This window comes from Crassostrea angulata, chromosome 7 (genome assembly GCF_025612915.1).
Source record: "Crassostrea angulata isolate pt1a10 chromosome 7, ASM2561291v2, whole genome shotgun sequence".
NCBI lineage: Eukaryota > Metazoa > Mollusca > Bivalvia > Ostreida > Ostreidae > Magallana > Magallana angulata.
The window spans coordinates 28,259,897-28,485,870 of NC_069117.1; the positions used below are offsets into that span (position 1 = coordinate 28,259,897).

A 225,974-nucleotide genomic window follows, 5' to 3' on the forward strand; every position below is an offset into this window, starting at 1 on the left:
TTAAAATATTACTAATTTTCAAGTACACGTATATGCCTGATTTGCGTAATACATTGCTGTGTTTGGGACTCTAACAACATTAACAAATTACAATCAGCAAGGTAACAAATAACATTTCCTCCGAATATTTTGTCATGAGGAATACAAACTGATTTTTAAGAATTTTTCCCCTCTATAGTGCTTTATAGTGAAAACAATTACCTGTGTGATACCTTAGAGGGGCATGGTCACGATTTTGTTCATATTTTATTTCTCTGTTTTTATTATTTACAATGCTTATTGAATGCATTTCTAAAGACCAAATGAAATTTGAGTGCCCGTCAATGAGTTTTAAGCAAGATACAGGGCTCACAATTCTTCGTCATGTAAACAAGGCTCGTGCCCTGTTTTTGTTTACACAGGTTCAGTATACCAGTAAAAATCTTTTTCAAGATGGTTTGTCTATATTCTTATTCATTTTAAGCATAAATTAACAGGTCTAAAACTGGAATGTTCACTTCAACGTTCGAAATGTAAACAAAAGCTTTGTTTACATAGTGAGGAATTGTAAGCTCTGTAACTCGCTTAAAACTCAACAAATGACACTCAAATTTTGGTTGCCTATTAAAAATGCCTTACTAAAGCATTTTAAACATTAAAATCGAAAAAATAATTTTTGACCAAAATCGTGACCATGCCCCTTAAAATTATTTCTTCTCAGTAGTAACGTTTGAATTTATTATTTTTTCTCTCTTAGTGCCATTAGCAATTTGTTCAATCCAAAGTTTCAAAATGAAAAATGAATGCATACAACTGTTTTGGAATGAGAACTAAGAAATGTGGCCTCTACTTTCAGTCGGGTAGCTTTTGGAAATTTTAGGCAGGTGTTTAGCTTTTGGGTAAAAATTAACATAAACAGACTGGTAAACAACAATTATAAGTCAGACTAAGTCACACTTAATACATTAACCTACTGGTATATAAAAGTCAGACACCCCCCCCCCCTCCTTTCCATTTTTGGATCCCCCATATTAATCCATTTTTTTATCAATGTATAATGATGAAAAGCTAAAATATACATGGGACAGTATGTTTTGAAACACTCCCCCCTTTAAACTCTATTCCCAAATCTAATTCATGGTATTATCACCATGTAAAATGTATATTTTACATGTTGCGAACATTTTCTATAGTTTAGCTTGTTGGTAAATTAACGTTGTTTACTCTTCTTAATTATCGTGAAATTCCTGCTGACTGTGATGTGATAGAATGTAAATTAATGTTTATCAGACGTCTTAACTGTAACAAAGAAATAAGACATCAAAGTAATCAAGTGTAGCTTTAGGAAATATACTTATTATAGAAGGGCAGGATTGAAGGACAATGGTTTCAGCTAAGAAATGTGTGTTTGACACTAATAGAGTTAATGCAATTACATAACAATTAGCGGATTAACGCAGGTGAATAAATGGGCGTTTACCTTGACGATGGTCAGTTAGGATCAAGAAATATATTCTCTGATTGGATGATTTATACATGTCAATTATTTAGATTGTCACGCCAGTAAAATATTCTTATATGTTTTAGAGTTGATTGTAAGTTAGTTGAAGAAAGTAGAGAGTCAGAGTTGATAGTTAGAGGTTAAGAGTCAAGATACAAGTCGTCCGTCTAATCCGTTACATTTTCCCTCACTGTCATATGTAGGATAACATTAAGTTAGAATTATTAATAAGCGAGTTCCCCCTTTTAATGTGTACGGAGTGGAGAGTAACTGTTTGTATAATTGTGTTATTAACTGGAATAAATGTGGAAAATACAGCGAGTGTTGGGCTAATTCCCTAGTAATCGCCGGTACGGAAAATACCCCATACAGTACAAACCCGGTGGTTATAGTCATATGAGAAGCAGTGTGTCTTTTTAAAAATATAGTTTGGACCTCTTTTTAAAAATGTATTTCTAAATTACTCAGCTGACTAACTTTCAAGCATGTTGTATGTATTTGAATAAATAAGCAGTGCACAAGAGTGAAAAAATACATTTCATTTAAATGTATCAATGCTATGTTTACACAATTTACTTGGACAGTGTTATTTTGTATTTTGCTAAGTGATGTTAATATTTGCTCGTTAACAGTAGATGTTAACAACTTAACAGTGGATACAGTTGGACTAATAAATATATTCAATTATATTCACCCAAGATATTGAGATCTCTTTACATATAAATGAACTAGAACACTGTGCCGGATAATTATGCCAGTGCCAAGGTGGCATTTTTGCACCCGCTTAAGCTGCATATATCGAAAAATTCAAATATGCCACATGATAGACCATTGCTTCAGGAGTTAATAACCACCTTTGTTATCAGTGTATCTCACCTGTCAGGTAAGATATTTACCTTTCAAAAATAAATTCCTATAGGAAAATAATTTTTCCCATAGGAAAATCAATATTCCTATAGGTAATTTGAAATTTCCTATCGGAATACAAGAACTTCCTATAGGAATTTCAATTCCGATAGGATTTGATAAAATCCGATAGGAAAACTTAATATCCTATAGGAAAACTACATGTCTGAATCAAATTTCCCATAGGAAATATAATTTCTACAGGACTTTTAAAAAATCCTATAGGATAGTCAATATTTCCTGTAGGAGAGTCAATTCTCCTATGGGAGTTATCAATTTCCGATGGGATATTGATTTTTAAAGGTAAATATCTCACGTCAGGTGAAACACACTAAAAACAAAAGTGGTTATATACTCTCTAGACAATGGTCTATCATTTGGTATACTTGGATTTTTCCGAAACTGCATCGTAAGCGGGTGCAAAAATGCCACCTTGGCACTGGCATAATTATCCGGCACAGTGTTCTAGGCTAGTATAAATTACTTTTAAAGTATGACAAACAACCATAATAGATGAAGATATCAAAGTAATAATAACATTAAAATTAAATCAGTCATCTTAGAAAGTGTGCAGTAGCAATTTGGAATAAATAAACAGAGAATAAACTCATGCAAAATAACAATTTATTGAACATTAAAATGCTAAATGATTACATATATGCAGTGCATGATGACAAGCACTCTCTCTCTCTCTCTCTCTCTCTCTCTCTCTCTCTCTCTCTCTCTCTTTTATGTGATCATTCTGGAAAACTTCAAAGCCTCATATTTAAGTCTTGAAATTCCAAGTGATATCTTCTGGAAATTCAACCACTCCTTAGGAAAACATTGGTTAATTTAAATAATGAATGTGGCCATTTATATAATGACTTGCAAATCTAGTTAGTTTATCTGCCATCTAAATATATCCATTCAAATTACTACTTCACATAATCCTTGAACCCCCTTCTTCATCTTCTTTCTTTTTGGGCACACTTTCACTGTTTCATATGCAGGAATATCATGATATCAGATGCTCGAAAAGTCACTCAGATCCATCATGCCAAGCAACTTAATGTTTTTTTTTCTTTCCGCAATCTTGTAGGGTTTTTTTTCGATATGTTTTATCCAAGTTTAGATATAAGAGGACAGTATTTTCCAAAAGAATATTCCATTTTGCAATTCTAAAAAAAAAAAAAATATAGAAATGCGTAATAAAACAAATACATGTACCCTGAAGTGTTATGATCTTAAAATTAATAATAAATATTGTGGAACACATTCATATTCTGATTAGCATTAGCAAAACTAATATCATACTGGTGTGTGAAATTGTTTATTTCCATTTCTTGCCACATGTCAGATATGTACTCTGACTGATTGCGAAGTCAATACCTGCTGTATTAAATATTATTATGCCTTCTGTCAGTTTGTCACTCTATATTCAATACTCATCTATTTACGCATAGTATCAAAGGATTTATATAGCGTAAGCATACTATGCCGAAATAGAGCACGGCGAACATTTTCAACGTAAATCTGTCAAGCGCCGACAGCGGGATTCGAACTCACGACGCTATAATCATTGATTCCAGCATGAAGCCCAACGCGTTACCGCTACGCCAAATTAGTCGTTATAATGAATAACGGTATTTAGGTATATAAAACGTAGATATATACGACTGACATCAAGCAATTAAAATTATTCATTTTTCCAAAAAAAAAAACCACTTCATTATTGACGGTAATTTTAAAGTTAAAGTTTCCTATAAGCTTTTGAACAAATTGATTGAACATTTTTCAAAGAAATTCTACATGAGAATCACAAAAACGCTTTTTTAAATGACGCTTGATAAAGAATGTTCAAGAAAAAAAATTCACTGAGATTTCGTCTGCTAAACATTTCGAGTTTTCTCGGTAAGGCCAAACGTCTCTCTATTTCTTGAAAAGAACATTAACCTTTTATTGACTTTTTATTGTACAACAACTTGTTGATTTAATAAACAATCAAATCAATTGATATATATATATATATTTAGGCATAGTACATGCACAACACAACACTATTATATAAATATTGCTGTGCTAACAAACAAAAAATCACCCCATATTTTCTGCTGTGTATCACTACCCTATGTTATAAAAACTTGTCATTTCATTACATTTTTTTTCCAATTTTTAACAAAGCAATGTTTTTCAATGAAGAAAATTAAAGAGATGAAGACTTAATTGACCTATCAACGGAAAAAAGTACTCCACTTCTCACTTCAATCCTATCTAAATTTTTTAGAGGATATTTTCCCAATATTAACCACATGAAAAACTCTATGATTATTGTTGTAATTTCTTTTTACAAAGAATAATTCCTGGCATATTAAGATCAATTCTATGTAAGAATCAAAATTCGGTGGCCACGCATAGAACAGATTTTCCTCATGTGCAGAACTTGGGGTTTCCAGGGTAGAATATATTATTAAAAAAAGTTGTTATTTTTCAAAAGAAAGAAAAAAATCATGGAGAAACGCATATTTTTAGAGCGTTTCCATGGCTTTAACAGAAATTTTAAAATATGTTTTCTTCATTTAATTTGAATGAAAAGTGCAAATCTTGGATTTCAAGGAAAACACTATTATGATTGTGCGATTAAGAATTTAAATATGAAAATTGAGAACCGTTGCTATGGTAACAAGCTTAAAAATTAGGAAAATTATAATATTTTAGGCATTTTTGAATGGATATTATTCACTTATAATGAAATATATAAAATCAAATGGTGAGAAAAAATAAAGTATGTCCTTAACTTTAATGACACTTGAAAAAAATCTGAAATTTTCAAAAAATAGTAGTAACTGCCGTTGCTATGGACTATTCAAAAAGCAAGAATTTCTGTGTGATTTTTAACGCAACTTAATTTTCCATTGCAAGAACACTTCTCTGTTGCATAACAAAGCTTTTTGGGGTATATAATAAAACTTTAGATATATTTTTACAAGTTCCAACTAAAACAAATGCAAAAAAAATCTAAAATCGGGAATTAAAGCACATCAAAATCATATTCAATTTCTCAGTTTTTCCTATTTAATGGCGTTGTTGCCATAGCAACGGATGTCAACTTTCATAATAATATATATAGCATGGACATTGATATGGATGAAAAAATTTAACATTTTCTCATTTCGGCTTATTAAAAAACTGCAAATAACTGATTTCAAAACTTTGTAACGGTTTACATGGTAACAATTTAAGAGTATTGGTTTCTCCATCAATTTTCTGATATGATTTGATAATTGAACATAGGACAAAGGCTGTTTTATGTTTTAGATTGTTTACATTAGTGGGCAAAACCTACTAATATGGCTTCAAAGTAGGTAACTTTTGCTATTTTTCCATCTTTAGTCTCGATTACTATGGCAACGGTTACCCCTAGCAACCAACTTTTAGTGGTTTTTTGCGTTTTGCACTTAGGTTTGTCCATGTATGAAATATAAGGAAAATTGGTGACTATGCGTGGCCAGACCCTTTTATAAATCATTAATTCTTACATAGAATTGATCTTATGCGCCTACTCAAATGACAATAATACTCAGATAAAATTGGTCACATATTAATCTGATTTCATGGTACTTTTCAACAGTTATAAAAATGTTAAACTTCATCGTGTAATAACGAATCACTGGCGTCAGAAGCAAATTGAAAGTGGGGGGGGGGGGGGGGGGCTAGACTAATTCTCAGAAATATTGAGAAAAAAGTATTTCCCAAAATCATGGAAATCCTAGGAACAATAATTTTTCCTGCGAGAAAAAGTGGGGGAATGAACCCTCTATCATGCTATGTTTCTAATGGTTAGGTATAACTTTGCAAAAAAAGTGGGGGGGCTAAGCCCCCCCTAGCCCCCCCCCCCCCCCCCCGCCCGGTTCCGACGCCTATGCGAATAAACTCAAATCCTCAGTGTTTAAATCTCTTTGAAACCAATTAAATATCTTTATCATTTTATTAGAGTAATTAAATACTGCCCCACCCCTCCATAAAATATCCCAAATTTAAGTAATTTAACTTATATGCATTCGATAAAGTAATCATGTACGCATTTAATTATTTAAAAATAAGAAAAAAATTTATTCATGAATGTGTTGCCTGTTCTTGATGGTTCTATGAAAAGCTTAACTTTCAGGCTAGCCTCGACCATCAGCATTAACCCGTCTCAATAACTTTTTATCTGAATATGATTAAACTACATTGTACTAATCTTGTGTTATTTTGTAATACTCTGAATATGAGTGTACTACAATACACTTGTATACCTTTTGTATCTCTCTGAATTAAAGTGTACTATAATATACTTGTGTATTTTTTAAGTGTCTTTCGTGTCCGTTTTCCTCCGGTGACGGACAAGATTCTTGGGTTTTTATCTGCAATCTTGGTACAAGTAAATATAGTTTACAATTCTCTCTTATCCTTGCAATTACATACACCTCCAAAAATTCTTTTACATGTAAGAAGATTTGGAGGTCAATAAATTATCGATAAGATATACTAAAAATATTTAGAAATGATTTTGTAAGCTGCAAGTTTTCCTTATTTCAAACATAGAAAAAAATACATTTGAGCTTTTAATTATGATTAATTTCTTACATATTTATCTTAAGAAGATTAGTGTCTCCGGGTTGACAGGTGTGTTACTGTCAGTCAATATATCGGGTTTCAAACGAGCGCAGGCATCGTTCGCCAGATGACCTCGGTTCGAATTCCGGTTGAAACCCGATGTTTCACCACATACATGTATTTCATAAATTTTATAGTCTAAAAAGGCTACAACCATCCACCCCTTTTAACCCTAGGCCACAGCACCTGCTATGTCTTTTACTCCTTGACCAGACCAAACGGCTATGTCATGCACGCGCACTATATACGGCGTCCACACACTTTAAGAAAAAGCGTAAAAGATAATCTTTTTATTTATCAAACAGTAATTAAAATTTTGGATAATGTCAAATGTTTTTTAATTAAATCTGACCAAATTCCGCCGGCCCTGTATTCAGGAAGAAATCATTAGGAAACTTTGAAACAAACATTTTTTTTTCTGACATGCCTTTGTATTTAAAGAATGCATATTTACCGAAATGTCCCTCACGCTTTGTAACAGTGTTAAAACCACAGTGAATTAACATGTATTTCAAAATTTAAAGAGATATCTTAACACCCCCCCCCATCACATTTTTGAAGACCAGCTATGTGGCTGTGGCGTTTGTGTTTTTGGGTTTTTTTTTCTATGTCAAGATACATGTACGTGCCTAGTATTTTTGTTCTAAATCTCTACTATTTCAATTTACGACTCTCAGCTTAAAGAAGTATCATTAAGGAAAACTGCTTCAAAATATTTATTAAATATGGTATCAGATTTGCAATTGACTAAACAAAAGATAACAGAATATTTGGTGTTGAATGAAAAAAAACAACAACGTAAAAATGAAGTTGAATGTGAACGTGTGACTCTCTGTTAAACCATAATTAAACTTTAATCGGGATTATAAGTAGTTTATAGATCGTGAACAATTCTGATTAGATTATTAGTACCCTCTGAATAATACATTTGATTTACACGTTTATTAAAATTTTATAAATACGATGCACAATTCAAACGAAAGGAAAAAGAACAATAACTCTCTTTTAATTCCATACTTTATAGGTAAGAAACATTTCAACGAATTGTCTTTGTCGTTAAAAAATAATTCTCCTTTAAATCAATTAAAATCTAAAAGCAAGTTGAATTAATAACAAAATTATATTGTGTGAAAATGAACAAAAATCAAACATATATACACGAAAATACTTGTACCTTAAATTTGAATGAAATTAAATTGAGTTTTGGTCTGTCTAACAATTCATAAAATAAAAACTGATATTAATAACTATTCATGCCGTCTTAAACTTGCATTTAAAAAAATTAACCTCTTTATGATGCCTTGATATCGACATTAGATTCTAAACCATCACGTGACAGAGTAAGTAGTATTTTATCAATTTTCACTTAAGGGTGTTGTTTACTCAGGGTTTGAGTTCTCAAATTCGGATTGTTATAAAGTTCAATGTCATGAGTAAAATTTGTTCTAAATACAAAAAGAAATTGTGAAATGAATTATTATTGACATAATATTCGATATTTCTACTATATTATTAAATTATGCCCAAACAAAAATAGACTTTTAGCCAAACAGAGGAAATTCGGACTAAATTTTGCAGATTTTGTTTTCCGCTAAAACATTTTTGGCAGTACTCTAATATTAAAAGTTAAGAATTTATGTTTTGGTCTTTATAATTTTGCATATTTTCTGTTAGTTTTACCTCACCCATTCATTATAATAATCGTATTGCACGAATTTAACAAATATTGACAAATGCTTAAAATCGAGAAAAGACACCATATCTCAAAATTTTGATCATTGACCTCATATAAATCATGTGCCAACAGAATAATATCAATATAAGTAGTTTAATACTATAAATCTTTTTGTATTATCATCATTCAATTTTTTGTAAAATTGGATCAAAAATGGGTTGGGATTTGAAAAGTGATAGAGTAAATTCGGACTGGAATATTTATAAAAATTGTGAACGAAAACTTAATGCTTTGTATGTATTTAGTGTCACTGTCATTCATAAACTGTATTTCATTTTAAAAAGTATTGAGCAATTTGTATTATTGTCACAATTAAGAAAATCGCAAGCATAGTGTAAAATTTTAAGGGATTTTCCGTTAATTTTCCAAAAATATACAATGGCCATTAACTCAAAATGTAGGTCATTGACCTACTTTTTTGAAAAGGAAAAATAACACTACAATAAAAGGTTTATAACACACAATAGGTGGGTTTTCATTATCATCAGTGGATTTTTTTTTCATTCTGAGTAAACGTCATCCTTAAAGGTATATCACTCCTCATGTTTTTATTTCATTACGCAGATGTTCATTATATTTTAAATGAATATGATTTTATTTATTTAAACCTCACAAAAAGATCATAATTTCATAATTACACAACATTCATAAAGAAAATCTATTTGAATTCAAGAAACGAACAAGTTTTGGGGGGAACTATTTTCTCGTGCGGAAGGTTTTTTAGTCGAAAATGACAGAAACAAGCAATTTTATGAATTTTCAATATACTTTTTTTTTATTATACTTTATTCATTATTCTCATTTTTAACATTTGATAGGTTTGTGACATGTTCTATAGGTTCTCTATGACTTGTACTAAACTAAATTTTGAGAGAATGATAGACGTTTAGCATAAAATCATGCAAATATTTAGAAAATGTCTGAATTTTTTTAAGCCAAATTTTGCAATAATTTTACCTTTGAAGCCATGTATCTAAAATTTGAAATCACTGACCTCCATGTTTTATTATGTCAAAATGATACTGAATACATATGTAGGCAAACTGGATTAATCTTCTAAAATTCTTGATATTCAAAATGTTTTTATTTCAAATCAAATTGTAACTATTATAAAAATTGTCTATTTTAAGTGCAAAAAGGTCATACAAACATTAATGCAGCTTCATGCAAATCTTTTTTCATAATCCCTCTATTCAGTGTGACCATTGTACATAACTAAAAACAACATTTTAAGAAAAGAGTTTGCTTAATCAAAATTTCTGACAACAAATCCTAATCAGGCTGAAATCGCATTTTAGGTGCAAAAAGGTCAATTTAATTGACATAACTCAGAGGAATGAACACTGACCTCCCATTATCTTTGTATTATTTAAGTGTGTTTTGTCTACAGATTTCAATAGAATACTTCTCAAGGAATTCTTGATACAAGAACATTGAGGAGTGGGATACCTTAAGCATGAGATAATTATAGCAATTTTAAATAACAAGTATCTATTAAATCTGTTGGAATTATTTTTCAAATTCTCTTGTTTGATTCTAATTATGAGCATACACAATGTAAGCAGATTAAATTTTTTTCAATAGCAGTATATAACTGTATTTATTATGATACTTATATTTATTTTATATTGCTGGAAATTAACCCGGTTCAAAATATACGCGCTGTACTAAATATTCGTTTCTTGATGCAGGCTTCATGAATTTATGACAATTCAGTGGTTTCAGACACCATAATAAAACCAGTACCCAGTTATTGCGACAAGTACCTGTGTCTATTTTAGTAATAGGTACATGTACAGTGTAGTTTCCTTTTAAACGGGTGTAGGCGAAATAATAGGAAAAGGCGCTATACCTCTGTGAGTGTCAGTCGTGGAGTTATAAATATGCAAGATACCAGCTCATAATTCTTTGTTATGTAAAGAATACCCGTGTCATGTTTTTGTTAGCTGCTAATTCGTTTCGAACAGAAACAATCTGTTTTTAGCATTTGACACAATCATTTTAGGTGTAAACCTGAAAATTTTCAACATTCAGAAAGATTATTTACTTAAGTTTGTTTACAAAATCAAATATTGTTAGCTCTGTGTCTTGCTTACAAACCGACTACTGACACTTAAATTTTGGATGAATATTAAAAATGCCTTACTTGAGCATTGTACACAATAACACACCCCCCCCCCCCCAAAAAAAAAAAATCCAAAAAAACCCCCACAATATACAGTGATAAAAATTAAAGTAAAATTTGACGTAAAGAACCTTCGTAATGTGACCATGACCCTTATATATGAATTGGGCTGTAATACAACTAGTCACACCGTATGTAAAAAATGAGGATCAGATATTAGATATGTATGTTAGAATGGCCTTGGTCGGATGAAAGTATTAATAGATTTTGATTTTTGTTCCTTTCATAATTGTTGCTCCATTATCTAATGATCTTGCAGGAAACGTGATAAATCATATTTTTGCTTTTATGGGATAAACAGGACTCATGAATATTCTATACTATAAAAGTAGACGATTACAGACGCCGGTGGTCTTATCCCTTTTACATCATCTTCTCATTTATCAATGAAAGCAGACGCGCTAGCTGTATTCGTTCTATTTTACGACTTCCGTAAACCTGTGCATAAGGTTATCAAACCTATTTGATATTCAACGACTGCCTAATCCCACTGTCGGCAATGGACAGAAATTGAATCAGACAAACCTGATACCGGCGGTTATTGTCCGAACCAGGCAGAACAGAATACATGTGTACCCGATTAAAATGTAAACAAGAGAGGAACCTGATCGATGTATTTGCATAAAAATTTTCAAGCCACTGGCGTCGGAAGCAAATTGAAAGTGGGGGGGGGGCTAGACTAATCCTCTGAAATATTGAGAAAAAAGTAATTCCCAAAATCATGGAAATCCTAATCCGTGGGGGGGGGGGGGGGGGGGGGGGGGGGGGGGGGGGGGGGGGGGGGGGGGGGAGTATACCTATACTTCCCATAAAAAAACAAATTACTTACCCAAATTTTTTTTTCCAAAATCATTAAATTCCTAATCCGTGGGGAGGGGGGGGGGGGGGGGTAGTAAGCTTCTGAATCCAACTTTTCAGTCTTTCAAGGTAAATTTAGAAACAATAATCTTTTCTGCGAGAAAAAGTGGGGGGGGGGGGGGGGGGGGGCTGAACCCTCTATTCTGCTATGTTTCTAATGGTAAGGTATAAATTTGCAAAAAAAGTGGGGGGGCTAAGCCCCCCCTAGCCCCCCCCCCCCCCCCCCCCCGGTTCCGACGCCTATGACAACAACAAGTTTCAAAAAGATTATTGTGTTCAGAAGAGCTGGAAGTACGAACGATTATACAGACCTGTTCTCCACCTTCCTCCAGATTATATGTTTTGACCAGTCCCTTCAACAAAAAATCAAAACTACCGAACCAAAATACAATCAACCAAATTATCAGATTTTCCCATCAAAATGCGAAGCATTTAATATCTTGTATTCTTTACTTAGTAATAGTAATCAAAAGATTAATGAAAACCAGTGTTACTACTATCACAGAATATTAAAATATATTGTTTCATTATGTTCAACTTTACAAATCATCTCCGTAAGGGGGGATGGTATCATTAGAGGCAGCAACACGAATATTTACATTATAAGAATTCGGAAACCTGAAACCTTGATCACCTAGAACACATAACAGTATAAATGGGCATTATTTAAGAAATCAAAGGCTGTTGTTTAAACTTTATTACATGTACAAAAAAATAACATAATTAATACACGTCATGTTACAATACACAATCACACACATTTGACAGTATCCATCGAAAATAAACTTCAGTGATTTCTTTTATTATATACATGGTTTATCCTTTGTGAAGTTTTTAAATGTGCCTAAATCTTTGTCCATTTTTTCCCCAACCAGATGTATAGCATTATTGGATTTAATCAAAATGAGCTATTGCGTGCGATTTTTACAGATTTATCATTAAATTACTTTTTTTCGAAGCTTTAACCGCCTCGAATTTTTTCACCTTTTTCTAGAAGTAAGAGGAAGACGAGCAGGAGTAATATGGGTTGTTCAAACCTTCCCCCGCCTACCTTTCTAAAAAAAACCCCAACAACTCTAAAAGCTTTTCGGGGACCTAGATTCGATCAAGCGCCACGCAAACAATCCAAATCAAATCAAGATGTCCTCTTACAACAATTGTCACTTTTATATATTTATTTAGTATATTGATATTATGGATAAAGGTGTGTTTATGTCGACAAACCAACCAACCTGCATAATAAACGTTACACGAGAGACAGGATTTCTCGAAGAAGAAAAAATCAGTATCATTAACGATTTTAACTTATTTTTAAATACTGAATCGTTTATGTTGTCATAATTCTAAAATAAAACGTATAAACAAAGCACGAAGCAGGTACAGGAACTCATAAATGCGTTGTTACTTGTTTGTTGACCAACGCAAATTTCATGGTATTTGTTTCAAATAAAGAGACTCATTTTATTTCTCTGTCTTGAATAATTTTTAGAGTATGCAGTCATTAAAGTTGTCGGAACACCGCTCATTAATAATGTAAAAATGCCGTTTAATCTTCATCTTCAAAAATACTCTTAAATCAATTGAAAAAAATATTACTTATTACTTATATTTCAGTTTTAAAGAAATAAAAACATCGATGTATAATTATTTTGCAACACAGACTTGTGAACTTTTTTATTTTGAAATCCGCATAATGAGTTCGCACATTTTTATGAAAAAATAGATTTATCTGCTATCGGTTCTATGCCATTTGATCGCGTTTAGTTGTCCTCCGCCCTGAAATGACACGATTGTATCTCTACAGAGATTATTATGATGACAACATTAGATTTAAAGCATTACACCCACTTGTATTTGCTCTCAAAATACACATACTTCGAATTGTCATATCGAATTCTACACGTAAAAAAATAGTTTCATAGTTTAAAAGTGCAAAAGTTGCATTACAATTCTAAAAGTACATTTAATTTAGAAGAGAATTGTCATAAATATCATTCATGCTTTTATTTCATTCATCGCGTTCTTTTTCTGTCAAATTCCTTGGATTTTTGTAAAATTAATACAAGTCAAAAATAAATTTTACAATACATCAATATCTTTCAAATAAATAAACAGAGTCATATATACATACACATGTAACTCTTTTAATAAAAACCCAATACGTTTACTCGTCAATGCGATGAAATACTTGTGGTAAAGAATCTAAATATGACTTATTTTGAAAATGATTTGCTCTTTCGGGAACCAGATTTTCTTGCGATTCCTTTTCCTTTCTTTTTCGATTCCTCCTTCTTCCCAAAATGAACACACAACAGGCACACCCTACAATGGCGACAACAAGGTAAACAAAGAGCAGACTACCGGACACGACACCAACAAAAGCATCCTCGTTTAGTCCTAGTCTGTCCAGAGCGGAAATATTTTTTTTGCGATTGGTTGATGTTTCTTCGTTTGTTTCGTCCGGACGTAACGTTGTTGATTTTGTTGCGGTGATTGGGTCATAAGGTGCTTCTGCTGTCGTCTGCAATGTCAAAATAGTTGTCGGCAATACTGTTGTTGTTGTTGCAGGTGGGTCTGTTGTCTCTAACGTGGAAGTCAAATTTATTCTTGCTATTGTTGTTTCTTTTATTGTTGTAGTTGTAGAAGATAATGCGGTTGTAGTGTTTTGTAATGATGTCGTTGTATCTTTTGTTGTTGTAGTAAAAGATGATGGGGTTGTAGTCATTGGCGGTGTTGTTGTCTCTTCTTTTGTTTCTGTTGTAGTAGAGGGTAATGTGGTTGTTTTTGGTAATGTTGTCGTTGTCTCGATAGCTGTTGTAGTATCTACGGCTGTTGTGCCATTAACGCAGTTTGTCGACGATGTATCATGGTTTGCCCTCGTGCACGTGTTATATATTGTAAGTTGTGAACATTCAGGGGTACATTCACAAGACGTCTCAGCTATATGTAAACATAAAATGCTGAGTTAATAAATGCACGCACAACTGTAATTTTGGTACCATGCTTCTACATGTAATACATCATACAATCATATAATAGAAAACAGTTTTAAAAATACCTCGATAAAGAATGTGTAATTTAGCCTCAGTATTGGTGCAGTAATCACAGGCGTCCAAAGGATCATCAGCTGACACATGAGCTCTTTGATTTTCAAATATCCCTTTAAGCAAAATGTAAAGGGAAAAAACTCATTTTTTTAAAATTTGATTTGTAATTAAAGATAAAAGTAAATTTAAACATCTTTCTTATGCGATCATTATTATGGACATATGTTTTATTATTTTTCTTCAGCTATTGAAGAAGGCCGATTTGTTTTGTTTTGTTGTTGTTTTCGATTTAAACTCGGTTTAAAATGATTTTATTAAAAAAGAATAAATGATCACATTGCATATTAGTGGTAAACTTTGGCTTCTAATAATTTTAATTTGAAATATTTTGAACTCTTCTCTGTATGAAGGCGTTTTTGTAGCATACCATATCATTAAGCCCTTTATTTAAATTTCTCATTGCATAGTATACAATTCTCATAGCATTGCATTGAAATCTCATAGCATATCATTAAAATCGCATACCATTGCAAAGCAAAAAATTGTAAAAGAAATGCATGAAATGACTGTACCAGTGACCTTGACCTTGTCCGAATGACCTTGGGCAAGGTCATGACACTTCCAGGTCATTGGCAATATTTAGGTAAAGTAAGACCTTTCAATGTTACTCAATAAGAAAGATATGGGCCAAACACGAATTTTGCACTTTTTCTATTAGTGACCTTGACCCTGCTCAAATGACCTTTAAACAAGGTCATGACACACCTTTAATTCATAAGAAATCTATGTGTGAGCTTCCAATTTTTATCCATAAGAAAGATATGGACCGGACACGAATTTTGAAGACGGGTGGCCGGACGGACGGACGGACAAGGTGATTCCTATATACCCCAACCACCACCACCACCACCACCAAACTTCGTTAGGAAGGGGGTATAATTTAAATACTACAGAAACGGTTGTTCTGAAATATATGTATATGTATGATAAGTAATTTTTTGTAAAAAAAAAAAAAACCAACTGAATTTTACCATCTGGTTTTAACGGGGGTCACCTCAAGATATCAAAATGCTCCAAAGTTCGCTCTATATCTACGGTATTACAAATGTAGATTGGTACAATGGATTCATTTAATAAATATGAAAAATAACTCTGAGGATAGCATTATTTTGTTCGTAATATTTTCAAGGTATACACCTTTTCCTTTTTGTTACGTTTTATAACGTACTCCTACATGTACAAAGTTTATTTTTATAAAAACGTCAAAAAGCCAAACGACTCACCTACCAAATAGCAGAAAAATCGTTTAGAAGATAATTTTTTCTTTAAAAATGTAAACATTTTTTCAGCATTTTGTTTGTTGTGTTCAATTTCAAAAATGGCTTCGAACCAATTTTTTCATAGATATAAATTCACTGTATTTTCGAAGATAGCGCAAACACATGCGCCATGAAATTAAAACTCGGCCACCTTAATTTCTATTCTTTTCTGGGGGAGTCTTCTGAAAAATGTAAACAGAAATCAATATAACTTGCATTCGACAATGAAACCCCAACATATTAAACAGTAATCTTACCTGTCATTGGATAAAAATAGTAAAGAGTGGATTTCACTCTTTTATATAGCCAACATTTATATAGGAACTTTTCACCAGTGTCAGTTGTAACTTTATTAATCCTGTCAATTGATACATGTAATAAAAATCATAAAATGTAACAAGCAGAATAGCCAACATTATCAATACATTCTATGTATTACATGTATGTACGGTTACATTAAAGCTGAACTGTCTAGTTAAATAGTTTGTGTTTACGGAAATGTTAGCTATTGTCTAAGATTATTGGTAAAATGATTCAAAGTTTACCTTTGGAAAGACATAAAATTTCCTGTCAGTGAAACTAAGTTCCATTGAATACCATTCTCCACCATATTTTTCGCGTAGAAAATAATAAAGCCATTGCCCTCCTCGCTATTGTATTTCCAATTCGAGTCACGGAGATCGGTTGGCAACTCTTGTGATGATACTGCAGCTGCAACATACAGTAAAATACTATAAGGGTGCAACTAGTTAACATTGCTAATCTTACCAAGTGAATTTAAGTTTCAATTTTCCCCTAGATTAGGACCTGCATTTATGCCAAACAATGTATATTGAACACTACTTTCATGTTATATCAAATAAACCGTTATGACATACATATATTTTAACATATTCATATATTTACTCAATCCATTCCTTGTCATCATATTGCTACAAATGTACTATATATGCAAATAATGTATCAACATGAATATTTTATTAAAATTAAAATTAATACAATACAGTATATTAACTTAATTCCAATCAGGGAAGAAACCATGCATTTAGTTGTTTTTGTGTACTAAGCTAATGGTAATTTTCTTTCGAAAAAGCAAAATGTTGAAACATTTCAATTTCATAGGAATGGTATTATTTTGTACAGTAATTATAAAATGCATGCGCCTTTTCAAAACTTTTAAAAATGACAATTATGTCTTTAAAAAAAAAAGAAGTATTTAACCACTACAACCACGCGTTGCGTCTCTGCAGGAGATCAAATCTAGAATGTCTTAATAAAAATCTTGATGTGCCAATAAACACTATTTGTAAGGCTTTCATACTATAGTCGAAAGGAAAACGCAAAACAATTTCATAATGCGATGGACATGACAAGTTAATTGTCGTACTAGGCTACAAAAGTAGTTAGCGGGGAAGGTATTGCAATAATGAGGCGTCGTCTCGTCTTAATTGTCTTGGGATGGATTATGCAGGATTATTTAAATCAATCAGCACTGCAATTATTACGTAAATGTGGGTCAATTTATAGAAAAAAGATCGATGTAGGTAGAAAGGATTTGTATAGTAGAAGAATGGGTCGCGAAAGGAATTCGCATGATCATGAGTTGACAAATGAAAACATTTTATATACATTTCATAAATGAAGCCCCATTTGTGTCATTACGAGAGTATTTGTAAGAAGGTGCTTTTAAATTGATATATTACATAGCTGCAATTATCTTCGGTTTTAAAGGGAGAGGTGGTCGGTATTTATTTTATTTCATTTTTCATTATATTTCTGTACATTGTTAGTCTTAATCATGCATTAAAATAATTTACATTGTGTGTGTGTGTATATCTATCTATCTATCTATCTATCTATCTATCTATCTATCTATCTATCTATCTATCTATCTATCTATCTATCTATCTATCTAAAAAATCAAAAAAGAAAAAGAAAATGACGTTACTAACTAAAGACGTTACTCTTTTTGGAATATATATATATATATATATATATATATATATATATATATATATATATATATATATATATATATATATATATATATATATATATATATATATATATATATATAAACAGGAATCAAATAGAATTAGAATGATAAAACTTATTAAAAAGAACGGTTTTTATTTGAATATTCCATTAGTTAAAAAAAGTCTTTAGTAGTAAAAACATGAGAAATGGGTCAAAATACTCCTTTGTATATTCATTGTATAATAACATATACAGACTTCTAAACGTTAGTTAATAATATTACACATCGGACGATGTAGGCCAAGGATATGCGAATGAACGATATAAAAATGTGTAAATCAATGCAAATAGGGTTACTACAAAGGATAAATAATGTTGAACAGGCTGATAAACATCAGATGTCGCCATAAAGCAGGCAAATAAAAATGACTATCACAGATATAAATCAAGAAAATAGCTGTCTAATAAAAGAACATCGTTTAAAAAAGCTACGAATGGAGACGTTTAAAAAAAAGTGCTAAATGATGATGATAAAAAAAACTATTGTATCATTATTTAAAGATATTGTTAAACCTTAAGATGCTTTTAAAGTAATGAGACACAATTAAATAAACGTCACATGAAAAAATGATTGGTCACGTTGTGCGAGACTTACCAAAATTCCAAACAGCCAAAGAATACAACAAAATAAGGTTGAAAAAAGTGGTCAACATTACAGACGGCTGGCAATAAAACTCTTCACATGTCCTCTCAGAACTTGTATCAATATCCAACCATTCTTGTCCGGAATGAAATGTGGCTGTCCTCTACAATATTCTTAAACCAGCTTATTATACAATGTCATGTAGTACGGTACAAACGAAACTTTATAAGAGGTGTTCGACCCTTTTTATAGTTTGGGACACCTGATGTTTTGTTAAATTAACACCGAGAGTAGTAATGAAAATGATTTTCGTTGTTCGCCGTATTTCATACTAAAATTACATGGATCACGACGCCACTTTAACGACTTATATCCGTGTCAAATTGCTGTAATGGTCTCAAAAAAGGCTTAGGGATTGCATTTCCTTACGGGTTGAAACAGTAAATGGAGAGCTGACAACTCGATTATCATTACGGGTAGAAATGCGAATAGCACGTTGAATAATCATTCTCTATAAATTCTAAAGAGAATTTCTGCCACGATACAGTACTACTATTTTTTTAGACTTTAAAAAACGTACAGCGTATTTTTGATTACAAATTCGTGTATCGGAAAATAATCTAGGTTAATATAATATCTTCTATTTAACTTATGACAGTATGATTGTAGTAAGTATTTTCTCCTTTATTTCTAAAGAAAACAAATTGTTTATTTTAAATTTTTCGACAAAATACTTCAACCAAATTGCATATGTATGAATCATTGTGCATTTCCTCTACTCCTGTAAAGAACTCTTTCACTTGCCGCACATAGAAGTAAGAGCAAGACCGCAACCGAAAAAATAGATTTTTCAAAATATCCTTTAATTAGTTATATAAACAAGCATTATGAGAGTATTGCATAAGCAATACACGTCCCCTACCGGTTTGTGGAAATTGTGAAAACAATGCACTGTTATGCAGAATATTCAACCCGAACATTAAAAAATTGGAATATAAAAAATTAATTTTCTCAAAAATATGTGTCAACCAGACGCTACAAAAGTGTAAACTTGTTCTGTAGTTTGACATTTTGAAGCTGTTCAGCAAATTTCATACTCAAACGCAGAAAGAAATCAAAGTACTGAAGTACTGACGGGAGTTGATTTTATCGATTATCATTTATTCAAAATCAACGATATGTGATTTTGCATGACAAGAAGTATTAGTAATCGAAATATTTCTGAGAAATTGTATGGATCCAGGCAAGATTGAACTCTTGTCTTCTTCAACCAAACACTAGGTTATCTCCGTTTATCTTCGACAAGCAAGAGAGACTCTGTTTTGTCGGATATTAACGGAGACAGCCAAGCGTCTGGTTGAACGAGACTACATTGAACTCTAGCGTAGGAATACATACGACTTCAAAAAATATCTAAACTGTTTGTACAATTTAAAATCTTACTATTTTCATGGTATTAATAAATAAGTTTTCTTGAAAAACAATGCTTCAGAATACATAGCATCGAATTTATCGATTATTTTCAAGAACTAAGTGTTGTCAGCGGTATTGATTTGTGCTTAGGTCCAAACACTGTTTCACTTTCACTTTGCTCGGGTAAGTGCATAGGAGAGTTGATTAAAATCAACTCCCAAAAAAGTGTGGAAAACTGAAGTGGGACAGACAGACGGACGGACAGACAGACGGACTGACGGACGCAGAGGAAAGCTATAGTCCCCTCCGGTGAAAACCGGTAGGGGACAAATAAATAGGAGAAATTCGGATTGAGCAAGTTGGTAAAACTTTCCGTTCCTACCGATTTTCTCATCTTATAAACCCTTCAGGTATCACGTGAATAGCTGAGAATCGAATGGGATGCGTACATGAAACCAGGCCCCGGGGCCATAAAAGTTAGACAAGCTCACTTTTGCTATCAGTCTCACTTTATATTCGTTGTGGAAAAGTGGGACTGAGATCAAAAGTGAGCTCATCTAGGTTTTTTGGCCCCGGGGCCAGAGGTCAGCACAATGCTACCACAGGGAACCGAAGGGGTATTTTTTATTTTGATCATAACTTCGCTTCAATGTGAATTTAATGCTATTTCCTTGATAGGCGTTTTAAACAAGCTAAAAACGATATACTTTATTGTTATACTTTCATGTTAAATACTGAAATCTGATTGGTTAAGACGCAGTTAATAATATTTACTATTACCTTCAGCGTTAGCAACGCACTTGGCAACGGGTAACATTAAAAAATGTTACATGCGCGAAAATTATGCGCGTACGGTTCGCTGTAGAATTCACGTTATTCCTATATAAAAGCAGTAAAATTTTCTTAAAATTTTTAAAAAAGACATTCAGTATAACAAAATAAATAGTGCCTGTTTGGGAGGATAACAGTTGAAATTGACACCCCTCGAAAACCATTGTCAACCTCCGCTTCGCGTCGGTTGACAATGGTTTTCTCGGGGTGTCAATTTCAACTGTTACCCTCCCAAACAGGCACTATTTATATAATATGTAATTTTTATTGTTATACTTTCATGTTAAATACTGAAATCTGATTGGTTAAGACGCAGTTAATAATATTTACTATTACCCTCAGCGTTAGCAACGCACTTGGCAACGGGTAATATTAAAAAATGTTACATGCGCGAAAATTATGCGCGTACGGTTCGCTGTAGAATTCACGTTATTCCTATATAAAAGCAGTAAAATTTTCTTAAAATTTTTAAAAAAGATATTCAGTATAACAAAATAAATAGTGCCTGTTTGGGAGGATAACAGTTGAAATTGACACCCCTCGAAAACCATTGTCAACCTCCGCTTCGCGTCGGTTGACAATGGTTTTCTCGGGGTGTCAATTTCAACTGTTACCCTCCAAAACAGGCACTATTTATATAATATTATTAAAACTGTTATCCATATTCAAGTTTATTGATTTAAAACATGTACGGTTTTCCTAAAATTAACATTAATTTTTTAGTACATACTTTGACCATTAGTCTTAGTTAATCAAACTCAACAACATATCCACTCTCTATTCGGATTAAGTTGGAGGAATGTACAATCACATATGTAAACCTTAAGAAATATTATTAAAATGCAAAAAGGTTGGAGAAAAGAAAACATACATGTACCGTAAATATTTAATATCTATTATAAAAACCTAATGATTGCAAACTAAATAAATTGATATTCTACTCCAGATGACGATGAAAATACTAATCCGCGCGCGTGTGTGTGTGGGGGGGGGGGGGGGGGGGGGGAGGAAGGGGGGGGGGGTAGCAGCATACCCATAACTTCAATCTCACTGTTCATTTCCTTATTTTCAAGTAAATAAATAAATGCATTTTTTAAAAAGTGGGACCCCCCCCCCCCCCTTACGGTGCCACGTGTCTGACTTTAAAACGTATGCAGTTAAATGTATAAAGGAGCATAATGATATTGTTAACATGTTTTTTTTTAGTAAAATCACATTTTTGTAACGAAATTTAGCCTTTTTTTTTACAGATCCGTAGGTGAAGAACCTAATGAATTTGACGAATCCAGTGCCATTTAAAGACTGGACAGTTTGAACGTATACTGTTTACTTTATGAATCTAATTTTGTAATTTTCTCAATAACACATTTATCAGATAGGATGCAAATTACTAGCATTGTGAATTCGATATTCTCACATGGTGCGATTTGTTTTTCAGAGCACATTCAATGCAGAGGCGTTAGAAATTAAGATGGCAAATTACGAGAAATCAAACAATTAAAGAAAGAACAAATGGAGGCTGTTCACGCGGAATTGAAGGTAAGTCACTACTATAATAAGTTTTCTCCCCCATACCTCCTAGAATCGTCATTTTACGAATTTGGAAAATCATAACATCTACAATTTTTTCACGCCCATAAATGCTTTTCAGGCCAAGCATTTGTCAAAGAAGAGTGTTGACTTGGATGGAGTGAAGGTATATCATACAAATTAATTCATAATTGCCTCATGAATGTAGATTCTGATTTTAATGCAGCATTGTTTTTTTTTTAAAAGTTAAAAACCGTCATTGATTAGAAAGGTACATAAGAAAAAAATCTTCCTTTCAGAAATACTTGAGTGAAATCATTCAAATTAAGATCTTTTATCTTTTGAGTTAATATGGAAGTCCTATCATGTTTATTGTTGACAGTTCCTACAATGTAGATCTACAGAAATATTGGTAAACATAATTAGAAAGAATTGTTCTTATAAACATCACATCAAAAGACAAAAGTTGACATTTAGGAAATTAAGGTAGGTTACCCCCCCCCAAAAAAAAATTATTTAGATATATGTTGGAGAAATGAAAGCGTGCTGCAGAAGGATGCATCTCTGAAGGTATATATCTGTGTAAATAAATTCAAAATTCTTTTAAACTTTTCTATGCATTGTAATTTTGCATATTACATAATATGTGCTGTTGATACTTGTAGCCTCTTCAAGGTCCTCAAGATCCCGAATCCCTGAAGAAAGATGGAATAGGTGATATAGACATGGACAACAGAAGAAGAAGCAGTGTGCGAGCAGCTACTGGTAAAAATTAAATCATTGTGGATTTATAAGATAATTGTTCACGGATGTATATTTTCCTCCACGAGAATTGGGTTTAATTTTCGAAGTTTTATGGAAAATGGATAGCGTAAAAATAATTTACTTTGCTACGGTTTCTGTGATCAACAGTAATGTTTAAATTATTAAGAGGAGCGATTACAAATTGTACTGTAGCCATTATCTTTCCAGTGTTCATTCAACTCAGAGAAAAGAAAATTGATGGTAGACAAGTATGAAAACATGACGGAACAAATGAGGGCTGTTCATGCCGAACTCAAGGTGATCTATATTTCTATATTTTTAAAACACCACTCGCAGATGTAGATCTACCAAATACTAATACCTCTGAAGAATATATTGGTGGTGGATCATTCAGTAGATCGTGTGGTATGTACAGCCTCATCAATCATTGAATTATTAAATGAAGGTCATTTTTAACTTTAAAGAAACTTAATCTTAATTGGGTGTATTTTCTTTCTTTACATTTTCAGACTCCTTCCAAAGAGAAGAAGCCTTCTTCAGGCCGACGATTTTTCAGATTCCTCGGATTTCGATAAATTCAGACACTCTACCCAAATGTAGTGCTGGAAGAACCGTCTCATTGGACTTGATGCTGTTAACTTTATTCAAATGAAGTTAAAAGTTATTGTTTATTGGGAATTATCAATTAAATATATATTTTCATATTATATGAAATATTTCATATATATTTTTCGTGTCGTACAAAAACAAAATCAAGCTCTAAAATTCAATTTTAGCATTGCAGACTTCGCTTTATTTTCATTTTGTTCAGCAAAAAAAAATTAAATAGCGTAATTTTTGGAAAAATTAATTTCAAGATCACGCATAATTTTAAATTTATTTCTATGTACAGTATTTTGTTGAGATCATAAACTTCTTAGTTCGAATTCCTATCAATTAACGACTCCTTACCTATAGAAGGGGAGCGAGTTCAACATAGAATTGTACAGAAAAAAATCTTCAAACATTCAGGTCATGCTATGCGGTTCTTTGATCGATTTGTAAAAATTTTTTGAAAATATTTATCGAAAACGAAAAGCAGCCGTAACTTGATACATGTATTTCTTTTCATATATTACATGGACATTAGTTAAGCAGATGGTGTTAATTCAAACACTCTCACAGCGTATACAGTACGACCTCAACATGTCGGGACCTATCTCCTAATTGGTATGTAAAGGCCTGCTTGGGATTTAATACCTCAAATAAAATATAAATCTGAAGTGCAAAAATTTTCGATTTTGTAATTTTTAAAATAAATCCGCAGAAATTCATATCAAATGCAACATCTTTTGGTTAGTAATTATTCTTGAATCATATAACTTGACAGATTGGTCCCCAAGAGTGTTGGATATACTGAGGGATATATATCTGCTACATTAAGTTTGAAAAAAAAAACTTTTTAGCAAAAGTTGTTGTAAATTTCATCTTTTTCAAATTTGGTAAGGGACATCTGTCGATATCAATGTGGATTAAATTACATTATAATTAAAATAGTTTCACCGGTTTAAAAATTTCAAATTTTGCAATATTTAACCAAAAAATACGGTTTAACAAATTTTGGAAAGGTAAACATTTTAAAACCCCCAGGGGGATTCGAAGTCATGACTTACAGGTTCCTATACTAGTGAACCCGTTAACCTACTGTGCTACGCTGTTAGATGTCAATTTTGGGAAAGAAACATTTTATAAAATTATTCTTAATTTCTTTTTTTCCCTCGATAAATAGAATGTTACTACATGGAGGTATCCCATACCACCTTAATTTGAATTATTCTTTCAAAATGAATAGAAATATATTTTTGTACTATAAACATTTTATCGCATTTCGGATATTCCACACAGGTTATTATATCTCCTTTGAGATATTGGTTCCAACTTGTTCATGAATGATCTTTAAAAACATTTTGGTACGGTATTTTAAGACTGTAACACGTGTGCAAAAACCATTGACTTCGTGGTCAGTGGTTCACTTGATTGCCCAATAAGTGTATCCATTATGATCGCTCACTGTCCGGTCGATCTGATTGTTCACGTGACCAAGAGCAAGGGTCACACATTGTTCTGAGCAGTCTTCGAGAGCAGCAGACGTCAATAAATCATGCACGGTCTAAAAGAACAGGGGTTCCTGTTTGAAAATTTGCCTTCATTAAAATTTTTGCAGGTTTCAAAAGGTACGTAGAAATTCAATTATTTATGCAGTATCTGAACGCTAGATATATATAGCTCGTTTGATGATTTGTTTTTCTCTTTATATGTAACAGCCCAACCAACAAACACTTTTGATATTTGATTTCTATCGGTACACATACCTGTATTTATGCTGGAATTTATGGAACAGATCTGGAAGTAATACATCTAAATTTATTTGCAACAGAACATGAGCGGAATATTTCTTTTAGGGGGGGGGGGGGGAGGGGGTCCGGATCCCCCTAACACTCTCTTCTAGATCAACACATGCAGCTACATGTATCATGACTATGAATGCGCTCGGTGAAAATTCTTTTATCCACATTGGCTTCCTTTTATATTACAGTTGAAGAAATCCCCGCATGTGTTGAAAAGGACAATGACGGAACGAGGCTATAGGACATGCCTTGACATGGTCCGCTGAAGGATTAAAACATCAATGTGACTCTCAGATCTTCAATTATTATAGTAAGTTGCACTGCTATCAAAGTAGCTATTTTATTAATCAAATTCCTAACAAAAGGTGGGAATAAAGAGCTTGGGCAAGGGCAATCGTTCATTTTCTTGATAAAATTGATCTATATCAAGAAAGATGAATTTTGAATTAACTGCCCCATTTCAATCCTGAATTAAGATTTTGATAATTGGCAAAGTATAGTTTGGTTGTTTACCTGTAAAGATTCGGGAAAGTTTTGTCACCTTCTCACCCCAATTTTCAAAACCGATGACTACATGCCTAAAATTTATTCAACAATTATCGAAAATGATTTTGTTGGTGATTCAAACATGTATATGTACGTTAGCGGGTTACAATTTTTTTTGCAAATATCATTACCTCTAGAGCCCGAATGTATCAACAAAGAAAGCATTGTATTGTTTTTTATATTTTATACATTTTGAGAAACCAATGCTAATTACGTTAAATTAACTTCTATTTCTTAATTGCTAGGGGACCAACTCCATCTGAATTCAAATTTCTAATTTTCAATAAAATTATATTTGCTACGAGAAAAAGTGTGCCCCCCCCCCCCCCCCCCCCCCCGATGCTACGGCCGGTAGTGTGCATTAGAAAATAAAAAACACGATTTCCTCATGCATGGGAGTTTGAGTCTGACGTCATTTCGTGCAGTCCGTAATTTTGTAGGTTTCAAGTATTGATCGATCGGTAAACTGGTTAGAACTGGATTTCGGTCCTGTCAGTTTCGATAGTCTAGAGGTATACCACTCCTGAATATCAGTGTATCAAGAATTTCTTGAGAATTATATCATTGAAATATGTTGACAACACATACTTAGAAAATACAAAGATATTGGGGGGGGGGGTCAGTATTCATCCGTTTGAGTTATGGCCCATTTAATTTGACCTTTTTGTAACTTAAAATTTATTTAATGCAATTTCAGCCTGATTAGGATTTGTTGTCAGTATTTTTGATTAAGCAAACATATTTCTTCAAATATTGTTTTTAATAATGCACAATGGTCACACTGAATAGAGGGATTACGAAAAAACATGTACGAAGCTGCAAGAACTTTTTTGGTCACCTTTTTTACACTTAAAATAGACAATTTCTATAATAGTTAAAATTTGATTTTGAATTAAAACTTTAATCTTAATTATCGAGAATTTTATGAGATTTATCTAGTTTGCCTAGATATGTAGTCAGTATCATTTTGACGTAATAAAACATGGGGGGTCAGTGATGTCAAATTTTAGATATAAGGCTTCAAAGGTAAACTTCTCAAAAACTTAAGCTTAAAAGATTCAGATATGTTATATACATGTATATTTGCATGAGTTTATGCTAAGTGTTTATCACTCTCCAAAATTTAATTTTGTACATGTCACACAGAACCCATAAAATGTGTTACAAATCTACTTAATGTTAAAATTGTGAATAATGAATAAAGTATAATGGAAAGAAAATTAAATTGAAAAATTCATAAAATTGCTTGTTTCTGTCATTTTCGTCTAAAAATCTTCCGCACGAAAAAATAGTTCTCCCAAAACTTGTTTGTTTCTTGAATTCAAATGGATTTTCTTTATGAGTATTGTGTAATTATGAAATATTAGTCTTTCTGTGATGATAAAATAAATAAAATCATATTCATTTTAAATATAATGATCATCTGCGCAATGAAATCAAAACGTGAGGATTGAGATACCAGTAGAGCTCAACGGGTTTTATGCATATGCGTCGGTAAGCCCCCCCCCCCCCCCCCATTTTCTGGCAGTTAGACTAACCATTACCAAAACCAATTTTGTTTTGCTTTCAAGATGTCTGATAAGTCTAGCCCCTCCTCCCCCCTCCCCCCCAACTTTTAGAATTTACTTCCGACGCCAGTTATGATAGATATTTGATCACACCCAGCCTTGTATAATCACCTCATAATATTCAAAGAATGATTCCTTTTGACTTACATTTGTATAATTTTCAGCAATTAACAGTGTGCCGGATAATTATGCCAGTGCCAAGGTGGCATTTTTGCACCCGCTTAAGATGCAGTTTCAGAAAAATCCATGTATACCAAATGATAGACCATTGTCTAGAGAGTATATAACCGCTTTTGTTTTTAGTGTGTTTCACCTGACAGGTGAGATATTTACCTTTAAGAATTAATATCCCATCGGAAAATGATAATTCCCATAGGAGATTTGGTTCTCCTATAGGAAATATTGACAATCCTATAGGATTTTTAAAAAAGTCCTATAGAAATTATATTTCCTGTAGGAGAATGGTATTTCCTGTAGGAATTTGATTCAGACATGTAGTTTTCCTATAGGATATTGAGTTTTCCTATCGGATTTTATCAAATCCTATCGGAAGTGAAATTCCTATAGGAAGTTCTTGTATTCCTGTAGGAAATTTCAAATTACCTATAGGAATATCGATTTTCCTATGGGAAAAATTATTTTCCTATAGGAATTTATTTTTGAAAGGTAAATATCTCACCAGACAGGTGAGATACAATGATAACAAAGGTGGTTGTTAACTCTTTAAGCAATGGTCTATCATATGGCATATTTGAATTTTTCGATATTTGCAGCTTAAGCGGGTGCAAAAATGGCACCTTGGCACTGGCATAATTATCCGGCACAGTGTTAATTGTCGATTAAATAGTCATTGATAAAATGTACTGAACTATGCGTTATATAGTAAATAATAAACCAATAAAATATTTATTGAACTTGAAATATATGCGTATCAAATATAGCAAACATGTACTTATTTAAATGTGCTTTTATATGTAGCTCCTACTAAAGTTCGGATATATTTGAAAAGCCAAGAAAAAAAAATGTCAATCTTTAATTGATGTTCTGGTTTTAACTAGCTGCAGCTCTGTAGCTCCCGGTGCATGTGGAAATAAAATTAGGTTATTTTCTCCTTCACTTTGTTCATTCGCAAATAAAACATTTCTTTTCTATAGAAATTAATAACAAAAACTCATTACAAATGCAACAATTTACTATAGACATGAGTCATGTACTCAGCTTTAATTATAAATACATATCAACGCGTTTATCTTCTTCCTGGTCTTCTGTAAGACAATATACAAATTAAATATTTATTTAATTAGGGATTCTCCACATCTTGATGACGTCTGTTTATTGAAGTTTTCTACAAAATAAAGAATCTGAACCAATATTAATTTCGATTTACCCTGAGTTTACCCTGAGTTATGTTCTTCAATATCGGACATATTGAAAGCTGAATACAAACTCGAATGAGCACAGTCATGTAAGATACTCCTGTTTAAATACCTGTGACATATAACACGCATATCCATCCGCATTATTTAAATCCTACGCCTAACACTAGAAAACATATCGAACACACTTACAAAATAGTTCCATATGCTAACGAAAAAAATTTAAAATATACATGTACGACCTAGGAGAGCAGGGGCTAATGAGGATGTGCAGCCATCTTGTACATTTGAGGATAAAAATGTAAACATTTCTTGAACTGGCTTGGTTCTGCCCAAATCTCACTAAATTTAATTATCAAGAGGTATTAAAACTGAGTAATGATATTTTGATTTGAACATATTTAATTATGCAAATATTTATGTAATAAATGGATTAGGCAGCAGGCAATTAAGTTACCTATGTAAGCCTTCTCCAAGGTGCAGGGTGATACTGATACATATAACGTGCAAGATAGAGATGACAAATTAAATTATACACTTTTTTATAAGATAGTATGATGTAGCGTATAAATATATATTTAGATTGGGGAAAAGGGTTGGCAAAAACTGGTTTGGGAAAAAAAAGAGAAAAAATGATAAAAACTAAAAAAAAATTTGAGTAATGTAAGAAGAAATTGATATTTTCTTACGCATACACATGCGGGAAATATGATTGAGAGAATTAATACATATAAATTAATCTTGGCACATTCATCGCTGACAATTCTTGGTTATCAATTAATTTGATTGATAATTATATACCCGGTAATAAACACTTCATCAAAATATCTTATTTCGCCTCGAGAAAGTAATACTAATTAGCGTTTCATTTACAATCTTTCATATTTAAATTTTACCTTTAAAACATACCTTACACTTTGTCATTCTTCTTAAATACATTTAAAGAATTCGTTTAATGAATAACAAAATACATGCTGAATAGATATGCTGGTTGCCCGCTTGGACACGTGGGTTTTCTCTGAGCACTCCGGCTTTCTCCAACATCGATGACCCCCTCGCGCTTACATCCGTGCCAACAAAAGATATGAATATAAGTTGTATAACTTGTTTATCAAGGTTGTTAAATAAAATCAAACGTTTTGAAATAAAAAAAAAAGGTCCAATCATTTTACGAAAATGCTAATGTTAAAATCGTGTGTATTTAAAAATTGACTTTCCTATCCGATCTAGCAAAAGTATGATGTTCAGTGGGTCGCCCAATATTTTTGTTTGTTCAAAACCCGGGATTTTAAAAATATGAATGATCATTTATTCTGGGGTATCCATCACATGTTAAAATTTCGCAGTGTCAGTTGACCAACAGAGGAAGGTGAATTGCGTAACATTACGTATACAGTATGTGTATATAGAAGTTCGGTGGTTGCCGTCAGGGTGGGTGACTTGCAGCAATTAGTGTGACTTGGGGTCCGCTAAATAGAACTATATAGTCTGTTTTTTCAAACAGCAAAATTTTCTTGATAGAATGATTTAATTTCAAACAAATGAAAATTAGTTTTTCAATTTGAATTTAAGACAATTATTCTGCGTATTCATAACACAGTATTTACAAAACACATCCATAAAATTACCTTTTAATGATATACTTTATACTCGATTGAAATACAATTAACGAACAGACTATAATCAAGGTTAATCAGGAATGGAGAGAGTAGTTGAGAACACAGCTAAAGTAAATTTTATATACACATCTAGTATTTGTACTTTTTAAAAAAGTAAATATGTGATTGTTTGAATGAATGTAAGTTTTGAATCATTATGGGAATCATTATGGGAATCATATGAACAAAGATGTGTGTTTTGTGCATTAGTAAAAAAAAACAATCTTTACGCGATATGTGGTATATTATTTATTCCTCTAGCCTTGTTAAAATTAAGAAAGTTTTCAATTTTCTTAGAATTTTATATATTTTGTTTTTGAGGAGAGAGAGAGAGAGAGAGAGAGAGAGAGAGAGTTGTCTCAACATTCGATAAGATTTCTCATGGCACGTGGTCGGTGTTAATTCGTGCTATCGGGACGAATAATTATTAGAATAGCTGTGACGATCAGACATGCGTTTATTCAATACACATACAACATAATTCAATCATACACCGAACCCGACCTGAATTCCGAACCCGTTCCAAAAATAGTATACAGCATTTCATCAACATCCCCTTTTCTTAAGAAAACTTGTCAAAATTTCATCAAAACATCAAATTTCATCTAACAAAATAGACTTTCATCATGTTACAAACATAAAATGAATAGTGCACTTATCTAGCACAAAATGTCACTGAAATGGTAAAATATCTGACCTATAGACACAAAATGATCAATTGAAAATTACATGTACACAAATGACTAGAAAATCACTTGACTTAATTTCATAAAACGAAGTCCATTAACCAGTAATATAGTCTTTCAGATAGGCTGGTTTTCTCCTTTCGCGAACAGGTCTTCCTTCACGGAGTGGTTCATTTTGCGTTGGTACGGTAAGTTCAACGGACGGTGTTTCTGGTGCGCTTCCGCTAACAGTAGAGTTCGGATTGTTCACTGGCTTAGAGTCTGTTACAAAGTGTCTCTGTATGCCCTCTGTATCATCATCTGGGACTGAACGCATCGGTGAGCGGTCACGACTGTAGAAGTTAACTGTGGTAGGTCGCAAATGAATTCTGTTTCTACGATCAGTGGTTCCGTTCTGGTCCTTGACGATGTATGTCCTTGGTCCAAGAATACCATTGATTTTTCCGAGTTTCCAGTTGCGTCCCTCTAGATGCTGGAAGAATACTGCTTGACCAACGTCCAATTCACTCTGCTCGCGAGACTTCTTGTAAAACGATTTCTTTACTGTCTGTCTGCGCTGATTCCTCTTCCTGATGAATGCATCACTTTCTGGTTTCTCCAGTTTCTGTGGAAAATGTGGAATCATGCCACGCACTTTTCTGTTAAACATGATATCTGCAGGACTAATACCAGTATCCTGTTTTGGTGTATTTCTTTGTTCAAGAATTGCTTCATAAGGATCAGTCTTCTCCGCTTCACATTTTCTTAACAAAGTCTTCATGATTTTTACAGCTGACTCGGCCTTGCCATTGGCTTGTTGATGCATAGGCGATGATGTCATGTGAGTGATACCCCACTTCTTTGCAAAATCTTGGAATTCTTGGCTTACGAACTGTGGTCCTCCATCAGACATGATTACATTTGGAATTCCAAATCGAGCAAATTGTTTCTTGAGTAAAGCTATTACTCTGGAGCTTGTCAAAGATGTAAGCAAGTCAATTTCGATGAAACTAGAAAAATAGTCAACTGCAATCAAATAATGCTTGCCATTCAGCTCAAACAGGTCAAGTCCTATTTTCTGCCATGGAGTAGATCCTTCTGCATGCTGCATCAATGGAGCATTTTGGTTCCTTGGTTTTCTCTCGTGACATATTGAGCAACAATCAGCCAACTGTTTGATATCTGAATTCATTCCTGGCCAAAATATTGTTCCTCTTGCCCTTCTCAGCATGCTATCATATCCAAAGTGAGCCTTGTGAAGTCTGGCCTTTATTTCACTCCTCAAAGATTTAGGGATTATTACAGCTTCCCCTTTGAGCATAAGTCCATCACTGTATGATATAGTGTCTCTAAAATCAATGTAATGTAGGATTCTCTGTGGCGTTTCTTGTTTCTGCTCCGGCCACCCGTTCATCACAGTTTCCTTGAGAATTTGCATTTCCTCGTCACTCTCTGTTGCTTCTTTTATTTCACTAAGTCGAGCATCAGGAATGTCACATGGTTCGTCACTTTTCAATGCCATGATTCTTAGTCTCTCACTAAAATTACCTTCCTCACTCTTCAGATATGCGCGACTCAATGTATCTGCAATTGTAAGGTTAGTTCCCTTGACATACACAAAGTTAAAATCGTACCGGTTCCATCTCATCATGATGTCCTGTAGTCGCTTCGGTGCCATTGCAAGAGGTTTCTTCAGGATGGCCTCTAATGGTTTATGGTCATTCTGTATCGTCACATTTCGGCCATATGTATATTGGTCAAAGCGTTCCAGACCGTATAACACAGATAACGCTTCTTTCTCGATTTGTGCCCAGTTTCTCTCTGACACTGTCAGTGATCTAGATGCATACTCCACTGGTCTACCGTCTTGAAGGAGAACTGCACCAATGCCGTCTTTACTACTGTCCACTTGTACTACTACTTCCTTCCCAGGGTCAAAGTAAGCTAGTACAGGAGTTTCTGTAAGCATCATCTTGATCCTCTGAAATGCTGCTTCACAGTCTTTAGACCAATGCCATGCCTTATCTTTGCGAGTAAGTTCTCTGAGCGGCTCCATTATGGTAGAAAGGTCTGGAAGGAACTTCGCCATGTACTGAACCATGCCACACAGTCTCTTAATTCCTGAAACATCAGTAGGAGGTTGCATGTCATTAATGGCTTTTACTTTCTTGTTATCAATTTTCACTCCATCTCTGGAAATAACATGTCCATGAAATTAGATTTCTTTCAGTCCAATCTCCTGTTTTTCTTTATTCAAGATGATGTGTCTCTCCTCACATCTCTCCAACACTTTTCTCAATTTTAAAGCATGGTCTTGCTCAGCTTCTACATCGTTTTCTCCACAGCCGGCTATTATGATATCGTCTACCACGCTGAAAACACCTGTCATGTTTCCGAACACCTCATCCAGTTTCCTCTGGAATATTTCACTTGATACCTTTAGTCCAAAAGGTAGTCTTGCCCATCTGTACCTTCCAAAAGGGGTTATCATTGTCGTTAGTCTGCTGGATTCCTCATCCAACTTCACATGCCAAAAAGCCTCCTTGACATCAAGTTTTGTGAAGGTTCTGGCCTTACTGAGCTGCGGTAGAATGTCATCAAGAACAGGTAGGCGATAATGTTCTCTCATCAACGCTGTGTTGAGTGCTTGCGGGTCAATACACAATCTTAGCTTGCCGTTAGCTTTACGAGCAATAGCCATCTGGCTGACCCATGGAGTAGGCTCTGTAATCGGAATAAGTACTCCTCTATCTTCAAGCTTCTGAAGTTCCTCATGTACCAAGCTCTGGAGTGCGATAGGGATCTTCCTGCAGGGAAGAGCTTTGGGTTTCACATTTGGGTCGACATGTAGATGGGCTGTTCCCAAATCACCTAGAAGTCACTGCTTGATACACTGGATATGAATTTCTCGTTATTTATGGTAATCAACTTCAATTTCTGTACCGCCTCAAGTCCAAGTAAACATGTGTAATGATTTGGAACAACAATGAATCTGAGTTGGTGCTTCTCATTTGTACGTGGATTGACGACTGTCAGATCTGCCTCACCAAGTGGTTTCATGTTTGTCTTATTCCACATGTTCAAGCAGATTTTGGTAGGCTTGCATTGCTCCTTGCGGACATAACGCTGAGAAATTGTATTCACATATGCGGCACTGTCAAGTTGAAATCTAATGTCACACTCATTGATACGCATTATTGCAGTCACTTCTTTGCCACCAGAACTAACAGCTTTCAACCATTGGTCCTCGTTGAATTCTTCTTCCTGACTGACTGAATGTATCTTCTTGCACTTTGCTTTGAAGTGATTCCTTCCACCACACTGTTCACAACATTTTCCCCATGCTGGACACTTTTGTCTCCCTGGTTCGTGTTTGTACCCACAGAATTCACAGTCTTTCTTCTTATACTGAGTGTGTTTAGTTTTTGGAATTTCCTTCTTTTTCTCTGTTTTCGGTTTGCTGTGCATGTACTTTTCAGATCTCTGTAGTTTGTTCACTTGCAGAGTGGCTTCACGTAGCTCTTTTACTTATCTGTTAGATTGTTCATACGCTCTACAAACTTGTATGGTTCTTTCGAGTGTAAGTTTGTCCTCTCTGAGTAGAAGTTCCTGTAACTTTCCGGTAACTGTGAACACTATTTTGTCTCTCATCATTCTGTCAGGTTCCTGGAAATTGCAAGATGCTGCACGGGTCTTCAGATCTGTGAGAAAACTATCAAATGGATCTTGGTATGGGAGCTTCCAAAATCTGTGTGATTCGAGTACTTCATTTGATCTGGGGTTACAATAAGATTGTAATTTCTGAAACAGTTTATCAGGGTCATTCTTGTCATTACCATCGTCCCACTGGAATTGGTCATAAATTTCAACCACGTGGGGGCCTCCACAACTTAGTATTATGGCTACCTGCACTTCTTTGGCCTTCTCTGTGCCACCGGAAGCTGCGAGATACACCTCGACCTGTCTTTTCCATTTCTTAAAATTTTCTGACACATTTCCTGTTGTTAATTCTAACTCAGGGGGTAATCGAAAAGGACAGTTATATACCTGCACTGGGTTGGTTCTGCTTCGCCCATGTTTCATATATGCAAATGGCGGATGCACGTGGTTGCACAAAAAGGTCAAACTTTGCTCTTACAAATATCAGTTTGTAATGTTGAAAATCACCTAAAGAATGCCGATATGGAGCGTTGAGACGTTATCAGAGTCCACACATCGCTGCCACCATGTTAATTCGTGCTATCGGGACGAATAATTATTAAAATAGCTGTGACGATCAAACATGCGTTTATTCAATACACATACAACATAATTCAATCATACACCGAACCCGACCTGAATTCCGAACCCGTTCCAAATATAGTATACAGCATTTCATCAACAGTCAGAGCACGGGTGCTGTCACAGACAGAAAGTGTTATGTAATAGTTATACACACCCGTAAACACAGGGATAGGTTTTCTATTAATTGTGTCGTACTTGTGATTTTCTATATACCTGTCTGAATCAGGCTTTATTCTACAAAAGTATCTTCATGCAGTAAAGTTAGAAGGCGCGTATATGATCAGGGACTTTTATATATATACGTCCCTGGTATGATATTTCTGAAAACGCCCGTTAGGGAAACATGTGCTAGTATGTGCATTTCAATCAGAATACCGTTACGGCTACATGTTCTACTTTAGCAGTTCACATAAAATATTAGTTATTTGAAATGAGAGAGAGGGGGAGGGGGGGGGGGAGAGACTCTCAGCATTCAATAAAATTCTTCACGGCACGTGGTCAGAGCACGGGTGCTGCGATGGTCAGGAAGTGTTATGTAATAGTTACACACCCGTAAACATAGGGATGACTGATTGTCAATGTACCTGTCTGAATTATGAAATTTTTCGCTCTAAGTGAGTCTCCGGTCCATATCCTCCACCCCCAATATTACCAAGTAGATTATCGACTCTCTTGGTCTCTCAAAACCCTTGATCCCTCGAAGTCAAACTGCTGTCCCGTTATTCATATCTGTTGTTCTTTTACTCTCGATACTCTGAAGTGGCCGATATATGCAAGCGTTACCTACTTTTAACACCTACTTTGTCATTTTTAAATGGCTCAAGGCATTAGACGCGGGACCTGTGTAACGGGATTTTCTTCAGGTGACACTTGTCCTGCAAGGTGATAATTGTTCCATGATGGACCATACCGTTGCCTAGACTATAATTAGCACCGATCGTCCTAAATGAACATATAATCTGATTTATTTAAAACGAGAGATAGAGTGGCCGGAAAATATTTAATGAGTTAAATCAGAGGTAGATTGAGGGGAAAACATACATTCGTCAAGTTGAGTTGATGCCTACGGTAGCGACTTTTTAATAGTACATCGCGCAATATTTGTCTTCTTTAAATATGTGGCATATTTTCAACTCATAATATGCCAAAAAATAATACTTTAAAATAAAATATTACTAATTTTCAAGTACACTTATATGCATGATTTGCGTAATAAATTGCTATGTTTGGGACTCTCGAACAACATTAACAAAATACATGTAGCAATAGTTTTCTAGAAGTTTTTGTTAAAAACAATTCAAAGAAAATAATGAAATTTTCTTCTAATGATATTTATATCTAAATTCTAACAATAATTAAAACAGCGCTTGTTTTCTCCTTCTTGGTTTAATCCCTGATACAGATAACACGCGTGTTACGGTGTCTTACACCATCGCGGTAAAACCGTGGCCCCGCGATCACCGCGACGGTGTATCGCGGAAAGGATTAAAACACCATCACGGTGTCGCGGGAAAATACGGGATCCGCGTTGGCTGTAGTGTATAAATTAACATTTTCCAGCGTCTTTTATTTTTTAGATAAACTATAAATCGATTTTTTTTTATGTATAGTCCAATTCAGGTCTTTTATGACTTTTCTAATATTTAATCGTAAAATTACTGAAAATTGTATAAATACATATATTTAAGCATTAAATCATTATTTTTTAAGGATACAGTCTCTAACTTCTTGCCTTGTCTGCAAATGTGATTTATACCTTAAAAATCCTTTTTCATCATATGGGTAAGTTCATATTAATGGAATAGCCACTGTAACAGCCACCAGCATGACGTTTGATTTTAGCTTGTGGTGTTAAAGTTTACATCATTCAGCGTTTGTGACGTCATAATTAAACTAATTATTTTAACTATAACATCCCTATGCGTGTTACTGATAGAATCATTCATTATTACTCGTGTGGGGTAGTGAAATCCCCCCCCCCCCCCCCCAGGCCAAAATTCACGGTCTAAGACTCGGCAATCTCGTCCTAGACCAAGAATCTTGTCCCCTCGCTGGAATTTCACTATCTCACACGAGAATACAAGCCAGAAATTATATTTTGAACAAGGACTTTTTTATTGCTTCAATTGGGGGATATGTAAGGGCTTCTACGACCTTGTCCTTTGTACACTCCAGAATGACAGTTAAATAAATGCATATATGAGACTCCTCGACAAGTTTGTGTATGGGCTATGGTACTCAGGCCCATTGGCCTCTTAATTTTGAATGCCGTCGGTTCTACATGTATAACACACCAAGCAGACAAACTGAATACCACGCGTTAGCGTTAGTAACTTCGTTAGTTACAATGACAATGACAATGAACTTTATTATCAATAAACTGTGTTTACAGTGTAGAGAAGATATATACAAAAATTACATTGTGAAGAAGGGTTAGTACAATGTACATTAACCAAGAGAGCTAACTCTCTCAATAATTGTATTTATAAATTTCGCGGGGGTGTTAAGGAAGCATATGGGCAATATGCCGTCTTATTTTGACTGTTGTATTCAAAATCGTGAAATTAAATAATTATTTTGAATAAGATCAAAAACTTAGTGTTATCCTTTAAAATAGATGTCAGTGCAATAAAATCGGGTAGTACATCACTGCCACATCGGTGCATTATCACGTGACAACTATAAATAGCTCACGTATAATCCTTAACATAAAATGAGATAGAACAACACTACCCCGCGGTTTCCAAAATAAAATAAACATACCAAGTGAAGGCAAAACATGTCAGTTTAATCAAAACCGCTGCTAGAATCCTATGTTTTTCCTTATTAAACAGTTATTCATCCGGTTCTCGTAAAACCTTCCCAACTTTTATAAAGTTTGCACGGAAAACGGCAAATTGCATTCAAACAACACACAACATGGGATTCTAGCAGCACTTTTCAATTTAAGCATTGATCAAACTAACGATACGTATAAAATTTCAAGTTCAGTATACGCGGGGTAGTGTTGTTCTAGTCGGATTTTTATATCGTAAACAACAACAGAGGAAAGCCTGGCCGAGAAATAAAAGCAAATTTACATACCTTTTAGCGAATGATTGATAAAACTAACATCTCCCCCAGTATTCTTATGTTCAATTCTCAATAAATCACACCACAATACTTTATTAGAGTTCTTAGATTAGTTATATTTTGAATATGTTTACAATGCTTTCCGATCAAATTCACACGACATTCAACTTTTAGTCATGACGTCATCAATGTGTAAATCTACGTAATACAAACTAATTTCTGGCAAAAATTGTCTTCATTACTCAGATTCCATATGCTTCCTTAACACCCCCGCGTTACAAATCTTGATATTAAGTTGTTTTTTGTTTGATACATTAAACAATGCTTCAAATTTTAAAACATTTGGGTATGATATATAATATTTTGGTAAATACATGTTTTTAGCATCAGTTATACAACGGTCAGAACAATTAAACAAATAATGGAATTCATCTCCAATTTCATTACAAGTACACAATTTGCAAGTTCTATTCTCTCTTGGAATATTGAACCATCTTCCTGTCTCAATAGGTAGTTTTGAGTTACCAGTTCTAAAAATACAGTATTTCTTCCATAGTTTTGTTGGCAAATTCAAAAAATATTCCTCAAAAGCTAATGATTTTTTAAACAATCTATAATTTATACTTTTTGGTGAATTTTGAACATCACTATACCATGTTTGTTTGAACTGATCTAATAGTATGCTGCGAACTTTCGTTTTTAACCAAGGAATATTTATAGAATTTTCTTGCCATAAATAGGACAATCCACAATTATCTAAAATGTTCTTTACAAATACACACCATGGATTCTTATAGTTTTTGAGTACATGAAAAGTTTTGAAGATAACTTAGAATTCTGGGAATTAATTAATTTACCCCAAAATGAAATCATTCTAACTTTAATATTAATAATAAGTGGATACCTTCCAAGTTCACCATACACCATATAGTTTGGTGTTGATGAACTCAGATTTAATATATGTTTACAGAACTTAAGATGAAGTTTCTCAATAAGCTTTGTTCTTTGGAAACCCCATACTTCACAGCCGTATAAAAATATTGGCTGGACAATTTTATCAAACATGTCTAATTTACAGTCGATTGCTAAATTATGCTTTCTACATTTTCCAATACAACTATACATGGCTTTAATAGCCTTTTCATATAGATCATTAAGATTTAAATTGAATGAATTGCTTTTACAAAATGTAACACCTAAATACTTAAAATTGTTAACTATTTCCAAATGTGAGCCTTCAAAAGTAAATTGGTTACTGTTTTTACCTCTACCAAATATGACCACTTTGGTTTTTTTACTATTGACATTAAGATGCCAGTTTTTATAGTATTCAGAAAAAGTATTCAAAAGGTATTGGAATTCTTCAGGGTTTTCAGACAATAAGATGGTATCATCAGCATACAGTAGAACAAAAAGACTTAAATAAAGATTAAGATCTTTTCTAATCTTGTTGGAGAGACATGTTAAACCTTTAACATTATTTACCTGGAGATATTCTTCAAGGTCGTTTAAATACAGTGAAAATAAAAAAGGTGACAAATTTTCCCCTTGTCTTACTCCAACAGTACATTCAAAAAAGTCAGAACATCTTCCATTGACCAGTACTTTTGACTTTATACATATTTGTGATAATTTTAAAACATTTTCCATCAATATTATTCAATAAAACCTTGTTCCATAGGCCAATGTGCCAGACAGAATCAAATGCTTTTTCAAAATCTATGAAAGCACAATACAATTTCATTTTGTGTATTTTAAATAGTTCTATAAGAGAATATAATGAAAAAATATGGTCAACAGTGCTGTAACCTTTACGAAAACCAGCCTGATTTTCTAAAATAAGTTGAACTCTATCTGCATAATTATTAAGTCTTTCATTAATTATAGCAGTAAATAATTTTCCCATACAGCTCAATAGTGTAATAGGTCTATAGTTCTGTGGATCCTTGTTATCTCCCTTATTTTTATACACTGGAATAATATTACCACAAATCCACTGTGTAGGTATCACGCCAGAATCAAATATTTTGTTAAATAATACAACATATAAGTTCAACATACAGTCATGTGTACTTTTAATATATTCATTAAATATTCTATCATCTCCACATGCCTTGTTATTCTTCAGTATGGTAATACTTTTCAAAATTTCATCATGTGTTATAGGTAGGTTAATTTCAGTATTAAGATCAATATTGGCTAACATATCAAGTTCTTCCAGGGAAAATACACTGTTCTTTGATTCATCATGATATAAACAACTGCTGTTACAACATTCTTTATAAAATGTAAAAAGATCATGTAAATCTGCACTACACCTTTGTTTGTCAACATCAGAGTTCAAAATTTTCCAATACTCTTTAGGATTTTTTGATCTTAAGTTACACAATTGTTTTTTCATTTCAACTCTGTGCCTCAGATTTGCACATTTTAGTTTTTTCTTATATAACCTTTCTTTTTCATACAAGTCTTCTTTAAAAATATCTCCTCCAAATTTTTTATACAACCTCTTTGCTCTTCTAAAGTTACATCGAGCAATTTTACAGTCCTTAGTAAACCATGGTTTCTTAAAAGTATTTTTAACATTGGTATAAATTGGTTTCTTACCAAAAACCTCTAAAGCGCTTCCAACCAAAATATCACAAATCTTTTCAACAGCATTATCAATAACCTTTAGTGATATATTTTCATGCCTAATATTTGATAGTTCATTTGTTAACATTAAGATATTTTCTGATTTATTTTCTACATGATTATGGTATGTATCTTTCATTTCAGAATTCCATTTTTTTGCTAATTCTTTCGTTTGTGCTTGTTGATATATTGATTCAGTGTTATATTGGTTACCAAGTGCTAATAGTACCTCGATAGGATTATGTACATCCGATAAAAATGGAGAAAATGGTAATATTCTGAAATCTTGAACATGTTTTAAAAATTCAGTATTGGAAATACAGTAATCAACAACACTTGTTTTCTTGAATTTAAACTCACCCTCTTGATCACTACTAGATCTACCATTAAGAATAATCATATTTCAGTGTTTACAAACTTCAACAAGTCTTTTCCCATAGGAATTAACAATATTATCTTTAAATTTTCTTTCAATAGACAAACCATATTTTTCTAAAGACTGACATCCAATTCATCAGACACCCAATTAAAATTAATGTCACTCTTTGTGTTATTAAATATTTGTGATGTTTCATCAGATTCATTATAGTCTCTTTATGTTGATGTTCTACTGTTAAAGTCACCAATAAGACAAACACATTCATTTTCTTCGGATAAACAAAAAATTCCATTCTCTATATCATCAAAAATATCAACAGTTGAAAACCTAGAATTAATAGGAGGTATATAAACGGTTCCCAGCAAAATATGTTTACTGATACCAAACGCTCTACCTTCTAATCTAATCCATAGTACATGATCACAATCATTATTAACGATGCTACAAAACCCAGAAAGAGATTTCCTTATACATACAATAATACCACCGGATTTTCGAAATGATAAATTTGACCTATGTTTACAAAAAATATCAAAGTTTGGAATTTCTATAATATCACATTTGTCCGTTTTCGTTTCCGTTAGACAAACTATGTCATATTTATTAATAAAGTCAATGAAGTCAGGAGATTGGAGCTTTGAAGTCAGACCACATACATTGATACAAACCAGTTTTACACTGGTGGGGTCCGGAGATGGACTTGGGGTAAAATGCTGACGATGGACCCGCCACTTTGGAGGGTCCAGAGTGGAGGGGGTGGAGCTTGGTGTGTCAATCTTAATTAGGAGTCCGTTTGATCTGTCATTCCAATTTCATCATGCACCTAATAGCTAAAACATTTGGGTTGTTTTTTATAAATTTAAAAAATGGGGCTGGGTAGGTCCTAACATTTAATGATTTTAGCAGCTTCAAATGAACTTTATCAGGATACATAAATTACTCTATGTTTGTGTAACAATTATTCTGAGTCCAGTGAAACTGGGAACAGGAAGTTAACTCACCCCTATGTTGAGAGATTTTTTTTCCCCCTGTAACAAATGTTAATAAATTAATAGATCTAAAAGAACATTATCCATTGACTGTCATTATTTATTTCAACAATTACACAGAAACTCCATTTTTTTTTAACATTGTATATAATGAGCAAATTTGACTTTTGAATTACTTTACAAAAAACATTCCTGTTGGTTGCATTTGTATCCCACATCGTTTTAATTTTTAAAAAAGCACTATGTCTAAAAAGTTCTTTTTGAAGAAATCTTATGCAGAAGCAGTGCAAGGTAAGATATATATACCATTCAAAGAAATAAATTTTATTTGAGAAAATTATTTTTAATAAAATATCATTAATTTTGGATATTAAAGAAGAACCACCATGTTAAACACCATATCTTATATAAACAATTTATAATTAAGGTCAGAGTGAAAGCACAAATGATTCCAATGAAGCAATCATTTGTGACGTCATTGAGATGGAGGGTGAATGTGAAAATTTCAACCCGGGAGAGAGTGTGATCAAGCCCAAGTGGACTGGGTTTACGTACTCGGCATTAGGGAGCACGTGTATATCCCCAGAGAAGAAGCTGCCAGTCCTTAAGAGAAAGAAGAGGACACTACTGAAGAGAAAAATGCAGAAGACAGTCAATGATGATATTGATGAAATCATTGAAATCTTATCATCCCCAGAAAAGTCACCTTTTAAAAAGGATGCAGCAGATTCACTAGTATCTCCTCTGGTACTTAAAAAAGCTAGGCGACAGTTGTATGACAACACAGAGTGTTCCCTTCAGAAGACAATTGCTGTATCCTTAGATCAAGACACTGAATCTGACTCACTGCCAAGTATTGAATCTCAAAAGTCAGACAACAGCAGACCTTCCTCTCCAGAAGAGTTGACATTCCCCCAATCATCACAATCACTTCCATCCTCACCCTTGTCATCATCATCTACTTCATTGGAAGTATTTGCATCATCAGATGAACCGAAAAACAGGTATTACCAAGATGATCCTTTGATGCCAATTTATAAAATATCATCAAAAAGCATAGATACGAAGGAGGCTACAACAGCTTTACTAACCACTGAAGGTGAAGATGTTATTGCCAAAAATATTCCATTACACATTAATGAAAATGTGTCATTTGTGTACAGTATTAAATTCATTGGACACTGGAAAAATGTTTTATGTGATGGAATGGGATCATGGACACAGACTGGAAAGCATAAAAATACCATAAATGTTCAGGACATTAAACAGGACATTACAAGTAAATTGAAAGATGATTTAATATCTTGTGATAATTTAAAATCAATTCGACACAAGTTTGTGAATGGTACATCACCAGATCTACACAGAGTTGTAATTCATCTTGAACAAGCTGATGGAACTGTTTTTGATAAAGTATTTGTACGTTGTAAGTTATAAGAGAACTACTGAAACAACGAAGACCAACATTAAAGGTTTGATAAACCTTCAAAAAAAGAAACCAAAGGCAGTGTTTCATGAAATAGTGGAAGAGCAAGGGGGCATTGAAAAAGCGATAGGGGGTGCTTTTATACCCAGAGATAGGCAACAAATAAAAAAGAACTTGAGTCAGTAAAGTGCTATATATGGCCTATTAAATTCATGAAAATACAGTGTACAATATATAAAAGTTTTATTGTGTTAATTCCATCTACTCCATGTGACCTGTTGACCTGTGTGTCATTTTTGTCACACCGGATGTTGATATGGTTTTAACAACTGTTGAAACCTATCTTGGTTGTGAGCTTTCCGGAATTTTCTTCATATTTACAAACATTTTTCTTATTTTAACATGGGGCGCATTCCTCGCGGAAAAAAATAAAAATACAATAAAAAACATCAATATGAAATAAACAATTCTGTACCAAATTTTTTTTCCGCGAGGAATGCGCCCCATGTGAAAAAAAATAAAACGTAATTATCGTCTGGTCAGCTGGCGTTTGCAACTTTCCAAGATGACAGTGTTGACATCCGCTTGTGTCATACTTATCGATTTGAGAGTTGTGCTATGAAAATTTCTCATTATTCAAGGTAAGAAAAATTATTTTCTATCTATTTGAACTGATATGATAAAAAAAATTCATGTTAGACTAAACTTTTACATTCTTTCTGCAACATATTCTGACACGATGTATTTCATTGATAACTGCAGATAAAGACAGATCTGGAAATCCCCATTTTCAAAATTATGTTTGCATTTGTAATACATTTGCCTTATAAACATACCAAATTAAAAAAAAAAAATCATTTAATAATTAATTGGCAGGTTAAAGGTCACAACAGTATCAATAAGCAGAGAAATCGTATCGGTGCTCGCACATCGAACTGATCAAGTAGCACTGGTTAGATCAAGTAGCGCCGTTACAATCGTGTCAATCGAGAAAAAACAAAAACAAATTGGAGACATTTACTATTTTCTTCTTTTAACTTATATAAACACAGACACATTAAATTTTCACGCATTGTTTCCTTCCATGACGGTTTTGTGGATTTTTTATTGCAGAAATCAACATTCATGTCGGCGATGCCCATTTTGTCGTCTGAACGCATTTCACATAGGCCCCTATGCGTTGTTTTTTCTCTAACAATTTTTTTTTACAAAAGACGTCTTTTAGATCAACAAAAAATGTGTTTCATTACGCATGAAACAGTAATCGTAAATTTTCCCGATTTATAAATTAAACAGTAAATATAACGTAGGTTAACCCTTACCAGTGCTTTCCGAAATTCCTCGAGTCGTTATCCAAAACTTTACAGCCACACACAATAATTATCCGTACAGATAGTATAAAATGGTTTTGTCGAAATAAATCTCCTTCATTTTACATTTAAGCCTTGGTTGAAAGTATTTCGTCCATGTTTCACACATACGCTATGTTCCAGATAAACTAGATCTACACATGTGAGGCGAAGGTCGTATTGAACCGCGTCACAACTTCTAAAGATTTAGTTGATTTTTTTTTTTTTAAGAAGTCCTTAAAAAATCATTTACTACACTTACTCATGCAGTGTATATACAAAGAAATAATATCTTGTCTAAAAAAACAAAACCACAACAATATTCAATATTTTATGATTTTAAGAGAAATAATATTACAAAAAAATTATAATCCAACAAGGGAAACAACTCAAATACAAAACATGTAACTCTAGACAAGCAAACATTTTAAAATCAGATTTAGAAAACAAAAAGTTAACACACTGGAAAAAACATGGAAAATGAAAACCATGAAAATTAACATGTTTAAGAAATTAAAATACATATACATGAAAAATGATTAATGAAATTTCAAATAAAACATAGCATTAAAAGTAAGGTCTAATTTTGTGTTTTACTTAAAATTTTAGATGCCTCGTTCAAAAAGCTGTTGTGCTGTTAGAAGAACAGCTAAGTTAACCATGGAAGGCAATGTTACAATCTTCTAAGTTTTATTGATAAAGTGTGTGCCAACATATGGTAAAAGGCTGTAACAAAAAATAGAACACAAATAAAGACACCATTACAATACCATGTCATACAATACACACACAGTCACATGCATTTATATTCTAGTAAGCTATCTTTAAGAGTTAATAGAGAGAAATTACATATTCAGAAAGCTTAATAAATTCAAGATCTATTAATATACCAGAAACTTTTAAAACAAATTGTTGATACTAAATATACATAAATAGCACATTTAAATATGGCCGCCAAAGTATCGATTAAAGTATTAAACCGTGTTCGATTAAAAAGAGTTGATTTACACATAAAAAGCAATCTAAGAAACAGAGATATTCATAACTATGAGTTTATATAATCAGTCTTACATTTTGAGCAGGCTAGGATAGCAAAATCAAGAGAACGAAGGTGGAGCACCTCGTGTATTTCGACTAGGTAAAACGTTTGATCAACGAAAACATTGAAGAGTTCCAAAATACAAAAACATTAGATAACTTGTACAACAAAGATAAAAAAGGGGCATAACTCTTGTTTGATTACAGCACACTCCCCGTCTGGTATCTTACTGATACCACTATTACATTTAGTAAAGAAAAATAATACAATAAACAATCGATGACAAGGTTCGACTAGACTATTACTCTAACAACACGACAAGTTCTTGCACTGGTCTGGTATAGAAGGTAGGTTTCCCGTCACGGATGGTTCTAACCTCAACTTTCCGGACTAAGTCATCTTCACTCTTAAAAACTCTCGAGACAACGCCTACTGGCCAATTGTTCCGATGCTCCGAAGAATCTCGAATAAGTACAACATCATCAGGATTCAGGTTGCGATGTTCATGCTTCCATTTACGGCGGGTTTGTAGAATGCTCAGGTATTCCCTCCTCCAATGACGCCAAAAGATATCAGCGAGCACCTGCACATGCTTCCATTGCGCTCGATAGATGTCTGGAAGATTCAAGGAATCGGACACAACAGGTAAGAAATCCACTTTTCCTGTCAGAAGCATGGACGGACTAAGAATCATGGGCATCTCTGGGTCTGTCGATATTGGAACAATTGGGCGCGAATTAATAATGGCGCAGACTTCACATAAAAAGGTAGCAAGAGTTTCATGTGTGAGGGGTTTGGATCTGGATTCAAGTAGCATAGAGTCTAAAATCTTTCTGGTCATCCCTATCATTCTTTCCCAGATGCCTCCCATATGTGAAGCATGAGGAACATTGAATATCCAAGTAATTCCAGAGTTGCGCAAGAATTCTTGAACGGGTCCTTCCTCTACCTTTACTGTATTCATCTTCATTTCTTCGGCTGCTCCGATAAAATTGGAGCCTCTATCAGAGTGTATAAACTTCACAGGGCCACGGATTGCCAAGAAACGACGGAAGGCGTTTATAAATGAAGAACTTGACATCTCCTCTACAATTTCTATATGCACTGCCCTACAAAATAGGCATGTAAAAATGATTCCCCATCTTTTGCTGTTAGCGGCACCTCCTCGAGTTTTGCGTGTAGCCACCTGCCAGGGTCCAAAGGCATCAATGCCGACTGATGTAAAGGGGGGTCCTGGGGTTATCCTGTCTGTAGGAACATCAGCCATTTTCTGAGTTTCTAAACTGCGTCTTAGTTTACGACAAGTCACGCACTTGTGTATGAGAGAAGAAATCAATCGTTTGGCGCCAATGAGCCAATATCCTCCTGTGCGCAGAGCTCCTTCCGTAATAAGTCTTCCTTGATGCTTGGTTTGTTCATGAAAGTGACGAATAAGTAAGGTGGAAACGTGGCTAGCTTTAGGTAGGATGATAGGGTTGACTTCTCTTGCAGGTATTTGTCCGGCTGCTCGATTGATCCTGCCTCCAACACGAAGTAGCCCATTCTCATCAAGATAGGGTGAAAGTGTCGCAATACTGCTGTTCTTTGCCAGAGGTTTACCATTGGCCAGGCATTTAATGTCTGTAGTAAAGTGTTCTTGCTGAGTTTCCTTCAGAATGAGAATCTCAGCTTTTCTGAGGGCATCACACTGGCTAATGGGCTTGGTGTCATGATATCCATCGCGTCGATTCCGAACTATGCGTTGAAGAGATGCGATTGCGGAAACCAGAGACTTCCAGCTAGAAAAACGCTCAAAGCGCTTTGTTCCGAGACAAGCAGGCACCGGGGAAAGATGGTTGGTGGTGATCTTTGTCATCAGTGGCCTAACTTCCGCATCATAATCAGGTTCAATGAGTGGAAAATACTCCGAGGTACCAGTGCATTCTGATGTACTTGTATTGCTTAACCACTGTGGGCCAATTATCCAAGGAAGCTGCATGATATCAATGACTGAAGTGATACATCTGGTGCAGGAATCGGCAGGATTCTTGTCTGTAGGAACATACTTCCATTGATCAGCAGTGGAGATTTTCAGAATGCGGTCCACTCTATTACTCACATACGTATAAAAACGACGAGTACGATTGCTGATATATCCCAGCACAACTTTGCTGTCTGTGTAATAATGCATAGAGTCCAATGGGATGTCTAGCTGTATGGATATTATTTCTGCAAGTTCTGTTGCCAGAACAGCTCCACAGAGCTCTAAGCGTGGAATAGTGTGACCTCTAGGTGGGGCTAGCTTGCCCTTGCCCATCAAGAACCTAACGCTGTTGCGGCCTTGGTCATCTTCCACTTTAATATATGCTGATGCTCCAATAGCTTTTTCAGATGCGTCGCAAAATATATGAACTTCAGCAGTCTTGGCTAGGCTCACAGACACGTGCGATAACATCCGTGGTATGGCGACATCTATTAAGCTCTGAAGTGAAGACTGCCACTCTGTCCACTTCTGAAGGTAACTGGAGGGTAAGGGTTCATCCCAGTCTACACCAGGGGGTGTTGCTTCTCGAAGGAGGATCTTTCCACTTATAGTAATGGGTGTTATAAATCCTATGGGGTCAAATAAACTATTCACCGTTGACAATAGACCACGTCGAGTGAATGGCTTTTCCTTCACTGGCACTGTAAATCTAAATGTGTCATCTTTCAGGTTCCAACAGAGACCAAGGCTTCTATGGACCAAATCGTCGTCGTCAAACTCCTTGAGTTGTTCACCATGGTCACTTGGATCAAATGCTTCCATCACTGCCAGTTTATTAGAGGTAATTTTGTGTAGTCTTAATCTACCTTCTGACTTCATGACAGACTGGGTGCGTTTCATGAGGTCGATAGCGCTGGCTTCATCAGGCAAGGAAATGAGTCCGTCGTCAACATAAAAGTTACGATTCACAAAGTCCTTCACATCTTCATCAGCATTCTCTACTGTCTTGCGGATTCCGTAAGTTGCTATGGCAGGCGATGGACTATTGCCAAATACGTGTGCACGCATTCTGTATTCAACAAGGATGTCGTCAGGATCATTCTCTCTGTACCAATAAAAACGTAGGAAGTCCCGATGGTCGTCATCCACCCGAAAACGGTAGAACATTTGTTCAATGTCCGCAGTAATTGCCACTTCATCCTTCCTGAAGCGAAGTAGGATTCCTAATAGGCTGTTAACCATGTCTGGACCAGACATAAGAAGGCTGTTGAGTGAGATACCTTCATGAACAGCAGATGAATCAAAAACACCTCTAATTTGTTCTGGCTTTCTCGGGTGGCAAACTCCAAATAACGGTAGATACCAACAAACTGCATTTGAAGACGAAGGAGCCACTTCTGCTGCTCCACTGTCCAGTACTTTACGCATGAATGTCACGAACTGTTCTCTCTTAACAGAATCTCTTTGCAAGTTTGTATGCAGTATTTGGGCTCGGTGAAATGCTTGTGGTTTGTTGTTGGGTAAGTATTCAGGAAGTTGTCTAAAGGGCAGAGGGGCTGTCCAATAACCTTCCTCGTCCTTCTTGAAAGTTTTGTCCATAAGCTTTAGGAACAAACGATCCTCAACTGATAAACCAACTTGGTCATCGTCAGGCGTCTTTGTGAATACATTATCACCCCGAAAGTCACGAGCACAAACTAAACTGTTAGAAGTTGAAATCTGTTCTTTGATATGCAAAAGATTCGGACAAAGTTCATTGCATGTCACTCTACCGTCATTCAAAACTGAGACTTTCTTCACGTTAAGGGACGTTCTCTGATGAATCCTCCCAAGACAGACTTCGCCAATAATGGCCCAACCAAGAACGAGTTTCTGTGCGAAGGGTGCTCCTCGGGGTCCAAGGATTTGCTCTTCAACATGATGGGCTTCCAGTAGATCTCTGCCAATCAGTAAGTGAACTTTTGAGTCTGGATCAAACTCAGGAATCTTAGATGTGATAACACTAAGATGATGATAGGATTCTGCAATCTCCGGTGTTGGGATTTCAGATAAATCGTTAGGTATGTCCTCGCATTCGAGAGTAGATGGAAGGTCTAAAGTAACGTTCTTGTCAATAGATCGCACTTTGAGTCCGAGAACATTTCTGCCATACATAGCTGTCTTTCCTGAACATGTAGTTAGGGTGAATTTGGTAGGTACACTAGAGATATTCAGGATATCTAACAGTTCGGGTGAAGCAAGTGTCTGATTGCACTGATCGTCCACGATCACATAAATACGGTGCACATTGTTCGGGTTGTTTTCATGAAACACATCCACAAGAAAAGTTTTGCTGCAAGATTTTCCTTGGAATCTGTCCCCGCAGAAAGTGGTACACTTTGATGTCACAGTACTATTTGTCGAAACCTTGGACGTTGAAGGTAAGTTTGCTTGGCCAGGTCCAGAGGAGTGTGGTTGTGTAAAGGAGTTGCGAATTCCCTCCCCGCCATGAATGCTTGGGCTCCAAGATGAAACTTTATCCACATGTAGTGCTGTGGCGTGGCTGGAATACCCGCAGATTTTGCACTGAATTCTCACTTGACAGTCCTTAGGTAAGTGTTGGGTTGACAAACAACATCTTGTGCAAATGTTTCTGCTTTGTAAAAAGTTTTTTCTCTCAGTAAGTGGCTTTGCACGAAAACCATAACAGTCATGTATGCTGTGATCAGCCTTGTGATAAGGACACCGGTTCGGATCAACTCGTCCAGGGTCAGTCACCTCTGATTTACGACTTTGCACCATAGGAGTACGTACGGGTCTGTTCTTATTAGCAGGAACTGCTGGTCTGCTATACACAAATGCAGGGTCATTTCTTATAGCACACATTTCCTTGAGAAAAGTAACAAAAAAGGAAAAGGGTGGAAATGGGACTTGATTTGTTCTTTTGTGGGCAGATGCTCTAGTGATCCACTTTTCTTGGAGGCTGTAAGGTAACTTGCTGATAATGGGGTTCACTCCTGAAGATGAATCATAGTAGGCTAAGCTTGTGGCAAACTGGGGGTTTGTTTTCAATGATTCAATCTTGATTAAAATGTTCAGTAGGTCGTATAGTCTACTATTTTCACTCGAACCTATTTGTCGAAAGTTCTCTAATTGTGAACGCAGCGAAGACTCAATCAGTTCAGGTCTACCATACATCTCGTCTAATCGTTCCCATATCAGTTTGACAGCACGGTCGGCATCACCAGGGTTTGCATTACGGATGCTGGTGGCCACTTCCTTCGACCTTCCTGAGAGACGGTTTACGAGCAATTCAAGCTCTTCAAATTTTGACACTTTTATTTCAGCCACAATGCTTTGAAATGAAGATTTCCAAGAATTGTACGATTCAACTTTATCGTCGAAATTAGAGAATCTTTCTGGAACAAGCTGTTTTCGCATGAGGAATAATGTCAACTCTGACAAATGTGAGTCCGCAGATGACATCTGGGTTTGAGGGTTCTGTATTTCAACTGTATTTGACGGAGGATCAACAGGAAAATGAGCTGCACTATTGTCTGCAAAATGTTGTCGCTGGATATAAGATGGGCGATAAGGTGTGGGAATTGGAACAGTTTCGGCAGGAATCGAAGTACGAAGGTCTGCATCTTCACGTTCAATGTCATTATCATGTGAGTTCAAGTTTTCAACGTATCTTCTAGTTCGGTCTTTTCTATTGTCTGTTGTAACAGATAACGACACATCATCCTCTTCGTCCTCTTCATCCATCATCACAGCACTTTCTTGTTTGAGTAGATTCAGATTTATCTCTACTTCTTGTTTCTTTCTTGCTGCTTCCGCTATGTGGGTAATTTCTTCCTGTTCTAATTTCAGCTTTTCTTTCTGAAGTTCTGCTTCCTTCTTCAGGTATTCTAATTTCTGCTCTCCTCTTCTTCTTCTTTCTGAACTTGAAGTAGTAGAAATATGTGATGCATTTTCCACCAGGTCCATTCTTAAATTCTTTATTTCTTCTAAAGCGTTTTCTACAAGTTGTGACGCTCTTGAATAATATGCTTTCAGTTTCTCTTCTTCTTTTCTTGCAAGTTCATTATTAACTCTGCGTAAACATTCTCCATACACATTGACTCTTTCTGTATATTCCTCAAACACAACACGAATGTCATTGTCGAGTTTTCGTAAAGATTTCACATCTTTCTCACTATCTTGTATACTAAGAATAGAATCTTCAACAGAATTCCAGGCTCTGTCTATAAGTTTTCCATTTTCCTTACACAATGTTTCAAAGTTCTCTAAACCTTTCTCTGTAAACTTAATTTCACGTTTAACATCTGTTTCTTCTTTGTCTGCTGACTTATCTTCTTGTTTATCTGTTGACATTTTCAAGCTGACTGTATCACACTGTGTACTTTATGGGGTAATGTGAGTTTCAATGGATCCATAAACCTGGTAAATCCTTTTACTGTGCTGTTAGAAGAACAGCTAAGTTAACCATGGAAGGCAATGTTACAATCTTCTAAGTTTTATTGATAAAGTGTGTGCCAACATATGGTAAAAGGCTGTAACAAAAAATAGAACACAAATAAAGACACCATTACAATACCATGTCATACAATACACACACAGTCACATGCATTTATATTCTAGTAAGCTATCTTTAAGAGTTAATAGAGAGAAATTACATATTCAGAAAGCTTAATAAATTCAAGATCTATTAATATACCAGAAACTTTTAAAACAAATTGTTGATACTAAATATACATAAATAGCACATTTAAATATGGCCGCCAAAGTATCGATTAAAGTATTAAACCGTGTTCGATTAAAAAGAGTTGATTTACACATAAAAAGCAATCTAAGAAACAGAGATATTCATAACTATGAGTTTATATAATCAGTCTTACATTTTGAGCAGGCTAGGATAGCAAAATCAAGAGAACGAAGGTGGAGCACCTCGTGTATTTCGACTAGGTAAAACGTTTGATCAACGAAAACATTGAAGAGTTCCAAAATACAAAAACATTAGATAACTTGTACAACAAAGATAAAAAAGGGGCATAACTCTTGTTTGATTACAGCACAGCTGTGGACCTAAATCATACGATTGTTTTAACTGCCAAAGGAGAACTCGCCAGAAAGACAGATACCCTATCCACAAGAAGTACAAGTCTCTTCTGTACAAACCTACTGGTAGGACACCATGTGAAACAGACTCTTTATGCAACAGATGTCGCCACATGTTTGACTCTATTCTGCGAAGGAAGGATGACAAGAAAAAGAGCAGCACATCACTGCAGCAACCTGAGGAAAAGGTTCTTCACCCCTCACAACAGGCTCCATTCAGTCCGCCTTCGGTTACCCTTCCATTTCCCTGTACCACCAGAGGTCATTCTTCATGTTGCCTATGCAAGAGACCTGGTCCAAAGCTAGTAGTGGTGCCCGTTGACGTTCGACACAGGATTTTCATTTCCCATGAAATTGTCATACCAGCTGGAGCCCGTTGTTGTCCCAATCATCTACAGAGAAACATAGAGAAAATCAGCCCTTCAGCAGAAACCACTACAGTGAACAGATCCTACATATCTCAGCTCATAAGATTTCTAAGAACAGAAGTACTGAAAACTGAGAAGACCAGACTGAGCTTCGACAATTCAAGTCACCTCATTGACAGCGACTATGTTGATCTTCTAGGAATTCCGAAAGCTGCTTATGATGATCTCCTGAAATATGTGGACAGCAGAGTGAAAAGTACACCATCAAGAACTGTCAGGACAAGTCTGGCCATTTTTCTCATGAAGCTGAGAGGAGGAGATTCCAACAGGGTTCTTTCTACTCTATTCAACATTTCAAAGTCTGGGATACGAAGAAGCATTAAGGTCATTCGCTCTGCTCTCATTGATGGAAACTTTGTAAAAGAAAACCTTGGGTTCCAGCACATCACCAGAGAAGAGATCATACATCAACACACTCGTCCACTTGCACAGACCCTCTTTGGAGACAACACACAGCCACAAGTTATACTCGTCTTGGATGGCACATATATCTATATCAACAAAAGCAGCAATTTTAAATTTCAAAGACAATCCTTCAGCTTTCATAAAGGGCGACAACTTGTCAAACCCATGGTCATTGTTTCCACTTCAGGGTACTTTCTTTCAGTTCTGGGGCCCTATTTTGCCAAAGACAATGATGCAAGCATCTTGACCCACATAATGAGAAGCAACCTTGAAGATATCCGCAATTGGGTTGAAGAGGATGACGTCTTCATTGTGGATAGAGGGTTCAGAGATTCTCTGACGTACTTGGAGGAACTTGGAATTCAAGTCAAAATGCCCTCATTTATGGAAAAAGGGGAGAAACAGTTGTCTACAGATGCAGCCAATACAAGTCGTTTAGTAACAAAGGTAAAAAAAACAATTGTAAAATATATAAAAATGTAATTAAAAAGTTAATTATCTGCAAAATAGATATTTTAAATACCAGTATTATCAAAATTCCAAACTAAAATACATGTATAAATTTTAAAAAGATCATAGAAATTGGCAAAAACAAACTTGAAACACTTTACAGTGTATTCACACTCAAAAAGTCAGTAAAATAACAATTCCAAACAAAAAACATCAATTAAGAATAAATTTAAAAATTGATAAATAGATGTATAAAGGTATTAATATGTATAAATGTTAAGGTATAAAAATTATAATTATAGATTTTTATCCTTTATAATAAACATGTGCCATTACATTGATCATGTAAATGTTAATTACATTTTTATTTTATCTCTGCATACCTCAATTTACTTTACAGATAAGATGGGTTGTTGAGAGCGCAAATGCAAGAATAAAACAATGGAAATACCTCAGTTACATTTTGCCATCCAGCCAGATCCCCTTTATAGGGGATTACGTCAGAATTGTATGCAGCATTTGCAACAGGTAATTAAAAATTTACTTTTAACCTATTTTTTTTCATTGAAGACTTGAAACAGTTCTAATACATTTATAATATTTTAATTATACTTTTATTATGGGTTAATGTTTAAATAAAATGCAATTTTTGCAGGTATTTAAAACCCCTTGCCAGTGGGAGTGTTGAAGAGGACCAGGCTCTTGGAGCTAAGATGCTATTTCTGTCCAAACAGGTCAACCAGCTGAAGGAGCAAGTGGAGGAACAGCATCTAGACCGCCGGACTGTATGTTGGAGAGAAGTGAGCGAGGTGGTTGACTTCCCACAGTTGGATGAGGAGAGGCTGCGTGAACTGACGTGTGGAAGTTACCAGCTCCGTCTATCCACCAGCTATGCTCAAGAGCACATAGAAGGGGGATGTACCATCCACATGCACAAGGAGGAGGAGGGACTATTGAGGATACGTCTTCAGAGCAGGCACATTTCTTCAAAGACCTACCAACTCTGGATTAGGTACAAGGATGGTGACATTGTTGCATGGTATTGCAAGTGTAGAGCTGGTGCACGGGTTGTTGGCATGTGCGCTCACACAGCATCCATTGTATGGTACCTTGGGTATGCGCGGCACAGGTGTAACCCAGGCAAAATTGGAGTGCGTGACTGGGGAGAGTTCTTGGAGGATGCCACAGCAGTGGACGAGTCTGAAGAAAGCGACAGTTCAGGTGATGAAAGTCCTGTAGAGGAATAATTTCCTTTTCTTATGCAGTCTTATTTTTAGGTATATAAAAATTCTAGTTCAGTTTTCTACAAAAATGATTAATTAATATGTATGGAAAACATTCATAACATTAATATATTGGTATTTTGTATTCTGTAGAGACAAAGTATGATTTTATCACAAGAATTTTCTTCTATTTGCATGACCATTGACCAAGCATTTAATCATATTAACAATTACATGTACTTTTGTATGTCAGCATTCATACATGTATGTCCTTGTGTTCCAATGTTGTTCCCAATGACCTAAACTAGACTGTTAGTGTTAGATGTTTCATTATTTATGAATATATTGTATATTTTGATTTTTTTTGCAATCATTTTTTTATGATGATGTGACTAGATAAAAAATGTTATGTTGCTCTCTCATTTTTATTTCTAACAAGAATTTTATATTTTAATTTGCTACTTTATAGAGTGAATTTCATAGCATTGCAATTTTTTTACAATAAGAATATTAATGTATGGTTTAAAGGAGTTTAAACACTGAATTGTTTTAACGGTGTTTATAAAAATAATAATTTTAATTGTTGTAAATGTTAATGAATTACATTTTAATTAAGATAAACTTGATTGCAGTTTAAATGCTTTACTAATTTTAGCAATATGCTACCACTGAGTGAAATGAGTGATAGATAGATAGATAGATAGATAGATAGATAGATAGATAGATAGATAGATAGATAGATAGATAGATAGATAGCTGAAGAAATCTTATCATTTTGGGAAAAAATCTGACATACACATATATACAGTCTGTATACACACTGCATTTTGTTTGGGCAGATGTACATGTATAATTCATAATAAGATTAATTTCAGTTTTAGTTAAGAGAGTTCATATCTTAGATTTGTTGTTGTTGATGGTTGTTTCGTTTGTTTGATTCGTAATTTCATGGACTGAATGTGAAGATTATAAGGAAAATGCAGAGAGAGAGAGAGAGAGAGAGAGAGAGAGAGAGAGAGAGAGAGAGAGAGAGAGAGAGAATGTGTGTGTGTCTGTTTACAACTTTACAACAATCCTAGATTATAAATATTCTTCAAATAATTTGATTATTTATTATATAAATGACAATTGATTGATTTGAGTTGTTTGTTTTTATTGCGTAATGTTGACAGAAGACAAAAGTGAAAGTAGGTTACGAGTGGTGCATCAGATCTTTAATTTCTACGGCTATATTAATAACTAAAATACATGAATTAGCTGACATAAATGCTAAAACATGTATTAAATAATTTGAATGAATTTTAAACACTTACCTTTTAGTCTTCTCACGACTTCTGTCATCCACATAATCCGTGGTGACACCATTTAATTGAACGGTGCCAAATAGCATCGCACCATGGGTAACTCGAACCGGATGTTTTATCAAAATATTTTTTTAACATTGTTCATTATAAACAAAACCCCCAAAACAAAACTCTATGAACAAAAAAAAATCCTATGTTTATTGATCAAGTTTATATCTTTATTTTGGAGGAAAACTTTCAAGACGTTGCGTTTTTCCTATAAATGACGTTACTTTCAGGTGACAATAAGAAATGGATATGTGTAGTTCAAACTCATGTAACACGCTCATTTTTGAAGTTATTTAAAAAAGAAAGGTATTTCTAGAAAATATAAAGTCTCAAGATATTGATAAGATACATATTTAAAAGTTTTAAAACTGGGCCATTTTTAGTACTTTTTGACTCAAGTTCTTTATCTAAAAAAAAGTGACCAAAAAAATCGTGATTCAATAGAAGAACTTATGGATATGGCAAAATCACAAGAAAATCTTAAAGAAAAATTTGTCCGCGAAGTGCGCTGTGCGCCTGAATTTACTGTTTTTATGGCCTCTGAACGACAAGTCAAAGAGATGCAGAAATACTGTACAAATGCGAAAAACTTTTCTATTATGGGAGTAGATACAACATTCAATATTGGTGCTTTTTACGTTACATTCACAACATATCGAAATATAATGTTAACTACCAAACAAGGCACTGAGCCAGTCATGATCGGACCTATTTTAATTCATCAAAGAAAAAACTTTGATAGTTATTTCAAACTTTCATCTTCTATCTTACAAATATGTCCGGAAATGAAATCTTTGAAAGTCTTTGGCACTGATGGGGATAAAAACTTATCGGATGCATTTGAAGTTTGCTTTACATCAGCGAAACACATATTGTGCGATATTCACATGCAGGATAATATTGAAAGAAAGTTAAAAGAACTTGGTGTTCCCAAAAAAGAGGCCAATTGTAGCAGTCTCATATTTTATGATTTAATTACAAGTACATGTATATTACATATGCACCATTTCATTTTCATGATTTTTTGAATGCATACATGTATGTATTGGATTCTATAATTATTTTATTGATCTTAAAATACATTAGTGTGCATTCATTCATGACAACTTAATTTGTAGAAAGGTCCAGAGTTGCCTTTAGGGCAGTAATTATCTTTTGGTCAAAGTTAAGTTGTGTCTTTTAATCTCATTGGTGTTTTAGTTTGTTTCTTGTTTGTCTATTGGTTGGTCGATTTCCCTCCAAAAGTTCTTTGGGTTTTAGTTTAATCTTTGTCAAGAGTTTGAAGAGAGCGGACTGTAATAAAGGTGTACAGACGTTTTTGACAAATTACATCTCTTCTTGGTAAGTTAATCTAATATTACTAATATTAATATCATTTATAATATTTCTACTAAATGTCAAATCAGTATTTAATCATATTTATAATTCTTTTGCACTTTCTCTGATTGAATGAATAGTGAGAGAGAGACTTTTGAAATAATAAGTTAAAGTTAAAATAGTTATTACTGAAGTCTCCTTAGATGTGTTTTAATTAAAACTACTTTTATGATAGTGTAATAGTTGTATAATTAATTACAGAATGCACATATACCTTGCAACCATTGAGTCGCATTGAACTTGGTTCAACTTGTACATGGGGCCTATTCCCATAGAATGGTATGTGTGTGTTCATATGCTTGGAATATCAGATTAATGTATTATATGCATTACATAATTATATAGCAATGGTTTTATAACTGAAATGTAAATGCATGTAAATTGATATAAAGGAGATACTTTGTAAATTGTAGTTTACTTATATGAGTTATCTCCCTTTATAAAGTTAAATTACTTCAATACATTGATTGTACATCAATACGTAATTACTTGAAGTTCATGTGTTTTATGCCGTATATTCATACTTGTTATATTGTTTTTACAGGGTCAAATCAATCTATTTATATAACTTGTGTAATGAAAGCCCGTTAATCGAACCCTAACAGGAGTGTTGATTTCTTCTTTACATCAACGGATAAACCTGTTACACAATGCGTATATAAATGAAATATTTGGTGAAATAGCCGGGGATTTAAAGATAAAGGGTTTAGTTGATTCCATGAACCCAGAAGAGTTCGATCACAAACTTGAAAGTTTAAAAGAGGAGTGGACATCACGTCACCCTAAAGGCCCAACATTTTTAAAATATTTTATGGAGTATAAAGCTGACTTGATAAAAATTGTATGAATGCAGATTTACGAAGTTTAGCTGGACTTGGTTATCCCCCAAAACCATACAACCAAAATGCCAATGAATGCATGAATTCAACAATTAAAGGAGATCTAAGAAAAGACACACAAGGAAAATTAAAGATGAGTGAAAAAGATTTCGTTATTTCCCTTGAAAAAATTGTAAAGAGGCAAGAAACGGAGGTTAAATTAGCTTTAATAGGAAAGGGTGAATATAGGCTTAAAGATGAGTACAAACACCTGACACTCTCCGAAGATCTGTATTGGCGGAAATCAGTCAGCCAGAGAGAGGCAGTTTTTGGGAAGTAAGTTATAATATTTATTATTATAATATAATATTTATTTTATCAGTTGTAGATACATTTTTAGGTAAAATCACAAATAAAAAAATTTTTATCAGTGAAACTGAATTTTAAACTATTTTTTAGAATGCTAAAGGAACCTCTAATGTCAACAATGGAAGAAGCAATGGCAGGACCCAACATCAATAGTACCCATTTGGATATTTTAGACTCTTTTCCATCTACCACTTCGACGGATATTAATAGCATACCATCTGAAATTCTTCAAAGTATTTTCCATGATGCCAAAAATATTTCACAGACCGCAAATGGAATTGTTCAAATGCCCGGATATGATGACAGTTCTTCATTTTTTGTTATCAACAGAGTCCAAAAATCTGATCCATTCAAAGTGTATAGGTCTAAATGTGCATCCTTGTTTACATGTGAAACTAAATGTCATCGCTACAATAGTTATAAGCTTTGTGAACATACAATAGCTACATCAATCTACTGTGATATATTTTCGGATTATATTCAAAAATATAAAGCAAAGTTTTCAAAGTTGAAAGGAAATCTTACTGCTATCTCTCTAACTGGAATGCCTCGGAATAGAGGGCAAAAGCAAAAAGGAACATCAGTTCGAAAAGGCAAAAATAATAAAACTTGCACTGAAGTAATAGATTATTTAAATCCAGAAAATCCAGAAAAAAGAAATATGTTAGATCTCGAACAGCCATTTCATTTGACATTTCTGGCTGGTTTAGTAAAACAAGAGGCCAATTGGCCTTAACGGTCACTTGAGTAGCATATATCCCATACACAAACTTGTCATGGAGTCTCACATATGCATCTAATTAATTAGGTTTCATTTTTCATAGAAAAATTATAAATTTGTAATGACGACCACGTTTCAAAAAGAACTGTGAAACCTATTATTTTGGTGAAAAACTAAAAGATCTGGTCAACAAAATCATGAATTCAGTTTTCCTTTCAGATGTGTGGGAGTAAAGAAAATAATTTTTTAACGTTATATGCATTAACATCTATACATCCATTTTGGCCCTGCCCTAGAGTCAAAACCCATCCTTGAGGGGACATGAAAATTAAAATTTCAGTAGAGGACTTCCTGGTAAACATAATTATTAGTCAGTTTTTTTATACAGATGTGTGAGAATAGAGAAGAAAATGTTTAAACATTATATGCATTAACACTATATTGCCATATTGCACCCCCCCCCACCCCCCCTTTCATGTTTTGAACCCCCGACTCAGGGGCCATGAATTTCACAATTTAGGTCAAGGAGATTGTGGATATCATAACCATGTATTCATTTTTTTGCCCACATGTGTAGGAGTAGAGAAGATTTTTTAAGATTTAAAACATTTTTACTATATGACCATATTGGCCCAACCCTAGAGCCTGAACACCTAACAAAGGGGTCATGAATTTCACAATTTTAGTAGAGGCCCTCATGGACATCATAACCATGTATTCAGTTTTTTGCTCACATGTGTGGGAGTAGAGAAGAAGATTTTTTAAGATTTAAATTTTTTTTACTATATGGCCATATTGGCCCCACCCTAGAGCCTGAACCCCTGACCCAGGGGTCATGAATTTCACAATTTTGGTAGAGGACCTCATGGACATCATAACAATGCATTTAATTTTTAACAAATATATATGGGAGTAGAGAGGAAGATTTTCTAAGATTTAATACATTTTTACTATTTGGCCATATTGGCCTCACCCTAGAGCCTGAACCCCTGACCCAGGGGTCATGAATTTCACAATTTTGGTAGAGGGCTTCATGGACATCATAATCATGCATTTAGTTTTTAACAAATATATATGGGGGTAGATAAGAAGATTTTCTAAGATTTAATACATTTTTACTATATGGCCATATTGGCCCCACCCTAGAGCCTGAACCCCTGACCAAGGGGTCATGAACTTCACAATTTAGGTTGAGGGCTTCATGGACATCATAATCATGCATTTAGTTGTTGACAAATATATATGATAATAGAGAAGAAGATTTTCTAAGATTTGATACATTTTTACTATATGGCCATATTGGCCCAACCCTAGAGCCTGAACCCCTGACCCAGGGGTCATGAATTTCACAATTTAGGTTAAGGGCTTCATGGACATCATAATCATGCATTTAGTTTTTGACAAATGTATATGGTAGTAGAGAAGAAGATTTTCTAAGATTAAATACATTTTTACTATATGGCCACATTGGCCCCACCCTAGAGCCAGAACCCCGGACCCAGGGGCCATAAATTTCACAATTTTGGTAGAGGGCTTCATGGACAACATAACCATGCATTTAGTTTTTTCCTCACATGCGTGGGAGTAGAGAAGAAGATTTTTGAAAATTTGGCTTTTTTTGCATATTTGGCCCCGCCCGTGGCACCTCAGGGGTGGTAGAGCCATGAATTTCACAATTTAGATTCTTTTTACCATAGAGATGCTTTACACCAAAAACGGTAACGATTGGCCTGGTAGTTTTCAAGAAGAAGTCAAAAATGTAAAATTGTTAACGCACGACGCACGACGCACAGACGCACGACGCACAACGCACGACGACGGACGAAGACCAATTGCAATAGGTCACCTGAGTGACTCAGGTGACCTAAAAAAATGCTATGGTTGTGGACAATTATTTACAGACAAATTAAGAAAACCGCTTAATGATCTTGTACTCAAACGGTATGATTACCGGAAGTATCTGAGCCCAAATTCTAAGACACCAAGAGTTTCTACTTCCTTGCAAAATACGTATTACCATCTGAATGCAGATTGTTGTCGGAGACAATGTCCATTGTTTGAAATGTCTCGCCATGTCATAGTGCATTCAGAAATTTCAGCACAATTATCATCAGGACATCGGGACAATTTAAGGAAATGTAACATAACAATAAATTAATTATTTTTACTTGACTTTCATTTTGTAGAAAAACATTCATAAACTGTTATGAATTTTAAACGTTTTTTCCATTTCAGCAATAATGCAGCTGTAATATTTTTTACAAAGTATATCTTGTGTAGAACTGATGAACAAATAAAGCAATTAATATATGTATTTGTATAAAAACCCAGCACCTAAATGAAAGTGCCACCATTCGTCATCGTCAATTACGGGAGGGGAGTTTTATGTGCCTGTGTTTAAAAGTCATATAAATAAAACAGTGTTGTGCCCCATTCTGTTTCTGATAACATAATTGGAATGACAGATCAAACGGACTCCTAATTAAGATTGACACACCAAGCTCCACCCCCTCCACTCTGGACCCTCCAAAGTGGCGGGTCCATCGTCAGCATTTTACCCCAAGCCTCCGGAGATGTGAGAGAGTTACTATAACAGTCACTGGCATTGTTTACATTGTTCGATCGCTCTCTTTGGTTGTCCTACACATAGCGTTGCGTTGTCGATATACGGGGTTCTGAGTGTGCGGCGTTGCGCCACGCGGGATGTTGTTCGCGTTCCGAGTCAGGTTGGTGCGGGATCTGGGTTGGGTGTGCGAAAACTTGCATACCGTTTACGTAAAGTCTGTCAGCTACCATTACAGCCTTTTTTCCCTGTCGTTTGGCTTGTTTGTATTGGGGATATAGTAGTTTCCTTCTATCGTTTATTTCCTTTGGGAATTGTTCGTTTATCCCAAACGGTTTCCCTCTGAGTGTGGTAGATGCCGCCTTTCTGGCCTTTTCTCTTTCTGTATGTAGTACAAACTTTGCTACAATTGGTCGGGGACGGCCCTGGGTTTTCCTTCCCATTCTGTGAACTCTGTGGAACTGAGATTCGTCAGTTATATTCAACTCTGACTTGAGAAACTCCTTCAGGATTTCTTCTGTATTTTCTTCTTGGGTTTCCAGGATCCCTTCGAATATCAGGTTGTCCCTCATCGATCGCATCTGGAGGTCAAGGTGTCGTTCACTTAGGTTCTCAAAATCTGATCTCATAGAATTCAGTTCCTTCATCATGGTATTGTTAGCATTCGTAATATCTGAGACATTTTTTGTGATATCCGAGATTTCTTTCCTTTGGTCTTCATACTGTTTATTGATGAATGACATACTGCTCTCTATTCCATCGACCTTCACCTTCATTTCTTTAGTTCGTGGAATTCCGTTCCAGATCAGTAAGTCTTTTTTCAATGGTATCAAGTTTGTTAAGTTTAGCAGACATTTGATCAATATTTCTTGACATGGACCTAGTGGCTTGCATGATATCTATGTTTTGTGGCTGTTGCTGTTATTGTTGGCCAGGTATTGGCGATGGAAATCCAGCAAATTGACTTTGGGGACCTTGGGGCCCATAGGGGGCGAAAGAGTTACACATAACATCACTGTTTTGCTGCATCGTTGCAGTATTAGGCGTAGAATGCTGTGCTTGTTGTGCAATAAAACTGTTATTAATACTGCTGTTTATCATAGATTCCATACCATGGAGACTTGGGACAGAGGTTTGAGGATTACTCACGTGAACCTTTTGCGATCTCTCACCACTCACGTTGACCGTCTTATTTTTCCGTTTTCGTTTATTCGAGCGAGTCATTTGACCGGCACAAGTTGTTTCATAAATATGTTGACACTTTCGAACACAAACTAGTACATATTTTACAAAATAATAGAAAATAATAGAAAAATCACTCCCTGTAGATTGTACCTGCCGCCCTTCTTCACATCTACATGATGCTATCCATTCTATAATAACATGAAATTTATCGCCAATTCTGTTACAATAACAAATTGCAATTATAACGCTCACTTCTTTCAACATTACACTTTCCTACTTAAAAAAAACCCATTGATAATTAAATAAATAAACAAATGAATATATATGAATGAATAATCATTTTGCTCAAAGTGGAAGAAAATAACTGTTTCTGTATCAACACACACTATATAATATACTATCTAGGGAAAGTGTTTTTTAAATTGGTCACGTAAACACCACACAGATTTGCCGCTAAAATTCTGTTTCAGAATAATGTATGTACTGAAATTCAAGCATTTTTTTTTCATCTGAACTGTGAAAGGGTTTTAATATCTTAGGGTTGTATAGTTATTTGTTAATCCTGTTTACGAGCTAGATGTAACCAGTAACATAGTTTTTTTTCTGTTTTATGCTGGTATGGGTGTACATGTGGAAGCTGACGCGAGTTATGTTTAAAAGTATTTATTTTTACAATGATTGGTACCTTCATAGGAGGTATTAAACACACAAGAACGCTTTTCACTATGTAAATTTTCTATATTTAAAAATTTGGGGAAAAAAAATTTCTTCATTATTTTTTTTTCCAGGGGAACCATGTAGTTACAGCAAAGAAAAATGTTGAATAAAGGAAGACAACCACCACTTCTAACTTCATCATCATCATCATCATCATCATCTTCAGCAGCAGCAGCAGCAGTAGTAGTAGTAGCAGCAGCAGAAGCAGCACAAACAGTAGCAGTTCAACGTCAAAGTCTTGCAGCATGGTTGTCTTTTGTACATGTATGTTTGATTATTGAATATCATAACGTATGACAAATGTATAAATATGCATTCTATATACATGTATAGACTGTCCCTGGCTCCTTTTCAAATACCGATTATTTTGAACATGCATGCGTGTTAGTGAAGAACAATTAAATAACTCAAAAGGTCCTTCATTTATTCTTACCCGAAAAATTGACAAAAAGGAAAACCATTTTCTTGCGTAAATTCGTCTGAACCTTTTTTGAACACTAGGCTTCATTTTTCAGTAAAACATCTGGGTTCCTTGAATGTAGAAGTGCAGTGCAAGTCCCAATAGATCAACTATTTTTACCTTTTTTGCAAAACATTATTATGATTTGATAATTCTTTTAAAAATCGTGATGTGGACCCCTTACGCATGTTCAATACTTTGATTTAAGCCACACGTAGTATATGTGTTTAAAAACCACCAAATGGTGTCAATTTTAGAACTTCAATGCCCTTTATTTAACAGAGTGAGTCAGTGCCTCATATTTTTGCCTTGTTTTATTAAGTTTTAATGGAGAACGAACCAAATTCAATAAACAAAAACTTGGAGTGATGACACACTATACACTCAAAATATTATTTTGTATCCCAAAAATTGGACTTTTAGAAAAATAATACAAGTCTGTAAATTCATGGCCAAAATCACATAAATATAGTATCGAAATATTGCACTTTTTGTGGAAGAAATGGTTCATTGGTTAGAGCACCAGACCTTAGGTAACGTTAGAGGGCTAAATGTTTTAGTTTGAGGAGTGCTAAGCCACCAAACATCGGTGCAATTATTGTTTTCTTTCAGTTTGTAAAAAAAAAATACAAACCGAATTTCATTAAAAAGTGTGCTTGTGCAAACTTGTACTATAATATCATCAAAAAGATTTACATAAAAAAGATAAATTTGAACTTGTATTTCACAATCAAACAAATTGGCATTTTTGCCATCTTATTCCCTCATCTTCATTAAGATGCCAGGCTACAAATAAGGATTTTAAGGTACTTCACCACACCGAGACTTATACTTTTTAAGACACTACGTCACAAGATGGCGATTTAAATGTTTTGTTAAACTGTATCAATCGATTCAGATGTATATCGTCATGATAGCTCAGTGGTTAAAGTATTAGGCTTGTGAACCGCAGGTCATGAGTTTGAATCCACCTGGGGCTTTTGTTTATGTTTACTGAATGAAATTTTCGAAAATCCAATTTTTATCTAAAATTGCAAATTGTTTCACCTATTTGATATATATATACTTCTTATCCGTCATGCTTTCTGTCATAATCAAGTAATTTTCTGCTGATTTGAGAAACTATTTCAAGGGGTAGTGAGGCACCTTAAAGATTGACGGATTTTTTTCTTTCGGTTTGTGAAGATGTTTTGGTAGGTATGTCTCTCCTCTCTCCACTTTCAAACTGAGGCTATATGTCTGAGTTGTAATTTCTTTTACGAATCATAGTGTATGGATGATTCATGTAGAGTCTCATAGAATAAACCAAAATTTAAGGCGGTTCATGCATGACTGAGGCGAGTTAAATAATTTTGATTCATCTAAACTACACTAAGGGGAAACAAGATGTTGCATTGTGAAATTATTTGTCAATGATTTTTAACACATCAACATTAAGATGGAATTTATTTGCAAATTTTATTCAGTAATTTTTAAAAATAAAAATAAATTTTAAGGTAATTCCATACTCGTAAAATTCTCTGAGGAAAGTTGAAAAACTGAACTGATTTCAACTTTATAGACTTAAATGTCATCAATTGTTAGAAAAAATATACATGTCATCACACTTTTAAAGATGCCAGATAAACATTAACTAAAGCATATTTTAGCATCAGAAAACTGTATTTTTTTTTGGTTAAAAGTAAAATCTTGTAGGCAGAAATTTGTTTTTCTTGTTTAATTTTAATGTCAACTTTATCAGAAAACTAAAATTACAAAAATATTTTAAAATTAATCGTTGGAATAAGAAAAACTATAGCATTTAAACATACAACTGAGAGAAAAATCAGAAAAAGAGTTACTTCCCCTTTGCATAGATAAGATGTATAAAAATTTGGAAATTTAGGATAAAATTAAGTGCTAAAATATCTTGAACCTACCAATAATTCTAATTACATCCATGTGATTATATTCACATAAAATAAATTAAACTACCTTGCACAATTTTTAAAGAATTCAAAGTTTTACAAAAAAGTGTGACATCACAGAACACTGGAATTACTTAAAAAAATAGTTTTTATCATTGGTTTTTTGTTACATACCGATATCATCAATTTACGAAAATATTGATAAAATCTACACTTAGAATAGAATTTAATTTCTTAATATAAGCATGTTCATGGCAACTTTCTTGGTATTCAACAAGTATAATACAATTAGAATAACTCCCACCCCTATTTTTGGGATTATGACTTTTTGTGACCACGTCAGTTTTGAAATAACAAAAAAGTTATGCATTATTTGGATTTATTAATCTACACAAACAGAATAATAATAAGAGTGTATGACTATATGACTAGTATATAACTTTATTGACCACTTATAATTTTGGGCATTTACATTTCTAAAATTAAAACTGTTAAATTTCCCAAAACTAACGTAACTTTTTCGAGCAGTAAATGAAAACTTAAACGTAAAACCATGGAGCTTAACATTGTTCCTACCTTACACAAATTTTATTTTTCAATTCCACAATGTAAAAAAAAATTGCAAAGCTAGGATAAGGATAAATTCTACTCTGATTTTCCTTTGAGTCATATTGAATAGTAGATCAGTAAATTTGATTTTCTCAATAAGTTAGTACTTAACAAAGGAATTGTACATATCTGATTGCTTATGTTCATTACAATTGTAGCTACGAAAGAGAACCGGGCATTAAAACCTTTGATGAAGCATCAAGAAAAACCAGTACAAAGGATTCATCCTTAAGAATTTAATTCATGAAACTCTTCAAAGGAACTCATTAAGAGATGTCTTGGGTTTAAATTCTGGAAAATATATTAAGATTGACAATAGAGCTGAGAAATATTTCGTGCTTGGCGTAAAAGACTCTACTTTATCTTATGACACAAGTTTTTGTGGACTTATGGACTTACATATTTACATGTTTGACGTTATATTAATAAAGTTATGTGGTTTTTGTTATCTTTGAAAGAAGAAGTGAGTGAGGGAAGTGGGGGGGGGGGGGTGAGTGTTGGAGAAATCCAACTCATCTACTCATTCATTCCACCCTGCTTCTTCCACTCCCTGTCATTGAACTCTCACTCATTCTTTTGCACACCCTCCCCTCTCATTCACTAATGTGTGAGCGGAGAGGGAGTGGAGTTTAAGAGTGGGGAGGGAGTGGTGTGTGTGAGTGGGGAGAGTGGGGAGGAGCTGCGTGTGTGAGTAGGGAGGGAGTGGTGTGTGTGAGTGGAGTGTGTGAGTGGGGAGGGAGTGGAGTGTGTGAGTGGGGAGGGAGTGAAAAGGGAATGGTGTGTGAGAGTGGGGAGGGAGGGAGTGGCGTGTATGAGTGGGGAGGAAGTGGTGTGTGTGAGTAGGGAGAGAGTCATGAGGGAGTGGAGTGTGTGAGTAGGGAGAGACTCAGCAGGGAGTGGGGTGTGTGAGTGGGGAGAGACTCAGCAGGGAGTGGAGTGTGTGAGTGGGGAGGGTGTAGAATGTGTGAGTGGGGAGGGAGTGGAGTGTGAGTAGGGAGAGAGTCGGAAGAGGGAGTTGAGTGTGTGAGAAGGGAGAGAGTGGGGAGGGAGTGGCGTGTGTGAGTGGGGAGAGAGTGGTGTGAGTGGGTGGGGAGGGAGTGGCGTGTGTTAGTAGGGAGAGAGTGGGGAGGGAGTGGAGTGTGTGAATGGGGAGAGAGTGGTGTGTGTGTGGGTGGGGAGGGAGTGGCGTGTGTCAGTAGGGAGAGAGTCGGGAGGGAGTGGAGTGTGTGAGTAGGGAGAGAGGGGGGATAAAAGTGGGGAGGGAATGGAATGTGTGAGTGGGGAGGGAATGGAGTGTGTGAATGTGGAGGGAGTGGAGTGTGTGAGTGGGGAAGGAGTGGCGTGTGTGAGTGGGGAAGGAATGGCGTTTGTGAGTAGGGAGAGAGTCGGGAGGGAGATGGGAGGGAGTGGAGTGTGTGAGTAGGGAGAGAGTGGGGAGGGAGTGGAGTGTGTGAGTGGTTAGGGAGTGGCTTGTGGGAGTGGGGAGAGAGTGGGGAGGGAGTGGAGTGTGTGAGTGTGCAGGGAGTGGAGCGTATGAGTGGGGAAAGAGTGTTGAGGGAGTGGTTTGTGTGAGTGGGGAAGGAGTGGCGTGTGTGAGTAGGGAGAGAGGGAGATTGTGATTGGGGAATGGAGTGTTTAAGGGAATGGAGTGTGTGAGTGGGGAGTGAGGGAGTGTCAAAGTAGGGAGAGAGTCAGGAGGGAATGGCGTGTGTGAGTAGGGAGATAGTGGGGAGGGAGTGGTGTGTGTGTGTGGGGAGGGAGTGGCGTGTGTGAGTAGGGAGAGAGTCGGGAGGGAGTAGCGTGTGTAAGTAGGGAGAGAGTGGGGAGGGAGTGGTGTGTGTGTGTGGGGAGGGAGTAGCGTGTATGAGTGGGGAGGTAGTGGTGTGTGTGAGGGGGAGGGAGTGGCGTGTGTGAGTAGGGAGAGAGTCGGGAGGGAGTGGAGTGTGTGAATGGGGAGAGAATTGGGAGGGAGTGGAGTGGGGAGAGAGTCGGGAGGGAGTGGAGTGTGTGAGTGTGGAGGGAGTGGAGTGTGTGAGTGGGGAGAGAGTCGGGAGGGAGTGGAGTGTGTGGGTGGGGAAAGAGTGGGGAGGGAATGGAGTGTGTGAGGGAGTGGAGTGTGTGTGGGGAGTGAGGGAGTGTGAGAGTGGGGAGGGAGTGGAGTGTGTGAGTAGGGAGAGAGTCGGGAGGGAGTTGTGTGTGCGAGTCGAGAGGGAGTGGAGTGTGTGGTTGGGGAAAGAGTCGGGAGGGAGTGGAGTGTATGAGTGTGGAGGGAGTGGAGCGTGTGAGAAGGGAGAGAGTTGGGAGGGAGTGGTGTGTGTGAGGGGGGAAGGAGTGGAGTGTGTGAGTGGAGAGGGAGTGGTGTGTGTGAGGGGGGAAGGAGTGGAGTGTGTGAGTGGAGAGGGAGTGGTGTGTGTGAGTGGGGAAGGAGTGGCGTGTGTGAGTAGGGAGAGAGTGGGGAGGGAGTGGAGTGTATGAGTAGGGAGAGAGTGGGGAAGGAGTGGAGTGTGTGATTGGGGAGGGAGTGGCGTGTGTGAGTGGGGAGAGTGGTGAGGGAGTGAAGTGTGTGAATGTGGAGGGAGTGGCGTGTGTGAGTAGGGAGAGAGTGGAGTGTGTGAGTGGGGAGAGAGTCGGGAGGGAGTGGTGTGTGTGAGTGGGGAAGGAGTGACGTGTGTGAGTAGGGAGAGAGGGAGTGTGTGAGTGGGAAGGGAGTGGAGTGTGTTAGGGAATGGAGTGTGTGAGTGGGGAGTGTGAGAGTGGGGAAGTAGTGGTTGTGTGAGTAGGGAGAGAGGGAGTGTGTGAGTGGGTGGGGAGGGAGTGTGAGAGTGGAGAGGGAATGGATGGTTGTGAGTAGCAAGAGAGTTGGGAGGGAGTGGGCTGTAAGAGTCGGGAGGGAGTGAAGTGTGTGAGTTGGGAGAGAGTGGGGGAGTGGAATGTGTGAGTGGGGAGGGAGTGGAGTGGAGTGTGTGAGTGGGGAGAGAGTGGAGTGTGTGAGTGTGGAGGGAGTGGAGCGTGTGAGTGGGGAGAGAGTGTGGAAGGAGTGGCGTGTGTGAGTATGGAGAGAGGGGGTGTGTGAGTGGGGAAAGAGTGGGGAGGGAATGGAGTGTGTGAGGGAGTGGAGTGTGTGTTGGGAGTGAGGGAGTGTGAGAGTGGGGAGGGAGTGGAGTGTGTGAGTGGGGAGAGAGTGGAGTTTGTTTGTTGAGCTAGAGTGTGGAGCGTGATATTGGGGAGGGTTGGAGTAAGTGGTTTGAGCGAGAGAGTGGGGAGATAGTGGGGCGTGAAAGTTGGGAAAGAATGGAGTTTAAAGTGAGTGAGTTGGGAGAGAGTGGAGCGTGAGAGTTGGGAGAGAGTGGTAAGTAAAAGAGGGGAGTGATGAAGTCTGTGAGTGGGGAGAGAAAGGAGTGTGTGAGTGGGGAGGGAGTGGAGTTTGTGAGTGGGGATTGCGTGTAAGAGTGGGTTGAGAGTGGAGTATATGAGTGGAAAAAGAGGCAGTGTGTGACAAGGAAGAGAGTGGGGAGGGAGTGGAATGTATTATAGAGTGTGAGAGTGGGGAGATAGTAGGGAGAGAGTGGGGATAGAGTCGAGTGTGAGAATGGTGAGAGAGTAGAGTTGGCAGTGATTGAGGAGAGAGTGGAATGTTGGAGGAGGAGAGAGTGGGGAGAGATGGAACGTGTGGGTTGAGCGAGAGAGTGGACTGTGTGGATTGACCGGGAGAGTGGAGCGTAAGAGTTGGGAGAGAATGGAGCGTTAGAGTGAGGAGAGAGTGGAGTGTGAAAGTGTGGAGTTTGTAAGTGGAGAGAGTTTGGAGCGTGAGAGTTGAGTTGGGAGTGAGTGAGTGGGTAGAGAGTGGAGTATGAGATTGGAGATTGTATGAGTTGGGAGAGAGTGTAGTGTGTGAGTTGGGAAAGAGAGAGTATGTGAATTGAGAGAGATGAAGTGTGTGAGTGGTGAGGGAGTGTGAGTGGGGCGGGGAGTGGAGCTTGAGAGTGGGGAGAGATTGGAGCATAAAAGTGGGGAGAGAGTGGAGCGTGAGAGTAGGAAGAAAGGGGTTAGTACATATGTAAGAGTAGGGGATGGAGTGAGTGAGTGGGGAGAGAGTTAAGTGTGGGGATAAAAAAAAGTGTGGTAGGTGAAAGTTGGGAGAGAGTGGAACGTGAAAGTTGGGAGAGCAGGAGTATGTGAGTTTGGAGAGAGGGAGTGTATTAGTGGGGAGGGAGTGGTGAGGAACTGGAGTGGGGGGCAGAGCGAGAAAGCGAAGTGTGAGAGTGGGGATAGAGTGGAGCATAAGAGTCGGGAGAGAGTAGAGCGTATGGGTTGAGCGAGAGAGTGGTGCGTGAGAGTGGGGAGAGAGTGAAGTTGGGAGTGAGTAAGTGGAGGGAAAGTGGAGTGGGGAAAGAGATTCGAGCGTGAGAGTGGATAAGAGTGGAGCGTAAGAGTCGGGAGAGAGTGGAGCAAGAGAGTGGAATATGAGAGTGGGGAGAGAGTCGGGAGCGAGTGGGTTGAGCGAGAGAGTAGAGCGTGAGAGTGGGGAGAGAGTGGAGTTAGGAGTGAGTGAGTGCAGAGATAGTTGAGTGTGGGAAGAGAGTGTATTGTGAAAGTGTGGAGACAGTGGAGCGTGAGAGTTGAGTTGGGAGTGAGTGAGTGTTTAGAGAGTGGAGTATGAGATTGGGGATCGTGTGTGTCAGCCTAATTTTGCCGTGGGAGGGGAATAAGGCATTTATAAAATTCTCTTTAATCTCATACATAATTTAGAATTTAGAATAAACAAAAACAGGGCACGAGCCTTGTTTACATGACAAGGAATTGTGAGCTTTGTATCTTGTTTATAACGTAACAACTGACTCTCAAATTTCATTTAATCATTAAAAATGCTTTCTTAAAGCATTGTAAATAATAAAAACAGCAAAATAGAATTTGACCGAAACCGTGACTTTGCCCCTTTAAAGTTGATCATTGTTCCAAGCATCTACCTTACATATAGAATTAAAAACCCAAGGGTCAGAATTTTAAGAGCTTCATTGGTCAAACAGAAAATGAAATTTGATGAATATTTTTCTATGGGCATAAAGGAGGCAAACTACATATGTATGTGTTTGGTTAGATTGTTGTTAGGTATGTGACTTCTAACAAATACCTGTAGAGCTCTAGTGTGCAGCAATTTTAACCTTTATCATTATAAATTAAAGGTTAAGTTTTTCTTTTATTTAGGATATTGTTTACCCTGGGCTGGAGCTTTCAAAGAACTGCGAACGCTAACGCCCGTTTCCCGCCTACATTTTACATCCAAATATTTCGGAATTTCTGTCAGATATTCAAAAACTAAGTTTTCTACTTAAAAGTATAATCAAACCCTAATCAATTTATATCAAAACAAAATTTGTAATAAAATTATTTATTTTTTAAACAAAAGTTTTGCTAACGCGGGGTCTTAAATTTTTTTTCATTGAAATCGGTCTCTATAGTGAGGAAAATTTGATTAAGCGGCCAATATGTGCATAAAAACTTAATAATAACATATTTTCGATAATTATTAAAGTCAAATTTCATTTTAATTCATATCTGTTAATTAGTTTTTGAAAATTTACAAAGCAAAATTCTCTTTTTGGAACGTATTTCGGTCTGTAGACATATGTTCCCACCCCGTGAAACAACAAACCCTTTGGTAAAAATATGCAAAATAACAATAATTAAAATCCCTCAAAAGGAATTTTTGTTTCACGGGGGGGGGGGGGGGGGAAGATGTTTTAAAAATCATTTCCGTTTTCCGTTATTTTCTATTATGAAAAAAGCTATTTAACCCAAATTACAAAGTTAACTCGCTTTGTTTGACCAAATCATTTATATTTAATGAAAATATACCTAAATGTTTACATTATCAAAAAAAATTAACTTTAATTAGACAACTTTCAAAAAATGACTTTTAGTTAGACAATGCTATCGTTCGCAGTCCTTTAGAGTCTTCTAAAATTCAATGTCATAGTTAGAATTTGCTAAAAGACGATACATATCTATAAAATTAATTAAAATTGACATAATATTTGATATTTTATCACACAATGGAAAAAAGTTTAAACTAATGTATATAGGCTTGTTGAAACACGGAGGAATTCCGGTTACATTTTTTCGGATTCTGTTTACCATTAACCAAATAAAAAACACGTTTGCCAGCACTATACTAATAGATATTAAATTTTCATTTTATTCAATAATATATTTGAGAATTCCTTTCCTTTGAGCAAGTGCCGCAGGTATGGGGAATGTCTTTTGTTATAATTATCGAGGTAAACACAAATACTCACTTTTTTAAGCGTTAAACATCAAAATTAAGTGAATTGTTAAAATGAGAGGTGGGGTCAGTCTCTACTTAAGTGTTAAAATTCGTAACTTTTTTGTGAAATGCTGTGTAATTAAAGCGTTTCCTTTTCATCATGTTTGGGGAAAATTTGAAAACTGTATTTTGTTTTGTTTCACAATTTCTTGTAAAGTATTGAAATCCTGCTTAATGTTACAAGCCATTCCTTCTCTTCTCCACAACATTTCTTTATTTTACATTTATATTCGATATAACTCAAAAATGTTCTTACATCGAACTGTTATTTATGTATTTGTAAATACATGTAGTTTCATTTTGAAAAATAAATTCAGTAGAATTGCCATGAAACAATTACCTAGATTTTTACGAATTTAATTGCAATAACTTTATCATCATCAATATCATTATTATTTAATTGGGATACATTTTATTGCCTGGAATTTAATATTTTGAAGAGTACCGGTCTAATGCTTATTTCATAATCCTTTAACATCCAATAAATCTTTCAGTGAGTCATGTTTTGGGAAACTTTTCATTTTCTTTATAAAATGCATTAAATGTATCAAACAATCATATACTGAATCGGGCTGTATCATACTCAAATGATCGTTAAAAATGTACTGAATTGTTTTACGGATCGCGTTAAGTTAATTCATGAAATTATATGTCATGACCTATTAATCTTATTTAGAAGTCTTTAACAGTTAGACAAAGACAGTCGCCTATTTAGTATATCAACTGTATGATTTTGTGATTGAAGACCCGTTTACACCCGACCGTATGACGACGAGAGAGATAAAAAGTCGCACCAAAACAGGTTCTTTCGGGTCCTGTTACTGCTCAAAGCGGTGCTTGATTATCAGACTCCACAGCGTCTCCGTGCTGTCTACAGGATATCGAACATCTCTGTCAATAGCATTGGCCTCCATCCGCAAACAGCTTCCTTGAGTCATAATGATTCTAAGAACCCGTATAGCTCTACAGAAAATGTAGAAGAAAAGTTAACCGGCTACATGTAGTAGACTGTTATAAACGATAAATTTTAATTAAGCGAATTTCGACTAGGCAAATATTGTATGTTTGATACCAAGCATTCCATAATGTGTTAATCAGTTACGTTCATGTATATATCACTCGATAGGAAAAAAAGCGTTCCCTATTTGATGAAAAATAAATTAGAAAATTGTGTTTGATTTGGAATGATAATAAATTTATGTGTTTTATTGTCTGTCGTATTTAATGGATGTAACTACAAAATATCTGTTACTTTCGTGTTAATCGTGTTAACATGCGAAGATGGCTGCTCATGGGAGTGATGATAAAACAAGTGAAAAGCTGTCAATATGACAGCAAACCGGGTTTTCGTTTATGTGTACTGTATCCATAATCCATGTCAACCCTGAATTGATAAACACCACCTACCATATTTATTCAGAGAAATGGAGTACCCATATGCAATATTTTGCCAAAAAATGACTAAGTTCAAAAGCTGGTATTTTTTCATTAATTATAAGAAACCAATATCCTAGCAATATGCACACCTCTGATATATGTTCAACTGATCTGCAAAAGAACAACTTCCTATCTTAAAAACTGTAGAAGGAGTTATACTTTTGGCAGCCTACCGTTAGCCCGCCCACCCGCAATTTTCACCATTTTAATAACTGCATTTTTCCTTTGGAAAACACGGTTAAAAAAACAACCGCTGACTGAGATACTTATTAGAATGATATCAGACAGAATTAATATAAGTAGTTGGTGTTATACCAGAAGTCTGTATTTTGTTTACTCTTTCTATATATGCAATCAAATTATTCAACATAGACATCAACACAAATACATTGCTTAAAAATCTGAAAAGAGGACTAATTAAATATCTCACAAAAAATTATGTTATTCTGAGAATATTACAATGTAATAATCTTCAAAGGGATACAGAAATATAATTGAATGATTTAAAATGTTGTGCTTATCTGTTATATACTAACGTGAGTTCCAATGAATGTAGTCAGACAGTTATTTTTTTTCCAAAGGATTAATAAAACCTTGTAATTTTCTAGGTAAAACAAATTATTCGATTTTCCCGATGTATTTTTATAATTTCCTTGACAAAAACACCACAAATTCAAATCATTTAGCAATACATGTAACTTGTAAATTAAAGTAATTATTTCTCATTTCACTCAGACATTAAATGAAAATATTTAACATTAATTTTACGTTCCTTTGTATTATGAAAAAAGATTTGAAAAAAAAAATTCCTTTTACTTGACCAGATAATGAATATATAACAAGATAAATGTACACTGTATATGTGAGCCAATGCTCACTAGTAATACCCCCGCTCTGATGTGAATATGCAAAATAAACCAAGTCGACATTTAACACGAATCCGACGTCCGATTGGTACCAAAATATATCCCACGATATAGCATGCCTCAACAAACAGTTCGTTAATATTTAAAGCATCTGCAATTTATAGTTGCTGAGAAATCTTTGACGAAAATTTGTTTGAAAATTTATGTTAAAATAAACAAAGTCATCATTTAACAGGAAGTTGACGTCCGATTGGTACCAAAATAAATCCTACGATATGGCATGTTAATACAAATAGTGTGTTAAAATTTCAGGCATCTGCAATGAATTGTTGCTGAGTAAAATGAGACAGAATTTTTTGTTACGGATAGACAAACAGACACACAAGGGTAAAACAGTATACCCCATTCTCCTTCGGAGAGGTGGTATATTAAAGTTTCATGGTTGTCTTTACAATAAAGTATAATAGAATATATAACTCTGAGTATATATTTTTTGTTTTGTTCCAAGTTATCAAGCGACTTCTGGAGAAAAAAATTCTTCTGCCGTATATATATATAAAAAAATTATCATTGTCCCCAATAAAGCTGTCTTTGTGTGAGGGTAATAGACGCCATTCAATGAATGTATCATACATGTATGGTTAGACTAAGTATAATTAACATGTAGCATTCAAGGAAGGCGCTAATCCTGAACTTTATAAAGCACCATGCCAAGAGAAAAAAAAAACTTGCATTAAAGGGGCATAGTCACGATTTTGGTCAAATTCAATTTTACTCTTTTATTATTTACAATGCTTAAGAAATGTATTTCTAATGATCATGTGGAATTTGAAAGTCAGGCGTAGAGTTTTGAGCTAGATGCAAGGCTCACGATTCTCTGTCATGTAAACAAGGCTCGTGCCCTGTTTTTGTTTACGTAGGTTCAATATACCAGTAAAAATCTTTTTCAATCTGATCTGTCTATCTTCTTTTACATTTTAAGCATAAATAAACAATTCCTAACGTTTAACACAATCATTTCAGGTCTAAAACTGGAATTTTTACTTCAACATTCAAAATGTAAACAAAAGCTTTGTTAACATAGCAAAGAATTGTAAGCTATGTAACTCGCTTAAAGCTCAACGGATGATACACAAATTTCAGTTGGCTGTTAAAAATGCCTTACTGAAGCATTGTAATCATTTAAATCGGACAAATAACTTTTTTTTACCAAAATCGTGACCATGCCCCTTTAAGAAAAAACTTTGTGCTAAATTAGTTTATTTGCTGCAAATAGATGAATGTGAATTTGGTCTAAAGGACACTTTTAATCGGGAAGATCAGCCAGTATGAAATAGAAGAAGATTGTGAAGATTATATTATCAGGTTAGAAGATTCACGTAGTAATTGCTAAATGTATCGTGGGGGCTGCCTTAGTCGTCGATCTGGTTGTAATACTCGCTGAACGCATTGTTCGTTGTCCCTTTAGCCTCTTTCAGACCCTGGTATGTGTGGTCTTCTCTAGAATGGTGTTCTCTGCTTACGTAATCGCCTTCACTTCCTACTCTGTTTTTTAAGCTCTGGATCTGGGATTCGGATAACATCTTGTGAGAAGAAAATATGAATATTACTTATATCATTCACTTTTTTCCCTCAAATTCACAGTATGATTTCCTAAGTTTTGTCTTTTACAAAAGGAAACGCTAGGTCTAGTTTGGCCTGAATGTGTAATAAATGCTTAAAACAATGACATTTGAAAATCATTGAAAATAAACAATTACTATTTTATTGGGTGTCATTTTTAATAAATGCTTCAATCAAACCCAACAAATAATCGAAAAATGAGCTAACAATCATGTGTGAACCATATATAATGATATTATATTATATTTCGGAAATCATTATTCATAAATATACCTTAAAAACTTAGGGAAAAAACCCACATTTATTTGAAGAAAGGATTCTTTTTAAAATCACATAGATGCCTTGTCAATTATTTTATGTCAATAAGAAAAAATCTTACAAATGTTCCAATTCCCAGAAAAAGAGAGGAGATAAATATTAAAATTGAGAATGTATTAAAAATGAAATTAAAACAACAATTATTTGCATAGTTCTAAGCTGTTTTAATGAAAGTTATCGTAAAAACTGTTTTTGAATACGATTGAAAAGAAATATTGTTGTGTTTTCATTGCATAGTCAGATACAGGGTAAATCAAAGAACATTTCTGCTTGTATTGATGATAGAGGTAAACGTCAAAGTTACTATTAATTCTTTAAATTCATTTTAAAAAAAAACCAACACAGATATTTACACTTTGCACAGGAATTTTTGTATGATTATATAATTATATAATATTATTTAAAAAAAATCTTTTTTACCATTTAAAATGTGGACACATGACAACTTGCTAAAAAAATCCCTTCAAATTGCTTCCTAAAAGTAATCCAATAAACAAAAGTTACCTTGTCTGCCGGAATCTGGTCATACTCTCCAACACTGGTGTCTGAAAGTACCTCATTTTGTTGGCCCATGAAGATGGGGTTTTGAAACTTATCTTCTCTGTTGGAAGATTGTTGGGATGTTTTCCTTTTTTTCAGGAAACGTGCAGTGACCACGACAACCGGTACCGGAATAATTAATCCCGCGGAAATCACTACGATTATGATTATAAGCATGTTCATTGGTTCAGTAGCGCCATCGATTTGCGATGGGCTCTGAGTACCTGTTAATGAAACCATTACATAGGACAGAATAGTCATTGGTAAAAAATATGTTCACCTAAAGCTTGTAATTTGTAAACTCCTCCAAAGTAACGTGTATGCTGTCATTCATTATGAGAATTCTCTAGTAATGGGGAAGCGTGTGGCATCCACGATGAACCTTAATTGTAATTCAGGTCATTTTATGGCGGGGACATAAAAATATTATCTTTCTATATCTTTAATAAATTTCATCTTTAGAAGATATGATTTTACTAATTGTATTTGAGGTAAATAGTTTGCAGAATTTTCTAAGATACATGTATGATTAATTTCTAGTATCTTTATTTATCAAAGTATGTGAATTTAAAAATAAAATAAACTTTATTTTCAGTGAGACTTTAATTCGTAAACTACCAGTGGTTAAGAGAATCACGACGACTTCATTACAAGGACAATAAAACTGCAATTTTATTTTTTAAACTTTTTAAACACAAAAACAACATCACTATATACATTGTATATGCTATAGCAATAAATATTGTATCATTTAAAAAAAATATGATTTTGACACTAGAATGAGTATTAAGATAAAAAAAGAATATAATAACAAACAAGTCCGGAAAATAAAATAAAACCCTACTAACATTAGGATTTTTAGCTATAGTCTGGTCTAAGATATTTATGCCGCACATTTGGTCGATATTTTTTTTTATATAAAATACAAACTCCTAGTAAAAAGTGCAAGTAAAATCGATGAAATTAAAAATTTCCAAAATATCTTCATTGACACATTATTTTTTTTCAGTCAAAGAATTCGCTATTTCTCACGAAGATTTATATTAATGGGGAACGCTTACATTTTTTCTCTGTTTGGAAGTAACTCCAAATACCTCTCACAATTTTTCAACGTCGTCATCCAGATACTTTATTCTCTTCTGCAGTGTAAAAATTTCCGTAGACATTTTATTTATCATAGTCGTGTATTGAAACCTGACAAGCTAGAGGAGGCGTTTCAAATGGGAAATCTTGCAATTTTTTTTTTCATATCGTTTGGACTCAAAGATATTTATAACTATATAGCATTTAAAGAAAATGTGCGGCATATATATCTAGGAACAGTCTTAAGTAAACTTTAATGTCAGTAAAATGTCTACGAAGTATACGTAATAATGATATTATTCTCCACAAAATAAAAGAGAATTGATCGCTCATGAGTCTTATATTAATATTAATATTTAACTATATAATACGCTTTCCATTTTTATTAATTTCATGACAAGAAAAGTTACGGAAAGCAATTGTTATTACATGCAATAGCATAGATATAACATTTTAGATAGTAAAGCAATGCGAGAGCTACTAGTATATAGGAAGCCTTAATCCTTAAAAATAGTTTGTTTATACAAAGCATGTCATAAAAGCATTGTAATACTGAAACGTACAGCACAATGCTAGCTATGTTAAAATAAAAACTTGAGTATTACATCCAATCTTATGATAAAGATATCATAATAAACAAATGAGAGGAAACACCTAAATCCCCAAAAACAAGTATTTTGAGACCAAAAAGCAGTACATTTAATAAATATAATACAAAAAATATTTTTCTGAAACTACGTATGTTTTTTTTTTTTTTTGTTTTGTTTTTTTTTTTTTGGGGGGGGGGGGGGGTGTTATGTTTATTTAGTATATATTTTACCATATCTATCAAAATGTTTGAAATTTTTTAAAATCAGGTCTCACAAATAATCAGAAAAACATATTGGTAAAGATTGTCTTTTGTATTAATAATTTTATGGAAAGGATTTTTGTAGGCGGAAAATTTGAGTTTATGGCAGAATGTTTTATATCATTGGCGATTAAATTGAGCATAAGTCCCACTGCTTGCGCTTTTTTCGCACACGTGTAAGCTCGGTCGCACTTTTTAGATGATTAGGCTCAATGCCATGGTTATCACAAGGTCATGGTTAGCAAACAACATTCACGAATGTGATGATCAGTTTCAAAGTGAAAGGTTATGACTTAACTAACCCTTCTGACGCAATATACGAATTGTTAATGAAGCAACTCTTGGAGGGACCAACGTTTGCATCACTGTAAACCTCAACAGCTTCTTTGATACGTTGACCATTAACTCGTTGCCCGTTTTTCCCTTTTATCCATTTAAAGAGAGCAACGTTAGCTGCCACTAGTACACAAGTTCCTAATACTGCACCAGTTATGGCCAAAGGTAGAGTATCGTCTGTAACAAAACTGTAACAGTTTATCTGTCTATTTATTAAGTTTATAAAAACATATATAACTACTGTAGTTAGTGAAAATATAAACAGCACTTTATGAAAATATATATTTAGAAAATATAATATTATAATGTGGGAGCATCATGAATTGTGTAAAAGTTAAGCAGATATATACAAGATACGTGGATGCTAAATACAAATTATGATCTAGGGTGCGATTGGTTCTTTTTTCCAAGCAGAATAATAAAATGCATGCACAAGACATGGTTTATTGAACTAAACAGGTACTTAGAAATACACGTATGCCAAAATCACATAACATAATTAATAATTATACATTTTCTGTGTTCATTAAAAGATTACAAATTATGTTGATTTAAAAAGATTTTAATTGAATCCTCAATATAAACGAGGTTAAAAAGCTAATGACTACACGGCCAGGGGGGCTTATGACTACAAGCTCAGGAGTTGGTTGCAGTTAAATAAAGTGACTAAGCCGAGGTCATTAGTTACTAATTAATAATCTTCAAAAACTTAAGTGTAAAATTTAAAAACGATGAAAAAATCTCACAAACAAAAGTGAGTGCGAAATAATATTTTTTTTAATAAAATTGGTTTAGCAGATACATGTACATGTACCACAGCGGAGCCATCTGCTTAAACACTGGTGTAATTCCCATTTTTTTTTAAATTAAAGGCGTTAAAAGTTCTTTAAAAATCCATGTATAACGTTTTTCAAGCCAACACACACTTATATCGATCAATATGACAATTTTCTATACATACATTATATACAATTTATTCTATTCTTTATAGTGGTACTAATCACATATTACATACATGTAGTTTCTCAATATTGTCAAATGATACATGCATACAAGTAAGATAAAACAATATCACCATGTGCTTACAAAGCCGTTCACTGAGATTCGGATTCATTTTAATAAGCATTAATATTTTACTACTGCAGACAGATATACTACATGTGACTATTTTAAATGAAATAAGTAAAACGTTACATACAATTAGACATGTCCATAATGCACTAATGTACACATCAGTTCATAATCATAATTCACCCCAGTATTGATAAAACAAGGGTTTATGAGTCATCTGGTAATGATATGTATTATAATATTTTGCATTATGTAAATTTGGATTATGTAATCGGTTGTCCCGTGAAGGTTTTTTCCTTTTTCTTATTAAGCAGAAAATCGCCATCACAATTAAAGGTACGACTCCGAGAAACACTAGTCCTGTTACTGCCACAACCTTTGCAGAGGTTGTTAAGGCATCGAAAAATCCTGTAGTGGTAGTTTCAGGGAAGGACGTGGTGGGTGGTAGCTCTGTTGATGATACTGTTACTTCCGTTTTCGTAACGGTTGTCATGGATGTCGATGATGTAGTTGTTGTCGATTCTTTTGTGGTTTCATTTGATTCTATTGTTTCTAGACAGCAATTAATAGCAAATAAACCTCTAACTGCATAATACGAAACACTATTCTAAATGCTAACAATATTTATCCCAATCATTGTTTTATTACTTTCCAAATTTAAAGTGATGACTACTAGGTACTATGGAATCATGTAAGTGTATAATTTTAAGTCGCTACATGGTACATATGTACGTTAGTTTAAAACTGTCTACAGGATGAAAACATAAAACTGATCATGAGTTAGTTATTAATAAGACATTTGTCTTAAATCTAAAACAGATAACGATGTTTACTAGGCGTTTGTTTTTATTACATAAATTTTGATTAATTTCTATTCCTTTTTTTTATTTCATGTAAATTTTCCTTAGCTTATAGAAACGAAATATATACTTATTAAGTATCTGTAAATGATTTTTTCTTATTCATATTTGCAGCAATTCCCTTCGAAACTACTTGTATTTTACATTCTGGGAATCCTTTATGCAAAGGTGTTAATAATTATAGTACAAAATTTTCTTATCTACGTGATATATCACGTAAAATGAACACATTCACCCTTGCTTTTACATGTAAGAAGTGTGTACTAAAAATAAAAATTAAATATTTAAAAATGTTTAACATTCCATTAACTATTTTGCAAACTTTGCCAAATAGGAGTCGTTGTTAATACTATTGAGTTATTCCCATGTTACATAAGAGGTTGTATTAAATGAAGATGCAAACAATACCGTTATAACTGTAAATGATATAAATATGGTTTTAAAAAGGAAAATATTAAAGTCGTATGTTTTTTTAAAGAGTATGTTGGGTATGTTCAATTCGCGAGAATATGTTTTTAAGGCAAAAATAACTATGTTGCAAAGCACACTTGAAAGACTCTACCTGTTGTAGGGTTCGTGTGAGGAGCTTCTGTTGATACGGCAGCTGTCGATTCTGCTGTTGAGGCAGTGATTGTCGACGAGACGGACTGTACTGTTGCTGGTACGGCAGTAGTTTGAGAGGTTGTTGATTTAACGGTTGTGTCTGCTGTTGTTCCTACAGTTGCTGATGCTGCAGTTGTTTTGGTTGTTTGAGCAGCAGTTGTTGATTCTAATATTGTTTCGGTTGTTTGAGCCGAAGTTGTTGATGCTGAGGTTGTTTCGGTTGTTTGAGCAGCAGTTGTTGATTCTAATATTGTTTCGGTTGTTTGAGCCGAAGTTGTTGATGCTGAGGTTGTTTCGGTTGTTTGAGCAGCAGTTGTCGATGCGGCTGTTGGTGGCTGCGTAGCCCCGAGGTCCACTGTGAATATTTATAACGTTATTAAAGACTTTAAAATTTGTTAAATTAAGCAAAGATCAACATGCATGTAGTGCAAATAACCGGGACCTTTATAACCCAGTTATCGCATCATCGAAGAAATAAAGAGAAAAACTTATTACTGAAAATGTTATGTGCTGTTTTGGTTTATCATAAGCAACGATATTGAAGGACTAAATATTTTATAAGCAAAACGGAAGGTCGAAGTAACAAAAGAAGATACATGTAGATATGTCTCATGTATATGTCATCGGACCTATTTGAATACTTTTTGTCGCTTCCATATCATGGTTTAAACTTCGTATAGTTCTCTGCGTAAATAGTTTTAGTGAAAAAACCATTTAAAACTGATTCTGGTTTTTGAAATGTTAAAATCGGATTAGTTTGATTTTAAATTTGAATTAAATTGTAAATTGTATACCGTAAGATTGCGTATTTAAGGGGAAGGAAACTAAAAACATGTTATAAAATAAATAAATTAATTTTAAACTGTATTTATTTTCAATTAAAACCACGGAACAATGAATAAATCAAGAAAAGCGATCGCTTGATTTAAATTTCCCGCCGCTATAGGAGCTGCCATTGAACTTTAACCTATCAAAATGACGTCACACCATCTTTTCCGGTTTGTTTCATGATATTTGCTCTAAACATGCTAAATGACAAGTTTTTAAATTTTTAAAACAATGGCGATTTGAGACTGTTCTTTCACATTCGACCTTTTTCTATTTGAAACCATCGTCAAACGGAGCATGTTTGTTGAAATCTCAAAGCGGAGAATAGTGTCGGTCTGTCGGAGAATAGTTGTGGAAATTGTCAACAGATGCCAAGTATCGTAGAAAATGTGTGCCGTCGTTATTTCAGCATGGTAATTCTGACTTTAGAGAACGTATTTTAAACATCCCAATTACAATTTATCATAACGTACTTATTTAGTAAGCGAAGAACTTGATTTGGAATAAAACTTTACTCGGTCATTTTCAACTTCAAATGATAGCAGATTAATTAAGAACTGACATTTATTTAATAAAAATGCACATATTTATGCATACGTGTATATATACTTTAGATTGACGTGTGGACGTAAACATTATCAATTTTGTTCAGTCGATTACTTTAGTAACAAAAAAGGCATAAAACAGCGTTTTATTCAAAGCACTGTGTACCGGAATAGATGGTGTGACGTCAAAATAATTATGTGTTTTGGTTTTAATACAAAACAGTTTTTATCCTGTCATCCTCCAATTAATACGATTTACCTAACTTCAAACGTCCATTAAAGCCTAATTAGGTAGTTTACATGTTTTTTCAATAGAGCATGGCCACATGGCATAATTTAAACCATTTTATCAATATAATAGAGCATCATCTGAGTCATATCGTTCTAAGGTTTGTGACAAGAAAGCCCATCATAATGACTTGTACAGACGTTTTCTAGATCTATTACTTTAATATTTTCAGCACCCATTGTCAATACATTGTTATATTACAGAGAAATGTATGTATCTTATTCATAAAAGAATTTTATTTTAACAGCCACCCCCTACTCCAAATAAAAAGCAAAAAGATTTTAAGCTGGTTTTTAGTGGTAGAATCAAGAAATAGACAGTAAGTTAAAATGAACTTGGTTCGTCACGTGATCAAATCCCATGCTGCTCGTGGGGCTCATCAGAAGATTTGATCACGTACCAACGAAGTTCATATCCCGATGAACTTTTAACATTGCTCTTTATTTCTTATATTCACATTTGAGAAAGGCAACTCGTTCCCAATTATTGACATAACCGTGTATTTATGCTTATTGTAATGCAACCGTCAAACGACAAGCGCGTGCAGTAATCATTGTGACGTCACTAAAAAGTTCACACAGCATTGAACATTTTAGCTTTTCTTTAAGTTCATATAAAGAAGACGATTTGCAAATGTAAATATGGTATTGTATGAAAAGAACATGAAGTTTAATGACAAAAAATAAAAATTGTATTGTACTTATCAAACTGGATTACAAAAGCCCATTAAGCTCATTTCCGTAGGTAAAAAAAATATTTTTTTCGCAAATAAACGCGAAACTTTTGCGAATAAACGCGTTACTTTTGCGAATAAACGCGTTATTTTCGCGAATAAACGCAAAACTTACGCGATATAACGCGACACTTTCGCGAATAAACGTGTTACTTTCGCGAATAAACGCGTTACTTTCCCGATAAACGCGTAACTTTCGTGATATATCTATCGCGAATCTTCTGCGATAAAACGCGAAACTTTTGCAAATAAACGCGAAACTTAAATATAAATATTGTCATTTCATACAAGAACCATAATGAAGAACAATGACTGAAATCAAACATATTAATTTGAAAAAACCCCCAAAATAATCTTATTATATAAAGATGTTAATGAAATAGATGAAACCTTATACAAATTGATTTAGATTTAAACGTAGGAAATCTTTTAAAACTTAGTACTGATTTTCAAAAGACATAATGCATCGCGCTTCTAGCATTGTAACTGGCGCTGTATTATAGAAAATGAGGCATCATCATATTTTAATTATAACAATTTTAATTCGAATTAAAAGTTTTATTAAGTATCATATGCATTGTAGAATTGAGAGGATGTCATTGTTCAAATTGTTATAATATATGTTATATCGCCACAATATAAATTAATGTCTAGTTTAACATCAGAAAGATTAGTCAAGCTGTGAATTGAAATTTTTAAGCTATTGTACAAATCTAGATGACGTAAATTCGTCCTCAAAATATATCACATGTGATTTGAAAATCAGTACTAAGATTTTAAAGGTTTCCGACGGTTGAATTTATATTGATTTTATAAGAAAAAGATAATCAATGAATGCCTGTTCGAACACAGAGTCGGCGAACAAATGAAAAATGATAAAATGATGCTGTAACTTATTATTTACTTTGAACATATAACATCTAAAATGATTAAAAGTTTTATCAGATTTATTGATATCTATATGTGAAAAATATAATTTTGTCTTCATAAGTCAAAGTTACAAAGATATTATAATAATAATGAAAAATAAAAACTTAAAATGTGTTTGTTTTCAATCGTTCTTCTTCATAAGGGTTCTTGAATGAAATGACAATATTTACATAATCGTTTCGCGTTAATTCGCGAATATTACGCGTTATATTGCGAAATTTACACAAAATTAACGCGTTATCTTGCGAAAGTTTTGCGTTTATTCGCGAAAGTTACGCGTTAATTCGCGAAAGTTACGCTTTTTTTCGCAAATGTTTCGCGTTAATACGCGAAAGTTTCGCGTTTACTCGCGAAAGTTACGCGTTTGTTCCCGAATTTTTATTTTGTTACCTACGAAAATGAGCTCAATTGGCTTTCGTACTGGATGCTACATTTACAGTATCAAAAAAAAGTTTTTAGATTTCTCTTTCATTTGTTTAACATATACCTAAGGATTCTAAGGTTTCAACTGAAATAGAATTCCTACCCTGACATCACGAGTCTTATTTAAATCAAACTCATTGTTATAAGAATTAGTTATTACTACCACAGGCACGTAGCATGGGGGGGGGCACTTTTTGGCGCAGCAAAGAATTTTCATAAATTTACATACAAAAAAAAATGAATTAACAGAGTTGCCCCCCTCCTCTCCCCCCCCCCCCCCCCCCCTTTTTTATGGGACCATGTGAAAAATTGATTTAAAAAGAATGAAATAAACAGTGGAATATTTTTTTGTTTGCTTGTCAAGATTTTTTGTATGAGTCTGGCCCCCCCCCCCCCCACTTTCAAAAACGATGCTACGTGCCTGTACCATCAATATTCGCTGCGCATTGTGACGGAGTGAAATATCGTGCAATAATATATGATGATAAATTGTATAATCGATGATTTATTTTACGAACAAAATCTGTTGCATGAACGCGTCGACGAGCTGAAAACAATTAGCCCTTGAAAAGTTTGATTGTAGAGCTGCGATACTCTCTCTGTACCTTGAACGATTGTAACCCTGAAGCCATATCCCTCATCACGATCATCACTGGTAAAGTTGAGATGTGTTTCACCCCCGCTGGTATAACGTTCATTCGGTAGAAAAAGGCTCATTTTGTAGTTGGTACAGATATCGACAGGATCCGTATCATCTGCAAATCAACCAAAACAAATTATATTAGATTGACGTATTCATTTATAATATCAAAATTCTTTACATAAATCTATAAACTTAAAGAAAAGGTTGAGAATGTTTAGGATATTACGTGAGAGTAAAAGACATGTTTTATCAGTCAATATAGCATTGAATCATATTTTTTTTAAAGAATCAGTCTCATAACTGTAGCGGTGTGTGCATACAAATTGAGTAACGCGCGTTAAATTTACGATAAAATTTACAATATTTCGTATGGGTTTATTTTATTATGTTTTTCGGAAACTTGATGCGGAAACTTCTGCAATCACTAAAACTTTGTCTCCAAAATAATTTTAAACGGCCATTTTTAAATATGTACCATAACAACTGGTCCCAATAACAACGTTTTAAGATTGTCTTGCATCTTAATTCACCACAGGGTATCAAAATACGAAATCTATATACGAAAAAAACGATGACTAATCGATGCCACTAAATTTTTATATTGACATAGAATTGATATTTAGGTTTTTGGAGAGATCAATCCACTAAAAAGCTTTGATGGTCCTTTATCAAAGATGTAAGAATTGAATTAAGCCACTGAATAGTTTAGGAAGGGTGGATGGTCAATAAATTTACCATCAAATCTATCTGAAATATTAAGATATGATTTGTTTAGCTTTAAACTATTATTGAATAAAGAAAAAAATCCATGTTTTCTACATTTTGCTTTATTCTTATATTTTTCTATCTTACTCTAAAAGAATCTATACAGTCTAAAAATGACAACGACCATCAAGCAATTTTAAAAAAGCAATATAAGGGCCATGATGACACACTTTAATTGTCTTTAGCTCTACGGGAAAATTTGGCTTGATACGTCGAAGAACATTAGTTTTTTTTTTACCAACCCCCCCCCCCCCCCACCTCCCGCTGATTATTATGTTCTTAGGTATTGTAATAGATACAGATAATATGATTATTAGAATTCCTAACCACAAAATACTGACTTTAGAAACAGCAATCTTAAAAATGTTACAATAAGAAAAAGTTACTCTTGGAAAGTTACAATCACTAGTAGGTTCTCTTAAGTTTTGCGCAAAAGCAGTTCCATCAGCTAGAGCATTCAATAGAAGATTTTGTGATGCTATGTGCGGAATTAAGCACTCCAGTCATTTCATTAGAGTTACGTCTGGGATGAGATCAGGTCTTTGTGTGTGGCTAAATTTTATACACAAGTACAACGGTAGCTTAAATTTCATGAATGCCAATTGGTTATCAAACGACCAACTACATCTTTACTGATAGCGCAGACAATCATCAGTTTGGTTGTGGTGTCTACTTCAATGGACAGTGGGCTTATTTTGAATGGCCCGCCTGCGGGAAAGACCTTGACATTATGTCAGATATAACTTTTTTGGAATTAGTGCCAATTGTTCTTGCAGTTGATTTTTTAAAGACTAAATTTTGTGACATTTTTTTATTTCACACCGACAACAAAGCTTCAGTTTCCATTTTAAACAAAAAATCGTCAGTCAGTTAGGGTTATGGAATTGGTTCGGCTTTTAGTTTTACATTCCATGATTCACAATATCTACTTTAAAGCTTGTCACATTGTTGGTTATAACAATGCTATTGCCGATTCTATTTCACGCAAACAGTGGACCAGATTTCGAGCTCATGCCCCAAAATCCAGGCCACACCCGATCCAGTTTCCAGAAGATTTTATAGAAATGATCTCGAAGCTGAAATAAAACGCTTAACGCTTAATTCAATAGCACCAAACACAAAAAATTCTTCCTCATCTAGTCTAAGAAGTTTTGAGCAATTCAGGCTGTTATACGAACTCAGTTTAATTTGCCCCCCCCCCCCGTTTCACACATTTGCAGTTGTATTAATCATCTATCGCTTAAAGGTTTAGCCCATGCTACTATTTCTTCTTATATATCCGGTATTGGTTTTAAATGCAAACTAGTACATGTAGGGGCCTCGGACAACTCTCAAATTTTTTCAAAAGGTCAAAACATTCAAAAGATTGCAGACTTCCGATTTCAAAAAAACATTCTCGAAAAACTTATAAATGTAACATCATTAGTATGCTCGTCAATGTTTTAAACTATCCTCTTTCATCATGGTTCCCTTTTAGTTGGTGAATTTACTGCTAATTCAAATGGCAAAAATCAAATCATTCGTATTGAACATTTTAAATTTAAAACAAATCACAAATCGGGAGAGCATTACATAGAGTTAAAAATTCATTTCTCTAAAACTGATCAGTCAGGAAAGGGAGTATTGATAACGTTGGAGCCAGCAAAAAACTCTATATGTCCTGTATTATGGTTGAAAAAATATCTGTCAATCAGACCAAATGTTAGTGGGCAGCTATTCATGCATTTGAACGGCAGTCCCCTTACAAGATTTCAATTCTGCTCAACATTAAATAAATCTCTAGAAATTGCCGGTCTTCCAAAATGTCGTTACAAATCTCATTTCTTTCGTATTGGGGCGGCTTCAGATAGTTTCTCTTACGGGTATTCAGAATCAGAAATTAAAAAAACAAGGTAGACGGAGTACCAATGCTTTTTAGAATTATATTAGACTTCAGTAAAGTATAGAATCATGTCTAATATTTTTATATAGGTATCGGAAAAGTTGTTTGGATCGTTGGTTCATCGATTATTAAATGGGCATTCTTCTACGCCAAAAACTCCATAGATGGTGTGAATTCAGGATTAGAAATACATAACTACAGTTTATTTTGGCAAGGTAAAGGAGGAATGAATAGGTTCGACATTATTCCAATAATAAAGCTTTTATTAAGGTATGAATCTCCTCCAGAAATCTTAGTTATTCACTGTGGTGCAAAATCCCACTACTACGTTTTCGTGCAATTATGCAATCTACAATTACAGAATTGAATCGAATTCTTCCCAGTACAACTATAGGGTGGTCAAATATGTTGCCAAGGATGTCATGGCGTTTCAGCTCCGACGTTAAATCTCAAAATCTTGCTGCCATTAGACTTAACAAATTTATGAATCGTTTAGTCTCGGTAAATGGTGGGTTCTTTATTAATTGCCCAGAAATTACGTGGCGTGCAAAAGAGATGTTTCGTAGTAATGGTGTTCATCTGTCCAACATTGGTAATTGTGTATTAGGCCTACTATTTATCTTACAAAGGGCTTTGCAGCAAATGTGTTTTCAGGAGAAAATATATTAACTAGTTTGACTTTGCTTGTGGCCACACCTACATAAGTATATATATATATATATATATATATATATATATATATATATATATATATATATATATATATATATATATATATATATATGTGTGTGTGTGTGTGTGTGTGTGTGTGTGTGTGTGTGTGTGTGTGTGTGTGTGTGTGTGTTAAGAGTCTCTCATTCCACCAAACTTTGTTGGCGGTGGTTGTCTTTTCAATAGACAACCATTTAGTGCTTTTTCGAGACGCATATTATCTAAGTTAGATAGCTTACAACTTCTGCTGAGCACTACTCACCCAGTACCAGTATGAAGATTGTCTTAGTTTATAAGTATTATATAAACTTCTATAAGAATAAGGTTATAAAGATAATGTTTGTAAGGTTATAAGGATAATGTTTATAAGGTTAGAAGGATAAGGTTAGAAGGATAAGGATTATAAGGGTCAATATGTTATAAGGATAAGGATTATAAGGGTAAATATGCTGTAACATTGTATACAAAAATACGTATGTGAATTTTATATATATTATATTATGTAGGTCGTGGCCATAATCGCCAAAATATATAGAATAAAACAATTAATGAACTTTACACTTGTCTTCATTGTCTATAATAATAAGATTTATTTAGAATATAAAATATATCAAATTATTATAGCAATATTATTTTTTGGCTTGACTCATGTTAAGCGCCATAATTTTTTGCGCATAATGGCATACCTTACATGACGTCGTTCTGTTTATATTTGATGTCATCACACTCCTAGCTGTTGAATTCGAGAGGTGGGTGCAATTTTATCCCACCCTCTCAACCCCATTTTTAATAGTAGTTATATGTATATCTTTATATGAAATGATTCATTATATTAAAAATGTTATTTAATGTTACAAAAACTATACTGGCGTGCAACCATTTCTCGCCGAGCACCATTTCTCGCCAGTACATTGTGACATCGTTTTATCAACACATTTATAATAGGAAAAATGATGTCACAATGTACTTGCGAGAAATGTTACTCGGCGAGAAATGGTCGCATGCCAATATCAGTTATGTCATTCGCTCATTTTCTGTCGTAGAATAAATGCTGTTTTCAGATAGCCAGGACAATGAAAGCCAACAGTTTAAGTGTGTGATCAGTGAGTGACTTTGTGCAGAGACTTGCAGTGATTTGTGAGTGGCATTTTGAAGAGACTTGATGCTCATCTTTGAATAACAGGCACGTAGCATCGTTTTTGAAAGTGTGGGGGGGGGGCAGACTCATCCAAATTTGAAAGTGGGGGGGGGGGGGTGGGGCAGGGGGGGGGGGCCTGCCCCCCCCCCACTTTCTCGAAGCAACAAATTTGTTAAAATTTATATATAAAAAATTGAATTATCATGGAGTTGCCCCCCCCCTTTTTTGGTAGATTTAAAAAATTGATATGAAAAAAGGGAAATTAGGATTGAAGTAGAAGTTATATACTACACCTGATGCTACGTGCCTGGATAACAATAATTCAAAGACCTTTTTTTCTAATTTCGTCACGACCTACATGTCATAATGAGGTAGTGCTTATTCCAGACGCATTTAATCTAATTTAGATAGCTTACAACTTCTGCTGAGTATCTGCTCACCCAAAAACAGTATAAATGTTGTAATAGTTTATTAGTATTACAAAACTTCTATAAGGATAAAGTTTATAAGGTTATAAGGATAAGGATTATAAGGATTATAATGGTCAATATGTTATAGGGATATGGATTACCGGTATAAGGGTAAATATGCTAACATTGTATACAAAAATGCATATGTGAATTTTATATAGATTATATTATGTAGGTCGTGGCCATAATCGCCAAAATATATAGAATAAACAATTAATGAACTTTACATTTGTCTTCATTGTCTATAATAATTAGTTTTTTAGCCCATGTTGGTGAAATAAATAAATAAAAGCCTATATGACTGAAAGCGCTATTTACCAAGGATCGATCGATCGATCTATCTATCTATCTACTATCTCGTCGGGCAATATTTCGTCCTTCAGGGGCTAATATAATCAATGTTGCCCGCAACCCTAGTCAATATTTGTATAATATATGATCTTTATCATATTTAAAAGAGAACCACCAAAGAAAATCACAGCCCCCCCCCCACCCCCCACCAAGACCGCTACATTTACAAAGATCAGTTCAACCGGCTGTCTTAATCATAGAAGCTTTTGATTGTATCAAATATAGTTTTTAGTTACATGATTTTTAGATTTTAGCATTATACATGTACTAGTATTTTTCAAAGCAATGTGTCTTTCTTCAACCTTCACTTTTTCCTAAGCTACAGTACACAACGAACATGTCTGGTACTTGTATTATACATGATGCTAGTAGAGTTTGTTAAGAGTAATCGGGTTTGACTCTTTGTATATTAATTACTGTCACAGTTGTTGTTGTTGTTGCAGCCATTTTTCAGTAAGAGGACATCATACAATTTCTGAATATATCAATGAAATCATGATCATATTTATAGGTAAAGAAATAAATAAAATGTCTTTTTTGGCTTTTTTTTTTACACCTTTATGAAGAACATAACACTAATTATATGAGGTATTTCACAGGATGAACCTCTGTCATTCAGTCAACTGAATTTTAACTGAAAGATCTGGAAAGGTGACTGAAGAGATATGCCATTCAATCACCTTTCAGTTACCGTTTAGTCACATTTCAGTTGACTGAGTGGCAGAGGTTTATCCTGTGTTTTTTTTATTTGTTCCACTATAGTAACTTACGTCCAGGTTGATTTCCGCACCACGTTATACCAACACTGGGGAAACGATGTTAGTGTATGGTTGACAGTTTGTTATGGTCATTTTTACATGAATGATTGAAACCAATTGAAACGAAGATATCCCTTAACATAGATCACTGACCCCTCCTTTTCAGTAAATCATAGAAATTCGACTATAGTTTTGGTTTTTTGAATGAGAGTGAAAAAGTGACACATCTTTGTCAGTGTGAATAGCTTTAATCGCTTTATATTTTAATAACTTACAGTTACAGTGATTTTTGATCTTTTTGCTGGTTTGTGGCCCTGTCTTTGCAGTTGATAAAATAGGTGGTTCCTACTTCAAAAGAGGATAAGGTAGCAAGGGACAGTTTCGATAAAGTACCCTTCAATATTTTTGAAAAATTGAGAGTTGCTGTACTTGAAGGCTTTTGAGTGTTGCTAAAATTCATGAAATGATTTTTAATGATTATCATTAGTTAGAGGGGTGTCTGTTGTTAAAATTGATATGCAATATGTAGGCCCCTTATGTTAGGTACATGAGAATCAGAAGTAAAATGCGAAACCTGCGGCTATGACTGTTGTGCTGACTTTACACAGTGAAATTGCAAGTTACAGACGGGAGGTAAAATAACACGAAAAGTAGGTGGATGGGACATTGTAAACTATACACCGGTAAGTTTCTGACATGTGATAGTGCAACATGCACGCGGTACGGAAGGTCAACCCTCTGCAGGGAATTAGCTGGGGGAGGTCTAAAAAGCTGAAAAATCATGAAAAATTAGCAAAATATGAAAGGGTCAAAATCTCATAAAAACCAGTATGTAGAGAATTTTACAGGTTTTGACTAATAATTTTCTTCAGAAAATGGTGATTGGCCTTATAAAGAGTGAAATAAAGGTATTTGTGCTGAATGGGAACTGAGGAAATTCTAGTTACAGTGTTCCAAAAACATGCACTTCTTGGCTACAATGAATTGTATCAAAAAAAAACTGTCCCTCGCACCTTCAAGACTACATGGTATTTTCATATTTCTCCTTTAACTGTAAATTTGAGTGGTTTTTGTACCATAAGTAATACATTTTGTGAAAATGGATGATTTTCTTGGCTATAGATGTCATTACATGATTTATTAGCTAAAATATTCAAGGGGAGTAACTCCCTCTTAAATGTGTAGAGTGACCACTACTAGAGTAAATTGGCTAAGAGAGTAGGTATTTCCTCTCCTGGTGACAATTAATAGGCTTAAGTTAATTACTGAGATAAGAATAAATACTTTAAAACAGTTTCTATCAATTAAATCATTAAATTTATGAATTTGCAGCCATTTTGCTGTCTGATTTTATGAAATAACATTAAGCCACCAGACTTATATCACCCAATTTTTTTAAAACAGCATATTTTTATTTCAAGTGAACTTTACATGTAGACAAATGCAGTTATCAAAGTATACACTATGTCAAAAAACAAGTTTTTGCTCCTTCCTATCAACAAATGGTATTTTAGAGTTATTTACAGAATTGAAAAAGCCACCCCCTCTTTCCAATGGACTCCGTTACCATTACATGTAGGATATGTAAATGTTCATTTGACCTTGAAATAACATCTGCTATGATAATTACCCTTGAAATGAATAAAAAACAACATATTTTTACCATTTTATTGTGAATATGCATCAAAAATGTAGAAAAACATGTAAAATTTGAACATTTTTCATGGAATTCTCATCCATCCCCAGGTACCCGGGTGTGTTTGAATTTCATTTTCATTAAACGCACACATCGCACTTGTAGGTCTTACTAATTTAGCAAGGTTAAAAGGAGACTAGAAACAAGAATATGTAAGATATCCACTAAATATGATTATAGGCTTAGTTTTTCATGAAAACAAGAAATCACATGTAGGGCAACATGACTTTTTGTGAATAAAAATGCTACAAATCATCCATTTGCCAAAAAAGATCAATTTAAAACATCAGCGATGGTTGTTTTCAAATATATGTAAGAAATGACTCAAGGAAAATGCCAAAAGTTTCATAATATTAGGTTTAAGTGTTCAAACTAATCCTTCTTGTAAAAATCAAAAGATAGGGGGAGGGTATACATGTAGAGGGATTTCTAAGTGATGTGATATGCTTTTATCATGATAATATCAAGCAAATGTATGAAGTATTGAATAAGGTTTCCTTTTTAAGGAGGTTGAACAACAGTTGACATCTAAAAGATTAGGTAAAGATGCTGTATTTATGGAGAGCCCTATGAATCTGTGTTAAATAGAGGAAAGTGGAAATGGTGGGTTCACTTAAATGGCCATATTTTTCTTAAACCTCAATGGAATTGTCAAAATGTGGTGTACTTTTTCTCAGAATAGCATAAGCCTTTTAATTTCAAGACAAGATGACTTTTCAGAGAATGTTAGTGTATTTTAAAGGTAGCAAGGGACAGTTTCGAATAAAGTACCCGTCAATATTTTTGAAAAATTGAGAGTTGCTGTACTTGAAGGCTTACGAGTGTTGCTAAAATTCATGAAATGATTTTTAATGATTATCATTAGTTAGAGGGTTGTCTGTTGTTGAAATTGATATGCAATATGTAGGCCCCTTATGTTAGGTACATGAGAATCAGAAGTAAAATGCGAAACCTGCGGCTATGACTGTTTGTGCTGACTTTACACAGTGAAATTGCAAGTTACAGACGGGAGGTAAAATAACACGAAAAGTAGGTGGATGGGACATTGTAAACTATACACCGGTAAGTTTCTGACATGTGATAGTGCAACATGCACGCGGTACGGAAGGTCAACCCTCTGCAGGGAATTAGCTGGGGGAGGTCTAAAAAGCTGAAAAATCATGAAAAATTAGCAAAATATGAAAGGGTCAAAATCTCATAAAAACCAGTATGTAGAGAATTTTACAGGTTTTGACCAATGATTTTCTTCAGAAAATGGTGATTGGCCTTATAAAGAGTGAATTAAAGGTATTTGTGCTGAATGGGAACTGAGGAAATTCTAGTTACAGAGTTCCGAAGACATGCATCCCTTGGCTACAATGAATTGTATAAAAAAAAACTGTCCCCTGCCACCAAATGTATAAGTGAAGAAATTAAGCAGATCGGACAAAACTAAATGTACAGAAATATCATCTGTTGAAAACATAACTTACAAATAATGCTTTCGCAAAATTAATGGCATATAAATTCACATCAAACAAGCTTACCAATATGAATGTCGCATATCAAGCGTAGTGCAGATATTCAATATTATAAAAGCTTAATCGAGTTCACACAGGGTTAATTAACAGCATCAGTTTATAACGAGGAAAGCAATTTATTCCTTTCAAATTCATGTATATACAATGACTAGGTGTGTTTCTCATTATCCTTTCTACTTGGACAAAACAAAGACAGAGGAAAACACGTGTTAAACTTAACATTTATTTACCCAAAAAACCTATTTTTATACCCCCCACAAACAAAGTTTGGGGGGTATATAGGAATCACCTTGTTCGTCCGTCCGTCTGTAAGTCTGTCCGTCCGTCTGTCAGAGCAATCGTGTCCGGTCCATATCTTTCTTATGGAGAAACATTGGAAGTTCTTACTTTACACAAAGATTGCAAATGACCTAAGGGTGTGTCATGACCTTGACCCAAGGTCATTTGGGCAAGGTCAAGGTCACTGGCAGAAAAAATGCAAAATTCGTGTCCGATCCATATCTTTCTTATGGAGAAACATTGGAAGTTCTTACTTCACACAAAGATTGCTTATGACCGAAGGGTGTGTCATGACCTTGACCCAAGGTCATTTGGGCAAGGTCAAGGTCACAGGCAGAAAAATTGCAAAATTTGTGTCCGGTCCATATCTTTCTTATGGCGAAACATTGGAAGTTCTTACTTCACACAAAGATTGCTTATGACCTAAGGGTGTGTCATGACCTTGACCCAAGGTCATTTGGGCAAGGTCAAGGTCACAGGCAGAAAAAATGCAAAATTCGTGTCCGGTCCATATCTTTCTTATGGCGAAACATTGGAAGTTCTTACTTCACACAAAGATTGCTTATGACCTAAGGGTGTGTCATGACCTTGATCCAAGGTCATTTTGGCAAGGTCAAGGTCACTGGCAGAAAAAAATGCAAAATTTGTGTCCGGTCCATATCTTCCTTATTGAGAAGCATTAAATTTATTATATCACACAAATATTGCTTATGACCCAAGGTCAATTGAGGAAGTTCAAGGCCATTGTTTCAAAAATGCTAATTTCTGTCTGTGCTATGTCTTGTATAAATGGAAATATAAGAAGCTAAAATTTGACACAGAGCTTGCTCTTCTCAGGCCACATAAAATTATTTTTAGATTTTCATTCCTGTCTCTCTGAAAATGGCCTGCCCCGATGAAATTTTTGTTGGGGGAAAAAAATTTGGGAAAACATCGGGCTCAGTATACCAAGAATTAAAAATGTTTAAATATTAAATGGCTGCTTGACATGTGGATTTCTTTTGATAAGAGTCATGGTTGTTAACGGAAGGATGCAAATGTCCTCGTGCATAAACAGTTAACTTAAAATAAATGGAATTAAAGGATAGAAATCGGTTTGTTTACTCCTATTAGCATTAACAGTTTTAAAAAAGACAGCAATTATTATTTTAGAAAATGGACAGTGAAATAGATTCATCCAATATTTTCTATAATAGCAAAAATACGTGCATTTTGATTTTTTTCTTAGCGGGGGGTATCAATTGTGAGCTTGCTCACAGTACCTCTAGTTTAGTCATGAAATATATTTTAATCGTTTAGCTTAATTTGACAGTATCTTGCATATATGTTTTATGTTAAATAAAAAGTTTAAAATAAGAGGTTGAAATACATTTTTAATATCTAAGTTGACATGGAAGTGAACAGACACTATACATCACCAAAGGTTATATTAAACATTAGGATATAGGGGGTATTATGAAAATACACCATCAGTACAATACTTTGTAATGAAAAATATCGGAAATGTGTCTGAGTATTTTGAAATAAATTTACACATGTAATAACAACTCTTTAGAATTTTGTTGAATAAAACAAATATAATCAAGATAAAACTTACATAATCCTAATTGTATTTTATCATAGCATCCATTGAAATAGTCCAAACTGATTACATCGAATGTCAAAGAAAGTCCTTTACTGGAATCATGTGGGCTTATAGTGTATCTGCAATCACTGGATCTATCAACAAACAATTAGTATTTTACTGAGCACCAATGTATAAATAAATACAGATTGATATAAACGATTTTTTTACAGTTAAGGTATAAATACATGAACTCGACAGAATATTGATGCAGGACATTTATAGTTAACTGAAAACGAGCAAAAACTTGTATGTACGACTATATCAATTTATAATTTTCGAGTTTGCACTACTGACAATTTTGAATTACATGTATTAAAATTGCCTAAGCAATGTTTTGTCAATTTTGAATACTTACGTTGGGTACTTGTTCGGAAAGCCTGGAGATGTGATAGTCACCGGTGATGAACCAACGGAAACAATGATGGGTGATGGACTGGACGTAGCGCAGTTTGCTACATGTAAGGAAAGAACAGAGACACTCCTTCAAATGGACTATATGACGTACAGTGTTTTTGATTTAAGGTTGCTCACTTCACCGTGAAATATTTTCTCAAATCAGCAGAAAATTACTTGGTTATGATAGATATCATAACGGATAAGAAGTATTTAAGTTTAAAAGGCAAAAAAAATGTGCAATTTTGAATGAAAAATTACATTTTTAAAAATTTAATTCAGTTAACATGAACAAAAGCTCCAGGCGGATTCGAACTCATGGTCTGCGGTTCAAAAGCCCAATACTTTAACCACTGAGCTACGACGATATACACCCTAATGGAACGATATAAACAGTTTAACAAAACATTTAAATCGCCATCTTGTGACGTGATGTCTTAAAAAGTGTAAGTGTAGGTGTAGTGAGGTACCTTAAAGAACATATAATCTAGATTTGAGAAATTTTTTTTTTGGGGGGGGGGGGGTGGGTGAAATAATTTATGTTAATGCACCAACATATTGTTTCATAAATATTTGTTATGTTATTTAATTGTTTATATTGATATTGTACACCGTCAAAGGTTCTCCTCTGCTGTCAATATGTTATGTTATACACATCTACATATATTTTATTTCGATTTTAAACTAGATGTGTCGTTACGCCACAAATGCCCCCGCAGGTGATCAAAATTTAAAATGCCAAATTTAGTGTAACATTTGTTTGCTCGCTAATGTTATAAGTCCCTGAAAAATCACTCATTTGTTTTATTTCAAGAACTCTGTCAAAAATCATGGGACTGGAACCAAGTTCAAACTTGACCTGTATTTTCTATTAAGTTAACCTTAAATGAAATATAAACTTTACATATATGCATTACAGTAAGTTATAAGTTACAGAACAGAAACTACGAATTTCCCATTTTTTCAAAAAGTTTAAGAGGCATAACTCTGTCAAAAATCATCGAACCTGAATTAAATTTTAGACTGTATTTTCTAGATCTTGTGTATATATATATATATATATATATATATATATATATATATATATATATATATATATATATATATATATATATATATTTAATATCAGCTTTATATATGCATCCCTTAAAAGTTAGATATCGAAAAACTGTGAATTTCTCATTTTTGTAAGTTCAAAAGGCAGAACTCTGTCAAAAATCATCGGACCGGAATTAAATCCGATCTCAATTTGTATATTTATACAATGTAAGATACATCCGCAGATCAAATTTGAGTTGAATGTGTGCAACGGTTATGAGATAATGATATGAAAGTGAATTTCCCATTTTTTTTAAGTTCAAAAGGCATAACTCTGTCAAAATAGAAATCATGATAGATAAACAACTGTAATAGTATTAGTGTTCTGAAGAACACCCTAAAGTCAGTTTCGATACCGCCAAATATTTTCAATCTCTTCACCTACATGTATAATTATTAACTTAGTAATGATGTCAGTAATTAACAAGAAATGTTTGTGAAACACTTATGCGCCCCTCCCTTGGAAACATCTACGAAGAAAATGAACGGAAACTGCAAATAATTGGAATTTTCTAAGTCAAAGGGGCATAACTCTGTCGAAACTTGCTCGAACGTACACAAAATCGAACTTGATCTCGATATTATTATATTTCATGTGTATACCAAAAGTCATTTCAATACGTGCAACCACTGCGAAGAAAATGAACGGAAACTATTTGTGGACCGACCGACCGACAGACAGGCGGACGGATAGACAGAAAGACATACAGCAGCAAAGCAATATGCCTTGCCTTCTTTGAAGGGGGGCATAATTAGCTGATATAAATGTTTTTTGACAAAAATATTTAAAACAGTCCATGTAAAGCTTAGGTGAATGAAACAATATCATTAAGGTCTTCCGTTTCCAACGGAAGACCTTATAGTGATTGTAATGTTTCTTATTATTATTAAGGTCTTCCGTTTCCAGCGGAAGACCTTATTGTTTTCGTACTGTTTCTTATTATTATTATTATTTTTTTCCAAATTTTGTGCACGCGATTTCTCGAAAACTGTTCGTCCGATTTCAATCATTTTTTCACAGATAATGAGGCATGATCTGAATTTTATATGTTTTTGAAATTTTTGTTGTCGTCACTTCCGGTACCGATTTATCGGCGATTTTGTAGTTTTTTACGACATATTTTGTGCAGAGCTGATCTCAGAAACTATCAGAGATATGATTATAAAATTTTCAGGATATGTAAACTATAGTTTGAAGTTGTGCCCTATTTATTTGTTTTACGCCAGTGTCGCCATTTCTTGGAGCTCGCCTAGGCACAAAAATTGGGTACAATTTTTTTTTCAAAATTTTCATACGTTTTGATCTGTATCTTTTTATCAGTTGATATTTTGTTAAGACATATATAACAAAAGTGGTAAGGAATAAAAAGTTCTTTCCAACAAAATCAAGAAAAAGGGGCTGGCCCTTTAAATTAGGGGCCAATACACTCGTAAACTCTATTATACATATCTTAAAAACGATAAAGATTTTGTAATGCATTATACAAGCAAAGTTGTTGATCGTACCACTATCTATCAGAAAAAATTAATGCCACGCCTATTTATTACGTTATTAGGGATTTTTAGGGGCCAAAGTACTTAAACTTTGATGCAATCTATTCAGAGATGGAAACATATTTTGTTAGGCATTGTAGAATAGAATATATTTGCATTAATGATTCTAATCGATTCCACCAATCAAAACACCAATGTCTGTCCCCATAAAGGATCTAAAGGGCTGGCCCCTAAAATAATCAATCATTTGTATCTCAAAACTGAACAACAATTTCTGATAAGTACAAGAACAAAATGTGTTAGTATTCTTAAGACCTTTTCAACAAAATCAAGAAAAAGGGGCTGGCCCTTTAAATTAGGGGCCAAGACACTCGTAAACTCTATTACAAATAACTTAAAAACGAAAAAGATTTTGTAATGCATTAAAGAAGCAAAGTTGTTGATCGTAACAATATCTATCAGAAAAATCAATGCCACGCCCATTTATTACGTAATTAGGGATTTTGAGGGGCCAAAGTACTTAAACTTTGACGCAATATATCTAGAGAAGAAAACATTTTGTTAGGCATTGTAGAAGAGAAAATGTTTGCATTAATGATTCTAATCGATTCCACTAATCAAAAAAACAATGTCTGTCCCCATTAAGGATCTAGAGGGCTGGCCCCTAAAATATTCACTCATTTTTATCTAAAAAATGAACAACAATTTAAGATAGGTGTAAGAACGAAAAATGTTAGTATTCATGAGACCTTTCGTATGAAACCAAGAAAAAGGGCCTGGCCCCTTAAATTAGGGGCCAGTAGACGCCTATTACACATACCATAAAAACGATCAAGATTTTGTAATGCATTATTGAAACAAAGTTGTTGATTGCAGCAATATCAGATTGTAAAACTCATTTCCAAACCCATTGATGATCTTATTAGAGATTTTAGGGGACTAAAATCTTAAATCTTAATGTGCTGTATGTTAAAAAGCAAAACTCTTTGTTAAGCATTTTAAAGGATATTGACAATTGTATACATTATCAAAAAGGAAGTGGTTGAGGGAGAATTCTGAAATTTCATTGATATTTTAATCGAATCGCTTAAAAAATTGAACGGAAGACCTACTCGTTACTCGTAACGAGATCGTATCTAGTTAAGGTCTTCCGTTTCCAACGGAAGACCTTATAGTGATTGTAATGTTTCTTATTATTATTATTATTATTATTATTATTTTTTTTTGTCCGTTTTTTGTCCGCAAGATTTCTCAGAGATGGCTGGATGGATTTTCTTGAAATTTTCAGGACTGACAGAAAATTATAATATCTCCAGGCGTTTTTTTCATTTTTTCAAAATTCACTTCCTGTCGTCCGTTTCCTGTCCCGCGACAAAAAGCTATGGACAATGAGATCTCAGAAACGATAAAGACTTGAACATCCAAACTTTGAGGGATGATAGACCTATAGTTGTAGATGTGTTTAAACTATTTTGTTTTGTTCGTCGTAACTTCCGGTCGTCACCGGAAGCTCTTCAAAAATTATGCTTTTACGCATTTAATATATTTCTCGGAGAATTGAAATATAAGTATAAATGCTTACATATGTCATCTATCCGATGATTAATAAACATAAAAATTCTACTTCCGGTGAGATATCTCAAATATCTCATGAAGCCTTTTTTAAAGTAAATGTTTGAACCCCGAGATCTCAGAAACTGTAAGTGATCAAAACACGAAACTTACAGGGATGATAGACATTTGATAGAAGATGTGTTTAACCGTTTTTATTTGGTTGACCGTCACTTCCGGTCCACACAGGAAGAGTTCAAACAAATCAGGTTTTTTAAAAGTTTAACTCGATTTTTCAGAGATGCATGGATGGATTTTCTTGAAATTTATAGGACTGATAGAGAACGAAAATATCTCTAGGCATTTTTTTCATTTTTTCAAAATTCACTTCCTGTCGTCCGTTTCCTGTCCCGCGATAAAAAGCTATGGACAATGAGATCTCAGAAACGATAAAGACTTGAACATCCAAACTTTGAGGGATGATAGACCTATAGCTGTAGATGTGTTTAAACTATTTTGTTTTGTTCGTCGTAACTTCCGGTCGTCACCGGAAGCACTTCAAAAATTATGTTTTTACGCATTTTATTTGTTTAACACTGAAATGATATAAAGGTATAAACGCTTTCATATGTCATCTATCCGATGATTAATAAACAAAAAAAATTACTTCCGGTGAGATATCTCAAATATCTCAGGTAGTCTTTTTAAAACAAATATTATGACAACGAAGTCTCATAAACTGTAAGTGACCAAGACACAAAACTTACACGGATGATAGACATTTGATAGAAGATGTGTTTAACCGTTTTTATTTTGTCAATTGTCACTTCCGGTCCACACCGGAAGAGTTCAAACAATTCATGTTGTTTAAGAGATTTACTGCTTCTGTTTGACAAAGTAAGACAAATTGATAGTCAATTAAGTCCTGTTGTCTAATGGTTATGAAATACTGAGAGAAGCAATGTCTTACAGTTAAATTGATACATGTATATCAAAACGGAAGACCTTTTTGTTGCTTTTGCAACAAGAGTCTAGTTATTATTATTTTTTTTTTCCTTTTTTTGTCCACAAGATTTCTCAGAGATGGCTGGATGGATTTTCTTGAAATTTTCAGGACTGACAGTAAATTATAATATCTCCAGGCGTTTTTTTCATTTTTTTCAAAATTCACTTCCTGTCGTCCGTTTCCTGTCCCGCGACAAAAAGCTATGGACAATGAGATCTCAGAAACGATAAAGACTTGAACCTCCAAACTTTGAGGGATGATAGACCTATAGTTGTAGATGTGTTTAAACTATTTTGTTTTGTTCGTCGTAACTTCCGGTCGTCACCGGAAGCTCTTCAAAAATTTTGCTCTTACGCATTTAATATATTTCTCGGAGAATTGAAATAAAAGTATAAATGCTTACATATTGCATCTTTCCGATGTTAACTAAACATAAAAATTCTACTTCCGGTGAGATATCTCAAATATCTCATGTAGCCTTTTTTAAAACAAATGTTTGAACCCCGAGATCCCAGAAACTGTAAGTGATCAAGACACGAAACTTACAGGGATGATAGACATTTGATAGAAGATGTGTTTAACCGTTTTTATTTTGTCGACCGTCACTTCCGGTCCACACAGGAAGAGTTCAAACAAATCAAGTTTTTTAAAAGTTTTACCAGATTTCTCAGAGATGGCTGGATGAATTTTCTTGAAATTTTTAGGACTGACAGTAAATTATAATATCTCCAGGCCTTTTTTTTCATTTTTTCAAAATTCACTTCCTGTCGTCCGTTTCCTGTCCCGCGACAAAAAGCTATGGACAATGAGATCTCAGAAACGATAAAGACTTGAACCTCCAAACTTTGAGGGATGATAGACCTATAGTTGTAGATGTGCTTAAATTATTTTGTTTTGTTCGTCGTAACTTCCGGTCGTCACCGGAAGCACTTCAAAAATTATGTTTTTAAGAATTTTATTTGTTTAAAACAGAATTGATATAAAGGTATAAACGCTTTCATATGTCATCTATCCGATGATTAATAAACAAAAAAAAATTACTTCCGGTGAGATATCTCAAATATCTCAGGTAGTCTTTTTAAAACAAATATTATGACAGCGAGATCTCATAAACTGTAAGTGACCAAGACACAAAACTTACACGGATGATAGACATTTGATAGAAGATGTGTTTAACCGTTTTTATTTTGTCAACCGTTACTTCCGGTCCACACCGGGAGAGTTCAAACAATCAATCTTGTTTAAGAGATCTACTGTTTTTGTTTGACATAGTAAGACAAATTGATAATCAATAAAGTCCTGTTGTCTAATAGTTATGAAATAATGAGAGAAGCAATGTCTTACAGTTAAATTGATACATGTATATCAAAACGGAAGACCTTTTTGTTGCTTTTGCAACAAGTGTCTAGTTCCATTTATAATTGCTATCAATAGTATATGTTCAAAAGCGTGTGGTTACTAAGTTTCATCTGTAATGTGGAATGCGCATTAGCTGGTAGCATCATTTTTGAAAGTGAGCGACCTGATTTATCTGAAATCTTGACGAGCAAAACAAAATTAGCCAATCGTCAAAATCTTTAAACGTTTGGATGATGGTTGTAGGTTAAGGTAGGGTGAGTAGCAGAACACCTTAACGTCTATTGTAGGATTATATTTTTCACCTGGTTCTATTCAAGTAGAAAGAGACAGCTCCTCCAAAGTTCAATTTTCTTTGTCTGTTGAGAGAAAACGTGTGTGTGGAAAAGGAGGGGCAACAGGCCTTGCAGCCAATGAGGTTTTAGTATTAGTACATGTATTGCTTGTGTTATGTATATGTCTGAGTTTTGGGGTTTTAAGGACGTTGGATCCTGCGATCATAAGTCTTCAAGTTTTTTCCTAAATTTTTTTTTTTAAATCTACATACATAGCTAAAGCAAAATTTTGGGGTCTTTATGCTCCTTTCGGTGCTACAGTGTATTTAATATGACCTTTATGCACACTGAAAGTGTAAATTGCACATAAATCGCTTTCCCCTCAATAATTTTTTAATGGAAATGAATGGATTAAATACAAATCTATATTATTTAAAATTAATAAATTTAAAATAATCATAATCAATTATCGATTCAACATGCAATAACATTATTCAAAGTCTCAAACTTTTTCTCAAAATTTAATAGAAATATCTTACTAATTCAGAAAATAAAACGAAAGAATTGGTCTATGATATAAATTTTGAGATATAGCATGAAGTAAGCTAATTTTTGGCAAATTTTGGAGTTCATTTTTTCCTGACTTTTATGAAATATTAGTTAACTGTGCCAATACATGTCAATAGAAATATTGAAATTCTGTTACAGTATGTTTTTTGAAACAACAGGAAGATAACCCAATGCATAAAACAATATGGAAATTTGGTCAGCACTGAAAATAAGGAAGCTAACATTACAGTACTCTAAAACAACTGAGTTATGAAAAATGTTCATTTTCTTCTTAAAAACCTTCCACTACAAAATACAGTCCTTATTAAACTATGTAATATATATATATGTAATTTTCCCTTAACTATTTTATCAAATGTAGTTTATTTGGCATTATAAAATAGGAATTTACAAGTAGAATTAATATATGACACATAATTTCCAGACTAGAGGTGACCCAAAATGGCTACCCAAAATCAGAGGAACGAACCTCTTTAAAGGGGAAGGAAACTATACATATGTAGTACAATAAATCAAATAGTGAACATCCACGGTGATTGTAAATCGCATTTATTTTCAATAAAACCTCCGGAATAATGTATAAATCTAAGAAATATCGATTGTTTATAAATAATTCAAATTCCCCGCATCAGGAGAGCTGCAATTGAATTTTAATTTATAACGTCAAACCATCCATTCCGAATTTGTTTTAGCATCATAGCATCAGTGTTAGCTAATTATGATATTCGTTTTCAACTTAATCTAACACGATGTGGAAAATATGGAACAATATCGACTTGTGCTTTTGCCTTTCCGCTAAATCACAAACCAATGACAAACATAACATGTTCGTTGACTTGACGGATACATTTGTGCACATATATAGTGTTAGAGAAATCTCCGCGTAGTTGTATGAATTGTCAACAGATCCCTAGCATCGAAGAAAGGTCTGATGTCGTTATTTCGACATGGTAATTAAAAACTTTCTCGTGGGTCACTTTCAATATTGAACAATGGAGAATATTGTTGAGAGCAATTGTGTTGAATAAAGATCCTTAAAACTGTTCGTTGTAGTTTGCAGGCCTCCAATAAAAACGACTTCTTCAACTTCAAACGAGCATAAAAGCTTCATTATTTATTTTAGTTTCAAAACAGTATCACCAACTGTTATCATTTTAACCACATCAGTTCCAATATAAATAAAGTATTTTATGACTTTCCTTCCCCTTAAAGTAAAGTACTGTTCAGTTTTTATCGCTTGTTATATACCCTAATTTTCTATCAATGCGAGTTTATCGTATCGTTATCGTATTTTATATCTACATATATTACACGTACAATATTTGTAAAATTATTTTCTATTAATAATTTAAGGGTTCCAATGTAACGAAGAATTCTGACCCAGATTGACTCGAGGTCATTTTTAAGCGTTGAATATTAACAAGACTTATTATTAGGTGAATTGATGGAATAATCATGTAAATATATACAAAAATATTTTTAATGCATACTTACATTCATCTTTACCCGTTGCTATCCTTATGACAAATCCCAATTCCTCTGGACCTGAAGTACTATCAGTCGTAAAGGAAACTTGAAACGCATTGCTTGGAGCAGTAATCGGTACCTCGCAGCCAGGACAACATACGTTAGGGCCTTAAGATATTGTTTAAACGTTCTGTTCAAATTCATAACCTATCGCACCTCTATAACATAAATTTCAAATTTCCAGGCCAAAGTATGGAACACCATAGCTGCCTAATGTGGCTATTTCATGTGAAGATGGTGCTTCATTATATCATGCTGTGGTTATTTCATGGGAAGATGGTGCTTTATAATATGAAGATGTGGCTTTATTATATCATGCTGTGGTTATTTCATGGGAAGATGGTGCTTTATAATATGAAGATGTGGTTTTATTAAATGAAGAATTTAGATGGTGCTTCTTTTGTTGAAAATGGTGCTTTATTATATGAAGATGGTGCTTTTTTATATGAAGATGGTGCTTTATTATGTGAAGGTGGTGCTTTATTATATGAAGATGTTGCTTTTTTATATGATGGTGCTTATTTATGTGAAGGTGCTTTTTTATGTGATGGTGCTTTTTTATATGATGGTGCTTTTTAATGTGAAGGTGGTCACTCGGAACTTTATTTTTGAAGACTGAGTTAACCATTTATTTTCTCGAAATTTAGAAAGTAGAACAAAATTGATACAAATAAAATCCATTAATACACAACTGCTAGTTTCTCTTTTTTAGCATAATAAGTATTTAAGTTACGAGATGAACTGTACGACTTAATTTCCAACTGAATTGACAAATACGATAAATTGAATAATACAATATTTTGTCAGTATTTCTTGACATTTTACTTTTGCCTTTACCACTTATGAAAGAGCCTTCTTTGAGCTATATTATTAATAGTATAGTAGACCTTTCCCTGTGACTTTCCCTTTCTCTAACTTCAGGTCAAATCCTATCACCTAGGGCATCAATCTATTTAAAATCAGATCCTCAATCTGCTCCTTTATTTGTTTTTTAATAATGTTTTGTTTTGAAACCACTCAGAATGTGAGCTCTTCCTCCAACTCGCCACTTAGGTTAAAGAGGAACGGTCATCAATGACGAAGACCGCCTGGGTGGTGAAAATAGCAAAATTAAGAGCAGATCAAAGATCTGACTTTAATCAGATTGCTAGGGTATTTACGCCTCACCGAATAACCTTCGCTTAAACACAAATAATTAATAATTTCAATTTTCTGCTCTTTAAAGTTCAGGATAACGTTACTAGACTTTAATTCTTGTAATTTTCCGTCATTACATAGTTGTCACTTAATAGATGTATGTTCAGTTGAAATAAAGTCGTACACAGCTAGATCTACTCGATATCTTATATACTCATTGTGTTAAAAAAAAAAGAGGAACTAACAAATGGTGTATTCAATGGATTTCGAATGCATCAATTTTTTTTTTAATTACTTTCGAAATTTCGAGATAATAAATGGTTAACTCAGTACTCAAAAATAAGAGGAGTTCCGAGTGACCACCCTCACATTAAAAAGCACCATCATATAAAAAAGCACCATCATATAAAAAAGCACCATCTTCATATAAAAAGTACCATTTTCATATAATAAAGCACCATTTTCATATAATAAAGCACCATTTTCAACTAAAGAAGCACCATCTAAATTCTTTATATAATAAAACCACATCTTCATATAATAAAGCACCATTTTCATATAATAAAGCACCATTTTCAACTAAAGAAGCACCATCTAAATTCTTTATATAATAAAACCACATCTTCATATAATAAAGCACCATCTTCATATCAAAAGCACCATCTTCATATAATAAAGCACCATTTTCATATAATAAAGCACCATTTTCAACTAAAGAAGCACCATCTAAATTTTTTATATAATAAAACCCCATCTTCATATAATAAAGCACCATCTTCATATCAAAAGCACCATCTTCATATAATAAAGCACCATCATCACATAATAAAGCACCATCTTCACATAATAAAGCAGCACCACCTTCATATAAGAAAGCACCACCTTCATATAATAAAGCACCATCTTCACATGAAATAACCACAGCATAATATAATAAAGCACCATCTTCACATGAAATAGCCACATAAGGCAGCTATGGCGTTCCATACCAAAGGGTCATACAACTTAGACCAGCTCACTTTTCATCTAAGTAAATTCTAGTCAATTTTTAAATTAAGACTATGAATAAAATGCAAGTTTATCAAAGTGTAATCTCCCCGGGAAGTACTTAAACAGTACACATACCATCATTGATCTTTAATACATCTGCATCCTGTGTACATTTTGGGAAAACTTGGAAAAGAATTTTTTCATTTGCGTCCGATAGACTAAAGTCGAAGTTGCAGCTTAATCCTCTGAAAGTTAAATGAACTCTTAAGATTACCATTATTTTAAAAATGTTAAGATATTCAAAATCAATGACAAGCATTTTAATTTTTTCAGTAAGATTAGACATAGTAAGTATTATATAAATAAAATTCAAGACAAACACAACTTATAAAATTTCGTGGGTAATCATCCTTCGGATGATATTCTAAAATTATAAATTAATACATGTACATGTTGTTACGTTACAGAAGTTATTTGCAAATAAGCTTCATATAGAACGTATGTAAATATCTTAAACGTATTTTACTGTCACGGCTAATGTCTATTAATAACAAGAGGACCATGGGCCACATTGCTCACCTGAGCAACAATAGACATCATAAAATCAGCTTTACAGAGCCATATCTATACTTATAAATTAAGGCATTTTGCAAATAAACTACGAAATGCTTGCACCAAAGAACTTGCTTACACCTTTGGTATTTCAACACATGCGTGATGAAGTCCGTAAGGTATAATTGAATTTTAAGTGATAAGTTATTATTCTGAAATTAATCAAAAACCTACTTTCATTTTCGATAAAAAAGCCCGAAATAGCAAAATTGAGAGTAAGGTGGCGGATCCAAGTCAGGGATAGTTTGCATCAAAATATATGCTTGCAATGAAATAATAATGAATGATTACGTAAAGAGTGATTATATTCACTGTGGGCCTATTTAGAAAACTCAAAGAAGTTAAGATTTGACAAATGTTGAGTAAATATAATGAGTAAATTCGTTTCTTCAGTGGGTGATTTTAGTTTTGATATACATTCGCTTGAGAACTTTCCAGAACGGGTTAACCAAGAACGAGGATTGACTAATTAACAAAAAATGTAGGACGAGATTATCATGCAGTGTTTACCTTGGATCGGACTTCTATTAATACACAAACTTAACAAGAGATGTTTGTGAAACACTTATGCCCCCCTCACTTGGAAACATCCACAACGAAAATGAACTGCAAATAACTGGAATTTTTCTACCTCCAAGGGGTATAACTCTGTCAAAAATTGCTCTATCATACCCAATATCGAACTTGACCTAGATATTATTTAGATAAACATGTATACCAAATTTTCTATCAATGTGTGCACCCTCTGCAAAGAAAATGAGCGGAAACTGCAAATAACTGGAATTTTTCTACGTCCAAGGGCCATAACTCTGTCAAAAATTGCTCAATCATACGCTTGATCGTACCCAATATCAAACTTGACCTAGATATTATAATGATAAACCTGTATACTCTAATTCTAATTTCATTCTAATATGTTCATCCTTTGCGAAGGAAATGAACGGAAACTGTAAATAACTGGAATTATTTTACGTCCAAGGGCCATAAATCTGTCAAAAATTGCTCGATCGTACCCATTATCGAACTTGACCTAGATATTATCATGATAAACCTGAATACCACATTTCATTTCAATAATGTCTTCTTCTGCGAAGAAAATGAACGGAAACTGTTGGTGTACCGACCGACCGACAGACAGCAGCAAAGCAATATACCCTCCCTTCTTCGAAGGGGGGCATAATAAATAAAATGAAACAATTAATGAGATTTTAGTAAAAACTTTCCAGAGCGGGGTTACCAGAAACGCGTTGACTAATTGACATCATGGCGGATAGTGAAGGCCGAGTTTACCATCGGCTAGATACTTTGAATCTGACAACTTTGGTTTAAAATATGCATGCAAATTGATAATAATGCATAGCCTAGCGGTTTTTAATTTCATACTTTTTTTATACCACGACCGATTGGTTGTACACCTTTGCCATTAATTCGTAAACATTAATGAACAGATTATTGTATTTTCTACGTCAATAAGTTAAATGGGGACCCCCCTCCCCCCAGTTTGTTTTTCCAAAAGGATCTTTTATCTGAAATTATTATTTGGGAGAGTAATACAAATTATATTGAAAAATTGATCAAAAAGAACCAAATTTAAAAAGAGATACACTAAATACCCATTCACTGATTTGAAATAAATACAATAAAAAGTTAGTACAACAAATAGGATTTAGGCCACGTACATGATATATTATCCATTACAGTTTAGATTTTTCACTCTGCCCGCTCCTCTAAATATCCAACAATGTAGTTTGTTTTTTATTTAAATTTTAAAGAATAAGATAAGGAAAAAAATCGGACAAAGTATATACAAAAATGAACAAAAATATGGTTCAACATACATGTACATATATTGAGCATTATATGATAATAATGTGTAAAGTGTTAATTCCCGCGCCTGCGCGGGTTACCATCTAGTATTAAAAAAAAATTGGACAATGTAGTCTAACAGATACTGTAGTTAAAAATCAATTTTTCCCTGGATATTCTGTTTATCATTGATCCCTTTTTGTCACAGTATAGTTATTTCACATATTGAGCATTACAGTTCTCAAGAAGATCTAAATCAAATGGGATATAAACCTACATCAAACTTGTGAAGCCAAAGAATTGTCTAGGGGCCAAAGTGTAAACAATTTTAAAGAATCAACAATATGTCAAATAGTTACATAATATTTTACGGTGCGACCGTTGGAGCGAGCACAGCATGTGATCAAACAATGAATTATGATAAATCAATAAAAATAAAATTAACAATGTAAATGATTTGATTGCAAAATAAAATAAAACATACCTATTTTTCAGTAATTAAATTTTCATTATTCATACTTTATAAGATTTGTTATAATTTATTTATTTATAAGTAGAACAATAGTTTAATCTCAGATATGTTATTGAATAATAAAGAATTAGGAATTGCATGCGGTTATTGATAATAAAAGTAAGTTCTAACCCATACATTACATTCATATACTAATTTTTTAACCTTTCGAGAGATTGGGCCATATTATTCTTGAGGTCATGATTTTAACCAAATCAATATTTAATAATTTGTGGATGAGAGGTATCCACGAATTCCACGAAAATTAAGCCACCACGAAATATAACTATTCCACAGTGTATTATGTTACCTTTGAGCCAATACTTGGACCCCACAGAAAGATTCAAAGTTTAATTTAATAATATAGTTTATTTGTTAGTTAGATTTGAGTTAAAAAGTCATATTTCCTTTTCTAGGTATGAGATAAATTACGTCCTCACTAACCTGTAAAACTTGAATAATCCACGGAAATTTTCCCCTCCCTCCCCGAAATCTAAGGGTTCCACAGTATACTATATCAGGATGCGTGCATATTCAATTATCTCATTGTGCAGCATTGAATTTCTCAAAAAGATGTTAATTAAATTTAAATAATTTTCCATATGATCAGGAATCATAGTTTGAATTATAAGGAATCAACAAAACAGCAGATTATTTAAACCTAATGCGATTTTCATCCTTTTAATTTGAGAAAGATCTTTTCCGCATTAAAATATTGCCTTAACATTGTGTGGTCAAAGAGAAGCAAATTGTTTTACATTCGTCAACTGTCAATGAGGGAAAATTAACACACAATGGTTATTTTTTTTCAAACAAATTTCCGCAAACAGAAATCCATTAAAAAATCAACAAAAGTAGCAAATTTTACTAGAATATTAACTTTTGCTTATTTAATGTGGAAGTGTTGACAAAACAAAGTAATTTTTGAAATGTAATTTACTAATCGAAAATGCTAAACTTAAGGAATTTTAAGCTGTAAGGAGAGTCCAATGTCTTCTTTTGAATTCAACACATAACCGGCAAAAAAAAATTAGTCGTAAAGAATCGAATGACTTCATTCTGATTTGCAAACATCGATCAAGGATCACGTTATTTGTGCTTTTAAAATTGACCACCTCCTTCCTATCTTACATATGTATTTCAACCTTTTGTCTTCATTGTCTTCGAAACTATTATGTTCATGGATTTATGTAATTTTGTATTTTTAGGTCTTTAAAATGAAAAATCTCTTCATTTCTTAATGGATTTTATTCTTTTTCTTCTATTTGTATTGAAGCGACGTTTTAAATAAATAAAATTAGCTTGATCTAAACAATTTAAACTTAAGTATTTGGTCATTAATATGTTGGCATCAAATGACCCGTTGCATGAAACCCCAAGAACTACAAATATTACCTCTTGAGTATGAAATGCTTATAATCACCACACCTCAGAAACTTTAAGATATAGAGACTTTGAACTTTAACCAATGCCTCAGGTATAAATCCAATCATACCTAAATATTTAAGCCCCCCACCCCACTACACCATCCCCTTTCTAGCAGTTATTGCTCCTGAATTTAAATTTTGGCAAAAACACAACTTATTTGCTAATCAAAGTAGAGACATAAAATAACTTTAATTAGATCGAAGCGTCGACCTTAGCCGATGAAAATGACGTAAAGATCAGAGGTCAAGGTCATTTAAAAATGTAAATTAATAGGTTATACATGTATATCTCTTTTGAAAAGAGTTCTATAGAAAAACCTTTCCTTGATGTAGTAGGACTCTTCATGATATATATATTTCAATTTCTAGCCCTTCAGTCTCTACCTTTAAATAGTTATAGAGTTATAATTGTCCCTGTTGTTTGAGATGATTGTTATCGTAACTACTCTAGAACCATTGGAAGTAGATACTTGAAACTTTTACCAAGAACCTTAAGAACGATTATTATACAATATTGGTTTGACTTTTACATAGCGTTCTCACACGGTATTGATTTTTCTCTACAACGCTGTTGTAAACAACGACAATAATGAGCAATTAGAACGCTAATGTATGTATTCTCTGAGAAATAGAAATGATTAATGTTGAAAAAAATCAATTTTGTTAAAGTAAAATGAAAAATGAAATTTCTGATTAACCAGGATCTCAGGTATACTTATATCTTCTTTGTTTTGATGCCCACATCGCCGAATTTTTTTCTTCTTTTACTAACACCGGTTTAAAGTTCGAGACAGAAGCTATTTTGAACTTAATAAATCGTGAATTAATAAAAGTGTTGAAATGATATCTAACATTCTTGACAGATCTAAGCAGAAAACTGTAGCAACATTTTCTACAGTGTCTACTTGGATTAGAGCTTAGAGTGTAAAAAGTAATCAGTCATCATATAAGTTATTTTACCAAATATGTTTCTCTAAGATGTCACTCTACAGAATAAACACCTGGAATTTTGGTTTGAGTCCATCAAATTGTAAAAAAAAGATTACGAAATACGATACATGCATGGCAGTTTTTTGTATTCTATTGTGATACATTAAGCCCTTAAAGAGTACTTACTTAAAAAAAATGGCAAAAAATATTAATAAGATATGGTTTGTCGATCTAGTTCTAATTTCCCAAATTATTTCTAGTAAAAATGGACGTCGAGCAAAATCGTTGAAAATAATTTTCAAAAGGGGTTCACCCGTCTGAGAAGTGATAACAAAAAAAATGGAAAATAACTGAGTCCTTGGCTATGATGTTCACGATAGCTTTGTGAATTTACGGCCCCTGGGTTAGGGGGTTCAGGCAGTATGGCTGGCCAATATGGCCAAGTAGTTTTAGTAGAATATTACCAAGTTCAAGGGGCATAACTCTGTTGAAAACTGCTCGATCGTACCATAACTCGAAGTTGACCTAGATTTTATTATATGTAATGTGTATACCAAATTTCATTTTAATACGTGCAACATCTTCGAAAAAATGAACGGAAACTATTGGTGGACCGACCGACCTACATACCGACAGACACACAGACGGACAGCAGCAAAGCAATATGCCCTCCGTTCTACAAAGGGGGGGGGGGCATAATAATATAGACCAGGGGGCTCTCTTCCGAATTGTAAATTGCATGTCCCCCGGGATAGGGCTTTGACTCGGGACCAAAAATGGATGTATCGTGTTAATGCATATAAATTTTAAATAATTATCATCTTCTCTACTCCCACTCATATGTAAGATAAACTTAATTCGTAATTTTGTAGACAAAAAAGCCTTCTATTAAAATTGTAAATTTCATGACCCTCGAATTAGGGTTCCTAACAGGGGTGGGGTTAGTGTTAAAGCATTTAATGTTTATAAACCGTCTTCTGCACTAAGTCACTGCACTGATACTTAATAAAAACTGACTGTTCTGGAGATACTCATTACAAGTTCACAAATGATACCCCCGCTATGAAAAAAATCCTAACTCAAGCCTTTCTCTGTTTAAAAATAACACTGAATAATGGATGCGCATATTTTACTTAAAGTGACATTGAACTTGCATGTATTTACAGGTCAGGCCCTTAATATTAATTATAGTATTCTAATCCTGCTTTGCAAACAATATGGGGCGGGGAAATGGATTTTATTTTTTATCTTTAAAATATCTATTTCATCGTTCATTCTACAAATAACAACTGCTTTATTTTTTTTAAATTGTTAATGCTAATATGAATACACAAAGCAGTTTGTATTCTTTAAATTTTATTTATTTCAACTGAACTGTTAATGCATGAAGACATTTTTATCCTTATGATAACAAACGTGACTGGATCAAACAATAATCAACATGTCAAGCACCCATTTAATGTTTTGAATTTTTGGAATACCGAGCTCAATTTTTTTGTACGAAAAAAAATTTCCATTCAATTTTTTTAAAAAACAAATTCAAATACATTGTGGCTGGCCATTTGCAAAGGGGCGGACGGTGATGAGAATTTATAGATTATTTCATATGGCCTCATAGGCAACACAATAAATTTTAGCATAATGGGCCGGACACAAATTTCTAACTTTTTCTTCCAGTGACCTTGATCTTACCCAATAAACCTTCGGTCAAGGTCATAACAAACCTGGAGGTCACAAGTAATCTTTGTGTGAAGTAAGAATTTCTAATGTTTTTCCTTAAGAAAGATATGGACCAGACACGAATTTGGCCCTATTCCTTCCAATGTCCTTGACATAAACGGGATGACCTAGGGTCAAAATCATGACCATACGTCAGTCATAAGCAATTTTTTTGTAAAGAACTCTTAGTTTTTCCTTAAGAAGGATATAGATCGGACACGATTTTTGCACAGTCAGACGGACGGTCGGACAAGGTGATTCCTTTATACCCCCTTCCCCAAACTTGTTTGTTTGGGGTAATACAAAATCCTTTACCAAAATGTAAATTTCATGTCTCCAAGGTAGGGATTTTGAATTTAGGGCGGGGCCAAACAGTCATATAGTTGTAGGGTTGGGGTCTTTACTGCAGGGTGTGGCCAAAATGGTCTTGTATGTTAATGTTTATAGTGTTTAATAAACGTCTACTGACACAATAGAAGCTGACTGCATGTTTGGTAAAAAAAAATAAGCCGTCATCTTTAGTTATATTTCATGTCACCTACATGTTAGGTAACGGTTATGGATGGGAGTATATTTGTCTTATTTTATTCTGCTCTGACAGGAATTTTAATGAAGAAATGAGTACTAAACTCATATATTTAGAGAAGAATAACTGAAGCTGTCTTTCATTGTTAAGATATTGTGAAAACATTTAGAAAGAGTTTTTTTTTTAACAAGTATTCCTTTTAAAGGAATAATCGGCATGAAATGCCATTGGTTAACTCTGTTAATATAATATACGCTACATGCTGTAAAATATATATAACACAGTTTTAATGATATACGAAATGGCAAGGCATGATGAACTTTAAACTTAGTAGGCGAATCATACTTCTGACTAATATTCTTACGCATATGTGAAAAAAAAACCGTGATTTGAATCTTTATGTATGTAACCCTATAAATGTTTTATTTTCAGGGTAAAATGATAAGAGTAACGTTTATAGTAATCTATGTCCAATTATAGATTTAAATAAGGTTGTCATTGCATAGTGAATAAAATAGTGCAAGGCGCAATGCGTGCGCAAGTAGTTAAATTTGCCGGATGCCTCAGTCTTGCATCTTTTCAATATCAAGTCATACACTCTAATATGATCTTTATAAGTTTTTCGCCAAAATTACAGTTTTCCTAGTTCGTTTTGAAAGATTTCAGTCAGAGAGGTGGTCGATGTCTTTATTACAATATTTTTATTCATTTTACTCTGTGTATGGGCTCTGGTACTCAGGCTACCGTTAAGGTCTGTTGCTCTTTTGTTTATCTTTGAAAACAGTATATAAAATATTTTAAAATTTTATTTGTCTGATTCATATATACAATATTGGTCGTACTTTTGATTTTAATTTTTTTTTTTTTGACAAAATCTGATCTGCATGATTCAGTGAAACAGTGTTAGAAGTGTAAAACCTTTCAGTAGCAATTGATTAAAAGACAACTGACAAGTCTTAGAGGGTTCTACTGAGATATGCCAAGAAAAAATGGTATTTCATTCATTATATGATTGTTCTTTCACTACTTGATACATGTTTGATCAATGTTCTGTCATATGATATTGTGAAATACTTGTAAGTGGCAAAATGAGAAAATGTCAAATGTCTGACAAAACCTAGTATGTTCACACACTTTTTTATTCCTAATGCTTGCACTATGCATTCTCCCTAACTGTAACGAGAAAGCTTACATAGTGTTATTTACAATGTGATGTTGAAATTTTGTATTTACAGCCACCAGGTAAATTCAAATTTTCCAACATGACAGTCCTACTGAGATGTGCAATGGAAAGGTTATATTTCATTCGTTTTATGCTTGTTATTAATCTTAATCCATTTGATCTATATTTGATCTATATTTTATCAATTAAGTTTTGTCTCGTGGGATATTATAATGGGAAAAATGCGAAAAATGTCAATTGTCTGACAAAACCTTAATCACACACTTGTCCATCCCCAATGCCTGCATCATGTATTCCCACGGGTTTTTTTCCTGTTTTTTTGTCTTTTCTACAGCGTTAGAAAAAATTAAACTTTGTTAAAAGTTGATTGAGTTGTTTAAGTTTACAGGATAAACCAAATTGTAGAAAGAAATTAAGCACGCTCCAAAATCCCCTTGTTTTATAAATGCTTCAAAATATTTGATTGTCTTGTTATTAAATCTTTTTAGATTTGTAAAAACAATTCCTTTATGAAAGTGTACCTTCATTCTGGGACAATCAAAATACAATAAATTAAAATTTATATAATTGTAATAGTGTATATATATATATATATATATATATATATATATATATATATATATATATATATATATATATATATATATATATATATATATATATATATATATATAAAGTTAATATACAATTAAGATACAGATTTTTAAAAGTATAATGACAAAGTGTCAGTCTTCAAATACGAAGATGATATTTATTGTTGTTGTGATTTTTGTAGCAAACAATGTTTTCCTAATTTGTCCTAATATATGGTTTTCAAGTATTAGTATTTTCCAATAAAATTTTAAATGCTATGTTTACATTCCTATATCGATCCCGATTTGATAATATTGAAAAATAAAACTATTGAGAATATGACCATATCAAGTTTAACATGTGAGTTTAAGTTATGATAATTAAAACTTCCTCTATGAAAATTTTAAAATAATTGATTTATTACGATGCAACAAAAATCCTATAGCACAGACTTTGTCCAAGAGTCATATAAATACAGTAACTTACGTTGGGTATGGATTAGTGTAATCCCCGAACCTGTAGGTTGCTACTGAGGATGGATTAAGATTAATATTTTCGCCACACGAAAGTTGAATGACTGAAAGCAGATGGAAAGAAACACTCAATAATAACTTCATGAGAATTCAAAGGCAGATGAATGTAATACAGTCATGTTACTCAGTTTATTTGAGTTCAAATCGATTAAGTTTATTCACTCAAACCACGAAATGGTACACGAGTTCAAAAAGTATAATATTATACAGTTTAGATAGATAGATAGATAGATAGATAGATAGATAGATAGATAGATAGATAGATAGATAGATAGATAGATAGATAGATAGATAGATAGATAGATAGATAGATGGATAGATATTATAATAATGATGGAAGATAGTTGATTAATTGAGGACACATTACTAGTATTGTATCAAGACTACTGTATATTTTGATAATAAAATAGAAGAAAAAAATTTCAGTGTTGTACCATTAGTACCAGACATAACTTAATAGTAGAATAGTATTCATCAGTTGAGAAAACTAGTATCAATCTATATATTGTAACTCTTGGCCCTAGATTGTTAGTTTGTAATTTACTGTGGCGAAGAAGAGGAGGGGGGGGGGGGGGGCATTAGGATAATTTAGAAGACAATGAATTATAATACAGTTAAACAGTTATACATGTATAGCTATACAGGTAACATTTCTTAACAAATCAAAGCAGTTTACGACCTTATTTTTCATAAACAAGTGTATTTTATTGAAACATCGTCACATTTTAAAAATCAATGTAAAATATTTCGTAAAAAATCGACCTGTGCTTGTTACATGTAGTTTCAATTAATAAAAAAAATAATAATTTGCATTTACGCTGCTGTTGTTGAAATACATAATTGGGGCTAGCTTTGGGCATGGAAGGCTGTTTTCTTTTCCCCGGTAAAGGCCAAGTTTGTTGTTTTCATAAAACACTCACGCTTGAGTGGGTTCATCTCATCGCATTTACCAAGATTTGAAAGTATCTATAATTTAAAACAAATCACAGACCTTGTCCTGACATTTTCAATTTTAGCGAACGTGCTTACATTATTTTGCTTTGCAACAGGTTCTTTAAATTACGAACCAAACGTAAATATTACAGAATATTTCCATCTACCAAGCATAATTTCCTCTATTTCTTACGGAAACTTATAGTTAATTCATACCTCTATAGAACCAGCCAGACTGAAATCTACACGCCCTATTTATCGATTGGTCGTAATCTACAGCGGCTGAAAGTGACAGGACTGAAATTGACACGTCCTGTTTATTGATTGGTCTGAACCTACAGCGACCTTAGTAAAATCCCGGACTGCACGAAATAATAATGACGATGCCAGACTCAGTCTGTTTCTTTAAGCTAACGTACTTTTGTACATTAACAGTAATTTAGTGAATTTTACTAAATTTTCATAATCAGTTTATTAATTAGTTAAAGAAAGTTGTTAATATAAACAATAAAATGCTTTCTTTGATGATTCATGCGGGTTATGAAGGTAGCGATCATTGCAGGAAAGAATTACATTACCCGCGTAATGAATCACCACAGAAAGCATTTTACTGTTTTAATAATTGCATGGGTGGGTGATAAAATAGCTTTTGAAGAGCGATATCGCTATTTCCTGCGAAATATAACTGTTTCCGGAAGGGCAATATAACTCTTTCTATCACGATTAAGCAAATATCGGAGCACATGAACAAGATAACCTCATTTATGACATAACAGGACATATTATTCAAAAATAAAATTCAGTTTAATAACAAAAAACCGCTTCCATTATTTAAAATACTAATCCATCTACATGTAGATTAACGTAACCTTCTCCCCCCCCCCCCCCCCATCACCACTTATACCCCTCCATCTATGTATTAAGGAGGTTCACCTCATCACTGGTACATGTAGTAATCAGATCCGTCTTTACCATCATAGAACTTTCCATTTATGAAATATAACTATAGCCTGTCCCAACATATCTATGCAGCATATTTGAATGATTTTAATTAAAGATACACACACCTGTAAAGAAGTGCTGTTGAAATCGATGAAGGGGAAATATCTAAGATATCTGCATTGATACATTATAATTTTTTTTTTACTCGAAGAAAATCTCAGAAACGTAAACAGATTTCTTACAGAGATTTCTCCATTCGGAAGTCACATGGAATACATCGCAAAATTTTTCAACGTTATCATTCTGTTAAAGTTATGATTGTTGCAAAGTAAAACTTTATTTTCAGGCGTGGTTTTAAACCTGATAAACTGGAGGGGTCGTTTCAAAGGAGAAAGCTTGGAATGTTTTTTCATACTTTTTAAATGAACTTCATTGGAACCCTGGTATTCACAAATTTCAAGTAATTAAAGCTCAATGTAAATCGAACATATTTAGCATAAATATTTAGAATCAAATGAACATGAGGTACATGTACAATCTTGGTTAAAATAATCATCTTAACGCCCTCAATCTTTTTTGTCATTTTGACTGGGTATGCATTACCGTGATCTTGGATTTTTCTAGACGAAATAACTTTCAGTTGTATCGATCAATGTACGATTATTTTGTATATTCCTATTTTGAATCTGAGCCCCTCTCTTTTCAAAAACCGATAAAATGCTTAAATTTACCTGCATGACTAGGTATCCACACCATTGATACAACAACGACGATTTGGAAAGTATACAGAGTAGACACCATTCTCATCCTTAAGGCAGTTGAACCAGACACCGCCTACACTCTCAAGTATACACTCTTAAAAAAGACAGTTACGATAACTTCTGGTTAAACATGCAGGTTCACTAGATTACTGTCAACAAAACAACTGAACTGACATCGAATATGAAAGTACTTAACACATTAAATTTATAACACTTGTAAAGAGTGATAAATGACACATTAAAAAAAACTACATACAGTGTTGATCACGACGAGGTTGTTCGTGGTCGTCATAGATGAAATATGACACGATGGCTATAAATTGAAAAGAAAGTAAAAAGTAACAGTGTGGTATTTACCCGAACCTTGCATGCATAGGCTGACGAGGGAGCCCCTGTGACTCCGTCAATAGACTGTTTTCTCATTATTAACTGGTGCATAACAACAATAAATACATCTTGGGCAAAAACTGCCGTCAATAACTTTAAAAAATTGAACCTACCTGTTCAAAATTCAGACGAAAAGCAGGATTAATCGAGCATTCAGTTTTAGGTTGGCCTTCACAACAACTATGTAAATTAAGTAGGCTTACGTAATTATTGCACTGCATTGTATTAAACAGAGCACACACCTGTGTTTAAATATATACACACTGTCAGGTATTTGATAAATGTGGAAAACTATCGACACACCATTAAAAAGGCCAGCTACATGACCTCGTATCAACAAAATAATTGAAAATAATGCCTTGCTCATGTTTCTGCGGGAGTCTAGTGTCACTTATCTGTCTTGATCATGATAATAGACCGTGTGGAACGTGTTCTACGCCCATCCACATTCATTTAAACAGAAAACGAACACCTTACAATTCAAAGCGAAATAAGAAATTAAAAAACCAAAAAATATTTGAGGTACATTGCATTACAAATCACAATAGTTACAAGAAACACCTATTAACATTTTTGATGATTCAATTTATATAACAACAATGGGGCAAGTTCCTTTTACGGACATTATTCATATAATTACGGAAATATTTTAAAAACCATTAGAGACAATAAGGAAAAAAAACTTTTCACAACTACTGGTATTATGAATTAAACATAACGTATATATATATATATATATATATATATATATATATATATATATATATATATATATATATATATATATGAACCCGAATTTTTTTTACACGATAATGTATCTTAAAAAACAAAAGAAAAGCAGTGACAGTCAATGTGACAGCAAACCTGGTTTTCTTTTGTGTGAATAGTATCCATAATCAAATTGTAAACCCTGATTTGAAAAACACTACCTTTCCAACGAAATGAGTTCGCTATATGCAATATTATACTATAAATGAGTAAGTTCAACAGCTGGTATTTTTGCATAAATTAACAAAAATCGAAATTCAAGTAATATGCGCATCTCTGATGTACATACAATTGATCTGCAAACAAAAATTTCCTATTCTGTAAACTGTAGGAGAAGTTATCTATACATTAGGAATACCATACACGTATGTACAATATTATGCCAAAAAATTATAAGTTCAACAGCTGGGGTTTTTAAAAATCAATATCCAAGTAATATGCGGATCTCTGCTATATGTACAGTTGATCAAAACAAAGACTTACAAAATTTATCATCTTGAAAACCAAAACGGTAAGAGGAGTTATACTTTATCGGTCGATAGGGGTACTCTTTTGACATCCGCCCGCCAACCATTTTCACCATTATAATTACCAGTTTTTTTGCTTTGGAAAACCAGGTTAAAAAAGATTGTCACTGAATGAAATGAATTCTTATCGCCCGCTTTTGAAACCGAACTTGAAAAGACCAAGCTTTCCAACAATTCGAATTTGGGAATACATCCTAACAACGTCAGGGGTCTGGAGTTCAATCGTGGCCGTTGGATCCCAGTCAAACTTGATTGAAATTCTGCGGGTTGACTGCAGCGACCTCTTTCAGGGATTATTACAAATCGTAAATTAATCAAATTAGGCCTTACAAATACTCTTTTGGTGTTATAGTCAAGATGATGGATTTAGAAGTTGTAAACAGAGTTTGTTGTAAATTCGGCGTTAAATTAAAATCACTGAGCAGTCAACAATTTTCAGCGATTGGTGCGCTGTAGAGAGAAAACGACACATTTGTAGGAACAAAGATGGTAAGTTCATGGAAAATCCCTGGTGTATGAAGGCTCGCCAATTGTTCTAGGAGAGTGTGATTGCTCTGTATATTCTAAAGGGGGTTAATATATTAACAAGAAGGGGAATTTCAAGAATGGTTTGCACATATGTAAGAGATGCAATCTTCATACATTGGAGTCCTCTTTCTGGCGCTTACGGCTACATCTACTCCACACACAGGCGCCAAAGTATGAAGTATGGTTTTCGTAATCCATCTTGTGTAAATTTAGACAATCCCAAAAGATCAAACATAAAATTAAATGTTTTAAAAGTTAAACAAAATGCAGATTTAGAAAATGTGTTTCATTTCTTAACTAATGCTTCAGTTGGAAAAGGACAATTTTTGCAGAGTAATACGTCCACGAGTGGACTCAGGATTTCTGTCGTTGTGGGGATTGTACAAAGATAAGTAAAGGGATTATGGTTCAAAATATTGAAGTGTATTGATTTGTTGATGAGATAGGAAGGAAAGTGTGAGCGAGATTTAAATTACGGTATCAAAACATAATTTGCAAACCATTATCAATATTTATACAAGATGTAGTCTCGGAACATAAACCCCAACAAAAACGTTCTTTAAAAAATTAAACAAAAAAATTTTGTTTTGAAGATAAAGCAATCTTTATAGCTTTAATGGGATAGGTTCTTCGGACCATTAAGTTAAATGCAATTTGCGTTTCATTTGCAGGATTTTTTCGCACATAGATGATTACTTAAGCCGACTTGAACATTTAATTTGTTTTTGTAGCATCTTTAATGATATGCAACATTTGATTTTATTGCATTTAAATTGACTTACTAGTATAGGAATTCTGGCTATAGGGTTAAGCTGAGCCACATCCTATTCCTATAAATATAAAATGAATATAGATTAGCCTTCAATCGATCATTTAACGGTTACATTTCACCCCGTCCACTTTTTGGGCAGCATCAGTCAAATAAGCGTTTGGTATTTTGCATGGTAAACAAGAGTGGCAAATGTGTTATACCTGTGTGTTAGACGGGCTGTTAAGAAATTTCAGTTGTTATTCAAATCTTATTTGACCAGAAATTGAATTACTCGCACACTAGTATTAGATTTCATTGTTTAACGAATCGGGTCATTAAATGGGTGTTAGGGTGAGTAACCTTTGAAGACCTGAAATTACCTATTACCGGGTGATATGAAGAACATTAACCTTATTACCTTAACATGGGTTTTCTCTGTATCATAGCTGCAGATGCAGTAGGGTACAAAGGGTACAAGAGCATTCTGCATTCTGATATGCTGGGATAGGGGTCTATATTATGTTTTTGCTGTCCACGGTTTACATGGAGTTAACTCTTTAGTTTAAAAATCTCGACATTTTTAAAAATCTTTTTATTATTCTAGAAGAAGTAAGTCGCGATAGCAGGTTTAAGCCACCCTCTTTCCCTGCCATTTCACTTTAAATACCAGACTGCCTTATGATGTGAATATCTCACATTTTCCCCGATTTCTAACACTTGCTCTTTCAGTTGATCGACTGCTCATTATTTTTTGTGTTGGTAGAAAGTTTAAAAATCATTTTCCATTTCTGAAGCATTTGATTTTATCAAAACTAGTTTTTTACCATCAAGGGTAATACAACAAATAGTCAAGGGTTAAAATACATGTATTTTTAACTTGTTATTTCATTTACCGTTCCAATTTTTCACTTGCGCCAATCGAAGCTTTTGTTGCGGTCCATTCCATATAAATAAACACAGAACTTGAAAAAACACCCCCCCCCCCCCCGAAAACAAGAGGCCCATGGGCTACATTGCTCACCTGAGCTACAATACGCATGATTAAATCAGCTTTATGGAGTCATAATACCCTGGATAATATATTGTTAATAATGTAAGACTCTTTTATGACAGGATTATTTTATAGTCATATCACATACTGAGTATTGCTGCCAGGGTTGCAAATAAACACTCGTCCACTCGCAAATGCAAGTTATTTTCACTTTGGGCGACTTTAACTTAAAAAAGTAATTTTTATCAGCACTTATCCGGAAATCGATTTGGTTTTACTCTTAATATATGCACTTTCGTTTTCATTGCTTCCGTTTTAACAAACTTTTAAAGACTCCGATGCGTATCTTTGAGGTCATGAGTATTTTTGAAGGTAAAAATACGGAATTACATACAAAACACCAAATAAAAATGAATACTTTGATGGTTATGAAAGGAAGGGAGCAAGAACATGTTTACTAAAATCGACTGAGAATCGGCCCTGGCTGGTAAATACGATTAATGGGATAACTTGCAAATAATGTTGGAAACATGGAACAAACACGGACGACATAAAATCAAAATGCATAAATGCCTGAAAAACTATTCTTTATAAATTAAGATACATTTAACTTTGAATCCCTTGAGAGACCCAAGAATCATCTAGAACAAAAGTCTACACAATTTTAGAGAATCTAAAAATTTTGAAAGAAATGCTTGCATATAAATAAAACTCTATATCATAACATTCCCTACTCCTGAAGATTATGATTTAAACGAATTTAAATTTACACTTTCTGATATTGCTTTCACTGAAGTTACAGCTTTTCTGGCAAATGGGTTTTTAGAAGATTTTTCAATATATATTCCTTATGAAAAATTCATGGTCCCCGTGGGTTGAGTAGGGCCACAATATGGTAAGGGGGGAGGAGACTTTACATTAGAATAGAGAAAAATCTTTTAAAAACCGATTGGCCCGAAAAAGGGGAACTTGTGTGGAAGCATCCCCAGGTAGGTTGATTCAGGATGATGACTGGTGTAGGGTGGGGCCACAATAGGGAGATCGAATTTTATATCAGAATATAGAGGGGAACATATTTTTATTTAAAAAATCTTCTTCTCAAAAACCAATAAACTAGAAAAGCTGAAACTTGTGTAAAAGTATTCTCAGGTAGAGTTGATTTAATTTTGTTCAAGTCATGATCTTCGTGGGTTGGGTAGGGCCACGATGGGGGATCGAATTTTAACCAATTTCTGTTAAAAAAGAGGGAATCATATTTACTGGATGTAGATATACATGTAAAATTAAAATACTGAAAGATAGTAACCTACCTTGTATTGATGTTTCGATTCATCATTAACAATAAAACGGACTTCAACTTATAATTATATGTAATTTAAAGCCATTCACAATTCATGCAAACAAAAATAGATGGCAAAGAAAAGTCAATTGAATTCTGAGCAGGTAAAATAATTTATGTTCTTTATACATCTACATATTCCTTTGAAGAACTGTTAAAAATAAAATGACTATCATTTTATTTGAACAATTAAATTTTTGCAATCTCACCTACGCTCTTGTGAAATGCTTCAAAATGGGATTGATTTTTAACGGAACTTTTAAAAAAAAATGTTCTCAGTACTAAAGAGACACTTAGTAGTGAAATACATTTAAACACAAGTTTTATTATTTAGACACTTTCTGTAATATGTATTTAAAATGCTTTAAGCTGCTTTTTTGATGTTGAAATATGTCGCCTACTTAATTAAACCTACAAGTTCATGTCAACCATCGGCCGTGATTTAATAAAAACCACCTATAGTTGTGCAAAAAATTTTATTACAAAAGAAAATGATCTTTTATTTCTTGCGTGTATCTTTACAATTGACTAATAATTAGAAATACAAAAAAAAGACACCGTGAACATTTTAACAAAAGATGACAATTTGAAAAAAAACTCCTTCACTTACGATTAAAGGGGCATGGTCACGATTTCGGTCAAATTCTTCTTTTCTGATTTTATTATTCACAATGCTTTAAAAATGCATTTCTTTCTGATCAAATGAATTTTGAGAGTCAGTCGTAGAGTTACATGTATAAGCAAGAAACACGGCTTACAATTCTTTGTTAGTGTTAACAAGGCTCGTGTCCCGTTTTTGTTTACATAAAATAAAGATACCAATAAAAATCTTTTTCAAGCTGATCCGTCTATCTCCTTATTCATTTCAAGCATAAATAAACAGTTCCTAATGCTCAACACATTCATTTTAGGTCTAAAACTGAAATGTTCACTTCAACATTCAAATTGTAAACAAAAGCTTTGTTTAGATAACAAAGAATGGAAAGCTCTGTAACACGCTTATAACTCAAAGAATGACATTTAAGCTTTGGTTGCCTACTAAAAATGCCTTCCTAAAGAATTATAAAAATCAAAATCGAAAAAATTATTTTTGAACAAAATCGTGACCATTCCCCTTTAAAAGAAAGGGGATAATATCCTTTCTTCGACATTTAAAAACAAGATGTCCACATGCCTTAACGGTCATCTATCATAGCCCGTAATTGGACTTGTCTGGGAGTGTCATGTTTGCTTTTTTAGCTTTTTTTTTTGAGTTTTGACCTTTATCCGAGACTCATCTTACTAGCACACTTTATGCTTTATGCTTTGATGTTTGCAAACATAAATTGAGAGGGGGAGATAGAGAGAGAGAGTCGATGGAATCTCGAATTATCTATATCCTCTATCTCCAGGGGCCGAAGATTGTAAAATTCTAATTTAAAAAACCCCAGCAAATCTTTAATGGTTAATTGTCAGTGAGTAAAATAAAAGTCAGTTTTCCAGACTTTGTTTTCGTTATGGTTTGCTGAATTGATTTGAAACTAGCTGTGATGCTATGTAACGAAAAGTTAGAAAAAGTGCGAGTTTTGTTAAGATTCATCAAACAATAAAGAAATTAATTTCAAGATGCCCATGGGCCACAACGCTCACCCCAGCAACAATAGGCATGAAATTAGCTTAATGGAGTCATACAGAAAATATCAGGACAATGTGGCACATGTATTTATAAACAAAAGTCCATTTTCCCCCTGGATATTCTTATGTTTATAATCAAATCTCTTTTCTAACAGAATGATTTCATAATCATATCGCATGTTGAGCATTGCAGTTCTATAAAAGATCCTAAACAAGTGTTTATATATGGGTTATAAACCTACATCAAACCCCTTGTGGGGCATAATCATCGTCCAGGGGCCAGAATCTAAACAGTTTTAAAGAATCAGCAATACGTCAAACTGCTTACATGTACGTAAAACCATCTATGATAACATCAGTTTTTGGGAAAAAATTAAAATGTTCTCCTTTGTACAATTTGATCTCCAATGTGGCCTCACCCTACTCCTCACGATTTTGATTTTAACAAATTTTAATCTAAACTATCTGAAATTGCTTCACTAAAGTAACAGCTATTTCTTTTTAGTTTTAATAATTTTTCTCTATATATTTCTATGTAAACCCTCCCCCTGTTTTGACTCCATTTTAACAAACTTGAATTTACCCTACTAAAGGATGCTTCCACACAAGTATCAGCTTTCCTGGCTGATTGGTTTCAGAAAAGATTTTTATAGATTTACTCTATACATTCCTACGTACAAATTTGACCCCGACATCGGGCCCTGTCCTGTCCCCGAGGGTCATGATTTCCACAACTTTGAATCTTCACTCCCTGAGGGTGCTTGCACATAAGTGTCAGCTTTCCTGGCTGATTGATTACTGACAACGATTTTAAAAGTTTTACTATATATGTATTCCTATATTAAAATGTCTACCCCCTTATTGTGGTTCCACGCTACCCCCAGCTTCGGGTCATGATTTTCACAACTTATATCTACAATACTTGAGAATGCTTCTACATAAGTTTCAGACTTCCTTGCTGATTGGTTTCTGAGAGGAAGATTTTTAAAGATTTACTCTTTATATGTAAAAAAAATTGACCGCACATTGTTGCCCCTCCCTACCCTCGGGGCCATTATTTTCACCATGTTACATCTTCAATACCTGATAATTCTTCCACATAAGTTTTAGCTTTCCTGGCCAAATGGTTCTTGAGAAGAAGAGTTTTGAAAAATATTCTCTCTTGTATAATGGTGCTTGGTGCTAAGTTTGGTTGAAATTGCCCTAGTGGAGAAGATGTAGAAAATGTGAAAAGTTTACTGACTGACATACGAACGACAGATAAAATGTGATCAGAAAACCTCACTTGAGCTTTCAGCTCATGTGAGCATAAACTACTTTTAAGATTAATACTTATTGGCCTCGTTATTAAACAATCTTATAAACTAATAATTAGTACAATGAACAACTTCAATAACGCAAAGATGTTGAAAGATGTTGAAAGTATCGTAAATTTTGCGGCCAAATAATGCCAATACCGTATCTTCTTCTTTCTCGAGAACTATTTAGCACTTATAACAGCATTTGTTTTTAAATTTAGGGTACACAGTAGGGTACAAGTTTTGCAAAAGCAATACCCTCAGAGTGCTTGTTATTGAAGAAAAGTTATAAAAAATGCTTCAAGTAAATGTTCTTTTAATATTTATGTGCATTCTTTGTGTATTTAAACTGTTAACTAGACATCAAGACGCCAGTAGAAAAACAAATAACAATAAGAAAAGTAAAAATACATCTACAAGTCTATGTATTTTTTGCCCTTCACTGTCTATATGTTGCAACACAGCCAGGTGAAGTACTAATTGGAGCAAAGCTTTCATTTTACAAATTAGGCAACGAATTGGCTTAAACCTGTGGTTATATTAACCAACATAAACAAAATCATTTTAAATACAGTTCATGAGTAATTTAATTATTTCAGCCCGTCCCCATTTCATTGAACAGAAATATTTTGTATTCCACAGATACAATTAGCAACAATTCAGAACATGGCGTATACCATACAATGGAACCTTTTATTTATTGTTTGTAGATCCCCAGTGACGCAAAAATTTAAGAGTGCGAGTAAGGGTCTACAAAGAACAGATTAAAGATCCCTATGAACGGAATACCCTGTGTTCTGAACATTTTGAAAGGATCATTCATAATCATTTCTTTGAGTGTGTAAATTGTTCGTTGATGAACCAAAAGAAATGAAAACATATTTCCGAGATTTCTGCACGATCACACATTCAAAGATGGTTAACAGTTTGTAGAAAATACATCTTTAATATATTGCACGCTGTTTCTTATAAAAAATAAACTATTTTTAAAGTTCCTGCTTATTGATGTAGGTGTAAATATTGTTACTTATAATAAAAAAAACGTAAATCCTTATATTAAAGGATATATTCGCAATATAAAAAATCTGACAAGATTTTATACCTTGATGTAATGTTGAAATAACATTTTCAGCAATGCAAAAATGCACATCAATTTGCATTCACAATCTAAATTTGGTTTTCGTTTTTCACTTACAGAAATCAAAAACATGTCTGTCTTGTAAACGATGACAATGGATGTCGTGATTTAAAGTTGGGTCATATTTGGTATTCTGTGGTTAAAGAGATGCATTTTTTATCTAGAATTATTAGAATGACATCGTATACGATTAAATTCCCCTCAAATTATTGTTTAACTAGACTTTTTCTGACCAAAATATTCCCAATACAAATTTTCCAAATATATATACAGATTTTTTAAATTTACTTTTGAATCTAAAACAGATACAAGTTTAAAAACCCTTTTTAAAATCGGGTTTAATGCAAGTAAAATTTGTGCAATAATTTATTTAATCAGTTGAGAAGCGTAATTTAGCATGTTAAATAATATAAAGTCAGCCACTACTTGCAATACCTAAAGTTTGTTTTGATGACTTAGAATAGCTATAATTACGGGCCACCAGAAGGCGGTCCGTTATTTGATATACATTTAGATATTGTAACTGCGTTTCTGCTGGATAATTTTATTTTTTATAGAATTAATATCATGCTTATTTTTATGAATTAAAAGTAAATTTGCATGTAGAAATGTTTTATGCCCATAAATAATATTACATATTTTTTGTCTTACTCGTAAATGTAAAGTAAATCATAGACTGTGTTGTTAGGCGCGCTTTTATCGAGACGATAATCTATTTTTTAATTTAATCAAATTTCGGAGATTTTCATTCCTTTCAAAACAATGTATCGAGATCAGTATACGGAACATACTAAAGACCATTCTCTCACCAGAGGTCTTGCTACACAAGCTTCGCTTACACCTCTGTCAACGCCGGAAAAATAGTTTGTCACATGATCAAAGCACATGGCATTGCTGATTCGCTTCTTCTGTACAATCAGCTTGAAGGGAAGTCATCGACGGGCGATGACCTTGAGGACACGTTTAAAAACATCACAGGAGATGACAGTGCTGCTGATTTATGTAAAATCATCGATGAATCGGTAGCGTTCAAACCGATTTTTCAAACATCTGTCAAACTAGATCATGTGATCATATTTTAATGTTTACCTCCGCAAAATAGTTATCCCAGTAACGTTGAAATAGATATGAATAACGGCGTTAAAGATTTAATTTTAATTATTCATAATCATGTTTATAGACAAAAAGGACAATTACAAAGATTTTAATTAGATTTTACCCATCTTTTAAGTTTGTACAAGAATCTTGTACATCGGGCGTTGACAGAGGTGTAAGCGAGGCTTGTATAGCACGACCTCTGGTGAGAGAAGGACTAAAGACCTGAAATAGTAAAGACCTGAATGACATGAAATTTTATATAAATGATATATTTGAATTTGTATGTTCTGCGTCAAATAAAATGACTCTTTGTGTGTATTTATTATATTTCTATATGAAATATGGTCGAAAAATATCATGAAATGACATCCCTTTCAATTATTTACACAAAAATATGAAAGACCTGAAATTTTAAATGACCTGCAAATCTTAACTGACTTCATTTATTTTTAATTCTTTTGTGAACCTTATGCAATTAAACAACCATGATTATACTTATTAACTGAAGTGTAGATAAGATTTATAATTCCGTTTAGGGAAAAAAATATCCGGCTTATTTTGAGGCCACCTGAGTAATCCGTCGTCGTGCATCGTACGTTAACAATTACATTTTTAACATCTTCTTAAAAACTTCAAGGCTGATTGTTACCATTTTTAGTTTGAGGCATTTCTATGGTAAGAGGAATCTAAATTGTGAAATTCATGGCTCTATCATCCCCGGGGTGCCACGTGTGGGACCAAATATGTAAAAAAAACAAAAAGGCCAAATTTTCAAAAATCGTCTCTACTCCCACGCATGTGAGGAAAAAACTAGTTAAATAGTTTTGATGTCCATGAGGCACTCTACCAAAATTGTGAAATTCATGGCACCTGGGTCAGGGGTTCTGGCTCTAGGGTGGGGCCAATATGGCCATATAGTAAAAATGTATTAAATCTTAGAAAATCTACTTCTCTACTCCTACACGTGTGGTCAAAAAACTGAATACATGGTTATGATGTCCATTAACTCCTCTACCTAAATTGTGAAATTCATGACCCCTGGGTAAGGGGTTCAGGACATGGGGGGGGGGGGGGAATGGCAATATAGTGTTAATGCATATAATGTTTAAAAATCTTCTTCTCTATTCTCACATATCTGTATAAAAACTAACTAATAATTATGTTAACCGGGAAGTCATCTACTGAAATTTTAATTTTCATGTCTCCTGGAGTATGGGTTTTGACTCTAGGGCAGGGCCAAAATGGATAACTAGAGTTATCATTACTGAAAGAGTTATCTGCCCCTTACAGCAGGTATGCTTTACTAAGTAGGTATTCAAAGATGAGTAAGCAGTGCGGGAGTTTACAAATATATGTACGACTTTTCTTCCGACAATTTTTTTTATAATGTTTGAAAACAGAAAACATCAACAGCTAATTAAAATTAAAAAAAAACCAATAAAAATCAGCATATCATAAGTCAGAATACGTTTGATTACAATCAATAACATTTATAACGTGATGTACGTATAATGTTTTTGATCAATCGGAAAACATTGCAAATGAAAGACATTTTGATTCTTAAATTATCGAACAATTACTGCTTTTGTCGATTTTAGAGCTAACAGCTAATAGAGCTAACGGATGAATGGTGGTAATATTGATATCCCTGTAAAACAACTAAACTTCACCTGATACGCAGGAATGAAAGATGTTATGAATTTTAGAAAGGGCTGGAATTGAAAATCGATTTTTTCTAGAAATCAACTATAAAAATATAAATTCTTAATAAACTTTTTTTTCTGAGGACAACGCTATAATATAGGGAAACTACGCATATATATAATTCTGATTAAATTCAGACATACATGTACGAGACCCCAACTTAACGGGCTTGGATTTTGGGAATTTGTGCACTGATCAGTTGATTTTTATTTTTTAATTGTTTTTCGTTATGATTTTAGGTCGGTCTGCTCCCCCTCTCACGCACACACTTTTTCAAAATACAAAGTTTCCGCAAGCCTGTTAAGATGTATTCGTTCAAAATGCCACGCATTCATCAAACATATATAGACGCAGTAAGTATTGGTATCTAACCAGGCACCGACGGTCATCAATTCAGGCAGCTGTATCTGTCATGTACGATGTTTAATCAATGACATCCATTTGAATTTCTCAACAAAACAGATTCATTGTATTAAATAGATATTACAGGGTGAAGAGGAATGACAGTGTTGAAATTAGAGCTCAGTGCTATATCATTATATAGATTTTCTTGAAATAAGAATTTGTTTTCGGTTTAAAGTAAGACGTACTTGTTCCTTCAAGCCTTTGATGAGACTGCTTAAACACACCTTTTGAAGTTTGTTTGTTTTACTTTTAGTACCTTTATTACTTTTATCATTTATTACATTGACCTTTATATAATTGAGTTGTACTTTATATACGTGCCATATTTAGCAAACAAATTATGGTAAAGTACGAGAAAATATTAAAGCTGATTTTAATTTAAAAAAATGCACGAGAGCAAAATTAATATCAATAAGCCATACACCTGAAAACCATGTTTTGGAATGAACTATTAAAATAAATATAAACGTGAATGTTGTCGATCAAAATCGTAACGAAACTTTTAATGAATACATGATCGCAAGTTATATGCGAAAAATTACGCAAAAGCTAGGTTGCGAATGTTTTAATCCATTATCTCGTAAATTCGCATGATGAAATCGAAATTAGTCAATAATTAATCTAAATGAAATCGATCAAGTGGAAGTATATAGTAACGACGCCAATGATTAGTGTAGATATGTAGGTATAATGCCTATATTTGTACTTCGACCTACTGATATAATAACTAAATTCTCTTTATAGAGGTGGACAGATGTGTCTTTATGATTGTTTTGCATGTCCACTTCACTGGAAAATATAATGAATATGTATCAGCTGAAACCACATGTACGCACTTCATCGCAAGCAATAGCAATAATTATTGGTAGGTTGCCGGCGCGTAGCATAAATGAGGGGGAGGCAGGGAACCCCCATCCCCCACTTCTTCTTGCAGCAGATAGTTTTCATAAGTTAACGTATTAAAACGTGAATAAACCTAAAGTCCCCCCAACTACTTTTCGGGGAGCACCATCCATTTAAAAAAAATTGAAATGAATCTGTGAAAAGAAGGAAATGAAAAGTGAAATCGAAGTTATGATTAAAGGTACGCAGTTCGCTATCCCCCTTCCCCCAACAAACAAGGATTAGATATTTCACGGTTTGTCAAGATTTTTTGGATACCCCCCCCCCCCCCCCCCCCCCTGCACTTGCACTTTGCTACACAATTGTCTTTTTAACTTGACAATTTACACCAATAACCGATTAGACAAGACAAAAAACGTTTATTATAACCTTTGTTTATAGTGGTAAAATAGCGTATACCTGCTCTAATGGAAAGATAACTCGTGTTACGAACGATAACTCCAGTTATGAAAATTCCGAATATGTGGTCCCTTGAAATCATATAAACTAATGCATTAAGTTATAATTCAATACAATACAGCAGAAAATAAAAATGGTTTGAAATACATAATCTCTAAGAGAATAATGATGAGCTGAACTTTGTATTTGAATAATGTACAAAATTAATCAATGTGTTCGTCATTAGTTCGTAATATTGCAATGATCATGCAATTACCGTTAGAAATGCTAACAGTAACGAACTCGATTCTTAATAATGATAGTAAAATGTTAAACTTCAAAACTTAATATTTTAATCAACCGTCAAAATAGGTACAACCAACTCGTTATTTTCTTTTTTGTGGTGTGTTTTTTTTATACAACAATCATATTTTCTGCGGCCCATTTGACGCTTGCGTCTATGTTTTATTGTATTGCTTCATACGCGATTTTTTATTGAGTTTTAGTGATTGTAACGTAATTCTGAGAAAATTTTGTTCGTAACAATCACTCCTATTAGGTGGGCAGTATATCAGCGCACATTGGGTCCGTCGTCTTAAATACATAATATGAAAAATATTATGCTTGTAAGTGTAAACATCATAATTGGCGTAGGAATTTGGATTTCATTGAAAATGCGTGAAGTGTCTGAGAGAATTGTATTGATATATATATATATATATTTTTTACTGGTATGTACAATGCATGTATGTAATACTTCTTACGTTAATGTTTGTTTCTTATTATACTCTTGAAAGTAGTGGTGGATATGATGTTAACATGCTTCAACTAAAGAATGAAAGCCTAGATCTGGAAGAAGATGGGAGACTCATCGAGATAGTCCCAGGTTCCTTAGTCCACTTCTTTTGATCAGCTATTCTAGGAGGGGGGGGGGGGGGGTCAGGTGAGGAAATTGAAAATAAGTTAAACGCAGTAGTTGAGAAAAAAGCATCCCTATCACTAAAATGCATAACAAAAAACAGTAAATGAACCATCGTGGATGCCAATAGAGACGTCCGTATCAATGAAGACTTCTCCTGGAATTTCCTCGCGGGTGGTTACATGTCCCAACGAAAATCCTGTCACCCCACAAAATGTATTACCCGCACCAAAAGGACAATTCTTCACACTCCAGCACCACGCAATTCCAAGGTGCATATTTTTGTAACACCAAAGAAAACAGTGTTGGAGACTGAAACTTCCTGTAGAAAGCGTCGGCCTCTACAATTGTTGTTATCCCAAATGAAAGCAAAGGTACGAATGAATAATTTAAATAAACCCGTTTAACTCTGAGGTTTGCAGAGGATCGAATACACTTGGCTAGCAAAGGTGATGGTGTTTTGAATATCTTGGATTAAATCATGAAAACTGAAAGTCAGCGTTTTGAAGAAAAAGTTGAAAAGAGATGCCGTGAAAAATGAAAAAGGGACAGCCAAATAAAAAGGTACTGAGTCAATAGTACCTCTTATGGGTTTAGTTTTAGAATGTTGCGATGTTTTCATCTTGGACTTCTTGACTGAATAGAAACTCGACAGACATGTTTGAATATTTTATTAGTGTACAATAAACTAATACAAGAACAGAAGCATGCTTGGGAGTAATGTTACTCCGAGTTCGTTAACAATATAATTCCCTTCAAAACATATTGAATATGTTTGAAATTATTTTGGAAATTCTTTAATCAACCAAATAAAGTTTTTATACACGGTAAATTTGGATTTCAATTCAGGCAGTTTATACAAATATGACGATTGTTTTAATTCCTTTAAAAACTTATTTATTCCTTGTGGCCATTAAAAAGTTTGTGTGAAATGTGCATCAAGTCTTACTGGTAATAATTATATACTAGTACATGTATGTATAGGAAGCAAATCCATAAAAGTTTTCTAATGTTGAACACTCATGTTACATTGTACGTACGGCGAAAGTGGAAAGTACATGTATATACACTCTGAAAAACGGATTTTTGCATGGTCCGATATGACCTTGACCTTTGATCTTCAAACTTGTGTTTCAGGTCTCTGTGCACCCTTTGATCATACTAGATACTCTGTAAGTGAAGTACGAGCTAGATTGGACGAAGTGCAGAGAAATAAGCTTCGGTCAAAAAAATTATGAGCCAGAATTGGCCAAGGGGAGAAAAGATATGCTCCGGACAAGCGATCGCAGACACACGGACGGACAGACAGATTGATCATTATGGTGCGCCTGCAGAGCGGGGCCATAACATATGTAATGTAATTTGTCCTGAAAATGACATTCTGTTCTTGAAGAGTCCCCCTTTCCTTTAATCTAAAAAAAAAAACAAATCTTAAAAAAAACTACCATGTATGGTTTTAAGTCACTACATGGTACGTTAGTTTAAAACTGTCTACATGATGGAAACATAAAACTGATCATGAGTTAGTTATTTAAATGACATTTGTCTTAGATCTAAAACAGATAACGATGTTTACTAGGCGTTTGTCTGTATAAATAAATTTTGAATAATTAAGGTCTTCCATTTTCAACGGAAGACCTTATTGGTTTTTTTCGGTTTCTTTTTAGGGTCTTCCGTTTCCAACGGAAGACCCTCTTGTTATTCTTCGGTTTCTTTTTATTATTAGGGTCTTCCGTTTCCAACGGAAGACCCTTTTTTTTCTCTTCGGTTTCTTTTTATTCTTATACTAATTGTTAGGATCTTCCGTTTCCAACGGAAGACCCTCTTTTTATTCTATTGTTTCTTTTTATTAGGGTTTTTCGTTTTCAACGGAAACCCCTTCTGTTTCTACTGTTTCTTATTATTATTTTTTTCCCGCAAATTTTGTGTAGGCCATTTCTCGAACATTTGTTGTCTGATTGCTATGAAACTTTCAAGGAATGTAGATACTGTTATGGTCTAAATATAGTTTTTTCAAAGTTTTAAAATTCACTTCCGGTTATGAGTTATTGCCCTTTAATTGAAAATAGGGAGGTCTTTTGTCCAGAGTTGATCTCGGAAACTACACAAGATAGTTGCATGAGAATTAGCGAAATTGTAGATAACATCTTATTGTTTTGCTGGCATGAAAATTTTGGCAAAGAACTGGGTACGCTAAGTATAACATATCGGCCCTGTCGAAATGTGAAAAATCAAACAAATGATATCTTTAAAATGTTCGCCGGAATAATTCATGTAGGACACCCCATGCATGAAAGTAACTTTCGTTTGCTAAAATTCACGTGCGTTCGGTAATTGTAAACTCCGAAACCGGACCTTGTTTACGGATTTTGTAAAATAAATGGGTTTTTATAATGTTTGATCTGATATTTCTATAAGGCCGCATTCGAGTACATACACCAATATTTCAGAATAGCACAATTTTAGACTGCTTATTAACATAGAAAGGGAAAGAAATATGTACAAGACTGCGGCCACTTTCGTTTTTTATTTTTCTCTATTTTCAAGATACACAAAAAATGAATGTTTTCATTGGTTAGCTAAGACGTAAGATGAGTTTCTTTAATATGACAATGCCTAAATAGATACTTAACTGTAAAAATAGACTTATGTTGACAATTGACTTTAATTAAAGAAAAATAAAACCATTCCATGGAAAAATTAGAGTATTTTTATTAGTTTATTAGTCCTTAGACACAGTGTATTTGAATTACTCACAATTACATACCGTGTATTGCAGATAAAATGGTCAACATTGTTGTGTAGTAAAAACAAATATACAATATTGATTTCAGGATGGATATAAGAAGAAATATTTTTATTCAAAATATTTAAAAAACCTCAACATTTCTTATAATTTGCTATTTAATGAATATAAAGTTATCTGTGTGTCGTTGTATTCTACATAAATGACGTAACAAGTGTAAACAAATGACGTCATAAAGTATCTAAAAAACAGAAGTCAGTTTCAAAACATTATATTTGTGTAGATTTATATATTTGGTACTAGTTATTAGAAATATATACTAGTAAATCAGACACTGAATGTTTGCCGATCCTGTTGAAGTAATTAAATCAAACTTTAAAAAAATATTTTAACAAGAAAAATAAAATAGTGATCATATTCGAATATGCATGCATTTTAAGCGCCCAGTATATTTACTAGTACATGGATGTCATTAGTCCCTGTAACGGGACATGTGTCTAGGGGTTAGTCGCGTACATATTCTACAGTATTTAAAAAAAATACAACATTTTGCGTAAGAATGTAGGAATTCAAAACTAATGATAGATCTAGCTGTGTTTAGCTTTTTAAATGACAACTTTAATTCTAGAAAATACATTAAATTCTTTTTTTACATCGTTCACGGATTTCTTGTGTTAATTATTTCTTGATCGATCTAAACTATCTATTACGGTAATGTTGGTAATAATTGGTGTTGGGTTATCATTATTAACAAAAAATAATCAGTTCAGATTAAAACATTGTCAAATATATATTCATCTCGCTGGAATATTTACTGGAGGAATTAAATCGCCGAACAGGGGTATGTCCCGATTTTTGATCAATTGATCGATTTCATTCAATTTGAAAAGATATAATTCGCGTGTCTTACTAAATGTACATTAATCAATTAGTAGTCAAGTGTGCATAGTGTTTCTTCGATAAATTTCTTCTAAAACATTCAATCTAAAGTATAATATATATAGTTGTTACAAAACAAATGTAAAAAAAGAATCATTTGACCCCCTCCCAATGGATTTATTCAAAACATTGGAGATCTAATCCTTTGAGTGTTAGGTAATTTAAAAGCAGGTCTTCGCGCGATAACTTCACATGAATTCATAATGTTTGCGTGCCGATTAGTGGACTGGATCATGAGAATACCCCTGAGCACACCGTGTGTACACATGCAGCTTTATAAATATTTGAATAACAAAAACTGTTTCTATTACTTTCCTATCGTTGTAAATGACAAAAAGGCCTTTGATTTTCCATCTTAATATAACAAATACAATTTAACTGCTTTATCTTTCAAGCTTACATGCAATTATTTGATACATGTACACTTCAAAATAATTTCAAATAATGAAATAAATTAATTTCAAATAATATACATGTACATGCTCCAGCTATTATGGTGTTCCGAAGGGGCCACTTCGACTTTCGCCTTGAGGGCGAAGATGCGAGAGTGTGAAGTTGCGAAGGCGAAATTGCGAAGGTGCGAAGGCAAAGGAGCGAGAGTGCGAAGATGCGAAGACGATAGTGCGAAGGCGAAGGAGCGATACTACTATCGCTCTTTCGCCCATGCAACTTCGCACTCTCGCCTTCGCAACTTCGCACTTTCGTCTTCGTCTTTTTTTTATTGCATTCAGCATGAGGTATCGGTCGATTCCAATGGAATCGAATTTGTTGCAGGCACCGTACTCGCCCGAGGTTTGCCGATTAATCTCAGATGTTATTGATACCCATGCGTTATAGGCCATCGTGCTTACTATGAAAGTTTATTAATATTTTACTGTGTTATGTGACATATATGTTTACCGGTGCTCACTATGCTTAATCATTATATACTCCTCATAAAATGTAATGTCCGCAATAATGTGTACACAAACACTTCCAGACTCCCGTCACTTATCAGCTGTCTGTTTACCTTAAACCAACATCGTGGTTCAAACACATTACCATTTTAATTTAATTATGCGACATTCCCTTTCATGCACGGATGAGCTGGAGAGGGGCTGGACCCCCCTTTCCCCCACGGAAAATTAATTCCACACAGTAATGGAGAGAGGGACGGACAACTTCCCCCCCCCCCCCCTCCACCCCTGGAAAATTTAGTATTATTGATTTCACATAGTAAAATTACCAAAAATATGCCTCGGACCCCCCCCCCCCCCCGACTAGTACAATAGTACAATTATCCCTCGGACCCCCCCCCCCCCCCTCCCCACTAGAGAAATAATGAAAATATTGATCTGCCCGGGGTGTTGAAAATAAATTCTCAAAAGTTAATATTCTGCCAAAGATGTAATTTTATACAGCTAAAAATATCTTTAAACGATAGAGAGCTCCAAAAACATAAGAAGGCGAAGGCAAAAGTGCGAAGGCGAGAATGCGAAGTTGCGAGGGCGAAAGAGTGATAGTAGTATCGCTCCTTTGCCCTCGCAACTTCGCACTTTCGCCTTCGCATCTACGCGCTTCGCCGTCGCATCTTCGCACTTTCGCTCCTTAGCTTTCGTACCTTCGCCTTCGCAACCTCGCATCTTCGCCCGAAATTGCAAAGGTCGAAGTGGCCCTATCGGAACACCATAAGCTATATATCGAAGAAAAAGACTGAATTTTCTACTTCCGTTTATGAATTTATGAACAACAGAGAAAATTAAAATTAATGTCATAAGATACGGTAGCCCTTGAATTATTTTGTTTAGTCGAGCAAGCTTTTTGGAAGGCTATTACTTGTACAGCTTACACTTCTGTCAACACTGGAGAAATAGTATGTCACATGCTCAAAACAAGGATGACAGGCACGTGTTATTGCTGTTTTCATTCTCTTATCTAATCATCTTAAAGAGAGGACAAGCATTGTGGGCAAGTTTTTAAGATTATAGGAGTTGACACTGCTGCTGATTTCTATAAAACCAGCGATCAATCTGGAGCGGGCAAAACCTGCCCTTTCAATTTTTCAAAATTCCTTCAAACTAGACAATGTAATCATGCAGTTTTTAATTTTTACCTCGGCTAAAAAGCTCGTACAGAAACTTTGAAAGAAAGATGTTCACATGCATTAGATATTTAAATTGATCTTAGATTAAAAAAATAAATAAACTGATTTTAAATACATTTTGCCCTTCGTCTCAATTTGTACATTAATCTTGTACATTGGGCGTTGTCAGAGGTGCAAGCGAAAGTTGCGTAACACGACCTCTGGTGAGAGAATGCAAACTATTATGATGATGATGTATAAATTTATATAACATTAAACATGATTAATTCCTTACTGCAAAAGGCAAAGAAATAATGGATTAAATTTGTCTTTATTTCCATTATATACCAGAACATCCTTTCTATAATTATTATTTGAAGAACGTTGTCAATACATTTCATGACGTCATGACGTTTTTGGTTAACTGAATAGCTATAAACAATGCTATGTTTAGATAACTATTATATGGAAACCGTTAAAGATATTTTCAAAAATCAAACTGTTTTGAAACCGGTTAATTCTCCGAATATTTCACTCAAAATTTCATTAACTTTGAAAACAGGGCCGATTTTGCTGCTTACCGTACCCAGTTCTTTATTTTGTGAGCTATTTGCCGGTTAAGTTTAAGGTTTTTTGGGATCTGAAATTTTGTTGCTTTTTGTATAATAACCTTTAAACTAAAAATATTTTGTTAAAACAGAACAAAAGTTGTTGTGAATAACGAGAGCTTTCATTTAAAATTAAAACAAAAGGGCTGGCCCCTATAATTAGGGGTCAGCAGCTCATACACGTCTTTTTCTGATGGCTAAAATCGTTATCATTTTATGAAAAAAAATTAAATTATTTTTAATACATTAAATATTGTCATTTGGTATCAAATAAAACAAGTTCTGTGCTATATTTTTTTCAAATTCCATAAAACAAATATGTGAGAATCGTACATGAACGAGTTAATATGTCTACATAGACACACAAGCGAACAAATGCCGTTTTAAGGCCCAGGCATTTACTGCATTACATTGTGTTGCGTCTAAGATAAATTGTTGTGATTCAATTTCATTTTTTTTTCATCTATATCATTAATGAATTCAATGAACACACACAACTACTTATTTTAAACGTGGCTGCGCAGAGCAAATGTTTGTCGCCCCCCCCCCCCCCCCCCGTATGTAAACCCAAGAATGTAAATAGTAACGAACGGCATTGTAGAAAAGAGAGAGCCGTAATGCAGAAGAGAAGTTGTGTATTTTTTTCGGTGTACAGATGCATTTTCAATTTACTGTGAAACATATGAACATGCACAGGGAACAATACTACATATTTGTTTAAGGAGGGATATATTCTCGTGTGAATCGTTTACAAGGAAATTCTGACAGTCACACTTCTGTCGACCATGTCGACGGATGTTTATCACGTTTATGTTTCCATTGATCACCCGTTGATAAGCTACGAGTAATAAAGGAGAAAAGATGGACATTAAAGTGTGTGATTTATGTGGATGTTACTGAAGAAGGTGAGGCTTTTTACTCCTTTTAAAGTTTCTTGTCTTTTAGTGGTTAAAATGTCAGCATGTTAACTGGTTAACATTTAATTTAGTACATGTAGTTAGTACTGTTCATAGATTTTCTCATGTTAAGTGCATCACGTATGAAGTTACAAATATTTCTTGATGATTTAACATCTGCTGGGTTAAAATTTTTATAAGAGTTACACAGTTAGATGTTTTTGTTATGGTGTGGGTGTTTGTTTACTAACGTGTAATTTTTACATTGTTTACTGGATGTTTAGACTTGCTCGAGGTTTATGGGGGACTGGAAAGGATGACCGAATTTATCTTTAAACATTGTGAATTTTCAACTCAAAATTCAAAGCAGGGTCTAATTAGAAACATTTCATATTCTTGTGCGGAAGACTCCAAATGTAGAAATGAATACCCTGTAGACATAACATTAAGTAAATAAAATTGTATACTTCAGACTTCAGAGATAAAACATGAATTTTTATGATGCCGATCATTGTATCATTAGAGAGGTGTAGCAGACCAACGGGTTCCCGGTACAAATACTTGTACATGTAGGTTACAAGTACGAGAGCACGCCAATATTGATTAATTACAGACAACATCTGAAGGTTGCGACTGTTATATTTTATTGAACACTATTGTTTAAAATAATTCTTTATATATGTGACGGTCAGACCGGCTTGAATACCAGTGCCAGATAGCTCAGTTGGTAGAGCACCTGAATAGAGATTCAGGGGGCCCAGGTTCAATTCCCGGTTTGGTGCTTCATTATTTCTCTCATCCTGTTACAATAAAAACACGTATGCTTAGCTTTACCATGAAAAATATATATAATTTAGTATTATTCATTGGAATTTAAGATTGGTTAACAAACTAGAACAAATATATATTTGGGAAAAAAATTCCACTGTGTTTATGTATCGAAAAAGAAAATATAATATAAAACTGCTAATGAGAGGTTTAATTTCCACCTAAAACTTGTATTAACTTTAACATGCATCATCTTCGGTATTTATAGGTATAACGTGTACAAAATCCGATAAATTCGTTTTTTATTTTTATTTTTTAAAATTATTTATTATTTCATAATTGATATACACTCTTTGGCAATTATCAGAACTTTTTCGTCCTTACGAATAGAATCACTTATATATCACAATGTAAATCTGTATGAAGTTTTCAAAATTTATTTTAAAATGTTGCTTCTTAAGTTCACTAATAAAACCAGATTGAAGTATGTTTCCCGCAACAAAACTTCAAAATTAGAAATTGTCATAATGCAATACGTGCTTTATGTATAATGGCTACTTTTTGCAATTTTCATTAGTGTTAAGTAACCGCCTAAATGAGGATCTATTCAAACAGACAGAAAGACAAATGTGGAAAGCAACAGCTCCGCTGTTGTTATATGATTTAATGTTCTCAGCAATGATCTTAATATTGGGCAAAAAATATAAACAGTTTTTTGGGGGGTAATTTGTCTCTGCCATACTTATATAAGTAACACATTTTTTCATCATCAACGTAGAACAATTTGAAACATCGAGCAAACTCTAACAAAACCGGAAATGATATCCAATGTATGACAATATATCGTTGTGGAGTAGTCAAGATCATACCATATCATATCATGTCTTCCTTAAAGAAATATAAAAAAATAACAATATCGATATTTGCCTTCAACTTTGTCATTTTGTGTTTATTAACAATTTTGTTATGGGACTTTGTAAAATATATTTTTATTGTTTCTTAAAGTCTTAACTTCTGTAAATAGTCTTTAAGTCATATTTTGTTCATAATGTGACAGTCTTTTTATGAAAACTGAGCTTACTGTACTAAAAATTGTATTTACTCTATGACAATTTAATCAAATGTGATCAGTAAATGAATACAAATTTATCCTATATGCTAAGTATAAATTCTAAGATAACAACATTGCCCAGCGCCTTAGTACACGACACAAATGTTTATCTTGTTTTTATGTAAATTAGCTCCCAGGTTTTCCGTAGGATGAATAAACAATATATTTTAATAAGGTATTCACAGACAAATGAACGCATGTCTAGACACAGCTATTACATATAATATTACTGATTTTTTTTATAATCCAGTCTTTTCGCATTACATTGAATGTAATTAGGCTAGAACTGACTCTCGTCCTACTTGAACACCATTCATACACTCATAAACTCGTCACAACGTGACTCGTAACTCTTTATTTTGCTTAACAACCTAACTTTTAAATAACCAGGACAATTGTAAATATTATTTAATGGCATTCTCTGTTTAAAACTAAGAAGGGGTTTAAAATCATATGACCTCGTCAAGGTCATTGTAAAATTGGGGAAAAATGAAAAACAATTAAAATAAACCAATAGAATGAAACAATTATTTCCTAACTCTATTATAAAAAAATCAAATTAAAGAAATGGTGGTATTTATATATTTGTTTTGTTTGATATTAATCAGGTATACATATGAGTTCGTCAGAAAAGAATGAAATTTAACCGTGAATAATTTTCAGCGATATATTATTATTAATCCATAATGCTATAATGGTGAATTCAGTTTTTTGTAGACTACATACTCATACATAAAATAAATTATATAGAATATATACCTAAGTTTCAAGGCATCATATTTATTCAATTGTATATCTGATACCTTATTCTGGATCCGATTTAGTTAAAACATATACGTAATCAATCAATTTGATTAAAAGCTGACGTTGCATAAAAACACAAAAATATTTGTTTCTATTTATTTTTGACATACTAAAATTAATTAGATATGTTGTTGTGTATATATTAAGCAAACCCAGTACATTTTCTTTTGCAAATTAAATCTACAAGTTTTCTTCGAAATACGGGATCAAAAAATCCATATAAGAAAGGGTTAATAACAGCATTTGTAAAGTATAGCAATCTCATTTGGCGAACATTTTTAGAAATATCGTCCAGAAATTAGGATCTGCTTCTTCTTTCTTTATTGCAATAACATGAGGGATATAGCCAACCAGCATACATACTTGTAGAGTGAAAAACATTAATGTAAATGGGTACGACCTTCAAGGTGTCTTCCTTTGTTAATTTTTTGACCTGATCGCATTGTTAAACCATTTCTCCCGTTTTCTGATTCAATGGTATTTATATTCATGGTAATTCGTCTGCGTCTGCAATAGACTTTAAAGATAAATACTGCTATCGAAAAGAATGATATAATTATGAGAAGTATACATGTCCCATGAACGACTGTCATGAAATACAAACTTCCTTTATCCAATGCAATGGTATCATTATCTATTTCCTTACACTTGTACCCAGTAATGTTTTCTTTATAAACTTCGACAGTTCCAAATGCAAAAAAAGTTGGAATATAAGACAACATACACTGTCATTTCATTTTTCTTATATAATAAGCATTGAGTAAGTCAAAATCACCCGAATTGAGTAGAAAAACAATTTGCAAATCCACGAGTCAGGAAATGTTACACGTCTTGTAATCTGAACTATGTTAAATGTAGCACTCACTGTAACACACATTAAATCTACAGTTGCCAAGATCGGTATAAAAAAGCGCCCATGGCCTTTATTCATCAACCCTCTTTGGTAAACAAAAATAACAGTTGCATTTCCAAGCGTTCCGATAATAAGCCAGAACGTAAGCAGAATCGTGTTTGGTAAATATAATTTGCTATAATAAGAATTCCATATTTCAAGTGTAAAAGTATCATTTTTCGAAGACAACACTGTTTGCATGTCTTGTTGGTTTATATGTTTAAGAAGAAAACAAACCACAAACCTTTATTAACATAATCCATTGAATGCAATTTGGTTTTGAAAAACTCACTTTTTTATAGTTTCAGGGTTAAAACCCCAATTTTCAGTAGAGTATAAAGTCCAGTAAACAATTATATTAGATTAAACATGTTCAAAGTGTTCAAACCCACGAGTTCATGCATTCATTCGCAAATATATTGTACAAAGAGTAAAGTTTTCAAAATATTCCGACATTTGATAGCGGAAGTTTAAACATTTTTTTTGAAAAATTATATTTTGTATAATTGATAGTTGGGTAACCTTTGGTAATGCGCATTCCACCTCCTTCAATCTTTCTAACTTCCTGATTCATATCTGCAAAATATGAACTGCTCTGCAGTAACACGTGGTTAATTATTTATAAAATAAGATGATCATTTATACTTAAACGGGCATTACGATCTATTTGTCTGTAAATATTTTCGAGATTTAGTTTGATCAATTATATTTCGTCGGAAATGATGTTGGGTTTTTTTAATTTAAAATATCCATTCTTTTTTATAATCAGAAATTCAAATATATATTTTTTAAACCACTGAGGTAGTGATTTAACCAGCTAAGAAAGATATGTTCAGTTTATTTAGTTCAGATTATTAGTACATCAGATGTACAAAGAGGAACAATCTTGCTGTACTATAATACTTATTAAACAACGTGTTTGTGGTGCTGTTTTATTGTTACACTGTAAATGTGTTATAATCGTATTGAAAAAAAAAATTGCTCATAATACCTTGCTTAAAAATGTAGCATAAGTATCCTTCTAGAATGATAATAGCAAGAGATAAGCGTCGCATTTGTTTAAGTAGGGATACATTGGTTTATAAAAGGAGATGTTAAAAGGGGGGAAAATGAAATCTGATTAAAATCATATCCTCTATCCGCTCCTTAATTTTCTATTGTCGCTACAAGAGGATCTGAACAAACTTCGCTTGAGGTCACCTCCTGGTGAACTTTGTTCTGACCAATAAAATCGTAGGTTCCATTCCTCAGGTACGTGTTTTAGAAGTTATGTCAAAACAATCTTTGGATTCCCTGAGGTCGTCTAAAATCAACTTATACCCCGTCTTTAGCTCGCTGATACCGAGAGATTTGAGAACATATGCAGTCGCTTCGTCATACGACTCCAATTTGGTTTGTAACCTAATATTACCGTTTATAACACTTGCTCTGATTGACTAAAATAGCACATGAATATTCTTAAATTCAAGTTCACCTATTGTTGACCTCAAGCGGGGTATCTACAGATCCTCGTGTAGCGACGATAGAAAAACAAGGAGCGGATCGACGATCTGATTTTAAAATGTATCATTACATGTATACTTATCATACAAATAAAAAAGAAAAACACACCTGTGGTAGTCTTTTATTCTATTTCCTATGTGTTGTGTTTAGAAAGATTTATTGTAAAACATAAGTGAATTGAATTTAAAACTTTATTTTCTAACAGAAAAAAATAGCGAGGACATGAAGGTAAGACCAGTATTTAGTATAAATATAAAGATTTATTCAGACATAAGACCTTGGCAACCTAATGCATTTTATCTGAAAAGATCAGACATTTACCTGACGTAATCTTTTTCTGTTACAACATTTCAGGGAATATTATGAGTTGTTAATGTGGTTTGCGTTTATGAATTTTTTTATTGTATTTTTTTCAAACAATCAATAAATACATGTATTAAGTACTGTTCCGTTTTAGGACTACATGTGCTTTTAAAATGCGTGTTTTCAAAATAAATGTTTTTAAAATGTTAAAAGTATTGCCTTGAAACATTACAATACATATCATTTAATATCTAATAAATTAGTGAGATGTAGGCGTTTCCGTTAAAAAACATTCTTTGATACCTGCATAAAAAATTGTAGCTGGATCTACATTTCCTTGAGCTAGTACTTGTCTGATTTACATGAAAAACTACATGTATTTATAAAACGCGAATTTCCAAAATAAAAGATGTTATGACATTTCAATTGCAAGTAAACAAAACACTTTATAGGTAGATAAAACATATAACTTTCCTTGAAACATAAACAATACACTTTAATCTTGCTTGAGAGAAAGAAAAACTGTGACGTGGAGGCTACATGTTCCAAGAATGTATATAATGAAAATATAATATATATATATATATATATATATATATATATATATATATATATATATATATAACATTAACACTGCCGCATATGAAACATGCATTAGTGGACTATATACATTTGTTTTCCCTCGGACTGAAATGTCATATTTTCATTGGATTAAACATGGCACGTGATTGCCTCATATATCTCTATGTAGGTTCTTTGAAGATTAATATTAGGCAATATGGCTATCATTGGCCGCCGCCTCACCTACTAATCTCGATATTTCATATTATTTAACACAGAAATCGTGTTCAGTTAGTCCTTTAAACATTTAGAGTAGCGGCTCTTTGGAATTATTTTTAAAATTAGAGTAGTTGCCCTTTGAATATTGACGTCACATTGTTGTGTCTGGAGTAGAACAAAATGGCAGCGTCTAAATTTGCTCAAATTTCTGCAGAGTTTTAAAATTGAATAGCAACAAAACATTGTAATTAAGATGGGTGAAGCGAAGTTTTTTTAAAGCGTATTTGAAAGATGGTATTGATAATTTTGAAGAGTTTAAATGAGTTTAATTGGACGAGATGTAAGGCATCTTGTACTTCGCCTCGCCATCTATGAAATTGATCAACCCAATATATTTCCGTAGTGAGTCAGTAACTAACATGATAAGTAATAATGCATACACTGCCACGGTACACGTAACACGGCTGTTTAAAATTGTTAAATGATGAGTTTTGAATTAAAACAAGTACATAGTCGATCATCAGAATAAAGCGTCCCACATACATTAGGAGTGCAACCACTTCTTCAGCGTTTTCCATACGGCATACGCACTATTTACACATCACTGGTGACTGTCACTACGTTTGCAGATGTCGCACGTACTATTTTTTGTCGAATAAATAAAATTTTATGTTCCATAAAATGTTTTATATACAAACTTTCTTTGCTAATTAGCTATTTAATTTTTCAAATCTTCCGATTTCTGGGTATTGTTTGTATTATCTTCAAGTTTATTTTGATCGGGATCGAACTCTCGAAATCTAAAACCTTTGCCGCTCTAATTAAATTTTTTCAATACGAGGTGCAAAATTAACGCATGCAGTGAAATAAGAAAGTAAGTCTACTGATATCTTCAATTAACATGGCAGGGGTGGATCCCGAATCAACAAAAACACACGTCTGTCTCCTCGGACACTCATACATCAGAAGGCTGGCAGAATTTATGATCGTTAACCCGAATTTGCAAAACCTAAATCTAGACGATGACCGGTTTAATATCTCGGTTTGTGCCAGTGGAGGTTTACGAACATACGACCTGCATCGAATGATAAGGGACGTTACAGAGACTCCTCATATGTTTTTTTTATACAAATAGGTGGCAATGACATTGGTTTTATACCAAATAAGCAAATTGTAACCAACATTGTTTCCTTCGCCGAGTACCTGATATACGGCCTCGGGACAAGAGTGGTGATCATCGGTCAGCTTCTGCGAAGGGATCCTTCCGCGAATCCCCCGGGATACAACGAGAGTGTGACGGAAGTTAATGATCTCCTAACACAAAAAACACAGACATTGAGCAACATCTTCTACTGGAGACACAGGGGATTTTGGTTAGATATGTCCCACTTAGGCAGAGATGGCGTGCACCTCGCCAACCCTCCGCTGAGAAGCCTGAAGCCCGGGGATCCCCCCTCGCTAATGAAAAAATATTGGAGAAGCATAAGGAATGCGGTTATTGTGCATTTTTCTAGATAAGTATTATTGTATCAATATTAGATGCCAACTGGGTAAGTTTATTTCAAATTATTAAGTATGGAAATGCATTTATAATGGCCAATTGACAATTAGTGTATAATTATGGCACATCAAGTCATGCCATGTATGTTATTAACATGGGTCAATCAAGTCATGTTGTCTGAGCATCATTAATTTTACATGTTGCACAGTGTGAGGCAAGACTCCTTAGAACGTGTCGGGAAGTCTATTTATCTATTTAAAATGGTTGCCTATAGAATGTTGATGATCTTGCATCTGTGCTTGATCTTGAATTATGATCATATTTTGTGCGGCAGCGAGTTTATTTATTTAAACTTCTTGAATCCTTGTCTTTGTGCTGGGAGTCGGGAAGTCTGTTTATTTATTTAATATGGTTGCCTGAAGAATTTTATGATCTTGCATATGTGCTTGATCTGGATTTATGATCTTACCTTGTATGACAACAGGTTTATCCATAAATTAGCCTTCCGGGTTGTTTTGGGGAGTCAGGAAGTATGACAAATATAATTATTGAGCCAATATTGCCTGCCATGTCTATCTTGTATGACTTATAATTTTCGTGTTAAATATTACTGACAATGGCTGGTTATAAATTGGCAAGAACAGATTAATTATGAGATATAGAGTTGGGCTTCTTGCACCTTGCACTCTATGTATAATAAAATTCTGGGTTGCTTATTGTCTTGTCAATACACCATCTACACCATCTATTCACTTATTTTGGAACATACTGCCACCAAAGAAAAGAAAATCCTCAGCTCCTAAACCCACTCCACCAGCAAAGACATCAAAGAGATCCACTCGTCATGCGTCTACAATTGCCAGTAGTCAGACCATTGCAGATCCGAGTATGTCCATACAACCTGTCAGCCAAATCAATACAGATTTGAATCCAACCACACAACCAGTAAGCAGTGCCAGCAACCCACTCATCGACTATGACCAGTTGGCAGCAGCCATCCTCAGGCAACAACAGCAAGCAATGCCGTCTACAAGCAACCCCCCTATTGCTGATACACAACTGCAGGCGTCATCGAGTAGCAATAGTTCTATTGATTTGAATAATGCTAATCTACTCAACAACCTTCAACAGCTATTTTCAGGTGAGTCGGTGGCAGATATAGGTTCTAACACTTACTCTCCTCATCCTGTCCCATTCACAGTTGCAGATGGCATACCTCTTGGGTCAACTGTTCCGGTTCGTGTCAAAAACAAAATTTGGAATGATCAATTCATTGATCTTAAATGTTTGCTACCAACTTTCAAACAAGAAGATGTATCGATCAAAATAGAGAATAATTCAATTCAATTTAATTCTCAGCCCTTCAAACAGTCAATTATGTCTTTACATCAATGGACTTCAGCCTTTCTGATATTCATGTCCATATACACAGAAAAGTTGCCCCAGGAATCTGCCAATCTGCTAAAATACTGCTTCACAGTTAGGGAAATCGGGAGCTCCAATGGTGACAATGCCTGGATATATTACGACGAGAACTTCCGTAAGCTGCGTCAGTCACATAAGGCGCCTTGACAACTCCCCATCACAGAGTACATGGTCAAAGCTTCCACTCTCATTCATTCCTTTCGTCCCTCGTCATACACCCAGTATAGTGCAAGATCACCACGACTCTTTTGCTTTAGCTACAACAATAATAAAAAGTCCAAAAACTCGCCATGCAATTTCAAGCACATGTGCCAGCTATGCAATGGCCAGCACCCCAAAATCAACTGCAACACCGGGACAAGTCAGATAGAAACAAGGCAAACTCCAAGATTTTCAGTTCCAACAACAATAAAGCATGATGTTTTGCTTCAGGAATTGCAAGGTTATGACAAAAGTTTGGTAACATTTCTGGTTGATGGTTTCAAATTTGGATTTAGGCTTGGGTGCTCTGAATTTCAGTCAAATTCTGCTAAGAAAAATCATTCATCGGAAAGAAAAAGTCCGATGGTGGTCAGAAAAAAGTTAGACAAAGAATTAGGTCTCCATCGCATTTCTGGTCCTTATACTTCTAAACCCTTTGATAACTTTATATGCTCTCCATTGGCGCTTGTTCCCAAAAAGTCACAGGGAGAATTTAGAATAATCCATGATCTACATGTATCGTTTCCAGAAGGTAACTCAGTTAATGAACACATTCCTCGAGATAAGGCAGTTGTCCAGTATGAATCTATTGAAAATGTGATCCAGCTAATTAAGAAATTTGGGATAGGAGCACTCATGGCCAAGCTAGATATTGAAGATGGGTACAGAAACATTCCAATTCACCCCTTAGATTATCACTTCTTGGGTTTTGTGTGGAACAATCAGTATTACTTCGACAAATGTTTACCTATGGGGGCTAGTTCGGCATGTCAGTTATTTGAGAAATCAAGCACATCTTTGCAGTGGATTATGTTAAATAATTACAAGGCCTCGGGTATGTCTCATCTAATTGATGATTTCTTTTTCATAGGACCACCGTCATCTCAAAAATGTCTCTCTGACGTAAATAACTTTGAGAACTTATGTCAAAGACTTGGAGTATCCCTTAAGCAATCTAAAACTATTCTCCCGACAACTTGTTTGACCATCTATGGAATAGAAGTAGACTCAGTACATATGATAAGCAGACTACCAGAGGATAAACTTGTCAACTTGAGACAACTCCTTGCAAAGACGGTACATAGAAGAATAGTTCATTTGAAGGAATTACAGTCTTTAATCGGCTCACTCAACTTTGCTTGCCAAGTAGTCACCCCTGGCCGCGCATTTCTTAGACGCCTTATAGATTTAACGTGTCATGTATCTGACCCATTTGAGGAAATAGACTTTACATCTGAGGAGCGGGCAGATATTAAAGCCTGGCAATTGTTTATAGATAATTTTAATGGCAAATCTATCTTTCATCAAGATGAATTGCAGTCTTCACATAAGCTACATATGTACACTGATGCTTCGGGTTCCATGGGTTATGCAGCAGTCTATGGGTCAAAATGGTTTGTTGAATCGTGGTTAGATATACATGCAAATTATCACATTTCCATCAAGGAGCTTTTCCCTATTGTCCTGTTAATGGAAATTTGGGGCACACATCTCTCTAATCAAAAAATTCTCTTCTTTTCCGATAATTTAGCAGTTGTTCAAGTAGTTAATAAACAATCATGCAAAGACAGAACGTTGATGAAGCTTGTACGTCGATTAGTAGTAGCAGCAATGAAAAACAACATCTTATTCAAAGCAAAACACATTCCTGGGAAGCAAAATGTACTTGCGGATTACCTTTCCCGTTTTAAATTCCAGGAAGCCAAGAAGATTGCCCCATGGTTGGACTCAACGCCAACAGTAGTGCCAAACGAGCTGATCTACATTTAAGTCATTCAAGCCAACAGCTCCTTCAGGCATCCTTGTCCCCATCTGCGAAACAACTGTACCTCAGAAGTTGGACTCTACTACACAAATTTTGTGTTTCTAATAACCTACCTTTCTACTTTCCCTTTTCAGTAATCATTATTTGTAACTTCGTAGGTGACTTATTTACACAAGGCTTAGGCCCAGCCACGATCACTTCACATGTTTCGGCTATAAGTTATGTCCATAAATTGTATAATGTTTTCGACCCAACCCATTCCTTCATAGTTAGAAAAATTCTTAAGGGTTCCCACAATCTTTCAAAATCTGTTGACACAAGACTTCCAATTACAAAATATATTCTTATCAAATTGCTCTCTGCATTACAACACACAGTCCAAGAACATGACGTAAGAGTTTTATTGTCAGCTGTTTTTCTTCTTGCCTTCCATGCCTTCATGCGGCTAGGCGAATTGGTTCCACGGAACATCTCTTTTTACGCCAAAGTTATACAGAGACAAGATGTTCAGTTTTTGGATGATAATGCAGTGCAGATTATCCTGAGGCATGCCAAAAACTTTGCCAACAGTCAACCAATAGTATTAACACTGTCTGCAAATGCCCTCAACCGCAACTTTTGCCCAGTCCAAGCCTTGAAAACACTCACTACTGAATTTAAACACAGTTCAGGCCCACTATTTACATTTAAATCAGGGCGTCCAGTTCCTCACAGTTATGTGACAGCCCAATTAAAGCATGCAGTATCATTCATTGGCTTGGACACATCACAGTATGCAGGGCATAGTTTTCGTATTGGTGCTGCAACAGAGGCTGCAAAGAGTGGTTTGGCCGAAAATGTCATTCAGCAACTTGGTCGTTGGCATTCCAGTGCGATCAAGCGTTACATTAGAATTAATTCCTTTCAATTTTAAAACCTTGTTAGGCTATTATCATTACATATACTAGTAATCATTAAACCTTTTCTGCCACCGACTTATATTGGTAAGGGTTTAGCATATGGCTGCCCCCTCAGTAAGAAGTCATACCTAGTTATATATATATATATGGTTTATATTTAATCTACCTAGTAGATATGACAACAAGTGACTGCTCATGCAATCACTGTTTTAGGTAGCAATTTTGTATTCAGGTGTTAGATATGCAAGGTTGCAACATTGAAAAGAGTTCAGAATTTGTCTGCTCTACTTATTCGATATTTAGTCCTGACTTTAACATATCTAATTATACTGGTGCAAGGAATTATATGTGTGTATGTTAGAACATTTGAAACAGCGTAGAATTTGTCTGCATTATTCTTGTATAGGTTGTCATGACAACATCATACTTGTACATGGATTTTTTTTATGTGCAGTTTGAACATTAAAATGAGTTGAGAATGTGTCTCTAGATTACATGTAATTACATGGTCATGACCTTATCATACTTGTATAAGGAGTTATATGTGTGCAGTTGAGAACATTGAAATGAGTTTAGAATTTGTCTACTCTAATTTATGTATACATAGCATCATCATACTAGTGCATGGTTTATGCAATTTTTCTGAACTTGCCGGGTGAATTAATTCTAATTTTTCAGAGTTTCTTCCAGTCACGTCCTGAACATATCATAATGGTCTAAACCTTTAAGGGTTGTGTGATATGCTAATGTTTTTATGTGTCCATGAGTGAAATTCAGTTGTTAGTTTTTTTATTCATTGATGCATATTGTTTAGTCATGAACAACATGATAAGGTATTATACCTTTACCAAGTTGCTAAAGATTTATTGATTTTATCATATGGGTACGCATAATGTCAATTTTTTTTCTATTATTTTTTTGTTAAGCTAATAGCTTTAATTTTTCTTTATCAAATGTTTTTGGTAAATTACCTTTTCCTTGGGTGGCGCTGCATGCGTCATGCAAGAATTTAGCATGCCTTGTGGCCCTTTTTTATTAACGCCATCCTTAATTTATCATAAGACCTTATCCCAGTTATTACATTAGCTAATATGATAATTGTAATTCTACATTTCATGTGCTTTAGTTATAATTCTGTCATTTATCTGGTCAATAAATGACACAATCACTCATTGGGTAGTCAGGTTTTTTCTTCTGGAATTCATGCAACAAGAACAAGCTGCGGAAAAGGCATTCAACATTGTACTGCTTTTAGAATTCTCAGTATGAAAAAGTTGTGAATATAAATAAAATTCTATGTTCCATAAAATGTTTTATATACAAACTTTCTTTGCTAATTAGCTATTTAATTTTTCAAATCTTCCGATTTCTGGGTATTGTTTGTATTATCTTCAAGTTCATTTTGATCGGGATCGAACTCTCGAAATCTAAAACCTTTGCCGCTCTAATTAAATTTTTTCAATACGAGGTGCAAAATTAACCACCATCTCCCCTCCTCCTCCATTGTCAGGATAAAATGTATACATGTATAGTTATACATATTTGTATGTATATTTATGTGTGTAATTGTGTATATTAATGTGTGTAATTCTACATCTGTATACATATAATTATATATATGTATGCGTGCATGTATGGGTATATATATGTATGTGTATGGTTATATGTACATATCTTGTTATTCTTATGGTCTTTGTGCTATAAATTGAGTGAAATTTCAACTTTACAGGTGGTAGCCCTTTGTTATTAACGCCACCTTCTTGTTGCAAAAAATGTTATATTCATTATATAATAATAACTGGGATAAGCACTAATTGCAATTTAACATTTCTAGGCTTAAATCCTTAATTTATCATAAGACCTTATCCCAGTTATTACATTAGCTAATATGATAATTGTAATTCTACATTTCATGTGCTTTAGTTATAATTCTGTCATTTATCTGGTCAATAAATGACACAATCACTCATTGGGTAGTCAGGTTTTTTCTTCTGGAATTCATGCAACAAGAACAAGCTGCGGAAAAGGCATTCAACATTGTACTGCTTTTAGAATTCTCAGTATGAAAAAGTTGTGAATATAAAAACTATTTTCGTCCACAATCGTGCATTTTGCATCATGTTTATACCCAATAATCACTGATCCAACCCATTTTAATCGAATATTGCGGCACAGTGAGGAATATAACAAGGCATTGCATGTATTTTCCCTTCATTTTTTATTTAGCCAGTTCGCGTTACAACTTTCTATTTGTATTTAATCTATCAAAGCTCAGTAGGTACATCCAACTCCAGATACATCCATATTGTTTCAGTTATGGTTAGTATTCTTACATTATTTACACTTTTTGATGGATAATATTTCGAGTTTTATGATTTGAGAATGTTAAATTGAATGATAAGAAATGAATTTTATTAATAAGTTTAATTGTGATCGACATCACAAAGCCAAAAAAAGCTAATAAAACTTTTTTAACAATGTGCTACGCGCACCACCAATTCATCAAAAAGGCTAACAAAAAATAAAGTAATCCGTTATTATTGTTATCGGTACGGACACATTGAAATACATTAAAAGGTTACCTCTGCGAAGTCATATAACTCCAAAAGCGATAAAAAGAAACAACTGACCGATCGCAATGCACTGATTTGACGTCATACATGCACCGTATTTTTGGACGCTTATTATATACAAAGAGAGAGGCAGATAAATGATATTTATAACCTGGCAAATGCATTTTATAAATATCCGAAATACAATTTTCAAACAGTGGCTTTACTATCAAATCATATTTATTACGGGCCGCCAGAAGGCGGTCCGTTATTTGATATACATTTAGATATTGTAACTGCGTTTCTGCGGGATAGTTTTTTTTATATAGAATTATTATTTTGCCTATTTTTATGAATTTAAAAAAGTAAATTTGCATGTAGAAATATGTTGTATGCCTTTAAAAAATATTACATATTTTTGTTTTACTCGTAAATGTAAATAATATGTTTCATTTAATGGTATTTATAGACTGTCGTGTTATGTGCGTTTTTATCGAGACTATAATCTATTCGGAAAATTTTGGAGTTTTTCATTCTTTTCAAAACATCGGGTTGTAAGTGACATACTAAAGACCTGAAATACTTAAGACCTGAATGACATGAACTTTTATATAAATGATATATTTGAATTTCTATGTTCTGCGTCAAATAAAATGACTTTGTGTGTGTGTATTTATTATATTTCCATGTGAGATGTGGTAGAAAAATATCATGAAATGACATTCATATCAATTATTTACGAAAAATATGAAAGACCTGAAAATTTAAATTGACCTGAAAATTTGTGCTGACCTGATTTATTTTTAATACTTTTGAGAACCTCATGCAATTAAATAACCATAATTATCTTCATAAATTGAAGAGTGGTAAGATTTATAATTCCATTTAGGAAAAAACCAATGATGATTCATACAACAATTATATATATATATATATACTTTTTTGCGGCCCATTTGACGCTTGCGTCAATATGTTTGGCTTGTTATGCTTGTTTTTATCCAACTTGTAAGGTTTTAAGAGTGTGTAATTTTTTTATAGAGTGCCTGTACTACAAATTCAATGTGCTTGATATCGAGAAGCCTATATAAATCTACTTTTTACCAGAGCAAACACTTTACAAATCTGTTTAATCTTTTAGATACAATCTAATTCTTTATATTAAAACCTACTGTTTTAATCTATAGAATGATTTTATAAATACGTTAAACATAAAGCAGTACTCATTTCTTTGATACATGCATTTGTTCTAACAAAAGATCAGAGGGATGCGAAAGGGACATTAAACTTCTTCCTTCTTATTCTACCTACTACGTCACATCTTTCTTTTTTAACAGTAGGTAAACCAATGTAATGGTTTATAAATTAAGTATATCTTTGTTGACAAAGCTATTTATAGGTCTCCATAGAAATTACGTTGCTGTCAACGAGTGCGTAATAGGTTTGAGATGAATGGTATAAGAAGGAAAATATTGCTTTTAATATATTTGTTTTTGATGATAACATTTGTATTTATCTTTAAGGTGGATCTCTACACCAAATAAGTGTAGGAGATATTTGTTGCATGCATTTGTTACCAATACTAGGCACAGTATTCAACAATAATATACCTCAAAATACAATACACTATTTTCTAGAGAATTTTTAAAATATCAGTCTGGTTCCAGATAACCCCTTATTTATCAAATTTTTAAACATTTCTGTTTTAAAATTCTTATGAAAGTGAAATGTTATTAAGTTTAGAAATGAAAAACAAAAAAATCATGAATGAAGTTTGTATGATTTTTATTGGAATCCACATAAATATGAAACTAAAATATAAAAAAATTCTGTTAAGGCAAACTGCTGGACAAAATCCCACAAAAACCTGAAAATATAAACAATATTCGTTGGTGAATGGGATAAAGAAAAGAAATTGAAAGAAATTGAAAAATTAAAGGAAATACTTAATTATTGCAAAAATCTTGGTATGAAAGATCCTGTTTAAGAGTTGTCTTTCTTTATTTTACATGGTCTCAAATATCTTGGGATCAATTTTTTAATTAACAAAAATCACGAAGAAAAATTAAAAAAGGAACAAGTCTATGCTAAATATGTAGATATAAGATAAGTAGTGCTTATGATAATGTTTGAAGCTGAAAAATTATATTATTGATGAATGCATTATATATATTTAACTCTTCAGAACAAAATATTAGTAGTTAATTATATTATAAATTGCCTTTTACTTTTTTATATACAATAGCAATTATAAACAACAACCATACGCATATTAATACATACATTAGATGTCCATAGTGATACACATGCATGTGTGGAAATGAAAAACATGATCCTTTTCAGAATCCTCTTTCCCTCATTTTGCTTGCAAATCCGGGCTTCTACTGCTATTGCTACCTAGCTGTATCTATTTAAATCAAAATACATTAGTTTAATGTCAAAGTTTCAGTGAAAGTCTTTTACTGCAATTTTTTTTTTTTTAATTTGGGAAGTTAGGATCAATTCAAGAGATCGTACTACGGTACTTTCGTTTTATATTCATCATACGTATATAGTTTAAATGAAAATTTGACATCTGTTTACCTATATCGATAATCCGCCACATATGTATGATCGTCTGTTGCAGATGACATGACAAAAATGTATTGCCAATAGCAGCAGAGCAGGGAAACGGTATATTATTTAGAGTCCACGTTTTCCGTACAAAACAGCTGATAATCAATGTTAGTTAAAAGCTTTAAACAGGAAGAAAATTGACATATTTTCTAAGCGTTTTGGTGATATCAGTCCTATCTCGTCTCCGTAGTTAGAAGAGTTCAATTAAACGGTGTATAGCTATTTTGTACCACGACATAATGTTATCAATCCGGAACACAATGGCGTTTCGAACGGAAGTCAGACATGTTTATGACGATGTAGCCTTCCACCTTAATGTTCAAGATGTATGCAATTGTTTTAAAATATTAACAGAACTTTACAGCAAAAATAAATTTAGAAATGGCGTAACGTCTTCTTAATTTTAAACTTCGCGCTTTTGTTATATGTAAGAAGCTCATACCAACGGGTGTGATTTAAATTTTATTTTTATTTTTTATATATGTAATTCACAAAAAAGGAATGCACACTCATACAATTTTTCTATTTTTTTTATTATCTTCAACTCGCGTGTCCATCTTGTCACTGCATTATTTTCATATTTTAAATCACGATAAGTCATATACAAGTTCAAGTGCCGCAGATTCCAACAAATGAATTGTTTTCCATAATACACGATCTAAATAATCTTTTTGATAAAATATTCATCTAAAATACGTATGATCAAAATCAGGAGTGTATAGAAGTATGACAAAAGCACCATTTTCAACATGTATCATATCTCTATTATTGCTCATAGTAAAAACTAAAGCAACCCAACTGTCACAAATAATTTTTGAAAATCATTTGAGTAGACCCGTATAGGCAACTAAATAAAATGAATGTAGTTGTGATTCGAGCAATACATTTTCATATCTTTGTTTGAATGTCCCCTTTAAATAAAAATGTTAGATCGGAGTAACGTGTTAAGCACATACATTTTAATCCTTCCATTTAATTAAAAAAGATGTACATTTTATGCACTTTGGGCAAGGCTAGCTACCCTTTTTTACAAACATAATCACAAGTTTTCTTCTGAAAGCATGGTCAATGAATCCATATTTAAAAGGATTAACAATTGCATTTGCAAAATAAAGAACGCACATCGCCATGTAAACATTTTCACGCTGTCTTTCCCCAAAATGAGGATACCCATTTCCTTCTTCAAAATAAGAAAAGGGGGTATAAAAACCATCAACATGCACACTTATAAAGTGAAAAACATCAACTTGAAACGGTGCGACCATGAAGAGTTCTGTCTTCGAATCTTTTTAGCGCTCGGTTGCTTTGAATTTGCTCCAACTTCCGTTTCAGTGGTTACTATGTTAGATTATTTTGTCTGCGGTATTTTTCAAAGATGTGAATTGCTATTAAAACGTAGGACACAGTAATGACAAGTTGCTGTCCTTTAAAAAAGGACTACAATACGTGGACCATTTGCATGTGTTTCCAACAAAAACGTGAAAGCCTTAAGATTATCAGAGATTCCACCGACTCTAGCCCTCTGCGTTTAACCACTTTTAACCACTAAATTTGTACGGTGTATTACGTATACATGTATGTATAGCCCTGACTTTTTATCTCAGAATTTTAAAGATTCATACTTCTAAAATAATTATGATCTATCTATGAATGAAGTTTGCATGTATAGTTCAGGCATTCAGTGAATTCTACTATTTGCGCTCACATTACGATTCGCACTACTTTGTTAACTATGCAGTGACAGCTTTCATATTTTAATGCATTTTTCTTGAGATTTAAAGTTTCATACAGTGACATAATTATTCAATTATACTTAAATGCTTAAAAAAATTTAATCGGGAAGTTCTCTAGCCTCGCCTACTATAAAAGTAAAGTTAAGTTACATGTGTATTCGAAAAACAACAAAACATTGCAAGTTATGCTAGTTGATGCATGTTGTAGTTTCGGCATAACATTAACTTATTTCATAATACTGATAGTTCATATCACATGCCAATCAACGTATACTTTGTTTTTGTACTGTTAACCGACAACTTTACAATTACAGCGCCTTTGAACTTATGTGTGCATATGGCACGGAATCCCGATCCCGATTCAGATAAACGTGAGCAGGAACCAGGCTAGCTCATGCGCAGGTTGAATTTCCCCTTAGCATCCGGTTTAACCTCGCTTATATATTTTCTGCGTGGACCTCAGGGTCCACGCAATAAACATACACGTTCCATGTAAAACTGCAGTGAATATCAAATTTCCTTTATCCAGCGCTTGGGCTGCGTTATTAATTTCCTTGCACATGCACCTAGTGATGTTGTCTTTGTAAACTTCAACAGTTCCGAAAACGAAAAGTGTGGGAATATATGAGATAAAAGAAAGTATTCCTGTACAAATAATGAAAATCCGTAATCGTGAAGTCGTAATTTGACATTTCATGATCTGGCCAATTTGATGGAATCTGGTTACTGCGATCGCTGTCATTATCATTATTGAGTGAGTAACAATTACTCGAATTGAATAATAGAAAAATTTACATACCCAGGAATTTGGGAACGTTACGAAATGTGTAAGTTGTAGTATATGATACACAGCACTAAATGAAACACACATTAAGACTACAGTTGCCAAGATCGGTATGAAAAAACGACCGTTTCCTTTGTTTTTTAATCCTTTTTGGTATACACAAATAACAGTTACGTTGTCAATGACTCCGACAATAAGTCCAATAACAACAAGGATTGTGTTTGGTAAAAACAGTTCATTATAATAAGTATTCCAGCTGCCAAGTGAAAACATGCTTCTTGAAGAATGAACAAAAACTTTCATATGAATTGCATTTTACCGTGAATGAAAACGATTAGACGATATTTACAATATTTTGAACTTTCAATCATGTAACTTTAATTTATATATATATGTATGAATGCCAAACCAACCAAATTTTAGGGGGGGGGGGGTCAATGGAATGAAAAGTCTGAAAAATAAGCATGCTGGGTTGGACCTGTTCAAGGATTATTTAACCTGTATATGTACTCTTGAAATATACTTCTATTTCCTTAAATGTTAAACATCATCTCAAAAGCTACCACATCAATATTGGGGAAATGATTGTTGTTTCTATACTTTGATCATTTAAAAACACTATGTCCTTAGATAAATCACTCACTAATTAAGTTTTTTTTTTTAATGTTATTAAATTTGTATACATATAAGATTCACAAGCTTCAGACGTTAAAAACAAGGGCACAGATATTTTGCATTTTTTAAAATGACAATCATCACACACATTTAAAATGATATCATTGGTTTGTCATTCGACTATCAATCAAATTAATCTAACCAGAGTATTATTGAAGGAGGAAGAATATAAAATCCATTTGACTATTAATCATAAAGTGAAGGTTGATTCAGGTTCCACAATTCCTGATAATCACCATTGTCCATTGCCGGGTATTATCCACCATTTGGAAATATGCAGGTGTTTTCATATCTGTTTTCTTTGCTGTCCTGTTCATCCCATTGTTTATCCACATATTGCTGTTTTTCTTTCTGCTGATGAAAATTTTATAACTCCGAATATTTGAATATGATTTTTTTATTAAATGAATTTTAATTTATATTGGACAAAAATTAATCATAGATTCGGTGGTAACATTCATCACAAAACGGTCCTTTTTATACATCAATAAATGTAAAAGTCTTGTCGGCAATGTTACAGCGACATCTGTGGACTCAGTAAAAAACAAGTCTTTACAAATATACAATAAGTCGCATGTATATATTAAAGTCTTCATTCAAATGAACAGTGTATGTTTCAGTATTTATTAATATGGACGTTACTTTATTAACACAATAAAATATTTTCTGTTTGTATAAATTTGCACAAAACAAATATTCAGATTATCTGAATAGGGAATACATGTTTAAATATAGACGGTTACACAGTAAATAGTAGTCCTATAAATATACAAGACGATTGCATTCAGAATGACAATATCAAATATTTCAGTATTCATATGTATAAATACTGTTTTGTTACAAACAATATGATATTTTCTGTGTTATTTTTTTTGTTATTGTACGCAACAAAATGATAACGTTGTCTAAACCCTGATAATTAATAAAATAAGAATATTAAAAAGTGAGTTTATGTATATGTTTCTTCATTCCATTTTGTTTAAGTGGAGTTTAGAATATTGATTGTTTAATTTTCAAGTCCTGTTGCCGATAAAGATTGTTTAAAATTATCCAGAATTCGAGCCCGGCAAATTTTCTAATAAGTTGGTCATCGTACTGAATTCAAAACAAAATTCATCGAGTGTTGACATTGAATGTTGGAGAGATAAGCGCTGGTTTTTAAAGTATGTTTAACATTTAAAAATAAAATATAAAATTTCATGATTTTGTGAACATTTTTTTTCTTCACCTTCAAAATCTTTTGTTTTGCATACATGAAAATGCATAAACATGATGCAACAAAAGATGACGATATAATTACCGGTCAAATGAATTCTTTTCCATGGTGATATTATCCTTCCTCACGTTAGATTTTAAAATTTAAGCCCTCCGTGTAGTTTTGTTTGGCTGCAACAACCATGTTTCTTTTCCTTTTTCAGATCAGAATGAAGTTATATCTATATTGAAAGAGGTATATAAACATTATTTTTGTTATCTATTCTTGATATCAGTTACACCTACACTTCATATGCTGCTTCCAAAACAAGTAGTTGTTATTTGAAAGTATTATAAAAACTAAAAGTAAAATGAAAAGAGTTTGTTTTTATCTTAAATTCAGATCACTTTTATGGTAAAAAAAATCAGAACATTGTTTATGTTGAAAATATGAAACAGAATTACTCAAATGTTGTCAATAACAATTATTTTGATAGTTAAGAAATTCATACTTACAGTTAAATGGCTAAAAATTAATCATGATTTTCAAAAAAAAAAAATGATTGCATTTACGTTATAAAGCCTTTAAGATAAGTTAAAAACGGTTGCAAATACAATATCATAATTATTTTGCATATTAACAAAATAATGGAAGACAAATATATAATTCAGAGTTTTGTACACAACATCATTTTTAAAAAAAGTATTTGTATTACAAGTTTAAAAAAAATGCGGCATTCAAACTCAAGATCTGCTGAAAAGTTGAAAATATTAAAACATGAAAAGCAGCCAACAAATTTCATGAATGCAAAAAGCATTTTTGAAAATCTGAGTAGAAACGTTGAGTGTATTATTTCAGGGACACAAATTCACAATCTTTCACACATACATATGCAACAATGTATACATTTTTTTAAAGCGTTTAAGCAATAATAAGATAAGTGTGAAATTACTTCACGTTTTTTAAGTTTGAAATAAATCAAAACTTGAATATTCAAAATGATTTATATTAAGTTTGTTTGCAATTATAATATTATCAATTTATTAAATATATCATATACATAAAAAGGTGGTGTTTTCCGTAGAAATATATATTAATTACAATTGTATTACAACCTGTTTCACAAGTCGATCCTGTGTATCCTTGAATGCAGCCTAGACATGTTCCATCCACGACGTCACACCGTCCATCCAAACAGTTCTGATGGCAAGATGTAGAACAGTTATCTCCGTAGTAGCTTGCATTCGGACAAACTGTAAATAAGAGCATCGAAGGAAAAGGAATGATTCTTTTTTTGCAATAAGTATTAATAATAAAAAAGAAAGAAAAACTCATAGTATATTTATCTAAAATGAAGTAAGAATTGGAACTATGGATTGCATAAACTTAAAAAAGTTACATTTACTATGACAGAAGTATGAACGAGTCTTTCGCAAACAAGTATTTAGCTGTGTAATAAAAATTCTATACTTAAGGAAGGAGTCTTTTATGGTTTTCGACATTTCAAACGTAAAAATGATTAATTGTTCATTAAATCAAGATGAAAGGAAATTATAATAGAATATTTTTCTTTCTTTTTTATTATCGTAAAACTTGGCATAGAAAAAGTAATCAAAGTTTAGAATCTAACAAGGACTATATTTTTGGCGTAATATTGGCGTAGGAAAATATCACATATTGCGCAATTCAGAATTGCTGCAGATTAATGAGTCTGGTTTAGCATTTTAAAAACAATAACATTAATGTTGGATTTTTTCACTAATGTAAACTAATGATATGATACTTGGGTTTCAGAATATTTGTTTAAAATATGATTTGCCTACGCAGTGCAGATAAGGCTACACATCGCTCTGATATGCTAATGAAGGGATAATGAGATGTGACGTCATAATACATGCCCCGCATCTGTATTTCCATATACAGTGGTAGCAACGTTATTGTTGACAAACGACACGCACGATTCTGATACACGAACGATCACGCACGATACACGAACGATCACGCACGATACACGGACGATCACTAACTTATTGAATCTTCACGATACACGAACAAAAACGATAAACCACGCAACCGAACGATTCTACACCATTAAACACGCAAAATCAAAATTAATTTTTAAGATTAGAATTATGGAAACGTATTACTTTAATTTGTATTGCTTTATATTTGTGTGTTATTGACAAGCGGCATGTACTTTAGTCATGCAATGTTTTGTATTTTACGAGTTAACACTTTTACACATCCATACACAAATATAAAGGATTCACTCACAAATTAATATTTTGTCTCCATAACAAATATTAACTTCAATTATAAGTTAAAGAAAATTACGTGTAATTGAAATGAAGATAATGCATGAACTACACGAAATTATTTACATACAAGTTGACTGTTTATGTAATTTAATTCTCTTACGTACGATTTAATTATGCGTGATACAGGTAAATTTGTTACCTTGTTCCATAGAATTTCCATTTTTCACATCCAATATTTTCATAATGTACAGTAAATATTTGATTTATTTCTATTTATTCTAAATTTTAAAGCGTCTAAATAAATTTTATTGCAAACAAATTTGTATACAATCTACTAGATAATAATGCGTATCGTATTCTAATTTGAAAGAAAAACGTTGGGAATAATCGTTTAGTTTAAAACGGGGAATTGGTAAGCTTAGCCGCTTTCATTCAACGTGTCGCGTTTGCTAATATGATTGAAATTATTTGTCAAGACACAATTGATGCTTGATATAGGCTGATTGTAAAATTAAGCAAAACTAACTCGACCGAACAAAGGATTGAATGAGCTATAGAAATAAAAAAATGTATTTAAGGACGAAAGAGAGAATGAATGTTAACAACTGCCAATGTTTTTATATAATAAAAAGTTTTAAATTCACATTGTTTTACAAAAACGACTAGTCTTTGTTTGAAGAATAAATCCTGGCATTCCGTAAAAAAAGTTACAAAACGAAAAAACCGCACGATCACGCACGAACATGCACGGTAAAAAACGCAAACCAATTTTCCTGATACACGCACGATCCCGCACGTTACACGAACGATCACCCACGTTACACGAACGATTTAACACGATTGGCTTGTCAACAATAACGTTGTTACCACTGTATGGAAAATACACCGAAACCATAGTTATGGCAAAATATACGGTTGATTTAATACTTCATGGGAAAACCTATAACAACGAATCACACATATGTGTATATATAAATTTACAACAACGAGAATATACGAAGAATTTCTATAACACATCTGTCGTATTGGTGTGAATCTGCGTCCCGAAAGCGCTCGTCAGACGCTGTATTAATTGATGTAAACACGTGTAGCTGGTGTTCCCGATGGTAACGATCTTTTGATGATTTATCAGGTATGTAGAATAGATATACAGTGTATTTGTAATAGACCAGATAAATAAGTAACTATTTTACTGTGTTTTTATACAGTAGATGAATTTCTGATCAACTTATTGTGTTGTTTCGTTCAAAACACGAGAAGAGACTGCATTGTTTACATTTATACTGTACAATGTACATGTAGTCGCTCCGTTAAATTGTTACTCATTTTCTTCAGAAAGTTCAATCGACACGATCGAATCAGTTCATAGCATTTGTACAGACAATACTGTAGCTTTACACTACACTCAGTCTGACTACATGCAGTTGTTTGTATGTAAACAAAGTGAGACTGTGAAAACAGCTGATCTGGTTTCCTGAAAATCAGTACAGTACAGGCTAAAGGATTATATACAGCTGATTTGATTTTCTGAAAATTAGTTGACCCGTTCATAAACAGCTGATCAATGTTTCTTCTGTGTTGAAAATTCTTCTATGACAGTTTATTTATTTATTAATTTTTTTACACATTATATTCATCCAATTGATATAAAATGTCCATGCACATTAATTATCATTACTAGCTTTTTATACCACTCAGAACATAACACTGTCTGAAATCTTATAATAAACAAATATAATTGAATTTCATGTGACATCCCCCTGCGAGATGAAATTCATGATTTTAAGAACTTTAATGAACCGTTCATGAAGTTTCATGATGTATTCATGACTGGTTCATAACTGGTTCATAAAGGTGGTTCATGAATTTTATTCATGAATATATTCTTAAAATGTAATTCATGAACAAATTATGAATATACAAGAATACAGGAAATTGACCTGGTATTCAATAGTTCTAGGTATTGAACATTCATGAATTTTCATGAAGTTCTAATTTACGAAATATATAATTAATTACAAATACTTTTATAAATAACATAGTTTACTCTATATTCAGAACACTTAATCTTTTTTTAAAAAAAATGATACATCTTAAAATATTAATATTAAAACACAGTCTTCATGAACATTCATGAATATTCATGCAAACACCTATATAAATGTGGCATCTTTAATTTTGAAAAAGAAAAATGTGATATATTATAGTTACTTTATTTATTCAATTCTAAGAAACATGTAAATTCATTGACAACAGCGAAGGTCTCAGACATCATGATCAAATGGTCATTACTAGATCCTAAATTTGACGCTTAATTTCTTCATTGTTCAATTTATATTTTTTTTAATGACATAATTTATTAGTAAATAATCAGTCTTTGCAGATGATACATTATGGCAATTTTATGTTGCTAAAAATCTTGTAAACTAAGCTGAAAAAGTGAATTAAATTAAAACTTTGCATATTTCTTTGGAAAAAAGATTTAGTATACGTTGAATTCTAACTTGTTTGAAGTACATTGTATATCAAGTTTATTAAAGACGTTGTAGGTTGTCAGTCTATCATAGAAGCATAAATACACACAAGACGAAGTGCGTCTGTTCCTGGGAGAACGACAGAGAAAATGTTCCGAGCACATTCGGTTGAAATTTGGACCCCGTCGAGTTTAGAACCTTTGCGGTTTCTTTGTAAAAGGCATTACTGTTGCACACATTTGAAAGCGATTCATTCTAAGAAGTTACAAATCCGTTATGTAAATATTCCGTTGAGAACTTCCAACAATTCATTTATGATTAGCTGTTTAAACTCAGACAACTAACGTTTTTTTTTTACACTCCGAGTTTCGTAGAGTCCGCCATTGTTTATGAGGTGAAATGTCGATTCGCCTCCGTTACAAAAACACACTGAACTTCAATTTGTCAATTAACTTAATGATAAGCAATAATGAAAATATTGCTTTAAAACATTAATGCAATTGCAAATTATAGAAATATTGTATGAAAGAATATTTAATTGAGTGTAAATTATTTTTTAAGTTCCAAAACCTTGAGGGTTCAAAAACGAAGGGGGTTGAAGTTTAACAGACACAACTTGTGTAAACCGAACGATATTAAATCGTACGTTTCTTCAATCTCTGAAAATATAATAATGAAAACTGAAGCATTTTATAATTAGTTTCATTTAAAGATATTTTTTGATTATTATTAACATATGTTAAAAAAAATTATTTAACTAAATGAAAGAGTCTCAGAATACACAGTCAGCGAGTTGTTTTGATTCTATTAGGCTACGTCACTTCCGCCCAGTGATTACGCGTTTTGAATGAAAGCAGACGGATCTTCAACATGAGCGATGGATTAATTAAGCATGGAACATGCAAGAAGATAATGCAGCAGATGTAGTTCAAAGTAATGGTATTAAAGGTAATATAGTATGTATACATGTATATTGAAATAACTTTTATGAGGGAGTCAAAACGTAAGATTAAGTTTTGTTCATTTTTTCAAACATTTCAAAATGGCGGTTTTTAATTTGTAGTGAAATTCTTTTTTGACTAACTTATAAGTTTTAACTACATAATTGATAATAAATTACACATTTGATATACCTAAATCGGTGCAATTACAAGGTAAAGTTATATGCTGATGTCATTTGAGTTAATACAAATTTTTTTTACTCTAGAATTATGCAGTGAAACCAGAACATTGGACAGCTCTAAAGATAGTGATAATTGAACTTAAATTTCAGTAAGTAATAAATAAATGCTAATGCAAATAATTGAAAATTTCTAATAGAATGGCCAGTATCATTTACAAATTTGAAAACAGTTATAGTTTCATCGTAAAAAGTTAAAGAAGTATTTTATTCGAGTATATAGATACATTGAAATGGATTGAACAGCAGGCATAATGCCTATTTATGTTTTCTCCTGAATTTTTCATCGTTTCATCTTGAGTTGTTTTATTTTTCTGCAATATCACTTTTTCTAGGGTAGGCACTCTCATTCTTAAGCTCTAGTGCAATTTCAGCATTATCATTTGATAAAAATATTTGAAATAAGAATTAAATGAGATGATTGAATGATTAGTTGATGTTCCAAATGTTTTAAACGACATGTCATAATTATACTGCAATTTATCATATTATTTTTGTACAGTACAGAGGTACAACTCTTCTGCCACCGAAGGGGCTATATGTGAAGCCTGAAGAATTGCCACCAAGAAGTATTGTCACCAAGACACTCTGGGTTTGTAGAAAATAATCATTTAAAGGATGGAGCATTTTACCTACCATGCAGTAAATGCACATTGCAATATATGGAATACAAGTGAAACCAACATGAGCAGAGGCAAGGAAGATGCAACAAAGGAAGATTTCATAAAGAACATATTGATAGTTATCAACTAGTAATCATATTTTAATGTCGCTTATATTTCAAATCATTGCATATTGGTTTGTCAATTCTAATATTGTAACATGCCTTTAAAGCTAATGGGTTAGAATTGATATCATTACCTGTTGTTTTTTAAAACAACTTTATCAAACTTGCTGATTATTTAAAGTGATAGTCAGTACATAAGAATTATGTGATACTTAAGATATTGTCTCATTAATTCTTCAATTTATTATAATAAAGTATGTTATATTTGATTTTTAGGAGATTTTACCTTTTTATATACAAAATGTAGAAGGTAAGAATTTTCATGAATAGTTCATGAATTTTATTTATGAATTATTCATGAATAAAATTCATAATGATATTCATGAACAGTTCATGAAGATTCATTAAACTTATTCATGAACAGTTCATGAAGATCCGATGAACTTATTATTGGACATTCATCAAATGATGAAGCTTCATGAATATAACTGTTCATGAATTATTCATGAAAAATTATATTCATGAATATTCATCAACATTTTTTCATGAACAAAAATTCATGACTTTAAAATGTCCAATAATAAGTTCATGGGATCCTCATGAACTGTTCATGAACATTTCATGAATATAATTCATGAATCATTCATGGGAAAATCATGAATTGTTCATGATCATCTCGCAGGGGTCACTTCATCGGATTTCTCTATATGAGGAATCTATATATGGACATGGTATGTTTGTTTAGAATGTGCATGTGAAACTTTAAAATAATAGTTAAAGTGTTTGTCATTTTACCCATTCATGCAAATATTAGACCTCTAATGCTCAAATTGCAAACTACATGACATGTAGTCCTATGTATGTGTGTACATGTGTTTAATTTTAAAATGATTAAATTTTAAACTTATGTTATTTTAAACCTACATCCATCATTAAAAATTGCTCATCCACATTGAACATATCAACATTACATGGTATGATTTCACTGTAACTGCACTAGCTTGATAGAAATCTTGTATACCTAAATCATTAATATGAGAGAGAGAGAGAGAGAGAGAGAGAGAGAGAGAGAGAGAGAAGTGTACTGTTAAGGTTTTGTCGAGTAAAATAAAGGGGCCACAGTAATCTTACACATAACAGGGGTGAAGGTGTCGATCATCAAAAAACTGTTTTAAAGCTGTATTTGAACAAGTGCAAATCTTAACAGAGTGAAATGTTTATCAAGATAAATAAATTCCATTGTTTGTCAAATTGTAGAAAATAATTCTTCCATTTTAATCTCTCAGTCATTTTGATTACATGTTAAACTCACAGAAAAATCATTTTCATTTCAGCTGGTATCTGCTATGTTTTGGGATTTGCATAAATGCTGTTCTTATTGGGGACAAGTTACAAACACTCTTATCCTGGGAATATAAAATATGAAAATGATGAAAATAAAAGCATGGACTTAAAGAATGGGAAGACTGTGCTTTTGGAGAAATAAGAGGAGTCAAACTAAGGAGTCATACAATAAACACATTGACATCATATCATACATAAAAGAAATTGAAATTGTTGAGTGTGCATGCATATATGGGTACATCAATTATAAAATATCATTATTTTATATCATTATTATTCTTTCAGAAAGTAATTTATGTTTTTAGTATAAATGAATAAAACAAATAAGCCAAGTATAATTGTTTTTATATTCATAATTTTTTTAAGAAATGGAGGAGAGGAGACATTTACCTAAGTCAGCTATATTAAATTGCTATATGCTGTTTGCATGCATTAAGGATATAAAGGGGTGGGGGAGAGTGTCTTCATCCCCTCGCATAAGATTAAGTTCAGAATTATTTAAATTTTATATATTCATGTGAACCAAAAATGGCTTTTGATTGCCTACTTGCAGGATTTACACACCCTCTTTTATTCTCGGTAATAAGAAATATGCAATTGGAATGTAATAAATTTTGTGACTGAATCAATATATATGCACCTCCCCCCCCCCCAAAAAAAAAAAGAAAAAAAAAGAAAATGAGTATAACCTTAAAATTATTCTTCATGTGTATATATAGCCCCTCTCCCCTGGATAATTCTACTTTAATTCACACTTCACATAGTAATATGGCTTGGTCTCTGGCCACCTGCAAATAAATTCCTTGAACCACCCCTCCCCCTGGAAAATGTTTCAAGACAACAGTGTTGTATATAAACATTGAGTCATAAGGCACATGCATGCACCTGACATGAAATATTCTTATAATCAAAACATACCCCTGACCATATTGTACAGTGAGGTAGGGTTTTTTTAATATTATGAGAAAAATTTAAATCATGTTATATGTCTGTCTTATTATAGAGGGGCTTCTCCCAACCCAGCCTACCCTTCAGATAATATTTGCACAATTAGGTCTCATATATTTTTCTTTCCTTCCCTCAAAAATTAAGAAACTACTAACTCCGCGCATGCAGTAACCTAAAATATGATGCACAACTGTTTTTGTTTACGTCTATGATTACAACAGAGGAAATGCGGGTGATTCATAGTAACCATACTGTCCCTTTTTATAAAGATAAAACAGAAACACTATGTTTAAATAATCATTTGCATAATGTACTGATGAAATCTATCTCAAAATAAATTCGGATTAGACGATACAATGACACCGCGCCTATTTCAGAAGAGTTACCGCTTACAGAGTTATCTCCCTTTTTGGGATCATTTGTGCGTTTGGAATGTGTATTGATTTGAGAGACCTGACTGACTGTCAAATTAAATGCAAAAAGACAAGGGCAAGGCGGCTATAGATATTATTGAACTTGGTATGATTTTCTTCCTTTTTTCGTGTTCTTAATGAAAACTGATGCTCATTTGTTGAGAAATGAAGGTTTAATTTGTAATTTTAATCGAAATGTACAAGAACGCGCTATTTTTGCAACAAGAAGCCAGTTTTCCTAGGAATTTGCATAATAAACGAATTTTACAACTGAATGAGCATTGATTTCTAAGATGTATATATAATTTTGAATAAGTAGGCGTATTACTTACTCCAAACTTTGTTTGTTTTGCCCTTGTCTTTTTTGTCACAAATTAGCATTGACGTTTCTTGTCTTAAAGATGCCCACGTGACACTGAAAAGTCACGTGACAGTCAAATTAAGACATGGTCAAGTTAAAGTGACCCATATCTTTGCAAAATCAGTCAAAAAATAGTTTTAAAAAATATATCATGCAGAAAAAATAAAGCTTAAACATACGACCCCCTTTTACTGCTGTTTGAAAGCAAATTGTTGCCTTAACTGTCCTGCGTATCAAACTACATTTTTGTAGGCTTTTTAAAGTGCCCTTCTATACACTGATTTTTGTGAAAAAATCACTAAAATCAGTTTTTTTCTCTTATTAAATGGTCAATATATTAGCTTTTCTGTCAATTTATATCTTTCTATAAAGTCTTTATTATACATAAAAATCATAAATATTTTATTATTGGAAGCATGAAAAAATAATAAAAATTCCCTCAAAATTTAAGAAAATTAGAGGATATGCGGGCTAAGCAATATCAGTTTTAGTATAAATAGTTATTCAAATTTAGTAGTTTAAGCTGATAGACATTCTAATGTTCTATTATTTCATTGAAGAATAGAATCTTCATATCTTAAATAAATGACTACAGAACTACAAAGAGCTAAACTTGTTTTTACGTTGAGGAAAAGGTAGTGACCTTGACCTGCTCTTATGCGAAAACAAAAAGGTCAAATTTGATAAAACTGATAGAATCATTTTGTAATATGATCCGTTTGACTCTGTCAAAATTTCATGAATTTCTTATTATAAGAAGTATGTTTGATAACGAGAAGACTCCTTCCTTAAGTCACAATAAAAGTAACATAGTGAAAGTATTTCTTCGTATAATGCTCCTTGATAAGAAAAAATGTTATTATTCTTCAAGAGAATAAATGTGCCTCGAAGATATTAATTTTATAACTACAACGTTACTTCCATTTTTAAGTTATGTCAATTTTTAAATTTTAAAAAAGTGATTTTGTCCAGGACGTTTTTCCAAAACGCTTAAAGATAGAGACTTGGAATTTTCTGCGTTGAAGCATTTATCATTTTGTTTTGGACATAAGGCTGGAATTTAGTTTCCGTCGCTTTCGGTCCAAACCGGAAGTGTTTTAAAATTTTCGAATTTTTCGTTTGAATTTTAAATGTTTATTTATTTTGTAGGGTTGGTTATGCTAAATACGAAATTGAAATCCGTTTGAAAATCGGACGATGCATTACAGAGTTATTGGGGTTTAAAAATTGATTTTTCCGGAAATTTTGATTCCGCGTCCTTGGTTTAAAAAAGCGTAATGTTCAAAGTAAAACTAACTCGTACCAAAAATAATTGTTAAGTCGTACTTGAACACATTCGGATTTTTTTGTTAAGTTGTTAGTGAAATCGGATAGGTTTTTGTGAAGTCGTACTTAAAACCACTCGTATTTTGTTAAGTCTTACCAGGAATAATTCGACTTTTTTTCATCTTTTTATTTGAGTTAATCTTGTTATTGGTTTAAGAGCTCTGCTTCTTACAGGAACTTCCAGCTTTACTGCCGACATTAACGGAAGACCCACTCGTTGCTTTGCAACAAGCTTTGCTCTAGTTCCCTATTATTGTCCACGAAGGTTCTCATAAACTTAAAAAGATATTGAGTTCAAAATTTTAGGAATGGTAGATAAAAGATTGTAGATATGTAATTGGGCTTTTATAATTTTTCAGCGCAAAAAGCGACGAAGCTCGGTAGGGCTCAAAAATGAAATAAAAAAGCGTTGTGATTTTGCATGGTTTTCTTAGTTTTTCTTTTTTTTCCGGAATTATTTTGTAAAGACATGTAGAACAGAAAAAATGTATGTTTAAGGTTAGACGACACGTTCCTAAATTTTAGATAACTTTTTCCAGGAATTTGTTAATGGTTTAAAACTACTTTGACAAGCTTTCTTGCAAAACATTAGGGTACCTAACCAGGCATTTCTGCAAAATACTAGAGTATGCAATATCCTATATAATCTTCTTGAAAATACACTTGAATTGCTGATATAAAAATAAATACATCTACAGCACAGCGAAACTCACTAAATTAGAATTATATCTCCGCCGGGACGGGGCTTTGAACTCACGACCTCGCTTCTGGCTGTGAGCGGCCACGGTTCTAACCACTCGACCCTGTACACATATAACCAAATTCAAGTAAATTTTGCATCATTTTTAAAGTAATTATAAAATTAATATTTTTTATTGGAACTCTTCATTACGAGGAGATACAAAAAAGATTCTCGAGGAACGTGTCGTCTGACCTTTAATGATCTTTCATTTGACATCAGGAAAAAGGGGCTGGTCCCTCAGGTTAGGGATCTAGACTTCTTGAAAGTTATCCCTTTATAACTCAAAAGCGGTTAAGATTTCGATATGGCTGTCGCTGCAAAAGTTGTTCATTATGATCTTATTAATGTCGTGACAATAATATTTTGTTCCGATATTGCGTAATATGAGTGTACAAATTCGACTTGTTACTATGTATTTGTGTTTTATTTGGCAAATAAACGTTTGTGCGTATAACGGACATAAAGGGTACCAGTTTACATACGGAAAGACAAAGTGTTAACATTTTAGTTATTTCTAGTGAAACACATTATGGATAAAAGAACTAATTCTTTGCAATGCCTTTGAGTCGCTTTTTAAAAATTTAAACTGGATTCGGAGCTGTGTATGTGAACACCCTTGCCCGCGACCGAGGAAATAGGTCGCGGCTCGACTAGCGAGCGGTCTGCCGTTATCTAATACACAAGATTTGCGTTCTGCTGTAATGCACACACGTGTTTATTTATGTAGCTTAATTCAAACACAAACGTTCCGATTTTATTAGTAAATAAAAAAAGATTATACTTTTACATACTATCATAGAAAGTGTACCAGGTTACATGCGGAAAGTGTTTAAACAGTTTAATTCTAATCTAAGGAAACTCAATATGGATAACAGAATTGCTTCTATGCAATCCATTTGAGTCGCATTTAAAATCTAGCTGGATTCTGCGCTGCGTGTATGTAAACAATTATACGTATCCGATCCCTTGCCCGCGGCCGAGGAAATAGGTCGCGGCTGGACTTATAAGCGAGCGGTCTACTGTTATCCAATAAACAAAATTTGTGTCTTGTTGTAATGCACACATGGCTTTATTCATGTAGCTGCAAACACAAAAAATTCCGATTTTAACGATATTAAAGTCAGTACAAGAATCAAAGTAATGAAAGTACTGAGAGACGGAGGCATCGTTGCGGAGGAGGTTAATCTATTAATTCCAAATATTGAAGAACCAACGGGAGTTGATTTTTATCGATAGATATTTATCTTAAATCAACGATATGTAATTTCGCATGCCAAGTAGTTTCTTTTCCGTAATTGAATAACGCATATTTTCATTATATGAATTTTCGGGCTTTTCCGACAATTTTAAGAATTCTAGGAAAATATCATATGAATCATGTTGTGTAATATTTTAAGATAGAATAAATTCCATCAAGTTATGTATCAGTAATGTAAGTATTTCTGCAAAATTATATAGATCCAAGCAATATTTAACTATAATAATATTCAATGCTTCAGAATGCATTACATCGAATTTATCGATTATTTTCGAGAACAAGGTCTTGTCAGCGGCGATGATCTGTGGTTAGGTCCAAACACAGTTTCACTTCCGGTTTGCCAGGGTTACTGCATAGGAGAGTTGATAAAAAATCAACTCCCCAAAATAATAATCGTTTTTTCTTCTTCAAATTTTAAGGTATACAATGTTTAGAGTATCAATTAAGAGTTTGCAATACTAAATACTACAGGACAGAAACTACTTTGCTAACATATTCATGCTCTTTTATGGAATATGCAAAATAAATCACAAACAAAAAAATTAATTTGTTAGTTAGTACTATACCTAATGATTCACAATGTACAGTAAAACTTGTTTAGTACGAACACAGATATAGCGAATTTTCGGATATAGCAAAGTTTTTTGAGTCCCCGGTAAAATTCTTAACAAATCTTTGCAAAATTTTACGGTTATAACGAATTCGGATAAAACGAATTTACAGATATGATTTGAGTCCCGTAGAGGTGAATAAAAACGAAATTTAAAACTTTTCAATTCAGAATCCGATTGTTAAAAGTATCAAAGTAATGCATATTTTTAAGCTTTAATTCGCAAAAAAGTAGTCTTTTAAAAAATACATGTATATAGTGAATTCGTTATAGTTATTTTTGCAAATTCGTTATACGGATATAACGAATTACGGATATAACGAAGTAAATCCACTGGTCCTTAGAACTTCGCTATAACCGAGTTTTACTGTATACTAAAATTTATGATATATAATCAATAAAAACTTTTAAACAGTGAACTTTTTCATTTTAAAAAAATCGTTCATGCTTAGAACCCCTAATGTTACATGTAGATAATACATGCATGATCTCAATCTCGCAAAGCTGTTGTTCTTTTTCTTTCGCAGAATGTACGTTTCGATTGTAGAGAGTGAGAAAAAGCGTTTCAAAAAGTTATAATATTGAAATATGAATCCCAATCGAATATTGCAATTTTTGCCGCTAGGTGGTGTCCGTCAAATCCACTATCGACGTCATATGTGAGCTGACCGGTAGCAATAGAGGAGGCGCATAGGGCCTCCGTCTAAAAACGATTATACCATTACCTATGAAGTAATGCTGTTTTTGGTATCGTAATTGAAAAATAAATAAATAGTATGACTGTCATTGAAATAAGGCGTTCTTTGTGGTCTTGTCTGTGTCATGAAATACTATTATTGTTGGAAAATAAAATTCAGTTATCAGACTGCAAACATGTCAAACCCACCACGTTGGGTGTACATTTACATAGCACAGACCGATTCGTTGTAGTCTAGGACACATGCTTCTCGTGTATATATGTTATCACACATTTGAATGTTGATTCATTCTTTGTTAAATCATTTTTATTTTCAATTATATTAGTAAACGATGCATCTAATCATTGATTAAATCAAAGTGCGTAAAATAAAGAAAAAAACCCTGCTATCAATGAATATAATGCAATGTTTTACAGTCGTACTAGTTGAAATGCAAATACATTCACCTGTGTCTATTTCTGACATTTTGCTGCTGAGAATTTAATGCATTACATTCCCTACTTCAACAAAATATAGGCGATATTCACAACATGATTATTCCAACACACACATCATAAGTATCTGTATTCTGTGATAATTTATTTAGCTAACAAAATATTAGAATCTTTTTATGAGAAAGAAAGAGAGAGAGAGAATGGTTGAAAGTAAAAGTTGAAATATATTTAAAGTTGAAATATAATTAAGGCAGCTTACATGTAAGAAGTACAATGTTACATGCTTGCGGTAGGTGCGGACACGATAAAACTAACCATTTTAAACAAGTTGAAGTTTTTTTATATTCAGGCCGTAAAAGACTAAGGGTCACACTATTGGTTTAACCTTTTTACAAAGGTAGTCTGATTCATAAAAAAGAATATTCAGTGCTGATTTTATTCTTTTATTAATTGGAATTTATTTTTTGTTATTGAAATTATATTCTGAAAGAATATGTGAGTTTTAAAAAAGTTCATGTACATTCGGTGAGTAAAAGTTTTGCTTGGATTCGGACAGTTTAAGATCGAGTAGAGGACAGTCAAATTATTAAAAATACTTCTTAGTAGATAAGGGAAATTTTCAAATCGAATGGGCTTTGCATATTCAGGCACACTCGAATATTTAATACATAAATTATATATACTTTAATAAAACGTCTGTATGCTTTATTATGTATTTGCTGTCTGATTAGGACTGTTCTTTCCCAAAAGAAGCGCTTGGCGATCGCGTAAAGAACGTTCTGTAAAGTACAACACCTGTTTGGAGTACATAATCATATGTATTTTATAAAAGCGGAATCGAGATGTTCCGGAGTCAAAAAACAAATCAAGTTTGCCAATTACGCAATAGCAGTTATCCAATGCTTATGATTGATAATTATACAAGATAAGTTAAATACATGTAAATAGGAATTTTATAGCACTACCCCTTGTTAAGAGCTTCCGTTTACTGCATTCATTTCTTTTATTAACGATTTTTGTGCATGCATTTTCTCGGTAATGGCTAAGATTTTGTTACACGGCCCCGATAAGAAGACCCCAAAATATATCTATCAAGGGCGGTCTAAATTTCAAACACTGGTTGCATTTATAACATTTAAGTTATTTTATGCAAATTGTATGTGCATGAAATGACAATTTTCCTGTAAAGTAACAAAAATTACATATTGTGAAATCTAAGTTTCTAAATTTATCATTAAAATTAATAATTTTAGACAGTCCATGCAATAAGTTTCTCTAGCCCAGTCTTTCGTTCAACAGCACTTAGATTGAACATATCAGCTTGGTTTGCAACAAGAGGGTGAAACGACCATGATATTTGACAGATTTGGCTAATGGGAGTTTAAAAGATATGGTTACAAAACACAAGTGCGATTATATCTTGTAGGAGAAAAAATTAATTAATCTACATTTGCCATAAATACAAAAGAATATCATAAGAATATTTAAATATTTAGTTCCGCCGAATATTTCCACTTCTCTTCATTGTTTGGTGCCTGATTTGAAATTATAACGTTTCGAGGTATAATGAGTGGATGACAAACGATTTCGGCAGTCTTACTCCTGCAGTTTTCTGAATCTCGGCCTGAAAAAAATGGGTCGAACTATAATCTTATTATTGCAAAAAATGCGTATTTATTTATAACAAGACTTAACAGAATAAACTTAAATAAGTTTCTACTTTGCATCTATATTCATAGATGTTTAAATCAATAGCAACGACAGAAAAATTGGTCGATAATTGAGCATTGATTATCTCGCAGAAGGCTGATCGATCGATAAATGGCCGGACTACGGGAGATAACTCTCACTAATTATAAGCATTCGGGGGTTTTTTTCCTCATCGCGGCGGTTTACAGAATAGACAGGATCCGGATTGCACAACATTTTTTAAACAAAAATGTTTGGAAAATATCAAGGGGCTGAATAATGTCGCCGGATTGGACAGCATGCCGGAATACACAACATCCGGATTCAACGAGTTTCAACATGTACATTATTTTTCATTGAAATATGGCTTAATTGACAGGGAAAATTACTGCAACGTATATTAAATTGCACACATACTTAGCATAACCATCATTTAAAACCTGTTTAATCTCCAAAATGATCTCCAATTCCATTCACAGCTGTTGTCATTCAAAATCACGTTAAACAAAATTTCAAATTTTTAGTCGATTTCTACTGCTATACATCTAAGGAATCTATTGATTTTATCATGTAATACGTTATTAGGATTTAAGGGGTCTATCGTCCAAAGTTGTGATCACCCATATATCATTTGATATTTGATATTTTATTCGATATCAAGAAAAGAGGGATTGCCTCTCAAATTAGGGGACCAGAGGGCTCTAAAGTCTTTACTGAGAGATTTTTTGTATCCAAGCAATGCAATGATTTTACCATGCAGTACATAATTAGAGGTTTTCAGAGGTCAACTGTCCGAAAAAATTAATTACCCATATATCAGAAAGGAAAAATCTTTGGAAATGCAGTATGAAAGCAAAGATGCTCAAAATGAGCCACAAAACAATATTCAACCTTTAAAATGTCGTTAAACAGCTCTTATAAGGAGATTAAGGATCGGCCCCAAAAACTTTCCTTCACATATATATCTCAGGAACGGTAATGAATTTCTAAACACTTGTTGAACAAAATGTGTTTAATTTAATATGAAGAAAAAGGGACTGTCTCCCCCAAATTAGGGATCAAGACGGGCCTAAAGTCTCTTATCTATATAATCATTTACTGAGTGATGTTTTGTAATAGGTTATAAAAGCAAAAGTAGGTATAATACGTTTATATATCCTAACAATATAATAATTTTCTCATGCGCTTCATGTACCTAACTAGGGATTTAAGGGGCCAGAGGTAAAAAAGTATAATCTTTTCTATCTCAATTGGAAGTAATGCAAGTATTTGAAAAAGCAACTTAAGAGAACTTATAAAAAGCATTACAGGAAAGCATTAGTACGCAACTCCTGTTTTGCTTTCAAAAATTAAAGTCGATGACGTCATATCACTTTCTAAAAATCGGACGGAAGACCTCCTCGTTGCTCGCAACGAGATCGTGTCTAGTTTATATTTAGTAATTGTGATTTCAAGTAAATTTTCCCTAGCTTATAGGAAAGAAATACATACTAATTAAGTATCTACAAATGATTTTTTCTTATTCAGCTTTGCAGCAATTCTCTTCGAAACTTTTAATTACATGTACCTTACATTCTGGTAACCCTTTATGCAAAGGTTGTTATAATTATTGTACACGATTTTCTTATCTACGTGACATATTTAGTAAAATTAACACATTCACTTGAGTTTTTACATGTACATTTGTAAGTATATATAAATAATATAAAGTAAATATTGAAAAATGTTTAACATACTATTAACTTTTTTGCAAACTTTCCCAAAAAGGAGTCGTTATTAATACTATTAAGTTATTCATATGTTAAAATAGAGGTTGTATTAGATGTAAGTGCAAACAATACCGTTATAATTGTAAATGAGGTTTATATGGTTTTAAAAAGGGAAATTATTAAAGGAATATGTTTTTAAAAGTATATACTGGGTATGTTTTTTCGTGAGAATAAGTTAATTTACTAATAGGCAAAAATAACTATGTTGCAAAGCACACTTGTAATACTTTTAATTACCTGTTGAAGGGTCCGTATGAGGAGCTGCTGTTGATACGACAGCTGTTGATTCTGCTGATGAAGCAGTGATTGTCGATGAGACAGATTGCACTGTTGCTGGTACGGATGTTGGTGTTGATTTTACAATTGTTTCTGTTGTTGTTCCTACATGTGCTGATGCTGCAGTTGTTTCGGTTGTTGGTGACTGCGTAGCTCCGAGGTCCACTGTGAACATTTATAACGTTATTAAAGACTTTCATTAAATTAAGCAAAGAGCAACATACATGTAGTGCAAATAACCCTGACCACTATAGCCCAGTAATCGCATCATCAAAGAAATCTATACTACTATATTGAAAAAATAGACTCGAATTTTTGGGCTTTAATACCGAGAAATCCGGAACGTACTGTCTTATGTTTTATACATTTTAAACATCATCGGTACTTGAAGATTAACAATTTGTTTTTATTTTTTCTCAATCAAGCTTCGCTAATTAATAATCAACGAAAATTTCTTTAAAAAATCCCGGAAATCATCTGGATTTTTTTAGATTTTACAATCTTGCGCATGCGCATTAGATTCAAGCTAAGTCACGGAAGGCACTTTAGTTTATGTTTCCACATTATCACATTTGCATGGATAAATTCAGTAATGATATTACAAATACATGTAAATTTTCATTGAAAATTTGTCATTTATTTTGTTCATCAAAGGAAGTGCGGGAGATAACTCTTACTCAGTGCATTTAAAATAAAAAATCCCGAGAGTTTCGAATGGCAATATGGTGTGTAAATTCGAAGGGAGTAAAAAACGTTTGTAAAAACGTTGGTTCAAAAATGTTGAATTCTTAATTAATATGAATTAAATTTTAGCTGAAAGATATTTACAGCTTCAAAATGGTTTGTTATGAATACAGTAAAACACGCTTATAACGAAGTCCCAAGGATGGGAAATTTTACTTCGTTATAAGCGTAATTCGTTATATCTGTCAAGTATACAACAAGAAATAAAGTCACGGGGAATGATAATCACTTCGCTGTAAGCGTCAATTCATTATAAGCGTGTTCGCTATAACCGTGTTTTACTGTAATTTAACTGTTATTTTCAATGCAACTTCATTAATTTTCTCCAAAATCATTTCGGAGCGATTCTGCAATTTTTTGCTACATTACGGGTATATGGGAGACATTTTAACTGTGGCGATCGATGGCCTGTCCCGAGACATTCTAACTAATCAGAGTGTAGTGAAATTAATAGCATTATTGTACTACATGCTTAAAGCTTGGTTATGTAAATGTCAACACTACGGTGTATTGATGAATCTAATTCGTAAATGTCCAATATCACATGCAAGGTCAACCCGTGCACGCACGGGTCAAAGTCTGGTAATTTTTTTAAACTACAAATCTTATGTGCTGTTTTGGTTTATCAAGAAGCAACCATGTTGAAGGACTAAATATTTTTCAGCGAAATGCAAGGTCGAAGTAACGAAAGAAGATACATGTAGATATGTATCTTGTATATGTCATCGGACCTATTCGAATACTTTTTGTCGCTTCCATATCATGGTTTAAACTTCATATAGTTCTGTGCGTCCATAGTTTTAGTGAAAAAAACATTTAAATGCGATTCTGGTTTTTCAAATGTTAAAAGTCGGATTAGTTTGATTTTAAATTTGAGTTAAATTGTATACCGTATTAAATGGGAAGGAAACTAAAACATGTTATAAAATAAATCAATTTATTGTAAATTGTATTTATTTTCAATTAAAACCACGGAACAATGAATAAATCAAGAAAAGCTATCGCTTGATTTTAATTTCCCGCCGCTATTGGAGCTGCCATTGAATTTTAAATCTATCATAATGACGTCACACCATCTTTTTCCGGTTTGTTTCATGATATTTGCTCTAAACATGCTAAAAATGACAAGTTTTTAAAATTTTAAAACAATAGGGATTTGAGACTGTTCTTTCATCTTTGACCTTTTTCTATTTGAAACCATCGTCAAACGGAGCATGTTTGTTGAAATCTCAAAGCGTAGAATAGAGTCGGTCTGTAGGAGAGATATCCGCGTAGTTGTGGAAATTGTCAACAGATGCCAAGTATCGTAGAAAATATGTGCCGTCGTTATTTCAACATGGTAATTCTGACTTTAGAGAACGTATTTTAAACATCCCAATTACATTTTATTACATGTATAACATACTTATTTAGTTATCAAGCGAAGAACTTGACTTGGAATTAAATTTTACTTGGTCATTTTCAACTTCAAATGATAGCAGATTAATTAAGAACTGACATTTATTTAATAAAAATGCACATATTTATGCATACGTGTATATATACTTTAGATTGACGTGTGGACGTAAAGATTATCAATTTTGTTCAGTCGATTACTTTAGTAACAAAAAAGGCATAAAACAGCGTTTTATTCAAAGCACTGTGTACCGGAATAGATGGTGTGACGTCAAAAAAATTATGTGTTTTGGTTTTTAATACAAAAGAGTTTTACATCTTATCAGCCTCCAATAATATATTTACAAAAATGTACCTAACATCAAACGTCCATTAAATTAATTATGTAGATTATTTTCAATAGAGCATGGCCACATGCGATAATTTAAACCATTTTATCAATATCATAAAGCATCATCCGAGTCATATCGTTCTAAGGTTTATGACAAGAAAGCCCATCATAATGACTTGTACAGACTTTTTCTAGATCTATTACTTTAATATTTTCAGCACCCATTGTCAATACATTGTTATTTTACAGAGAAATATATGTATCTTATTCATAAAGAATTTAATTTTAACAGCCAGCCCCTACTCCAAATAAAAAGCAAAAAGATTTCAAGCTGGTTTTTAGTGGTAGAATCAAGAAATAAACAGTAAGTTAAAGTGAACTTGGTTCGTCACGTGATCAAATCCCATGCTGCTCGTGGGACTCATCTTAGATTTGATCACGTACCAAGTTCATATCCCGATGAACTTTTAACATTGCTCTTTATTTCTTATATTCACGTTTGAGAAAGGCAACTCGTTCCCAATTATTGACATAACCGTTTTTTTTAACTGTAATGCAACCGTCAAACGACAAGCACGTGCGGTAATCATTGTGACGTCACTAAAAAGTTCACACAGCATTGAACATTTTAGCTATTCTATAAGTTCATATAAAGAAGACGATTTGAAAATGTAAATATGGTATTGTGTGAAAAGAACATGAAGTTTAATGACAAAAATTAAAAATTGTATTGTACTTATCAAACTGGATTACGAAAGCCCATTGAGCTCATTTTCGTACGTAAAAAAAATATTTTTTTCGTAACTTTTGCGAATAAACGTGTTACTTTCGCGAATAAACGCATTACTTTCGCGATATAACGCGTTACTTTCGTGATATATCTATCGCGAATCTTTCGCGATGTAACGCGAACCTTTCGCGAAAAAACGCAAAACTTAAATATGATATTGTCATTTCATACAAGAACCATAATGAAGAACAATGACTGAAACCAAACATATTAATTTGAAAAAAAAACCCAAAATAATCTTATTATATAAAGATGTTAATGAAATAAATGAAACCTTATACAAATTGATTTAGATTTAAACGTAGGAAATCTTTTAAATCTTAGTACTGATTTTCAAAAGACATAATGCATCGCGCTTCTCACAATCTAACTGGCGTTGTATTATCGAAAATGAGGCATCATCATATTTTAATTATAACAATTTTAATTCGGATTAAAAGTTTTATTAAGTATCATATGCATTGTAGAATTGAAAGGATATCATTGTTCAAATTGTTATAATATATGTTATATCGCCACAATATAAATTAATGTCTAGTTTAACATCAGAAAGATTAGTCAAGCTGTGAATTGAAATTTTTAAGCTATTGTACAAATCTATATGACGTAAATTCGTCCTCAAAATATACCACATGTCATTTGAAAATCGGTACTAAGATTTTAAATGTTACCGACGGTTGAATTTATATTGATTTTATAAGAAAAAGATAATCAATGAATGCCTGTTCGAACACAGAGTCGGCGAACAAATGAAAAATGATAAAAAGATGCTGTAACTTATTATTTACTTTGAACATATAACATCTAAAATGATTAAAAGTTTTATCAGATTTATTGATATCTATATGTGAAAAATATAATTTTGTCTTCATAAATCAACGTTACAAAGATATTATAATAATAATGAATAATAAAAACTTAAAATGTGTTTGTTTTCAATCGTTCATCTTCATAAGGGTTCTTGAATGAAATGACAATATTTATATAATCGTTTCGTGTTAATTCGCGAATATTACGCGTTATATTGCGAAATTTACAAAGTAACGCGTTATCTTGCGAAAGTTTTGCGTTTATTCGCGAAAGTTACGCGTTAATTCGCGAAAGTTACGCGTTTATTCGCAAATGTTTCGCGTTAATTCGCGAAAGTTTCGCAAAAGTTTCGCGTTTACTCGCGAAAGTTACGCGTTTTTTCCCGATTTTTTTTTTGTTACCTACGAAAATGAGCTCAATTGGCTTTCGTACTGGATGCTACATTTACAGTATCAAAAAAAAGTTTTTAGATTTCTCTTTCATTTGTTTAACATATACCTAAGGATTCTAAGGTTTCAACTGAAATAGAATTCTTACCCTGACATCACGAGTCTTATTTAAATCAAACTCATTGTTATAAGAATTATTTATTACTACCACAGGCACGTAGCATCGGGGGGGGGGGGGGGGCACCTTTTGGCGAAGCAAAGAATTTTCATAAATTTACAACAAAAAAAATGAATTAACAGAGTTGCCCCCTCCTCTCCCCCCCCCTTTTTTATGGGACCATGTGAAAAATTGATTTAAAAAGAATGAAATAAACAGTGGAATATTTTTTTGTTTGCTTGTCAAGATTTTTTGTATGAGTCTGGCCCCCCACTTTCAAAAACGATGCTACGTGCCTGTACCATCAATATTTGCTGCGCATTGTGACGGAGTGAAATATCGTGCAATATGATGATAAATTGTATAATCGATGATTTATTTTACGAACAAAATCTGTTGCATGAACGCGTCAACGAGCTGAAAACAATTAGCCCTTGAAAAGTTTGATTGTAGAGCTGCGATACTCTCTCTGTACCTTGAACGATTGTAACCCTGAAGCCATATCCCTCATCACGATCATCACTGGTAAAGTTGAGATGTGTTTCACCCCCGCTGGTATAACGTTCATTCGGTAGAAAAAGGCTCATTTTGTAGTTGGTACAGATATCGACAGGATCCGTATTGTCTGCAAATCAACCAAACAAATTATATTAGATTGACGTATTCATTTATAATATCAAAATTCTTTACATAAATCTATAAACTTAAAAAAAGGTTGAGAATGTTAAGGATATTACGTGAGAGTAAAAGACATGTTTTATCAGTCAATATAGCATTGAATCATATTTTTTTGAAAGAATCAGTCTCATAACTGTAGCGGTGTGTGCAAACAAATTGAGTAACGCGCGTTAGCGCGTTATGAAAATTTATTACAATATTAAATTTACGATAAAATTTACAATATCTCGTATGGGTTTATTTTATTATGTTTTTCGGAAACTTGATGCGGAAACTTCTGCAATCACTAAAACTTTGTCTCCAAAGTAATTTTAAACGGCCATTTTTAAATATAAATTTTCGATTTTGTACCATAACAACTGGTCCCAATAACAACGTTTTAAGATTGTCTTGCATCTTAATTCACCACAGGGTATCAAAATACGAAATCTATATACGAAAAAAACGATGACTAATCGATGCCAACAAATATTTATATTGACATAGAATTGATATTTAGGTTTTTTGGAAAGATTAATCCACTAAAAAGCTTTGATGGTCCTTTATCAAAGATGTAAGAATTGAATTAATCCACTGAATAATTTAAGTTGGGCGGATGGTCTACAAATTAACCATCAAATCTATCTGAAATATTAAGATATGATTTGTTTAGCTTTAAACTATTATTGATTAAAGAAAAAAATCCATGTTTTCTACATTTTGCTATATTCCTTTATTTTTCTATCTTCCTCTAAAAGAATATATACAGTCTAAAAATGACAACGACCATCAAGCAATTTTAAAAAAGCAATATAAGGGTCATGATGACACACTTGAATTGTCTTAAGCTCTACGGGAAAATTTGGCTTGATACGTTGAAGAACATTAGTTTTTTTTTACCAACCCCCCACCTCCCGCTGATTATTATGTTCTTAGGTATTGTAATAGATACAGATAATATGATTATTAGAATTCCTAATGACAAAATACTGACTTTAGAAACAGCAATCTTAAAAATGTTACAAAAAGAAAAAGTTACTCTTGGAAAGTTACAATCACTAGTAGGTTCTCTTAACTTTTGCTCAAATGCAGTTCCATCAGCTAGAGCATTCAATAGAAGATTTTGTGATGCTATATGCGGAATTAAGCACTCCAGTCATTTCATTAGAGTTACGTCTGGGATGAGATCAGGTCTTTGTGTGTGGCTAAATTTTATACACAAGTACAACGGTAGCTTAAATTTCATGAATGCCAATTGGTTATCAAACGACCAACTACATCTTTACTGATTGCGCAGACAATCATCAGTTTGGTTGTGGTGTCTACTTCAATGGACAGTGGGCTTATTTTGAATGGCCCGCCTGCTGGAAAGACCTTGACATTATGTCAGATATAACTTTTTTGGAATTAGTGCCAATTGTTCTTGCAGTTGATTTTTTAAAGACTAAATTTTGTGACAAAAAGATTTTATTTCACACCGACAACAAAGCTTCTTTTTCTATTTTAAACAAAACATCGTCAGTCAGTTAGGGTTATGGAATTGGTTCGGCTTTTAGTTTTACATTCCATGATTCACAATATCTACTTTAAAGCTTGTCACATTGTTTGTTATAACAATGCTATTGCCGATTCTATTTCACGCAAACAGTGAACCAGATTTCGAGCTCATGCCCCAAAATCCAGGTCACACCCGATCCAGATTCCAGAAGATTTTATAGAAATGATCTCGAAGCTGAAATAAAACGCTTAAAGATTAATTCAATAGCACCAAAAAAAATTCTTACTCATCTTGTCTAAGAAGTTTTGAGCAATTCAGGCTGTTATACGAACTCAATTTAATTTGGCCTCCCCCTGTTTCACACGTTTGCAGTTGTATTAATCATCTATCGCTTAAAGGTTTAGCCCATGCTACTATTTCTTCTTATATACCCGGTATTGGTTTTCAATGCAAACTAGTACATGTAGGAGCCTCGGACAATTCTCAAATTGTTTTAGTCAGAAAATTACTGTAAGGAATCAAAAGGTCAAAACATTTAAAAGATTGCAGACTTCCGATTTCAAAAAAACATTCTCGAACAACTTATTAATGTAACATCATTAGTATGCTCGTCAATGTTTTAAACTATCCTTTTTCATCGGCATTTTCTTTGGCTTATCATGGTTTCCTTCGAGTTGGTGAATTTACTGCTAATTCAAAAGGCAAAAATCAAATCATTCGTATTGAACATTTTAAATTTAAAACAAATCACAAATCGGGAGAGCATTACATAGAGTTAAAAATTCATTTCTCTAAAACTGATCAGTCAGGAAAGGGAGTATTGATAACGTTGGAGCCAGCAAAAAACTCTATATGTCCTGTATTATGGTTGAAAAAATATCTGTCAATCAGACCAAATGTTAGTGGGCAGCTATTCATGCATTTGAACGGCAGTCCCCTTACAAGATTTTAATTCTGCTCAATATTAAATAAATCTCTAGAAGTTGCAGGTCTTCCAAAATGCCGTTACAAATCTCATTCCTTCGTATTGGGGCGGCTTCAGATAGTTTCTCTTACGGGCATTCAGAATCAGAAATTAAAAAACAAGGTAGATGGAGTACCAATGCTTTTCAGAATTATATTAGACTTCAGTAAAGTATAGAATCATGTCTAATATTTTTATATAGGTATCGGAAAAGTTGTTTGAATCGTTGGTTCATCGATTATTAAATGGGCATTCTTCTACGCCAAAAACTCCATAGATGGTGTGCATTTAGGATTAGAAATACATAACTACAGTTTATTTTGGCAAGGTAAAGGAGGAATGAATAGGTTCGGCATTATTCCAAAAATAAAGCTTTTATTAAGGTATGAATCTCCTCCAGAAATCTTAGTTATTCACTGTGGTGCTAATGATATAGGCAATATCCCACTTCTACGTTTCGTGCAACTATGCAATCTACAATTACAGAATTGAATCGAATCATTCCCAGTACAACTATAGGGTGGTCAAATATGTTGCCAATAATGTCATGGCGTTTCAGCTCCGACGTTAAATGTCAAAATCTTGCTGCCATTAGACTTAACAATTTTATGAATCGTTTAGTCTCGGTAAATGGTGGGTTCTTTATTAATTACCCATAAATTACGTGGCGTGCAAAAGAGATGTTTCGTAGTAATGGTGTTCATCTGTCCAACATTGGTAATTGTGTATAACTATTTAACTTACAAAGGGCTTTGCAGCAAATGTGTTTTCCGGGAAAATATATTAACTAGTTTGACTTTGCTTGTGGCCACACCTACATAAGTATATATACACACACACACACACACACACACACACACACACACACACATATATATATATATATATATATATATATATATATATATATATATATATATATATATATATATATATGTGTGTGTGTGTTAAGAGTCTCTCATTCCACCAAACTTTGTTGGCGGTGGTTGTCTTTTCAATAGACAACCGTTTAGTGCTTTTTCGAGACGCATATTATCTAATTTAGATAGCTTACAACTTCTGCTGAGTATCTACCCAGTACCAGTATGAAGATTGTCATAGTTTATAAGTATTATATGAAACTTCTATAAGAATAAGGTTATAAAGATAATGTTTATAAGGTTATAAGGATAATGTTTATAAGGTTAGAAGGATAAGGATTATAAGGGTCAATATGTTATAAGGATAAGGATTATAAGGGTAAATATGCTGTAACATTGTATACAAAAATACGTATGTGAATTTTATATATACTATATTATGTAGGTCGTGGCCATAATCGCCAAAATATATAGAATAAAACGTTACACTTGTCTTCATTGTCTATAATAATAAGATTTATTTAGAATATAAAATATATCAAATTATTATAGCATTATTTTTTTTTTGGCTTGACTCATGTTTAGCGCCATAATTTTCATAATGGAATACCTTACATGACGTCGTTCTGTTTATATTTGACGTCATCACACTCCTAGCTGTTGAATTCGAGAGGTGGGTGCAATTTTATCCCACCCTCCCTCCCTCCCTAACCCCGTTTTTAATAGTAGTTATATGTATATCTTTATATGAAATGATTCATTATATTAAAAATGTTATTTAATGTTACATATAACTATACTGGCGTGCAAACATTTCTCGCCGAGCACCATTTCTCGCCAGTGTGACATCATTTTATCAACACATTTATGTCTTACGGTGCGACCGTTGGGGCGAGCGCAGCATGTGATCAAATAATGAATTATGATAAATCAATAAAAATAAAAGTATCAACGTAACTTAAATGAATTTGAATGCAAAATAAAATATAAACATGCATGCCTATTTTTTCTAGTAAATTTTCATTATTCATAATTTATAAGATTGTTTATTTATTCAAATAGAATTTATCTCAGTTTTTACAATGTTTTTGAATAATAAAGATTTTAAAATAATGTTTATTGCAGTTTATTTCCTCTTTTCTTGCAGCAGACATTTTTCTTAAACTTGCATATAAAAATTTGACTTATCATAGAGTCCCCCCCCCCGTTTAAAAAATATATAATTTACGTATAAAAAAAAATGCTGATCATATAAGAAAAACGGTTGTGGACCCCCCCCCCCCCCATGGGAGGATGTAATAAATGTGAAAATAAAGATACCATTGAGCAGTTAAAGAGCTAAATGCATACTACGCACTCACCATTCCTCACCCGGATTAGAATTTCCCTGATTTTGAGAATTTCTTTTTATTTTGCTTGTAAATATTTTTTGAATGATGCTGCCGCGCCCCCTTTTAAAAAACGTTCCTAGAAATTAATTGCTGTAAATATATAGTGAATATAATAAATGTGAGCATTCATCCAAATGAAAGCAAGTTACAACTGTTTCCTATTTAAAAAAAAATGTCCCCATTCGTTAGCTTTGCAAGATTTTGAGAAGATTTTGGTATTTATATTCCAGCAGATTTACAATAACTACTCAGAGTAATTTCCCCTTATTGTGATGTCAAAGTTCACGTCGGTCAAGTGTCGTCTGTCTCTTTGAAAAAACCCCGAAAAAAAAATAAGTGAAATATACTGTTTTGTTTACTTAAAAAGCATGATATTCTTGAAACTACACAATTTTATCTGTTTCTCAAAAGTTTTACTTTGATTCTCGCGAGAAGGAATCAAGTCTAGTGAGATCGTCCGACATTGATAAATTGCATTAATATATTGTGGGTCGAAATTTACTGACGCCGAAAAATTCTGTGGGGTCAATGTGCAAGAAATTGTGACGTCACTCGAAGGAACGACAACTCTGTTAGTCTTATGTAATGGAATTATTTAGTTTACAATGCATGATGTATATAGTCTTTTATCTTGTTCTCGTGAGAGTGTGAAATGGGAAACCATATTTACAGGGAATTACTGGGACGATTAAAACGAGGCATTACTGGTCCGATTTACTGACGCCAAAAATATCCGTTGAATGAATGTGCAACTAGTCCTAATTTTCTATTCACACACGTCTTGCCGGTAGAGCTCGCTTCGCGCCGGCGATCTGCGCTTGCTGAAGTCACAATGTACTGGCGAGAAATGTTACTCGGCGAGAAATGGTCGCATGTCAGTATCAGTTATGTCATTCGCTCATTTTATGCCGTAGATTAAATGCTATTTTCAGATAGCCAGGACATTGAAAGCCAACAGTTTAAGTGTGTGATCAGTAAGTGACTTTGTGCAGAGACTTGCAGTGATTTGTGAGTGGCATTTTGAAGAGACTTGCTGTTCATCTTTGAATAACAATAATTCAAAGACCTTTTTTCTAATTTCGTCACGACCCACATGTCATAATGAGGTAGCGCTTATTCGAGACGCATTTTATCTAATTTAGATAGCTTGCAACTTCTGCTGAGTATCTGCTCACCCAGAAACAGTATAAATGGTGTCATAGTTTATTAGTATTATAAAACTTCTATAAGGATAAGGTTTATAAGGTTATAAGGATATGGTTGTAACGATAAGGATTATAAGGGTCAATATGTTATATATATGTATATGGATTACCGGTATAAGGGTAAATATGCTAACATTGTATACAAAAATGCATATGAGAACACATCTTTGTCAGTGTGAATAGCTTTAATCGCTTTATATTTTAATAACTTACAGTTACAGTGAATTTTGATCTTTTTGCTGGTTTGTGGCCCTGTCTTTGCAGTTAATAAAATAGGTGATTCCTACTTCAAAAGAGGATAATGTATAAATGACGAAATTAAGCAGATCGGACAGAACTCGTTTATATATCATGTGACATTGTTTATCGCCAAAATATCACCTGCTAAGGGAAAACTAAATGTACAGAAATATCATCTGTTGAAAACGTAACTTACAAATAATGCTTTCGCAAAATTAATGGCATATAAATTCACATCGAACAAGCTTACCAATATGAATGTCGCGTATCAAGCGTAGTGCAGATATTTAATATTATAAAAGCTTAATCGAGTTCACACAGCGTTAATTAAAGCATCAGTTATTATGAGGAAAGCAATTTAGTCCTTTCAATTACATGTATATACAATGACTAGGTGTGTTTCTCATCATCCTTTCTACTTGGACAAAACAAAATGACAGAAGAAAACACGTGTTAAACTTAACATTTATTTACCAAAAAAAACTATTTTTATACCCCCCGCAAACAAAGTTTTTTTTTTTTTTTGGGGGGGGGGGGGTATATAGGAATCACCTTGTCCGTCCGTCCGTCTGTCAGTCTGTCCGTCCGTCTGTCTGTGCAATCGTGTCCGGTCCATATCTTTCTTATGGAGAAACATTGGAAGTTCTTACTTCACACAAAGATTGCTTATGACCTAAGGGTGTGTCATGACCTTAACCCAAGGTCATTCGGGCAAGGTCAAGAACACTGGCAGAAAAAATGCAAAATTCGTGTCCGGTCCTCATCTTTCTTATGGAGAAACATTGGAAGTTCTTACTTCGCACAAAGATTGCTTATGACCTAAGGGTGTGTCATGACCTTGACCTAAGGTCATTCGGGCAAGGTCAAGGTCACTGGCAGAAAAAATGCATAATTCGTGTCTGGTCCAGATCTTTCTTATGGAGAAACATTGGAAGTTCTTACTTCACACAAAGATTGCTTATGACCTAAGGGTGTGTCATGACCTTGATACAAGGTAATTAGGTCAAGGTCACTGGTAGGAAAAAATGCAAAATTTGTGTCTGGTCCATATCTTCCCTATTGAGAAGCACACCTAGTTATTGTGTCTATCGCACTCCTGTTGCAAGAACAACATCTTACTTCAATAGTTTTATACCATCTAAAATTATATTGTGGAACAATCTACCTCAAAATACAAAAAATATAACTACAGTTTCAGCATTTAAGAACAGCCTCAAAAATATTAATAGTAAAAAACTGTATATGCATAAATTATTTAACCATGGCAAAAGATTAGAAAATATTTGGCATTGTCAGTTGAAAAATAACAGTAGTAACTTAAATGCTGACCTTTACTCACACCACCTTATTGCTTCTCCACTATGTCAGAAGTGCTTTCTTGAAGTGGAAGACTCTAAACATTATTTCTTACACTGTCCATCATATGCCTCCCAAAGAAAATCTCTATTTGATTATATGAACGACAATTCCATACCAATCACAATTAAGAATCTACTTTTTGGAAGTGATAAACTAACATTTCAAAATAACTTACTATTATTTGATAACATTCATTTTTACATAAAAAGTACAAACAGATTTAAGTAAATGTATAGGTAAAAATGTACACATTGTATGAAAAATGTATCAAAATGGGTACAACTGACTTTCCTTACACTCCTTTCTTTTCATTTTTTATTGCTTATTAGTTCACCCCCTCCCCCTCCCACCCCATCCCCCCAAACTTTCCATTTTTTCTACTCTGTTATTAATTTTTGTTTTGTTTTTATTACATGTTTTTTCTTTTCTTTCTCATTTTTTCTCTACACTACATATACTTTTTTATTTTCAACCTTAGCAATTAACCATTATTTTTCTTTTTTTTTATTTTCATTTTCCTATCATAAGCTATTTGTTTTGTTAATTTTTTTGCACTGTACCTCCTTCCAATGCTATTTATAATATTAATCTATTATACACAATTCTATTGCAATATATATGTATATATATCTTATATAAAATTATATAATTACTCATATTATACCTTGACTACAGGAGAGAACATTAATAGGCACTGTGCCTGCTGTTCAATCCATTTCAATGTACCGGTATTTATATACTTTAATAAAATATTTCTTAAATTAAATCTTCCCTATTGAGATGCATTGAATGTTCTAAATTCACACAAACATTGCTTATGACCCAAGGGAATGTCATGACCTTGACCCAAGGTCAATTAAGGAAGTTTAAGGCCATTGTTTCAAAAATGCTAATTTCTGTCTGCGTCATGTCTTGTATAAATGGAAATATTAGAAGCTAAAATTTGACACAGAGCTTGCTCTTCTCAGGCCACATAAAATTATTTTTAGAATTTCATTCCCGTCTCTCTGAAAATGGCCTGCCCCGATGAAATTTTTGTTGGGGGAAAAAATATACGTAAAAAAATTTGGGAAAACAGCGGGCTCAGTATACCGATAATTAAAACTGTTTAAATATTAAATGGCTGCTTGACATGTGGATTTCGTTTGATAAGAGTCATGGATGTTAACGGAAGGATGCAAATGTCCTCATGCATTAACAGTTAACTTAAAATAAAATGGAATTAAAGGATAGAAATTGGTTTGTTTCCTCCTATTAGCATTAACAGTTTTAAAAAAAGACAGCAGTTATTATTTATAGAAAATGGACAGTGAAATAGATTCATCCAATATTTTCTATAATAGCAAAAAAACGTGCGTTTTGATTGTTTTCTTAGCGGGGGGTATCAATTGTGAGCTTGCTCACAGTACCTCTAGTTTAGTCATGAAATATATTTTAATCGTTTAGCTTAATTTAAAAGTATCTTGCATAAATGTTTATGTTTTATGTTAAATAAAAAGTTTAAATAAGAGGTTGAAATACATTTTTATTATCTAAGTTGACATGGAAGTGAACAGACACGATACATGACCAAAGGTTATATTAAACATTAGGATGTAGGGGGTATTATGAAAATACACCATCAGTACAATACTTTGTAATGAAAAATGTCGGAAATGTGTCTGAGTATTTTGAAATAAATTTACACAGTCATGTAATAACAACTCTTTAGAATTTTGTTGAATAAAACAAATATAATCAAGATAAAACTTACATAATCCTAATTGTATCTTATCATAGCATCCATTATAATAGTCCAAACTGATTACATCGAATGTCAAAGAAAGTCCTTTACTGGAATCATGTGGGCTTATAGTGTATCTGCAATCACTGAATCTATCAACAAACAATTAGTATTTTACTGAGCACCAATGTATAAATAAATACAGTTTGATATAAACGATTTTTTTTACAGTTAAGGTATAAATACATGAACTCGACAGAATATTGATGCAGAACATTAATAGTTCACTGAAAACGAGCAAAAACTTGTATGTAAGACTATATCAATTTATGATTTTCGAGTTTGTACTACTGACAATTTTGAAGTACATGTATTAAAATTGCCTAAGCAATGTTTTGTCAATTTTGAATACTTACGTTGGGTACTTGTTCGGAAAGCCTGGAGATGTGATAGTCACCGGTGATGAACCAACGGAAACAATGATGGGTGATGGACTGGACGTAGGGCATCTTGCTACATGTAAGGAAAGAACAGAGACACTCCTTCAAATGGACTACATGACGTACAGTGTTTTTTATTTAAGGTTGCTCACTTCACCGTAAAATATTTTCTCAAATCAGCAGAAAATTACTTGGTTATGATAGATATCATAACGGATAAGAAGTATTTAAGTCTAATAGGTAAAAAATGTGCAATTTTTAATGAAAAATTACATTTTTAAAAATTTAATTCAGTTAACATGAACAAAAGCTCCAGGCGGATTCGAACTCATGGTCTGCGGTTCAGAGGCCCAATACTTTAACCACTGAGCTACGACGATATACACCCTAATCGAACGATATAAACAGTTTAACAAAACATTTAAATCGCCATCTTGTGACATGACGTCTTAAAAAGTGTAAGTGTAGGTGTAATGGGGTACCTTAAAGAACATATAATCTAGATTTGATATTTTTTTTTGGGGGGGGGGAGGGGGAATGAAATAATTTATGTTAATGCACCAACATATTGTTTCATAGATATTTGTTATGTTATTTAATTGTTTATATTGATATTGTACACCGCCAAAGGTTCTCCTCTGCTGTCAATATTTCATGTTATACACATCTACATATATTTTATTTCGATTTTAAACTAGATGTGTCGTTACGCCACAAATGCCCCCGCAGGTGACCAAAATTTAAAATGCCAAATTTAGTGTAACATTTGTTTGCTCGCTAATGTTATAAGTCCCTGAAAAATTACTCATTTGTTTTATTTCAAGAACTCTGTCAAAAATCATGGGACTGGAACCAAGTTCAAACTTAACCTGTATTTTCTAATAAGTTAACCTTATATGAAATATAAACTTTACATATATGCATTACTTCAAAAGTTACAGAACAGAAACTACGAATTTCCCATTTTTTCAAAAGTTTAAGAGGCATAACTCTGTCAAAAATCATCGAACCTGAATTAAATTTTGGACTGTGTTTTCTTTATATATATATATATATATATATATATATATATATATATATATATATATATATATATATATATATATATATATATATATATATATATGAAAAATCAGCTTTATATATGCATCCCTTAAAAGTTAAATATCGAAAAACTGTGAAGTTCAAAAGGCAGAACTCTGTCAAAAATCATCGGACTGGAATTAAATCCGATCTCAATTTGTATATTTATACAATGTAAGATACATCCGCAGATCAAATTTGAGTTGAATGTGTGCAACGGTTATGAGATTATGATATGAAAGTGAATTTCCCATTTTTTTCAAAGTTCAAAAGGCATAACTCTGTCAAAATAGAAATCATGATAGATAAACAACTGTAATAATATTAGTGTTCTGAAGAACACCCTAAAGTCAGTTTCGATGACGCCAAATAATTTCAATCTCTTCAACTTCATGTATAATTATTGACTTAGTAATGATGTTAGTAATTAACAAGAAACGTTTGTGAAACACTTATGCCCCCCTTGGAAACATCTACGAAGAAAATGAACGGAAACTGCAAATAATTGGAATTTTTCTAAGTCAAAGGGGCATAACTCTGTCGAAACTTGCTCGAACGTACACAAAATCGAACTTAATCTCGATATTATATTTCATGTGTATACAAAAAGTCATTTCAATACGTGCAACCTCTGCGAAGAAAATGAACGGATACTATTTGTGGACCGACCGACCGGCAGACAGGCGGACAGATAGACAGACAGACATACAGCAGCAAAGCAATATGCCCTCCCTTCTTTGAAGGGGGGATAATAAGCTGATATAAATGTTTTTCGACAAAATTATTTAAAGCAGTCCATGTAAAGCTAAGGTGAATGAAACAATATTATTCCATTTATAATTGCTATCAATAGTACATGTTCAAAAGCGTGTGGTTACTAAGTTTCATCTGTAATGTGGAATGCGCTCTAGCTGGTAGCATCATTTTTGAAAGTGAGCGACCTGATTTATCTGAAATCTTGACGAGCAAAACAAAATTAGCCAGTCGTCAAAATCTTTAACCGTTTGGATGATGGTTGTGGGTTAAGGTAGGGTGAGTAGCAGAACACCTTAACGTCTATTGTAGGATTATATTTTTCACCTGGTTCTATTCAAGTAGAAAGAGACAGCTCCTCCAAAGTTCAATTTTCTTTGTCTGTTGAGAGAAAACGTGTGTGTGGTAAAGGAGGGGCAACAGGTCTTGCAGCCGATGAGGTTTTAGTATTAGTACATGTATTGCTTGTATTATGTATATGTCTGATTGAGTTTTGGGATTTTAAGGACGTTGGATCCTGCGATCATAAGTCTTCAAGTTTTTTCCTAATTTTTTTTTAAATCTACATACATAGCTAAAGCAAAATTTTGGGGTCTATATGCTCCTTTCGGTGCTACAGTGTATTTAATATGACCTTTCTGCACACTGAAAGTGTAAATTGCACATAAATCGCTTTCCCCTCAATAATTTTTTAATAGAAATGAACCATGGCATTAAATACAAATCTATATTATTTAAAATTAATAAATTTAAAATAATCATAATCAATTATCGATTCAACATGCAATAACATTATTTAAAGTCTCAAACTTTTTCTCAAAATTTAATAAAATTATCTTACAAATTCAGAAAATAAAACCAAAGTATTGGTCTATGATATAAATTTTGAGATATAGCATGAAGTAAGCTAATTTTTGGCAAATTTTGGAGTTCATTTTTTCCTGACTTTTATGAAATATTAGTTAAATGTGCCAATACATGTCAAAAGAAATATTGAAATTCTGTTACAACATGTTTTTTGAAACAACAGGAAGATAACCCAATGCATAAACTATATGGAAATTTGGTCAGCACTGAAAATAAAGAAGCTAACATTACAGTACTCTAAAACAACTGAGTTATGAAAAATGTTCATTTTCTTCTTAAAACCTTCCGCTACAAAATACAGTCCTTATTAAACTCTGTAATAAATATATTAATATGTAATTTTCCCTTAACTATTTTATCAAATGTAGTTAATTTGGCATTATAAAATAGGAATTTACAAGTAGAATTAATATATGACACATAATTTCCAGACTAGAGGTGACCCAAAATGGCTACCCAAAATCAGAGGAACGAACCTCTTTAAAGGGGAAGAAAACTATACATATGTAGTACAATATATCAAATAGTAAACATCCACGGTGATTGTAATTCGTATTTATTTTCAATGAAACCTCCAGAATAATGTATAAATCTAAGAAATATCGATTGTTTAATTCAATAATTTAATTGAATTTTAGTTTATAGTTCGTCAAACCATCCATTCCTATTTTGTTTTAGCATCATAGCATCAGTGTTAGCTAATTATAATATTCGTTTTAAACTTAGTCTAACAAGATGTGGAAAATATGGAACAATATCGACTTGTGCTTTTGCCTTTCCGCTAAATCACAAACCAATGACAAACATATCATGTTTGTTTACTTGAATGATACATTTGTGCACATATATAGTGTAATAGAGGAATCTCCGCGTAGTTGTATGAATTGTCAACAGATCCCTGGCATCGAAGGAAGGTCTGATGTCGTTATTTCGACATGGTAATTAAAAACTTACTCGTGGGTCCCTTCCAATATTGAACAATGGAGAATATTGTTGAGAGCAATTGTGTTGAATAAAGATCTTTAAAACTGTTCGTTGTAGTTTGCAGCCTCCAATAAAAACGACTTCTTCAACTTAACGAGGCCGAGTACAGAACGAGTACGCACGCTTTCGCAGCGTTTCATTTGTATTGTGACTTTGTTGACGCCATGGCGTGATAGTTTCAACTGCAGATATTCAGCGAAATTTGTTGAAAATAGCTCGTTTGATGCGTAAAAATAATTTTATATTGTAGAATAAACATAAGTATCTCAAAGTATACATGTAAGCTATATTTGGGCTCGTGTCGAAAACGTGAAAAGGGTTCAGCAAGCCTAGCCCTCTCATGTTTTCTTAACCCGTCTAAATATAGCTTAATTCATATATTTCAAGACAGTAACCATGTATTTTATATTAATGACCCTTAATATGTGATGTTATATATTTTTCTATTACTTAAATATGTCTGAATGTTTTAATACTACTATAAAGATCATCATTTCCGTCTTTGTCAAATAAAAAATAGCCATTATCTGACAAATGGGGCATACAAAAAAAACTTTGATAAGACCCCTGGAACAAACCAGGAGGTAAAAGGGTTTTTTATTTGACCATTTGATGCCTTTTAGCAATAACTTTAATATGTAGAACAGAAAAAGAAATCCCTGGGGCAGAAGTTTAAAAAAATGTGCAAAATTGATACATTTCAAGCAAAATTCCATAGGGTCCTATGTTAAAAATTAACAAACTTTGAGATGACCCCTTAAACAAACGGTGTGGTAAATGTCTTATTTTTTTATCTTAAAATAATTATTATATCAGTAGAATTTAATGTAAAAAATTTCATTCAAAAATCTAGGGCAGAAAAAATTAGACCCGGCTTCGTTAAAACGAGCATAAAAGCTTCATTATTTATTTTATGTTCAAAACAGTATCACCAACTGTTATCATTTAAACCACATTAGTTCCAAAATAAATAAAGTATTACATGACTTTCCTTCCCCTTTAAGTAAAGGACTGTTCAGTTTTTATCGCTTGTTATATACCCTAAATGTCTATCAATGCGAGTTATCGTATCGTTATCGTGTATATATATATATATATATATATATATATATATATATATATATATATATATATATATATATATATATATTATTACTTATTAGGTTAGTTACTGACTCACTACGGAAATATATTGGGTTGATCAATCTCATAGATGGTGAGGCGAAGCCGAGCCGTCTATGAGATTGATCAACCCAATATATTTCCGTAGTGAGTCAGTAACTAGCCTAATAAGTGTTTTGTTTTCCCGAGGACTATCATGCGACATATTTATTCACAAAAAGCGATGATCTACGCAAAGCCATGTACAAGATGCCTAACACCTCGTCCAATTTAACTCATTTAAACTCTTCAAAATTTTCAATCTCACCTTTCAAATACTCTTTAAAAATCATTGCTTCACCCATGTTCACTTACAAATTTTTGTTGCTATTCAATTTTAAAAGTTTTCTCCCTTTCCTCTGCAGATATTTGATCAAATTTCGACGCTGCCATTTTGTTCTGCTCCAGACAAAACAATGTGACGTCAATATTCTAAGGGCAACTACTCTAATTTTAAAGAATTTCAAAGGGCAACTACTCCAAATCCTTTAAGAACTTACAGCATTCGGTTCATGTATTAAATACTATGAAATGTCGAAATGAGTAAGGGAAGCGTCGGCTAATGACGGCCATATTGCCTCATATAATTTCTCAGCGAACAAATATAAAGATATATGAGGCAATCACGTGCTATGTCTAAACCAATGAAAGTGTGACATTTCAGTCCAAGGGAAAACAAATATATATATATATATATATATAACACGAACAGTATCTGTAAAATTATTTTCTATTAATAATTTAAGGGTTCCAATGTAAGGAAGAATTCTGACCCAGATTGACTCGAGGTCATTTTTAAGCGTTGAATATTATTAAGACTTATTATTAGGTGAATTGATGGAATAATCATGTGAATATATACAAACAATATTTTAATGCATACTTACATTCATCTTTACCCGTTGCTATCCTTATGACAAATCCCAATTCTTTTGGACCTGATGTACTATCAGTCGTAAGGGAAACTTGAAACGCATTGCTTGGAGCAGAAATCGGTTGCTCGCAGCCGTCACAACATGCGTTAGGACCTTAAAATATTGTTTAAACGTTCAGTTCAAATTCATAACCTATCGCACCTCTATAACATAAACTTCAAATTTCCAGGCCAAAGTATAGCACGCCATAGCCGCCTAATGTGGCTATTTGATGTGAAGATGGTGCTTTATTATATTATGCTGTGGTTATTTCATGTGAAGATGGTGCTTTATATTATGAAGATGGTGCTTTTTTTATGAAGATGATGCTTTATTATATGAAGATGGTGCTTTATAATATGAAGGTGGTGCTTTCTTATATGAAGATGGTGTTTTTTTTATATGAAGATGGTGCTTTATCATGTGAAGGTGGTGCTTTATTATATGAAAAGGTGCCTTTTTATAGGAAGATGGTGCTTTTTTATGTGATGGTGCTTTTTCTATGTGAATGTGTGAAGATGGAGCTTTATCATGTGAAGGAGGTGCTTTATTATATGAAGATGGTGCTTTATTATATGAAGATGGTGCTTTACTATATGAAAGTGGTGCTTTATAATATGAAGATGGTGCTTTTTTATGTGATGGTGCTTTTTTATATGATGGTATTTTTTAATATGAAGGTGGTCACTCGGAACTCCTCTTATATTGAATATTGAGTTAACCATTTATTATCATGAAATTTTGAAAGTAAAACAAAAAATTGATGCAATCAAAATCCTTTTGATACACTATTGCTAGGTCCTCTTTTCTCTAGCACAATGAGTATATAAGATATCGAGATGATCTAGCTGTGTACGACTTTATCTCAACCGAACATACATCTATTAAGTGACAACTATGTAATGACAGAATATTACAAGAATTAAAGCCTTCGTAACGTTATCCTGAACTTTGAAGAGCAGAAAATTGAAATTATTATTTATTTGTGTTTAAGCAAAGGTTATTCGATGAGGCGTAAATACCCTAGCAATCTGATTAAAGTCAGATCTTTGATCCGCTCTTAATTTTGTTATTTTCACCGCCCAGCCGGCCTTCGTCATTGATGACCGTTCCTCTTTCACTTAAGTGGCGAGTTGGAGGAAGAGTTCACATTCTGAGTGGTTTCAAAACAAAACATTATAAAAAAAAAACAAATAAAGGAGCAGATTGAGGATCTGATTTAAACAAATTGATGCCCTAGGTGATATGATCTGACTTGAAGTTAATGTAAAGGAAAGTCATATGGAAAGGTCTACTATACTATAATATAGCTCAAAGAAGGCTCTTTTATAAGTGGCAAAAGGCAAAAGTAAAATGTCAAGAAATACTGACAAAATATTGTATTATTCAATTTATCATAGTTGTCAATTCAGTTGAGATTAAGTCGTACAGTTCATCTCGTAACTTAATACTTATTATGCTAAAAAAGAGAAACTATCAGTTGTGTATTAAATGAATTTTAATTGTATCAATTTTGTTCTACTTTTTGAATTTCTAGATAATAAATGTTTAACTCAGTTTTTAAAAATAAAGTTCCGAATGACCACCTTCACAATAAAAGCACAATCATCAGGCACGTAGCATCGTTTTTGAAAGTGGGGGGGGGGGGGGGGCAGACTCATCTAAAAAATCTTGACAAGCAAAAAACAAAAAAAAAAAAAAAAAAAAAAAAATTTTAAAGTTTCCAAAAATTTTTTCTCCTTATTTCCTTATTTTCATATCAATTTTTAATTTTTTACATACTCCCAAAGAAGTGGGGGGCCAAGTCCATGGTTATTCATGTATTTATATGTGAATTTTAAAAAATTTGTTGCTGCGAGAAAAAGTGGGGGGGGGGGGGCAGGCCCCCCCTGGCCCCCTGATGCTACGTGCCTGATCATAAAAAAGCACCATCACATAAAAAAGCACCATCTTCATAAAATAAAGCACCATATTCAATTCTTCATATAACAAAGCACTATCTTCACAAAAAAGCACCATCTTCACATAATAAAGTATTATTTTCATATAAAAAAAAGCACCATCTTCATATAATAAAGTACCACCTTCATACAATAAAGCAACATCTTCATATAAAAAAGCACCATCTTAATATAATAAAGCTCCATCTTCATATAATAAAGCTTCATCTTCACATGAAAAAGCCACAACATAATATAATAAAGCACCATCTTCAGATGGCATAGCCACATTAGGCAGCTATGGCATTCCATACCAAAGGATCATACAACTTTGACCAACTCACTCTTGATCTAAGTAATTTCTAGTCAATTTTTAAATTAAGACTTACAATAAAATGCGAGTTTATCAAACTGTAATCGCTCAGGGAAGTACTTAAACAGTACACATACCATTATTGATCTTTAATACATCTGCACCAGGTGTACATTGTGGGAAAACTTGGAAAAGAATTTTTTCATTTGCGTCCGATAGACTAAAGTCGAAGTCGCAGCTTAATCCTCTGAAAATGAAATGAACATTTGAGATTGCCTTTATTTTAAAAATGTTAAGATATTCAAAATCGATGACAAGCATTTTAATTTTTTTCCGGAACATTAGACATAGTAAGTAATAAAAAAATAAAATTCAAGACAAGCACAACTTATAAAATTTCGTGGATAATCATCCTTCGGAAGATATTCTAAAATTATAAATTAATACACGTACATGTAGTTACGGGACAGAAGTTATCTGCAAATAATCTTCATATAAAACGTATATAAATATCTTAAACGTATTTTACTGTCACAGTTAATGGCTATTAAAAACAAGAGGCCCATGGGCCACATTGCTCACCTGAGCAATTATAGACATCATAAAATCAGCTTTACAGAGTCATATCTATACTTATAAATTAAGGCATTTTGCAAATAAACTACGAAATGCTTGCACCAGAGTACTTGCTTACACCTTTGGTATTTCAACACATGCGTGATGATATCCGTAAGGTATAATTGAATTTTAAGTGATAAGTTATTATTCTGAAATTAATCAGAAACAGTTTCATTTTCGATAAACAAGCCCGAAATAGCAAAAATGAGAGTATGGTTTTGGACACGCTTTGGCAGATCCAAGTCAGGGATAGTTTGCATCAAATATGCTTGCAATGAAATAATATTGAATGATTACGTAAAGAGTGAATATATTCACTGTGAGCCTATTTAGAGAATAAAAAGAAGTTAAGATTTGACAATTGTTGAATAAATAAAATGAGTAATTTCGTTTCTTCAGTGGACGATTTTAGTTTTGATATCCATTCGCTTGAGAACTTTCCAGAACGGGGTAACCAAGAACGCGAATTGACTAATTAACGAAAAATGTGGGACGAGTTCATCATGCATTGTTTACTTGGATCGGACTTCTATTAATACAACAAGATATCTGTGAGCCAATGCTCACTAGTGATACCCCCGCTCTGAAATGAATATGCAAAATATGCCAAGTCGACATTTAACAGAAAGCTGGCATCCGATTGGTACAGAAATATATCCCACAATATGGCATGCCTAAACAAATAGTGTGTTAAAATTTAAAGCATCTGCGATAAATAGCTGCTGAGAAATCTATGAGGAAAATTTGCTTGAAAATTTTGGCTAAAATAAACAAAGAACTCATTAAACAGGAAGATGACGTCCGATTTGTACAAAAAATATATCCCACGATATGGCATGCCTTAACAAACACTTTGTAAAAATTTCAAGCATCTGCGATAAATACATGTAGCTGCTGAGAAATCTTTGACGAAAATTTGTTTTAAAAAATTTGGCTAAAAATAAACAATGTCATTATTTAACAGGAGGTTGACTTCCGATTGATACAAACATATATCCCACAATATGGCATGCCAAAACAAATACTGTGTAAAAATTTCAAGCATCTGCGTTAAATAGCTGCTGAAATTTCTTTGAAAATCTTTGCTAAAAATAAACAAAGTCGTCATTAAACAGGAAGTTGACGTCTGATTGGTACAATGAATATATTACACGATATGGCATGCCTATACAAATACTGTGTAAAAATTTCAAGCATCTGCGATAAATAGTTGCTGTGAAATCTTTGACGAAAATTTGTTTGAAAAGTTTGGTTAAAAATAAGCGAAGTCGTCATTTAACAGGAAATTGACGTCCGATTGGTAAAAAAATAAATTCCACGATATGGCATGCCTTTACAAACACTGTGTAAAAATTTCAAGTTTCTGCGATAAATAGTTGCTGAGATAAATGCGACAGAAATTTTCGTTACGGACGGACAGGCAGACACAAGGGTAAAACAGTATACCCCCTCTCCTTCGGAGCGGGGTATAAAAAGTTAATAAATAAAATGAAACAATGAGATTTTAGTAAGAACTTTCCAGAACGGGGTGCCCAGAAACGGGCTGACTAATTGATATCATGGCGGAAAGTGTAGGGCGAGTTAACCATCGGCTAGCTAGATACTTTGAATCTGACAACTTTGGTTTAAAATATGCATGCAAATTGATAATAATGCATAACCTAGCGTGTTTTAATTTCATACTTTTTTATACCACGACCGATTGGTTGTAAAACTTTGACATTAATTTGTAAACATTAATGAACAGATTATTGTATTCTACGTCTATAAGTAAAATGGAGACCCCCTTTCCACAGATTGTTTTTCAAAAGGATCTTTTATCTGAAATTCTTATTTTGGAGGGAAATGCAAATTATATTGAAAATTGACCAAAAAGAACCAAATTTAAAAAGAGATACACTAAATACCCATTCACTGATTTGAAATAAAGACTTTTTTCAGTCAGTTACAAGAAACAGAATGAAGGCCACGTACATGATATATTATTCATTTCAGTTTATATTTTTCACTCTGCCCGCTCCTCTAAATATCCAACAATCTTGTTTGTTTTTTATTTCAATTTTAAAGAATAAGATAAGGAAAAAATCGGACATTAAAAAATCGGACAAAGGATATGTCAAAAAGTTACATATAAGTAGAACCATATTTTATAACATTCGAGTTTTGGTGAATTAAAAATGTTTTCCTTTGTAAAATTGGACCCCCCCCCCCCCTCCTCCCCTATGTGGCTACATTCTTCTCCTGAAAAATATGATTTTGACGAATTTGAATCTTACACTATCTAAGTTTGCTTTCACTAATGTTGAACACTTTCTAAGAAAATGACTTTTTCTCAATATATTCAGTTGTAAAGATTTAACACCTCCCCCATTGTTCCCCTACCCTACCCCGGGGATCATAATTTGACCAAACTTGAATATACCCTACCTGATGATACTTCACACAAGTTACAGTTGTGTTCTAAGTAAGTTTATCTTTATCTTCCTATTTAAAAATTGGACCCCCAATTATGATCTTACCCCCGGGAACCCAATTTGATCAAACTTGAATCTAAACTATCTGAGGATGCTTCCACACAAGTTTACGCTTTTCTGGCCAAATGGTATTTGACTAGAAGATTTTTAAAGATTAACTCTATATATTCTTAAATAAAACTTCAACCCCCCTTCCCTGATCTAAAAGTGTTTGAGTAGATGATTTTTTAAGTTTAACTCTATATACAGTAACTCCTATGTAAAACTTTGACCCCCCTCCCCCCCCCCCTTGTAGCCTCACATTACCCCCGGGAACTATGATTTGAACAAACTTGAATATACACTCTCTGAGGATGCTTCCACACAAGTTTCAGCTTTTCTGGCCAAATGGTTTTTGAGAAGAAGATTTTTAAAGATAAATTCTATATACTCCTATGTAAAACTTTGACCCACAGTGTGGCCCCATCTTACCCCCAGGGACCATGATTTGAACAAACTTAAATCTACACTATCTTAGGATGCTTCCACACAATTTTCAGCTTTTCTGGCCTAATGTTTTTTGAGAAGAAGATTTTTGAAAAATATCACCAAATTTTCAATAAATCCTAACTATTTTCCCTTAAAATAGGGCGTGGCCCTTTATTTTTAATAAACTTGAATCCTCTTTACCCAATGATGCTCTGTGCCAAGTTTGGTTGAAATTGGCTCAGTGGTTTAGGAGAAGAAGTCGAAAATGTAAAAAAAAAGTTTACAGACAGACGGACGACTTTCACTAATGTTGAACACTTTCTAAGAAAATGACTTTTTCTCAATATATTCAGTTGTAAAGATTTAACCCCCCCAATTGTTCCCCTACCCTACCCCGGGGATCATAATTTGACCAAACTTGAATATACCCTACCTGATGATACTTCACACAAGTTACAGTTGTGTTCTAAGTAAGGAATTAAGAATAAATTTTTCTTTATCTTCCTATTTAAAAATTGGACCCCCAATTATGATCTTACCCCCGGGAACCCAATTTGATCAAACTTGAATCTAAACTATCTGAGGATGCTTCCACACAAGTTTACGCTTTTCTGGCCAAATGGTATTTGACTAGAAGATTTTTAAAGATTAACTCTATATATTCTTAAATAAAACTTCAACCCCCCTTCCCTGATCTAAAAGTGTTTGAGTAGATGATTTTTTAAGTTTAACTCTATATACAGTAACTCCTATGTAAAACTTTGACCCCCCTCCCCCCCCCCCCCCCCCCCTTGTAGCCTCACATTACCCCCGGGAACTATGATTTGAACAAACTTGAATATACACTCTCTGAGGATGCTTCCACACAAGTTTCAGCTTTTCTGGCCAAATGGTTTTTGAGAAGAAGATTTTTAAAGATAAATTCTATATACTCCTATGTAAAACTTTGACCCACAGTGTGGCCCCATCTTACCCCCAGGGACCATGATTTGAACAAACTTAAATCTACACTATCTTAGGATGCTTCCACACAATTTTCAGCTTTTCTGGCCAAATGTTTCTTGAGAAGAAGGTTTTTGAAAAATATCACCAAATTTTCAATAAAACTATTTTCTCTTAATATAGGGCGTGACCCTTTATTTTAACAAACTTGAATCCTCTTTACCAAATGATGCTCTGTGCCAAGTTTGGTTGAAATTGGCCCAGTGGTTAAGGAGAAGAAGTCGAAAATGTAAAAAGAAGTTTACAGACAGATGGTTGGACGGACGCCGGACAAAAATTAAGTGATAAGAAAAGCTCACTTGAGCTTTCAGCTCAGGTGAGATAAAAAGTACCTTCCATAAATGATTGATTTGGAAAGTTAGCAATTTTAAGACGTCAAATATAAAACGTTATACAGTGGTTTGTTTGTCAACAATTAAGAATCACAATAAAAATGCAAATTGGAGGGTCGCATGCGGTTATTGATAATGAAAGTAAGTTCTAACCCATATGTTACATTCCTATACTAATTGTTTAACCTTCCGAGAGATTGGGTCATATTAGTCTTGAGGTCATGAGTTAAACCAAATCAGATTAAACTTTAAACTATATTATTATATTAAATTTTGAATCTTTCTGTGGGGTCCCAGTACTGGCGCAAAGGTAACACAATATGCTGTGGAATCATTAGATTTCGTGGTGGCTTAATTTTCGTGGAATTCGTGGATATCTCTCATCCACTAAGTATTAAATATGGGTTAAAAAGACATATTTCCTTTTGCAGGTATAAGATAATACACGAAATTACGTCCTCACTAACCTGTTAACCTTCAGAAATCCACGGAAATTGCCCCTTCCCTCCCCGAAATCTAAGGGTTCCACAGTATACTTTATCAGGATGCGTGCATATTCAATTATCTCATTGTGCAGCATTGAATTTCTCAAAAAGATGTTAATTAAATTTAAATCATTTTCCATATGATCAGGAATCATAGTTTGAATTATAAGGAATCAACAAAACAGCAGATTATTTAAACCTAATGTGATTTTCATCCTTTTAATTTGTTTAAGATCTTTTCCGCATTATAATATTGCCTTAACATTGTGTGGTCAAAGAGAAGCAAATTGTTTTACATTCGTCAACTGTCAATGAGGGAAAATTAACACACGATGGTTATTTTTTTTGCAAACAAATTTCCGCAAACAGAAATCCATTAAAAAATCAACAAAAGTAACAAATTTTACTAGAATATTAACTTTTGCTTATTTAATGTTGAAGTGTTGACAAAACAAAGTAATTTTTGGAATGTAGTTTACTAATCGAAAATGCTAAACTTAAGGAATTTTAAGCTGTAAGGAGAGTCCAATGTCTTCTTTTGAATTCAACACATAACCGGCAAAAAAAATTTAGTCGTAAAGAATCGAATGACTTCTTTCTGATTTGCAAACATCGATCAAGGATCACGTTATTTATGCTTTTAAAATTGACCACCTCCTTCCTATCTTATTTCCACCATTTGTCCTCATTGTTTTCGAAACTATTATGTTCATGGATTTATGTAATTTTGTATTTTTAGGTCTTTAAAATGAAAAATCTCTTCATTTCTTAATGATTTTTATTCTTTTTCTTCTATTTGTATTGAAGCGACGTTTTAAATAATTAAAATTAGCTTGATCTAAACAATTTAAACTTAAGTATTTGGTCATTAATATTTTGGCATCAAATGACCGGTTGCATGAAACCCCAAGAACTACAAATATTACCTCTTGAGTATGAAATGCTTATAATCACCACACCTCAGAAACTTTAAGATATAGAGACTTTAACCAATGCCTCAGGTTTATAATCCAATCATACCTAAATATTTAAGCCCCCCACCCCACTCCACCATCCCCTTTCTAGCAGTTATTGCTCCTGAATTTAAATTTTGGCAAAAACACAACTTATTTGCTAATCAAAGTAGAGACATAAAATAACTTTAATTAGATCGAAGCGTCGACCTTAGCCGATGAAAATGACGTAAAGATCAGAGGTCAAGGTCATTTAAAAATGTAAATTAATAGGTTAAACATGTATATCTCTTTTGTAAAGAGTTCTATAGAAAAACCTTTCCTTGATGTAGTAGGACTCTTCATGATATACAGGTGAATCTTTATAACTCGAACTTCGGGGGACCATGATTAAACTTCGAGAGATCAAGAGTTCGAGAGATCAAAAATTTAAAAAAATCCGGAAATTTTTGTTCCGGTCATTTTGGTTCTAAAACTATAGTAGCCGGAAATTTATATTTATAACATGGAAGGATATTCTGACATGATTTCAGTCGTATTTTCTGCTACATTACTTCAATTTAAACAATACAGAACTCACTTGTGTGGTTATTAAGTGTATTTTTTCACGTTTAAAAACTTTAAAGCATATTATGTTTTCATAATCATTACGTTAGAATATTTCAAATAAAGAGCATTTACCGTAACATTCACAAGTTGATGAAATTAATAGATCACTTACAAATTACTTATCTACCCTTTGAAGGAAGCAATGGGTAGTGTCACTTACGTAATCAACCAATAAACACTACCACGCTAGCCCCCAGGAGTTCATTCAACCATCCAGGAAAGGTCCACACGGAGCTATAATAATACGCTTGATCGGCCGCGTGTGTACACAGCAATCACTTCGAGTTATCAAGAGTGAAAAACAATGAAATATGTATAACGGGACCCAGGTTTTACTTCGAGAGATCAAGAACTTCTAGAAATCGGAGTTCGAGAGATTAAGAGTAAATTTGCTTAGTTATATAGAGAAAAAAATTGGGACCGTGAGTTCACTTCGAGAGATCAAGAACTTCGAGAGATCGAAGTTCGAGCCATCGAGTGTCACCTGTATATATATCAATTTCTAGCCCTTCAGTCTCTACCTTTAAATAGTTATAGAGTTATAATTGTCCCTGTTGTTTGAGATGATCGTTATCGTAACTACTCTAAAACCATTGGAAGTAGATACTTGAAACTTTTACCAAGAACCTTAAGAACGATTATTATACAATATTGGTTTGACTTTTACATAGCGTTCTCATACGGTATTGATTTTACTCTACAACGCTGTTGTAAACAACGACAATAATGAGCAATTAGAACGGTAATGTATGTATTCTCTGAGAAATAGAAATGATTAATGTTGAAAAAAATCAATTTTGTTAAAGTAAAATGAAAAATGAAATTTCTGATTAACCAGGATCTCAGGTATACTTATATCTTCTATGTTTTGATGCCCACATCGCCGAATTTTTTTCTTCTTTTACTAACACCGGTTTAAAGTTCGAGACAGAAGCTATTTTGAACCTAATAAATCGTGAATTAATAAATGTTGAAATGATATCTAACATTCTTGACAGATCTAAGCAGAAAACTGTAGCAAAATTTTCTTCAGTGTCTACTTGGATTAGAGCTTAGAGTGTAAAAAGTAATCAGTCATCATATAAGTTATTTTACCAAATATGTTTCTCTAAGATGTCACTCTACAGAATGAACACCTGGAATTTTGGTTTGAGTCCATCAAATTGTAAAAAAAAATTACGAAATACGATACATGCATGGCAGTTTTTTGTATTCTTTTGTGATACATTAAGCCCTTAAAGAGTACTTACTTAAAAAATTGACAAAAAATATTAATAAGATATGGTTTGTTGATCTAGTTCTAATTTCCCAAATTATTTCTAGTAAAAATGGACGTCGAGCAAAATCGTTGAAAATAATTTTCAAAAGGGGTTCACCCGTCCGAGAAGTGATAACAAAAAAAAATGGAAAATAACTGAGTCCTTGGTTATGATGTTCACGATAGCTTTGTGAATTTACGGCCCCTGGGTTAGGGGGTTCAGGCAGTATGGCTGGCCAATATGGCCAAGTAGTTTTAGTAGAATATTACCAAGTTCAAGGGCCATAACTCTGTTGAAAACTGCTCGATCGTACCATAACTCGAAGTTGACCTAGATTTTATTATATGTAATGTGTATACCAAATTTCATTTTAACACGTGCAACATCTTCGAAAAAATGAACGGAAACTATTGGTGGACCGACAGACCTACATACCGACAGACACACAGACGGACAGCAGCAAAGCAATATGCCCTCCGTTCTACAAAGGGGGGGGGGGGGGCATAATAATGTAGACCAGGGGGCTCTCTTCCGAATTGTAAATTGCATGTCCCCCGGGATAGGGCTTTGACTCGGGACCAAAAATGGATGTATCGTGTTAATGCATATAAATTTTAAATAATTATCATCTTCTCTACTCCCACTCATATGTAAGAAAAACTTAATTCGTAATTTTGTAGACAAAAAATCCTTCTACCAAAATTGTAAATTTCATGACCCTCGAATTAGGGTTCCTAACAGGGGTGGGGTTAGTGTTAAAGCATTTTATGTTTATAAACCGTCTTCTGCACTAAGTCACTGCACTTATACTTAATAAAAACTGACTGTTCTGGAGATACTGATTACAAGTTCACAAATGATACCCCCGCTATGAAAAAAATCCTAACTCAAGCCTCTCTCTGTTAAAAAATAACACTGAATAATGGATGCGCATATTTTACTTAAAGTGACATTGAACTTGCATGTATTTACAGGTCAGGCCCTTAATATTAATTATAGGATTCTAATCCTGATTTGCAAACAATATGGGGCGGGGAAATGGATTTTATTTTTTATCTTTAAAATATCTATTTCATCGTTCATTCTACAAATAACAACTGCTTTATTTTTTTAAATTGTTAATGCTAATATGAGTACAAAAAGCAGTTTGTATTCTTTAAATTTTATTTATTTCAACTGAACTGTTAATGCATGAAGACATATTTATCCTTATGATAACAAACGTGACTGGATCAAACAATAATCAACATGTTAAGCACCCATTTAATGTTTTGAATTTTTGGAATACCGAGCTCAATTTTTTTGTACGAAAAAAAATTTCCATTCAATTTTTTTAAAAAACAAATTCAAATACATTGTGGCTGGCCATTTGCAAAGGGGCGGACGGTGATGAGAATTTATAAATTATTTCATATGGCCTCATAAGCAACACAATAAATTTTAGCATAATGGGCCGGACACAAATTTCTAACTTTTTCTTCCAGTGACCTTGATCTTACCCAATAAACCTTCGGTCAAGGTCATAACAAACCTGGAGGTCACAAGTAATCTTTGTGTGAAGTAAGAATTTCTAATGTTTTTCCTTAAGAAAGATATGGACCAGACACGAATTTGGCCCTATTCCTTCCAATGTCCTTGACATAACCGGGATGACCTAGGGTCAAAATCATGACCATACGTCAGTCATAAGCAATTTTTTTGTAAAGAACTTTTAGTTTTTCCTTAAGAAGGATATAGACCGGACACGATTTTTGCACAGTCAGACGGACGGTCGGACAAGGTGATTCCTTTATACCCCCTTCCCCAAACTTGTTTGTTTGGGGTAATACAAAATCCTTTACCAAAATGTAAATTTCATGTCTCCAAGGTAGGGATTTTGAATTTAGGGCGGGGCCAAACAGTCATATAGTTGTAGGGTTGGGGATTTTACTGCAGGGTGTGGCCAAAATGGTCTTGTATGTTAATGTTTATAGTGTTTAATAAACGTCTACTGACACAATAGAAGCTGACTGCATGTTTGGTAAAAAAAAAATAAGCTGTCATCTTTAGTTATATTTCATGTCACCTACATGTTAGGTAACGGTTATGGATGGGAGTATATTTGTCTTATTTTATTCTGCTCTGACAGGAATTTTAATGAAGAAATGAGTACTAAACTCATATATTTAGAGAAGAATAACTGAAGCTGTCTTTCATTGTTAAGATATTGTGAAAACATTTAGAAAGAGTTTTTTTTAACAAGTATTCCTTTTAAAGGAATGATCGGCATGAAATGCCATTGGTCAACTCTGTTAATATAATATACGCTACATGCTGTAAAATATATATAACACAGTTTTAATGATATACGAAATGGCAAGGCATGATGAACTTTAAACTTAGTAGGCGAATCATACTTCTGACTAATATTCTTACGCATATGTGAAAAAAACCCGTGATTTGAATCTTTATGTATGTAACCCTATAAATGTTTTATTTTCAGGGTAAAATGATAAGAGTAACGTTTATAGTAATCTATGTCCAATTATAGATTTAAATAAGGTTGTCATTGCATAGTGAATAAAATAGTGCAAGGCGCAATGCGTGCGCAAATACTTAAATTTGCCGGATGCCTCATATGGACACAACTGTGATCGGCCGAAGCCGATAACAAAAAGTTGTAACAGATAATGAAGTTACCTTCCCTTGATTTTTCAAAATTGGAGTTCCTTAATGGAATCTTTATTTGCTTGTTCTGGTTTAGTAATTAATTATTAAAAATAATGTAATTTAGAAGTTGTACGATTGACTGGCAAAACACAAGTGTTTTTAACTTAGTAAGAATACAAATATACTTGCCACTAGAAAAGTAATAATTGGCCAGCCAAAATCACTGATAAACGAAACACTAAAATCCTTTGGGAATAAATACCAAATGGTGATGAAATGTTAATTAAGAATGAATATTCAAATCCTGGAACATGAGAAGTGAGTAGATGTAGAAGATTTAATTTTTTTCTCTCGTTTAAATGTCCTTCATGACGACTGTCTGTCTGACCCCTTGGAATGGGGATAGGAGGTTGTTTTAAATAAAACACGTTTACTAGCCACCTTGTTTTAGTTCATCTTTGAAAACATACACACATGAAACCTACATATATCTTGAAAGTGAACGAATATGGGAGATTGTTTTCAGTCTTGCATCTTTTCAATATCAAGTCATACACTCTAATATGATCTTTATAAGTTTTTCGCCAAAATTACAGTTTTCCTAGTTCGTTTTGAAAGATTTCAGTCAGAGAGGTGGTCGATGTCTTTATTACAATATTTTTATTCATTTTACTCTGTGTATGGGCTCTGGTACTCAGGCTACCGTTAAGGTCTGTTGCTCTTTTGTTTATCTTTGAAAACAGTATATAAAATATTTTAAATTTTTTTTTAATTTTATTTGTCTGATTCACATATACAATATTGGTCGTACTTTTGATTTTAATTTTTTTTTGGACAAAATCTGATCTGCATGATTCAGTGAAACAGTGTTAGAAGTGTAAAACCTTTCAGTAGCAATTGATTAAAAGACAACTGACAAGTCTTAGAGGGTTCTACTGAGATATGCCAAGAAAAAATGGTATTTCATTCATTATATGATTGTTCTTTCACTACTTGATACATGTTTGATCAATGTTCTGTCATATGATATTGTGAAATACTTGTAAGTGGCAAAATGAGAAAATGTCAAATGTCTGACAAAACCTAGTATGTTCACAAACTTTTTTATTCCTAATGCTTGCACTATGCATTCTCCCTAACTGTGTTAGTGTTATTTACAATGTGATGTTGAACATTTTGTATTTACAGCCACCAGGTAAATTCAAATTTTCCAACATGACAGTCCTACTGAGATGTGCAATGGAAAGGTTATATTTCATTCGTTTTATGCTTGTTATTAATCTTAATCCATTTGATCTATATTTTATCTATATTTTATCAATTAAGTTTTGTCTCGTGGGATATTATAATGGGAAAAATGCGAAAAATGTCAATTGTCTGACAAAACCTTTATTCACACACTTGTCCATCCCCAATGCCTGCATCATGTATTCCCACGTGTTTTTTCCTGTTTTTTTTTTTTTTTTTTGTCTTTTCTACAGCGTTAGAAAAAATTAAACTTTGTTAAAAGTTGATTGAGTTGTTTCATTTTACAGGATAAACCAAATTGTAGAAAGAAATTAAGCACGCTCCAAAATCCCCTTGTTTTATAAATGCTTCAAAATATTTGATTGTCTTATTAATAAATCTTTTTAGATTTGTAAAAACAATTCCTTTATGAAAGTGTACCTTCATTCTGGGACAATCAAAATACAATTAATTAAAATTTATATAATTGTAATTATATATATATATATATATATATATATATATATATATATATATATATATATATATATATATATATATATATATATATATATATATATATATAGTTTATATACAATTAAGATACAGATTTTTAAAAGTATAATGACAAAGTGTCAGTCTTCAAATACGAAGATGATATTTATTGTTGTTGTGATTTTTGTAGCAAACAATGTTTTCCTAATTTGTCCTAATATATGGTTTTCAAGTATTAGTATTTTCCAATAAAATTTTAAATGCTATGTTTACATTCCTATATCGATCCCGATTTGATAATATTGAAAAATAAAACTATTGAGAATATGACCATATCAAGTTTAACATGTGAGTTTAAGTTATGATAATTAAAACTTCCTCTATGAAAATTTTAAAATAATTGATTTATTACGATGCAACAAAAGTCCTATAGCACAGACTTTGTCCAAGAGTCATTTAAATACAGTAACTTACGTTGGGTATGGATTAGTGTAATCCCCGAACCTGTAGGTTGCTACTGAGGATGGATTAAGATTAATATTTGAGCCACACGAAAGTTGAATGACTGAAAGCAGATGGAAAGAAACACTCAATAATAACTTCATGAGAATTCAAAGGCAGATGAATGTAATACAGTCATGTTACTCAGTTTATTTGAGTTCAAATCGATTAAGTTTATTCACTCAAACCACGAAATGGTACACGAGTTCAAAAAGTATATTATACAGTTTAGATAGATAGATAGATAGATAGATAGATAGATAGATAGATAGATAGATAGATAGATAGATAGATATAGATAAATACATAGATAGATAGATATTATAATAATGATGGAAGATAGTTGATTAATTGAGGACACATTACTAGTATTGTATCAAGACTACTGTATATTTTGATAATAAAATAGAAGAAAAAAATTTCAGTGTTGTACCATTAGTACCAGACATAACTTAATAGTAGAATAGTATTCATCAGTTGAGAAAACTAGTATCAATCTATATATTGTAACTCTTGGCCCTAGATTGTTAGTTTGTAATTTACTGTAGCGAAGACAGCTATACAGGTAACATTTCTTAACAAATCAAAGCAGTTTACGACCTTATTTTTCATTATCAAGTGTATTTTATTGAAACATCATCACATTTTAAAAATCAATGTAACATATTTAGTAAAAAATCGACCGGTGCTTGTTACATGTAGTTTCAATTAATAAAAAAAGGATAATTTGCATTTACGCTGTTGTTGTTGAAATACATAATTGGGGCTAGCTTTGGGCGTGGAAGGCTGTTTTCTTTTTCCCCGTTAAAGGCCAAGTTTTTTGTTTTCATAACACTCACGCTTGAGTGGGTTCATCTCATTCCATTTACCAAGATTTGAAAGTATCTATAATTTTAAACAAATCACAGACGTTGTCCTGACATTTTCAGTTTTCGCGAACGTTTTTACATTATTTTGCTTTGCAACAAGTTCTTTAAATTACGAACCAAACGGAAATATTACAGAATATTTACATCTACCAAGCATAATTTCCTCTATTTCTTACGGAAACTTATAGTTACTTCATAGCTCTATACAAACAGCCAGACTGAAATCTACACGCCCTATTTATCGATTGGTCGAAATCTACAGCGGCTGAAAGTGACAGGACTGAAATTGACACGCCCTGTTTATCGATTGGTCTGATCCTACAGCGACCTTAGTAAAATCCCGGACTGCACGAAATAATAATGATTATACCAGACTCAAAGTCTCACATGAGACGATTTGGCTGTTTCTTTTAGCTAACGTACTTTTGAATTAACAGTAATTTAGTGAATTTTACTAACTTTCCATAATCAGTGTATTAATTAGTTAAAGAAAGTTGTTAATTTAAACAATAAAATGCTTTCTTAGATGATTAATGCGGGTTATGAAGGTAGCGATCATTGCAGGGAAAATTTACATTATCCGCGTTATATGCATTTTTCCTGCAATGTCGCTACCTTCATATCCCGAATGAATCACCAAAGAAAGCATTTTACTGTTTAAATAGTTGCATGGGTGGGGAATAAAATAGTTTTTGGAGAGCGATATCGCTATTTCCTGCGAAATATAACTGTTTCCGGAAGGGCAATATAACTATTTCTATCACGATTAAGCAAATATCGGAGCACAGGCACAAGATAACCTCATTTATGACATAACAGGACATATTATTAAAAAATAAAATTCAGTTTAATAACAAAAACCGCTTTCATTATTTAAAATACTAATCCATCTACATGTAGATTAACGTAACCTTCTCCCCCCATCACCACTTATACCCCTCCATCTATGTATTAGGGAGATTCACCTCATCACTGGTACATGTAGTAATCTGATCCGTCTTTACCATCATAGAACTTTCCATTTATAAAATATAACTATAGTCTGTCCCAACATATCTATGCAGCATATTTGAATGATTTTAATTAAAGATACACACACCTGTAAAGAAGTGCTGTTGAAATCGATGAAGGGGAAATATCTAAGATATCTGCATTGATACATTATTTTTTTTTTTTACTCGAAGAAAATCTCAGAAACGTAAACAGATTTCTTACAGAGATTTCTCCATTCGGAAGTCACTTGGAATACATCGCAAAATTTTTCAACGTTATCATCCTGTTAAAGTTATGTTTGTTGCAAAGTAAAACTTTATTTTAAGCCGTGTTTTTAAACCTGATAAACTGGAGGGGTCGTTTCAAAGGAGAAAGCTTGGAATGTTTTTTCATCAAATGAACATGAGGTACATGTACAATCTTGGTTAAAATAATTATATTAACGCCCTCAAGCTTTTTTTTTTAATTTTGACTGGGTATGCATTACCGTGATCTTGGATTTTTCTAGACGAAATAACATTCAGATGTATCGATCAATGTACGATTAATTTGTATAATCCTACTTTGAATCTGAGTCCCTCTCTTTCCAAAAACCGATAAAATGCTTAAATTTACCTGCATGACTAGGTCTCCACACCATTGACACAACAACGAGGATTTGGAAAGTATACAGAGTAGACACCATTCTCATCCTTAAGGCAGCGCCTACACTCTCAAGTATACACTCTTAAAAAGACAGTTACGATAACTTTTGGTTAAACATGCAGGTTCACTAGATTACTGTCAACAAAACAACTGAAGTGACATCGAATATGAAAGTACTTTTAAAACACATTAAGTATATAATACTTGTAAAGAGTGATAAATGACACATTAAAAAAAACCTACATACAGTGTTGATCACAACGAACTTGTTCGTGGTCGTCATAGATGAAATATGACACGATGGCTATAAATTGAAAAGAAAGTAAAAAGTAACAGTGTGGTATTTACCTGAGACTTTTTCTCATTATTAACTCGTGCATAACAACAATAAATACATATTGGGCAAAAACTGCCGTCAATAACTTTAAAAAAATTGAAACTACCTGTTCAAAATTCAGACAAAAAGCAGGATTAATCGAGCATTCAGTTTTAGGTTGACCTTCACACCAACTATGTAAATTAAGTATGCTTACGTAATTATTGCACTGCATTGTATTAAACAGAGCAAACATCTGTGTGAAGACACGAGTATACACACTGTCAGGGATGTTGAAAACTATCGACACACCATTAAAAGGCCAGCTACATGACCTCGTATCAACAAAATAATTGAAAATAATGCCTTGCTCATATTTCTGCGGGAGTCGTGTCGCTTATCTGTCTTGATCTTTATTAGGGAGTTATCGTTCGTAACACGAGTTATCTCTCCATTAGAGCAGGCATACCGCTATCTAACCAGTATAAACAAATGGTTCAAATAAACATTTTTTGTTTTGTTTAATCGGTTATTGATGTAAATTGTCAATGTAGAAAGACGATTGTGCAATTAAAGGATGCTGTTATATTAAAATACTAAAAAAAACAACAGTAGAGAGATTTGATGAGCGCACATAATTGTACCATATCCAGGCACATACCATTGTTTTTGGAAGTGGATTGGGAGGGGATAGGGCATCTTTGCTAGCCAAGTGTCCGATTCGTTTTTCTCATCTCATGAGAATATGAGACACATGGCTAGCGAAGATGAGAAAAACGAATCAGACACTTGGCTAGCGAAGATGGGGGGAGAGGCTCATAAAAAAAAAATTGACAAACCAACAAATTTAAAAAGAAAAAAGAAAAAAAAAGAAAATTAAAACTTCTCTAATCGTGAAAATCCTAATCCGTGTGGGTGGGTGGATGTGGATGGGGGTGTAGTGTACTTCACTGTACTGCATACTTTAAATCATAACATCATAACATAATTTCCTTCTTTTCACAGATTCACAATTTTTTTACTTGCTCCGAAAAAGTGTGTGTGGGGGGGGGGGGGGGGGGGGGGGGTGGGGACTTCATGTTTATTTACTTTTATATATGTAAATTTATGAAAGATAACTCCTGCAAGAAGAAGTTGGGAGGTTGCACCCCCCCCCCCATTAATGCCACGCGCCTTCCATCTACCAATAAATGATTCAGTTGCTGTCGGTTAAGTGCGTGCTTTCAGGAGAGCGCTTCTGATACATGTACATTTTATTATACAGAGAAGTAGACATGCAAAGCAATCCTAAAGACATGGATGCTTTTGTCTGTCCACCTATTAAAAAAGAATATTTCAATTTATCAGTAGGTCGAAGAACAAAGATAGGCATTATACATACCTGTACGTACGTACGTATCTG

At 33.4% G+C, this 225,974-nt stretch overlaps 8 protein-coding genes and 1 long non-coding RNA gene across 15 annotated transcripts; 3 read left to right on the forward strand and 6 right to left on the reverse strand.

Moving 5' to 3' along the window:
- Positions 1–12,494: 12,494 nt before the first annotated feature.
- LOC128191559 (uncharacterized) lies at positions 12,495–19,272 on the reverse strand. The gene is made up of 5 exons (XM_052863690.1): positions 18,801–19,272; positions 16,714–16,879; positions 16,426–16,526; positions 14,861–14,962; positions 12,495–14,742 (listed from the first exon to the last, which is right to left on the reverse strand). Exons 1-5 carry the CDS (start codon positions 18,856–18,858, stop codon positions 13,967–13,969), a joined length of 1,203 nt encoding a protein of 400 aa, XP_052719650.1. The 5' UTR covers positions 18,859–19,272; the 3' UTR covers positions 12,495–13,966.
- A 12,373-nt stretch (positions 19,273–31,645) lies between these two features.
- LOC128191279 (uncharacterized protein K02A2.6-like) lies at positions 31,646–33,673 on the reverse strand. Its single transcript, XM_052863362.1, has one exon. It carries the CDS (start codon positions 33,671–33,673, stop codon positions 31,646–31,648), a length of 2,028 nt encoding a protein of 675 aa, XP_052719322.1.
- Positions 33,674–33,742: 69 nt separating this feature from the next.
- On the reverse strand, positions 33,743–34,995 carry LOC128191280 (uncharacterized protein K02A2.6-like). Its single transcript, XM_052863364.1, has 2 exons — positions 34,575–34,995; positions 33,743–34,383 (listed from the first exon to the last, which is right to left on the reverse strand). Exons 1-2 carry the CDS (start codon positions 34,993–34,995, stop codon positions 33,743–33,745), a joined length of 1,062 nt encoding a protein of 353 aa, XP_052719324.1.
- An 11,295-nt stretch (positions 34,996–46,290) lies between these two features.
- On the reverse strand, positions 46,291–52,259 carry LOC128192181 (uncharacterized). Its single transcript, XM_052864672.1, has one exon. It carries the CDS (start codon positions 52,125–52,127, stop codon positions 47,001–47,003), a length of 5,127 nt encoding a protein of 1,708 aa, XP_052720632.1. The 5' UTR covers positions 52,128–52,259; the 3' UTR covers positions 46,291–47,000.
- Positions 52,260–53,725: 1,466 nt separating this feature from the next.
- Positions 53,726–57,405, forward strand: LOC128192182 (uncharacterized). Its single transcript, XM_052864673.1, has 3 exons — positions 53,726–55,042; positions 55,446–55,573; positions 55,701–57,405. Exons 1-3 carry the CDS (start codon positions 53,876–53,878, stop codon positions 56,290–56,292), a joined length of 1,887 nt encoding a protein of 628 aa, XP_052720633.1. The 5' UTR covers positions 53,726–53,875; the 3' UTR covers positions 56,293–57,405.
- Positions 57,406–59,667: 2,262 nt separating this feature from the next.
- Positions 59,668–60,920, forward strand: LOC128191281 (uncharacterized). Its single transcript, XM_052863365.1, has 2 exons — positions 59,668–60,151; positions 60,275–60,920. Exons 1-2 carry the CDS (start codon positions 59,841–59,843, stop codon positions 60,918–60,920), a joined length of 957 nt encoding a protein of 318 aa, XP_052719325.1. The 5' UTR covers positions 59,668–59,840.
- Positions 60,921–76,419: 15,499 nt separating this feature from the next.
- Positions 76,420–224,991, reverse strand: LOC128155183 (mucin-5AC-like). Of its 7 annotated transcripts, none has more exons than XM_052816780.1 (19): positions 224,790–224,991; positions 224,504–224,560; positions 224,227–224,337; positions 221,723–221,813; positions 208,815–208,924; positions 206,398–206,538; positions 200,639–200,735; positions 200,253–200,374; positions 190,801–190,950; positions 185,671–185,874; positions 121,017–121,107; positions 111,379–111,488; positions 109,084–109,224; positions 100,202–100,298; positions 99,817–99,938; positions 88,612–88,761; positions 84,218–84,613; positions 79,420–79,679; positions 76,420–78,557 (listed from the first exon to the last, which is right to left on the reverse strand). In XM_052816780.1, the coding sequence occupies exons 3-19, from the start codon at positions 224,300–224,302 to the stop codon at positions 78,387–78,389; spliced, it is 2,529 nt and encodes an 842-aa protein (XP_052672740.1). In that variant the 5' UTR covers positions 224,303–224,337; positions 224,504–224,560; positions 224,790–224,991; the 3' UTR covers positions 76,420–78,386. The 7 variants fall into 7 exon arrangements, with proteins under 7 accessions (XP_052672740.1, XP_052672742.1, XP_052672739.1 ...); XM_052816782.1 differs by having other exon boundaries at positions 224,500–224,560; XM_052816779.1 differs by having other exon boundaries at positions 224,700–224,991.
- Positions 153,432–157,708, forward strand: LOC128155187 (uncharacterized). Its single transcript, XM_052816787.1, has 2 exons — positions 153,432–154,501; positions 156,685–157,708. Exons 1-2 carry the CDS (start codon positions 154,012–154,014, stop codon positions 157,662–157,664), a joined length of 1,470 nt encoding a protein of 489 aa, XP_052672747.1. The 5' UTR covers positions 153,432–154,011; the 3' UTR covers positions 157,665–157,708.
- Positions 161,736–163,093, reverse strand: LOC128155190 (uncharacterized). The gene is made up of 3 exons (XR_008239554.1): positions 162,783–163,093; positions 162,483–162,606; positions 161,736–162,066 (listed from the first exon to the last, which is right to left on the reverse strand). It is a non-coding gene; the product is annotated as an uncharacterized LOC128155190 (long non-coding RNA).
- Positions 224,992–225,974: the final 983 nt, after the last annotated feature.

Coding starts and splice junctions, on each gene's coding strand:
- LOC128191559 (XM_052863690.1), bottom strand. CDS start 18,858: ATGTTGACCACTTTTTTCAACCTTATTTTGTTGTATTCTTTGGCTGTT. Junction 14,963..16,425: donor CTATTTTTATCCAATGACAG/GTAAGATTACTG, acceptor TTTTGCTTAAAG/GGATATTTGAAAATCAAAGA. Junction 14,743..14,860: donor ATTACACATTCTTTATCGAG/GTATTTTTAAAA, acceptor GTTTACATATAG/CTGAGACGTCTTGTGAATGT.
- LOC128191279 (XM_052863362.1), bottom strand. CDS start 33,673: ATGCAACCTCCTACTGATGTTTCAGGAATTAAGAGACTGTGTGGCATG.
- LOC128191280 (XM_052863364.1), bottom strand. CDS start 34,995: ATGCACAGCAAACCGAAAACAGAGAAAAAGAAGGAAATTCCAAAAACT. Junction 34,384..34,574: donor GACAAACATGAAACCACTTG/GTGAGGCAGATC, acceptor ATTTGGGAACAG/CCCATCTACATGTCGACCCA.
- LOC128192181 (XM_052864672.1), bottom strand. CDS start 52,127: ATGTCATCTGCGGACTCACATTTGTCAGAGTTGACATTATTCCTCATG.
- LOC128192182 (XM_052864673.1), top strand. CDS start 53,876: ATGTTTGACTCTATTCTGCGAAGGAAGGATGACAAGAAAAAGAGCAGC. Junction 55,043..55,445: donor CAAGTCGTTTAGTAACAAAG/GTAAAAAAAACA, acceptor TTTACTTTACAG/ATAAGATGGGTTGTTGAGAG. Junction 55,574..55,700: donor GTATGCAGCATTTGCAACAG/GTAATTAAAAAT, acceptor CAATTTTTGCAG/GTATTTAAAACCCCTTGCCA.
- LOC128191281 (XM_052863365.1), top strand. CDS start 59,841: ATGAATGCAGATTTACGAAGTTTAGCTGGACTTGGTTATCCCCCAAAA. Junction 60,152..60,274: donor AGAGAGGCAGTTTTTGGGAA/GTAAGTTATAAT, acceptor ACTATTTTTTAG/AATGCTAAAGGAACCTCTAA.
- LOC128155187 (XM_052816787.1), top strand. CDS start 154,012: ATGAGATATAGAGTTGGGCTTCTTGCACCTTGCACTCTATGTATAATA. Junction 154,502..156,684: donor CCTTCAACAGCTATTTTCAG/GTGAGTCGGTGG, acceptor TTTAAATTCCAG/GAAGCCAAGAAGATTGCCCC.
- LOC128155183 (XM_052816780.1), bottom strand. CDS start 224,302: ATGAGAATGGTGTCTACTCTGTATACTTTCCAAATCCTCGTTGTTGTG. Junction 206,539..208,814: donor TGTATTAAAGATCAATAATG/GTATGTGTACTG, acceptor CAATATTTTAAG/GTCCTAACGCATGTTGTGAC. Junction 78,558..79,419: donor ACCAGATTCCGGCAGACAAG/GTAACTTTTGTT, acceptor TCTTCTCACAAG/ATGTTATCCGAATCCCAGAT.